This window comes from Salmo salar, chromosome ssa13, assembly GCF_905237065.1.
Source record: "Salmo salar chromosome ssa13, Ssal_v3.1, whole genome shotgun sequence".
Lineage (NCBI taxonomy): Eukaryota > Metazoa > Chordata > Actinopteri > Salmoniformes > Salmonidae > Salmo > Salmo salar.
The window spans coordinates 29979978-30268335 of NC_059454.1; the positions used below are offsets into that span (position 1 = coordinate 29979978).

The 288358-nt window shown below is 42.4% G+C and overlaps 13 protein-coding genes, 3 long non-coding RNA genes and 1 pseudogene across 26 annotated transcripts; 12 read left to right on the forward strand and 5 right to left on the reverse strand.

Annotated features, from left to right (window-relative positions):
- The first annotated feature begins 4466 nt into the window (after positions 1-4466).
- Positions 4467-36112, forward strand: epha2b (eph receptor A2 b). The gene is made up of 17 exons (XM_014135356.2): positions 4467-4667; positions 5440-5519; positions 6721-7372; positions 19192-19347; positions 19601-19960; positions 20178-20305; positions 20604-20775; positions 26805-26904; positions 27501-27556; positions 27647-27772; positions 28484-28669; positions 28824-28885; positions 29024-29233; positions 29435-29584; positions 30339-30532; positions 31538-31693; positions 33028-36112. Exons 1-17 carry the CDS (start codon positions 4586-4588, stop codon positions 33134-33136), a joined length of 2979 nt encoding a protein of 992 aa, XP_013990831.1. The 5' UTR covers positions 4467-4585; the 3' UTR covers positions 33137-36112.
- A 13804-nt stretch (positions 36113-49916) lies between these two features.
- On the forward strand, positions 49917-69794 carry fam131c (family with sequence similarity 131 member C). Its single transcript, XM_014135361.2, has 6 exons — positions 49917-50058; positions 64140-64195; positions 65267-65357; positions 66300-66482; positions 69026-69124; positions 69324-69794. Exons 1-6 carry the CDS (start codon positions 50028-50030, stop codon positions 69596-69598), a joined length of 735 nt encoding a protein of 244 aa, XP_013990836.2. The 5' UTR covers positions 49917-50027; the 3' UTR covers positions 69599-69794.
- On the reverse strand, positions 69789-86740 carry clcnk (chloride channel K). Of its 5 annotated transcripts, none has more exons than XR_001319956.2 (19): positions 86571-86740; positions 84930-85061; positions 84625-84753; positions 83825-83964; positions 83598-83675; positions 83437-83512; positions 83067-83192; positions 82419-82503; positions 79817-79918; positions 79560-79644; positions 79217-79378; positions 78365-78434; positions 77966-78076; positions 77374-77590; positions 76389-76522; positions 75697-75807; positions 75526-75606; positions 75307-75393; positions 69789-71453 (listed from the first exon to the last, which is right to left on the reverse strand). XR_001319956.2 is itself a non-coding variant. In XM_014135360.2 (19 exons), the coding sequence occupies exons 1-19, from the start codon at positions 86734-86736 to the stop codon at positions 71415-71417; spliced, it is 2091 nt and encodes a 696-aa protein (XP_013990835.2). In that variant the 5' UTR covers positions 86737-86740; the 3' UTR covers positions 69789-71414. The 5 variants fall into 5 exon arrangements, 3 of the variants coding, with proteins under 3 accessions (XP_013990835.2, XP_013990834.2, XP_045549083.1); XM_014135360.2 differs by having other exon boundaries at positions 75737-75807; XM_014135359.2 differs by having other exon boundaries at positions 75490-75606; positions 75737-75807.
- A 4667-nt stretch (positions 86741-91407) lies between these two features.
- Positions 91408-93364, forward strand: hspb7 (heat shock protein family, member 7 (cardiovascular)). The gene is made up of 3 exons (NM_001141294.1): positions 91408-91792; positions 92666-92799; positions 92933-93364. Exons 1-3 carry the CDS (start codon positions 91627-91629, stop codon positions 93110-93112), a joined length of 480 nt encoding a protein of 159 aa, NP_001134766.1. The 5' UTR covers positions 91408-91626; the 3' UTR covers positions 93113-93364.
- Positions 93365-93980: 616 nt separating this feature from the next.
- Positions 93981-102897, forward strand: zbtb17 (zinc finger and BTB domain containing 17). Of its 2 annotated transcripts, none has more exons than XM_014135365.2 (15): positions 93981-94167; positions 95873-96102; positions 96357-96536; positions 96732-97049; positions 97141-97230; positions 97430-97704; positions 97871-98013; positions 98404-98704; positions 98842-98929; positions 99454-99570; positions 99754-99874; positions 99960-100090; positions 100506-100778; positions 100968-101057; positions 101313-102897. In XM_014135365.2, the coding sequence occupies exons 2-15, from the start codon at positions 95898-95900 to the stop codon at positions 101684-101686; spliced, it is 2706 nt and encodes a 901-aa protein (XP_013990840.1). In that variant the 5' UTR covers positions 93981-94167; positions 95873-95897; the 3' UTR covers positions 101687-102897. The 2 variants fall into 2 exon arrangements, with proteins under 2 accessions (XP_013990840.1, XP_013990839.1); XM_014135364.2 differs by lacking the exon at positions 93981-94167 and adding an exon at positions 94621-95475.
- A 349-nt stretch (positions 102898-103246) lies between these two features.
- ddost (dolichyl-diphosphooligosaccharide--protein glycosyltransferase subunit (non-catalytic)) lies at positions 103247-108597 on the forward strand. Its single transcript, XM_014135368.2, has 11 exons — positions 103247-103535; positions 104102-104212; positions 104322-104408; positions 104521-104624; positions 104830-104924; positions 105038-105131; positions 105263-105411; positions 105548-105695; positions 105877-105997; positions 107692-107798; positions 107964-108597. Exons 1-11 carry the CDS (start codon positions 103301-103303, stop codon positions 108111-108113), a joined length of 1401 nt encoding a protein of 466 aa, XP_013990843.1. The 5' UTR covers positions 103247-103300; the 3' UTR covers positions 108114-108597.
- Positions 108598-108883: 286 nt separating this feature from the next.
- Positions 108884-137007, forward strand: plekhm2 (pleckstrin homology domain containing, family M (with RUN domain) member 2). Of its 3 annotated transcripts, none has more exons than XM_014135369.2 (20): positions 108884-109403; positions 110477-110583; positions 110694-110803; positions 111245-111344; positions 111449-111536; positions 111786-111951; positions 112415-112468; positions 115346-115619; positions 121924-122775; positions 123968-124037; positions 124640-124730; positions 126520-126584; positions 127361-127449; positions 127719-127851; positions 128163-128353; positions 129274-129339; positions 129658-129823; positions 132090-132269; positions 133215-133331; positions 133489-137007. In XM_014135369.2, exons 1-20 carry the CDS (start codon positions 109344-109346, stop codon positions 133624-133626), a joined length of 3117 nt encoding a protein of 1038 aa, XP_013990844.1. In that variant the 5' UTR covers positions 108884-109343; the 3' UTR covers positions 133627-137007. The 3 variants fall into 3 exon arrangements, with proteins under 3 accessions (XP_013990844.1, XP_013990845.1, XP_013990846.1); XM_014135370.2 differs by having other exon boundaries at positions 129658-129817; XM_014135371.2 differs by lacking the exon at positions 112415-112468.
- Positions 137008-137120: 113 nt separating this feature from the next.
- Positions 137121-146820, reverse strand: LOC106566866 (tripartite motif-containing protein 16). 2 transcript variants are annotated; one of them, XM_014135373.2, is made up of 8 exons: positions 146206-146820; positions 141831-141926; positions 141265-141498; positions 138699-138849; positions 138472-138531; positions 138328-138390; positions 138158-138211; positions 137121-138042 (listed from the first exon to the last, which is right to left on the reverse strand). In XM_014135373.2, exons 1-8 carry the CDS (start codon positions 146818-146820, stop codon positions 137492-137494), a joined length of 1824 nt encoding a protein of 607 aa, XP_013990848.1. In that variant the 3' UTR covers positions 137121-137491. The 2 variants fall into 2 exon arrangements, with proteins under 2 accessions (XP_013990848.1, XP_013990849.1); XM_014135374.2 differs by having other exon boundaries at positions 137785-137980.
- Positions 142275-150831, forward strand: LOC123723845 (uncharacterized). Of its 3 annotated transcripts, XR_006758551.1 has the most exons (5): positions 142275-142812; positions 148244-148428; positions 148655-148762; positions 150495-150552; positions 150691-150831. It is a non-coding gene; the product is annotated as an uncharacterized lncRNA (long non-coding RNA). The 3 variants fall into 3 exon arrangements; XR_006758549.1 differs by lacking the exon at positions 142275-142812 and having other exon boundaries at positions 146948-148428; XR_006758550.1 differs by lacking the exons at positions 142275-142812; positions 150495-150552; positions 150691-150831 and adding an exon at positions 148851-149136 and having other exon boundaries at positions 146948-148428.
- A 4213-nt stretch (positions 150832-155044) lies between these two features.
- Positions 155045-168074, forward strand: LOC106566867 (anoctamin-7-like; annotated as a pseudogene).
- On the forward strand, positions 167815-168432 carry LOC106566923 (anoctamin-7). The gene is made up of 3 exons (XM_014135526.2): positions 167815-167840; positions 167976-168079; positions 168164-168432. The coding sequence occupies exons 1-3, from the start codon at positions 167815-167817 to the stop codon at positions 168421-168423; spliced, it is 390 nt and encodes a 129-aa protein (XP_013991001.1). The 3' UTR covers positions 168424-168432.
- A 3799-nt stretch (positions 168433-172231) lies between these two features.
- On the forward strand, positions 172232-179463 carry LOC106566869 (anoctamin-7-like). Its single transcript, XM_014135375.2, has 3 exons — positions 172232-172307; positions 172729-172886; positions 178574-179463. Exons 1-3 carry the CDS (start codon positions 172242-172244, stop codon positions 178659-178661), a joined length of 312 nt encoding a protein of 103 aa, XP_013990850.1. The 5' UTR covers positions 172232-172241; the 3' UTR covers positions 178662-179463.
- Positions 179464-181607: 2144 nt separating this feature from the next.
- Positions 181608-208528, forward strand: arhgef19 (Rho guanine nucleotide exchange factor (GEF) 19). The gene is made up of 16 exons (XM_014135376.2): positions 181608-182663; positions 195385-196044; positions 196257-196712; positions 196898-197039; positions 197184-197269; positions 197516-197772; positions 198174-198334; positions 203608-203760; positions 205268-205397; positions 205585-205659; positions 205806-205895; positions 206176-206339; positions 206553-206711; positions 206803-206882; positions 207109-207213; positions 207426-208528. The coding sequence occupies exons 2-16, from the start codon at positions 195387-195389 to the stop codon at positions 207581-207583; spliced, it is 2874 nt and encodes a 957-aa protein (XP_013990851.2). The 5' UTR covers positions 181608-182663; positions 195385-195386; the 3' UTR covers positions 207584-208528.
- Positions 208529-208648: 120 nt separating this feature from the next.
- Positions 208649-218949, reverse strand: LOC106566871 (probable pleckstrin homology domain-containing family N member 1). Its single transcript, XM_014135379.2, has 11 exons — positions 218483-218949; positions 216343-216442; positions 215860-216003; positions 215650-215736; positions 215440-215518; positions 215130-215266; positions 212879-213025; positions 212333-212419; positions 212044-212119; positions 211789-211865; positions 208649-211541 (listed from the first exon to the last, which is right to left on the reverse strand). The coding sequence occupies exons 1-11, from the start codon at positions 218575-218577 to the stop codon at positions 211434-211436; spliced, it is 1137 nt and encodes a 378-aa protein (XP_013990854.2). The 5' UTR covers positions 218578-218949; the 3' UTR covers positions 208649-211433.
- A 7427-nt stretch (positions 218950-226376) lies between these two features.
- Positions 226377-235872, reverse strand: ttll10 (tubulin tyrosine ligase-like family, member 10). Its single transcript, XM_014135380.2, has 12 exons — positions 235595-235872; positions 234853-235264; positions 234226-234388; positions 233993-234111; positions 233657-233777; positions 233282-233367; positions 229858-230044; positions 228908-229079; positions 228228-228368; positions 227909-228025; positions 227695-227788; positions 226377-227379 (listed from the first exon to the last, which is right to left on the reverse strand). Exons 2-12 carry the CDS (start codon positions 235142-235144, stop codon positions 226544-226546), a joined length of 2328 nt encoding a protein of 775 aa, XP_013990855.2. The 5' UTR covers positions 235145-235264; positions 235595-235872; the 3' UTR covers positions 226377-226543.
- A 15847-nt stretch (positions 235873-251719) lies between these two features.
- LOC123726206 (uncharacterized) lies at positions 251720-259517 on the reverse strand. The gene is made up of 2 exons (XR_006758552.1): positions 259237-259517; positions 251720-256755 (listed from the first exon to the last, which is right to left on the reverse strand). It is a non-coding gene; the product is annotated as an uncharacterized lncRNA (long non-coding RNA).
- Positions 256453-258019, forward strand: LOC123726207 (uncharacterized). Its single transcript, XR_006758553.1, has 2 exons — positions 256453-256561; positions 256954-258019. It is a non-coding gene; the product is annotated as an uncharacterized lncRNA (long non-coding RNA).
- Positions 259518-288358: the final 28841 nt, after the last annotated feature.

A 288358-nucleotide genomic window follows, 5' to 3' on the forward strand; every position in this document is an offset into this window, starting at 1 on the left:
TCATATGCAGGTTCTAGCTACACACACTCCCTACATCCTCCTGAGTAACTATAGCCTTATTTGGCACTGCAACTATTATATACAGTACAGTACACAAGTCTTTGTTATGATGAGAGGATTAGATGACGTGGTTGAAAGGCCTACTGTATAAGAACAGCACTTATCTCAATCAAAAAGGCTCTGAAATATTTTTCATCTGAACAGTGATTGTTTAATAATCTTTCCAAGTAACAATGTAAGTCTGATTTATGAAGCTACCTTTTCACCAACCCTGCTTCTCCTGGTCTACTTAAGGCAAATTGCTGGTAAGCAAAAGTACCACACTCCTACACAACAACAACTATCAACACTTTGTGAAATTCTTACTTTTGGTAACAGTCTTGCGTGTATGTATGCACACACACACACACACACACACACACACACACACACACACACACACACACACACACACACACACACACACACACACACACACACACACACACACAGGCATACACACACACTTTATATAGTTGTCCTAACACTTTCATTGGCACAACCCCCCTTCTTTGCCAGGAAGTGGGGGCCGGTAACATATGGAGGAGGGTCAGACATGCTTCACATGCCTACCTCAGCAAACCGCAGACCACCATGGGTCTGCAGGGGCAACTACAAGAACAGGTGCTGCCCAAAAGCATGACATCACTGATCAGCATCGTCAACCATTTTGCCTGGAAACCCCCTGAAGAACCTGGCACTTCTCTACTACATCTCTCTCTCTCACTTTCCTTTTCTCACTTTCTTTGAATTATTTCTTTATGTTTATCTTTCTCTTCCTCTTTCCCTCTCTCTTGCTCTCTCTCGCTCTCCCTCTCCCTCTCTCTTTCTCTCTCTGTCACACAAATACAGACACACACACAAACACACACATACACCTGATCGGGTAATCTAAAAAAGTTTAGGTCATTTGGAACAGAATCAACAGGTGGCTATCAATGGGCACCCCTCATGCCCTCCAGACTCTCTTCCGCCCTAAGCCCTCAGGGGTCCATCTCACACATTCTGGATGTGCTTTCTCCAGTGCACTTCCTTCAAGGCATTGTCTTAAATGTATTCTGACCCCAGTAGTGTCATTTGATATCGAGGAGGTACGCATGGCCTCAGGATCAGCTCATTCTACTTGGGTGAGCAAATACAACATCTGCTCTCACTAGCCCTCTCTAGTGTGACCTGTGTCTCCAATAAAAAGGGAGGCAACGAATATGAGTGTGTTCCAGCTCAGGGCATCGGAATGTTGTGATAATGACTGAATTAATATATAACGCCTATTCACTTCAGCCCAGGGGGATGGATGATCTGTAATTTCCAAAGAGGAGTTCATTTAGATGAGATTTCTGAATAACTTTGTTGTTGTGTCATGATTCTCAGATTCTCGCACAAGGTTAGAGAACTTTGAATATGAGAGAGAGCTCCTTGTTACAGGTGTGGAGATACACTGAGTGTACAAAACATTAGGAACACCTTCCTAATATTGAGTTTCACACCCTTTTGCCCTCAGAACAGCCTAAATCTGGACTCTACAAGGTGTTGAAAGCGTTCCAAAGGGATGCTGGCCCATGTTGACTCCAATGCTTCCCACCATTGTGCCAAGAAGGCTGGATGTGCTTTGGGTGTTGGACCATTCTTGATATATATGGGAAACTGTTGAGCATGAAAAGCCCAGCAGCGTTGCAGTTCTTGACACAAACCTGGCAGCTACTACCATACCCCATTCAAAGGCACTTAAATATTTTGTCTTGCCCATTTACCCTCTGAATGGCACACACACAATCCATGTCTCAATTGTCACAAGGCTTCAAAATCCTTCTTTAACCCGTCTCGTCCCCCTTCATCTACACAGACTAAGGGATCATAGCTTTCCTACCTGAATTAACCTGGTCAGTCTATGTCATGGAAAGAACACAATGTTTTGTACACTCAGTGTATTTCAATATAATAATGATTGCTTTGTATTGGGTTTGTTGACATATGGATTGTAAAAACCTATGCTATCCTTTCCTCTCTATTCAGAGCATGAGTGTTTTCCGGTCCCAGACTTTCATAATGCAAAACTCACCAGTCTCTTCAAGGAACTTGATCCTACTCCATACCCCCCACCTCAGTATAGAATTGTGTAGTATACTGTAGAATACTATAGTATTTTTTTTTTAAACAGCACTGTAGTAAGTACTACAGAAATGTCCGCAAAAACACTACAGGCTGCAAAAACATTTGTTTTTACTCTAGTAAATACTACAGTATGTAATTTGCATAAACCCCGCCCATTCCCCTTCCATATCCCAAGTTGTGCCACCCATAACGTAGAAACCTACACGCCAAGTATAGACCATATATTGTGTTCCCTGTGGTTATAGAAAAGAGTAGAAGCTCTGAACTCCCTTTTCAGAACCCAGACCTACTTACTTACCTATTTACTTACCTACCTACCTACAGGTTATGGAACATTTGTTTTTTTAGTATTTCTGTAAAGACCACAGTATACTACATTGACTACTACAGTAAATTCAGCAACAACACTGCAGTGAATACTACAGTATTCCTACCATGGTATACAGTACACTGTAGTATTTTTTTCATGTGGGATCTTTCTGAATAGTGTTATTACTGGGATGATAGTGTTCAATCCCGACTCACCCTGTCAGCCTTTAGCTACCCCACAGATAGTTTGCTCAGCTCTTTGCACTTTGGTATCTTGACTACTTAGGAATCGAATAGCTGTAAGTCTGACAGGCAGTGGGGAACAGTGTCGTATACAGAGCCAAAAACAGGTATAACATAGCCACAAATCAACAGTGTCATGTGTTTTGTATCATTTGTAGGGTATTGGGGGGCAATCAGACTAACAGATGAGGCTCTCACACATGCGCTCTTGGTCGGTCCACACTTTCTGCTGTTGCTGCTGTGTGTTGTTGGGGCTGGGTAACAATGGGCCTGCTGTCCCCCCCACTCTGATGCTGCTGAGTTGAGTTACTACACCTGTGCTTGGCAGCTCTCCCAACCAAGTCAGCCCCCTTGAACCCCCTTCACTGGGGGACAGCAGGCCCATTGTTACCCAGCCGCAACAACACACAGCAGCAGCAGTAGAAAGTGTGGACCGACCAAGGGAGCATGTGTGAGAGCCTCATCTGTTAGTCTGATTACCTCCTAATACCCTACAGATTTGTAGCATCGGCAGGTAGCCTAGTGGTTAGAGTGATGGGCCAGTAACCGAAAGGTTGCTAGATTGAATCTCCGAGCTGACAAGGTAAAGATCTGCCGTTCTGCCCCTGAACAAGGCAGTTAACCCACTGTTCCTAGGCCGTCATTGTAAATAAGAATTTTTCCTTAACTGACTCGCCTAGTTAAATAAAGGTTAAATAAAAAAATCTACAGATGTCATAAATAAGCCAACTTTGATCAATTCTTTCTAATTATGCTTTTAGATACAAATGTCAAATATATGCCAACAATCCTTCCTGCAAAGGACTATTCCACGGATTACATTTTGTGAAAATTCCCAAAACCATTGTGTTTTTTGTCTGGGTTTCATGAGGAATCACTCTTTTGTGGCATTTCATAAGGCTCCAGGCATTCTCCCTGGTGTGAGAGGGCTTTATGAAACCAGAGCCCCGGGGTAAGGGGAGGTCGGATGGGGAGGTCGGATTCGCACATGGCTGGGGCCCGTCTGCCGGGGAAACAGAGAGAAGCCCAATCTTTTCCCACAGAGTTGGGCCCACAGGTGTGACCCATGCAAAATCAATGTCATACTGTATTGTAATAATTTATTGTGAAGACAGCGCAATCAATGGTAAACATTTACCAAGAAAATCTAACAGGTTGACAAAATATTCAGGAGGTTTTTAGTGAAAACTACAAGATACAGATAAGCACTCATAAATCACATAGTTACACTGTACAACAAATAATGACGGTGACAGGTTGACTCCCAAATTCATTTGCGAAAGAGTTGCTAGGTGATTGATTATTTAATTTCCTATGTTCATACTCATACCAGCACACCCTCCCACTCCCCATTCTCCCACCTCTCTATCTTTCCCATTGAAAATACAGATGTTTCACTTCACTTATATTCATCAAGAGTATGGTATTTCAAATTCTAAAGCCAATTAGTACAATTATTTGCAATTTTATTTCTCTTGACTTTATGGATTCAGTTGTCTTTGCTTCAGATTCTAGATTATATGAATATGATAATAATGTGATTGATAAACTTGTATCATGAGTTTCATGCAGAATTCTCTCTTCTTATTTTTGTACACAAAAAAAAAGAATCAGTAAAAGGTAAATAGGCCAACATTGTATTGATATCTGCTTTTCTTGTCGCTAAGGTAAATGACTGAGGCCATCAAAACCATAATGCCAATGTCACTTTTCTCTTTGCCACACCCCCTCCTTTATGGAATTGATGACATTCCAACAGGCGGCGTTGGTGACGTCCTCATTTGTGAATGAGGCTTTCGCGAGCTCACGGTTTAGTTGAGCAACTGATGAGAGCGTGGAAGGGTCCCAACCAAGCTTAGAAATAATAAGAAAACATTCTCAAATGGATTCCCGTGGAATTAAGCGCTTGTTGTTTTCCTATGTATTAATTAACGGTATATGTATTACACTGCAAACTAAAGAAGGTAAGCGAAAGTCTTGACTACTTTTCAAACTTTGGCAACTATTTGAAATCAAAATGTTCCTGTTGCAAGAAGTATATACTACTCTGTTCAAGAAGTGGATGTTTAAAGCACAGGGCAAGAACATGGGCTATTGATACAATGTCGCAACTTGTAGAAGTTTTTAAGTTTGTTGATTTTTGACCAGAAACTGTTTTTAATGCAACCCATTATACTTTTTTTTTTAGATGTTCAAGTTTCGCCCGCATTCGATTCAGTATCTATGCTGATCTCTTTATCAAGATGAGGGTGTTGAGAGCAGTCTTGCTACATTATAGAGTGCCACTACCTGTTGGAATATTGAACTTTTATATTGTCTCCTGATCAATAAGATTGCAATAAGATATTGTGAACATATTAAATATAACAATATAAAATGAATAATTATCTGCATGGTTGGGCTGAATATTCATGCCTGGTACCACTTATTGCGCAGAAAAGTTGAATGATGGGAAAGTTAGGATATTCCATCTCAAGTTACTGATTACACCCTAAGCTTCCTTTTTAATTGTGAAAGTCACTAACATAGGCCTATGTTTGAGCCTCACTTGAGGAAGTGTAGGGGATTTAGACAATTACTTTTCTTGGGGTAAGATATTAGAGTTCAAATGATAATTTGCTTCTTTCTATTAGGTATTAACTTCAAAATGTACATGTCCCAGCTTTCTGTGGTAAGTAAATCACATTTTAGTAGGTTAAGACCTGTTTGATTTAATTTTACTTTTCCCCTCTGCAGAGGTGCTGTTGGATATGAGGGCATCAGGGAGTGAGCTAGGCTGGCTGACCTGGCCCTATGAACAAGGATCCAAGCAAGGGGTCAGTATCCATCTATTCTTTCCATTGCCCTGTCTCTGTACTCTTCTCTTTGGGGTAGTATGGAGAGGGTAGCACATAGTATGCCATGTCTGACTTTCTTACCTTCACACAACTTTAACAACTCTTATTTGCCAGTATCTACTTTTCTGGGTGCTATAACTTGGTGCTCATGCATAAACATTACTAAAAGTGTAACGTTCAAGTTGAATATGTGAAAGGGTCACATTATTCTAGTGGGGGTTGGATTTTAGATGGCAGCATGTCAGGACTATTCCAAGGGAGAAAATGGTAGCTATAGCAAGTGTGGTAGAGAATACTTGTGGTTTTAAGTCCCTCATTTCAGAATTGTATGTAAGGGTGCAATTGACCTAAAGTTTGGAGCACATAGTGCTTTTTGGGAAATGTAGATGTAGTGAGTTAAATTGGCTATCTTTTTCTCATGAGGAGAAAATGTGTTGTCTTTCGTCACAGTAAAACACAACAGATTATTGTTTTTTGCTATCGTGTGCTTTTGTGTAGTATGTGTGCTTGGGTCCAATTTTGTTTAATTTACATTTGAGTGGTCATTCACATTTGTCTCTCCCTTGTTCAGTAGAGTTATGGAGGCGCTCTCTCTCCTGTTGCATGCCCCCGTTCATGTGATGCCACACAGTCAGCCAACAAAGCACATTCCTTTAATTAATAGCAGTGGTAACATGCAGAGAGAACCCCGCTGTGGACACATGTATTTCAGCAGTCACTATTAAGCTGAACGTTGAAGACTTCTCACTAAAATGTCGAACTTCTGTGGCAGCAAGAGTTGGATACATGGATCAACATATGTTGCATAAGATGTTGACAGACATTGTTGACAGACCTCTGTTATTTCAATGGCATTGTCAAAATCAGCTGGCTTCAATCCTTTGCTAAGGCCTCGTCTTATCTCGCCACTCTTATGTCTTAATATGTTCCTTTGGGGTCTCCCTCACTCTCTCTCACGCTTTCCCTTTGTCTCCTGTGTTCAAATTACAGGAGGGCCGGGGGTCTGGGAACTCATATAACACATTAAGGCACACCATTAGCATTTAAGATGTCAACATGGGCAGTTGGGCACCCCCCCATAAGCATTGAACATTTTAACTTTGTTCCAGCCCACTATTAGTCATGTATCCCCAGAGTCAGTATGTGACTGGAGTCCTGATGGTCTGTCTGTGTGTTTCAGTGGGAGGTGGTCCAGAGGAGTCTGAATGGCTCCCAGTTGTACACCTACAGTGTGTGTAATGTGGGCGAGCATGAGCAGGACAACTGGCTGCGCACCACCTTCATCCAGCGCCGCCCATCGGCCTCTCGCGTCTTCGTGGAGCTGCAGTTCATTGTGCGTGACTGCAACTCATTCGACGGCTCGTCGCTCACCTGCAAGGAGACCTTCAACCTGTTCTCCTCTGAGTCGGACGCCGACATCGGCACCAGCTTCCGCAAGGGCCAGTTCAAGAAGGTGGCCACAATCGCGCCGGACGAGATCACCAGCCGCAACGAGCTGCGCATCAACACAGAGACGCGGGTGGTGGAGAGCCTCAGCAGGAAAGGCTTCTACCTGGCCTTCCAGGACATTGGGGCCTGCATGGCGCTGCTCTCTGTCAGGGTCTACTACAAGACCTGCCCGGCCACCATCAAGAGCCTGGCAGCCTTCCCTGAGACAGTGGCGGGTGGGGGGGTGAACCAGGCCCTGAGGGAAGTGGCGGGGGCCTGCGTGAAGAACGCGGTGAGTGAGGAGTCGCCCCGCATCTACTGCACGATGGACGGAGAGTGGGTGGTGCCTGTTGGACAGTGCCAATGCATGCCCGGCTACGAGGCCGTCAACGACACATGTCGAGGTAAGGTATAATGTTCCTGTGTTCTCTTGGCTCACTGACAGCTGGGCATTCTGAGAGCTGGCCTCTATCCTCTCTAGCATCATGGACTCTAATGCTGTGTTTGCCCGTGCGTGCGTGTGTGAGCTGACGTGAGTCTACATAGAGATATTTAACAGAAGGTGTTTACCATTTGTGTTGGTTATAAAACATGCATGTCAGTACATTATCCCTGACCTTGAACCCAAACTACAACTAAAAAAACATTGTAACAAAATTCAGCTACTCGTAGGCCATGCATGTGATGTGATATCAAATGTATCAAGATAAAAGTACTTTTTATTATACTTTTAAGTCAGACATTTTCCTCTTAACTAAAACGGGTTTGTGAGGTGCCCAGTTTTGGGAGTAGCCAAGCTTATCAGGACCCTCGTAAGCTAGTTTCCTACTAATTTGTCATTCATTCTCTTTTGTAAGATACTCATAGGTAGTCTTACCGTCACTCAACCCCTGGGCTTCGTAGTTACATTGCAACCATGTTGGATTCAAGTCCTCATCAGAGGCCCTCTAGCCTACATTCTTCTGAGTCCTGACAAAATGACAGATGTTGATCAAAGATGGGAGGTTCACAAGGCAAACTCAGAGACTATACTGGTGATGAATTTACTTCTTCTAGGTGGCAGGGGAGGAGGATGGGAAACAACCCCCTCTGGTTGTCTCTGACTTTGTTGGTTACATGCATCAGAGAAATATGCATTCCTTAAGCCATTGGGCATGCTCTCTCTCTCTCTCTGTCCTTCACTCTCTCCTTCACATTCCACTTTTCACTCTCTCTCTCTGCTGTGAGAGACGAGGTTTCAACATTTGAGGGTTTTGTGAGGTACTGCAGCAGGGTGTGTGAGAGAGTGTTGGCATGCTCAGGCCTGTTGGGAGCTGTTCTGTGATGGAGCGCCACAAAACTATCATCACCTGAACACTAGGCATGTTACTGCACCACTGATTTTGGAACACACACACACACACACACACACACACACACACACACACACACACACACACACAATTTTCTCATCTTCCCCTCCATTGGTATGGACATTTCCTGTCATTTTATTTCTGTCAGGTCATAGTTTTAGATGAAAGGATAGTGGGGTGGGTGAGTGAGAAACACTCGCACACAGAGACTGAGAAAAGTTGTGATAAAAAGGTGAGGAATAGAATGTAACGGCAGAACAGGGAGGTGCAGTGTTGAGCTGAAGGCACTGGCTCCCCTTGTCCTCCACTTCTTCTCCACTGCATTCCTCTTCATTTTCTGAGGAACCTCCCAGATTACTGCAGGTCTGAGGAATTCCTTAGGGAGGACTCCTGCAATGCATCCCAAATGGCACCTTATCTAATATAGTGCACTACTTTTGATTACAGCCCTATACATGGGGAATAGAATGCCATTTGGAGTGTACTCCATCTTACAGGACAATGAATTGAAGTGTTGGATTGAGAAAGGGAGTGGATAGAGTCAGATGGATATATTCATTCCATGGGAGGTTGAATACAGACAGCTGCAGTGTAAATTGAATGAGCTTGGCATTTTGAGATGAAAAAACATGGATACAACCATGCATGCTGTACACACACACACACACACACACACACACACACACACACACACACGCAAGCAAGCATGCCTACGTATGCATGCATACACACACACGCGCATGCACGTACCCCCCCCCCCTCCTTTTCCCCCATGCTATGTGTTCCAGTTGACTCACTGTTGACATTGACACACTTTTCCTCCTTTAAAAAGAACGCCCTTCCTTACACAATCTGCACAAAAGTGCACATACCTTGTGTTACCACAGAAAGATAAACATTTGGCCCAGCTGCTCCTTGGACTGTGTTGAGCTGTCCATGCCCACACCCTGTCACCCACAGTAAGGCCGTGTGCACACTCATCCCGGAGCTGGGCAAATATGACTTAGGACCAACTATATGTGTTCCAAATTGCAACCTATGGTCAAAAGTAGAGCACTATATTGTGAATTGGGATGCACACTCAGTTTCCAAATGCTCGTGTTTACACACAGTCAATGTTGGGCTCTTTTTTTTTTAGAATACTTTCTGTTGGAAAAATCCTGATAGAACCAGTAAATGAGTTCTGGTAAGGTTATTTTCTCCCAAAGGAGGAGTTCCCTTTTCCAGTAATCTAGGCCTAGCTTTCTTCCCCCTAAAGTGATGTCAAGTTAAACTGTCGGTGACACTGAAGCTGAATGACTGTGCCTTCTATGTGATGAGTGATTTGTGTGGGTAGTAAATTACTTGGGTGTGTGTTTTATGTGCAGTAAGTACTGGTACTGCCTGCATCTTTGTCTTCCTGATAAGAGGTATCTTAAATAAGACGTCTCAGTCATTCTTATTCCCTTGTCTGTTCCTACTAGCACTGACTTTGCTGATAACTTCTTTATTGAGGAAAAATGTACTTACTACAACTGTGATATGTGGTAGTCTCACCTAGCCATCTTAAGATGAATGCTCTAAATGTAATGTAAAATCCTGCCTCCATATTTATTTAGCTCCTTCTGTTGTTTTTTCTTTCTTTCCCCCTCATTCATTCATTCTCTCTCTCTACATATGTTGTTGCTCCCAGGCTCTACCCCCCCTCTTTTCGCATCTCCATTTTCAAACTCTCCTTTGAGTTTATGATCATAAGCAACATCATTACTGAGTTTTTATTGTAACCAGCTACAAGATGACCACATTCCTTCTTGTTTTTCTATTGCTCTCTGAATGATGGTTTTATTATGGTTGGCCAGTGTGCAGGTCCTGAATGTGACACTATTTGAATCGCAACATCCCGTTTCACACGACCCATATGTGACTGACTATTTAGACTTTGCTCTGTTCTGTGTATGCTAGTAAACAAATACGTTTTTTTGCTTATTTGACAACTGTCTCTTAAAACGATAAACAGACCCTAAATTTGAACAGTATTCCATATATGTATCCCACAGTTTTGGGTGGATACACTTACATGCAGCAAAAACTGTTGCCATTCTTCACATATTGACCAAGAAACATAAACCTATAATCCTGATAAAATGTGAACTGAAATATTTTAATGTTTTGAATATGTTTATTGGGATTACAGCCTTGATATATGACACAGACGATTCAGTGAATACGTGACAAAACGAGAGGATTCACCCCAGTTTACTCCCTGGAGAGTCATTATGAAGAAGACCAGCACAATTGTTATTTTGGTGCAACATAATATCAGCAGCGCAGACTCTGTTGCTGGAGCCAAGGAAGGAAACCTCTCTGGGAAGCTCTCTGAGACTGGTTTGTTGTGACATTTTGTTCCTGATCAGATGGGGTGCATACGCCTACAATGTTACATACACTTTATGTCCCTCCTTGCGATCCATAGCTTAAGTCATCATTATGGATACTGTGGATTTACTAGATTTACTTGGCCTATGATCACATTGTGTTCATAGTCCAAGAAATCATTAAGGATCTTCTTATCAGACTAGTTTTGCACTTTCAGCATGCTCATATCAAAGCGCCTTTCTTTCTTACCCTTTGGAAATGGGGAATGGGGAGGTTTCGGGAGATTGGCTGTGATTACTTTTAATGTGATTCTGTGATCTTGTGCCAAGTTGATGTTGACCTCTCACATGGAGGTTCAGAGCGTGGGCTAGAAAATGGAGGGACTGAGTAAATTGCCTCTCGACAGTGTCGTGCACTATCATGTTGAATTTTGTGCCCATTATAATTCAATGAATTCTATAAGAGATGACAGGAAACTGAGTAGTGGCCAATATTTATCTAAATTGTGCATTTCAAAATGTTTTACTGATTTTTGAATTGATGGAGCAAGTTTAGCCTTTTGCTTTAGAATTCATTCAATAGGCCTGTATGTTGTGGTTGCAATGTCATATGTCAAATCCTATTGCTTTTCTGATCCAGACGTACAGTTCATAAGTAAATAAGGGTTATGGTTAGAAAATCGTAGGAAGCACTTAATATGGCATAATAGCATTGGCTAGTCATGAGGATGCGCAAAGCTGGCTCTTCTCTGGGCATATGTAGGCCAAAGAGAATCCTACTTTCTGGTATGGCTGACAGTGCAACAGCAGAGTAACTTTAACAAAACACAGAGCAATAAACTTTTGGTGTCTGTCTCAGTGTTCTCATTCAAAGACATTTGTGCCATTTATTATAACAGTATCCAGACATACAATTACTCCCAGGTGGCATGTAGCTCCATTTCCCCCTATGTTGGTACTTTGCTGAAAAAGTATTCCGGGGCATGTTTTTGGTGCATATTTCCTCTGTATGGCATTCCTGTGCAACGTGGTTGGGCCGTGGAGATTTGTGTATTGTGCTGCCGGTGTGTGAGCTCAGCTCTTTCCGTCCCCCCACCGGACAGGACGGGCTCCAACGGAAACCGGACGCCACCTAATCCTCAACCACTCTCCAACCTGTTGGCTCAGGGCTTTCTATTGTTGCGCTGCAGTCAGTCCCCCCCTTTCACTCCTTTGGTTTTTGCGGCCCACGGATAAGTCATTTTGTTTATTGGTTCATTAATTTGGCCTCTTAACAGGAAGCAGACACGTTGGAATCCAGCTTGCGTGGCCACCTGGATGTGTGGCCTTGACTTTTAGGAAAGGCAAAGGAAGTGTGTCCTAGATGACTGTGGTGGCTGTTGTTGGGCAGGGTAGTCGAAGGCCAGGACATGAATAGAAAGGAAAGAAGAATATTATTTAATCAGACCATGACATCTGTTTTGTGTTAGACCTCTTTGTTGGTTTGTGTGACGGTTGTTTTAATGCATGCATTGCTGCTTTCTCACTGTTTGTACCCCTTTCTCATTCCCATTTGCACTCCTCTCACTTCCCCTGTTCTCTGTGAACAGCACGAGGGAAGAGGAGTGTGAAGAAAAAGATATTAGGGAATTTATTGTGTTTTGTTGACAACCAGATGAAAGCCTAAGTGGAATTGTAAAACAGATGTAATTCCCTTACAGCTGCTCCATCGGTCACCTTATCCTTTTGACTAATGTCCCCCCACACCTTAACCCCCCCCCCCTCTCCCTCTCCGCCCCACTCCTCCATCTGTGACCCCATGGCTTCATTTTACCACTACCCCTCCCCCGTCGGATACACACATTGTTCTACTCAACCACCCCCAATACACCTATGACAAGTTGTCCTGCACATGTAAACATGGCATTAGTGACATCACATGGGAAAATGGGAGCAGAAAATACATTTTAGCAGATGCTGTTTTCCAGAGCAACTTAAATAAGTGCATTCAACCAAGGTATATGAAACTACCACATATTACAAACATTGCAAGTAAAACCTGCTTCAAAATAGCCGATACCTGCAAAATCTGATGGATGCTGACTTTTCCCTGGATATCTACAATTAGTCATGATAATGATCTCAACATTGTTGCTTTTCTGGAGCTTTATTTTTATACCCTTTTTTTGTCTACTCCCCCTCCCTGCGAAACAAGCTGTGGTTTCCCCTTTCTTGCTCCTTCCTTCCCCCTCTCGCTCCTTCCTTCCCCCTCTCGCTCCTTCCCTCATGTCTCTCCTGTTTGTTTTAGTAGGCCATCAACTCCCTGTAGTCGAGGACAATTTTACTACTACCCTGGAGCAGACATGACCCCCCCTCTGCTTTAAAACCAAAAGAGCCCAGGACTTGACTTAGGCTTTTTGTTTTGCTCCTCTCCTCTAGCGCACCCCCACTTTATTCAAGGGCTTGAGGGCTTTCTGTTGTCCGGCTGCTGTGTACCCATTCATCCATCCATTCGTCCGTGCATTTATCACTATCTCCATCTCATCCATCTTAACTCCGGCTGACAAACCAGCCCACTCAACTCCCAGAATCCACCAGGACCCGCCAGTCACTCACTATAAACAAACGCACAGGCTCTTTAGGCCCAGGGCCTCTCATGACAAACAGGGCCTACATCCCAGGGGATCCCAAAGGGCAAAAAAAGGAGGCATTCTCACTTAGGTTTCTCAGCTGTCTGACTCTTAAAGAGGTTGACAGACTTTTATTTACTTGAGAAATGCACCAGGTTTTCCTCAAGACTCTTACTCCCTGTTCTGTTCTTTGTCAACAACATTTCAGCTCACTCCCCTAATTTTTCCCTGGACTCAATCTGTGGCCTTCTTCCCTCGCATACTTTGATTGGCTGCTGGAGGAAGGAAGCTCAGCGTCAGCCTCGCGCTTCCTGCTTCCTGTTGTGTCCAACAGCAAAAGACGAACCACTCTCTCACTTTCAGAGGAACATTCCTTTACCCTTCTTAAGTTCCTATTCCTCCTCAAAAACGAATCAGCTGGTTGTCACCGATACCTCTTGATCACATTCTTTGGATTCATTTCCTATGATTGTGTCAGTTTACACATGTGCTGACCTTTCTAGAGAAAGGCAGTAAAGGAAATGGGCATGAACTATATGGTCTCCAGGCTAGAGGTCTTCACGGGTCCAAAAAGTTGCCTTTCCCACCCGACCTGATATGCATAAATATATATATTTTTAAACTGAGACACGTTCCCGAAATGGACCCGAGTACAGTCAGACCCGTGGGAAACACTGGGAAATGTTCCCAAATAGACTCGTGCTAGTTTCAGCTCTCTCCCCTAATTTTTCCCTGGACTCAATCTGTGGCCTTCTTCCCTCGCATATTTTGATTGGCTGCTGGAGGAAGGAAGCTCTGAGAGTAGAAAGAAACCTGGCGCTGCCAGCACCATCAATAAACAAGCGGCATTGGCCAAATGATCCACAGTTGCGTGTTCTTAAACTGCCTATATATAACAAATTACAAAAACGATTCGATGTGTAGCATATTAAAAACATTATAGCCGATTTATTTTTTTATTATTATTATTTTTTTTAGTTATGAAACTGTTTCCTCGCGTTTCAGCTGCCTAGTTTCAGAGATTTGAGCGCTAAATGCATCAGGCCATTGCAATAGGCTACTACTCCTATACAGATATTGACGTCCGGAAGGGAGCTAATTTGTTAATTTTCTATCCGAATATGATTCATAAAGACAAGCCTTATATTGTTCGATTAAAGGAGTAACTCTGGTAGGCCTAAAACATTCTTCCTCACCTCAAGTTCAACTGTCGGAGTCCGATGGAGTGCCGGTGCTCACTGCCTTCATAGGCCTGCAGTAGCTACATCAGACAAAAGTTTATTGACTTTATTAGGGTAATTTCAAAAGAAAGTAAAGTAATTGTTTATAGGGAAAATACGAAGAGGTTATTATATTGCAGCATTAAATTAAGTTTTGCATCTTGCCCTCTTTGGTTTTTCCTTTTCATGGTTTGAGTGAAGGTAGCATAGTAGGCCTACCGGTATTTATATTATTGCAGCAAACGCCTTTACAGCTGCAACTTAATTTGGCTAACGAAAATGTCTAAACAGAATGAAACCTTTGATTTGAACAGGCTAGCCTATATTGCAACTATTACCAACAAATGTCCTACCCAACAAATAACATCAATAGGCTAATGCTATTTATTTTACAACAGACCAACTTTTAACCTAATGAAGCTCTGTCTAATTGTTTTGTTTAACAAATGTCTTAACAAAATGAAACAAAGCACTCTTTACATGGGCTATTTAAAGAACTGGTTTAAATTATTTAAATAGGCCAATAATTAGTAATAATAATGACCAAACAATTGATAATAAATACGGAAATGTATAAATGAAAGGTAACTTCTCATCTTTGTCCACTAAAACTTGTCCCCAAGGACATTCCTCTTGTCGGCTTCTTTTCACAATACAGTTTTTCCTCGAACTTTTTTTGTTTGTTTTATTTCAAAGAAAAAAGTCTCCCATCTTCAACAGTAGTCTGGGCCAAGGCTCCTTTCACTCGCTCTCCTCAGCAGCAGGCACGTGATGCGAGCAGCCAGAACCAGTTTCAGCTGGACATAAGCTATACATTTTATTGAGTTGCAGTTGGCTGAGACAGTTCTCATCACACAAACACTAACGGTCCAATCGCGTCCAGCCGGTAAATCAAATTAAGCATTTCTCGAACAGCAGCACACAATTTTTCAGCATCAGCACACAGGCCTAGTAACGTAGCACATCCGTTGGTGTGAATCTACTCCTCTCCCATTCACCCGGCTTGGGGAGAAAGGGGTGCTAATTGCACATCCAGAGACCAGTGGCAATTATATCAGACCTGAGCCAGATCCGAGACAAACGTCAGAATTTAGTACAGTCCCACTCGGGTCCCGGGTCGGCTCTCGGAATTTTGGGTCAGTTGAAACCGTGAAGACCTCTATTCTAGGCCCATGGGCCTCCCGTTGGGTGGTGAATTCTGGACTGCTTGTTGATTACAGAGTCTGCCTCTTAGTGTAAGGCCATCTCACCACAGCCCTGACCATACGCATTGCAGCCACTTTTTTATTTTATTTTTTCTGCCGCTGCTGTGCAAAAAGAGCATATTCTCCTCTATTCAGTTGCCATGTGGCATTTCTACTATTTGTAACAAGTGTTTTTTTTTTCTTCCCCTCTCTGGAGTTTAATGGCCTGGCATTCTCCTGCCTGCTGGTTGCTAGTGAAAGGAGATGCTAATGGCTTAGCTGGAAACCTTTGGTGAGGCTGGAAGGGAGTAGCAGAGAGGACAGAGGAATTTGGGGATTATGAGAGGGGAGGCAGAGGCCTATGAATTGGGGTTCGAGACAGCAGCTGTTTTGTTTGCCCACTCAATGCAATTCTCCTCTCACTCCCCCTTTTTCTTCTTAAGTCTCCAGCAGGATTCGATACCCCTGTCTTTCTATCAATCTACTCCCCTTCTGTTTCTCTATCCCTCCATTTCTTTTTTGCCTTCGAGGTGCTGTTAATGAGTAGTTGTGAATGTTCTAGAAACAGCATGCAGAGAAAGAGAGAAGGGTAACATGAAAGAATGAGCAACGTGCAGGCTGCATGCAGGACATCAGTCACAATCCAAATTCTTTTCATGCTAGGAATTCTCTCAAACAAAGATTGCACCACGTTTGCTGTAATGTATATCCTTTGTTCACCTCCTATTGCTGACAAATGGCTTGACCGCAACTTGGAGGCCCCAGAGAGACAAAAAACGAATGGAGCAAAGGAAGGGGAATGTCTCAGTCACTTGAGTTAATACCCTCAAAATAAATAAAACACAGGCAGTTTCTTTCAGGCAAGTGTGAGGTTACTTGCAGTTTCCAAGTAAACTTCAGTCAAACTTGACCACAACTAAGACGGCAACTGAACAAAGCTGATATTTTTCTGAGAATAGACATCTGTTTCTTTCTCGACTTGTCCCTGTGTTGTCTTTTGGATGCACACACTGAAACCATCTGTCATTTATTCTTGACATATTTCACCTTTCTCAGGTCATTCCTCAATTGCCTGTAAACTCTCTTTCATTTTAGCATTCTCTCGCACACACACACACACACTCCAACTGTCCTTTTTTCTAACACCTTGTTACCTACTTTGCACACAGTCGCTCACATCAAACATATCATCCATCTACATGATATCGTTCATCTATCCATCTGTCTTAAATTAGGGCCTCAGACTCTTCATGTCTGATAAAGCAATGAAGTCAACCTAGGTAAAGGGAGCTGGCTAAGGAAGAGCTGCTATTTGAGATTATTGGGACACAGCCCTGTACCGCAGGACCTGGAAATAGAAGAACCAAAGTAAGGTGTGTGTATGGTGAAGAGAACAGTAATCCTTCCACTGAAGTCAGATTTCCTCTCCAAGTGTGTGTGATCATGTAAGGGGATATAGCAAGGACATGACCAGCAGCCATTGGAATGTTTTTTGAGCGTTTAAGGGTGGCCTTCTCATTTTCACTTTCCTCCATGAGACCCTCAGAGATTTCACGCCGTCTTACTCTGATTCCCCTACTGTTGGTGCACAGCTGGAGCCTACCTACAGCTCTCCCACTATATTCTCCCACGTGTGAAATCAGCAGACATCTAATCTAAGTGATACTGTTTCATATCTGCACAGGGGTCTTTTTAAAAGACGGTTGAATTATGCACATAATGGTTCCGCTCAGTTTTTCATTTTCTATCTCTTTCTGCCTTTTCCCACTTGATTCTGTCTTGCTCTCTGTTTTCTCTCCTCGTGAAGTATTGATGGCTGACATACTGTCCTGGAATGTGGGACGACCAGTTGTATTAGTTTAGAGCAATGGAGAGCGAAGGGGGATGGTTTAAAGGAAGTGTAGGAGTTCAAAGTACACTGAACAAAAATATTAACGAAATAATGTAAAGTGTTGGTCCCATGTTTCATGAGTTGAAACAAAAGATCCCAGAAATGTTCCATACACACAAAAAGCTTTTCTCTTAAATGTTCTGCACAAATCTGCTTTCCAAGATAATCCATTCACCTGACAGGTGTGGCATATCAAGAAGCTGATTAAACAACATGATCATTACACAATAAAAGGCCATCCTAAAATGTGCAGTTTTGTCATACAACACAATGCCACAGATGTCTCAAGTTTTGATGGAGTGTGCAATTGGCATGCTGACTGCAGGAATGTCCACCAAAGATGTTCCCAGAGAATTTAATGTTCATTTCTCTACCATAAGCCGCCTCCAAGGTCGTTTTAGAGAATTTGGCAGTACGTCCAACTGGCCTCACAACTGCAGACCACGTGTAACCATGCCAGCCCAGGACCTCCACCTCCGGCTTCTTCACCTGCGGCATGGTCTGAGACAAGCCACCCGGACAACTGATGAAACTGTGGATTTGCACAAACTGTCAGAAACCGTCTCAGGGAAGCTCATCTGCGTGCTCGTCGTCCTCACCAGGGTCTTGACCTGACTGCAGTTTGGTGTCGTAACCAACTTCAGTGGGCAAATGCTCACCTTCGATGGCCACTGGCACGCTGGAGAAGCGTGTTCTTCATGGATAAATCACGGTTTCAGCTGTACTGGGCAAATGGCAGACAGCGTGTATGGCGTTGTGGGTGGGCGGTTTGCTAATGTCAACGTTGTGAACAGAGTGTCCCATGGTGGCCATTTGGTTATGGTATGGGTAGGCATAAGCTATGGACAACGAGCCCAATTGCATTTTATCGATGGCAATTAGAATGCAGAGATACCGTGACGAGATCCCGAGGTCCATTTGTCGTGCCCTTTATCTGCTGCCATCACCTCATGTTTCAGCATGATAATGCACGGCCCCATGGCGCAAGGATCTGTACACAATTCCTGGAAGGTGAAAATGTCCCAGTTCTTCCATGGCCTACATACTCACCAGACATGTCACCCATTTGAGCATGTTTGGGATGCTCTGGATCGATGTGTAGGACAGCGTGTTCCAGTTCCCACCAATATCCAACAAATTCGCACAACCATTGAAGTGGGACAACATTCCACAGGCCACAATCAACAGCCTGATCAACTCTTGTGACTGTCTCGCTGCATGAGGCAAATGGTGGTCACACCAGATGCCGACTGGTTTTCTGATCCACGTCCCCTACTTCAAAAAATATATCTGTGACGAACAGATGCATATCTGAATTCCCAGTCATGTGAAATCCATAGATTAGAGCCTAATCTGCACCAAAACTCCTACTCAGATGTAGGAAAACACTGTATTAGTCATCTACGTAACAATGTTGTGTTTGTGTCCCAAATAGCACCCTATTCCCTTAGTGCGCTACTTTTGACCAGGACCCATAGGGCAGTGCATTATATAGGGTGCCATTTGGGTCATACACTGCATGTTTTCCTTGCCATATTTTCATTTGCAGTTTCTCAACTAGTTCCCCTCAGGTTCTCATGAAAGTCTCCCCTATCTGTGTGTTGGGTTTTCAGATTGTCAGCCAGGCTTCTTCAAAGCATTTGTGTCCAACGACGCATGCGAGCTTTGTCCTGTTAACACCAAGCTGCTGAGCTCCGGGGCACTGCTGTGTCTGTGTGCAGATGACTTCTATCGTGCTCCCGATGACCCAACTACAGGGCCCTGCTCAAGTGAGGACATTTTGGAAAATTACTTTTTAATGCACTGTCAACATTGGTGGATCCTACAGTGAAAACAAATGACAGATTTACTTTTCATTGTGCTCAGTGCTCTCTTGACCAAAAAATAATGACACTAAAAAGATTAGAATGACCGTAAGCAAGAGAAAGTCCCAGAATGCTACAGTTTTTAACATAATGTTAACGACGACATTAATCATACATGAACTAACATGCTTCTATTTTCCTGCTCCCGTTTTCTCAGGCCTGCCCTCAGCACCGCGAGAACTGGTCGCCACGACCACCCAGCTGGCGGCGGGCAAGCTGCAGCTGTCATGGAGTCCGCCGGAGGACACGGGCGGCCGCAGTGACATCAGCTACAGTGTGGAGTGCCGGCGCTGCGAGGGCACCGCGTGCCAGCCATGCGGGGAGAAGGTGCGCCTTGAGCCGGCCAGCTCAGGCCTGATGGACACCAGGGTGGAAGTGAGCGAGCTGGAGCCCCACCTCAACTACACGTTCACCGTGGAGGCCCACAGCGGAGTGTCGCTGTTCGCCAGCCAGGGGGCGCCACGCTCCAACAGGCCCCCATCCACCAGCACATTGACCACTGCCCTGCACTACACAGGTGGGTCACTGTACTTGGGGGTAATATTGGTGGTGGTAGTAGAAACCTTTTATTATGCATCAACTGAAATGTAGTTGTATGGCCTTATACAAGCACGATCGCTAAATACTCCATCAAACATAATACAGTGAAAGCATTTCAAAAGCTCTTGGTTAAACTTGTGAAGGACATTGCACAGTCTCTGAAATTGTTAATATCTCTCCCCCTCCCTCCTCAGACCCTCCCAAGGTGACGTCCATGCGTCTGGACGAGCGGAGCCTCACCAGCCTTTCCCTGTCCTGGGCTGTAGCCCCCCGCAGGCCCATGCCCCAGCCCACCCGCTACAAACTCACTTACCGCAAGAAGGTACAGTAAACCATCCATGCCAAACTAGCTGGTGAAAGTGTTTGCAATGTTCTATTTACATATGTCTTTTGATACATAATATAACTTAAAAAGGGAATTTTGTGGTAGTGCATGAAGAAAGGGGGGGAAAAGGAAAGAAAGAAAATGAGGGGTTTCGGGGATGATAAACACCACAGGGGGAGCAATACCGCATAACAAAACAGTGTACCTTATTATTATGATTCCTTACCAAAAGGCATGTTGGTTCACTGTGTTCTCATCTTTCAATTCCCCACCCCTCCTTCTCCAACTCTACCAGGATGACAATCTGGATGTGACCACGTACACTGTTCTGATTCTGGAGAAGAGCTCTGTGCAGATCAGTGACTTGTCCCCAGGCACAGCCTACCTATTCAGGGTACAGGCCCTGAGCCCCGAGGGCAGCCCTGGAGAATCCAGCATAGAGGATGAATTTGAGACCCTGACTGAAGGTAAGGAAGATGGCCATATATCAGGTTAATAAGGAGAAGGGAGAATGAAGGGATGCTAGAGTATTTGAGATGATTGGGACACAGCCCCATACCTCAGGGCCTTGAAATGGAAGAACCAGTGTGAGATGGTGGACCAAACCTGATGTAATTTAGAATTAAATTAAGATAAATCCACACAACTAAATAAATGGGCAAGGGAATACAGAAATACTGACATGCATTCGTTTTCTATACATATCTACATATATTTCTTTTTTTGTATTCAGTTGAAGTCGGAAGTTTACATACATTTAGGTTGGAGTCATTAAAACTTGTTTTTCAACCACTCCACAAATTTCTTGTTTAACAAACTATAGTTTTGGTAAGTCGGTTAGGACATATACTTTGTGCATGACACAAGTAATTTTCCAACAATTGTTTACAGATTATTTCACTTATAATTCACTGTATCACAATTCCAGTGGGTCAGACGTTTACATACATTAAGCTGACTGTGCCTTTAAACAGCTTGGCAATTTCCAGAAAATGTCATGGCTTTAGAAGCTTCTGATAGGCTAATTGACATCATTTGAGTCAATTGGAGGTGTACCTGTGGATGTATTACAATGTCTACCTTCAAACTCAGTTCCCCATGCTTGACATCATGGGGAAATCAGCCAAGACCTCAGGGGGAAAAAATGTATACATCCATAAGTCTGATTCATCCTTGGGAGCAATTTCCAAACGCCTGAAGGTACCACATCTGTACAAACAATAGTATGCAAGTATAAACACCATGGGACCACGGAGCCGTCATTCCGCTCAGGAAGGAAGAAGTCACTGCTCCAAAACCGCCATTAAAAAAAAGCCAGACTACGGTTTGCAACTGCACATGGGGACAAAGATCATACTTTTTGGAGAAATGTCCTCTAGTCTGATGAAACAAAAATAGATTGGTTTGGCCATAATGACCATCGTTATGTTTGGAGGAAAAAGGGGGAGGCTTGCAAGCCGAAGAACACCATCCCAACCGTGAAGCACGGGGGTGGCAGCATCATGTTGTGGGGGTGCTTTGCTGCAGGAGGGACTGGTGCACTTCACGAAATAGATGGCATCATGAGGTAGGAAAATTATGTCTTGAGATGTTGCTTCAACATATCCACATCAGTCAGGAAGTTCAGGCTTGGTCACAAATGGGTCTTCCAAATGGACAATGACCCCAAGCATACTTCCAAAGTTGTGGCAAAATGGCTTAAGGACAACAAAGTCAAGGTATTGGAGTGGCCATCACAAAGCCCTGACCTCAATCCTATAGAATATTTGTGGTCAGAACTGAAAAGGTGTGTGCGAGCAAGGAGGCCTACAAACCTGACTCCCTTACACCAGCTCTGTCAGGAAGAATGGGCCAAAATGCACCCAACTTATTGTGGGAAGCTTGTGGAAGGCTACCAGAAACATTTGACCCAAGTTAAACAATTGAAAGGCAATGCTACCAAATACTAATTGATTGTTTGTAAACTTCTGACCCACTGGGAATGTGATGAAAGAAATAGAAGTTGAAATCAATCATTCTCTCTACTATTATTCTGGCATTTCACATTCTTAAAATAAAGTGGTGATCCTAACTGACCTAAGACAGGGAATTTTTACTAGGATTAAATGTCAGGAATTGTGAAAAACTGAGTTTAAATGTATTTGGCTAAGGTGTATGTAAACTTCCGACTTCAACTGTGTATCTATCTATAACGAGTAAAATAGTCATGTTTGTATGTGGCTGCTATGAAAGTGAACTGTCTTTGAGGGAAATCAGTGGTGTATTCATTCTGCCGAAAAATGTTTCTTAAACGGAAGCAAACAAAACAGGCATCAACATACCTGAATTTGCCCAATAGAAACTTTTCGTTTGCAACTGTTGACGGATGGAAATTTTATACATGTGCTTTCCTGAAAACGAATTTCTGTGTTCTATTCATGTCCTGTTCTATAAACCAATTTCTGTGTTCATGCAAGTGGCTGACTGAATGAATCTTCACTATGAGTAGCTGCAATTTGGCAGTACGCCCAGACCTTGTTTTTAGAGCGACGGTTTCAAGGTCTCAGCTTCGAGAGAAGAAGCCTCATGAGGTATTGGTCGGCCACATGAATGAAACGAAATGGTAACAATTAATTAATTATGCTAAATCATGCAAATATACCTAGTCTGTGTATAGCCGTATATAAGACAACTGCTGGGACTGCCCAAGCAGAGCTCCTGATTGACATGTGTACTATGGTGCATTGAGTTGGTTGGAACCTTTCCAGCACGCTGACAAATAAAGAATGATTAAATTAAGAATTTCTACACAGACTAATGATTACACCCTAGATCAGCTAGATGCAGGCAATATTGTGCAAGGCGGTATTGAATGTGTTAATGTCTATCACCTTCATAAGTCAAATTCTTCCCTCGACCTGTGCACGTACATTGAAAACTTTCATTAGGTTGTAGCAACCTCATGATGGGTTTTGGGAATATTTGAGTATCATGTAGTAAACTAAAGCTATCAATGTTACATTGAGCTGGGTGAATGGAATTTGAATGACAGTCATTCAATATGCTGTAATAGAAATAAAGCCATGCTCAATTTTAATTTGATTTTTCTGCCTCATCTTAAACGGCACTGACCGCCACTGGTACTGTAGGCTGATGCATATGAATCTTGTATCCATTAAATGGGGTAAGGCTGTACATTGCAATATGAATGTCCAATACGCATAATGGACTGACTGGGGAGATGATTTCCCACAGTCAAAGCCCTGCAATATGAGCTACAACGATAATATTTGGTAATCCCCAAAATGTTGCCTTTGAAAGCCTTGCTAGTTGCATCCTTACTCCGGAAACTGTCTGCTGATAGCTGACAACAGGGTGGCAGGTTTTCCTGATGTGCTGCACAAGAGTTCCATAGCCCAGCAGACTCACCTAGAGGAAAGTGGGATGGACACATGTTAGTTTTGTCTGGGAGACTCTTACAGGGAGGAGAGAGCATGAGTACAGTAAATCCAATCCAACCAGTGGCTATGTGTAATATGTCATCACACAGGCAGACTGCCGCAGTGAAGGAGATTTACATGGTGCATCAGGTATACTATTCGGAGTGTAGCTCGCTTCTCTGAGCTCTGGAGAGATCGCAGGTAGTTGGTCAGAAGGCTCTGGAGGTCCTTTGACCATTCTGTCTCTAGCACCTGGAGAGAGATGGATAGAGGTAGTCAGTGCTAGAAAGAAAGCCCCGACCTCCCACTGGCCCAGGGCCTCCTGCCTAGTATCGTGCAATGTAAAGGAAAACAATATCATGACTTACTGACAGTGCTGCATGTTCCTGCTGGTAGCAAGCCTCAACATGGATGCAGAGGAACTCTGGAGCTCTGTCAGAGTGACCATTGCGTTCTTAGTCACCTCCCTCGATTGCTCAGTTTGGCCGGGCGGCCAGCTCTAGGAAGAGTCTTGGTGGTTCCAAACTTCTTCCATTTAAGAATGATGGAGGTCACTGTGTTCTTGGGAGACTTTCAATGCTGCAGATTATTTTTGGTACCCTTCTCCAGATCTGTGCCTCGAAACAATCCTATCTAGGAGCTCTACGGACAATTCCTTCGACCTCATGGCTTGGTTTTCGCTCTGACATGTACGGTCAACTGTGGGACCTTATATAGACAGGTGTGTGTGCCTTTCCAAATCATGTCCAATCAATTGAATTTACCACAGGTGGTCAATTTAATCAACCAAGCACTGTATGTACATAACAATAGATCGGATTTAAAAGTATGCATGCCATTTTGTGACAACAGCTATGACAAATTACATGGCATACATGTGAATTTATAGCTAGCTAAGATATTATTTTATGTTATGGCACCACATCTCACTAACAATTGCTAAGGAGAACAGCAAATTACACTGTGGCTAATCAGTATTGTGGCTAGCTTCACATAGGTGACTTATTTCATCATGACAACGTGCTCCTCCTTATTTGACTGTAGTTAGCTAGCTTATTAAGAATACACTTGCTTAGCTAGCAAACATGCATTGCGTATGTCATGCCACGATCCTGCTTGCTTTACATCTGACAGATATTTAGTTAGTTAGCTAGCTAAGAATGGTTTATGATAATTGCAGTTTAGTTCATTATCTAGCTAGCTAAGTGTAAAACTGAGAGTCTGGCTGTAAAATGCAGCTAGCTAGCCAACTCGACTTTATCAGTTGTAGCCAAGCTAGCTAGCTTGATACTCAGTAATGTTAGCTTACCATGCTGTTCTGGCCAACTGGACATTCCTCTCGCCCATCGCGGTCGACTCCTCCTTGCCTACTCCTGTCTCTTGGTCTTCTTCTAGGTTCAAAACTATATGGCTGTAGTCCGGTGGCTTATTGTCAAAAGCAACCCACTGCTAACACAGGCACCTGGTACAGGAAGGCAGCCAATGGCTCAGTGTTTCAAAACCTTTCACCTGTTTCTATGTCGAGCAAGGACAATGTTCCATTAGTTATTTTTGTGATGCGCGTGCGGCGCAGCATATAATTAAGCAATAAGGCCCAAGGACGTGTGGTATATGGCAATTGTGGAGGCCAGGTCATGTGATGCAGCACTCCATCACTCTCATTCTGGGTAAAATAGCCTTTACACAGCCTGGAGGTGTGTTGGGTCATTGTCCTGTTGAAAAAACAAATGATAGTCCCACTAAGCCCAAACCAGATGGAATGGCGTATCACTGCACAATGCTGTGGTAGCCATGCTGGTTAAGGGTGCCTTGAATTCTAAATAAATCACACAGTGTCACCAGCAAAGCACCCCCACACCATAACACCTCCTCCATGCTTTACGGTGGGAAATACACATGCCGAGATCATTCGTTCACCCAGACCGCGTCTCACAAAGACCTGGTGATTGGAACCAAAAATATCCAATTTGCACTCCAAACCAAAGTGCACATTTCCGCCGGTCTAATGTCTATTGCTCGTGTTTCTTGGCCCAAGCAAGTCTCTTCTTATTCTTATTGGTGTCCTTCAGTAGTGGTTTCTTTGCAGCAATTCGAACATGAAGGCCTGATTCACACAGTCTCCTCTGAACAGTTGATGTTGAGATGTGTCTGTTACTTGAACTCTGAAGCATTTATTTGGGCTGCAATTTCTGAGGCTGGTAACTCTAATGAACTTATCCTCTGCAGCAGAGGTAACTCTGGGTCTTCCTTTCCTGTGGTGGTCCTCATGAGAGCCAGTTTCATCATAGCGCTTGATGGTTTTTGCGACTGCACGTGAAGAAACTTTAAAAGTTATTGACTTTCCATATTGACTGACCTTCATGTCTTAAAGTAATGATGGACTGTCGTTTCTCTTTGCTTATTTGAGCTGTTCTTGCCATAGTATGGACTTGTTATTTTACCAAATAGGACTATCTTCTGTATACCACCACTACCTTGTCACAACACAACTGATTGGCTCAAATGCCTTAAGAATGAAAGAAATTCCACCAATTAACTTTTAAGAAGGCACACTTGTTAATTGAAATGCATTCCAGGTGACTACCTCATGAAGCTGGTTGAGAGAATGCCAAGTATGTGCAAAGCTGTCATCAAGGCAAAGGGTGGCTATTTGAAGAATCTCAAATATAAAATACATTTTCATTTTAAACACTTTTTTGGTTACTACATGATTCCATATGTGTTATTTCATAGTTATTCTACAATCTAGAAAATAGTAAAAATAAAAGATAAACCTTGAATGAATAGGTGTTCGAAAACTTTTGACCAGTAGTGTACGTTTGCTTTGAGGAAGAAATGTAGTAACATAAACAAAATTAAAGTGGGATTAATTATTTAAATAATTGTCTGTGTGCAATCGTTCATCCATTTATCTATTTATGTGTATTTATTTATTTGTGCATTTAATTATGCATTTAATTCTAATTACGGCAGCTTTTTTTCTGTGTGTGTGTGTGTGTGTGTGTTAAAATCAGTGGTGCAGCTGTGTGTGTCAGTGTGTTACCATTGTGTAAGTGTTTATTGTTGTTGTGCCACAGTGCCACTGTCCCAGAGCAACACGGGGGTCATATTCGGAGCAGCAGTTGGCGGAGCAGCCATGTTGATGATTGTGGTGGTCGTCTTGCTCATACGCAAACGGTCAGCAACAACCTCCTTTTCCCCCCTCAGCGCCTCATCCTTTTTTAAAGCACATTCATAACACCCCTTCACTGGTTTCCTTTCTCATTCTTTTTTCCTTTGTCAATGCTTCAAATGGCCTTTCTTTCCTTTTAACCACCTCTCCACCCCTCTCTCCCCTTTTACTTTTGCTACTCTCACTCTATCTGTTATCCAGCACTCACTAGGGGAAAATTAGTGTTGAGTGTGGCTTGTCATTGCTCAGTGAGTGTACTCTAACAAGTAGGGATTTAAATTGAAGCGGGCCCAAGTGGCACATTGTTTTAGGATAAGAGCTGGTCGGCTCTTTCTGTAGAAGCTAGAGGTGACCCTGCTCCTTCAGCACACCGCCGTCTGTGTCCGTTGGTCCTTCAGGTCTGTCTCTGACACAGCTTAGCAAACACAGACAGGCTCCAGTCCTTTATCAAAGTGTTCCCTCCGTGAATCGAGGTGGCACACACCAATGACTTAGGCACCTTTTGAAACTAGCTGGAAATGAAAGGATAAAAAGAGAAACTGACCATTTTGGGGTTTTAAAGTGAGATGATAATTACTGATGTTTCTTTTCTGTTATTCAGGAGAAGGCGATCTCATACAAGACAAGGACCAGAGGATACTTACTTCTCTAGCTCAGGTAGACAAAAGAAAATAAGTACCCCCCCCCCTGTCTGTCATGTATTTGTATCGTTCTTTCAATAATGTCCATCTTCGTATTCTTCTCCAGAGCAACTGAAGCCGCTGAAGACCTACGTGGATCCGCACACGTACGAGGACCCCAACATGGCCATCCTCAAGTTTGCCAGTGAGATCCATCCCAGCCATGTGACCAAGCAGAAAGTCATTGGAGCAGGTGAGTGAGAACCCAGTTAAAACGATGTGCTTAGGACAAAGGTGTTAAAGGGTTTTTCAATCCCGTAAATCTGTTTATTTTCAGTTGCATTAGTGCTACAGCTTGAGCTCTTGAGTGACAGTGGGTAGACCATCCAGATTAGTATCAATGGATTAAGTCCCTCACCATGCATGTTTAGACATAATTCGGTGTGGCAATTGCTTGGCTTCAGGGACCAGTGCTTTGTCTCAAAAGACCCAAATCCACAATAATAATTAAGATAAATACGCAGTTTTCTGGTCCAGATACTTCGTATTTAAGAGGCTATGCTATACTTCCTTGGGCCCAAACTCCTACTTCTCAGATGATGGGTTTATTGCAGTGTGACCACATCTGCCCTTTGAACCCCCAACCCCCCCCTTTCCCACGACTGTGCTTGGCCTTCCCCTGTGTGACAGCTGATTCCCATGCTCCCAAACACGCCACATGTGTCAACCGATGAGACTCATATTTTTTTTTTTTTTTACACAATCCCACAATAACACACCTCTGTGAAAGTCCCCGGGGCAAATCTGCTCATGACCCCTTCCTTGTTTACTTTCCCCTTAACTAATTTCCCAAACGCCTGAGACTCGAGAAACACTGCAAGCCACATCCCTATAAAGGATAGTGCTTGAAATATTGCTCAATCTTGTCATTGGGTTTTAAAACCATTTTCCTCACCGCCTCTAGGGGAGTTTGGAGAGGTGTACCGTGGTATTCTGAAAGCTCCAGGGCGGAAGGAGGGGGCGGTGGCCATTAAGACGCTGAAGCCGGGGTACTCAGAGAAGCAGAGGCAGGACTTCCTGTCAGAAGCGAGCATCATGGGACAGTTCTCCCACCAGAACATCATTCGCCTGGAGGGAGTCGTCACCAAATGTAAGAAGGCTCTGTTAGCCTACTACCTGTACCAAGAATAGTATTCTCCTGTGAAGCATTCACTTTACCTGTCTATATATACATTCTATATGTATATATTTCCTGTCTGTTTTGTGCAATAGTTAACAGTATTTATGCCCTTTTTTGGTTCCAGTCAAGCATGCCATGATTGTGACTGAGTATATGGAGAACGGCGCACTTGACAAGTACCTAAAGGTGACTAGGCCTACAGTACATCGAATGCAAGTCACCTTTATAAGTGAAAGACATTGACTTACTACAGGTCAAGTTACCACAGCTTCAAAATATTTCTCTCTAACAGTATGTGTGTGTTACAATGTGTTTCCCCTTCAGGATCGTGATGGCGAGATGCCCTCCTTCCAGCTGGTGGGCATGATGCATGGCATCGCTGCTGGCATGAAGTACCTGTCTGACATGAGCTACGTTCACCGGGACCTGGCTGCCCGCAACATCCTGGTCAACAACAACCTGGAGTGTAAGGTGTCTGACTTCGGCCTGTCTCGAGTGCTGGAGGACGACCCTGAGGGCACCTACACCACCAGCGTGAGTTAACATTGCATGTTACAACGGTTGGCTTTACTCAGCTCTTGCTAACACTTTTGCCTTGTTAGCACTGTATTTCAGTGTAAACTGCTCAAAGAGGACTGTCATTGAATTAGATGTACCTTAATTGAATTGAACAAAAACAATGTCTTTTTTGGGCTCTGACCTGAGTGTATTGTACACTTGTTTCCCCTCCAACAGGGTGGTAAGATCCCCATCCGCTGGACAGCCCCAGAGGCCATTGCCTACAGGAAATTCACCTCGGCCAGCGACGTGTGGAGCTTCGGCATCGTCATGTGGGAAGTCATGGCCTTTGGCGAGCGGCCCTACTGGGACATGAGCAACTGCGAGGTACACTACAATGCTAATGCTAACGAAGTCAAACAAGGCAGGAAGCCTTATAGTTCCACTTAGAGCCACACTGCTAACACTAACCCATGAAGTAACAGCTAACGGGAATGCTAGTGCCGACTATCATAACAGCTCAGTGAACCTCAATTCAAGTGTGGGATCTCAATGACCCACTGCCGCACTTCAGATAGTCAATTCTCTATTAGATACAGAGGTACCATACTCTGGAATTATCTTCACATTGCCAAAACATCATCATCCCTCAGTAACTTCAAGCGAAGACTGGGGGTCAGCCTGATGAAACGAACTACTCAGTAATCTCCTCCATATAGCCTAATGCTCACACACACATATGCGCGCACACGCACTTACTTTTGATACTTAAGTATATTTAAAACCAAATACTTTAGAAATGTTACTCAAGTAGTATTTTACAGTAATAGAAAAATGACTAAAGTATCTTTTACTTATTGGGTACTTTTTCCACCACTGCTTTAAAAAATATATAATGTTTTTGTGGATTACTAATCAATTAATTTATACATTTATAATTAGTAGGTTTTATCTGTTTTAACAAACCTTTATTTTTGTACTTATGTATTGTATTTTTTTTTTGTGGTGTGGTTTTCATATCAGCCCTTGGGCTTCCAACCACACCTGCACACCGTTTAATCTTTTTTGTTTTTTTCCGTATTGTTGTCTTACTTGTTTTCCTTAGTGCGAATAAACTAAACCTCTAGCCTCTGGTTGTCAGGTGATGAAGGCCATCAACGAGGCGTTCAGGCTGCCAGCGCCCATGGACTGTCCATCAGCTGTCTACCAGCTCATGCTGCAGTGCTGGCTGCAGGACCGCTCCAAGAGGCCCCGTTTCCCGGACATCGTCAGCCTGCTGGACAAGCTGCTCAGGAGCCCCGAGTCCTTGAAGGCTATCGCAGACTTCGACCCCCGGTATAAGTCCTTTATTCTCTAGAAGGAAATTACACAGCAAAGTAGATCCATGAAACGGTGAAACCGAGTGGAGCACAAGAAAAAGCTAATTATTAGGAGGATAATGTGTGCATGTTTAATAATCATTTGTTGGGTGCTTATATTTGTCCAATTTCACACATGTACAAGTGTGTATTAACACTCATCTGTGAATTGGAAATGTGTTTTTTGCATATCCCATCAGACCTACTTTGGGCTCCCGAGTGGTGCAGCAGTCTAAGGCACTACATCTCAGTGCAAGAGGCATCACTATAGTACCTGGTTCGAATCCAGGCTGTATCACATCCGGCCATTATTGGGAGTCCCATAGGGTGGCGCACAATTTGGCCCAGCGTCGTTGGCGTTTCTTATTTACAATGACACAATTGGCCCAGTGTTGTCCGGGTTTGGCCGGAGCGGAGTAGGCCATCTTATTTACAATGACGGCCTACTCCAGCCAAACCCCGACGACGCTGGGCCAATTGTGCGCCGCCCTATGGGACTCCCAATCACAGCCGGATGTGATACAGTCTGGATTCGAACCAGGTACTATAGTGATGCCATTTGCACTGAGATGTAGTGCCTTACAAAGTTCTGTTGCCTAGTTAAATAAAATAAAAAAATCAACGGCAACTCTGGAGCAATTGGGGTTAAGTGCCTTGCTCAAGGGCACATTGATAGGTTTTTCACCTTGTCGGCTCGGGATTTGAATTAGCGACCTTTCGGTTACTGACCGAACGCTCTAACCACTATGCTACTTGACGTCTCTGTATGTGTGCTGGTGTCTGTGAACATGTTTTAGACACAAAAGACCAAGATCTGTCAGGTTCCTTTGTCAGTTTCCCCATAGCTGCACCAACCGTTTTTTTTTTATCTCACCGTTTCCTATCTCACCGTTTCCTCGCTGGATAATCACAGTCGTCTCTGTCTATTGTCGGGCAGCTGGTGATGATGATCGCTCACTCTGCCCTACATTCCCTCCTCCAGCGTATCCATCCGCCTGCCCAGCACAAGTGGGTCGGACGGCTCACCCTTCAGGTCGGTGTCAGAGTGGCTGGAGTCCATCAAGATGAGCCAGTACAGTGAGAACTTCACCTGCGCTGGAGTGGTCACCATGGACCAGGTGCTGCAGATGAAGAATGTGTGAGTAGTGTTTTTTTGTTTTTTTTAAAGCTTTTTATTAGATTTTTGTGGGACATTGTCTGTTACTTAATGAGATGATGATCATCAAAACAATTTATCACAAACAAGACAAATCTAAGATTGGATGAGCCTATAGGAATATATTAAATAGAGATGTATAAACTATTTGCACAATGTAGAACAACTGGTTCCCAAGCTAAGTCCTTAGTTTTCCAAGTGTTTGGGGTTTTTGATTTTGAAAAAGGAGCTTTCGACAGCCAGAGAACCGTTTACGGACAATATAAACTCTGGCCTCTCTACAACTCAAGAAAACTAGTGAGGTAGAAAAAATAATAGTGTGAGAAGGAGCAGGCTCGTTTGCGGTGGCCTTGTGGTGGTGACTTGTGATTTGCTCACTCCCCTCTCTCCCTCCCTTCCTTTTTTCAATTATTCCTCCATCCCTCCTTCGCCCACACCAGCAGCCCAGGGCAGCACTTCTGCAGCAGCCTGAAACCGCTAGTACTGGCTGTGTAGGGCAAAGGCCCTCATGGCTTATGCAACAGGAAAGGAGGAGGAGGAGGAGGAGGAGGATGAGAAGAGAGAACAGCCACTACACTACAAGGGGCAAGGTGGAGATAAGGGAAATTAAGAAAGCGTAGCACATTTGTGGATAAGGAGAGGACTTTGGACCAACGCACACCCCAAAAAATTAACAAAATACCCAGGCGAAGGCACTGTAACCAGAAATATATCACTCATTCAATAAACACAGTATTTGGGAGGTAGATAGTCTACAGAACATGTCTACAGAACATATCTACCGACGAGGCTTTCCTTTTAACCCTAAGAAATAGGGCTGTGCGGAAACGGGAAACCTCTTTTGAAGTGTGCCATATTCCATGGTGAGATTTTACGGTCCCATGCTCCATCTCTTGTCATCTGGAAGCACTCGACTGAACTATTTACGACACTCCCTCTGCTCGCCAGGCAACTGATTCATGGGCGAGATGGAGAATCTTCATTAACTAATTAAGACTGTAATTAAACCTGGAAATGAGGGACTTGGATGTGGCACGCCTTCACCAGATTCTGTCACGTGTGCCTGTCTGAGGGGTTTGCCTCATGTTTGCCCTTTCTTGAAAATGAGAAACTGTCCTCCTGGCTAGTCCCTAGAGGTTATTTTCAATAGGGTACTAGCTATGCTTTCACATCCAGTTTCATATATATTACCTAAAGGAAGGGAACACTGAAGAATGAGTTTGAAGGGAATCCAAACCAGGTCAAGGCATGAATTCCTCCGTTGCTATCCTGTGGCTCTATATCTGAATTGCTTTCTTGTGCTTCCTTTTTCACAGGGATATCAAGAACATTGGCGTAAGACTGCCTGGCCACCTGAAGAGAATTGCATACAGCATCCTGGGCTTGAAAGACCAGACCAGCACCCTGAGTGTATTTGCAGTGTGACCCAATGCTAGTGGGGCAGGAATTTAAGTTGGGCAGCACTCTGACTGAACTTTGAATTCTGTATTGGACTGGACTGGAGCGGAGCTGCGGGGACGGCTTTGGACAGACAAACTGAAAACTTCTTAGGGGCATGGTCTAGCCAAAAGAGACTGTACAGTACTGTCAATCTTAAAGATTTCTAACAGACTTGTTAAGCGTATCAACAACAAAAAAAGGAATGGAGTATTTTTACAGCAATAGATGTATTGATTAGACTGTGTATATATTATACTGTATATATGTTGTATTATCCATGTCAGTTGTACAGATACAGTTCAATCCACAATCTTTGTTAATATTTTGTTTGCATGCTTCCCCTCTCTCCCCTGAAACTAATCAAGTGATAAAGTCTTGTAATAGCTTGTACCGAGGTTGTCTCTTGTTTCCATAGCACCTAATATTGAGAAGAGAAAATTAAGAAGTCACAAAACCACTTACACCAAAGCAATTATTTGTTTGAAGTGGACTGCTGTGGCCTTTTGGGTATGAGTCTGGCGGTGTTGGTGCCAGTGAAATGCATTGTGGTCCATGTAATCTCTTGCTAAACTAATGAGAATGGACTCGAAGCAGAGAGTGTGTCTTAGTCCAGTTTGGGATGTTGTTGGCTACTTTTGTGCCTAATCTGGGCTTGATTTAGATGTTAAGCTATCATATGAATTTGAGTTTATATGAAAATAACGTGAAAAGATATGAGGTACTCATCATGTTCAGTTTAACTGGCTGCAAAGGGTTGTGTTAATTGATTGTGATCAAGAACATCACTTATATTGAAGCACTTAAATAAGTAATAATTGGGTTGAGTTGTCTCATCTAAAACATCTATCTTCTTGCCATTATTATTATCATCATGCCATAGGAAGATCATTTCAAATAAAATGAGGCAGCTGAAAGAATTTGTTTATATTTGGGTCGTTCCACGAAATGAGGTTCTTTTCGTCCCTTTGATATTTTAAGTAGACATTGTCAACAAATAAAAAGCATGTTATATTTAATATAGACCACATGGAAAATACAACAGATCAGATTTTTTTATGTGAACGAATACTTGCTAAAGTGCCAAAACACATAATTTTGACATGTCCCTCAGTTTATCCTCTTTGACTCCCTAGGAAGATTTTAACTCGCATAACCCCAACATTTGTCCAAATGTTTACCATCATTGTAAACCCTAGTTATTTTGTGGCTTTGACAGTCATTTCTGAAGATTATTATTTATTTAATGTCAGTGATTTCATTTTTTATTCTTATTTTAAAAAATGTATAAACACCTGTCCCTTATTTTATGGTAAACCCTATTATGTGAAATGAACTCTCGTTTTAATATGGTGAAACTATTCCATGTTGGAAAAAAAATAGTTTCAAAAGAGACCTTGAACATTTAATAGTAAAATCTGAAAGCAGGTGAGCTAGTTCTACTCATTTTGGCCGTTTTGTGTTGGAAAACTGATTGGGTCGAGTATAACACGTCAACCCTGTTACCCATGGATAGACAGGCAAGAAATCTTTTAACAATTTCATTGTTTGTGAAACTTGAATTCAATTGCCACTGCTGCTCACAAGCTTCGATTCCCTCTGTCACAAGGGGATTTATGGCTGCTTTAAGATTAAGTCGTCAACCCTGTTACTTTATTTGGCACTTAGTAGGCAGTTACTATAGTATTTTTTTAAATTTAACCTCTGAGATGGGTTTAAAAAAAATATATATATATATATATATTTATAATTTGAACATGTGCTCTTTATGACAGAATGTTATAATTATGTGAAATAAAACATTTATTTTCACCAAGTTACGCTACTCAAAAGGTACCTATTTGGTGGAACGACCCATTTTAATGATGGATTTAATTTTGAAAGGTATTGTGTCAAGTTTTATCAAGTCAGGATTACATGCCTTTTTTCAAAGTTGGTTGAAAATACAAATGCCCATTTTTTAATTAAATAGATGATTTAGGATTAGAAATGCTTGTTGCGATGATTTCAGAGAATGTAAAGTGTAGTTTGATATGCAATTTCAATGTGACAGTAAAAGTATTTTTTTTAAATCACAACTTAGATTTACTATTCTTTTCTTGTTCCAATTGCTTTATCCATATTTCTTATTTGGTGTTTAGTAACAAGTGTTTTATGGGATGAAACGATTTGCTTTGAGAATGCAGATACCATTACACTCGGTGTATTATTTTTCCTCTCAATGCATTTCATTGATAAAGTGCCTGTTTCTGGTAATGCCAAGAAAGTATCAGTTTTCTTCAGTCTTCATTGACCAGCTCATCCATATCCAATAGTTTTCCCAGATCAGAGCACAAACAGATCTGGTACTAACCTATATCCAAAAGACAGTGTGCATCATTTATCCCAATGCTCTAAAAAGATGACGGTTTGTTACTGACTCTCTCTTCACTACTTGACTTTTTGCTGTAACTTTTATGGACTGTCTTATTTCACATCTTATGCTCCTTGTTTCATATATGAATATAGAAGTCTATAGATTTTTTATATTAGTTTACTAGATTTCCATTTGGAAAAGGGATTTTTTTTTTTGGGGGGGGTAGGGGTTTATTGCCTTTTGTATAATTGGACTTTGTAAGCATATTTTACTGCTTTTTCTAGGAAAATTACAAATTCTATGTTCAATTTAGGTAACTTTCATCAAAGGGATGTCCACTCTTACTGTAGCTGTCTTACAGACAAATTAACAATTTCTTGATTTCAAAAGTAAACTCTTTGTTTTATACTTTATTTAATAGTCTATTTATTTATTTTTTACTTTTATTTATTGACATAATTACACAGAGCTGGGATTTATTCGTAATTGAAGGTTGTCTTTGTCACAAACTTTTCGTTGCCTTTCATTCATATTTGATTCCATTCGTTGCCGTTGACCAATGATTGACGCGCCAAAAAACACCACTTACAATAAAGCCTGAAGTTTGATTTCCTTTTGCATTGTTCACTTATTGATTGTATTTTACACACACACAGTACTAAGGATTTCGACTTTCTGTATCCATGTTTTTTCTCCCAGATTGGCTACATGGGAAAGGATGTGTAAACTAAACCTGGATAGCATTTGAATGTGGCTGTTTACTCATTTTGAGTCACAAACATCTATTTGCTTATGTTAGAGTAGAGCATTACAATAACTTAATTCCAGTATTGGATTGATATGAATGCAGTTCGTGCCAACATCACTGAAATAATTTGAGATAGAAAGGACATTAGATTATCATAGCAAACTAACAGTGATGTAAAAAGCTAGACTTGATAACGGCTTAATCACAGTTGGTGCAAACGTTAAACATTCTCAATTTCTTGACGATTATCTTGTGTTTTTGTTTGTTTCAAAAGAGATGATATCTTGATCTACAATTAAATTACTTTCCCCATTTGGGAAATCACCAGCGTAGTATCAGAACTTCTCCCAAGAACTTTAGGCTTCTGTTAACTCAACATAATAAGACCGATCATGCCACTTACTCAACTGGCGTCATTGACTTTTCGAGATTTAAGATCTGTAATGAGTCCGGGTCAAAATGCAGATGACTGAAAACCACTGTGCCATGCAGTAAATTTAAATTGCACTTTGTGGTGTTGACCAAGCCTCTCCTAATCTCATTCAGGCTGACCCTGGGTCTGGCGCTGTCCATTTTGAATTAGCTGGGATTGATTAATGCAGGTAACAAAGTCTATAATGCCTTCCATAGATAAGATGAACATAGGAGAAAAGTTATGTAAATATTTAAATATGGAATTAATATAGCTGGGAAAGTCGGCCAACAAAGAACTAACAGGTAGACCGAGCATGGGAACAGTGATAGTCATGTAAGCATGACCTTGTCGTGGTCTTTGTCCTTGACTTAGCCTAGAACACAATGTGGGTTCTAGGACTCTTAGGTGAATGCAATGCCTAGAAATGGTCAAGAAAGTCTACCATTTTCCATCCTTAGGGTTCTCATATGTGGTGGAACCTTTTTTTTAAATGGTTCCAGAGGGAAAAACAAGAGCAGAACCACAAGCTATTTCTTTGTTAAATGTGTGTATCGATGTTTGTGTGGGAATCCATGTCAATGTATTTAAGCCAACAAACAGTTGCTGTGGCTACACAGACTGAGTTGACCTTATGTATTTGTTTTCTTATTTTTGTGCTGTGTCTGTATACTGACAGGGCCCTACACACTACGCACGCTGATACTCCAACACACATACAAACACTCACTTCATCATTTGCTCACACACACATAATATGCACATGCATTTATAATGACTCTACACACACTCACATACAATCATCATATATGGCGGCAGGTAGCCTAGTGGTTAGTGTTGGACTAGTAACCGAAAGGTTGCAAGATCGAATCCCCGAGCTGATAAGGTAAAAATCTGTCGTTCTGCCCTGAACAAAGCATTTAACCCACTGTTCCAAGGCTGTCATTGAAAATAAGAATTTGTTCTTAACTGACTTGCGTAGTAAAATAAAAAAAATATACACTGCTGCTACTCTGTTAATCATATATCCTGATGCCTAGTCAACAAACCCCTTTACATATCTACCTCTATCCATCCAGTATCCCTGCACATTGTAAATATGGTACTGGAACTGACCCTGTACATAGTATGCTTACTTACTTTATTGTGTTTTTCTTATTTTTATATCGTGTGTTTTTGATCTACCTTGTTATTTTTAGTATTACATTGTTATTGATTAGTGTATTCTTGGGTTTGGAGCTTGCAAGAAAGGCATTTGACTGTACTTGTGAAATGTGACATTAAAACTTGAAAGTTGTCAGTGACGGTAGAGTAATTTCATTGTGCGTTCGTGCGTGTGCGTGCGTGTGTGCATGCATATATTTGTGCGAAGCTTAGCTGCAGGCCACAATAGCATGTGTGGTGATTGTGATGAAGGCTGTGAGTCGATGCCTGCGAATGGGACACATGGTTAAAGTAAAGCCTACCCTGTGGATTCTTCTCTGTGGTGGCCCGCTGTGGCTTTCACTCTTTTTAGCTGTCCTCCTTTTTGTGGCTTTAAAGATGTCTCTGTACTTCTGGAAAATGGTCATTGTGGAAAATAAACGACTATGCTACTGTTCATGTATGACTTCTCCCGTCCACTCCTTTTTTGTTCTGCGTAGCTCTCATTTTCATGTGTGGATTCAAAACCGGCAACACCGTGGAATTTACATCCATACTAATTTTAGAGATGGGTTCCTGACCAAAAACACATCCTCCAATTTGTGTCTATATTGGTCTTCCTTCTTCTTTCAGCTCTCCCTTCTTTCCCTTACTCTCATGCTTTTGAAAATTATTCTCTTAAGTCTTTTCCCAATTTTCCAGTTTTCTTTGCATTCTCATCTAAAAAGTCCTATAAGATTATTGCAGTGTTTCCGATTGCATACATTTTTTGTGGTACTTTTACCCCTTTTTCTCCCCAATTGGTAGTTAGTCATGTCCAATCGCTGCAACTCCCCTACGGACTCAGGGGAGGCATGCATCCTCCAAAGCACAACCCTGCCAAGCCGCTCCGCTCACTTAACCCGGAAGCCAGCCGCACCAATGTGTTGCAGGAAACACCATCCAGGCAACTGAAGTCAGCTTTCAGGTGCCCAGGCCCACCACAAGGAGCGATGGGACAAGTGAATCCCAGCTGGCTAAACCCTCCCTTAACCCGGATGAGGTTGGGCCAGTTGTGCGCCGCCTCATGGGTTGCCCGGTCACGGCCAGCTGTGACACAGCCTGGGATCAAACCTGGGTCTGTAGTGACACTTCAAGCACTGCAATGCAGTGCCTGAGACCGCTGCGCCACTCGGGAGGCTAGTGTTTCTGATTGCTAGCACAATTAATGATTTAAATGGATGTCTGAATACTGAAGGTAAAAGCTACTTTTTGTCTCTGTTTTCTAGTACTAGGCTCGTGCCCCAGAGACACCTTTCCATACCGGGCGCGATACCAGAAAACAGAAACAAAAGGTGTCAGTCTGTGCTTCTGAAAAAGTCTTCACTCAAGAACTTCTTTTACCTATTTTACAGAATACCGTTTAAATGCCGTTTATATGTCTGTGGAGTCTCATTGGTGCTCCATCGAAGGAGGATTTTGCTCTGCAAAAGCTTTTAGATTTTAACAACACTCAGCCTGGGTGGTATAGTCTTAAATAGTTGTACATATGAGGTCCAGGTTCGGTCTAAATGATTTCCAATTTGGATTAGCCATTTAACCCCCTGGAGTTGATTGACGCACCATCTAAGTAAGTAACCCACAAAAAAAATCCCCATCAAAATCTGTCTTCTCACGAAAACGTCTGTATCGTCCGAACGCTTTGACCTACAAACTATTATGATCACCACTCTATGGAAAGGGGAGAGAGACTCTCCCAAACATGACGGAGTTCTCCGTTTCGCTCTGCGACCACCACAAGTGTCACGGGACTCGTCTGAAGGTAACCGGTACCGGTTAAAAAAAATGAAAGGAAGTATGAAGATAGTTTTGAGCCTACCCAAAAAAGGGGTAAAATGTATGTAAAGAAATAAAAATATATTTCCTGAGCTTTCTTATATCGCCTAGATATAGGACAGAGACTTCAAAACTTTGTTTCTTATGATTTATATTTTGACTGTCTTTTTTGCCATTTATGAATGTGTTATTCAGTGCATTTCTCTAAACTATAGTAGTAAAGCATATTTTATATATAATTAATTTTATATATATATATATATATTTTATGCCTAAAGGGGTCCTAAAATTCAAAATCAAATAGCTAAATGATTCATAGTATGACCATCTTAAAACAATTCCATATGTCAGCTTAGAACCCCCCACCCCTCCCCCAACAGTTTAGACTTTTAAGAATTAAGCCTCAATATTATTCACTCTCTCCAGTGTTGCTACCTCTGGATATAGGAACCTTCAGGGTTTAGCACATTTCACAGAAAACAAAGAAACACAAAAATTATAAAACCATTCTTCCATTTCTCTTGGTCCATAGTCTTGCGCAACTCCCCCCCCCAATTTCCTCCTGTCTACATATGTTTTGGGGGCCATTAATCGTTGGTGCACAATGTGAACTCCACCAGATAATTACAGTCATTAAACCAATTAGGAGGCAGATGGAGGAGGAGGCTTCGTCTGGCCCTGAGGCCTCCTATCCCTGTTATCCAGGACTGAGCCTCGGCTCTGGCATCGCTTTAAGAACCAAGGGAAATTACTTCAGCCCAGTTTTGGATTAATGCAATTTCCTGACAGTGCAGCCAAAGACCTTGCCAATTTAGCTGCAGGCAAGGCATCATAGCCCAAAAGCCCACGCTTTTGAGGACAAAACGGCCATTTAGGCTTGTGTCATCGAAACGTGTCGTGCGGAGCTAAAAGTGCTACCCGTAGTTTTGGAGAGAAAGGGAAAAAAAGGGAGAAGTAGATTAGGAAAGACAGGAGAAGGGGGAAAAAGAGAGCAGTCAATTCTGTCCACGTGAGATAAGCCCCTTTTTTATGGCGGTATATGAGAGAGTTTCTAATTACGTGAGGCTTATTTGATCGAATAGAAGTTTCATAATGTTTAAGCTGTTACAAATGTACTGATATAAGTGGATGCACGTTGAATTCCAGCAACTTTGAGAAAAACAACTTAGTTGTGTCTGTTGTTCACACTCGCATCTGCCCTCTCATTGGCTAGAATGGTCCCACGTGATCTCACCTGTCTTCCATCATTGAGGACATGTATTCAAGCGGTCACTTGAATATCTTGTCAATATAATAGATAATCTTTCCAGTGGTTTTCAATTCCATCCTGCAATCGTTGAGTCAATGTTTTGGTTTCATTGTGCTAGGAACAGTAGGAGCATTATGCATGTTTAGGAAACACGGTTCTAAGCCATCAGCGAGTCAAATGGGGTAAAACTCTCCAGTAGCAATCCACATGTTGGGACAGCCACAGACACCTCCCTGTAAATCTTAGTGGGGCAAAAAGAAAGAAAGTGGGATGCATGCCAGCGAAGCCAGTACACAACACAGCATTAAACAATACATGAATTGCACTATAACGGTGATGAACGGTGCCCACAAACGGTTAGGGCCTACATAAAGCTGTCCCAACAACAGTCCCAACATCTTACCGCTGCTACACCTGGCTAACATAGGAGCTTTGTATGGCAGCGAAACAGTTAATTCAGCCTCATTTACTGCATTTTAAAAAAACATAGCTGCTATGACTGACTTGCTTAAACAAATGTGGTTTCTAATGACAATTGAGATGTACAATCTATGGCATAAGGGGACGACAAGCAGATAAGAGGCAATACGTAATTTCGATTAAGACATTAATGAGTGAGCAAGGGCGGACATAGTCAATATAACTATTTGTATAGCACTTTTGAAATGTACAGTGACAGAATTCAAAACATGGGCCGTTCTTACAGTGTTCTCCCTGTACACCAACTCAGAACTGTAGGATAAATAAAGGGGGCACATAAGCAGACAATGAAAGCTCTTACAATATTCGATGACTACATTTCTCTAAAATGGGTTATAGGCTACATGTGCACCACCAAGTCAGAACAGTAGGCGAAATTAAGAGGGGTAAATAGACTAAATTATTAGGGTGAGGCACATGGGCTACTAACATCTTACTACACAACATACACTTAGTATTACTCTCTTGACTACAGTATACATATATCCCTGGCATATTAACATTATTTATGCAGCAGTATACAATATATTTTTGTATTCACCTTGTTGTGCTGTGCTCATTTGAACATGAAGGTGGCGCTGCGGTCCTTCGTGGCCAAACTTTATCATCAAAGTCTGGCATTCTCTGGATTTATGGTACTTTCAAAACAACTGGGAACTCTGAAAAAAACAAGGTTGAATCATGATGACGTCATTGATCTTCAGGTCGTAGCTCTTGAAAGAGGCCGGATTTACAATTTCGAGATGGATGACCGTTCAAAATGTATTTTCCCAGTCAGAGCTCATTTATTCCCGACTTCCCAGTTGTCTTGAACTCACTGAAGTCAAGTTTTCTCAGTTCAGAGTTAACAGTTGTTTTGAGAGTGGCACAAATCATGCTTCCTTGACAGCATGGTCAATGTTGAATGTTTATCATTTTAAACACGGAAAATAGCCCATTAATCCCAGATTTGGGACCAAACAGCCACTGTCATTGATTCCTTCCAAACCACTCATTGTTGAATTTGCAATTTCCAACTTGTTGTGTAATGTTTATGTCCTATGGATGATGAGCACCGATACGTTTTATCTATAATTTCTCTTCATGTGACATGGATTAAAAAGGATTTGCCGACTTTATTCATGATGATGACTGCTAGCTAAGATTTTGAAAGTATGATGTTGACATGTATGATGTTGTCAGTCCAATCAAAGCTACTGTACATATAAAGTGATTTGACGTAATTTTATCTGTGGCCAATGACCTTGAACCTTCTTGGATGTGCACTTCTAATGTAAGTCTATGGCAGCACCCATGGGGCGAGAATTTCAATGTCTCCACTTAGACTTGGCGGTGACATTGTGTCCCCATGGGTGACAGAACACTGAGCCAATCATGGCGCAATGCTCAGTATTTTCTACTGGCTTGCCCCACCACCACAGAAAGCACTGAGCTAGGCTGAAACACATGCATTTTGGAGCTGCCTTACTTACTTTTATTTATTTTTATTTTAAAAAATTGCAAAAAATGTGGGGTGTGTTGCTACTGTATGTTGGACACGTATCTGTACCCTTCGTTGTTTCAGTCAAATGTTTCCCAGTGGTCATATTGTTGTGCTTGGCCTATGTGTCGGTGAACTCTGAAAAGAGTGCAGTTGTGATGTTAGCAGATTGAGCAAATAACGGTCTTCATGGACAGTGTTTTGAATTATAGAACTTTTTAAATACAACTAGTAGATGGCCCCGACAGAGATGGTCGCCTCGCTTCGAGGTTTCGAGTCCTTAGGAAACTATGTGTTATAATTCAAATGTTATAATTCAACTTTCTCAAACATACAACTATTTTACACCATTTTAAAGATACACTTCTCCTTGATGTAACCACATTGTCCGATTTCAAAAAGGCTTTACAGTGAAAGCAAAACATTAGATTATGTTAGGAGAGTACATAGACAAAAATAATCACACAGCCATTTTCCAAGCAAGGACATGTGTCAAAAAAAAACACAGCTAAATGAAGCACTAACCTTTGACGATCTTCATCAGATGACACTCCTAGGACATTATGTTACACAATACATGTATGTTTTGTTCGATGAAGTTCATATTTATATCCAAAAACAGAATTTTACATTGGTGCCTGATGTTCAGAAAATGTATTCCCACCAAAACAACCGGTGAATGTGGACATCAATTTACAAAAATACTCATCATTAACGTTGACAAAATATATAACAATTATTTAAAGAATTATAGATAGACTACTCCTGGATGCAACTGCTTTGTCAGATTTTAGAATAGCTTTACGGAGAAAGCACATTTTTCAATATTCTGAGTACATAGCTCAGCCATCACAGCGAGCTATACAGACACCCGCGAAGTTCGGGGCAACCTAAACTCAGAATTAGTATTAGAAATATTCTCTTACCTTTGCTAATCTTCGTCAGAATGCACTCCCAGGACTGCTACTTCCACAAGAAGTTTTGTTTAAAACTAAATAATACATATTTATGTCCAAATACCTCAGTTTTGTTCGTGCTTTCAGAGCACTATGCAAAGGCATAACGCGCGAGTGCGGTACCAGAGACGAAAAGTCAAAATGTTCCATTACCATACTTAGAAGCATGTCAAAATCCATACTTAGAAGCATGTTTAAAATCAATCTTTATGGTATTTTTAACGTAAAATTGCGATAATATTCCAACCGGACAATAGCGTATTCATTCAAGGAGAAAAAGAAGGAACGGCGCGCTCGCGGGACCAAGCATATCCAATCCCTTTGTTGCCAGGCAGTCCACTCAGTAACTGAGCTCCTATTATCTGCCCAGTAACAGGAGAAGGCTGAAACAACTTTCTGAAGGCTTTTGACAGCCAATGGAAGCCTTAGAAAGTGCAACGTAACCCCACAGATACTGTAGTTTCGAAAGGGACTAGAAAGAAGAACTACAATTCTCAGATCCTCCACTTCCTGGTTGACTTTTTCTCAGGTTTTTGCCTGCCATATGAGTTCTGTTATACTGACAGACACCATTCAAACCGTTTTAGAAACTTCCGAGTGTTTTCTATCCAAATCTAATAATAATATGCATATTCTAGTTTCTGGGCCAGAGTAGTAACCTGTTTAAATTGGGTATGTTTTTCATCCGGCCGTGAAAATACTGCCCCCTAGCCCAGACAGGTTAAAACCTAAACTAACCAGAAACCATGGATAGAAGCCGGCATTCGCGCAAAACTGAAAGCACGAACCACCGCATGTAATCATTGAAAGATGTCTGGGAATATAGCCGAATATAAACAGTGTCGATATTCCCACCGCAAGGCAATCAAACAAGCAAAATGTCGGTATAGGGACAAAGTGGAGTTTCAATTTAACGGCTCAGACACGAGACATATGTGGCAGGGTCTACAGGCAATGACGGACTACAAAAAGAAAACCAGCCACATCACGGACACCGACGTCTTGCTTCCAGACAAACTAAACACCTTCTTTGCCCACTTTGAGTATAATACAGTGCCACTGATGCGGCCCACTACCAAGGACTGCGGGACCCTCTCCTTCTCCGTGGCCGATGTGAGTAAGACATTTAAACGTGTTAACCCTCACAAGGCTGCTGGCCCAGAAGGCAACCCTAGCCGCGTCCTCAGAGCATGCGCAGACCAGCTGGCTGGTGTGTTTACGGACATATTCAATCGCTCCCTATCCTAGTCTGCTGTCCCCACATGCTTCAAGATGGCCACCATTGTTCCTGTACCGAAGAAGGCAAAGATAACTGAACTAAATGACTACCACCCCGTAGCACTCACTTTTGTCATCATGAAGTGCTTTGAGAGACTAGTTAAGGATCATATCACCTCCACCTTACCTGCTACCCTAGACCCACTTCAGTTTGCATACTGCCGCAACAGGTCCACAGACAATGCAATCGCCATCACACTGCACACTGCCCTATCCCATCTGGACAAGAGGAATACCTATGTAAGAATGCTGTTCATTGACTACAGCTCAGCATTGAACACCATAGTACCCTCCAAGCTCATCATTAAGCTTGAGGCCCTGGGTCTCAACCTCACCCTGTGCAATTGGGTCCTGGGCTTGCTGACGGGCCGCCCCCGGGTGGTGAAGGTAGGAAACAACATTTCCACTTCGCTGATCCTCAACACTGGGGCCCCACAAGGATGCGTGCTCAGCCCCCTCCTGTACTCCCTGTTCACCCATGACTGTATGGCCATGCACACCTCCAACTCAATCATCAAGTTTGCAGATGACACAACAGTCATGGGCTTGGTTGCCAACAATGACGAGACAGCCAACAGGGAGGAGGTGAGGGTACTCAGAGTGTGTGGTCAGGAAAAAACCTCTCTCTCAACATCAATAAAAAAGAGATGATCGTGGACTTCAGGAAACAGCAGAGGGAGCACCCCCCTATCCACATCGACGGGACAGCAGTGGAGAAGGTGGAAAGTTTTAAGTTCCTCGGCATACACATCACGGACAAACTGAAATGGTCCACCCACACAGACAGTGTGGTGAAGAAGGCGCAACAGGAGGCTGAAGATATTTGTCTTGTCACCTAAAACCCTCACAAACTTTTACAGATGCACAGTTGAGAGCATCCTGTTGGGCTGTATCACCGCCTGGTACGGCAACTGCACCGTCCTCAACTGCAAGGCTCCCCAGAGGGTGGTGCGGTCTGCACAACGCATCACCGGGGATAAACTGCCTGCCCTCCAGGACACCTACAGCACCCGATGTACAGGAAGGACAAAAAGATAATCAAGGACAACAACCACTCGAGCCACTGCCTGTTCACCCCATTATCATCCAGAAGACGAGGTCAGTACAGGTGCATCAAAGCTGGGACCGAGAGACTGAAAAACAGCTTCTATCTCAAGGCCATCAGACTGTTAGACAGCCATTACTAACACAGAGAGGCTGCTACCTACATACAGACTCAAATCATTGGTCACTTTAATAAATTGATCACTAGTCACTTTAAATAATGCCACTTTAATAATGTTTACATATCTTACATTACTCATCTCATATGTACAGTATATACTGTATTTTATGCCATCTATTGCATCTTGCCTATGCCGCTCGGCCATCACTCATCCATATGTTTATATGTACATATTTTTATTCCATTCCTTTACATTTGTGTGTATAAGGTAGTTGTTGTGGAATTGTTAGATTACTTGTTAGATATTACTGCACTGTCTGAACTAGAAGCACATTTTGCTACACTCGCATTAACATCTGCTAACCATGTGTACTGTATGTGACCAATAACATTTGATTTGATTTAAAATCTTGTAATCAATTGAAAGTAAAATTGCTTATTTACAGAAAGATTTCCCAGTATAGGACCTTTCACTTCCAAATCTGAAAATGGGTCAAATCCATCAAAATGCAATTATTGGTCCACATTACTTTGCAAATTACCAGTGCTCAGTCTGATATCAAATTTCAATTGCATTCTCTCAGATAAAGATTGCTTTTGCATTCCATAGGTTTCATGGATTTTGAAGTCCTTAATATCTTTTGTGATCATGGATTTTTCTCCAAAAAAAAGAAACTGCCCCTAGTAGCTACACAAATAATAAAAAAAAACCTTACCAATAGACTACCTGGGACACATAGACGGGTTGGTTGTTTAGCAACAAAACCAAAGTGTGCGCAACTATGGGGCAAAACAGATGGGGTTGGCTTAGACTGTTGATAACAAGTAAACTGTATTTAGTCTCTAAATATTTATTGAAACACAAATACCTTTGCACAATGAGCACTTGTCTCTAAAATACATGGTTACAGTTGTTGGTTCGCTAGCTAGCGAATTTTAGCCATATTAGCAAAGACACTTCAAAACAAGACATGGTATAAATAACAAGATACAATGATTTGAAATGAGCCACCTACAATTCCCCACATGGCAGTTTCTTGTCATTGTTGCTAACTATCTGACGTTGTCCGCCAACCCGTCTATACACAAATCAAAGTCTATGCTCTATGCAAGTTCTATTATCATCAACAAAAAGTATCATTAGAAACTGAAAACAGTTTGTACTATCTCATTTTGGGGCGACAGATAGCCTGAAGCGTTGGGCCAGTAACCAAAAGGTTGCTGGATCGTATCCCCGAGCTGACAAGGTAAAAATCTGTCGTTCTGCTCCTGAACAAGGCAGTTAACCCACTGTTCCCCGGTAGCCCATCATTGTAAATGAGAATTTGTTCTTAACTGACTTGCCTTGTTAAATAAAGGTTAAATAAATAAACTTACATTGTAAGTCCCATGTTTACACTATAAGTGTAGCCTATCACCTCTTTGTGTTTCATAGTTAACATAGTTTTATAGTATCATGAAGTGTTTGAACAAGCTCCACATCAGACACCTAATTAAAAAAAGCATATTTGCTATTCACATCAGTACTTCACAAAGGCATGGTGCTACTCTGCAGATGTCTATGTTTATCTCTGACTCTCCAGAGTCAAAACCACAAAGTCTCTTTTAATTAACTTACTGATTAATTTGTGTCCATTCATTTGTGTTGTTTTTGGCGTCAGAAGCATGTCAACACACTGGCGACAGAGAGGAACATGGAGAGTCAATTCAAGCTTCTCAGTAATAACACACTCTGACAATAGAAAGTTGTTGATTTAGGCACTGGATTTGAGAATAGTTATTTATCTACGCTCCATAGAAAGAGGTTTACAAAAGGCGTGGGGTTGAGACAGGTTATGGGATAGAGGGGAGAGGACATGAGGAGAGTTGAGGGCCAGGCTAGTGCACTCCAGGGAATGCAATGATTGACACTTCTGGGATTTCTCCAGAAAACATATTCTTCTAGTGTATGTTTCAAGTAGAATCCTTGGCATAAAGTTTGGTGACGTGTGTGTGTGTGTGTGTGTGTGTGTGTGTGTGTGTGTGTGTGTGTGTGTGTGTGTGTTATTTAATTTATTCAGTGTTGGAAATGCTGCACTTTTATCTGAATACCAGCAGAGGTCAGGCTCCTCCGACATACTAATCTTCCTCCTCTTCCACTCAGATAATATAACTTAGCCATATCGCCTTCAAAGCTTTGCTGCTTTAATCTTGCTACTTTAAAGGATATCTTTGCAGGCTCTTTTCAGTTAGCTGATCCTAGGAATGCAGGAGATTGTCAGTAATTACTCAATTTATCACAACTAATCTAGTTCTCCATCTTCAAATACATGTCATCACACATTCACCTCCTCCCTTCTTACCCAACTAGCACAGGAAAGCTGGAACACATAGAGTAGGGGGTTGTCATGGGAACAGGATTTTCCCAATGAGGAGGATTCAACCATTGCAGGGGATGATGTCATCACATGGAGACCCAGTTAGAACATTCTAAGGGTTTGTTGGCACTTTGATGGGTTGAGACAAAGTAGACAAAAGGAATATAACATGTTGGTCTTGTGGTAATTTCGCTCACTAGATTTTACAGCTATGCAACACTTGGATCTAGGAGTTTAGTATTGTGTAGACAGACACCATAAAACTCTATAATCTCAATTGGCAATCGCGGCTACCGTCATGGTTGCATGTGTATGATACATTACTGATACATTTGGCACTCAAATCCAATGTATGCTCATGGTCAATGTGTCTGAACTTTATTATTTTTTTATTTATTTTTTATTTAACCTTTATTTAACTAGGCAAATCAGTTAAGAACAAATTCTTATTTACAATGACGGCCTACCAGAAGACAAAAGGCCTCCTGCAGGGACAGGGGCTGGGAATAAAAAATAAAAATAAAATAAAATATAGGACAAAACACACATCACGACAAGAGAGACAGCACAACACTACATAAAGAGAGACCTAAGACAACAACATAGACCTATCAAGCATATTGTCTGTGGCTAGATACTAGTCTAATCATATCACCACACCACAGTAGTGTTGTGAGCATAGCTCTATCTCTATATGTCTCCTCTCTCCATAAGTCAGAGGTGGAAGTGTGAGTGTGAAAGAATATTTCAGGATACACTCAGGTGCCTCAGCAGCCAAAGGGTGCATAGAGAATAAAGAGAGGGGGAGGAGAGGAGTGGAGGGGAGGGACACCAAGGCGGCAGCAAACGGGCATTCAGGCTTTCCCTCATTTCACACTCTCCTCTCTCTCTCTCTCTCTCTCTCTTCTCACTGTCTCGTTCTCCCTCCTCTCCAGTACGAGAGATGACAGGCAATGCTTTGGCATACTGCAAGAAATAGACCTGGCATATCATCCCTCTTTAGTTTACTTTGTTCTCGCTGCCCCTCAGCTTCTTCCTGGACCAGTCGTCATATTTGGTCTGTTTCTCTCTCTCTCTCTCTCTCTCTCTCTCTCTCTCTCTCTCTCTCTCTCTCTCTCTTTCTTCTCTCTTCTCTCTCTCTCTCTTCTCTCTCTCTCTCTCTCTCTCTCTCTCTCTCTCTCTCTCTCTCTCTCTCTCTCTCTCTCTCTCTCTCTCTCTCTCTCTCTCTCTCTCTCTCTCTCTCTCTCTCTCTCTCTCTCTCTCTCTCTCTCTCTCTCTCTCTCTCTCTCTCTCTCTCTCTCTCTCTCTCTCTCTCTCTCTCTCTCTCTCTCTCTCTCTCTCTCTCTCTCTCTCTCTCTCTCTCTCTCTCTCTCTCTCCCCATATCCCAACATCCCTCTGACATGATGGTAAACCGATAACTGACCGGCCGTCTCGTCACCATGGGTGCCTGCCTATGCAAAGGTCACAAAGGTCAGTGCCTCTGTATGTCTGTCCCTCTGTGTGTCCGTCAGTCCCTCCTTCTGTCTATCCTCTCTGTCCAGTGATCTGTGTTGACTTATCTGTGCTGACTTGATATAAGGGAAAGGGGGATACCTCGTCAGTTGTACAACTGAATGTATTCAACTGAAATGTGTCTTCCGCATTTAACCCAACCCCTCTGATACCTAACCTTTGTTGGGAACGTCACAGTACAAATTTAGCTTTTTCGGAGATCAACGGCACTTTGAAAAGGAAATACAGACTTAACACTGTAGCTACTAGGTATGGTTATTTATATATATATATATATATAAACACACATATACATACATATACAGTGTGGGAAAAATGTATTTGATCCCCTGCTGATTTTGTACGTTCGCCCACTTACAAAGAAATGATCAGTCTATAATTTTAATAGTAGGATTATTTGAACAGTGAGAGACAGAATAACAACAAAAAAATCCAGAAAAACGCATGTCAAAAATGTTATAAATGTATTTGCATTTTAATGAGGGAAATAAGTATTTGACCCCTCTGCAAAACATGGCTTAGTACTTGGTGGCAAAACCCTTGTTGGCAATCACAGAGGTCAGACGTTTCTTGTAGTTGGCCATCAGGTTTGCACACATCTCAGGAGGGATTTTGTCCCACTCCTCTTTGCAGATCTTCTCCAAGTCATTAAGGTTTCGAGGCTGACGTTTGGCAACTCAAACCTTCAGCTCCCTCCGCAGATTTTCTATGGGATTAAGGTCTGGAGACTGGCTAGGCCACTCCAGGACCTTAATGTGCTTCTTCTTGAGCCACTCCTTTGTTGCCTTGGCTGTGTGTTTTGGGTCATTGTCATGCTGGAATACCCATCCACGACCCATTTTCAATGCCCTGGCTGAGGGAAGGAGGTTCTCACCCAAGATTTGACGGTACATGGCCCCGTCCATCTTTCCTTTTGATGCGGTGTCCTTGTCCTGTCCCCTTAGCAGAAAAACACCCCCAAAGCGTAATGTTTCCACCTCCATGTTTGACGGTGGAGATGGTGTTCTTGGGGTCATAGGCAGCATTCCTCCTCCTCCAAACATGGCGAGTTGAGTTGATGCCAAAGAGCTCCATTTTGGTCTCATCTGACCACAACACTTTCACCCAGTTGTCCTCTGAATCATTCAGATGTTCATTGGCAAACTTCAGACCGGCATGTATATGTGCTTTCTTGAGCAGGAGAACCTTGCGGGCGCTGCAGGATTTCAGTCCTTCACGGCGTAGTGTGTTACCAATTGTTTTCTTGGTGACTATGGTCCCAGCTTACTTGAGATCATTGACAAGATCCTCCCGTGTAGTTCTGGGCTGATTCCTCACCGTTCTCATGATCATTGCAACTCCACGCGGTGAGATCTTGCGGCCCCAGGCCGAGGGAGATTGACAGTTCTTTTGTGTTTCTTCCATTTGCGAATAATCGCACCAACTGTTTTCACCTTCTCACCAAGCTGCATGGCGATGGTCTTGTAGCCCATTCCAGCCTTATGTAGGTCTACAATCTTGTCCCTGACATCCTTGGAGAGCTCTTTGGTCTTGGCCATGGTGGAGAGTTTGGAATCTGATTGATTGATTGCTTCTGTGGACAGGTGTCTTTTTTACAGGTAACAAGCTGTGGTTAGGAGCACTCCCTTTAAGAGTGTGCTCCTAATCTCAGCTCGTTACCTGTATAAAAGACACCTGGGAGCCAGAAATCTTTCTGATTGAGAGGGGGTCAAATACTTATTTCCCTCATTAAAATGCAAATCAATTTATAACATTTTTGACATGCGTTTTTCTGGATATTTTTGTTGTTATTCTGTCTCTCACTGTTCAAATAAACCTACCATTAAAATTATAGACTGATCCTTTCTTTGTCAGTGGGCAAACATACAAAATCAGCAGGGGATCAAATACTTTTTTCCCCCCACTGTACAGTGCCTTCGGAAAGTATTCAGACCCCTTGACTTTCTCCACATTTTGTTCCGTTACAGACTTATTCTAAAATTGATTTAAAAAACAATTTCCCCAGCAATCTATACACAATAACTCATATTGACAAAGCGAAAACATGTTTTTAGAAATGTTTGCAAAATTATTACAAATAAAAACAGAAATAACTTATTTACGTAAGTACTCAGACCCTTTGCTATGAGACTCAAAATTGAGCTCAGGTGCATCCTGTTTCCATTGATCATCCTTGAGATGTTTCTAAAACTTGATTGGAGTCCACCTCTAGTAAATTAAAATGATTGGACATGATTTGGAAATGCACACAACTGTCTATATAAGTTGACAGTGCATGTCAGAGCAAAAACCAAGCCATGAGGTCAAAGGAATTATCCGTAGAGCTCAGAGACAAGATTCTGTGGAGGCACAGATCTGGGGAAGGGTACCAAAAAATGTCTGCTGCATTGAAGGTCCCCAAGAACACAGTGGCCTCCATCATTCTTAAATGGAAGAAAATTGGGAAAACCAACATTCTTCCTAGAGCTGGTTGTCCAGCCAAACTGAGAAATCGGGGGAGAAGGGCCTTGGTCAGGGAGGTGACCAAGAACCCAATGGTCACTCTGACAGAGCTCTAGAGTTCCTCTGTGGAGATAGGAGAACCTTCCAGAAGGACAACCATCTCTGCAGTACTCCACCAATCAGGCCTTTATGGTAGAGTGGCCAGACAAAAAACACTCCTCAGTAAAAGGTGCATGACAGCCGTCTGGGAGTTTGCCAAAAGGTACCTAAAGCCTCTCAGACCATGAGAAACAAGATTCTCTGGTCTGATGAAACCAAGATTGAACTCTTTGGCCTGAATGCCAAGTGTCACATCTGGAGGAAACCTGGCACCATCGCTATGGTGAAGCATGGTGGTGACAGAATCATGCTGTGGCAATGTTTTTCAGCGGCAAGGACTGGGAGACTAGTCAGGATCGAGGCAAAGATGAACAGAGCAAAGTACAGAGAGATCCTTGATGAAAACCTGCTCCAAAGCTCTCAGGACCTCAAACTGGGGCGAAGGTTCACCTTCCAACAGGACAACGACCCTAAGCACAGAGCTAAGACAATTCAGTAGTGGCTTCAGGACAAGTCTCTGAATATCCTCGAGTGGCCCAGCCAGTGCCCGGACATGAACCCAATCGAACATCTCTGGAGAGACCTGAAAATAGCTGTGCAGCAACGCTCCCCATCCAACCTGACAGAGCTTGAGAGGATCTGCAGAGAAGAATGGGAGACACTCCCCAAATACAGGTGTGCCGAGCTTGTAGTGTCAGAGCCAAGAAGACTCGATGCTGTAATCGCTGCCAAAGGTGCTTCAACATAGTACTGAGTAAAGGGTCTGAATACTTATGTAAATGTAATATTTCAGTAGAATTTTTTTTTAATTAGCAAAAAATCTAAAAACCTGTTTTTGCTTTGTCATTATGGGGTATTGTGTGTAGACGGATGAAGGGGAAAAACAATGTAATCTAGTTTAGAATAAGGCTGTAACGTAAGAAAATGTGGAAAAAGTCAAAGGGTCAGAATACTTTACTTTAAACAGCTTGGGAAATTCCAGAAAATGATGTCATGGCTTTGGAAGCTTCTGATAGGCTAATTGACATCATTTGAGTCAATTGGAGGTGTACCTGTGGATGTATTTTAAGGCCTACCTTCAAACTCAGTGCCTCTTTGCTTGACATCATGAGAAAATCAAAAGAAATCAGCCAAGACCTCAGAATAAAATTGTAGACCTCCACAAGTCTGGTTCATCCTTGGGAGCAATTTCCAAACGTCTCATATTGTGGGGGTACTTTGCTGCAGGAGGGACTGGTGCACTACACAAAATAGATGGCATCATGAGGGGAAAAAATTATGTGGATATATTAAAGCAACATCTCAAGACATCAGTCAGGAAGTTAAAGCTTGGTCGCAAATGGGTCTTCTAAATGGACAATGACCCCAAGCATACTTCCAATGTTATGGCAAAATGGCTTAAGGACAACAAAGTCAAGGTATTGGAGTGGCCATCACAAAGCCCTCACCTCAATCCTATAGAAAATTTGTGGTCAGAACTGAAAAAGTGTGTGCGAGCAAGGAGGCCTACAAACTTGACTCAGTTACACCAGCTCTATCAGGAAGAATGGGCCAAAATTCACCGAAATGATTGTGGGAAGCTTGTGGAAGGCTACTAGAAACGTTTGACCTAGCAATTTAAAGGCAATGCTACCAAATACTAATTGAGTGTATGTAAACTTCTGACCCACTGGGAATGTGATGAAAGAAATAAAAGCTGAAATCAATCATTCTCTCTACTATTATTCTGACATTTCACATTCTTAAAATAAAGTGGTGATCCTAACTGACCTAAGACAGGGAATTTTTACTAGGATTAAATGTCAGGAATTGTGAAAAACTGAATTGTTTGGAATGCGCGCAGAGGATTCATCTAAAATGCAGCGATTCTAGCTTTGGACATGGGGTCAATGAAGCTTACCGTTGCTGTCGGTGTGCTGTACCCGCGGGGTATGTGAGCATTGAAGGTGGAGTGGGACCAGAGTACTTACCGAGGGTGGAGAGTGCACCGGAGGAGGGGGGTTCCACAGTGGAGCGGAGGCAACCAGAGGCAAGTGACGGGGGACACGGTGGTGAGGACGATGGAGTGGCACCTGGGGAGGGGTGCTCCATGGCGACGGAGAGGCCACCGGAGGCAGGGCAGTGGGAAGATGGCAGCGCAATGGGAGGCGAGTTACAAGTGGATCGGGAATTCAATGAGGCCTTTGGGAAGAAGGGCTTACATTTTGTGCACTTAAACGTCCGAAGCCTACTACCGAAGATCGATGAGATACACCTGTTGGTTTTCAAATCAGAGGTGGGTGTCTTATGTTTTACTGAGACATGGTTGGATTCATCTGTTTGTGACTCAGAAATTGAGATAGGTAATTACTCTGTTGTCAGGAAGGATCGGAATCGGAACGGTGGGGGAATATGTGCGTTTGTAAGATCAGACATTGCTTTTAACGTCAGATCGGATTTAAACGCTGATCTGGAGATTGTCTGGCTGGATATCTGCCTTCCCAAAACCAAGCCGATTTTGTTGGGGGTGTGTTATAGGCCGCCCAAGCAGAATGCTTTCTCTGAAGGTCTTGAAATTGTGTTGTCAAACTGTAATGATTCCCTGTTGAAGGAAATAATTTTGTTAGGGGATTTCAATACTGATGTCTGCAAAAAGAATAGCCCAACCAACAATGTATTTATGCACTTTTGTAGATCACTTGCTCTGACCCAAATGATAAAAGATCCCACCAGGATATGTGAAACAGTGCAAAGTACAATTGACTTAATGTTGGTGTCTGATAAATCTAAAATATCGCAGAGTGGAGTAATAATCTATGGAATCAGTGATCATTTTATTACATTTTGCACAAGGAGGATTTTTAAAGTTATATTTAAGTGTCACAAAACCGTTAGAATCAGAGGACTCCAAAAATACTGTGTAGAAAAGTTTAGGGAGGAAGTGGGTAAAATTGACTGGTCATCTGTGCTAGATAGTGTAGGGGTAGACAGTGCCTGGGAAGCCTTTAAATGTAGATTCCTTGATGTGGTGAATGTGATGGTTCCCATTAGACGGGTCAGGGTAAAGCAGAGATCTAGCCCTTGGTTTAATCATGAGATTCTAGAATCTAGCCAAGCAAGGAATAAGGCCTTTAAAAAATTTAAGAACTCTCAAGAGCAGCATGATTTTGTCCTATATAAACGTCACAGAAATGAAGCAGAGAGCAGGATGGCTGAAGCTAAGAGGGATTACTTTGCTGAGAAAATCATTGAAAACAAAAATGACCCTAAAAAGCTTTGAAAATCATTTAAGGAACTAGGCTGTAGTAGTACTACCAAAAACAAACTAAACAGTATTGGACTGAACATGAAAAGGGAGATGGTCTATGAAAAAGCAGAGGTTGCCAATGAATTCAACTCTTTTTTTTACTTCTGTTGCCAGCAAGCTGGTTAGCCTGTTAGGGCTAGGGGGCAGTATTGACACGGCCGGATAAAAAACGTACCCGATTTAATCTGGTTACTACTCCTGCCCAGTAACTAGAATATGCATATAATTATTGGCTTTGGATAGAAAACACCCCAACGTTTCTAAAACTGTTTGAATGGTGTCTGTGAGTATAACAGAACTCAAATGGCAGGCCAAAACCTGAGAAGATTCCATGCAGGAAGTGGCCTGTCTGACAAGTTGTGTTTCATCTTGGCTCTTTTTATTGAAGACTGAGGATCTTTGCTCTAACGTGGCACTTCCTACGGCTCCCATAGGCTCTCAGAGCCCGGGAAAAAGCTGAACGATATCGAGGCAGCCTCTGGCTGAAACACATTATCGCTTTTGGCAAGTGGCCGATCAGAGTACTATGGGCTTAGGCGCGTGCCCGAGTCGACCGAATGCTTTATTTTCTTTCGTCTGTTTACCTAAACGCAGATTCCCGGTCGGAATATTATCGCTTTTTTATGAGAAAAATTGCATAAAAATTGATTTTAAACAGCGGTTGACATGCTTCGAAGTACGGTAATGGAATATTTAGAATTTTTTTGTCACGAATTGCGCCATGCTCGTCACCCTTATTTACCCTTTCGGATAGTGTCTTGAACGCATGAACAAAACGCCGCTGTTTGGATATAACTATGGATTATTTTGAACCAAACCAACATTTGTTATTGAAGTAGAAGTCCTGGGAGTGCATTCTGACGAAGACAGCAAAGGTAATAACATTTTTCTTATAGTAAATCTGACTTTGGTGAGTGCTAAACTTGCTGGGTGTCTAAATAGCTAGCCCTGTGATGCCGGGCTATCTACTGAGAATATTGCAAAATGTGCTTTCACCGAAAAGCTATTTTAAAATCGGACATATCGAGTGCATAGAGGAGTTCTGTATCTATAATTCTTAAAATAATTGTTATGCTTTTTGTGAACGTTTATCGTGAGTAATTTAGTAAATTCACCGGCAGTGTTCGGTGGGAATGCTAGTCACATGCTAGTCACATGCTAATGTAAAAAGCTGGTTTTTATATAAATATGAACTTGATTGAACAAAACATGCATGTATTGTATAACATAATGTCCTAGGGTTGTCATCTGATGAAGATCATCAAAGGTTAGTGCTGCATTTAGCTGTGGTTTGGGTTTATGTGACATTATATGCTAGCTTGAAAAATGGGTGTCTGATTATTTCTGGCTGGGTACTCTGCTGACATAATCTAATGTTTTGCTTTCGTTGTAAAGCCTTTTTGAAATCGGACAGTGTGGTTAGATTAACGAGAGTCTTGTCTTTAAAATGGTGTAAAATAGTCATATGTTTGAAAAATTGAAGTTTTTGCATTTTTGAGGTTTTTGAATAACGCGCCACGGGATTACACTGGCTGTTACGTAGGTGGGACGATTTGGTGCCACCTACCCTAGAGAGGTTAACAAGCTGCCCACCAGTTCTGGTTTGTATGGAAGCAACCAAGTCAAGAAGTATTATGTAGAGTTAGGGGTTCAGCCAAACTCTTTTTCTTTTGCAAAGGTAGCAACAGCCAAAATAGTCAGTGTGCTGGCAGAGCTTAAATGCTCCAAAGCCACAGGCCTGGATAATATTCCTGCAAGGTTTCTAATAGATTCTGCTGAGCAAATTGGCCCTTGTATTAAGCATATTGTTAATCTCTCTCTTGAACAAGGCACCTTTCCCAGGGACATGAAACAAGCTAAAGTTATACCTCTGTATAAGAAGGGGATAAAGTCTGACCCTGGGAATTATAGGCCTGTATCTATCCTCTGTGTAACATCAAAGATACTGGAGAGAATTGTACATGAGCAAATGTATGAATATGTTAACAAACAGGGTCTAATGTATGATTTTCAGTCGGGTTTTAGAAAACCATACTCCACTGATTCATGTCTACTTTAGTTGACTGACTTCATCAGGAAAGAGATTGATGAGGGAAATCTGTGTGGAATGGTACTGCTTGACCTATAGAAGGCCTTTGATACAGTTAACCACTGTCTCCTAATCTCCAAACTGGAGGCACTGGGGTTAAGCAGTATCCCTCTAGGCTGGGTAAAGTCTTATTTATCAGGAAGGGAGCAAGTAGTAGAGGTTAATGGTTCACTGTCTCAGGCAAATCCAATGAGTTGTGGCGTTCTGCAGGGGAGCGTGCTTGGGCCTCTGCTGTTTTTATTGTATATTAACGATATGAAAGATGCTTGTTCTTGCCGTCTTTTTCTTTATGCGGATGACTCTACACTTCTGGTGTCTCACAAAAGTAAAACTATGTTGGAGAGCATACTTAGTACAGAGCTTACTAACATTAGCAAATGGCTTGGAGATAATAAGCTATCTCTGCACTTAGGGAAAACTGAAGCAATTACTTTTGGATCCAGACCTAAGTCGTGTAGGTCGTCTGAAATCAGAGTGGAGTTAGGGGGTGAGGTGCTGCTGACTACTAAAACCTCTGTTAGCTACTTGGGATGTATCCTTGATGGAAGCTTGGGAGGTGTGAGCATGGCCAATAAGGTGCTAGGGAAGGTTAATGCCAGGACTAAGTTTTTGTCTAGAAAGTCCAAGCTGCTTGATAAGGACTCCATGAAAGTGCTAGCTACTGCCCTCATTCAATGCCATTTTGACTATGCTAGTACTTCCTGGTTTGGGGGCTTATCTAAACTTATGAAGGGGAAGCTCCAGATAGCCCAGAATAAGCTGATCAGGGTAGTATTGAAGGTGAGTCCACGTACTCACATAGGCAGGAGCTGCTTTCAGGAACTAAACTGGCTGCCTGTTGAGGCTAGGGTGTACCAAATTAGGCTAGGTTTGGTTTACAGGAATATTTATGGTCCTGCGCCCAGATATCTGAGTGATTACTTTCCTTGTGTTAGGGATGCACACAATCACAGCACCAGATCAGGTGTTGCTGATGTGTGCTTATACAGGTTCAGGAGTAATGCTGGGAAAGGTACTTTCTTGTGTACTGGAGCCTCAGAATGGAATGAGTTGCCTCTGCCTATAAAAACAACGTCCTCTCTGGGCAGCTTTAAAAATAAAGTTAAAATATGTTTAATGTCTTCTGTGCCCATATGAATAACCCCTATGATGTAACTGGAATGATCAAATCAAAATCAAATCAAATGTATTTATATAGCCCTTCTTACATCGGCTGATATCTCAAAGTGCTGTACAGAAACCCAGCCTAAAACCCCAAACAGCAAGCAATGCAGGTGTAGAAGCACGGTGGCTAGGAAAAACTCCCTAGAAAGGCCAAAACCTAGGAAGAAACCTAAAGAGGAACCAGGCTATGAGGGGTGGCCAGTCCTCTTCTGGCTGTGCCGGATGGAGATTATAACAGCACGTGGCCAAGATGTTCAAATGTTCATAAATGACCAGCATGGTCAGATAATAATAATCATAGTAGTTGTCGAGGGTGCAACAAGTCAGTAACACAAGAGTAAGTGTCAGTTGGCTTTTTCATAGCCAATCTTTGATAGTATCTCTACCACTCCTGCTGTCTCTAGAGAGTTGAAAACAGCAGGTCTGGGACAGGTAGCACGTCCGGTGAACAGGTCAGGGTTCCAGCAGGTCTGGGACAGCAGGTCTGGGACAGGTAGCACGTCCGGTAAACAGGTCAGAGTTCCATAGCCGCAGGCAGAACAGTTGGAACTGGAGCAGCAGCACGGCCAGGTGAACTGGGGACAGCAAGGAGTCATCAAGCCAGGTAGTCCTGAGGCATGGTCCTAGGGCTCAGGTCCTCCGAGAGAGAGAAAGAAAGAAAGAAAGAAAGAAAGAAAGAAAGAAAGAAAGAAAGAAAGAAAGAAAGAAAGAAAGAAAGAAAGAAAGAAAGAGAGAATTAGAGAGAGCATATTTAAATTCACACAGGACACCGGAAAAGACAAGAGAAATACTCCAGATGTGACAGACTGACCCTAGCCCCCCGACACATAAACTACTGCAGTATAAATACTGGAGGCTGAGACAGGAGGGGTCAGGAGACACTGTGGCCCCATCCGATGAAACCCCAGACAGGGCCAAACAGGTAGGATATAACCCCACCCACTTTGCCAAAGCACAGCCCCCACACCACTGGAGGGATATCTCCAACCACCAACTTACCATCCCGAGACGAGGCCGAGTATAGCCCACAAAGATCTCCGCCACGGCACAACCCGAGGGGGCCAACCCAGACAGGAAGACCACGTCAATGACTCAACCCACTCAAGTGACGCACCCCTCCCAGGGACGGCATGGAAGAACACCAGTAAGCCAATGACTCAGCCCCTGTAAAAGGGGTAGATGCAGAGAATCCCAGTGGAGAGATAGATGTTCTTCTTCTATATTTTTGTTTTATTATTTCACTGCCATACTGTGTTTGATCTTGTCTAGCCATCTTGTCTCAAGAGGACCACAATGGAAATAAGTCCCAGACTTTATTCAAATTTCAAATCAAACATCAGCTGATATTCTCAAAGTGCTGTACAGAAACCCAGCCTAAAACCCCAAACAGCAAGCAAAGCATGTGAAAGAAGCACGGTGGCTAGGAAAAACTCCCTAGGAAAAACTCCCTAGAAAGGCCAAAAACCTAGGAAGAAACCTAGAGAGGAACCAGGCTATGAGGGGTGGCCAGTCCTCTTCTGGCTGTGCAGGGTGGATACTATAACAGAACATAGTCAAGATGTTAAAATGTTAAAATGTTCATAAATGACCAGCATGGTCAAATAATAATAATCATAGTAGTTGTCGAGGGTGCAACAAGCACGTCCGGTGAACAGGTCAGGGTTCCATAGCCGCAGGCAGAACAGTTGAAACTGGAGCAGCAGCACGGCCAGGTGGACTGGGGACAGCAAGGAGTCATCATACCAGGTAGTCCTGAGGCATGGTCCTAGGGCTCAGGTCCTCCGAGAGAAAGACAGAAAGAGATAAAGAGAGAATTAGAGAGAGCATATTTAAATACACACAGGACACCGGATAAGACAAGAGAAATACTCCAGATGTAACAGACTGACCCTAGCCCCCCGACACATAAACTACTGCAGCATAAATACTGGAGGCTGGAGACTTTATTGTGTGTTATCCTCGATGATTTTATTCATGAGCATGTATGGCATTTAAGTTTTATGTGTGCTTGTTTTTAAAATGGTCGAATTAATAAACTAAACTAAACTAAATCCCAGACCATTTTATTTGTAAAATACACGGAAATGTAAAAGTTTTATTTTTTAATGATTCAATACATAATGTAGTACATCATTTGGTTTTAATCCAGAGAGGTTAGAAAAAGTATCTAGATCCTCTATGAGGCTGTGGAGGAATCCAAACTGTGGATTTAAAAGAAAACATGAAACATCAGCGTAAAATGTTTTGTTTTTAAGCTCTGGATTTATAACCCCTTAATATTATTGGTGGATCTTATTTTAACAGCCAACATTTCAATGGCAATAATAAATAGATATGCTGATAGTGGACAACCTTGTTTTTCACCTCTTGACAGTTAAAACATTTCCGAGAAGTTGCCATTATTTAACATTTTACACCTAGGTGTCACGACTTCCGCCGAAGTCGGGTCCTCTCCTTGTTCGGGCGGCGCTCGGTGGTCGGCGGTCGGCGTCGCCGGTCTTCTAGCCATCATCGATCCATTTTTCATTTTCCATGTGTTTCGTCTTGTGTTTCCTCACACCTGGTTTCAATTCCCTCAATTACGTGTTGTGTATTTAACCCTCTGTTCCCCCCATGTCTTTGTGTGGGATTGTTTAGTGTAGTGCTTGTGCACGTTCCCCGTGAGCGCACAACGGGTTATTTTGTGCGCCTATTTATCTTGTTGTTCTGGAAGCCGTTGGTTTTGCTTAATAAATCTCTGGTTACTACCCAGTTCTGCTCTCCTGCGCCTGACTTCTCTGCCGCCAATTACGCACCCCGCTACACTAGGGTTACTATACATAACTTTAACCCATTTTATAAGAGATTCTCCAAAATTGAAATATTCCAGGCATTTATATATAAACTCCAGTCATGCTTTATGCTTTATCAAAGGCCTTCTCAAAGTCAGCTATGAATACCAGGCATGGTTTCCCAGATTTTTCATAGTGTTCTGTGTTTCCAATACTTGTCTTATATTATCTCCAATGTATCATCCATGTAAAAAACCTGTCTGATTAGGATGATTAATATCCGACAATACCTTTTTCATTCTATGCGCCAAGCATTTTGCTAGAATTTTTTTGCATCACGACACTGAAGTGTAAGAGGCCTCCAATTGTTTAGGTATATTAAAGAGTCCCGCTTCGGTAATACAACATACTTTGGGAAAATAACTGCAAGCACAAATATAAGACCCTCACAGAAGACTGCAAAACAGCAATTCCAAGTAATGTTCAAGAAAAATATATGGGAGACTGAGGTTGGTTGTCTCACGGGTTGATTGTCACAGTGCTAATTACTGTGTAATATTTTTAAGGTTAAAATGTGTAAATTCTTTAAAAGAATTCATCCACCTAGTCAATTCTTTGAGGTAATTGGAATTTGTGTTTTTCATAGGTGAAAGTAAAAAACTAAATTGTTGATATTTTCTTTTTAAATATTTGAATTATGGTAGTATTCATGAACATATGTAAAACCTAAATCTAGGTCAAGCCATGTAGTAACTAGCATCTTAATTGGGGGGGGTGGGGGGGTGATTGTCACATGCAATATGGGGGTTGGTTGTCATTATCGACTGTGTGTCTTTTTTGCAGTATGTGTGTGTGTGTTTGCATCTGTATGTGTGCGTGTGCGTGCGTGTGTTTGTGTAGTCTAGGGGGCATCTTGAGGGGACATCTACAGCAGTGGAGGCTGCTGAGGGGAGGAAGGCTCATAATAATGCCTGGAATGGAACAAATGGAATGGCATCAAACACATGGAAACTATGTGTTATATGTATTTGATACCGTTCCAGTGATACCACTCCAGCCATTACCACAAGCCCGTTCTCCCCAATTAAGGTGCCGCCAACCTCCTGTGAACTACTGTCCAAAATGTTTTATTGTCTCATACACCGGATAGGTGGAGTGAAACGTGTTGTTATACAGGATGAGTCATAGTAGTACGTCACCCCTGGAGCAAATTAGGGTTAAGTGCCTTGCTCAAGGGAACATCGAAAGATTTTTGACCTTGTCGGCTCGGGTATTCAAACCCTGGCCCAATACTCTAACCGCTAGGCTACCGGCTGCCCTCCCCACTTGCCCACAGACACTTTTCACTTTCCATTACTAGTGGGGGATGCAATTTGACCCCACAAGGACAACAGACTTGCTATTGGCTTCAAAGTGTAAACAGCTCCTTATAGAGTGTGATAGAGCCCATCTGCCTGTATGGATGGATGTGGGATAGATTTGTAAATCTTTGATCCAGCTGGGAGCGATTTGTTTATGCGTGTTTGTGTGTGTTTGTGTGTGCGTGTGTGTTCGTGACTGAAGTAAATTGATTGGGATCACTCTAATTCTCCTGCTCCCATGTTTCCATAGCAACAGCCAATTGTCTTGACAACAACTCCTGGGGGATCCCCAATGTGTGTGTGTGTGTGTGTGTGTGTGTGTGTGTGTGTGTGTGTGTGTGTGTGTGTGTGTGTGTGTGTGTGTGTGTGTGTGTGTGTGTGTGTGTGTGTGTGTGTGTACCATCTGATTACACAGACCCCAGAGAAAAGACTAGGACCGTATTAATTCATGTCCCTTGTAGATCTCATCAACATCAATTAACCAACACAGAGGGACCATGTTAAAGATTAACATTGTGCCAAGTGTCTATAGCTAAATGACTACATGTAGATTCAGCGCAGCTACCTCATCCCCTTCACAGGTACTCCACACGCACACATGCACACACGCCATAGATAACTGCTGAGGGGAGGACGGCTCATAATAATGGCTGGAACGGAGCAAATGGAATGGCATCAAACACCTGGAAACCATGTTTAATGTATTGGATACCAATCCACTCATCCAGCCATTAACATAAGACCGTCCTCCCCAAGTAAGGTGCCACCAACCTCCTGTGACGCACACACACAAACACATAACACCAGTGTGTTTTGATTCCCTACAGAGTTCCAGAGTGGTCCCCAGCATCCCATGGAGGTACTGCAATACCAGCCTGTCAAGGTCTGTTCTCACACCACTGCTTAACGAAACAACATTGTTATTCCCAGACTATTTTCTGATAGCCATTATTTAACTACTGAAAGTTGAAAGATTGTTCCAGTCTAACATAGAATAATATCACCATAGAAAACGTCCCAATATTGCTTAAAAAAAGCATTCAGAATTCACTCTAGTCAAAGCCCCAGTGTCTGTCCAATGTCTAGTCGTGTCTTGTCATTGAATATCCATGAGTATTGATGTGTCTATTCCTCATTTTATATTTTGGTTGAGTTTTTGTTGCAACAATTTAATTGGATCACACTCACTTTTACGTGTTAGCGGGAGTGCAGATTAAGATCTTTAACTGTCACTTGTTTTCCTCATTATCACCTCTTCCTCTGGGAACTGTGTAGCTTGGGTGTCTGTGTGCATGTGCGCTTGTGTTTGTGTGTGTACTTCAGTGGAGGCTGCTGAGGGGTGGATGGCTCACAATAATGGCTGGAACGGAGCAAATGGAATGGCATCAAACCATATGTTTGATGTATTTGATACCATTCCACCTATACCGCTCCAGCCATTACCACGAGCCTATCCTCCCCAATTGAGGTGCCACCAACCTCCTGTGGTGTACTTGTATGTATGCCTGTGTGTGTGCATGCATGTGTCTGTCCTTGTCAGTGTCTGTGTCTATTTGAGTGTACAGATGTAGGATCTTAATTTGACCACCCTGTTGTTGCAGGAAATGTCCTGCATAGCAGGAAATGCAAACTTATAGTGTATTCAAGGCTTATAAAATTGTAATTTCCACTTTAAAATGTCAGACTTGATTTGCCCTAACAAAAAATGTATTCACCCCTACAAAAATGTATATTAATTATAATCCACACTATAATTCACATTTCCTGTTGCTGCAGGATTATTTTCCTGCTGTGAGAAACTGGTCAAATTAAGATCCTACACCTGTAAGTATATTTGAGTGCATTTGTGTATTTCTATATGTGTGTATGTTCTAGTATGAGTGTGTGTGCCTTATGCATTTGTGTGAGTGCCTAAAGTTGCCCTGGTGTATTGTGTTGTGTTGTGTGTGTGTAGGGCGGCCACGCTCCTTCCAACGGCAATATGTCAGAGAAGAAGAGCAGCAGTAGTTATGACATTGGGGAGTTGGCCACTTCCTCCCTGATGGGTGAGACATGCTCAGATTGACTTGTCTGTTTATGCTGTTCTCAAGCTCTGTTTAGTTTTCATTATGAATCGTTCATTTGAGATGGAAAAGCCAGCCAGTCTCTCTGGGAGATTGCTAATGTAATTTCACTCGCCCCATGTGTCATATCTCTATCTCTATGCATGCACACACACACGCACACACTCACATACACACTCACAGACACACTCTCTCTCTCGCACTCTACTTTCCTAGTCTTTCCTCCCTTTGTTCTAAACTCCTTTACCCTTTCAACTGTTTACTTTTGCTTCACCTCTCCAGACTCTCCTGCTAGAAGGTAATCATTGTGGCTAATGTGTTCTGGCTTTCTGAACTTTTTCTCCAGAGAGAGCCCCCTTTAATCTTTTATAATCATAATATATTAATATATTCAATAAATAGAATGCTGAGGGGCTACTGTAACTGCTCAAAGGTTAATAGATTTTCCCTCTAATGAAGACTGCTTTCTTTGAGAAAAAGCAGAAAATTGCTTTGCCAAAAGGCTCTCTCAACTAATAAGAATTCATTAAATAGTTTTTGTAAGATCACCAGTGTCAGGTTGAATTTGAAGACGTATTGTATCATATTTAGGTTACTGGTAACATTCCCTCCCTTTGTAACCTTAATCATACTACAAAGTGAGGATATTGTAGTAGCTTCAGTCTTGCACTGTGAAAAACATTTACAGTCTCCATGGCTTCTGTCTTCGTTTCACCTTCATCTATTACTCTTCTTGAAATGCTCTCCCATTCTCCCCTACATGCCCTTTCCATTTTGACATCTTTCCTCTCCCACTTTTCCGTCCCATCAAGCCTTTCCACCTTTCCCCCTTATGTAATTTCCATCATTCCCTTCCCTGGTTCTCTCCCTCCTTTTTCTTCCCAAATACCCTTTCACCTCTCTCCCTCTCTCTCTCTCTCTCAGGACTGGTGGCGATGATCAAGGAGCACATCACCAAGCCCACGGCTATGGCCCAGGGGCGTGTTTCACACCTCATAGAGTGGAATAGCTGGGGGGGCAGGTGTGAAAGAGGGGACGACTTTCAGGAAGATGAGCAGCTCTATTCCCACCTGACCGACGAGATCAAGGAGGCCCGCTTCGCCGCAGGTTAGCAGAGAGGAAACAAAGCCTTGGGTATGTCCCAAATGGCACCATACTCCCTATATACTACCCTGGTCAAAAGAAGTGCACTATATAGGGAACACAACCCTTACATTTCAAGCTTCTGCCTCTAACCTTAGGAAACTCAGGACATAGACATACCTGATATGGGCAGAAAGCTTAAATTCTTGTTCACCTGCTTAGGATAGGGGGCAGTATTTTCACGGCCGGATAAAAAACGTAACTGATTTAATCTGGTTATTACTCCTGCCCAGAAACTAGAATATGCATATAATTATTTTATTTGGATAGAAAACACCCCAGAGTTTCTAAAACTGTTTGAATGGTGTCTGTGAGTATAACAGAACTCATATGCCAGGCCAAAACCTGAGAAGATTCCATACAGGAATTGCCCTCTCTGACCATTTCTTGGCCTTCTATAGCCTCTTTATGGAAAATAGAGGATCTCTGCTGTAACGTGACATTTTCTAAGGCTCCCATAGGCTCTCAGAAGGCGACAGAATGGGGAATGATGACTCTGCAGTCCCTGGGCGAAAAACAGTAGGGGATTTGGAAAGTGGTCGATCTGAGAACAATGACACGGGTGCGCGCGTGCATGTGACGACTCCATTTGACTTCTTTCAGTCTTTGAACGGATACATCGTCTCCCGGTCGGAATATTATCGCTATTTTACGAGAAAATCGCATAAAAATTGATTTTAAACAGCGTTTGACATGCTTCGAAGTACGGTAATGGAATATTTAGAAATTCTTTGTCACGATACGCGCCGGCGCGTCACCCTTCGGATAGTGTCTTGAGCGCAAGAACAGAACGCAGCTATTTGGATATAACTATGGATTATTTGGAACCAAAACAACATTGGGTGTTGAAGTAGAAGTCCTGGGAGTGCATTCTGATGAAGAACAGCAAAGGTAATCCAATTTTTCTTATAGTAAATCTGTGTTTGGTGAGTGCCAAACTTGGTGGGTGTCAAAATAGCTAGCCATGATTGCCGGGCTATCTACTCAGAATATTGCAAAATGTGCTTTCACCGAAAAGCTATTTTAAAATCGGACACCGCGATTGCATAAAGGAGTTCTGTATCTATAATTCTTAAAATAATTGTTATGTTTTTTGTGAACGTTTATCGTGAGTAATTTAGTAAATTCACCGGAAGTTTTCGGTAGGAATGCTAGTTCTGAACGTCACATGCTAATGTAAAAAGCTTTTTTTTATATATAAATATGAACTTGATTGAACAAAACATGCATGTATTGTATAACATAATGTCCTAGGAGTGTCATCTGATGAAGATCATCAAAGGTTAGTGCTGCATTTAGCTGTGGTTTTGGTTTTTGTGACATTATATGCTAGCTTGAAAAATGGGTGTGTGATTATTTCTGGCTGGGTACTCTCCTGACATAATCTAATGTTTTGCTTTCGTTGTAAAGCCTTTTTGAAATCGGACAATGTGGTTAGATAAAGGAGAGTCTGTCTTTAAAATGGTGTAAAATAGTCATATGTTTGAAAAATTGACGTTTTTGGATTTTTGAGGAGTTTGTAATTCGCGCCACGCTCTATCATTGGATATTGGCGAGGCGTTCCGCTAGCAGAACATCTAGATGTAAGAGGTTAATCTAATTGCACTGTCCAATTTACAGTAGCTATTTCAGTGCAATAATACCATGCTATTGTTTGAGGAGAGTGCACAGTTATGAACTTGAAAATGTATTAATAAACCAATTAGGCACATTTGGGCAGTCTTGATACAATATTTTGAACAGAAATGCAATGGTTCATTGAATCAGTCTAAATCTTTGCACATACACTGCTGCCATCTAGTGGCCAAAATCTAAATTGCGCCTAACTTGTAATATTACATTTTGGCCTTTCTCTTGCATTTCAAAGATGATGGATCAAAGAAATACAATAAAATGCATGTTTTTTCTTTGTATTATCTTTTACCAGATCTAATGTGTTATATTCTCCTACATTCATTTCACATTTCCACACACTTCAAAGTGTTTCCTTTCAAATGGTATCAAGAATATGCATATCCTTGCTTCATGTCCTGAGCTACAGGCAGTTAGATTTGGTTATGTCATTTTAGGCGAAAATGTAAAAAAAGGGTCCAATCCTTTTAAGATGAATACACTAACTGTATGTCGCTCTGGATAAGAGCACCTGCTAAATGACTGAAATGTAAATGTAAAATGTAAAACCACAGGTAGACCAGTGTCTCTTGTTCCTGGTTCACTTTGTCACTGATGCAGGGGCGCAACTTTGGTTTTAGAAGTGGGGGGGGCATATATAGATTTTTTTTAATCCTGTCGGATAAACACTCCAAACAGGCTATCTGACCACTCGGAGGTGTCCGCATGGTCCTAAAGCACACCGTTGCTTTGTTTTCCTATCACATTCCAATGATAAAACTGGGGGGACAGTTTTACCCCCGTCCCCAGTAAAAGTTGCGCCCCTGCACTGATGAGGGATGGAGCCGGGAAGCCAGCGGGCAGTCTTCTTACCCCTATGTCCCTTGGTTTCTCAGGAGTAGCAGAGCAATTTGCCTTGGCTGAAGCGGCCATGAATGTTTGGTCGATTTACGAAGGTCCAGAACAGCTATCCTCCAGCTTAGACCCTCTGCAAGGTACTGACCATTCACTGACCAGTTCCACATCAAAATAATCCTTGTCAAATGTGGAGGCTTCTTGTATTTAGTTAAATACCATTTCTAACCCATCTTTCCACTTCTTTGTTTCACTAACTGTTTTAGCCCATGTTGTCATGTTCTCTCATGTAATAACCCCTGAATGACAATTTATGTTTTGTCAACTTCCTGTCCCCAGACAGCCACGTCGTGTCTCACTTTCTGTTAGACGTTGGCAGCGTTGGGCTCCCTCAGCAGCTGTACAGTATCCACACAAAGGCCAACAACAACTACGATGCTGGCTACCTGGGGCCTCCACACCCAGTCTTTTCTGTTTCCCTCATGTCTCCCCCCTCTCAGCCAGACAGTGAGCGGTGCCCCCCAGAGGACGGGAGGACTGGAGCTTCAGAGGCCACCACCGTTCAACACGTAGACAGCAGCTCCCTATATGATGATGAGGTTTTTTACAACTAGCAGAACAGAAGAGAAGACACTGTTTGGCGGACACTTCCATCTCCACCTTTAAAAAGGGAGATAAAACAGAAGCACTAATTTTGGACCGGTGACTGATCAAAATTCATGTCTTCTAAAACACAAAATGAGGAATAGTTCTCAGAAAGGAGAGGAATAATCCCACCGCAAGGAATTGGGACGTAGACATATCTGAGTGAGACTTTTTATTTTCAGTTGAAATGTACCGTTTTTAGACACAGATACACTGTACGTAGAACCACCTGTAGCCTTCGATAAACTTTTTTGAATGTACAACATTGTAAATTGTCAAATCATGTGAACCATGGAATTGTACATAGGAAAATACATCAGTCAAGAATCACTATTCTTCTTTGCGTATATATTGTGTACATTGTACCATAATACATTCAATTATGTGACAAGTATGGTGGAGTGGCTCGAACACATTGCAGTTTTTGATTGAATCCAATTTCAATTAGATGGACTGAAAAGATAGATATGGTAATCAGAAAAATTTGCCACAATGAAATGTCAAGCTTGAATTAGCGTTACACTCCAGAATGTCTCCATTCAGGGTCTTCCTATAGCTCTCTTGAGACAGGAGAGAGGGAGAGAGAGTAGGGTGGCAGAAATAATGTGTGTAGCCAATTATCTGAGTCCCCATCTATGATTAGCCATTATTCACATTTGTCTGCCAGGGAGAGAGGGAAGAGGGAGCAGAAGGAAGGATCCAGGGAAAAGAGATAATGAGAGAGAAAGAAAGAGAGAGAGACAGGGAGATAAAGGGAGACTAGAATATTACCGTTATCTCGCCCCTTGTTCTTTCAATGGACATTTACACAATGCTGTATTACACATTGGCTCTGTGCTTTTGTTCCCCTGTTGCAGCCATACAATGTACAATTGCGGAGATGGCAGAGGTGTAACTGTGTTAGAGCTGTCAAATCACTGAGCAGCTGCTTGTGGGGTCATTGTCACTAAGAAAGACCCGTCCCACTCGCGTTAGAAGTTCAGAACGAGAAAGTGTAGGCTATATATCAAATTGAAAATCATTAAACAAAATAATGAGGATTCCTATCAGCCTAATTGAGGTGTAGATTCCAGTGTTCAAACTTGTAAACAAGGCTGCATGGGATTTCTCTTAATGCGACTCCATTTAGCCAATGGCAATGTCCACTTTAGGTATAACACCGGAAGCCGCTTGTGGATTTGATAGCTCTAACACAGTTCCATCTGCTACACCGCCAAAACAACCACTATGTGTGTGTCAGCTACCGTGGATCTCATAGAATCTAGCCCTAAATCAGACCTGTACAACAATAATGGGTCCTTCTGCTCAAAGCGAAAAAGGACATGAACAGAAGGGAGAAAATTGCTGTGAGCAACAGATAAGTAAATAATGGCCTGAAGCAGAAGAGAAGTTGTTTGCGGCATCACAGAATCCACTATTGGTTGAAATTGCTCTAACTCACAATAAGGCATAAGAGCACATGCTATATTCTGATAAATAACACACTAAGGCTAAGGGATGTTCTTGGGCACGACGTGTAATTACTTTGAATATCACAGTGTCCTTAGAGATATCTCTGGGTCAGTAAACAAGATAATCCAAAACAGCAAGGGAGTTACATCTCCTAACGACATATCAATAAGCTCTAATAACTGTTATGAAAAAGCCTTCAGCAGAAAATAACATTGGTGATTAGCAAAAAGCTTATCATTACAAAATTAAGACAAAGTATCATTATTAGTATTATGAGAATCAATATTGTTTGGCGTAGTTAGGGATAGGTCCTTGTTGGGAGTAGGTAATAGCTTAGAGGTCATCAGCCAAATCTGCCATCATTCTCTTCATCTGTGAGAAAGATATAACAGAGATAAAGAGAAAGAGAGAGAGAGGGAGAGAAAACAAGAATGAGAGCTGATGGAGATGTACTGTATATGTATTAGTATGGCTGTGTATGGAGAAAACATACAGTACCAGTCAAATGTTTGGACACACCTACTCATTCAAGGGTATTTGATCATTTTTTAAACTATTTTCTACATTGTAGAATAATAGTGAAGACATCAAAACAATGAAATAACACATATGGAATCTTGTAGTAACCAAAAAAGTGTTAAACAAATCAAAATATATTTTAGATTCTTCAAAGTAGCCACACTTTTCCTTGATGACAGCTTTGTACACTTGGCATTCTCTCAACAAGTTTCATGAGGTAGTCCATATTAAGTAAGCCCATATTATGGCAAGAACAGCTCAAATAAGCAAAGAGTAACGACAGTCCATCATTACTTTACGACATGAAGGTCAGTCAGTCCGGAACATTTCAAGAACTTTGAAAGTTTCTTCAAGTGCAGTCGCAAAAACCATCAAACGCTATGATGAAACTGGTTCTCATGAGGACTGCCACTGTCACACACCGATCTGTTTCACCTGTCTTTGTGCTTGTCTCAACCCCCTCCAGGTGTTGCCAATCATCCCCATCATCCCCAGTCTATTTATACCTGTGTTCTCTGTTTGTCTGTTGCCAGATCGTTTTATTTCGTGAAACCTACCAGCGGTTTTCCCATTGCTCCTGTCTGTTCTAGTTCTTGTTTTCTAGTTTTTCCCAGTTTTGATCATTCTACCTGCCCCTGAGCCTGCCCGCCATTCTGTATCTTTCTGTTGGGTCCAGAGACCAAGGCGATGGAGACCTACAGTGAGGGAAAAAAGTATTTGATCCCCTGCTGATTTTGTACGTTTTCCCACTGACAAAGAAATGATCAGTCTATAATTTTAATGGTAGGTTTATTTGAACAGTGAGAGACAGAATAACAACAAAAAATCCAGAAAACCGCATGTCAAAAATGTTGATAAGTTGATTTGCATTTTAATGAGGGAAATAAGTATTGACCCCCTCTCAATCAGAAACATTTCTGGCTCCCAGGTGTCTTTTATACAGGTAACGAGCTGAGATTAGGAGAACACTCTTAAAGGGAGTGCTCCTAATCTCAGCTTGTTACCTGTATAAAAGACACCTGTCCATAGAAGCAATCAATCAATCAGATTCCAAACTCTCCACCATGGCCAAGACTAAAGAGCTCTCCAAGGATGTCAGGGACAAGATTGTAGACCTACACAAGGCTGGAATGGGCTACAAGACCATCACCAAGCAGCTTGGTGAGAAGGTGACAACAGTTGGTGCGATTATTCGCAAATGGAAGAAACACAAAAGAACTGTCAATCTCCCTCGGCCTGGGGCTCCATGCAAGATCTCACCTCATGGAGTTGCAATGATCATGAGAACGGTGAGGAATCAGCACAGAACTACACGGGAGGATCTTGTCAATGATCTCAAGTCAGCTGGGACCATAGTCACCAAGAAAACAATTGGTAACACACTACGCCGTGAAGGACTGAAATCCTGCAGCACCCGCAAGTTCGCCCTGCTCAAGAAAGCACATATACATGCCCGTCTGAAGTTTGCCAATGAACATCTGAATGATTCAGAGGACAACTGGGTGAAAGTGTTGTGGTCAGATGAGACCAAAATGGAGCTCTTTGGCATCAACTCAACTCGCCGTATTTGGAGGAGGAGGAATGCTGCCCATGACCCCAAGAACAGCATCCCCACAGTCAAACATGGAGGTGGAAACATTATGCTTTGGGGGTGTTTTTCTGCTAAGGGGACAGGACAACTTCACCACATCAAAGGGACGATGGACGGGGCCATGTACCGTCAAATCTTGGGTGAGAACCTCCTTCCCTCAGCCAGGACATTGAAAATGGGTCGTGGATGGGTATTCCAGCATGACAATGACCCAAAACACACAGCCAAGGCAACAAAGGAGTGACTCAAGAAGAAGCACATTAAGGTCCTGGCCTACCATGATTCCTGACGTCTCCGCTTCGTCGCCGCATGCACGATCTGTGCACAGAACAAGACTCCTCGGCAAGCTCCGGCTGGTCTCCTTCAACCTCTGCCTGTCCCTCACGGTCCCTGGTCTCACATATCCCTGGACTTTGTCACAGGTCTCCCCCTGTCTGATGTCTACACCGCCATCCTGACTGTAGTGGATCGGTTTTCCTAAGCCGCCCACTTCATTCCTCTGCCCAAGCTACCCTCTGCCAAAGAGACGTCACAGCTGATGGTGCAGCACGTCTTCCAGATCCATGGACTGCCAGTGGACATGGTCTCCGACCGGGGTCCTCAGTTCTCATCCCGGTTCTGGAAGGTGTTCTGCACACTCATTGGGTCGTCAGCCAGCTTGTCCTCCAGGTTCCACCCCCAGTCCAATGGCCAGTCGGAGCAAGCCAACCAAGACCTGGAGAGGACTCTGCGCTGCCTGGTCTCCGCCAACCTCACCACCTGGAGCCAGCAACTAGTGTGGGTCAAAAACGCCCGCAACACCCTTCCTTGCTTTGCCACGGGTCTATCACCCTTTGAGTGTTCCCTGTGGTATCAGTCCCCGCTCTTCCCTGAGCAGGAGGAAGAGGTCAGCATACCTTTGGCCCAGATGTTTGTCCACCACTGTTGTCGTACCTGGAAGAGAGCCTGGTCGGCCCTTCTCAAGACTATCTCCAGGTATCGACGACAAGCGCATCGCCACCGGACCCGGCTCCCCGGTATCGTCTCAGGCAGAAGGTATGGCTGTCCACCCAGGATCTTCCCCTCCGGGTGGAATCCTGCAAACTCTCCCCCTGGTTTATCTGCCCTTTTCTCATCTACAAGGTCATTAGTCCCTCTGCTGTTCATCTTCTGTTGCACCATACCCTCCATATACATCCCGCTTTTCATGTTTCCAGAATTAAACTCATGTTTCACAGCCCTTTGTCTCCTGTTTCCATTCTGGACCTTTTGCAACCTACCTGGATTACTGACCTCTGCCTGCCCTTGACCTGTTGTTTTGCCTGCCCCTGCACTTGTAATAAACTTTTGTTACTTTGACACTGTCTGCCTCTGGGTCTTACCTGAAATGTGATAGCCACAGGAAAGGAAGACCCAGAGTTACCTCTGCTGCAGAGGAAAGGTTCATTAGAGTTACTAGCCTCAGAAATTGCAGGCCAAATAAATGCTTCAAAGAGTTCAAGTAACAGACACATCCCAACATCAACTATTTAGATGAGACTGTGTGAATCAGGCCTTCAAAAGGACAATGACCAACACACCTCCAGGCTGTGTAGGTGCTATTTGACAAAGAAGGAGAGTGATGGAGTGCTGCATCGGATGACATGGCCTCCACCATCACCCGACCTCAACCCAATTGAGATGGTTTGGGATGAGTTGGACCGCAGAGTGAAGGAAAGGCAGCCAACAAGTTCTCAGCATGTTGCGGGAACTCCTTCAAGAGTGTTGGAAAAGCATTCCAGGTGAAGCTGGTTGAGAGAATGCCAAGAGTGTGGAAAGCTGTAATCAAGGCAAAGGGTGGCTACTTTGAAGAATCTAAAATGCTAAATATATTTTGATTTGTTTAACACTTTTTTGATTACTACATGATTCCATATGTGTTATTTCATAGTTTTGATGTCTTCACTATTATTCTACAATGTAGAAAATAGTAAAAATAAATAAAAACCCTTGAATGAGTAGGCGTGTCCAATCTTTTGACTGGTAGTGTATGTCTCATAGAATGTGTACCTGTCTCCATTCCTCTAAGTAGGAGTGGTAATGTCTATGTGTGTGTGTGTGTGCATGCGTGCGTGCGTGTCGGGAAGCACTCGTCACCTCTGGCCATGTGACAACACCAGATAGCCTCCCCCTTTCAGTCACAAACAAGCTCTCGCCACACAGCACACTGAGGATGCCATGAGCCTGACACAAGTGAGAGAGAAGAATTCACTGACAGATGAAACTGACACACGTCCAGCTGAGACGGAGGCTGGCCTTATATTGACACCATACACCTACACAGATGACAAGTGTGTGTCTCCTCAAACTCCTCACCTCCTGGACAGTGGTATCAGGAGAGAGCTGGACAGAAACAGGCTGAATAGAACACATATCCACCAACTGTTTCTTCAATACCTGAAAAATAAAGTAATGGTTTGTCATGTTTAAAAACAGAATGTGACATCTTGTCAATTTCAAAACACCTAATAAGAGTGATAGACTTACATAGCATTCCTTGGTTTCCTGGCTGAATCAATCCACTGACCTTATTGTGGTTGTGGCATAGAAATGTCTGCAGGTCCGATCTGTTAATTGATCCCAGCAGAATCTGTGAGTCTTCAAACCAAGAGCGAAGTATGGGACAGGGACGAACACAATTAGTTATACAATACTGCAGTGTTATTAACTGCAGTATTGTGTAGCTATGAGAAACACAATACTCTTTCAAATGAATACAAATGAATACATACAAATGCCTCCAACTTATTTCATTGCTGTCATACATCTCATCTGACCTGATGGACCTTTTCTCACTTATTTCTTCTTTCCCCATCTCTTTTCCCAGCACTGTCATATCAAACTGAGACAGTAAAAGCTTTTACATAGTTCATCATTTCTATCTCATGCCCATAGCAACATGGCGACTGCCAGTTGACGTATAAGTGATAGTCGGGTTGCCATTAACTAATGTGGAATATTGTCACACTGACCCCGACTGTATGTAGGACAAAAAACCTTCCAACTAGGTTTAATTAAATGTTGTAAGTCTGTCCCAGTAAACAAGGCAAGGGAGGGCAGCTGTCGTTTTGCCATCAGAATCCCCCATGCGGCAAACTGCTGTTCTATCACCATCAGGTTGACAGGGGCTTGCCGCTATGCTAATTATCTCTACTAGTTTTTGAAGTGGGTACACTCACCCAGTGTGTCAACCACAGGGATCTGTGTCTGGCTGCAGGTGTTGAGAACCTGCTGAACCTGCGTTGGCCCAGCTGCCCTCTCCAGCACTGGACCTCTAGGACCCAGGACCTTCCCTATTGGGACAGAGGAGAGCCTGGGGGAAACAAAAGATCTCTCATGTCAATAACTGGGGTATTTAGTTTGATTTACTTATGAAATGCTGTAGTCCAATCATTTAAGGAGGAGCCATTAACGTGTGGGTAGCTGTAAAATGTTTGAGCGGTTTGAAAACTGTCATGAGAATTTTGAATCCCAATGATAATAACTAACAATCAATAAGCTTGGACTAATCCCCAAGGTTTGTAAGACACTGGGTTAATAATAATTAGTCAAAGACTCAGCTTCTGCAAAAGGTGCGTACAGTTTATTCAGAGAACGTTCTGAAGTCCATAATACAAAGACATCCATTTTATAGTTCACTCCCTACTTACGCACATACATACACACAAACAGTAGGTGGGATGTATCCCTCCCCAGAGTTCTCACCACTGTTTATCACTACCCAGCGCTGTCAGTTCCATTCCCCCGAGATTAGAGGAACCTTGAAAATGACTCCCTGTCCTATCATAAGTTTCTCAGAGTTCTAGCCAGGTCAGGTCATGCATAGTTCAATGGTTCTTGGTCTCTCCTTAGTCACACTGAAGCTTACCATTCTAATTCATTATACATGTTACAGAATCGAATGATTACTTTCAGGGTGGAATTTGTTTAGTCATTACCTTTAAGCAAATAGTTCCCTTATCAAAAACGTGTCTCCTTGATCAAATATTTGGTTTTCACATACACTTTCTGCAGTGCTTGTTGTTGAGCTACTGAGCTAAAACATTTTGTTGACAGAAAGTTGTGTTAAAAAAGATGTCATCTTTGAATAACCAAAATAACATTTTTAGGGAATGTTATGATAATGTTCTGTGCTAGCTGGGTAATGTGTCCTGTGTGACTCACCTTGGGCAGACCTTGAGCAGGGAGGGTAAGTGCGGGAGCTTCTTGCTGATGGAGAGGGCATCGTAGAAGGATGGCCGCTGCCCAGAGCGTGCTAGGGCATTGGCCACCAGTGTGGCGAGGAGAATGGGTGCGGCGTGAGTGGACTGGCCGGTCAGCTCCAGAGCCAGGAGAGCAGGGGACAGAGTGTGTGTGACCGCCCCTGAGAATGCTGCTGCACCTTAGATGATACAGCATGGACAATACAGTATAACTCATTGCCCATGCTTTAAAGGATGGAACCTTATGTCATCCATGTTTCTATCTCTATTTGACAGGTATGCTGAACACCCCAAACTCTTAATTTAGATCAAACAAATTAGAACTTAGCCCAGTCTGTTTGTCCTCTCTGGCCAAATCCTTATGGAATTGTCATGGCAAACATGTTTGGAGTGACAACAGATGCATGTAGGAGTTGGCAAGAGAGAACAAACAGAATTTCCCTTCTGAAATTATTAGTTCATCATTCTGTTTCCATCTGCTAACCATGTAAATAAAGATACCATTGTTTATATTTATCAATTTCAAATGACATGTCTGTATACAATTAGTTTACCAGCCAGTGCATAGCCTCCAGGGTTGATTGGATTCCTGTTCTGGTCTAAATAGACACCATTTAGGGACACATATGCCAATCCTTCCCCGAATAAACGTCCTATAGCAGCACCTGACCAGCAGCAACAAATACAGGGACAATTGTTAACATCAAAAATGTAAATGAACACACATTATTTAGTATTGGGTGGCGATACTCATCGGCAGTTTGGTCACATGTTTGGCCACATGGTTTGGTTATTCTCCCCTAGCCTAAGTGCCAGTCTGTTTGTGCTATCATAACATGGCTTTAACTATGGCTTGACAATGACATGGCTTGACAATGACAGCAATGGAGTTGTCATTAGCAAAAGAGCACAAACATATCTGGGACCAGGCTGACTTAACCCCTCTCACTTACCATAGATAAAGACAGGCATAAAGTATCCGGCTGGCAGGGGCAAGGTGCAAGCCAACACCAGCATCCACAGCTCCACAACAGAAACAATGAAAGACAGTGGAAGTCAAACATTCTGCTCAAATATTCAAGTGTTGCATTTCAACTGTCAGAATGACTGTAATTATTATGATATGAATAAGTCATAGGAATCTGTATGAGTGTGAAAATTGCCTTGAGAATCAGCTGAAATTTAACTATTTAAATGAGCTTTCCACAATTGAACCATTTAATTGAGCTTTTCCACAATTTTTTCCCCCCACATAAAAGCTTTTTCACACAGATGTACTGATTCACAGTCCATGTACAAAGCCAGAGTAGTGCATAACGGTCAAATTAATGTATAGTGCCAACCCCAAGGTCCGCCAGAGGGCGTAATTATGTCTTCTGTCGTTTTCTCCTATGGCGTTCCAACTTGATCTGCCCAGACGTGATACACTCGCGACGAACAGACACATAAAACATCCTCCATTCAGGCTGTAAATGTGTCAGTTTCCTCCTAAACTATCTTTAATTTCGAGCAGCCCTAAAAAACCTGTGAAGAATATGCAGACACTTAAGATAATGTTTTATGTGGCTGCTTGTCGCAGGGCTACACTAGTGTATAACCAGCTGGGCAGATCAAGTTGGGACGTCAGAGGAGAAAATGACTAAAGGAATAATAGCACCCTCTGGCGGACCTTGGGGCTGATATATTTGCAATTTGTTAACAGCATCTCTCGTGAATTCAAGATAAAGGTTTTGCAAATGTTTTCACATTATTCATATATAGATTCCTCTTTCAATTCTATCCATTATTATTTTCCTCCCATGTACCTTCATGAATAGGAAGAATCCCAGAGTGAGGTATGGATTCCCTGAAGAAATCCACTCTGACCAGGGACACAAGTTTGGCTGCAAAACCACAGAGGCATTGTGGGATTGAGAGGTCCACTGCCTGCTGTCCAGGAGGGAAGAGAGGAGCTGCTTAATGGTGAGCTGTGGTAGAAAAACAAAGCACCTTCCTTCAGCAGGGTTCACAGAAGAAGAAGAAGAAAAAGAAGAAGCTGGAGACTGGGAAGTAGGAGCCTTCCAACTTATCCATTCAAAATAACAATCCTGCGACAATACTTTCAATGTCATGTCTTGTCAATGTTGTCTCATAAAAAATCCTCCTCACCTTGGAAGCCATATATTGACCAGCAGAAAGAGGGAAAGTCACAGATGCCAGAAGGAACACCACCATAGCGGAGTATAGGGCCTTCCTAGAGAGAGAGAGAGAGACATCCAAACAGCATCTTATTATTTCATGGAATGGATCAACAGTTAGATCAACATCCAACTTATCATCATGCGGTTATATGTTTTTGTGTAATATAAAATGGCTGATTCACAGAAAAATCTACAATGGAGTGTTTCTAAACACAGGTTGCTCACTCAGTCGACAAGACTTTGATTAGGATTTTGTTTGTCTTTATGAACAGCAGTATCCAACGGTGACAGAATAGGTAGACACAGCTACCTGCTCCGCACAGAAGCCTGATTGGGGAGATAAAGAAATACACAGTTAGAGCTGCAGGAGCATACAGTACCAGTCACAAGTTTGGACACACTTACTCATTCAAGGGTTTTTCTTTATTTTTTACTATTTTCTACATTGTAGAATAATAGTGAAGACATCAAAACTATGAAATAACAAATATGGAATCATGTAGTAACCAAAATAGTTAATATTTGAGATTCTTCAAAGTAGCCACACTTTGCCTTGATGACAGCTTTGCACACTGTTGGCATTCTCTCAACCAGCTTCATGAGGTAGTCACCTGGAATACATTTCAATTAACAGGTGTGCATTGGTAAAAATGTATTTGTGGAATTTCTTTCCTTCTTAATAAGTTTGAGCCAATCAGTTGTGTTGTGACAAGGTAGGGCTGGTACACAGAAGAAAGCCCTGTTTGGTAAAATACCAAGTCCATATTATGGCAAGAACAGTTCAAATAAGCAAAGAGAAACGACAGTCCATCATTACTTTAAGACATGAAGGTCAGTCAATGCAGAAAGTTTCTTCAGGTGCAGTCGCAAAAACCATCAAATGCTATGATGAAACTGGCTCTCATGAGGACCGCCACAGGAAAGGAAGACCCAGAGTTACCTCTGCTGCAGAGGATAAGTTCATTAGAGTTACCAGCCTGAGAAATTTCAGCCCAAATAAATGCTTCACAGAGTTCAAGTAACATCAACTGTTCAGAGGAGACTGCGTGAGTCAGGTCTTCATGGTCGAATTGCTGCAAAAAAAACACTACTAAAGGACACCAATAAGAAGAGACTTGTTTGGGCCAAAAACACGAGCAATGGACATTAGACGGGGGAAATCTGTCCCTTGGTCTGATGAGTCCAGATTTGAGATTTTTGGTAGACTAGGTGAACGGATGATCTCTGCATGTGTGGAACTTACCGTAAAGCTTGGAGGAGGTGTGATGTGTGTGGGTGCTTTGCTGGTGACCCTGTCAGTTATTTATTTCGAATTCAAAGCAGACTTAACCAGCATGGCTACTGCAGCATTCTGCAGTGATAGGCCATCCCATCTGGTTTTCACTTAATGGGACTATCATTTGTTTTTCAACAGGACAATGACCCAACACACCTCCAGGCTGTGTAAGGGCTAGTTGACCAAGAAGGATAGTGATGGGGTGCTGCATCAGATGACCTGGCCTCCACAATCATCCGACCTCAACCCAATTGAGATGGTTTGGGATGAGTTGGACCGCAGAGTGAAGGAAAAGCAGCCAACAAGTGCTCAGCATATGTGGGAACACCTTCAAGACTGTTGGAAAAGCATTCCTCATTAAACTGGTTGAGAGAATGCCAAGAGTGTGCAAAGCTGTCATCAAGGCAAAGGGTGGCTACTTTGAAGAATCTCAAATCTAAAATATATTTTGATTTGTTTAACACTTTTTTGGTTACTACATGATTCCATATGTGTTATTTCATAGTTTTGATGTCTTCACTATTATTACACAATGTAGAAAATTTTAAAAATAAATAAAAACCCTTGAATGAGTAGGTGTGTCCAAACTTTTGACTGGTACTGTATGTATTTATATAGCCATAGCACAGACAGCAATGGGCAGTTGGAAGTCATTGAGAGAGAGGAAAGAGTGAAATGGAGGAGTCTACCCAGAGAAAAGGTATGGTGGAGAAAAGCTCATAGGTATAATGGTAACATATGGAAGCAAGACAAAGTTGAACATTTGCAATCTAATGAAAGCTGAACGACATCACTTACTCTGATGCAACGATTACATGAATAACAATGATTTTCAACCCTGTAGATGAACTATAGATATAGAACATGTAGGGCGGCACAGCCCCCGAAGTGACTCATCAACTGTATGCAAGGTTTCCTTTGTGTTGTCTTAGGAATGCTGCATTATCTCTCCAACCCCCATTTTGCCACATTTCTGTGATGCAGAGGTTTTGTCGTCTTTCAATCATGTAGGACTGATATCTGATTGGGAGTTGACTCACTTAACAAGTCAGATGCTTATAAAAAGTTATACGCTTCATTGTCTCCCTCTCTTTCGTTCCTGACCTGTGTTGGTGAGATACACTCTCTCTCTTTCTCTCTCCACCCCATGGACTCTGGTGGCATGGCCTTTCAGGCTATGACTTCTCTCTCTCTCTCTCTCGCTCTCTGGTCATGCCTAGAATAATGCTTTGTAATGCTTGTTAATGCTTTGTAACTTAAGCTTTATGCCTTGTTTGGGATTTCATTAATTTTACAATGATTTTAAACATCTGCCTTTGATATAGACAATTCATAATCCCTTCTTGATAGTCTATTCCTGTAGCTCTTTAAGAGTATTGGTTGCATATCGCTAAATCATTTTATGGAGTCAGATCATTTTTTGAATATACTTTGTCATATTAACTTTATAGTCGTATTATGGGTCTCGTGTGAGGTATACAGTATATATACGCATATCAAATATTACCCCACTACAGAAGATTCACCAACATGGTGACAAAACAGACTTACCCCAATATTGCAAAGACCGGAATCTCCAGTGGGTAGAATGGCAAATCATCTGAGAAGCTGGTTTGAAACAAGGCCTGAAGAGTCTCTGGAGGAGGCATAAAACACAATCTGCTACCCTATCACTCTATACTACTGCACACAACTCTCCCTTGGCCTTTCGTTATCAAATCACTATATAATGCATAAACAGATTCAGTACTAAAACAATTCCATTAGGCTTTGACCCTCATAGACGGGCTAGCTGAGAACGCCACGAAAATGATGCTTCAGTGGGGCAGAAGGCCGTGTGTTGTTGTGATTCTGGATGCCAGATAGTGATGACAAGAAACTTGTGGGGAATCATAAGTAACTCGTTTCAGTTAGTTTTATCTTGGTCTTGATACCATGTCTTGTTTTGAGGGGTTTTGACTGATGTCATGTCTATGCTAATATGGGAAAAAAATTCTAGCTCACTAACCAAAACAGTAACGATGTATTTGAGAAACAAAAAGTGCTCATTGTGCAATTTTATTTATGTTTTCAATAAATATTGGAGATGACTAAACAACCAATCAGTCTAAAGCTCTAAGGTATGGTGATAATGGAAGCCATCTTGGTCAGGGATACATTCCAAACATGTATTCGATTTAATTCTATTGGTCACCTCACCTTGCTCGCCGCTCCACATGGAGAGCAGATGGAAGGTGAGCGCTCCACAGGCTGCCGCAAAGAAGCATGGGCAGTAATCTTTAAGGGCGAAGTGAGAGCTCATCACCTCCACACTAAACAACACACCTAGGGGAGAGGAGGGAGTGAGACAGGGGAGAGGGTGTGGGGGATACGGGACAGAAAGAGAAAGAGGACGAGGATGAGCGAGAGGGGAAAGCGAGAGGGGAAAGGATCGAGAGGAGAGATGTACATGTCAATTTCACACCTCAGAGAGAGACAGATGATGTGAGGAGATACATTTAAATAAAAGATACTGGAATTCTAATACTCTATGCTTGATACTGTATGGTAATGTGACTTCTATACACACCACTGATAGGGGCCCCGAAGCAGCTGGCTACTCCGACAGCAGCAGCCACGACCAGCATCGCTCCTTCAGTTCTCTCCTATAGAAAAAACATGGAGAAGAGGACATGAGTACACAACATATTGCCCATTTGTGGATTTTTTTCTTCTGTAACACAGTATTACCTCCTTCTCACCACGGAGAACAGTGCAGAGTTGGTTCAGATAGGCTCCCACCATGGTGGAGAGATGCACAAATGGACCCTGGAAGTTGGAACGGGGAAATAAACTTAGAAAAACCCAGGAAATGAATAGAGCGGGAAAAACATTATTTGTGTCTGTGTGCATGTGAGAGGAGAGCGAGAGAGAGAGAGAGAGAAAGTAAAAAATAAGAAAAAAGAGGAGTATCATACCACTTTTCCCAGGAAGACAGTGCTGCCGGCTGCCAGTGTGCAGATGAGACCCACGTATTTGGCAAATAGGTTGGTGAGGGACAGGTAATGTGGCATGTCCACACCAGACAGTATGGTCCTCACCTCTGGAACCCCAGAACCTAAAGGTGGAAAGCCAAAGACAGGAGCCAACCAGGGGCTTAGACCTTTAACCTCAGTGGACCTGTGAGGTATCATTTTTTCCTACCAACATTTTTTCCCTACTCTGCACATTACTGTGATTTTGTACAAAAATGCAATATCATTATTCTTTTAAAGCCTGTTGCACAATGATATTTTACAGTTTTCTACTTGTGTTAGGACATGGTAGCAAAATGTTATACCAAACAAATGATGACAGACAAATTCTCAAGTGTTAGTTTGAATCTAAGCAGTCCTCATATAGCCTATAGGAGATGATGAATAGCTTGTCAATCCCTCAATCCCTAGGACAATGCCACTAATTATTTCAGGGTAGGTTGATCAATTCAATGATGTTTGACTTTTTCTGCCTGCCAGACGTATTGTTTCATAGGTTCATCGAATAGAGTGTTTGACTTTTCTGTTTGTCACTAATTATTTCATAGTTGGTTAATCGATAAGATCATGTTTGACTTTTTCTGTTGGCTACATCGCTCTAAATGTCATTCTGTGGATTTGGAAAATACCCAAATTATTTTATTTTCCTGTCAGTTAACGTTTATGTAACTTGGATAAAAACACCATGTTTTGACTTTGTTACGTTGTCATTAACAGGGCGGGACAAATGTTTCAACTCCTACCTGCTGAGAATGGACAGATGCTTTGAGAGAAAGATGTGGATAGAGCAGAGAGTGAGACTGGGTACAGGGTCCAGCACAGGAACTGCAGGAGACAGTGGCCCTCCAGCTGACTATACAACCACTGGTGAGCTACAATGAGAGAGAGAGAGAGAGAGAGAGAGAGAGAGAGAGAGAGAGAGAGAGAGAGAGAGAGAGAGAGAGAGAGAGAGAGAGAGAGAGAGAGAGAGAGAGAGAGAGAGGAGCATCACTCACACAGCTACATACTCTATACTGAATGTTTGTGTATATGTGTGTGTGTTTCTAACCTCGAAGCAGCTTTGCCACACTCAGGTCCATGAGAAAACTAAGGAAAGCGGTCAGAACCCCGAGAGTAGCGAAACAGTACCACTCCATACCCATCAGGGAACCCATGACACATCTGACCCTCACCAGACACTCTAGACAAAGAGCAGCATGTGTTAACTTAGCAGACTTACCACAGACAAAATGGTAACAGAACATGAAATAAGAGCGGATTACCCTTGAAGTAGGCACTTACAGTATTTCTCAATCCCGTACAAGCATTTTTTGGAACAATGTTGTCGATTTTCAAAACAGACTCCACAAGACATAGAACTCTGTGGTCTTTTGCAAAACAGTAAATGTGTTTCAAAATATACTTGCCTCAACACATAAATACATCATAAATAATCAAAACTGTATTATACTGTCAAAACTGCAAATACATTCAACAAAAGAACACAACTGCCTGCAAAAAGATTAATGCAACCATACTTACAGCATCTCCAGAGTCCAAGCAGACAAACCAGAAAGTTAGTTTGACTTTTAAAAATCCCAGTAGATCAATAAAAACAGTTTGCAGTCAGTAAATCAACATGATCAAAATTGAAAGTACAACTATCCAAAGTTGCAGAATTATGGGCAATTAGCCTAATTTTATGCGTATTTCACCAAACTATTTCATACACATCAAATCAAATATTATTACTTGTAAAAAAATATACAAAAAAGAAGCACATTGTGTGCAGGATTTATTCATAGGTATCATAACATTCCAATTCCATGTATTCAATACAAAGGCTGGTTTGCTAATAGTTTTGTAGACTTTCCATTGGCGCACAGAAACACAATCCACAATAGAAATAAGGACAGGTGAATACAATGGAGGAACACAACCAATATGAATTTATAGGCCTCAGCAAAGCAAATCTCTTTAATGGAAGGTCACAATGTTGGAGATGATGACTTAGGAGTAGGTCAAGTTACTTAGAAGTAACCAACTTTCTCTGCATTTCTGTATGTCCACAATATTGTAAAGAATCATAAAAATAAGACAGTCCCTATTGCCTAGATCTTTCCCTATATTGTACATTGTATGACACTACTCAAATGTGGTGATTTAGAATTTATTAAAGTAGTGTCGGAAACAGTGAACACATTTACACATATTTCTCTTCTGATGAAAACAATGCGTTAATATTCTGTGAACTAAACACTTAACAGTGGATTTTGTATTCACTGATGACATTTGTATTTTGCATAAGGTGAGCATTTGGGGCAGCAGGTAGCCTAGTGGCTAGAGTGTTGGGCCAGTAACCAAAATGTTGCTGGATCAAATCCCCTGGCTGACCAGGTAAAACTCTGTTGTTCTGCCCCTGAACAAGGCTGTTAACCCATTGTTCCCCGGTAGGCCGTCATTGTGAATAAGAATTTGTTCTTAACTGACTTGCCTAGTTAAATAAAGGTTAAAAAAACATGAGATATGCAAAGCAGTTACAAAGACAAGAAAATGATTTGATCTTTGCTGTTCTGCTATAGATACGTTTCAATAGAGATCCAAAAATTGCTTGTACTCAATTGAGAAAAACTATAACATTATATAGATGGGTTTAGCATCGATCGGCAGTAAAACATTTTTTTAAATGTAATAATCCCTTTTGCCTGACCTTTTACCCAGGAGCGGGACCGTTTCCATGGTTTCCACGGCTGCTCATCGGTGAGGATTAGGAGTCTTTGTCCCTCTATCGATTTGTCCCTTTGATTTTGTAGCTCTACGTCCTTTTCGTCTCCTTCATTGACTTTTGCTGAGTCAATATGTTGGATGCAGTCCATTTGCTTGAAGCTGTTTGTGGAGTTGTTTAAGTTCCACAAAGGTGTTCTGAATTTTCTATTTTATACAGTTGCCTGGGTATTTCAATGGTTAAACTGTGTATCTGTCATTTTATCATGTCATTTAATTTTAAACACCTGAACATTTCTGTACTAATATATATTTGAAAGAAAATGCATTTACCTAATTCACAAGTGTTCTGTGGACTAAAAGAATAACCAAAATCAAGTATGTCACATCAATTGAATAAAAATACAGAGGACTTGCCTTCAAGATGCCTGTGTGGTATTGGTGTGTTCTATTCACAAATTAGACCACTTCTAATGAATTACCATACTGGTCATGGGTGGAAGGCCCCATTTGGAATATATTAACAATTTGAAAGAACTCAATGTTCTCGTCCCAAATGGCACCCTATTCCCTTTATAGTGCACAACTTTGAGCAGGGCCCATAGTGCTCTGATCAAAAGTACTGCACTATATAGGGAATAGGGTGCCATTAGGAATGCCCTTCACCTGCCATTGCTGCAGGGTGTGTATTTATGTGGGAAAGGCAGTTTTCCTGAGTTTTTATTTGCAACTTTTGTACTTGATTGTTTCATATGCTTATATTATTCTAAAAGATTGTTGAAAACAGAACTAGCCTCACAGCGCTAACTAAATATAAAAAATGGTTTATACCTAAAAAAATTGGTTTATATGTTCTATCTCAATATGACTGAGACACACTGACACACATGGCCAATGGGTATTATGTGTTTGGAAAAAGTCATATTTGCAACATCTAATATGGGTAACACTTCTTATGAAATATAATGCCTTCTGTCGTCTCACAGTATGACTTGCTATAAGCATTTGTAATAGCCCACAGTCCTTATCAAATCAAATCAAACTTTATTTGTCACATGCGCCGAATACAAGTGTAGACCTTACCGTGAAACGCTTACTTACAAGCCCTTAACCAACAGTGCAGTTCAAGAAGAGTTAAGAAAATATTTACCAAATAAACTAAAGTAAAAAGAAATTTCAAGTAACACAATAAAATAACAATAACGAGGCTATATGCAGGGGGTAACAGTACCGAGTTGATGTGTGGGGGTACAGGTTAGTCGAGGTAATTTGTACATGTAGGTAGGGGTGAAGTGACTATGCATAGATAATAGACAGCGAGAAGCAGCAGTGTGCAAAAACAAATGGGGGGGGGCAGATGTCTCATAGCATAGAAAGTGTTACATCCAATATGACCCTCACGTTACCACTGGTGAGACTGTGAGTAGTAGAGCCAGGAAGTTATATGGGAGACAGTTGGAGTCTGGAGAGAGGTGATAGAAACAGAACACCTTAGCTGACCATCTGTATGTGTCTTGTTTGTGCATATAAAAGACTGCTGCTTTAAAGCTCCTCAGATGTCACAAGTCACTTTCAACATGAAAGAATGTGCATGAGAAATACAGGAGCCTTCGTGTAAAAGTTTGGTTTCGGGTCACCTGCTTTGAAATTGTTACTGGAATTTATTCAAGCAACCTGCCAATGTCTCTTTCTCTTTTCTCTCTCTCACCTCTGCTCAAGGTGACCCCCCCCCAAGGTGACACACACACTCAATGTTTTTCTTCCTCTTTCCCTTAAGCCCCCTTCAGTCACCCTTTTCCTTTAGTTTTCAATGAATACTCAGCAGTCAGTGTTATTTTACAGCTACCAGTACGTATGTGAATGACACGCCATTCTGATTTCTCAACAACTCTATACTGGTCTCCATGGAAACACCACCATGAAGTGAACATGAAAACTGATATTACAAGTTAGTAACTTTCATACATTGGTGTTTTTAAATAATTTATGAAGATTTTTAAGGCTGATTCCCTACCTGTCAATGTTTTTAATTAGCTGTTTTATGATTTTGTTATACTCTTGTGAATTCAGTTTTTTTACTAGATTACCTCTAGTTTTTCATGTTGTCTGTCTGTATTTGTGTAATGACTTGGTGCTGCCTATCTTGACCAGGACGCTCTTGAAAAAGAGATTTCAAATCTCAATGAGCTCTTCCTGGTTAAATAAAAAATATATATCATCTTTGTTGGAGCTCTATTGCTCTCTTCTATGTTTCGGGACCAGAGTCAGTCAGACACACAGTGGGACAAGGAGAATGGGAGCCTTACTGTATACACTAAGTATACAAAACATTGTTCTTTCCATGACATTGTCTGACCAGGTGATTGACGTGTTAAATTTCCCTAACCCACCTCCGCTCAAGGTGAAGGTAATTATTGGTCTGATGCATATGCAACCACACACACAAAGTTAATTTGTATCTTCCTCTTTCCCTTAAAGAGCATCTACCCCTAAAAAACAACTTCTCATTCAGAAAACAGCCTATGTGGCATCAATATAGTCAGAAACATTTATTCTACTGTCAAAATTGACTACTCATCCAAAACAGAGTTTTGAAGGTTTGTTTAAATGAAGGTTGGGTTTGTTTCAATCCTGCCCACATGCCCACAGCTGGCAGAACACAAGTAATCATCAATTTAGAGTGCAGCAGCACGTGATCCAATCATAATGCCATGGTACATTTCTTAATTAACCAAATCTAAAATGAGGCCAAATCAGGAAGTGCAGTTGCACTTTAAGCCCCCTTCAGTATTATTTTACAGCTACGTATGTGAATGACACCCTATTCTGATTTCTCAACTACATACTGGTTTCCATGGAAACAACACAATGAAGTGAATGTGAAAATTGATATTACAAGTTAGTAACTTCCATACAAATCCATCTTGGTTGGAACTCTAGTGCTCTAATCTGTTTCCGGGACCAGTGGCAGTCAGTCAGTCAGACACACAGTGGGAGAGTGAGAATGGGAGGGTTATATAATACATGGCAGCTGAGACAAACACAACCACATGCCCAAAAATAGGAATGATATTTGTGTGTGTGTGTGTGTGTTTATATGTGTGTGTTAGAATGTCTATGGGTCTATGTGTCTGTGTCGTGCACATTTCCCACTATCTAAAACACATGCCTTGTGCTGGTCATAGCTAATGGCGTCAGTGACCTCTCCAGAAGTGACTCAATGTCACTGATGAGACACATGAGTTACTGGGCTGTGTGTATAAGGTTCACTTTTAATGTGCGTTCCCTCTCTTAATGCCTCAGAACAGCACATGCTGAGAACGATAACACTCCCTCCCTCCCTGTCTTTTGCTCTCTCCCTCCCTGTCTCTCTCTATCTTCCTCCCTGTCTCTCTTTCTTTTTCTCTCAATCAGTCCTTCTCTGGCAAACTGCTCTTTCTGTCTCTGTTAGTTTCTCTTCCCAAATATCTCCCTCCATCTTTTTCCCTGTTTCCCCCACTCCCCTCCCCCTCTCTTCTCTCTCTCCAACTCTCTAATCTGTCTAGAATAGAAGCCCACTCAGACAGGTCTCTTGACTGGTGACATGGTCAGTCTCTGTGGGGAGGTGGTGAGTTGCTGAGCCGGATTTAGACGATTAGCAGTGGACTTAGCATTTACACTGATAGGATGGAATATGATGTGTCACTGTGCAGTAAATTATATAATTGGAATCACTTCTACATGACCTTAAAGGACAGAGCAAGAGACCATACAGAGCTTAACTTTTATTGCCCTTGATTCATGCATTATTTTGGGCTTCTCCTCATGGATTAAGGAGCAGTGAAGCTGAGAAAAGTAAGTCAATTAGTTAATTAATTGCAGACTGTTATTTACAACCATTTCAGTGGACAATGTTGATTTTTCAGGCATCATCAACATTGACGAGTGGCTCAAAGAGACTCAATCAGGAAAATGTTCCATTGATGTCCTGAATTCCCTACAGATATTAATAGCTACTGTGCCCTCCCAAACAATGTCACCTAATCCCTGGTGCAATCATCAGTCCTCCACCAACAGCTTTGTTTTCAGGCACATTCTTTCCACCTTGGCTCTTCTCTGAAGTAAAAAAAACAACCCATTGAAATGGGTAGATGAACAGTGTAGCCTACATACTAAGAAAAAAGGACAGGAATACAACAGGTTAGTTGCACTTTATTAATTCATTAGAAACAGCATATTTAGAAACTGATACACAGTAGTTACTTCATTTAGATATGAACCCCAAGTACTAATTGGTTCAAATTAGTTACCACTAGTTTTGTAATAGTAATTACTTGAAATAAGTATAATAAAACCAATTGTAACCAATATGTGGGCGAATAGCAGGCAACAGAAGTTTTATGGCCAAGAATACATGTTATGTAACCACTGATCCACAATATGATAAAATGCCATGACAAAAAAGGGAAGCTGATGCTTACAGAGAAAAAAACAGATAGAGGGAGAGTAGAGGAAAGAAGTAGATAACTATTTGGGGTATTGAGTGTCTGGAATGCCAACTGTTGACTCATCCCCTTCTCTTGCCTTCCTCTCCCTGTCTCTCTCTCTCTCTCTTTGTCAGAGCCCCTCTCTCTCTCTTAACCTCAAGCCCTCATCGCCCATAACTTTTCAGACCCCAGACCCGCTCTCTCTCTCTCCCTCACATGATAAATATAGCTCACTGTTATCCTTCAGAAACGCACACGTGACCCCCACCACACACAGAAAAAAAAAACATAGCTTGGATCCAAATATATAAGAGCCTGTATGTGAGACTGACTGGCTATGCTCGTGGACACACTTAACCGACACACTTATCCAAAAGACAGACACACATTTTTAAACAGTGGGAAAGTAAAGATAGCATTTTACGAACTACCCATAGATCTGCCCATTATCCACTTTCCCTCTGATGTAAACTGAGTGGACTGGGCCAAGACTGAACAACGAAGATATCTTCCCTTTCTCTCGCTCTCGCTTTAAAAAGCGGATCCTTTTCCCACCTCTCAGGCAGACAGCCATCAATGAGTGTGACCAACTCCTCTGCCTACCGATCGGAGCGCAGCTTCCAGCAGACCTCTTCCTCCTCCTCATCCTCCAACAACCCATACATGGAGAAGAGCAGGGGGCTCTTTGCAGAGGACTTTGGCTCTTTCATGCGTCCTGGAACGGATGCCTTGGGATTTCCCAGTGAGTTGATTTTACATGAATTCCCAATTGTGGACCAGCATAACATATATATATAGCTATACATGATATATTAGGTTGTAATATTCTACTTATTCCATACATATAGTATCAAATGCCATTACTGAATGAATTTGTCTGTGGATAATTCATGCTTTATTAGATGTGTCTCTTTGCCAGAACGTGTATTCATGTGTGTAGATTGCCTGCTGAACTCTCTATAAGGCTCTGCGGCATGTGCTTCCATGTGTTTGACCCGACAGCTTCTCAACAGGACAACACAGGGCAAATGGGAGGGTTGTTTGGTGGGTAGTAGCATTAGGGCAGGGCAGGGTATTTTAGTGCTGTGACTGGTATGCCCGTGCCTCCGGAAAAAGGAGGAGGTGGCTGTCGATGGAGGGAAGACAGGACTGGATGGGAGGGGGGATGTTGGACACACTGCCAGCGCCGTGACCTCACACACAGAGAATGACTGGGATGAGGCCTAGGAGAGGACGGGCCAGACTGGTGCATATCAACCAGCATACACACACACTGTCAAACTGGCCATCATGTTGTCAAAGCAGACAAGTAAGAGGCACCCAGGCAGCTCACACAGCGGAATGCTCATTTCACATTTGGGGACACACGTTAACTAATTTACATTCTAACACAACACTTTTTTATAATTAATGCATAGACGGTAAACAGGCCAAACCTTTGGACAGTGTGTGAATTTATTTTACATATGAATGTTTTTGAGGTGCATCTAAGGTTAAGTAAGAATGATAATCTTAGTTATTATCTAAGGATAAGAGTGATTGGGCTGCACTCAACCAGTCAAGAATGACTAGCTCTCAGTAAGCACATTACCATATGTCTTGGTTGTGTTTCCAGGTCGGACAGGGACAGCAGGGAAGATCAAGACAATGGGAGACAGCTACCAGTTCACAGTGGACGTCCAAGACTTCTCTCCAGAGGACGTCATTGTCACCACCTCCAACAACCAGATCGAAGTACATGCAGAAAAGGTGGGCATATCTCTTTTTAGTGACAACTAAATTCTCTGTGATTTTGAGAATTTTTTATCTAAAATACTTGAGAAATATTTGAGATATGAAAAATATCTTGGTCATTTTCTCATGTCTATCTTCACTTCAACAGTTGGCGGCGGACGGTACAGTGATGAACACTTTCACCCACAAGTGCCAGCTGCCTGAGGATGTGGACCCCACCTCTGTGACATCATCATTGGGCACCGAGGGAACGCTAACAGTCAAGGCCCGTAGAAACCCATCCAAGCATGAGCTCACACAGACCTTCCGCACTGAGATCAAGATCTAAGAAGACAGACTGGACTCTCCCATGAGCCATGACCCCTGTTCCCTCACTGCCTGTATTTTGTAATGCTATATTCTGTTTTCCTCATTTCATGTCGTTATCATTATATGTTCATTCTGCCCTTTAAGCTGGATCGTTTTTTTAAACGTCTTCCTCTTCTGCCATACCACATCCTCAAAATACCACATCCTCCAATAGCTGCCTTGGATTGACAACAGTTAGCCTCATTTGTTCTTGTGTTTTCCCAGTTACCAAACATCACCTCCACACATCACCTCCACACACACACACACAATGGAGAACGCTGGGGGGAGGATGACTCATAATAACGGCTGGAGCTGTGTGAATGGAATGGCATCAAACCATGTGTTTGATGTATTTGATACCATTCCACCTATTCTGCTCCAGCCCTTACCACGAGCCTGCACACACACATCCATCCATCAACTAAGTATTGCTTCTTCTACTGAACTCTGCAGATACTGCTACCATTGTACATTGTAATAGTTGTGTGAATAAAGTAGTTGATTGATTTTTCATTTAGAGAATATAAACGTTTATGTCCATCAATGTATGATGTTTCATGTTTGTCAATTCATTGCTCAGTAGACCTTGGCCAGTGTCAGAAAGAAGAAAAAGTGCACACCACACAATGGCCATCGCTAAATTTCTATTTTCTTACCCCTTTCAAACATTTACACCTAAGCTGTCCATTGTTTTTAGCATGTCATTACGAGAATTATAAGAACATATACATGTTGAGGCACAACGTAGTAGTGAAAGAAGTTCTTACTGTGAGAACCATCTTGAATACGATCAGGTTTAGTGCGCCATCACATGGCCATTTTTAACACCATTCCACTGCGCGTGCGCATTATGTAAACTATACACCCGGCCACTATCAATCGATCAGAGAGTGGAAGATGGCGGTGAATCGAGTCTGTGGGGCTAGATCGATCACCGAAAAACTCGATTGAACGAATTCAACGGATTGTGGGAAAATATTACGAAACAACATAACAAGCGTTTGGAGCGGAGAACTCTGCGATTCTCGAGAGGTAATTTTAATGCACTCCTTTTGAAAGATGGCGTATGCTTAAAGTACAGATCGAGGCTCTAAGGACTAGCAGAAAGAAAGGCCTCTCTATAGCCAAACGCCATCTTGTTTGTCCAAAACATGCATGTCTAGACACGCTAAATTAATCCCGGATAGCGAGGGTAGAAGGATATAGGATTCGTAATCAATCTTCTGCATCGTCAAAAAATTAATTCATGATATTACTTAAATGACAAATTATTTGCGCACCATTTGTATAAACAGTCTGTCGCATCGATGGTTAAGCGAGGACTTTTAAACTGTCAATTGTCGATATAGGCCAACTCTGGCTTTTTTTGATAAGTTTAATATTGCATTACTATAATTTTTATAAAACAACAACACCATAGAGTACCACAGTATGAGCCATAATACCCATAAAACCTAGCAGTCAAACAGGGAAATGGTTCCAATCGTTTTCCCACCATTCATTTTTCCCCATAGTGGATTTTAGAAACATTTCAAATAAGAGCTGTGATTTGTGTAGGCTTACCCAAGCGTGACGTTTTGATAACTGTGGAAATCTCTCTAAGGTGCCTTTTATAAATATATTCGCCACCCAAAAAATAAATGCCAATTAGCTGCTAATGGGGCTATCATAAACTACAAATGCCATGATGATCTGGATGAGACTACCAAATCAAGGCAAGAATATCTGGATTAACCATCTAATGTTACCTACATTTTGTAATTAATAAATTGGCAAAACATTTTTTTATTGACAATTCTGAATGGTCTTGTGCAAGTTTTAAATGGACACAATACCTGTTAGCAAAGGTGTCAGCTAGAGATGATGTGTAGTTTTGCATGATGTCTACTTTGATGCTAATTAGCATTTTTGAATCTAAGAGTAAATAGAGATGAATATATTGATAAGAGTCACCTTGTCTGAGAGAGATTTACATGGTTATCAAAACATCACGCCAGGGTAAGCCTACACCCCTATTTGAAGTGTTTCTGAAGTCCCTTATGGGAAAAAATGAGTGGTGGAAATACAATTGGAACTGTTTCCCTGTTTGACCGCTGGGTTTTATGGTTATTATGAAACCTCCACTGTGGGGCTCTATATCTTCTGAGCCCCCAATTATTTAGTTGTCAGGAAATGTCAAATGAGTACAGATCAATCACCACCTTCCGGAGACACCTGAAACCCCACTTCTTTAAGGAATACCTAGGATAGGATAAAGTAATCCTTCTAACCCCCCCCCCCCCCCCCCTAAAAGATTTAGATGCACTATTGTAAAGTGGTTGTGCCACTGGATATCATAAGGTGAATGCACCAATTTGTAAGTCGCTCTGGATAAGAGCGTCTGCTAAATGACTTAAATGTAAATGTAAATTACATATGATAAATGCACTGAGGAATAAACCAACCGTGAGTGATTATATCATAATTATTAGTCACATTTTAAGTGAGAATCAAATTGTATTTGTCACATGCGCCAAATACAACAACTGTAGACTTTACCGTGAAATACTAACTTTCAAACCCTTTCCCAACTATACAGTTAAAGTAAGAAAACAAAATAGTAACACAATAAAATAGCAATAACAAATCCCCTCTCCAGACATGTTTTTGTTTGAAGTTCCAAACATGTAGGTTAGTTTGACAGTGGTAATGTGTTGCCTCACCTGCTTGACTAAGTCCAATACAACTGTGTCAATAGCTTCCCAAGGCGCCCACTCTCCAGGATGGACTTTCCCTGGCACAGTGGCAAGGTTTTGGAACAGCTCAATCATCAGCGTCAGCTGGGCCTACTTTGTGACTGTACCTTCGTGGTGGACGGGGAGGACTTCAAGGCTCACAAGGCTGTGCTGGCTGCCTGCAGCGCCTACTTCCGCACCCTCTTCCTGGACCAGAAGGATGTGGTGCACCTGGATATTAGCAACGCAGCAGGTACATAGGCCTTTCCCAGGTTGATGAGTTAGGATGTCTGCAATAAGTGGATGTCTGCTGTTGCCCCTAAAAGTCTTGTTTGAAAATGATAACACTATTACAAATGATCGTATTCCCCACCTAAGACAAAAATATATGAAGGGAAAACCCTGAATTATTTGCTTTACCTTAACAAGACCATGTTCAACATCATGCTTAGGTTATCTGCCTCAGTCACAGCAGAGCTCATGGATCCATCCCTGTGTATTCTGCAGGTCTGGGCCAAGTCCTTGAGTTCATGTACACGGCCAAGCTGAGTCTGAGTCCTCAGAATGTGGAGGATGTGGTGGCGGTGGCCACGTTCCTGCAGATGCAGGAGATAGTCAATGCCTGTTCTGCCTACCAGTCTCTGGCAGTCTCCACATCATCCCAGATAACACAAGACTTAATTGACCGTGAGTACAGTACAGATCAGTTCACAAACAGTGGTTATTAGTTCACAGTCATTAGCATGTTCGCTTTAACAAGACCACTAATGTTATCAGTAAATTTTTGGGGGACAGCTGAAGCAAGCACACTGATTTTCTTCAGGAAATTTACCTTTTCTGGTTAATATTGTTCTCGCCCATAATTTCTTCCAAACCATAAAGACAAGATTGAGGAAGGAGAGCAAAACACGGAGAAGGAGCCATCAGAGACAAGTTCACATGACGAGGAGATCCCAAACCCCTCAGCAGAGGATGAAGGGCCAAAGGGCGTTCAGGAGGACCTGAAGGAGACCACCCCTGACGATGGGCTGATTTCCAGAAAGACCCCAGACAAACAGACCCCGGGGAGAGGAAGACCCCCCAAAACCTCCACCCACGCCACACAGAGAAAAGCTGCAGCTGAAAGTGAGGAGGTGGAGAGCGTCGCCAAAGATGTGCCTGAGTTTCAGGATGACCCCTCGGATGTGGACTACACGCCCAGTATGTGAATAATTTGTCTTCATACTTTTCATTGATGATCTGTATGTTTGATGTGCTGATGTGCTGATGAAGATTTATTTTGTACTTACAGAGTTGCCATTCAAGTCTGCAGCCGGTAGGTCTTACATGAGCACCAGGAGAAGAAGGACAAGGAGAGCTCCTCGGCGCAACCTCTCACAGGGTAAACAAACAGATTGACTGACCTTCCTAGGAGTAATTACAGATCTGCCATGACTGGATAGGTTAAAGCTACCTTGCTTTCTCCTATCCAATCATGTCGGATCAGTGACTACTTCAAGGGAGGATGGAAGGCTATATATTCTAAATATTTGACTGCAGTGGGCCGCAGTGTCTGATGGTTATGCAATTCCTATTCATAGATAAGGACTCCAATGAGGAGAGTAGCGCACCAAAGACAGTAAATGAAGAGAAAAAAGAGGTGGAGGAGGGCGAGATGGAGGAGGAGGAAGAGGAGGAAGAGGAGGAAGAGGAGGGAGGTGGTGAAGAAGAAGTAGAAGAGCAGGAGGATGAAGGTGATGAGGGAGAAGATGGCCAGGGGACGGAGAGCGGAGAGGAGAGGAAGCAGCTACGGTTGGGTGCTGTCACTGACCGCACCGAGTCACGGTCCTACGGCTCTGTGACTCACAAGTGTGAGGTGAGAACCGTGTGCTTGTTTATGTGTGTGGTTACTTTACACACTCTGATTAAACATGGAAATTATCAGCTTGAATGTTTTTTTCCTATCAAATAGAGGATATTGCATTTACACTCATGTAATTGGGGGTTGTGCATTTCTAACTTACGTACTATTTATTTTCTAGGACTGTGGAAAGAAGTTCACCCACACGGGGAACTTCAAGAGACACATTCGCATTCACACAGGAGAGAAACCTTTCAGCTGCCGTGACTGCCACAAGGCCTTCTCAGACCCGGCTGCCTGCAAGGCTCACGAGAAAACACACAGGTTCGTATCAAGCTCATCACCTGTCATTCTCATGGGCATAATGACAAACCAATCCCTTTGTCCTATTTCTGGGACCTTGTTGATGTTCTCTTTGCAGATCTGATTGGTTTACTTTCTCATTTTAGATTTGCTTGAAGAGATCTACCCTCTCTTAATGTTCAAAAACAAGACTTTGTATGACCGAGGCGATTTGTGCAACACATCCCCTTGTAACTTGTTGATAATAACGATGATCAAATTGATAGTGAATTAAAATCAAGACAGTCATAAAAATCACAGTTTCATTACATCAACATCCTCTCGAACCTCTCAGCACCTGAGTAAGTATAAGTAAATATAAGTAGCTATATCTTATTTAAATATATCTTATGTCTCTCTCTCTCTCCGTAGCCCCCTGAAACCTTACTGCTGCTCCTCATGTGGGAAGAGCTACCGGCAGATCAGCCTGCTCAACTTGCACCGGAAGCGTCACACGGGCGAGGCCCGATACAGTTGCAGGGACTGCGGCAAGCTCTTCACCACGTCTGGCAACCTGAAGCGCCACATGCTGGTGCACAGCGGCGAGAAGCCATACCACTGCGACTACTGCGACCGGGCCTTCTCTGACCCCACCGCCAAGATGCGCCACCTGGAGACCCATGATGCCGACAAGGGCCACAGGTGTCCGCACTGTGACAAGCGGTTCAACCAGGTTAGGACCACTACTAAAACACGACTACACTGATAGATGTTGTAGTGTTTTTGTACAACTCTGTAAATAGTTTCTCTCTATCCTTGCATTGAAATGTTGAACTGTACTCTAACCTGGCTAGTCCTCTGTTTGGACAGACTGGGAATCTAAAGGCTCACCTGAAGATCCACATCACAGACGGCCCTCTGAAGTGTAAAGAGTGTGGCAAACAGTTCACCACCTCAGGTAACACCAGACTAGACGAGAGGTGGACTTCTGGGCTTGTAGTCATTAAGCGTCTCAGAGAGTAGGAGTTCTGATCTAGGATCAGGCCCTCACTGTCTATGTAATCTTATTAATTATGATCTAAAAGGCAACACTGATTCTAATGAATAAGATTACTTGGACATGGGGGGATCTGATCCTAGATCAGCACTCTTACTTTTACACACTATGAACACAGGCCCTGGTCTCTCTCTGTGTTGATTTATATATATATATTTATATATATATATATATATATATATATATATATATATATATATATATATATATATATATATTTTATTATTATTATTATATATATATATATATATATATATATTTTATTATTATTATATATATATATATATATATATATAAATCAACATTTTATATATATTATATATTTTATTATATATATATTATATTTATATATTATATATATATAATATATATATAACTAGTCTCTGGTCTTCATATTGGTATATAACTGTAGTTTTGTTTCCCAGGGAACTTGAAGAGACACCTGCGTGTTCACAGTGGGGAGAAGCCCTATATCTGTATGCACTGCCAGAGAGCTTTCTCCGACCCCGGGGCGCTACAGAGACACGAGCGCATACACACAGGTAACAGTCCTAGAAATTGATTTACATGACTGTTCACATGTACCTCTTACTTTGTACTGTGTAGCCTTAACATGTGTGTAACATAAACGGGTGCAAAAATAACAGCAAATGCCTGTGCAGTGCATCATAGGTTAGAGACTGTAATGTAACTGTAGTGTGTGTGTGTGTGTGTGTCTCCTGTAGGGGAGAAGCCGTGTCTGTGTCTGATCTGTGGGAAGGGGTTCACCCAGGCCAGTTCACTTATCGCTCATGTCCGCCAGCACACCGGAGAGAAGCCCTATGTCTGTGACCGCTGTGGTAAAAGGTAAACACACACACACACACACACACACACAGTATGATCCTATTGATATAACATAGAGCCGTTTATGTCCTCTCTCCGACTTCAGGTTTGTCCAGTCCAGTCAGCTGGCCAATCACATCCGTCACCATGATAACATCCGGCCACACAAGTGTCACATCTGCAACAAGGCCTTTGTCAACGTTGGGGATCTCTCCAAGCATATCATCATTCACACAGGTAGGAAGTACCATTGTGAGTGAGCAGAAAGTGAGGTTCCCTGGGAGTAGTGGATATTAATGCATATTCACCCCAGAAAGCTGTTTTTTTTTCTGGTTTTCAGGGATACAGTATTTTCAACTTCCGTTTTCCCTGAAAAATGGAAGTTGGGACTCTGCTCAGGCGTCTTTCTATGTCTGCTACTGTACATTAGGTTAATGGATAGTCAAAAAATATTATATAATTAAATATAATAAAAAAAATTGGAATATAGGTATATTTTGTGTATATTTCCAGTGAAGAAAACAAAGCTGTTGGGTATGTGGGTACATTATATCGCCTCTGTCTTTAGTGTCCCTCCAACCTCCTTACCCTGAGGTATAACATTAGTCTACATTCACCCTTCAAGTCATTTTTTCATTCCACCATCCCCTAGGAGAGAAGCCCTTCCTGTGTGACAAGTGCGGCCGCGGGTTCAACCGCGTTGACAACCTGCGCTCCCACGTCAAGACCGTCCACCAGGGTAAGGCCGGGATGAAGCGGCTGGTGGTTGCCGGGGGCGACAGCGACGACGGGGGTGACGGGTTTCACGGTGGGTCGGCCTCGGAGATGGACGACAATGAGATCAACATCGTCACCGTCACCACCGAGGACATCGTCACCCTGGCGACAGAGGCCCTGGCTGGCAGCGCTGTGGCCCAGCTGACAGGTCAGACTGATAGCATGCTGGGTAATGAAGTTCAGATAGGGGGAGGAGAATGGTGGTATGCAATGGATGTGACTGTAATAGGAATGAGATGAAAGGAATGTGGCTGTGTGAGAGTAAGAAAGAAATGGACTCGGAATAATTAAGAAAATTCTCCTGTTGTGCGTTTCTATGGATTCTGTCTGTTTCCAGTGGTGCCTGTGGCTTCATCGGTCTCAGCAGACGAGACAGAGGCTTTAAAAGCAGAGATCACCAAAGCTGTGGAGAAGGTGCAGGAAGCAGGTGAGACTGGCCAACACAGCATTGATCAGCTATTACTATTCATCACTTGGATAACACGGAATGTAATATCAGTATTTTTTTTGTTTATTAATTCGACCATTTAAAAAAAAACAAGCACACATAAAACTTAAAAAGCCATACATGCACATGAATAAAATCATCGAGGATAACACACAAAGTCTGGGACTATAGATGATACTTCCTTTTAAACACATACTGTACATCCTCACCATCAGTCTTCTCTGTCCTTCCCAGACCCCAACACTCAGATCCTGTATGCGTGCGACTCGTGCGGTGACAAGTTCCTGGATGCCAGTTCGCTGGCCCAACATGTGCGAATCCACACTGCCCAGGCCCTGGTCATGTTCCAGGCTGACTCGGACTTCTACCAGCAGTACACCGCTGCAACAGGAGCCACTGCCGTGGGGGAAGTTGTTACCACAACCTGGCAACCCACCTCTGAGCAGGTCATCCAGGGAGGGGAGCTCGTCTTCCACACCCGTGAGGCCGAGGAGGAGGAGGAGGGGGGAGGAGAGGGAGAGGTGGTGGCCCAAGCTGACACCCAGCCAGAGGGGAAAGATGAGGCTGTGACAGGGGGAGATGAGATGGAGTGTGAGAGTCAGGCTTAGGGAAGAAAAGTACATTGAAGAACTGATTATATCTGGTGTGCAATGACACCCCAAGTAACAGTGCGTTGAGTGAGTAATTAGTCATCATTTTTGACAATTTCCTGCCCTGTGTGGGAAAACGACAGTGAGATTTCTAATCACGAGTTTACATAATCATTAATAAACTGTCATTTGTAGAGATTTAGCAAAGCATTGTCAGCCTCATCTGACATAAGTTCCCCTAATTCTAGAATCTCTTTAGACGGTAGCAGTAGTATGTAACATGCTATAGTCAATTTTGCACTGTATGTTTAAAATGTATATTATGAAATATAGAAATGGGCTATTCATTTAGAAAATCTAAATGCAGTATATCCCAAGGTAGGTTGATACATCACACCACTTTTGTTTTTCTTCTCCCTGACAGTAAAAAACAGATAGGTAGTAAAATATTGCCTACAGATTCCTGCCTTGTTTTACTGAGATAGTGTAAATGTTCCTCTCTTAGTTTAGGTATTTTAGTGTACTTCATTGAAGTATTTTCATTAAAAGCACAAGTGTACATAAACTATTGATTGACTACTTTGTGTAGTGCTACTAGCATTTTGAGTGAGAAGGACTTGCTAAGTCTGTGCTAGAAATGTTGTATCTCTTTCACATTGCACGTCCATGGTCGACAGGCAAACAATGTAAATGCTGTGCACGTTGACGTTTGTTCTATTTCCTACTAACATATTATAATTACTCTTTGTGGAGAGAACTAGAAAACTGAAATCACTTCCTATTGGTGGGATCCATATGAGAAATGACAAGTTGTGGATTCATTCCACAAGTTGACAAGATTATTTTCCAATTGATCCCTGTGTAAAGCATGAAACAGCCCTGCACTGTCATTTTCTCAATGATTTGTAGCACTGACTTGGCAGGTATTAAGAAGTCATTAACTGACTATGTATGCTAGCCTATATTAGCATAAAATATGTTTCCTTGAGAAAGCTTAGTATAATGGCAGCAGGAACTCCTAACATTGCATACCAATGTGTGTAGATTTTGATTATATTCAGTCCTGGTTGATACTAGTTCATGCAAATCTTTTTTGTTGTTGAACAATACAGATTATGACATAGACCTAATGTTTTAAATTAAATCAATGACTGATTAAATATGGGGGGAGGGGGAGAATGTATAAAAACTACCAACTGATCAATAAACACGGTTACATCAAAACAGAACTGAGCTGCTCGTTTTTTTTCTTCACTGTTAAATGTATGTGGTTGAACCTAACACCACACGTGTTCCTTGGGGGAATAAAAAAAGTTCAGTAACACTTAAAACTGACCGGCATAATGCATTATATGTTGCATATTGGGACAAGAATGTCTGACCCACTTGTGTCTTTTTATTATGATTATGCACAGTACTGCAGATCATTTATTGACCAAAAAAATACAAACAACTAAGTATTCGCACAGATATTACAGAAAATCACACTCCCTCATAATAAAATAAAAGTGCACTGATCATGTTCATTGTCAAACTTGAACGTACGGTGGACGCGTTCTTGTGTGCGATTGGCTGAACCTTGAGGCCAAAGGTTGGTCTACTGCTAAAGCTGACGTCGGCTTATTTCCCAAAATGGCGACGCGGACATCAGACATACAAACGAGCCGGGGTAGTTCTACGTTATTATCCAATAAACGGACCGTAAGCATGGCTCAAACAAAATCCAGACTGTTGGGAAACAATTGTATTTTCTTCTTAACAATATCGTCTATGATGCACATGGCATTGGCTGACGGAAAGACACTCGTTTTGTTGGACAACCTCAACATCAGAGACACCCATTCAATCTTCTTCCGCAGTCTGGCAGGTGAGAAGGAATACTCATGCTTTTCTCAATCATTGATACTTAGGTAGCTAGTGGTTTCACAATATTACATTCAATAACAACGTGTTTTCATTAATTGGTTTTCGTTCAGATATTAATCTAAGTTAGCGCTCGTATCTGTCCACTACTAGCTAGCTAATCTTAGCTAGTTTTGTTAACGTTGCATAGGAAAATGTGTCACTGCTGGGGCGTGTGGCATTGATTTTGGTCAAATAGTAGATGGCTAGCTAACTCTCATTGTCGATGTTGAAGACGAAGATACGCGCTATCTGTCCACCTGACGATGTTAGGTTTTTGCACTAATTGTGATTGTAGTGTACTGCTGAGCTACATCCTGCACATTTTGCAGACCCCACTGCGCATGTGCTGTTACATGACGTTTCCCAAATGTACATCCAAGTCAATACACATTTTTAATACAAGCATCCCTCAAAGTAGTGAATTGTTTATATGCACTAGAAATGACTGGTTAACAGCCTGTCCTAGGGGATCAAATGTGTAAAGCAAATACATTTGCAGCGGGCTGATGTAGCTGTTTCTATTTGTAGATCGTGGTTTTGACCTTTCATTCAAGACTGCAGATGATCCGTCACTTTCCCTGATCAAATATGGCCAATTTCTCTATGACCACCTCATCATCTTCTCCCCATCTGTGGAAGGTTAGTTAATTAACATTGCAGTTCAACATTTTAGTGGCATTTCATAACTTTCCTCAGTGACTCTTGTTACAAAGTTTAAACTATTTAATGCATATTTTTTTCCTTGAAGACTTTGGTGGCAACATCAATGTTGAGACCATCACATCATTCATTGATGGTGGAGGCAATGTCCTGGTGGCTGCTGGCTCTGATATTGGTAAGTGCAAAAATGGATTATTCTTCCATGATGTGTGTAAAACCACACACTTGGGTTCTTCTTCATTTACACTGGAACTAGTGCCATTGTCTTGTCCTCTCTTTTGCCCTAGGTGACCCTCTTAGAGAGCTGGGCAGTGAATGCGGGATTGAGTTTGATGAGGAGAAGACTGCTGTAATTGACCATCACCATTACGATGTGTCGGACCCTGGTGAGGTAAGCAGAAGAGCTGAAGATAACATTCTAATGTAAACCTTTAAGCTGAAGTTTTTGCAATTGCTTATAGAGGCACAATGTATTTGCACACCTGTCTGGTAATGTAGACTTCTAAAGAAAAGATGTGGATTGAGTGTCCATTTGAATTACAGAGCACTTGAGGTGGGTTATGATCATAAGATGTAAATGTTTTTCATTCCCCTAGCATACCTTGATTGTTGCTGATCCAGAGAATCTGCTGAAGGCTCCCACTATTGTTGGGAACCCCAATGACAAACCCATCCTCTTCAAGGGTGTTGGGTGAGTCTACCATTACAGTGGAGAACAATTATTGGCTCTTCTAAACAAGGGTTATAACTACACTGGTATTGGGTTGTTTCCCATGGTAAAGGATTGTCGTCATCTTCTCACAGCATGGTGGCAGACCCAGATAACCCCCTGGTCCTGGACATCCTGACTGGCTCCTCCACCTCCTACTCCTACTTCCCTGACAGACCCATCTCTCAGGTAATACCAGCACTGTTTCCTTCCTTATCAAACATTCTCCTTTGACAATGTAATAACTTATGTGCATGTATAAGGTGTTTATCCCTGGAACATTATATTTTGGTTGACACTATGTTCTCCTTTCTGGACAGTACCCCCATGCTGTTGGAAAGAACACTCTTCTGATTGCTGGACTCCAGGCCAGGAACAATGCTCGTGTGGTATTCAGCGGCTCACTGTACTTTTTCAGTGACGCCTTCTTCAACTCAGCTGTGCAGAAGGCCACACCTGGCTCCCAGAGGTAACACTCTCTCATAGTGCTTTTCATCATCTGCTCTGCAATTGCCTGCCCTACTTTTTTACTTTAATTGTCCAATAATCACCCTTGTATTTCTAGAAACGGAACTGTTTTAATTCCTGTCTTGCACCTCTTGAAGGTACGCTCAGACTGGGAACATGGAGTTAGCTGAGGCTCTGTCCCAATGGGTGTTCAAGGAGGCCGGTGTACTCCGGGTGGGAGCTGTTACCCATCATCCTGTGGGCGAGAGCACCCCTCCTGCAGCCTACACCATCACAGACCTTGTGGTGAGTCACTTAAGGCCATGATTTAATCTATGATGACAGTATTTAGCAATTTTTATGTTCATTTAACGGAACATTCAAAGTTGAAAATATGCCCGTTGAGCTCATGAGTGAGCATGAAGATATTAGTTTTTAGCTCAATCAAGTGGCATGGCATTGTTTCTGTCCCTTACTTCCGACACAGGAGTACAGCGTTGTTATTGAGATGCTGTCCAAGGGCAGCTGGGTTCCCTTTGACGGGAAAGACATCCAGCTGGAGTTTGTGAGAATCGACCCCTTCGTCAGGACCTACCTCAAGAAAAATGGTATGAACATTTCAGACATGACCAATGTTCTCTTTAAGCAGTCCATGAAGAAATCTCAAAATTCAACTTCTCTGAACTTGACTAGATTTTCACCCTGTTAGTTTGCAATATCTTTCAGATCAACGTTTCCCTCTACTGTGGGAATTGTGATCGAATCAACATATCAGCCCCTTTCAATGCAACATACCGAAATAAAGCAAACTATAAAATACTGTTTTTGTTGTAGGGGGAGCGCATCGAAATTAGGATTCTGCAGGCATTAGCGATTGCAACTCATGAGTAGCCTAGATGCGCTTGTTTTGACATCAAGGTGCAGAGCCCGTGTGCACATTTGTTGATATTCTTTGCTAGTTAGTGAGTTATTAGCTCGTTTTTGGTCCGCAATGGAGTGATTGCTGCCTACAAAATGCACAAAATGTGTACATTTCTAGACATCTTTGAAAAGCAAGTCCGGTTAAGAGGGACAGTATTGTATTTTGAGACAGGCTTGAAGAAGCTAATGGGCAGAGGGTAGCATACATTTTTGTCTGATTCTCTGTAATAATGGTATGGAAATAATGAATACAAGGTGGTTTCTTGCATCATACAATACATTTTGGCTAAAAAAAGTTAATGTCAAGCTCTGCATAATGTTTTTAAAAAGTCTCATGGAATGTAGGCCTACATTAAACACCACACATTGGCGGCTACTGTAGGCTGTGTCAGAGAATAGCTGTTTTCCATGTGAAAATGTTATGGGATGCCTTTTCTGTTTTTGATGGTAGGCCATTCTGTTAGACTTACATTATGATCAAATAGCCACCGTAGCTTAATTTGCCACTGTTAAAACGGTAACTTAAAGTGGGTACAGGCTCAGTGTAAACGCATGCAGGACGTTGCACAAAATGTTCACATTCAAGTTTCCGCTCAGCAGACCTGAAATATGCTCAGTGCACCTGAAATATGCTCAGTGCTGGCAAAAAAATAGAGGCAACATTGGACATAAAAAATAAATAAAAATCCATGATTATTTACATAATTACACATTTTTTGTTGTAATTCTCATGAGGCAGAATAGTTTTCCAATAACCCAAATCAAAGAATTGTGTGCATCCTTAAACCCTCAAAGTTCTACAGCTGCACCATTGAGAGCATCTTGACTGGCTGCATCATTGCTTGATAGGGCAATTGCTTGGCATCTGACTGCAAGGCGCTACAGAGGGTGGTGCGTGCGGCCCAGTACATCACTGGGGCCTAGCTCCCTGCCTTCTGGGACCTCTAGGGCCTTCCTCTGGTGGTGTCAGAGGAAAGCCCTAAAGATTCTGACTCCAGCCACCCTAGTCAGACTGTTCTCTCTGCTACCGATACATCAAGTCTGGAACCAACAGGACCCTGAACAGCTTATACCCCCAAGCCATAAGATTACTAAATAGTTAACCAATAACTCCTCACATATGGTGCTGTTACTGTTTGTCTATCCTGTTGCCTAGTCACTTTATCCCTAACTATGTGTACATATCTACCTCATACCCCTGCGCATTGACTCGGTACTGGTGCCAAGTTAACATTACTCATTGTGTATTTATTCATCATGTTATTTCTGCATTGATGGGGAAGGGCATGTAAGTAAGCATTTCACTGTTAGTCTATACCTGTTTACGACTCATGTAACTAATACAAATAGATTTGAAATGCTATTTTTTTTCCCTTAACAGGAGATAAATACAGCGTCCAGTTTAAGTTGCCTGACGTGTATGGAGTGTTCCAGTTCAAGGTGGACTATAACAGGCTAGGCTACACACACCTGTACTCCTCCACTCAGGTGAGGGAACTGTTACATTAAAACATGTGTTTTGTAATGGAAGGCTCTTGAATATATCAAGGGCTACACCAGCTAATTCATTGTACCTATCACACTCTAAGAACACAGAATATAGTACTGAATTGTAAGAGGCTCATTTGCTAATGTATACATCCTCTCCCATAGGTGTCGGTGCGACCCCTGCAGCACACCCAGTATGAGCGCTTCATCCCCTCCGCGTTTCCTTACTACGCCAGTGTCTTCTCTATGATGGGAGGACTCTTTGTCTTCAGCATAGTCTTCCTTCACATGAAAGAAAAGGAGAAGTCAGACTAGGGTGATAAGTGTATTAAATTGGGAGGGAGGGCTGGTAGATAATGGGGTGAAGGTTCTTGGTTGCTTAAATTGTCTGTCAGCCTGCAAAAAGATTTGACAGTTAAAATTGTTGCTTCTATATTGGTTGTGGGGGCATTTAATTATGGCTTTGCAGGCCAACTTACTCAGCTTTTGTACTAAAAAAACCCCAAACTTTCATGTATAAAATAATCACTCAATTGATCTGTGAGCATTCTAAAATTCAGTTGGGAATTGTTGCTTCAAGATCTCAATATCAGGTGGAGCACTTGTTTGGAAACATTCTATGAATTATTCCCCCCCCCCCACCCCCACCCACTTGTATGAGGATAAAAACATCTTGATGTGGAAGTGCACTGAATATTTTAGTTGTGTCTGATAAAATCTGTTTCTAGGGTAAGCCTAACATGTTTTCAACTACAAGGAAGTTAAAGTCCTTGAAAGCTACAATAAAATGTTGCCATGACATTATTAGTCAATAACATATCCTGCAGCTGGACAGAGCATATATTACAATTAATTTTGTTACGAAAGTATATCAGTTCCCACATCTGGTTACCATAATTTTGTTGGTGGTGACGTTGGTATGTCACGAGCTCATTTACAGGCGGTTAGTGACGTAGAACTTGAAATGGCTAGCTGCTGAGCTTATCATTGTCAAGAACTTATTCCTCCACTGGAATAAACATTAAGCCTGAACTTGCTCTCGCAATTTTACAATGATTAGTTTATCTACAGTAAAAGTACGTTTAAAGGACAATTCGGATATTAAAATACTGGGTAGCTAGCTACACCGAAAGTGTAAGCAACCTATGACAGCGGGAGATTCATTCTCTAGCGTTAAGGGTAACGCGTTGGCTAGATAGCTAGCAAGCTAACGTGTTAGCCAGTTTAGTTGAATTGTCTTTCGAATCGTTTCCGAGGCTAGTAATGACACCGTAGCTAGCTAACGTCAGCTAGGAAACTAGTCAACGTTAGTAGCTAGCACTTGCCATTGTCTTGTGTCCCAGTTTAAATACGGTAACGTTATCGTTACCTAGCCAACTGGTTGCTTGATGTTTTATGTTGTATGCTAGCCAATTACTGTACCAGCGTTAAATATATATGGCTAGCTAGCTCAGCTATTAGTTGTCTAGCTTTGAGAACATCAACAGACCACATCGAGACTTCTGGGAATCAGCTGACAGCTGCAGGCAGCTAAGGAGACCAGTGATGGATCAACTCAAAGTCAAGGACAGAATATTGGAAAACATTTCTTTGTCTGTCAAGAAGGTAAGACTGATATTAAGTGTCGTATGAACACATTCATCATGCTAGCATGATTAGCTAACTAACTTATTTGAAGACAGTAAACATGAGTAATACCCTAAGTTACGTAGTAGGCGTAAAAATAAACGCATGCTAGGATAAGTAGGCCTGGTTCATGAAAGAAAAACAGTTGATGAATATAAGGTCCTTGAAGCTTGTTTAGTTAGCTAACAAATATGGATTAAGTATATCAACATGGGTGTTTTGTTTACTGGCTAACGTCACTAGTATTGTATTGGTTAGTCGAGACATTCAATGGCTGGTGAAAACAAAGCACAGCACCACTAACTCTGCTGCTGCCTGACTGCGCATATCGATACTGTCATGTAATAAACTGTTGCTTCTAAAATTCTTTGTCATGGTCGATTCAGCAACCCTTAGGTAGCTAGCTAGGTCTATTTGAAGGACAACATATTGTTGCTAATTTTCTAAACACATTTCAATATACTTAAGATAAACATGAGTACTGTGAAAACATTGACATTCAGTATTTGACTTCTGGGTGTCTTCATAAATTAGGCTGAACCCTGTTTGAATGTTGACATTCATCCTTTGCATAAACCTGTGCAGTGTGGTAACATTGAGTCCCATCCTTCCAAAGTATTTGCACTGTGCCAGACGGCCACTGCTTTATAGGCCTTGCCTGATATGATATTCAAATCATCTCCTCCCTATATTTGGTTCATTCCTGTCCCCAGTATGTCTTGTGGTCACATTACCATCAGGGGACTGGAATTTATTACATTTCTACATTCCTGTATATTCAGTCAGTGCTGTTTCTGGTCTTTTCTGAGGTGACAAACAAATGTCTGATTTAAGTTAGTCATGGTAATACCGTTTAGGGGATCAGATATACTGTAGCATTTAACCAATTTCAGGCTCCATACTCCCATCAAAGCCTATACTGTCAGCTGTCAATATTTGATGCATGTGGTACTCTGCTCAGGGTCTCATGACTGGGGAAGAAATCACCATATTTCTCGTTTGGCTGTGGGCCTACTCACATCACTTCCACCTGTTTTGTGCCCTGACTGCAGTTGCAGAGTTACTTTGCTGCCTGTGAGGATGAAACTCCAGCCATCCGGAATCACGACAGGGTCCTACAGCGGCTGTGTGAGCACCTCGACCATGCTCTGCTCTATGGGTAAGAAGACAGAGAGAGACAAATCTTCTCAGTACATCCTAACTCTGACATTGTCTGTGATTGTACATTTTGAACTATGTTCTTCAACTCTCCTGTTTTGTGCATTGCAGGCTGCAGGATATATCCTCAGGTTATTGGGTCCTGGTTCTACACTTCACCCGCAGGGAAGCGGTCCAGCAGATAGACGAGCTCCAGCACATAGCAACCAACCTTGGGCGAAGTAAGAACACAACAATTTTCACCACATCTTACGCACACATTCACATCAGTCTTGTGGGCAACTTAAGAGACAAACATTTCATAGCAGTAAACACTAATACACACATGCATGCCATTACTGTTAGTAAATTCATTCTCTTCCATTTACTGTCATAATGTGAATGACATTGTTAGTGGTTTGGCAAATGTAAGTTCCTCTTGTGTCACATGCCAGAAATGTAGCACAAGACTGCTGTTATTTGAGGTCAGGATTACAGTAATTACCACTGTGGTTTGCACATATTTGTTTCTCTTTTTACAGAGAGGTTTCTTTGTAGGCCTACTTGTTTGACTTATTTGCAAGTTCAGGCAGGAAAGAAAGAATAGAGGGTGCTTGTAAAAATTATCTATTTATGCCCATGTCCCTCGTACTGAGCAATTCTTTTTCTGTTTTTCTGTGCAGGTCGTGCCTGGTTATACCTAGCACTGAGTGAGAGCTCCTTAGAAAGCTACCTCCGTCTCTTCCAAGAGAACCAAGGATTGCTGCAGAAGTATTACTTCAAGTGAGTCTTCTGACCTAAAGAGCATCATATTATGCCTTTTGACTAATGCGTGTAGCTAGTCTCCTTATTTTAAATACACCATTTGCTTTGAATCTCTCCCCCAGAAATGCATTGGTATGCAGCCATGATCACCTCACGCTCTTCCTCACGTTGGTGTCGGGACTGGAGTTCATTCGTTTTGATCTGGAGTTGGTCAGTATTAGACAGTTGTTTGAAACCATTAGAATTCACATCAATACCCCTAATTTACAAAAGTCCAACAGTTCAATGTTCAGGCTTTATTGTAACAAAAGAAGGTACAACTAGGCTTAACCAAATAATGTAAACAGAGTACATGGTTGGTGTGTAAAACCAATAAATAATTCAGTCAAAAAAGAGACATGTATAATGTAATATCAACAACACTCTCAAACCTCCATTGTTTTGTTTTCTGGGTGTTAGGATGTCCCCTACTTGGACGTGGCCCCCTACATGCCGGAGTACTACAAGCCTCAGAACCTTCTGGACTTTGAGGAGCGTCTCCCAAGCTCGGACAGCCTGTCTCTGCACTCTTTCACCTCCACCAACCTGGAATGGGATGACAGCGCCATCGCCCCGTCCAGCGAAGGTCAGGGCCTCCACCTTTCTTTTTCTTTCTTGCTTTCTCTTTCTCCACCTCGGTTTCAGTCTCCACCCACTCTCCGTCTTATGCGGTGCATTAGCCTAATTCATAGGCCGGTGTGTCAAGTAATGGGGTGTTGATGCTGAAGTTGGATCGATCAGGTAAACCCATTGTGGCTCATGGGTTATTACGTAGAAATAATAGTCTAGTGCTCACATTGAAGTGATTTTCATTGAGCACCAAACACAGTATGGTGTGAATGTTTTCATACAGTATCTCTCATCACTTTCCACAAACCATTGAGTCTTCATTTTTTTATTGTAGTTTTCTGTCTGCCTTGCCATACCTGTGTCTGTTATCAACATGTGTATCATATTTCTCTCATATGTCATGTTTTCAGTTTGTGCCATTGTCTCTTCTCTCTCGGGCCTTCCTGTTCTAATGTTGAGTCTTATCCCTCCTTTTTTAGATTATGATTTCGGTGACATCTTCCCCGTGTTGCAGCCAAGTGCAGACTGGGAAGGTGGGACATGGTTACCCCTCCCCTATCCTCTCTCTGTCTCCGTCCTCACCTCTCCTGCCACCCCCTTCCCCGTCTCACAGCATCATGCATGTCCTCCATCCCACTGTATGTGCTGAATGCATGCTGGTCCTCCGTGTGTGTGTGTGTGTGTGTGTGTGTGTGTGTGTGTGTGTGTGTGTGTGTGTGTGCCAGTGGTTTAATTGAAGTATCTTAATTGCAATATCAATACTGATAAAGAACAAGCAGCTAGCTAATGCTAAGAGGGAATGGTAGAGAAAGGAATCAAAGGGCTTTTGATTAATGTACTGCTAGTTTCTTGGGAAGTAGGCCAAATGGATTGGTAATGCTTTTACACTTGTCTTTGAAGACACCACTGAATCAAGCATCACTCCTCAATATCATTACATTTGTAGAGTACGACAGGATGAATTGCATAATGATGCCTAGATGTAAACATTTTATTTATATATATATATATATATATATATATATATATATATTACACTGCTCAAAAAAATAAAGGGAACACTAACACATCCTAGATCTGAATGAATGAAATAATCTTATTAAATACTTTTTACTTTACATAGTTGAATGTGCTGACAACAAAATCACACAAAAATAATCAATGGAAATCCAATTTATCAACCCATGGAGGTCTGGATTTGGAGTCACACTCAAAATTAAAGTGGAAAACCACACTACAGGCTGATCCAACTTTGATGTAATGTCCTTAAAATCAAGTCAAAATGAGGCTCAGTAGTGTGTGTGGCCTCCACGTGCCTGTATGACCTCCCTACAACGCCTGGGCATGCTCCTGATGAGGTGGCGGATGGTCTCCTGAGGGATCTCCTTCCAGACCTGGACTAAAGCATCCGCCAACTCCTGGACAGTCTGTGGTGCAAGACATGCGAGACATGATGTGCTCAATTGGATTGGGGTCTGGGGAACGGGCGGGCCAGTCCATAGCATCAATGCCTTCCTCTTGCAGGAACTGCTGACACACTCCAGCCACATGAGGTCTAGCATTGTCTTGCATTAGGAGGAACCCAGGGCCAACCGCACCAGCATATGGTCTCACAAGGGGTCTGAGGATCTCATCTCGGTACCTAATGGCAGTCAGGCTACCTCTGGCGAGCACATGGAGGGCTGTGCGGCCCCCCAAAGAAATGCCACCCCACACCATGACTGACCCACCGCCAAACCGGTCATGCTGGAGGATGTTGCAGGCAGCAGAACGTTCTCCACGGCTTCTCCAGACTCTGTCACATCTGTCACATGTGCTCAGTGTGAACCTGCTTTCATCTGTGAGGAGCACAGGGCGCCAGTGGCGAATTTGCCAATCTTGGTGTTCTCTGGCAAATGCCAAACGTCCTGCACGGTGTTGGGCTGTAAGCACAACCCCCACCTGTGGACGTCGGGCCCTCACACCACCCTCATGGAGTCTGTTTCTGACCGTTTGAGCAGACACATGCACATTTGTGGCCTGCTGGAGGTCATTTTGCAGGGCTCTGGCAGTGCTCCTCCTGCTCCTCCTTGCACAAAGGCGGAGGTAGCGGTCCTGCTGCTGGGTTGTTGCCCTCCTACGGCCTCCTCCACGGTCTCCTGATGTACTAGCCTGTCTCCTGGTAGCGCCTCCATGCGCTGGACACTACACTGACAGACACAGCAAACCTTCTTGCCACAGCTCGCATTGATGTGCCATCCTGGATGAGCTGCACTACCTGAGCCACTTGTGTGGGTTGTAGACTCCGTCTCATACCACTAGAGTGAAAGCACCGCCAGCATTGAAAAGTGACCAAAACATCAGCCAGGAAGCATAGGAACTGAGAAGTGGTCTGTGGTTACCACCTGCAGAACCACTCCTTTATTGGGGGTGTCTTGCTAATTGCCTATAATTTCCCACCTGTTGTCTATTCCATTTGCACAACAGCATGTGAAATTTATTGTCAATCAGTGTTGCTTCCTAAGTGGACAGTTTGATTTCACAGAAGTGTGATTGACTTGGAGTTACATTGTGTTGTTTAAGTGTTCCCTTTATTTTTTTGAGCAGTATATAATTTTAAGGGGATTTTGTGCTCACCTTTATGCAATAAATTATGATGTGGCACTATTGTCAACATTTAATACGATTTATGGCCAGGTAAGTTATTTTCTAAGCAGAAATTTCTATGCACTGGTGAATTGTTAGATGTTGTCAATCATGTTTTAATGAACCACGCAACATGTTTGTCTTTGAAGATGTGATCCTAAAGCTAACGCAGCATTGATGTGGAATATTACTAATGAGAGCTGCATTGCCTGATGCAAATGCTACTCACTCTGTCTGGTGTCTACTGGCATATATGTGGAATGGTCTCTCTTTCTCTCTGTGGAAACATTGGAATGCATGTATTTGGTCTAGGTTCAACCCAGCCTTTATAGCTTTTGTCACCAACTGAAGCGTGTAGCACTGCATTCATTCACTTGACATAGGTTAACTAGTTTAATTTAAGTATTATTTCTCAAAGCAAGTCCTAGTATGTTGCATTGATTGACTTCAACAACATCAATTAGGCACCTAATTTGAACAGATAATGAAACATCCTAAATCAATTTAATAAACACTTGTGCCCTTATGTATACTTTATGAACTATATTGTACAGTAAGCTATGGTAGGATGGTTAAGCCAAGGCTTTTGCCACTTGACAAGCTTATGTCTGTCTTCCTGCCTGTGTGTCCTTCTCACGCTTGTGTGTCCTTCTCACCCCTGTCCCAGCCAAAGCACCAGTATCTATTCTCATTCATTTAAACCCAGAGTGTGTTCAGTAGCCTGTGGCATACTGTATGTGTGACTGTTCTGCTATTCATTTGACTGTCTGTGTGTCCCTCCACAGAGGGTGACCTCACCGACCCAGTCAGCTGTCCTCGCTCAAACGCCTCAGACCCTCAGACGGTCTTCAGTGATTCTGTGATTCTCCGGGCAGCCGCTGCCGTCATCACAGTGAGGGGAACGCCACCGCCCCGCAGCCCCACCTTTAGACACAACCCCTTCAATGAGTACTCGGACACCAACACCTCGGCCGATGTTACACCCGTCCACACAGCCAGCTGCCACCACGACACCAGGGACGACATGGAGAGCACCAGCAACGAGCTAGAGGTTATCAGGTACAGCACACACCCCTAACATTAGCCTCTGTGGCTAAAACTACATGGGAATTAGCCTAGTTAGGTGGTTATCAATTTGTTACCCATACTTTTCTCAGCCTCAACACAGAGCTTGGAGTTGTTGAATCCAATTGGCACATTATCACTTAACTTTAGCTTACAGACATCGAGATTATCAGATCAACAAAGCCCTCAGACACCCGACAAGGCCCAAATCCCCGTCATTCGCATGAAGAATACACGGAAATATCAGCGACTTAGGTCGGGTTTCCTTGTGAGGATCCGACGGCGAGTTGATAATCTGCCTCTAACATCAGTCCTATTAAATGGATGAGCTCCAATCAAGACTATCCTACCAACGGGACATTAAAAACGGTAATAACTTATGTTTCACCTAGTCGTGGCTGAACGACGACATAGATAACATACATCTAGCTGTGTTTTTGGTGAATCGGCAAGATGGAACAGCTGCCTCCGGTAAGACAAGGGGTTGTGGTCAGTGTCTATTTGTAAATAACAGCTGGTGCACGAAGTACCAAGTACTTAATATTAAAGAAGTCTCAAGGTTTTGCTCGCCTGAGGTAGAGTACGTCATGATAAGCTGTAGACCACACTATTTACCAAGTGTTTTCATCTATATTTTTCGTAGCTGTCTATTTACCACCATAAACCGTTGCTGGCACTAAGACCACACTCAACAAGCTGTATAAGGCCATAAGCAAACAAGAAAATGCTAATCCAGAGGTGGCGCTCCTAGTGGCCAGGGACTTTAATGCAGGGAAACTAAAATCAGTTTTACCTAATTTCTACCAGCATGTTACATGTGCAACCAGAGGAAGAAAAAAAAAACTCTAGACCACCTTTACTCCACACACAGAGACGCGTACAAAGCTCGTCCTCCATTTAGCAAATCTGACCATAATTCTATCCTCCTGATACCTATTTACAAGCAAAAACTAAAACAAGAAGTACCAGTGACTTGCTCAATACAGAAGTGGTCAAATGATGCAGATGCTAAGCTACAGGACTGGTTTGCTAGCACAGACTGGAATATGTTCTGGGGTTCTTCCGATGGCATTGAGGAGTACACCACATCAGTCACTGGCTTCATCAATAAGTGCATCGCACGTACATACCCCAACCAGAAGCCATGGATTACAGGCACCATATGCACTGAGCTAAAGGGTAGAGCTGCCACTTTCAAGGAGCAGGACTTTAACTCAGGCGCTTATAAGAAATCCCACTATGCCCTCCGACGAACCATCAAACAGGCAAAGCATCAATACAGGACAAAGACTGAATCGTACTACACCGGCTCCCTCGCTCGTCGGATGTGGCAGGGCTTGCAAACTATCACGGACCACAAAGGGAAGCACAGCCGCGAGCTGCCCAGTGACATGAGCCTACCATATGAGCTAAATTACTTCTACGCTAGCTTTGAGGCAAGCAAAACTGAAGCATGCATGAGAGCATCAGCTGTTCCGGACAACAGTGTGATCACGCTCTCCGTAGCCAATGTGAGTAAGACCTTTAAACAGGTCAACATTCACAAGGCCGCAGGGCAAGACATATTTCCAGGACGTGTTCTACAAGCATGCACTGACCAACTGGCAACTGTCTTCACTGACATTTTCAACCTGTCCCTGACCGAGTCTGTATTACCAACATGTTTCAAGCAGACCACCATAGTCCCTGTTTCCAAGAACACCAAGGTAACCTACTTAAATGACTATCGACCCGTAGCACTCACGTCTGTAGCCATGAAGTGCTTTGAAAGGATGGTCATGGCTCACATCAACACCATTATCCCAGAAATCCTAGACCCACTCCAATTTGCATACCTCCCCAACAGATCCACAGATGATGTCATCTCTATTGCACTCCACACTGCCCTTTCCCACCTGGACAAAAGGAACACCTATGTGAGAATGCTATTTATTGATTGACTACAGCTCAGCGCTCAACACCATAGTGCCCTCAAAGCTCATCACTAAGCAAAGGACCCTGGGACTAAACACCTCCCTCTGCAACTGCATCCTGGACTTCCTAACGGGCCACCCCCAGGTGATAAGGGTAGGTAACAACACGCTGATCCTCAATGCAGAGGCCCATCAGGGGTGCTTGCTCAGTGTCGTCCTGTACTCCCTGTTCACCCATGATCGCATTGCCAAGCACGACTCCCAACACCATCGCTGACATAACAGTGGTAGGCCTGATCACCGACAACGATGAGACAGCCTATAGGGAGGTCATAGACCTGGCAGTGTGGAGCCAGGATAACAACCTCTCCCTCAACGTGATCAATACAAGGGAGATGATTGTGGACTACAGGAAAAGGAGAACTGAGCACGCCCCCATTCTCAGCGACAGGGCTGTAGTGGAGCAGGTTGAGAGCTTCAAGTTCCTTGGTGTCCACATCACCAATGAACTATCATGGTCCAAACACACCAAGACAGTCGTGAAGAGGGCACGACAACGCCTATTCCTCCTCAGGAGACTGAAAGATGTGGCATGGGTCTTCAGATCCTTAAAAGTTCTACAGCTGCACCATCGAGAGCATCCTGACTGGTTGCATCACTGCCTGGTATAGCAACTGCTCAGCCTCTGACCGGAAGGCACTGCAGAGGGTAATGCATACGCACAGTGCATCATTCGGGCCAAGCTTCCTGTCATCCAGGACCTCTATACCAGGCGGTGTCAGAGGAAGGCCCTAAAAATTGCCAAAGACTCCAGCCACCCTAGTCATAGACTGTTCTGTCAGGTACCGCATGGCAAGCGGTACCAGAGCGCCAAGTCTAGGTCCAAAAGGCTTCTACCTCTAAGCCATAAGACTCCTAAACAGCTAATCAAATGGAAATCCGGGCTATTTGCATTGTTGTTGTCCCCCCCATTTGTATGCTGCTGCTACTTTCTGTTTATTAGCTATGCATAGTCACTTTACCTACATATTACCTCGAACAACCTGTGCCCCCGCACATTGACTCTGTACCGGTACCCCCTGTATATAGCCTCGTTACTGTTGCTGTTTAATTATTTTTTATTTTTCCATTTTCTTTTTACTTCAGTTTATTTTAGTATATACTTTCTTAACACTTATTTTTCTTAACTGCATTGTTGGTTAAGGGCTTGTAAGTAAGCATTTCACTTAGGGATGCACGATATATCGTTGAGCATATCGGAAGATATTAGCTAAAAATGGCAACCTCAGCATCGACCCGATATCTAGTTTAACGCCGATGTACAAAACCGATGTCAAAGCTGACGTGTATACCTATACAACGTAGGTAGATGACGTAATGACGCCATGAAAAGCACAGCGCTACACAGAACAAAAGCAGAAAAATACTAAGCACACACTTCCAACAACTAAACAAGTTCAAGTCGAGCAGTCATTTGAAAGAGTAAGAACATTTCTGCAAGACAACTCAAAGGTGAAATCCATTAACGCCAAGATAATGGAATTCATTGCCCTTGACAATCAACCGTTCTCTGTCGTGGATGATGTTGGCTTTCGTCGACTGGTCGAGCACCGGTACAGACTACCAAGTAGGTGCTATTTTTCAGATGTTGCCCTACCGGAGTTCTACAGTATTGTTGAAACGCATCCATGAGCTACTTGCTATGGGCGTCCCTGCTATTATCTTCACGACTGACATTTGGACCAACGATGTCAGCCCCATGAGCATGCTGAGTCTGACAGCACAGTGGGTCGACGAGGATTTCGTACTGAGAAAAGCCGTATTGCATGCTTAAGAATGTGCTGGTTCTCATACCGCTGCTGCCATTTCAATGGCATTTGAGAGCATGTTTGAAACTTGGAAACATGAACATATATAGTGAGGGGAAAAAAGTATTTGATCCCCTGCTGATTTTGTACGTTTGCCCACTGACAAAGAAATGATCGGTCTATAATTTTAATGGTAGGTTTATTTGAACAGTGAGAGACAGAATAACAACAAAAAAATCCAGAAAACCGCTTGTCAAAAATTTTATAAAATGATTTGCATTTTAATGAGGGAAATAAGTATTTGACCCCTCTGCAAAACATGACTTAGTACTTGGTGGCAAAACCCTTGTTGGCAATCAGAGGTCAGACGTTTCTTGTAGTTGGCCACCAGGTTTGCACACATCTCAGGAGGGATTTTGTCCCACTCCTCTTTGCAGATCTTCCCCAAGTCATTAAGGTTTCGAGGCTGACGTTTGGCAACTCGAACCTTCAGCACCCTCCACAGATTTTCTATGGGATTAAGTTCTGGAGACTGGCTAGGCCACTCCAGGACCTTAATGTGCTTCTTCTTGAGCCACTCCTTTGTTGCCTTGGCCGTGTGTTTTGGGTCATTGTCATGCTGGAATACCCATCCACGACCCATTTTCAATGTCCTGGCTGAGGGAAGGAGGTTCTCACCCAAGATTTGACGGTACATGGCCCCGTCCATCGTCCCTTTGATGCGGTGAAGTTGTCCTGTCCCCTTAGCAGAAAAACACCCCCAAAGCATAATGTTTCCACCTCCATGTTTGACGGTGGAGATGGTGTTCTTGGGGTCATAGGCAGCATTCCTCCTCCAAACACAGCGAGTTGAGTTGATGCCAAAGAGCTCCATTTTGGTCTCATCTGACCACAACACTTTCACCAGTTGTCCTCTGAGTCATTCAGATGTTCATTGGCAAACTTCAGACGGCATGTATTTGTGCTTTCTTGAGCAGGGGGACCTTGCGGGCGCTGCAGAATTTCAGTCCTTCACGGCGTAGTGTGTTACCAATTGTTTTCTTGGTGACTATGGTCCCAGCTGCCTTGATCATTGACAAGATCCTCCCGTGTAGTTCTGGGCTGATTCCTCACCGTTCTCATGATCATTGCAACTCCACGAGGTGAGATCTTGCATGGAGCCCCAGGCCGAGGGAGATTGACAGTTCTTTTGTGTTTCTTCCATTTGCGAATAATCACACCAACTGTTGTCACCTTCTCACCAAGCTGCTTGGCGATGGTCTTGTAGCCCATTCCAGCCTTGTGTAGGTCTTGTCCCTGACATCCTTGGAGAGCTCTTTAGTCTTGGCCATGGTGGAGAGTTTGGAATCTGATTGATTGATTGCTTCTGTGGACAAGTGTCTTTTATACAGGTAACAAACTGAGATTAGGAGCACTCCCTTTAAGAGTGTGCTCCTAATCTCAGCTCGTTACCTGTATAAAAGACACCTGGGAGCCAGAAATGTTTCTGATTGAGAGGGGGTCAAATACTTATTTCCCTCATTAAAATGCAAATCAATTTATCAACATTTTTGACATGCATTTTTCTGGATATTTTTGTTGTTATTCTGTCTCTCACTGTTCAAATAACCCTACCATTAAAATTATAGACTGATCATTTCTTTGTCAGTGGGCAAACGTACAAAATCAGCATGGGATCCAATTTTTTCCCTCACTGTACTCCTAGCGCCAACAACTGACTGGAGAAATAAGCTGATCAACTACGTCTGCAGCAGACGTGATACCCTCTGTCATGGCATTGAAACTCCTGCTCAACAAAACTGCCGACACCAACCGTGGGGTTAACTTACAAAAGTACTCGAGGCTGTGAACAAGCGATTCGGTGGCATTCTCTCTGAGCCTCTACTGTGTCGCCACCATGCTTGGATCTAGGTACAAGGACAGCTACTTTGATGCAGACAAGAAACAGGGTTTACGTGAAATGTTACATACACAGCTGGACACGATGTAAACGGGGGACATACGTCAATGCCAACAAAATACGTTTTTGGTGTGTGTGTGTGAGACCTTTTATTTAACTAGGCAAGTCAGTTAAGAACAAATTCTTATTTACAATGACGGCCTACCCTGGCCAAACCCGGACGATGCTGGGCCAATTGTCCACCGCCCTACGTGACTCCCAACCACGGCCGGATGTGATACAGCCTGGATTCGAACCAGGGACTGTAGTGACCGCTTTTTGCCCTGAGATGCAGTGCCTTAGACTGCTGTGTGTGTAAGATAACTTTTTTACTGTGCTAGAGTGCTTAAAAGGCTGCAAAAATGTTTCATATCTGTTATTGGTATCGGTTTTCTTTTGGCAAGGAAAATATCAGTATCGGCCAAAAATGTCATATCGGTGCATCCCAAATTTCACTGTTAGGTCTACACCTGTTGTATTCGGCGCATGTGACAAATATTTGATTTATTAGCACACACATACAGGTCAGCAAGCCTTGTAGCTCTATGGCTTGGGAAATGTGATTAATTTATCCAATGGGCCCAGGAAGAGTACACATGAACTACTCATTATGACGTGGTTGTTTCTTTTTCCACCAGGATGGCCAGACGAAGGAAGCCATCCAAGAAGCGCTGTAGCGTGAAAAGCTCCACGGTGAGCGGTGACCAGAACACAGTGGCCTTCGAGCAGGCGGAGGCAGACGAGAGAGCCCCGGCTGGATGTGAGGGACCAGAAGGAGACACCTGGAGCCCCTCTGTGGGGTTGCTGCAGGGCTCAGGGGCCGAGACGGTGAGGAGGAGGAGGAGGAGGAGCAGCAGGAGGGGGGAGGAGGAGGAGTCAGAGGGCCTCCTGCGGCTGCCGGAGATGACCGACACCTCAATGGACAGCGTTGGCCAGCCCCTACGTGACGTCATGGACCGGCTCAACGGTGCTCTGGATGGGGGTAAGACCTGGGGGCGACCAGCTGGAGAGGAAGAGGAGGGGGAGAAAACCCAGCAGAGTTCCCTCCCCAGAAGGCCCTCCTCCGCCAGCCTTGAAGCCAACCCGCAGCCCTTTCGAGGGAATTCGATGGGTGAGCCGCCTGACCCGGAAGCCAGGGTCCCCCCCCTGCTGCGCCCTGCTCTGGCCCCGAGTCCCAACTTCCTGCAGGCCCCCCCGGCTCCTGCAGACTTTTACTGCTTTACCCCCAACTGTCCAGACGCTGCTGCCCTGCGTAGTGGCCACCATGACACTGCAGGGCATGGCCAGTCGCAGGCTAGTCTTGGTGGCCATGAAGTTGAGGCAGAGGCACCGCCAGGACAGGACCCCTCCCTAGAGGAGGAAGAGAGTGATGAGGAGGAAAAGGATGAGGCAGTAATGGTTGAGAATGGATTGGCTGCTGGAGAAACTGAAGAGGAGATGGAAGAGGACAGGTTCAGTCCAACGGAAAACTCTCATCCTGCAGAATTCAAGTGAGTTGAGGGTTACGTAACACATTTTTAGGTGAACCATGAATGAAACCTTTTTTTAATGGTGCAATATGTCGAATTTAGCTCACCTAATTTCTGGTTTCTAAAATGTTTTAATGTCCGCCTGATTTCAGTTTGTGACATAACAAGCAATGTATAGTAAAGAGAATCATTGTACCATCGAAACTACTTAGAAAAACATTTTTAATAACCAAAAATATTGTTTATAATATTGCTGTATGAAGTTGAAATGACATCCAGCCCCTAAAACTAGTGAATACCTCATGCTCTGCATTGGCTCGGGAATTGAACCCTGGTCAACTGCTTGGAAGGCAGCTATGCTCACCACTAGCAGCTCATTAGCAACATGGAGACATCGATTCATATCCTGACTGTCATTTTTGTGGAAAGCGAAAATTCTTTGACCAAACAGATCGTTGCTATAGGTGTATGATTATGCCTTAGGGTGCGAGAGGTCCCTGGTTAAAAATAATTGATCATTTTAATCAGTACCGGTTACCTTCAGATTAGTCCCGTGACACTTGTGGGGAACGTATGGCAAAACGGAGAACATTGTGACAAGTGGGGTCACATTAGTTTGTAGCCTAAAGATTTTTGGATTCTACAAACAGAAGTTGGCACATAGACAGTTCGGACTTCAGACGAGTACCCTCACTCGTGAGGGTCTCCCCTTTCCAGAGAGTGGTCATACGATTGTGTAGGTCAAACGGTTCGGAAGCTACAGATGTTTTTGTGAGAAGACCGATTATAGGTATGTCTCATGGTTTGACAAACACCGCTCTAGCTCCACCACCTTTCACTGCAGATGCGGAGGTGTAACATAAGCAGTTATGGAGGATTGAGACGGATACGATGCGTCTCAATCTCTCTAATTGAAAACTGATTGATTTTAATGGGTATTTGTTTACATTAATTTACTTTGATTCACGTACTGATGCTTAAATTGACTCAAAAGAAATGAGTTTCATTCTTTTTGAAGTCTTAAGCCTTTTGAGCAAAATGAAAGTAAAATGAAACTTACGGACGGGAAGCAATCGTAATGAAAGATGTATAATTCACATTTTTATCTGAAATCAGTCAGGTCGTACACCAAATTACACAATGGACCTTTAAGCCAATTTTTTTGGCAATTCTTTAGCCACAGTGGTGTGCTGATTCTGTGTGGCCGTTTCAGGGTGGACAACAATCACCTGCTGCTGCTCATGATCCACGTCTTCAGAGAGAACGAGGAGCAGCTCTTCAAGGTAGGCCTCTGTTTCACTGTGGTATATTATGTTGGGTGGGGGGGGGGGGGGGGGGTGTAAAGGCCATACATTGTTATCATTTGAGCTTGTGCTCTGGATTTAAACACTCCCTTTCATGGATTTAACAATAGTGGAATTTCCCTCCAGCCAATGCTTCCCTCCAATACAAAGCATTTAAATCCTTGAATGGGAGTGTGAAACTGCACACTAGGAGAAGCATGGAGAATCGGGACGCTGCCACAGCCTCACAACCATGTCCATTCTAAATACATATCTGGGAAAAAATTATTCAAATATATTGGTGAATAAACAAGTGATATTAGTATGCTTTGCAGTGTATATTTTAAATTGAACCTTTATTTAACTAGGCTAGTCAGTTAAGAACAAATTCTTATTTACAATGACGGCCAAACCCTAACCCGGATGACGCTGGGCCAATTGTGCGCCACCCTATGGGACTCCAAATCATGGCCGGTTGTGATACAGCCTGGAATCGAACCAGGGTCTGTAGTGACGCCTCTAGCACTGAGATGCAGTGCCTTAGACTGCTGCGCCACTCGGGAGCGGTGCAGTCCTGAGTGTTTAGTTCTGTCTGTTCCCAGATGGTGAGGATGAGCACAGGTCACATGGAGGGGGACTTGCAGCCTCTCTACCTGCTGCTGACTGACTGTTACATCTACCTGCTGAGGAAAGGTGAGGGTTTACTGCTCATCACGCTCTCAGATACTCTCTTTTTTACTGTTTCTATCTATCTCTCTCTCTCTCTCTGTGTCTCTGTCTTTGTGTGATGGTCATTACATTTATTTTTAATGGCTGCCTTTGACTTTGCTTGTCATGCTTGTCATGCTCTATCCTATCTATCTACAGTACATTTGGAAAGTATTCAGACCACTTTACTTTTCCACATTTTGTTACATTACAGCCTTATTCTAAAATGTATTAAATACATTTTTTTTCTCATCAATCTACACAATACCCCATAATGACATAGAAAAAACAGTTATTTATCAAATTTGCAGAATGTATTTAAAAAAAGTAACAAATACCTTATTTACATAAGTATTCAGACCCTTTGCTATGAGACTCAAAATTGAGCTCAGGTGCACCCTGTTTCCATTCTACAACTTGATTGGAGTCCACCTGTGGTAAATTTAATTGATTGGACATGATTTGGAAAGGCGCACCTGTCTATTTAATTTCCCAAAAACAAAGCCATGAGGTCAAAGGAATTGTCCGTAGAGCTCCAAGACAGGATTGTGTCGAGGGACAGATCTGGGGAAGGGTACCAAAAAATGTCTGCAGCATTGAAGGTCCCTATGAACACTGTGACCTCCATCATTCTTAAGTTAAAGAAGTTTGGAAACACCAAGACACTGACTAGAGCTGGCTGCCCAGCCATACTGACCAATCGGGGAGAAAGACCTTGTTCAGGGAGGTGACCAAGAACCCGATGGTCACTCTGACAGAGCTCCAGAGTTCCTCTGTGGAGATGGGAGAACCTTCCAGAAGGACAACCATCTGCAGCACTCCACCAGTCAGGCCTTTATGGTAGAGTGGCCAGATGGAAGCCACTCCTCAGTAAAAGGCACATGACAGCCCACTTGGAGTTTGCCAAAAGGCACCTAAAAGACTCTCAGACCATGAGAAACAAGATTCTCTGGTCTGATGAAACCAAGATTAAACTCTTTGGCCTGAATGCCAAGCGTCACATCTGAAGGAAACCTGGCATCATCCCTAGGGTGATGCATTGTACGGCAGCATCATGCTGTGGGGATGTTTTTCAGCGGCAGGGACTGGGAGACTAGTCAGTGTCGAGGGAAAGATGAACAGAGCAAATACAGAGAGATCCTTGATGAAAACCTGTTCCAGAGCGCTCAGGACCTCAGACTGGGGCAAAGGTTCACCTTCCAACAAGACAACGACCCTAAGCACACAGCCAAGACAACACAGGAGTGGCTTCAGGACAAGTGTCTCTTATTGTCCTTGAGTGGCCCAGCCAGAGCCCAGACTTGAACCTGATCTAACATCTCTGGAGAGACCTGAAAATGGCTGTGCAGCGATGCTCCCCATAAAACCTGACAGAGCTTTGAGAGGATCTACAGAGATGGGAGAAACTCCCCAAATACAGGTGTGCCAAGCTTGTAGCGTCATACCCAAGAACACTCAATGCTATAATTGCTGCCAAAGGTGCTTCAACAAAGTACTGCGTACTTTCCAAATGCACTGTAGATAGATAGGATAGAGCGTGACAAGCAAAGTCAAAAGGCAGCCAGCCATTAAATATTTTGCTCTGACTTGTGTAAATGTGATATTTCAGTTGTTTTTGCTTTGTCATTATAGGGTATTGTAATCAATTTTAAAATTAGGCTGTAACACAACAAGATGTGGAAAAAGTCAGGGGGTCTGAATACTTTCCGAATGCACTGTAGCTGTCTGTCTGTTCATCCCACACTCAAACGCTCACTCTCTCTTGCTCTTTCAGGTGCAGCGGAAAAGCCCTATACAGTAGAGGATGCCATCTCATACAATGAGTTGGACTTTGTCTCTGTAAGTTGTCTATACTGCTGGGATATGTTGTCTAGTGTCAGGATTGTCTGTGACTGGTTTCTTGTAATGTTGAATGGCTGCAAAGACACAATAGTTTTTCTTCAAGTTTTATCTTTAGGGTTGTCTTGGTCAATGTTTAGCTTCAGGGTCACAGTGTCACAACGTTCCTGAGGTCAGATGGTTCATGATGAGTTTACAAGGTTCACGTTGTCCCAGTCATTGTTTATGGGAATTACAACATGGCCGGCAATCATGCAACCAATTTGAAAACCTTTGACTCTGTGACTTTCTGTCATTCAACTATCTGTCATTCAAATGTTCACATGCAAATTGTAGTAGATCTTTTATAGGCATATGTGCAGCGGTAGCAATTTACCAAAAGTAAAATTACAATGCTTATTTTATGGACTAGACTCTTGTAATGAGTTTGATTTTCCAAATAGGGTTGATGCCACCATATAATGTTAGGCTATCAAGTCCTTTGGACTGTATGAGGGAAGTGCATGAAAGAAGCCTTGAAGGGATACTTTGAGATTTTGGCTATGAGGCCCTTTTATTTACTTCCCCAGAGTCCGATGAACTGACTCTGGGGAAGTGACCGGAAGTCTATGGGTATAAAAAATGAAAAGATGGCTTTTATATTGCACATTGCTGCAACAAGACCTCCACCTAAAAAGCTGATAGACAGAAGAGGGGAAAACGACAAGAAGGAAGAGTTACTGTCAATGTCCAGTCCACTAAGTTGTGCTGTGTTATTGTCTATGTCCGTCTCTCAGGTGGGCTTGGACCAGCAGACATTCCTGCTGGTGTGCACCAACAGAAGACGGCAGTTCCTCCTTGACACGGCCGACTCATCGCTTACTGTGTGAGTGCCTCCTGTCCTCTGCTCTCCCTCCTTCTCCCTGGCGGCATCTCCATAGTCTAAAGTGGCTTCCTCTCCCCATCTCCTTTCCTCCATCTGTGCTAATTCTAAAGGACTGGACTGTGGAAAGCAACTTCCTAGTTGGCATGCTCTCACTTATGTTTCCATATCAGTATGAGTGAAGGAGAAGAGAAGCAGAATAAGTCACTCTTTATCCCTCCCTCTCTCTTTGAACCCACCATCCTCTTTTTTTTTCTCTCTCTCTTCCCCAGCTGTTTTTTGGCAGCCCTGACGTCGGCCATGATAAAGGGGTGCAGGGAGCCCCCCTACCCCTCTGTGCTGACCGACGCCACCATGGAGAAACTGGCCCTCACCAAGTTTGTCTCCCAGGAGTCCCACTGTGAGGTGAGGACCACCAATTTTTGCTGTCTCACCTAGCTGGGCCTGCACACATCCATAATTTCTAAAATATATAAATAAAGACATTTCATTTTTAAAGAATGCCTGTATACTGATTTTATGCTCTCATGAAGTGAAGTCTTATTTTGATTGGAATCACATTACAATACACACTTAACTCTCATCAATTATGGATCTTATGGAGTGGTTATAGGCATAGCTATGACTAGCCACAGACATCACCAACTCAACACATGTACAACAATGTGTAATAGACAAGGGATACAATTGTGTAATGACGCGTTGTGTCTGTGTAGGTATCTCAAGTGATCATCCGCCTGTATTCTTTGGTCCACTGGGAGGACCCCATGGATGTGACTCTGGCCACCCAGACAGCCCTGGTGGGCACTGGGGACTCGTCCAGCACTAAAGAGGGCCCCCTACTCTACAGAGCATGCACCACCTACCTGGGCAAGGAGCTGTGGAAGAGCTGTTACCTCGTACTGAGGTATGTATTGGCAGCCATAGGCTTTTAGAGGAGCAATATGCTGAAATCACTCTGCCATTGCCTGGTTGCTAAAGTTCTAAACTGATTGCCTAATTTCTGTTTATGTGATTAAACAAGCAGTGTAGAGAACCATTGTAACGTCTAAAACTCTGTGTAATATATTTTCAATAACCAAAAATATTGTATCTTTAGCTGTTTTGAAGCTGGTGTAGAAAACCGAAAGTAAAAAAAAAAAGACGCAAAAACAAAAGTTAAGGACTGTAAGCATAAAAATAACGCCCATAAAACAGATCTATCGCATATAAGACTTTCAATAAGAATGACGGATCTATAATTCACATTTCTGTGTGAATTTGGTTGGTTTGCCCACAAAGCTACATATTGCACCTTTAATATAACCCTTATAATAAGACATCGTACTTACTTATAACAAGTAATAAAGCGTTATACCTGGATGCGTTTACCAGGAAGTGTTACTGATATATCTGCCTTCTATTACGTTTGTTATAGAATGTTATGTGTAACTTTACTTGAACAGGTTGAAGCACAGCTACAGTACCCATATAACATGTTACACATTCCTGTTCTTATTTTAATGTAGCTGCAATATTCAATGTACTAATATAATTATACATTTGCACATCTCATTGTGCTCAAAGCAAGATTATAAACTGGGTTGTTCAAGCCCTGGATGCTGATTGGCTGAAAGCCTTGGTATATGAGGCCATATACCACGGGTATGAAGCAAAACTACTTATTTACTGTTCTAATTACATTGGTAACCTTTTTAAAATGGCAATAAGGCACCTCGGGTTTGGGGGGCTAATGGCTTAGCCGTAGTATATTGTCCATATACCACACCCCCTTGAGCCTTATTGCTTAAATATATTTCAGTATGTGTTCCTCTTGTCCTTGTTCAGCAAAGGGGTTCTCTACCAGTATACAGAGAAGACTGATGGGACACCACTGATGTCCATCACTATGGGGTAAGGCATGCATGCTGTGTTACTGCATCTGTTTATGATGGGATAATTTCCACAAGTGAATGGATCTGTGACTAGAGCTTTTATGGATAAAGTTGTTTGGACAAATGCACTTGGTTCAAACATAGGTGATTGCATTTATTTTGCTGAATTTTCCAAAGTCATAATTTTACGAAATACCAATAGGTCGGTATCTATCGCTATGAAAATATATATTTTTGTAAATAGTAGGCTATGATTGACTTTTCCTATTTTCATTGTTGTTTGACCATCTTCTGTGTGCTCTCTCCCACCCTTCCTCGCTCTTCATCGCTCTCTCAGGGGTGAGTACTGCGGAGGTTGCCGGCGCTCCAACAGCACAGAGCAGCCTCATGCCTTCCAGGTGATCCTCACAGAGCGGCCTCCTCTGGAGCTGAGCGCCGACAATGAGGGAGACATGGCCGACTGGATGCTGGTGCTCTGCCAGTCCGTCTCCAAAGGGGTGAGGGTGAGGGCATACACACATGCACACACGCTGCACTCTGACACAGATACACACTGCACCGTGAGAATAATGAGAGTGAGCATGGCCAACCGTGCAGATTTTGCCATGCTATTGCCATGAGGGGAAGAAAACCCTACTAGATTAAAAACATATTTTTGCATGAACTGTCCCACACCATGTCATTCCCTATCTCCCTACATTGAGTTCAGTTCCTCCAGGTTCAATCAAAGATTCACTGCAGAAAATTGATCTTTCTCTGATTTTTAAATCAGAAATATGTTTGTTTTCATTTAGATCAGGGGTTTTTCTGCATATAATTTTTAAATTATTATTTTATTTATTTTTTTGTATCGTCTATGTCCAAACTTTTTTTTAATATTGTTTTTATATAAACATTTCCGGGATAGAAAAAGGTTTTCAGTGTAACCTTAAAACCTCTTACATCTAGATGTTCCGCTAGCGGAACACCGCTCCAATATCCAATGATGGGGCGTGGCGTGAATTACAAACTCCTCAAAAATCCAAAAACTTCCATTTTTAAAACATATGACTATTTTACACCATTTTAAAGACAAGACTCTCCTTTATCTAACCACATTGTCCGATTTCAAAAAGGGTTTACAACAAAAGCAAAACATTAGATTATGTCAGCAGAGTACCCAGCCAGAAATAATCAGACACCCATTTTTCAAGCTAGCATATAATGTCACAAAAACCAAAACCACAGCTAAATGCAGCACTAACCTTTGATGATCTTCATCAGATGACACTCCTAGGACATTATGTTATACAATACATGCATGTTTTGTTCAATCAAGTTCATATTTATATCAAAAACAGCTTTTTACATTAGCATGTGACGTTCAGAACTAGCATACCCACCGAACACTTCCGGTGAATTTACTAAATTACTCACGATAAACGTTCACAAAAAACATAACAATTATTTTAAGAATTATAGATACAGAACTCCTTTATGCAATCGCTATGTCAGATTTTAAAATAGCTTTTCTGTGAAAGCACATTTTGCAATATTCTGAGCAGATAGCCCGGCCAGCATGGCTAGCTATTTTGACACCCACCAAGTTTGGCACTCACCAAACTCAGATTTACTATAAGAAAAATTGGATTACCTTTGCTGTTCTTCGTCAGAATGCACTCCCAGGACTTCTACTTTACACCCAATGTTGTTTTGGTTCCAAATAATCCATAGTTATATCCAAATAGCGGCGTTTTGTTCTTGCGTTCAAGACACTATCCGAAGGGTGACGCGCCGGCGTGACAAAAAAATTCAAAATATTCCATTACCGTACTTCGAAGCATGTCAAACATTTTCTCGTAAAATAGCGATAATATTCCGACCGGGAGACATTGTTTTTCGTTCAAAGACTGAACATGTAAAATGGACTCTTCACGTGCACGCCCGTGTCATTGTTCTCAGATCGACCACTATCCAAATCCCCTACTGTTTTTCGCCCAGGGACTGCCAGAGTCATCATTCCCCGTTCTGGCGCCTTCTGAGAGCCTATGGGAGCCTTAGAAAATGTCACGTTACAGCAGAGATCCTCTGTTTTCGATAAAGAGGCTATAGAAGGCCAAGAAATGGTCAGAGAGGGCACTTCCTGTATAGAATCTTCTCAGGTTTTGGCCTGCCATATGAGTTCTGTTATACTCACAGACACCATTCAAACAGTTTTAGAAACTTTAGGGTGTTTTCTATCCAAATCAAACAATTATATGCATATTCTAGTTTCTGGGCAGGAGTAATAACCAGATTAAATCGGGTACGTTGTTTATCCGGCCGTGAAAATACTGCCCCCTATCCTAAACAGGTTAAACGATTTAAACCAGATATAAAGTATGTTGAAATCATAATGGACCTAATATACTTTTTCAAAAAGATCTTTGAGAACGAACAATATTTTTGTCATGGCAAGGGCCCCCATTGATTTTGTTATGTTTGAGTCACTCGGATAGCATAAGCCATGGCAAAATGTGTAGAATTGCAGGAAATTAGCTTTAAAATAGCACATTTTCTCTCGGCCCCATGGAAAGATCTGTAGAATTGCAGGAAACTTGCTTTAAAAGCTACATTTTACAGCCAAGAGGAGGGCGTCTAAAACCGCGTCATTGGCCACGACCCTGCCACGCCCACCACCTAAGCCAGATTTTGGTCCAGAAAAAAACCTGTCGTTTTAACAGTAGCTCTGAACTACATAGGCTAAGTATATCTGTGTTTTTATCCATTAAACCTCCCTTCTGTCTTCAGGTGATCCCCCAGGGCGTGGCCCCCACACCGTGTATTCCTTGTTGCCTGGTGGTGACGGACAGGAAGCTGCTGACATGCCACCAGGACTGCCAGACTAGCTTCTTCCGCTCGCTGGGCGGAGCTGATCTATCTGACGTCACTGCTGTCAGCCTGGAGGATGACAAAGAGTACTGTGTTGTTGTGAGTCACCTCACGCCTGCCTTGTCCTCACTTGCCTGTGCCCTCTAGTCTTTTCTCTTTGTGTCTCAATTAAAATTGAATTTGTTCTATTGAACATGCCACCACTATAAAAGCATTTTAATTATATGAAGAATCTTGTAGATCAGTGGTTCCCAAACTTTGTTTGTAGTCCCGTACCCCTTCAAACATTCAACCTCCAGCTGTCTACCCCCTCTAGCACCAGGGTCAGCGCACTTTCAAATGTTGTTTTTTGCCATAATTGTAAGCCTGCAACACACACACTATTCGATACATTTATTAAACATAAGAAGGAGTGTGAGTTTTTGTCACAACCCGGCTCGTGGGAAGTCACCAAGAGCTCTCTGGGCACAAATAATAATAATCAATAATTTTGCTCTTTATTTAACCATCTTACATATAAAACCTTATTTGTTAATCGAAAATTGTGAATAACTCACCACAGGTTAATGAGAAGGGTGTGCTTGAAAGGATGCTCATAACTTTGCAATGTTGGGTTGTATTGGAAAGTCTGTCTTAAATAATTTTCCACACAGTCTGTGCCTGTATTTAGTTCTCATGCTAGTGAGGGCCGAGAATCCACTCTCGCATACAGTTGAAGTCGGAAGTTTACATACACCTTAGCCAAATACATTTAAACTCAGTTTTTCATAATTCCTGACATTTAATCCTAGTAAAAATTCCCTGTCTTAGCTCAGTTAGGATCACCACTTTATTTTAATAATGTGAAATGTCAGAATAATAGTAGAGAGAATGATTTATTTCAGCTTTCATTTCTTTCATCACATTCCCAGTGGGTCAGAAGTTTACATACACTCAATTAGTATTTGGTAGCATTGCCTTTGAATTGTTTAACTGAACACTCTCTTATGCTCTACTCTCTCTCTGTATCTCTCTTGCCATAATTATTATTATCTCTGTGTATAGGAGTTTGCAGTGGACAGGGCTCAGTTCCTGCCTCCCTGGGTGTTGTACTTCAGCGGATGTGAGGAGAGAGACCGCCTGCTGGGGGCGCTAGAGAGTGCCTGGAGAGACATTTTCCAGGTAAGGGAGAGAAGGATCGAAGAGGAAGGGTTTTGAGACAGGCAAGGATCACAGTAAAAAAGGATCAGCTCAATAACATGATTTCCCTATGTCTCTATCCCTCTTTTGCTCTTTGTCTCTCGCACTTTCTTTTTAACCCTCTTTTCATGTGATCCAGGTGTGTCTGCCTCGTAGGAGGGTGTCAGAGTCGTCGGTGCAGAAGCGTTGTGGCGAGGCCTTGGCTCTGATGAGGAGCGCCTGGCAGAGAAGTGACAGTCTGGCCCGGGGACGTGCCCAGAGAGAGCCCTGGTGCTGACAGACAGATAGGTGGATGGACAGATAGGACAAAAGGCTTTCACTAATTCTCCTATCTATTCCTACTCTACACATCAGGGCCGTAGTCAGTTGCATTCAAATGTTATCAATTCTGCAAGTGTATAGAAAATGTACCATTACTTTCTATGTGGATTTGTTCAATTGTCAAATTTAATTTCAACTGGGTGACTGAATTTGAATGGAATTCACACCAAACCTGTTACATATAATTATGACAACAGCCATATAGATAGAGGGAAACACACTCTCCGTTGTGCGTACATTATGAAGAGTATACGGTAAGTTAAGCATATGAGGACGTGTCTTCATGGGATGTTGCGAGACAGACAGCAGTTTGAATCTCCGTTCACACTCCTGGCCTTGCACAAATATGTATGTAGGGCAGTGACAGTCATGGCATTTTGGATGACGGTTATTGGTCAGGCAAATGACTGCGGTCACTGTTATAATCGTTTGAGTAGCAAAATGTTTTTTATATATTTAAAAAAAATATATAATAATTCTCCTCTCCTTCGCTCCTGACTGCATGTGCTGTTGCTGCGGGGGGGGGGGGGGGTCATTGCCTAGGCAACTAAAGACTGTTGCTAAAACGTCTTGCTTGTTTCAGCAAGGAGCAACAAAGTTTCATCATGTTGTAAAGAGTCCATGTTACCTCTGAAACGGACTCAACTGCACAATGCCTGTGGTCCTGTCTTCAGTCAGCTCATTCAATGTAAAAAAATACATTTTCTTTAGCGTTATTTTCATGACTGTCTTCATCCATAATCGCCAGTTACACGGTAGTTGTGCCAGCCATGTATGTATGTATGTATGTATGTTCTGCTTGACTTTCCTCTTGTCGTTGAGTCGGCCGTTAGGGGAGGAGGTGCACTCGTTATAGAATAAGACGTTCACTCACATATGAGGTTCTTTTGAACCTTAACCACCACACTACATGTATAGTGCGTATGTAAAGCGCGGTATAGTATTGACTTATATTTATATCAGTCCTTACGCAAATGTACATTGCCCATCTCTCCATGAATCCAGACCTACATTGATTTCGTCTTATAGGTTTGTCTGTTGTCAAATACCTCAAACAAAACCCTTCTCTCCCATGCAAAGGTTGTGATAGTTATTCACTTGAAGTGACATACACTATTAGTTACAGCACACATCTCTTGCCTTTGTTGGCCATCTTGGTTTACCATTGGGTTTTCCACCTTTTAGTTATGTCAGGTTGGATGGTCAAAGTTAGTATTAAAGTATCAGAGCGGAGAATGTTCTAACCTAGCATGGATACACTTTTAACAAGGATGAGAGGAGAGAGTAACTTGCTGTTGAATGCGAGATTGCACATTGCTTTTGGGTTTCAGCTGTGGTGGTTTTATTTGAGGGTACTGATAAGTTCATTGGGGTTCTGTGCGAAGTTCATGTTCAGTGGTGCTTTTAAATTTAAGCACAAATGGGAGCAAATAGTTGTTCATTTGAAACACGACTTATGTGAGTCTAATTGTATGCAATTTATAAAGGGGATATATTTGCTTTTATTTTTGTGTGGTTTGTTCTAGTCATTTGGCACACACCTCTATCTTTTATGAGGGGAGTATCTGTCATTGCACTGTATGTGTTGCAAGTGGCCTGGTCAAGATGTGGGATATGTCAATGTTAGTGTGTTCTACAACTGGTGGAGGTATCAGTGCATCCCTACTTTATTGCACAACCTGTAGTTTTATTTCTCTGGAAACTCTGTTGCGCAATGACAGACCATTGCTTTTAGTCCAGTAGTTATAGTACAACCAGTCCATATGCATTAGTAAATGAAGAAAAATCAGTTTGACTAGAGATGACACTACTTTATTCATATGACTTGTCATCGGATTAATCCAATTTACCCCTTACAATGTATCCCCCACATAATTTAATGCAAATCCTCACATTCATTTGTTTGACAATGTAGCTAATTATTTATGTTGACATGTTATGTGAAAGTAAGATTTTTGTGTTGCTGTTGACAAGAGGGGAATTTACCCAATGCTATGGCTATCCTGGAATTGCTCAAGGGCAAAGTGATGCTAAGACTCAGATTTGTTACTTTAAAAAGAATGCCAAACAAAAACCAGTGATTGCAAAGTTAAACAAACCATACAACTCTGCACAAGGACTACTTTTAACTATTTCCACAGAACATTTGACAAAAACACATCTACTTGAACAGTAAATGTGTTTGTCAAATTTTCAATTAACATTTTTAAAAGTTGTGGTTTGTTTAATTTTGCAATCAGTTTTTTGTTCACCATAGATTTTTTTCAAGTGAAAAATCTGAGTCTCAGGATCACTCTGTTACTGTGGAATTTCCCTCAATCATCAGGAGAAGGTTTCTGGAGGATTTCAGTTTCATTGCCTGTTGCTCCTAATAATCATGTCCTTTTTCATTAACTTAATTTGATTAGCGATAATGGCCTCAGGCCTTGTTTTGACCAAATAAAGCACTACTCTTGAATGTGGCCTTATACTGCTGCTGGCTTCTAATCGAACATGATTAAGAATCAGTGAAATTAATTTGCTGGGTTGTGAATACACACTCAATGTGTGTGTTCCCTGTCCTCCATTTGCATTATAGTAATAGGCGGAATTACTAAACATTCTCTGCTTTGAGCATTTTAAGTGCCACGTGGTCTTGCCTCTATTCTACTGTTTCTGTAGGCGTGGGAAGCCGACATCCCAGAATTTTGCATCTCAGGTTAGAAATGTTACAAATAATTTAAATGTAGTAGCCTAGATCCCATGCAGAAAAGACCCAACACCTCAAGCCAGAGAAACCATGTCCTCCATTTTAGTTTCAACTGACTTATGTCATTTTATATCCCATTTTTTGTGTTGGTACTTATCCCTTAGTTTTCTAAACAGTGGAGTTAGAGAGCTCACTGGAAGTAAGAATGTTGAAAATTATGTTCTAGAGAAATGTACAATTGCGATACTTAAGTCTTTGAAAAGTTTGTCAATATTTGATTGAGGAAAGGAAATATGAAGCATCTTGGATTCATATCCAGAGTTAAGTGAAGTTTGTCTTTATGAACAGTAATTTAAATGTTGGACATTGCTGGCCAATGGTGAATTACTTCTTTTGATTGACTACTTGTGAAAATAAAATCATTTTTACATTTGTTTTTATATCTATATATATTCTTTGTATTATGTTTAGCTGTCTTTTAATAATTTTTTTTAAATGTATAAAACTAATGGGATTGCTCTATTGTATGATAACCCGTGATCATCACACTAAAACCTGCATGTATTTGGTGTTTTTACATTGCTAATAACGACTGTACAAAAAAAGACTTGTGAATAGAACAACATGAATAAAGAAATTCAAACCATAGCTTTTCAACAACTAATCTTTGTTTTAATGACCTTAACACAGGTGTTCTAAGTTATTGAACAAAGTCCCTGCCGTCTGTGGATGCCTGGCTTCTAACTGTGACTATGGAGAGTAAGGACCAGGCTATTCTCTTAGCATCCGTTTTTTGGTTTCCTGTTTTGGTTCGGTTTAATTTTGCTGTGTTTTTGTTAGGATTTTAGTTTCTTTGAAATTAATATAAGGCGTCTTTGGAAGCGCTATCTATGTACCGGAATGTAACAGTTATTAACTGTGGTTACAACACCATGAGGGATACCATGTCCAGAAGCCCCCATAACCCCTTGGCACTTGTAGATCAGAAAGGATTGGATAGCTAAGGATAAGAAATATGGCACTGAGCAGCTTCATACAAAACAGATTGGGATCATTGTAGTTCTGAATGCAAAATAGCCTAATAATATGTGAAACAATCTTACAAGTCAGTTGCAAAGAGTGATTGGCATGTCTATGTCCTCAATTGGCAAAGTATCAATGAGGATTGTACCCCAACACCAAAACCAGGATACAGTGGCTCTGAGAAGTCCTCTGACAAAAAACTATGGAGCAGAATCATGGAGGAGTCAGAGATGCTGTAAAAAGACAGAGTTCCTGCTTTGTGATCTAAATAAACCCCTATTCTAGGGGATGAGACCTTGGCAGTGATCTTGGTTTCAATGTTATCGTGCCATGCTGAGTAATTGGTGTCAGAGCACTGTAAGCTCCATGACTTTACATTGTACCCCAGCCCACACTCTAGTCCCCTGCCTCCCCTCTGAATGCTCTCATAGGTCACTCCAATGAACACTCCTTTGCCTCTCCAATCTGCCTCCCAGTAGTAACGGGCACCGGTCAAGCCCTCCCAGCACAGCACTTGTTCCCAGAAGTCAAAGGTCTTCGGGAGACGTGACCTGGTCCTGGATTTACCTCTGGACTTGACCAGAGTCACCTTGCGGTTCTGGTCAGAGAAGCACAAGTTGTGGTGTGCTGTATCAGTGTCTAGAGTGAGTTGAAAAGCATCTGAACAAAGAGAGACAACAGTCTTCACTGTTCAGGTTATTCTCTTTCACATTCCTTCTTGTTATAACTAGCCTTACTGTACATGCAAAGCCATAACTCTGTCACAATGACTCACAGTGTAAGAAATCGGGTCTGGTCTTCGGAATTCCAAATGTGATAGCTCTGCTCACTGGAGAGACGAGTGTTAGTATTTTAGTTAACAGATTGGGCATTCGACTACTTTAGGGTCCACATTCAATAACGATAAGGATCCTTATTCTGCAATGAAAATAAAGATACACTTACTGCTCCATGCTCTTTGCAATGGCACCGGTGGCATTGGCTGGCATTCAGAATGGGCTCTCATCACTTGAAGAAAAAGTGGAAAATCCATGATTTTATTTTCATTCTTTGCTGTGCAGGAAAAAGGACTAGAGGCAAATGTCTTACCTTGCCTGCCCTGAGGTTTGGTCATGGGTACAGGAGATTCCAAAATGTCCACATTTGCAACTGCGAAGAGGATCAAGAAATGCCCAAATAGGTTATTGTAAGTTTGTATTCTTATATTATCTTTCCATTTAAACAGAACCCTCCGGCATTTGAAAATTCATAGACTGAAGAAAATTTCACCGCTGCCACCAATTTCACAAGTAAAACGTTTAGGTTACATTACTAACCTGCTTGTTCAATCTTTTCTAATAAGTCAACATTCATGTCCTCAAGCAGCTCCTTGAATTCAGTGATAATTGACATCACAGGTCCAAATGAATGTCTTTCACTGATAACACTAGGTTCACGATCCGGCAGCAGGCTGATGGGTTGCCACCTCTACAGAGACCAGAGAAGCATTAATCAATAAGTTATGTATTTTTTCTTTTGATATAATTTCAGTTTTTGGTCTCGTACCTTCCTTATTATGTACTGTTACGGAACCAATAACGGGCCTGCTAATATTGTTGCACTCACAAAGTCTAGAGTTCTTAGTTAACTGTCTGTAACCTGATTTGATGTGTGCATACATGTGAGAAGTAAACGTATGTGACGAGGTGTTGAATGTACAGTCGTGGCCAAAAGTTTTGAGAATGACACAAATATACATTTTCAAAGTCTGCTGCCTCAGTTTGTATGATGCCAATTTGCATATACTCCAGAATTTTATGAAGAGTGATCAGATTAATTGCAAAGTCCCTCTTTGCCATGCAAATTAACTGAATCCCCCCAAAAAACATTTCCACTGCATTTCAGCCCTGCCACAAAAGGACCAGCTGACATCATGTCAGTGATTCTCTCGTTAACACCGGTGTGAGTGTTGACAAGGACAAGGCTGGAGATCACTCCGTCATGCTGATTGAGTTCGAATAACAGACTGTAAACTTCAAAAGGAGGGTGGTGCTTGGAATCATTGTTGTTCCTCTGTCAACCATGGTTACCTGCAAGGAAACACGTGCCATCATCATTGCTTTGCACAAAAAGGGCTTCACAGGCAAGGATATTGCTGCCAGTAAGATTGCACCTAAATCAACCATTTATCAGATCATCAAGAACTTCAAGAAGAGCGGTTCAATTGTTGTGAAGAAGGCTTCAGGGCGCCCAAGAAAGTCCAGCAAGCGCCAGAACCGTCTCCTAAAGTTGATTCAGCTGCGGGATCGGGGCACCACCAGTACAGAGCTTGCTCAGGAATGGCAGCAGGCAGGTGTGAGTGCATCTGCACGCACAGTGAGGCGAAGACTTTTGTAGGATGGCCTGGTGTCAAGAAGGGCAGCAAAGAAACCACTTCTCTCCAGGAAAAACATCAGGGACAGACTGATATTCTGCAAAAGGTACAGGGATTGGACTGCTGAGGACCGGGGTAAAGTCATTTTTTTCTGATGAATCCCCTTTCCGATTATTTGGGGCATCCGGAAAAAAAGCTTGGCCGGAGAAGACAAGGTGAGCGCTACCATCAGTCCTGTATCATGCCAACAGTAAAGCATCCTGAGACCGTTCATGTGTGGGGTTGCTTCTCAGCCAAGGGAGTGGGCTCACTCACAATTTTGCCTAAGAACACAGCCATGAATAAAGAATGGTACCAACATATCCTCTGACAGCAACTTCTCCCAACCATCCAGGAACAGTTTGGTGACGAACAATGCCTTGTCCAGCACGATGGAGCACCTTGCCATAAGGCAAAAATGATAACTAAGTGGCTCGGGGAGCAAAATATCAATATTTTGGGTCCATGGCCAGGAAAATCCCCAGACCTTAATCCCAATGAGAACTTGTGGTCAATCCTCAAGAGGCGGGTGGACAAACAAAACCCCACAAATTCTGACAAACTCCAAGCATTGATTATGCAAGAATGGGCTGCCATCAGTCAGGATATGGCCCAGAAATTCATTGACAGCATGCCAGGGCGGATTGCAGAGGTCTTGAAAAAGAAGGGTCAACACTGCAAATATTGACTCTTTGCATCAACTTCATGTAATTGTCAATAAAAGCCTTTGACACTTATGAAATGCTTGTAATTATACTTTAGTATTCCATAGTAACATCTGACAATATCTAAAGACACTGAAGCAGCAAACTTTGGAAATTAATATTTGTGTCATTCTCAAAACTTTTAGCCACGACTGTACATGCGCCCATGAGACTTTAGGCCCAGGGCCAGCTCCTTCTTGACCTCTTGGTCGGCCAGTCCAAGCTGATTATTATTTGTTCAGATGGTGACACAACATAAATATGTACAAAAGAAAAAAACAAAGGCATGCCCATAGAACCAGCAGCCTCAGCTGTTCCAGCTGGAAAACTGACTGATGCTGCGTTTAGGTGAGTGATGCAAAAACCGTCATATCAGTCAGCATGGGGGACAAGAAAACAAGAGAGGGTGGCAGAAAAAGCAAGCCAGCGTGACGGTACGCGTTGCTATGGTGATTTCCGTTAAACAGTGCAAATCAACATCCAGCAGAAAACAACGCTACAGCAGAAGTTGAAATATTTTAACTCTGGCGGCAAATCCCGTCAACCGTGGCGGCTGACGGCATTCACCGCCAGCCTCAACGGCATTTACCGTCATATTCTCATTGAGAACAATGTCTACCTCGTACCATCTAAATGCAGCCTTAATTGCGTGCACCTGTCGGCTTATAAAGACTTGGCTCAGCATTGAGACCCGGTTGGCACTACCACCTGGGGGATGGAGTGTGTGTGTGTGTGTGTGTGTGTGTGTGTGTGTGTGTGTGTGTGTGTGTCCCAAAGAGAAGTTACCTGGATAAAAAGTATGCTGTCTTGTGTTTGGGCGAGTTTCTCCAGATCGCTGTTTCTCCTTTGCAGTGTTGTTATGTCCTGTCTCAGTCGTGTCTCTGCTCTTGCTGCCTGAGCAGCCAGAGTCTTCTCCCTATTGTTGATGGAGTCCCTCACCTCTGCTCTCCTCTTTTCTAGGGAGTGGATCAGCTCAACGAAGATCATGTCACTGACCTCCATTGCAGCTTGTGCAAATCCCTACAGGGAGTGGGAGTACAGTATACAGTCAGACATGGGCTCTATTCCAATATCCACTCTACCATAGTACTACTTAGCAATGGTCCGGGCATGCATTCTAAGTGAAATGTTAGTATGAGAATGGGAACCTACATATCATATTCTGTTGAGTCGACAGCATCCTAGTTGTTTAGTCAATTATTTCATGTCATCATCAAGGCTCTATTTTGGAACATAGGGTATGTTAATGAGGACCATCCTCCTGCCTGGACAAGAATCCACTGGCACAGCATGCCGAAGGGTGGCAAACTGAATGGTGGCTCAGTAATGTTGTCTACTTTTTTGTAACTCACTTTAAGAGATCCCGCAGCATCTCCCAGTTGTGTCAGCAGCTCCTCTTTCATCTGGAGTTTACTGTTGGATTTTCTCTGTTCCACTGCCAGCAGTGCCTTAAGGCACAAACCCATACATTTCAGTTAAGAAGGTCATAATAATTCTCACCCCAACATGCAATATGGTAGGCCATACTGACCTAAGAACAGTAGGTTTGAGTTAGAACTGTATTCAAAACATTGCATACTGTCCCACACCTACCACTCTAGTTCCAACAGATCATACTTTAATTTACTTTAAATGTTCCACTTGTGCATATCTAGAGGTCTTGTTCATGGAGCTACTCATTGACAATATTTATCTAATTATCCACATACAAATGAAAACCCACCTGCTGCTTGACTCGTTCGGGCCTCAGCGGAGACAGTTTCGTGGCTTTTGTGTTCCTTGAGAACAGAAACACCCCTCAAGTCTGCAGTACATGTCCAGCGGTTTGTCATGCTGGGAACACAGCTTCTACAACTGCAGCTCCTTGACCACCACACCCACCAGTGTGCTTACGGGGATGCAAACTAGTCACTTTTCGGCTGAAATTCTCCGTTTTGAATCCAAAATAGGTGACCTACGTGATTCGTGTAGATCCGATGAGAAAAGTTTGGGCGAGCGGGGTGTTGGATGACTACTGGCTGTATGCGAACGAGTGATGAGCGTTGGGAACAATACTGGCTGTATCCAAGGCTCAGCCAATCGTTCACATAAACAACAGAATGCAGCACGCGACTGAAGAGACAACCAATTTGCTGGTTACAGCATCAATGCGCGCTCTGGAAGACAGCGGGAGAGTGAAAAGGCAGTTTGTCGGTTAACTTACAGCAGCGAGTCTATCTGAACGATAAAGAAGAGGTAGGTGAGAAGCCTGACCACGGCGACCGGGGTGAGAAGGTGATGAAGCGTACTTCATGAGCTGTAACCGGAAAACCACTGGCATTTGGAAAGTTTTCGGTGAGGGAGAAAGTGTGGTGTACCAAGTATTGTTAGCATTGTTAATTCGAACCAGCTAGCAAGATACGTATCTGATAGCTAGCCAGAGAAATTATGAGCATTAGCCAACTTAATTGATCAAATAATTGAGTTTATGTTGTGAATATTAGCTGGCTAATAAAGTCAGACAGCTAACGTTACAACATCAGATGAGGTAACGTTAGTAACCTAACCAATTCGCTATGACTCCTTGCCGTTCCTCAAGTTTTAAAGCGTTAGTTGCTTACTGGATCTTGGCAATCTGTGTGAAATGTTAACTAGTTATAGTTAGCTAACGAACGAACTACTGTGAACAAATGTTTTCCCTCTACAGTATGTGGTTAATTTTCAGAATGAGAGAATTCGGTGAAAATGAGGCGTTGCTTGTTAAACAAGTGTAGCTGGAGCTGGGCCTTGCTTAAGCTGGATGCCACTATAGAAGTGAAAGGAACACCACACACTTTTTCAATACTGTGGATAAAAAGGGGTATGCCAGGTGTACTCTCTGCCTGAAAGAGATCAGTTATGCCAACAAAGGGTATCATGCTCTGCGGGCACATTGTAGAACAGATGTCCACAGACAGAAAGTGTGCAGTGTAGCCCAAAGATATTGCTTTTGTGTTGAATTTGACAGTAACGTGTGTGTGTGTGAGGGGGGATTATTAAATGTTTTACTCAGTGAACGTTATTTTTGCACACATGTAGCCTTGTGCACTTGATCGATGTCTAGTGGCCACTATTATAGAGCAAAAATAGAATGCATATTTGTTTCATTCTATTTCTACTTTAAAATGTTTTTTTCAATTTTTTATTTTACACAGAGACTGATCATGTAAATCATATTATTTTTTGTTTAATTAGTTAAAACCTGCATTTCCCCCAAGCAGGGATTTTTTTTTTTTTGCATGTTTCCGTGATCTTTTTGAGCCCTCAGCAGTTTGCATCCCTGGTGCTTCTGTAACAGATGGTTATCCAGGTGGACTCTAAGGTGAGGCTGGCAGTAGGACAGCTTACACTCCCGACAGGCCTTGACAGCCTTTGCCTTCCTCCCAGCCTCTACAAGAGTACTACACACCACGTCTTCAGTCAAGCAAAGAAATCTACTTTAGCTTCTCCACCATCTTTTCCAGCATTGAGTTCTTAGTATGGGGCGCCTGCAGAATGTCTCTCGACAATAAGGACAGAAGGAAACCTTGTTGCTGCTGCTGATACTACCACTCTCATCCAAGCATTTTCTGATACAGTCGAGACAGAAGTTGTGTCCACATGGAAGAGTTGTAGGCTCTGTCAGGGTGTTCAAACAGACTGGACAGCTAATGTCCTCCCTTGTCCACGGCTTAGAGGCCATTTTGTCACAGTGTATAAAATATATATATACACTGCTCAAAAAAAATAAAGGGAACACTTAAACAACACAATGTAACTCCAAGTCAATCACACTTCTGTGAAATCAAACTGTCCACTTACGAAGCAACACTGATTGACAATAAATTTCACATGCTGTTGTGCAAATGGAATAGACAACAGGTGGAAATTATAGGCAATTAGCAAGACACCCCCAATAAAAGAGTGGTTCTGCAGGTAGGGACCACAGACCACTTCTCAGTTCCTATGCTTCCTGGCTGATGTTTTGGTCACTTTTGAATGCTGGCGGTGCTTTCACTCTAGTGGTAGCATGAGACGGAGTCTACAACCCACACAAGTGGCTCAGGTAGTGCAGCTCATCCAGGATGGCACATCAATGTGAGCTGTGGCAAGAAGGTTTGCTGTGTCTGTCAGTGTAGTGTCCAGAGCATGGAGGCGCTACCAGGAGACAGGCCAGTACATCAGGAGATGTGGAGGAGGTCGTAGGAGGGCAACAACCCAGCAGCAGGACCGCTACCTCCGCCTTTGTGCAAGGAGGAGCACTGCCAGAGCCCTGCAAAATGACCTCCAGCAGGCCACAAATGTGCATGTGTCTGCTCAAACGGTCAGAAACAGACTCCATGAGGGTGGTATGAGGGCCCGACGTCCACAGATGGGGGTTGTGCTTACAGCCCAACACCCTGCAGGAAGTTTGGCATTTGCCAGAGAACACCAAGATTGGCAAATTCGCCACTGGTGCCCTGTGCTCTTCACAGATGAAAGCAGGTTCACACTGAGCACGTGACAGACGTGACAGAGTCTGGAGACGCCGTGGAGAACGTTCTGCTGCCTGCAACATCCTCCAGCATGACCGGTTTGGCGGTGGGTCAGTCATGGTGTGGGGTGGCATTTCTTTGGGGGGCCGCACAGCCCTCCATGTGCTTGCCAGAGGTAGCCTGACTGCCATTAGGTACCGAGATGAGATCCTCAGACCCCTTGTGAGACCATATGCTGGTGCAGTTGGCCCTGGGTTCCTCCTAATGCAAGACAATGCTAGACCTCATGTGGCTGGAGTGTGTCAGCAGTTCCTGCAAGAGGAAGGCATTGATGCTATGGACTGGCCAGCCCGTTCCCCAGACCTGAATCCAATTGAGCACATCTGGGATATCATGTCTTGCTCCATCCACCAACGCCATGTTGCACCACAGACTGTCCAGGAGTTGGTGGATGCTTTAGTCCAGGTCTGGGAGGAGATCCCTCAGGAGACCATCCGCCACCTCATCAGGAGCATGCCCAGGCGTTGTAGGGAGGTCATACAGGCACGTGGAGGCCACACACACTACTGAGTTTCATTTTGACTTGTTTTAAGGACATTACATCAAAGTTGGATCAGTGTGGTTTTCCACTTTAATTTTGAGTGTGACTCCAAGTCCAGACTTCCATGGGTTGATAAATTGGATTTCCATTGATTATTTTTGTGATTTTGTTGTCAGCACATTCAACTATGTAAAGAAAAAAGTATTTAATAGATTATTTCTTTCATTCAGATCTAGGATGTGTTGTTTAAGTGTTCCCTTTATTTTTTTGAGCAGTATATAAATACTGTTGTTTTATAACACCGGTATAGCATGAAGTTTTGTGACTAATGTTACCTATCAGGAAGTATAACATTCAGGACTCATGAGGGATGAACCAGTTTGAGACTTACTGGAAATAAGGCGCTCCTGACACGAATGAATGCAATGCTTTTAGAATGCAGTTGTACTGTGTACGTTTTTGCTAGTTTCTTCATTGTTGGCTGGTGGTTGGTGTCATGGTAACTGTATAAAGGATGACCTCGTAGTTTTTTTTTTTTATGCGCACAAAGGATCTGTCGTTCCTCCTCTTTTGTAAAAGCATGAGACCCAGCATGAGTGGCACTGACACTGTCTACCCCTCTCCCCATCCTATCCCTTTCTCAAATCTAGAAGCTCACTTACAATATTTATTTAGTTATCCACATACAAATGTCCTTTGGTTATGAAAACCTACCTGTTTCTTGGCCCGTTCAGTCTCAGCGGAGACAGTTTCATGGCTTTTGTGTTCCTCAACTGCACACAGAGAACAGATACACCTCCTCTCAAGTCTGCAGTACATGTCCAGTGGTTTGTCATGCTGGGGACACAGCTTCTCCAGCTGCAGCTCCTTGACCACCACACCCACCAGAGTGTGCTTCTGTAACAGAGGGATATCCAGGTGGGCTCTAAGGTGAGACTGGCAGTAGAACAGCTTACACTCCAGACAGGCCCTCACAGCCTTTGCCTTCCTCCTGGACCCTAGAAGAGTACACACGTCACACAACACGTCTTCAGGCCCGTCGTACGCATACCCAGGAGGTGTATCGAGTAAAGTAATCTTTAGCTTCTCCACCATCTTTTCCAGCATTGAGTTCTTAGTCAGTGTGGGGCGCAATCTGAATGTCTCTCGACACTGAGGACAGCAGGAAACCGCGTTGCTTCTGCTGCTGATACTACCACTCTCATCCCAGCATTTTCTGATACAGTCGAGACAGAAGTTGTGTCCACATGGAAGAGTTGTAGGCTCTGTTAGGGTGTTCAAACAGACTGGACAGCTAATTTCCTCCTTTGTCCACAGCTTAGAGGCCATTTTGTCCAAGTGTATAAAAAATAATAAATCCTGTTGTTTTATAACACCGGTTCAGCATGAAGTTTTGTGACTAATGTTACCTATCAGGAACTGCGGCAGCTTGTAACATTCAGAACTCCTGAGGGATGAACCAGTTTGAAACTTACTGGAAACAAAGAGCTCCTTTTGACACATGAGAATGCACTCATCACTTTTAGAATGCAGTTGTACTGTGTAAACTTTGGCTAGTTTCCTCATTCTTGGCTAGTGGTTGGTGTTATGTTTTAATGAGCACAAAGGATCTGTCGTTCCTCCTCTTTTGTAAAAGCAGGAGTCCCAGCATGAGTGGCATTGACACTGTCTCCCTCTCTCCTCCCATCCCCTTCTCAAATCTAGAAGCTTCCAAGAAGCTCAGCTTTATAACCCCACTCTGGCGATTTGTTAATATTTCACACTACCCCCACCCCCCTTCCACCTCTCTCTCTCCCTATGTTGTGACTGCGGTAATGGGGGAGGGGTAGAGATGAATCAGAACTTCTCTGCAATTTTGGGGCATGAAAAATCTATCCCCATCCAACTAATAAAGCCCCACCCTGGTCCCTTATGGTTAGACCGTATCTATGTACTGGTGTATTGGCACATTTGGCAATACTGATAAGTGACTTGGCTGTGAGAGAGGTGTGGCCAAGCTGAAGGGGCTGGGCTTCTTCTAATGGCAATAATTTATTATTCAGGAGTATGTGCGAGAACCAATACACACATTGTGTGTATTAATGAAGACTGGGGCAGTACACTACGACAGGAAGATCAGAAAACTCCCCTCCCATCTCATATGCCCTACAGCACTCGCCACCCCTAAGATAATGCTGGTCCTCTCCCTACCCTTTAAAATCTTACTGAGTAGGTGTTACATTATTTACTGGTGTAAGGGCATGTTTCTTCTGTTGAAAGGGATGGGGAAAAACTCTGCTGCTTTTTGGCTGGGAGGATTATGGTATACCACTCTGTTCGGCTCTGTCCCTGTGGAGGGAGGAGAGAATGATGCAGAGAGAGGAGAGAAGGCAGAGATTACTGCAGATCCACACATTCTTCCCTCCCATTCCCAGCCCCCTCCACGGAGGTAGAAGTATTATAATTTCCTTTCCCTGCTCCACTCCTCCATCTCTTGCTGGAATACCAAATCCATTCTTCCTCTTCATTAACCCCAATCTATCTCCTTAATGCTGAGTGCTAAGCAGAAATGCATTGGATTCCAGTTTTGCGGTCTTTGGTATGACTCGTCCGGAGCTCGAACTCCCAACCTTCCAATCTCAGGGTGAACACTAACCACAAGCCCACTGAGTTGGTCCAGATCCATGGTAACAGACAGTATAAAGAAAATGCCACCAATCAAATTGTAACCCGTGGCTTTGTCTGGCTGAACCTGAATCAGACTTTGTTCTAGTGTGGGAGGTGAAACAGAGAAAGCGTTGCTCCAAAAGAGGGGGAGATTGGAGACCCAGCAGTCGGAGGTCGGGGGCGGGCCAGAGGAGGAGAGAAGCAGGTCTGAATGGAGAAAAGGTTCAGCTGGCTCGATGGAGGGACAAATGAACCCAAAACCTGCAGATTGCCGGCCTGCTGCTGGAAAAGGTAACATTTGATGTACACTAGATCACCTAGCTCAACAAGAAGTAGTTAGACCTAGTTCCTACTTTCCCAATAACATTATATTTGCATGTTACCGTAGAGAGGACAATTGTTCCTTAATGCTAATGCTCTGACAGTTCTATGGTCAGTCTAATAATGCTTATGTGGCATACTGTACTAAATAATTCATTATTTTGTGACTGTTCTGTAATGATTTTTTGGCATTAAGAGGAGACAGCGAGAGAGGAAAAAATCCATCCATTATCTGAAACTTAGCGCCCCCTGGGATGTGTTGGTTTATTACGCAGAGGAGCTCATTCTAAGAGTGCCCCTACAGGTCAGTGCTAGTGCCAAATACAGTAGTATAGAATACGGTAATCCCGATACTATGGTGTGTTATGAAGAACATTGTTTTTGTGTCTCAGGCCCAACCAAACCCAGACTTCAACACGTCTGACCGGATCCTTCGGAAGCTATGCATTCCCAACATCATGGCTGAGTCCATGTCCAGCAGGCCACTGGACTACTACACTTGTGCCTTTCGCAAGTCATAATCTGTTACTGTATGTGTGCAAATGACTACAGGTTTAACCTGTTGAGGGTAGGGGGCAGTATTTGCACGGCCGGATAAAAAACGTACCCGATTTAATCTGGTTATTACTACTGCCCAGAAACTAGAATATGCATATAATTATTGGCTTTGGATAGAAAACACCCTAAAATTTATAAAACTGTTTGAATGGTGTCTGTGAGTATAACATAACTCATATGGCAGGCAAAAACCTGAGAAGATTCTGTACAGGAAGTGCCCTCTCTGACCATTCCTTGGGCTTCTTGACTCTTTTTATTGAAAACTTAGGATCTTTGCTGTAACGTGACACTTCCTACGGCTCCCATTGGCTCTCAGAACCCGGGAAAAATCTGAATGATGTCGAGGCAGCCCCTGGCTGAAAAACATTAGCGCCTTTGGTAAGTGGTCTATCAGAGGACAATGAGACTGAGGCGCGTGCACGATGAGACCCCATGTTTTTATTTTCTCTTTGTACCAAAACAGGGTTTCCCGGTCGGAATATTATCGCTTTTTTACGAGAAAAATGGCATAAAAATTGATTTTAAACAGCGGTTGACATGCTTCGAAGTACGGTAATGGAATATTTAGATTTTTTTTGTCACGAAACGCGTCGGGCGCGTCACCCTTCTTTACACTTCGGATAGTGTCTTGAACGCACGAACAAAACAGAGGACATTTGAACATAACTATGGATTATTTTGAACCAAACCAACATTTGTTATTGAAGTAGAAGTCCTGGGAGTGCATTCTGACGAAGAACAGCAAAGGTAATAACATTTTTCTTATAGTAAATCTGACTTTGGTGAGGGCTAAACTTGGTGGGTGTCTAAATAGCTAGCCCTGTGATGCTGGGCTATCTACTCAGAATATTGCAAAATGTGCTTTCACCGAAAAGCTATTTTAGAATCGGACATAGCGAGTGCATACAGGAGTTCTGTATCTATAATTCTTAAAATAATTGTTATGTTTTTTGTGAACGTTTATCGGGAGTAATTTAGTAAATTCACCGGAAGTGTTCGGTGGGAATGCTAGTTCTGAACGTCACATGCTAATGTAAAAAGCTGTTTTTTGATATAAATATGAACTTGATTGAACAAAACATGCATGTATTGTATAACATAATGTCCTAGGATTGTCATCTGATGAAGATCATCAAAGGTTAGTGCTGCATTTAGCTGTGGTTTGGGTTTATGTGACATTATATGCTAGCTTGAAAAATGGGTGTCTGATTATTTCTGGCTGCGTACTCTGCTGACATAATCTAATGTTTTGCTTTCGTTGTAAAGCCTTTTTGAAATCGGACAGTGTGGTTAGATTAACGAGAGTCTTGTCTTTAAAATGGTGTGAAATAGTCATATGTTTTAAAAAATTGAAGTAATAGCATTTCTAAGGTATTTGAATATCGCGCCACAGGATTACACTGGCTGTTGCGTAGGTGGGACGATTTCATCCCACCTTCCCTAGAGAGGTTAACCTGGCTCTGTTTGTCCCTTCTCAGGTTCCTTGGCTTTGAGGACCATGACACCTACTTCACTAACACACAGAGACACCGTATAGTGAGTGCATCCATTTACTTTTTTATATCTTTACACGTGTTGTGTAACGATGGACGTACCCCAGATATACACCCAGAGCGTACAAAACATTAAGAACACCTTCCTAATATTGAGTTGCAACCCCCCTTTTTCCCTCAGAACAGCCTCAATTCAACGGGGCATGGACTCCAAAAGGTGTTTAAAGCGTTCGACAGGGAGGCTGGCCAGTGGTGGAAAAGGTACCCAATTGTCATACTTAAGTAAATGTAAAGATACCTTCATAGAAAATGACTCAAGTAAAAGTGAAAGTCACCCAGAAAAATACTACTTGAGTAAAAGTCTAAAATTATTTAGTTTTAAATATACTTAAGTATCAAAAGTAAAAGTATAAATCATTTCAAATTGCTTATAGTAAGTAAATCGGACAGCACCATTTTTTTATTTTTTATTTATGGATAGCCAGGGGAACACAACAACACACGTACATCATTTACAAACGAAGCATTTGTGTTTAGTGAGTCCTCCAGATCAGAGGCAGTAGGAATGACCAGGGATGTTCTCTTGATAAGTGAGTGAATTTAACCATTTTCCTGTCCTGCTTAGCATTCGATATGTAACCGGTACTTTTGGGTGTCATGGAAAATGTATGGAGTAAAAAGTACATTATTTTCTTTAGGAATGTAGTGAAGTAAAAGTAGTCCAAATATATAAATTGTAAAGTACAGATACTTAAAAAAAAATACCTAAGTTGTACTTTAAAGTATTTTTCCTTAAGTACTTTACACCTCTGATGCTGGCCCATGTTGACTCCAATGCTTCCCAGAGCTGTGTCAAGTTGGCTGGATGTCCTTTGGGTGGTGGACCATTCTTGACACGCATGGGAAACTGTTGAGTGTGAAAACACAGCAGCGTTGCAGTTCTTAACACAAACCGGTGCGCCTGTCACCTACTACCATACCCTGTTCAAAGACCATTTGTCTTGCCCATTCACCCTCTGAATGGCACGCATACACAATCCATGTCTCAATAGTTTTAAAAATATTTATTTAATCTGTCTCCTCCCCTTCATCTACATTCTACACTGATTGAAGTGGATTTAACAAGTGATCTCAATTAGGGATCATAGTTTTCACTTTGTCAGTCTATGAAATGGAAAGCAGATGTTCTTAATGTTTTATGTACTCAGTTTAGGTGGACATACAGTGGGGGGAAAAAGTATTTGATCCCCTGCTGATTTTGTACGTTTGCCCACTGACAAAGAAAGGATCAGTCTATAATTTTAATGGTAGGTTTATTTGAACAGTGAGAGACAGAATAACAACAAAAATATCCAGAAAAACGCATGTCAAAAATGTTATAAATTGATTTGCATTTTAATGAGGGAAATAAGTATTTGACCCCCTCTTAATCAGAAAGATTTCTGGCTCCCAGGTGTCTTTTATACAGGTAACGATCTGAGATTAGGAGCACACTCTTAAAGGGAGTGCTCCTAATCTCAGTTTGTTACCTGTAAAAAATACACCTGTCCACAGAAGCAATCAGATTCCAAACTCTCCACCATGGCCAAGACCAAAGAGCTCTCCAAGGATGTCAGGGACAAGATTGTAGACCTACACAAGGCTGGAATGGGCTACAAGACCATCGCCAAGCAGCTTGGTGAGAAGGTGACAACATTTGGTGCGATTATTCGCAAATGGAAGAAACACAAAAGAACTGTCAATCTCCCTCGGCCTGGGGCTCCATGCAAGATCTCACCTCGTGGAGTTGCAATGATCATGAGAACGGTGAGGAATCAGCCCAGAACTACACGGGAGGATCTTAAAAATGATCTCAAGGCAGCTGGGACCATAGTCACCAAGAAAACAATTGGTAACACACTACGCCGTGAAGGACTGAAATCCTGCAGCGCCCACAAGGTCCCCCTGCTCAAGAATACATATACATGCCTGTCTGAAGTTTGCCAATGAACATCTGAATGACTCGGAGGACAACTGGTGAAAGTGTTGTGATCAGATGAGACCAAAATGGAGCTCTTTGACATCAACTCAACTCGCCGTGTTTGGAGGAGGAGGAATGCTGCCTATGACCCCAAGAACACCATCTCCACCGTCAAACATGGAGGTGGAAACATTATGCTTTGGGGGTGTTTTTCAGCTAAGGGGACAGGACAACTTCACCGCATCAAAGGGACGATGGACGGGGCCATGTACCATCAAATCTTGGGTGAGAACCTCCTTCCCTCAGCTAGGGCATTGAAAATGGGTCATGGATGGGTATTCCAGCATGACAATGACCCAAAACACATGGCCAAGGCAACAAAGGAGTGGCTCAAGAAGAAGCACATTAAGGTCCTGGAGTGGCCTAGCCAGTCTCCAGACCTTAATCCCATAGAAAATCTGTGGAAGGAGCTGAAGGTTCGAGTTGCCAAACGTCAGCCTCAACCTTAATGACTTGGAAGATCTGCAAAGAGGAGTGGGACAAAATCCCTCCTGAGATGTGTGCAAACCTGGTGGCCAACTACAAGAAACGTCTGACCTCTGTGATTGCCAACAAGGGTTTTGCCACCAAGTACTAAGTCACGTTTTGCAGAAGGGTCAAATACTTATTTCCCTCATTAAAATGCAAGTCATTTTATAACATTTTTGACATGCGTTTTTCTGGATTATTTTGTTATTCTGTCTCTCACTGTTCAAATAAACCTACTATTAAAATTATAGACTGGTCATTTCTTTAAGTGGGCAAATGTACAAAATCAGCAGGGGATCAAATACTTTTTTCCCCCCACTGTATATAGGCCTACCTACAGTGCCTTCAGAAAGTATTCAGACACCTTTACTTTTTCCACATCTTGTTATAGCCTTATTCTAAAATGGATACAATAATTTTTTCCCCTCATCAACCTGGACTATTAAGCGCATTTTTATTTTATTTTTATTTTGAACATAAATAAGCTGTACATGTCTATAAGCCGCAGGTGCCTACCGGTACATTGAAAAAAAATTACTTTACACAGGCTTTAACGAAACACAGCTTGTAACAAAAATAAATAGGCTTTAACGAAACACGGCTTGTAAAAAAAATCAAAAGTAAATTAGCAGTAAGCTTTAGTTGTCTTTTTGCACTGAGTCAATTCCTCACGCTGCTGTTTCCAATGTCTTATCATCGACTCATTAAGACCAAGCTCCCGTGCAGCAGCCCTATTTCCTTTTCCAACAGCCAGATCAATCGCCTTCAACTTGAAAGCTGCATCATATGCATTTCTTCATGTGTTTGCCATGATGAGGGTGACAAAATGACTACCGTAATCAGAATGATGAAGTTTGAGAGCACTCGATTTAATCTAAACAGTAAACCAAAAATTTTTTGACCTTAACCCGTTCGGCAATTTCATTGGTCTAATGAAAGCTTCATGCCGCCAAAAAACTGAGCATGTCACAGAATGTGATTTTTTTTTGGAAAAAACAAATTGAAAGCGGGAAAAATCCATATATTAGCCGCGTCATTGTTTAAGCCGCGAGGTTCAAAGCCTGGGGAAAAAGTTGCGGCTTATAGTCCGGAATTTACGGTACACACAATACCCCATAATGACAAAACGAAAACAGGTTTTTAGAAAATTTAGAAAAGGTATTAAAAATAAACGGATAACATTTACATAAGTATTAAGACCGTTTACTCAGTACTTTGTTGAAGCACCTTTGGCAGCGATTACAGCCTTGAGTCTTCTTGGGTGTGACGCTACAAGCTTGGCAGACCTGTATTTGGGGAGTTTCTCCCATTCTTTGCAGATCCTCTCAAGCTGTGTTCGGTTGGAGGGGGAGCGTCGCTGCACAGCTATTTTCAGGTCTCTCCAGAGATGTTCGATCGGGCTCTGGCTGGGCCACTCAAGGACTTTCAGAGACTTGTCCCGAAGCCACTCCTGTGTTGTCTTGCCTGTGTGCTTAGGGTTGTTGTCCTGTTGGAAGGTGAACCTTCGACCCAGTCTGAGGTCCTGAGCGCTCTTGTAACAATGTGCGCTGAGAGTCGGAAGCAAGTTCAGGGAGTGAGTGTTTTAATAAATAAACACAGCATAATACAAAATAAGAAACACGAACAACGCACAGACATGACACAGCAACAGAAACAATAACACCTGGGAAAGGAACCAAAGGGAGTGACACATATATAGAAGTGATTGAGTCCAGGTGAGTCTGATGAAGCGCATCTGCGCGTAATGATGGTGACCGGTGTGCGCCATAACGAGCAGCCTGGTGACCTAGAGGCCGGAGAGGGAACACGCGATACGGCTCTTTAGCAGGTTTTCATCAAGGATCTCTATATTTTGCTTTGTTAATCTTTCTCTCGATCCTGACTAGTCTCCCAGTCCCTGCCACTGAAAAACATCCCCACAGCATGATGCTGCCACCACCATGCTTTACCATAGGGATGGTGCCAGGTTTCTTCCAGATGTGATGGTTGGCATTCAGGCCAAAGAGTTCAATCTGGGTTTCATCAGAAAAGAGAATCTTGTTTCTCCTGTCTGAGAGTCCTTTATGCATGATCTTGCATGTTTGTGTGTGCGGCAAGTGTGTTTGTATGTGTGCATGCGTGGATGCGTACGTGTGTGTGTTTCTCAGGGCCCCTTTGAGCTGCCAGAGTATGAGATGTGTCCAGATGAGCTCAACCAGAGGCAAGTCTTGTTCCAGTATTGGGCCCGCTGCTCTAAGTGGTACAACTACCAGCCACTGGACCACATCAGAGAATACTTTGGAGAGAAGATGGCCTTTCACTTTGTCTGGCTGGGTAAGCAGAATTCTTCATAGTACATCTGATACAATACCATATTTTAATTCTGTACTGTTTATATGGTTACACTTGTTGGTGAGGGCGTTCATGAAACTGAACACATCCAAAAATCTGAGATTTACACATCATACTCAAGAAGACTTCATTAAATTAATGCTACAATATATATTCTCTCTTATACCATGTCCATTTTTGTTAAGATATGTGGTCAATTTACCACAACAGTACAGTTTTGTGAGAATTCCCCACTGTGTTGTGAGAGAGAGGTTTTTGTCTCTCTGGTCCTCTCTGTAGGCTTCTACACAGCCTGGCTGCTCCCAGCGGTGGTGGTGGGGACCTTTTGTCTTTGTGTCAGGAGTCATGTCCATGGGCACCAACACTCCTGCGTGAGTCCTGAAACTCCATCACTTACAATGCTTTTCTAACACATTCATTTCTTTGCCTGTAATCAAGGTTCATGGTTTGAAAACTGTACAGTATAGAGCTCTTATTATAATTATCTTTACTACAAATCGAGACCAAAAGATCACTCAAAGGGGTGTTATTACAATATAATTACAGTATAATTTGAGCAACAGAGTGGCCTAGTGTAAGTCGTAGTCTAGAGCTCTGCAAATGTACAGGCTCAATTTAGTTACGCAGGCTGCCTGTACCAGTCTTAAGACATAATGTATTGCTTCGCTGTGTGTGTGTGTCTTCTTATAGCAACATCACCCAGAATGCATCACAAACTATACAAATTACATAATTGACAATTAACTTCAATAAAGGCATGAAAAAGGTAAACCAAAACATTTAGGAAATATATTACACATGATACATATCCACACATCAATCATAGTGGTAAACCATGTTTTAAACTTCAATACAACACAGGAATATGAACACATGCTTTAGCCTCCCCGCAACACTCAAACTATGCGCTCTAACGCACCCACTGTTTGACCATCAAACCTCAACCAGAAAGTAAGGCGTGTGTGTGTGAGAGAGAGTGAAAGCGTGTGTGTGTGCGCGTGCGCATGCTTGTGTGTCCGTCTATGCGTGTGTCAGGGGGAAAATAATAATATACTATATGCCATTTAGCAGACACTTTTATCCAAAGTAATGCGTGCATACATTTTACGTATGGGCGATCCCAGGTATCGAACCCACTACCCGTGCGTTTTAAACAACATGCTCTTCTAACTGAGCTACCATGTCTTGTCAATGTTCCCTGTGTCTCCAATGTGTTTCCATGGCAACTGCTGACCATTGTTTTCTCAGTAATCTCCGTTACCCAGTAGTAAAATGTGTGCATAACTTTGTCACTTGTTTTCTCAGCGTTTGTTTACACTCAGAATCTGTCCACGAGAGAATACTTTCTCAGGACCAGTGTTTGATGGCTTGGTGTAGACTCAGTCGATTTACCAGGCCATAAAGATAGGGAGTCTAAAGATCCAATAACAGAGCGAAGGAAGAAAAGCATTGGTCTCTTACAGGCCCAAAGACATTAGTGTAACTCTTCATGTGGATTAGAAATATCAATCACTGTATAAAAGCCAGAGAGCCTCTGGTGATGTACTCTGTAGCAAGCAATCAAGGGATAATAATAATTCAAATGTGTCTGAAATCGCACTCATTTCACTACTTTTGAGTGGTGAATTATGTGTATGTGATTCTGTGCCTGACTGTCCACAGCAAGGAGATCTGTAGCAGTGGGAACAGCTACCTGGTGTGTCCTCTATGTAAGACCTGCAAGCCCTGGAACATGTCTGATATCTGCCCCATGGCTAAGGTACTGTTTATATTTAGACCTAGGTCTCCTTTACAAATGTGCCCTGTATATGCCCTAACTATATATAAAACATCAAATCACCCAGAAAAACGGTTACATTCCTCCACAAATAAGTCCCCAATCAATACTTTAAATTACCCAAGCGGAACCAGAACATCAAGATGTAATGTATTTAGAATTTGTTCCAGGAATACGGTGCATTAAAACTAAAAGCAGATCTACCTAGCTTGGTGGAGACCCAAGGAACCTCGATTTATCCAATCCCGTGAACGGGTTACGCAACTCGGGTGTCTATACTTCAACAGCAAAGTTAGATAAGACTGAAGTTTATGAAGTAGGGAGGGCCTAGTAAACAAAAAGGGAGTAATGTAGAGATCTACGGGTCTTTAGGGAAGTCCAGCCAACCTTTTGATACAGGATGCAGTGATGAGGATCAAAACTGTCACCTGTCAAGAAAACCAAGGGTACTATGGTAGATGGCATCCAAAGGTTTAAGCAGCTGCACTTTAATAAATAATATCACCATAATCAAGAACAGATAAAAAGGTTGACTGAATAATCTGCTTCCTACTGCTTAGAGAAAGGCACAATCTGTTTCTGTAGAAAAATAACAACTTTAAATCTTAGCTTCTTAACCAGCTCATCTATGTTTTATAAATGTCAAATCCATATCGATCCAAATGCCTATAGTATTTATATTTACGGAAACACGTTCGATTGGAGAACCATCTAATGGCTAGTAGTAATGTAGTTAATCTTTAACATTCTTACGAGAGTTTGAAAACAACATGTATTTTGTTTTGCCTGTATTAAGCACAAGTTTTAAATCAAAAAGGGATTCCTGCATAGCTTTAAAATCTGACTGTGTAAGGACCGACGCCAGAGACGAGAAGCAGGTACGGGGAGTTAACATTTAATGAAGAACAGACATGAAACAAGACAGGCACAGCATCAGCACACGGGCAAAACAACGACATTCGACAATCAATGCAGCAGCGGGGAACAGAGATGGGGAACTGACATATAGGGGAGGTAATAAACAGGTGATTGAGTCCAGGTGAGTCCAATAATACGCTGATGCGAGTGACGTGGAAAGGCAGGTGTGCGAAATAATGGTGGCGTGACAGACTGTAGTTTTGACACATCCCGATCAACAATCGGGGCAATAGCATACATAATAGTATCATCCGCGCATAGATTAAGTTTACAATATTTAACAAATTGACCAATGGTGTTTAAATGGTGAAGATAGTAGGTCCCAAAAAGTGGTACACTATCATTGTGAATAGGCTTAGAAGTTCTTACAATGCCTCAATTGATTGCATTCTTTCCGTAATGATGCCAACTAATTTGTTGTGGCAGAGAGGAGGAAGTAAAACCCATCAGGAATTTGACAGTTTTCCAGAATTTAGCAGGGTTCCCATTACAATCCGAAAGACCGGTTACTTAATCAGATTTAGACTTTATGATTTGTCTTACACAATGATTCCTCAGTTGCTTAAAGCATGCCAGTTCAGGCCTAAGCTTCTGTTCCTGACCTTGACCCAAGCATCGTCTCTTTTATGAATGACTTCTGATAATTCTAAAGTGTACCAGTCATTCCATCTACTTTTAACCCTTCATTTTTTGAAGGGAGCATGATTATCCAAAAATAGTATTGAATACATCTGAAAAAAGGCTCAAAGCTAAATCAGGTTCAGGGATAGCTGAAAGACAATCAAGGTCACTAGAATAAAGATAATGTTCACTTAAAAAAGCCTGTTCACTTAAGTTTTTAAATTCCTCTTTTTGATGTGACAAGGCTTCGTTTTTTTTTTTGTGTTTTCACATCTCTGACACAAACAACTGGGCAATAATCATTAATGTCTTGGGTGAAGACACCAGTAGAAACATATTTCTCTGGTGTATTCGTTAGGATAAGATCAATCAGAGTTGACTTTGAAGGATCTTTAGGGTTGGGCCGTGTAGGCTTAGTCACCAGCTGGGTTAGGTTTAGATTGGGATTTTCAGGCTTCAGACAGACAATCATAATTTAGGTCACCCAGGATAATAACTTCTGATTTAATAAACTTGTTAACTCCTCGAGTGCATAAAGGTTAGCGGAGGGAGGATGGTAGACCCCTATAACAGTTCGATTTTTTATTTTTTTTTCCCCAGACAAAGGTTTAAATATAGCAGCAAAACTATTTGGGGAAGGGAAATAGTTTTCACTATAGAGACAGTGAAATGTTTGTCAGCTCTGAACACATAACACTCAATATAAAATATCAGAGTTCAGAATGTCCCCAGAGATCCAAGTTTCAGTCAATACCAGAATGTCCGGATTCATCTGCATAGCCCAGATTTTGATGTAATCCAGTTTAGGAAGTAAGCTCCTAATGTTCAGATGCATCAACCCAACTCAAACAAGCTACATTTAATAGGAAGTAACAAGATATGACACTGTCTGATGTGCTTATCTAAATCTTTTCAGAATACATACATTCACCTCTGCCAAATGTGTTGCTTTTATCACATTAATGAACAATCGTTATGGATATTTTATTTTAGCTGTCCCGCTAATAAATCCATAGATGGCAGGTCGTTGTGTGTAGGGTGCCGTCTCTGGTCACTAAAGATCCCATGGCACTTATCGTAAGAGGAGGGGTGTTAACCCCGGTGTCCTGGCTAAATTCCAAATCTGACCCTCATACCATCAGGGCCACCTAATCATCCCCAGCTTCCAATTGGCTCATTCATCCGCCCTCCTCTCCTCTGTAACTATTCCACAGGTCGTTGCTTTAAATTAGAATGTGTTCTCAGTCAACTTACCTGGTAAAATAAAACATGTAAATACATGTGGTGTGTCTGTGTTGGCAGGTGGGCTACCTGTTTGACCACCCCGGGACACTCTTCTTCAGTGTGTTCATGTCGTTCTGGGCAGTCACCTTCCTGGAGTACTGGATGGCCACCCTGGCTCACCACTGGAACTGCATGGACTTCCAAGAGGAGGAGGTCTGGATTAGAGCCAATTCATTAAAGGACTTTCATTTATTTCAATTCTATACTTTTGTAATTCTGTGATGTGTTACCGTACATACTGTAAAAACAGAGCTCAACGGCTAGCGGTCATCAGCTAACCTTAGCCTGGTCAACTCCTGCCAGTCTGCACAGCACTTTTCAACCCAGAGCTTACCGGACTGCTCTTTCTCCATCTCCAGTTTCCTACCGCAAGCTCTGAACCTTTTCACCTGGATCATCGCAGCTAGCTAGCTGCTATCTGAGTGGCTACCCCCCTGGCTAACGTCTCTGTCCCGAAGCAAGCACTAGTGAGCCTGGAACTAAACTCATGCTAGGCCCAGCCCCCGGCTAGCTTAAGAGGTCCATCAGCCACTCCTTTGGCTACAATACATATTTTGCCAATTGGCCCGGACCCCTTTTACTGCCGACATGGAGCCCTGCCGATTACACCATGACTGGTCTACCGGCGTAATCCGCCCGAGGGGTGTCAACAGGCTCCTCCGTCGCGACGTTCCCTGAAGGCCTATCCGCTAGCCGTGGCCCGCTAGCCATCTAGAGCATATCGGACTGCTAGCTGAAGAGGACCATTAGCCAATTTCTCGGGCTACAATACCTATTTTGCCAATTGGCCTGGACCCATTTACTGCCTACACGGAGCCCTGCCAATCCAACACGACTGGTCTGCCGACGTAATCCGCCCAAGGGGTGTCAACAGGCTCCTCCGTCGCGACGTCCCCTGAAGGCCTATCCACTAGCCTGCTAGCCGCGGCCCACTAGCTTTCTAGGGCAGAGCTGAAGAGGAACATCAGCCAATTTCTTACAATACCTATTTTGCCAATTGGCCTGGACCCTTTTACTGCCATTTCTTCCGGCGCCATTTTACCTTAGCTAGCCCTTTTGTTTCAACTCCCACACATGCGGTGACCTCACCTGGTCTAAATGATGTCTCTAGAGACAAAACCTCTCTCATCGTCACGCAATGCCTAGGTTTACCTCCACTGTATTCACATCCTACTATATCCTTGTCTGTACATTATGCCTTGAATCTATTCTTCCACGCCCAGAAACCTGTACCTTTTAGTCCTTATAGCCTTTAGCCGTACCCTTATCCTACTTCTCCTCTGTTCCTCTGGTGATGTAGAGGTTAATCCAGGCCCTGCAGCACCTAGCTCCACTCCCATTCCCCAGGCGCTCTCATTTGTTGATTTCTGTAACCGTAAAAGCCTTGGTTTCATGCATGTTAACATTAGAAGCCTCCTCCCTAAGTTTGTTTTACTCACTGCTTTAGCACACTCTGCCAACCCGGATGTCCTAGCCGTGTCTGAATCCTGGCTTAGGAAGGCCACAAAAAATACTGACATTTCCATCCCTAACTATTAACACTTTCCGACAAGATAGAACTGCCAAAGGGGGCGGTGTTGCAATCTACTGCAGAGACAGCCTGCAGAGTTCTGTCATACTATCCAGGTCTGTGCCCAAACAATTCGAGCTTCTACTTCTATAAATCCACCTTTCCAGAAACAAGTCTCTCACCGTTGCCGCTTGTTATAGACCACCTTCTGCCCCCAGCTGTGCCCTGGACACTATATGTGAATTGATTGCCCCCCCCCCCATCTATCTTCAGAGTTCGTACTGTTAGGTGACCTAAACTGGGATATGCTTAACACCCCGGCTGTCCTACAATCTAAGATAGATGCCCTCAATCTCACACAAATTATCAATGAACCTACCAGGTATAACCCCAAATCTGTAAGCACAGGCACCCTCATAGATATCATCCTGACCAACCTGCCCTCTAAATAAACCTCTGCTGTCTTCAACCAGGATCTCAGTGATCATTGCCTGTGTCCGTAATGGGTCTGCGGTCAAGCGACCACCCCTCATCACTGTCAAACGCTCCCTAAAACACTTCAGCGAGCAGGCCTTTCTAATCGACCTGGCCCGGGTATCCTGGAAGGATATTGACCTCATTCCGTCAGTAGAGGATGCCTGGTTATTCTTTAAAAGTGCTTTCCTCACCATCTTAAATAAGCATGCCCCATTCAAAAAATGTGGAACTAGGAACAGATATAGCCCTTGGTTCACTCCAGAACTGACTGCCCTTGACCAGCACAAAAACATCCTGTGGCGTACTGCATTAGCATCGAATAGCCCCCGTGATATACAACTTTTCAGGGAAGTTAGGAACCAATATACACAGGCAGTTAGGAAAACAAAGGCTAGCTTTTTCAAACAGAAATTTGCATCCTGTAGCACAAACTCCGAAAGTTTCTGGGACACTAAAGTCCATGGAGAATAAGAGCACCTCCTCCCAGGTGCCCACTGCACTGAGGCTAGGAAACACTGTCACCACCGATAAATCCACGATAATTGAAAATTTCAATAAGTGTTTTTCTACGGCTGGCCATGCTTTCCACCTGGCTACCCCTACCCTGGTCAACAGCCCTGCACCCCCCCACAGCAACATGCCCAAACCTCCCCCATTTCTCCGTCACCCAAATCCAGATAGCTGATCTCTGAAAGAGTTGCAAAATCTAGACCCCTACAAATCAGCTGGGCTAGACAACCTGGACCCTCTCTTTCTAAAATTATCCGGCGTAATTGTTGCAACCCCTATTACTAGCCTGTTCAACCTCTCTTTCGTATCGTCTGAGATTCCCAAAGATTGGAAAGCTGCCGCGGTCATCCCCCTCTTCAAAGGGGGAGACACTCTAGACCCAAACTGTTACAGACCTATATCTATTCTACCCTGCCTTTCTAAGGTCTTTGAAAGCCAAGTTAACAAACAGATCACCGACCATTTCGAATCCCACCGTACCTTCTCCGCTATGCAATCTGGTTTCCGAGCTGGTCATGGGTACAACTCAGCCACGCTCAAGGTCCTAAACGATATCATAGCCGCCATAGATAATAGACAATACTGTGCAGCCGTATTCATCAACCTGGCCAAGGCTTTCTCAACAGCCTTGGTTTCTCAAACTACTGCCTCGCCTGGTTCACCAACTACTTCTCAGACTGAGTTCAGACTGAGTTCAGTGTGTCAAATTAGAGGGCCTGTTGTCCGGGCAGGGTTCAATAATCGGGCCGACTCTTTTCTCTGTATACATGAATGATGTCGTTCTTGCTGCTGGTGAGTCTCTGATCCACCTCTACGCAGACGACACCATTCTGTATACTTCTGGCCCTTCTTTGGACACTGTGTTAACTAACCTCCAGACGAGCTTCAGTGCCATACAACTCTCCTTCTGTGGCCTCCAACTGCTCTTAAATGCAAGTAAAACTAAATGCATGCTCTTCAACCGATCGCTGCCCACCCGTCCAGCATCACTACTCTGGACGGTTCTGACTTAGAACATGTGGACAATTACAAATACCTAGGTGTCTGGTTAGACTGTAAGCTCTCCTTCCAGACTCACATTAAGCATCTCCAATCCAAAATCAAATCTGGAATCAGCTTCCTATTTCGCAACAAAGCATCCTTCACTCATGCTGCCAAACATACCCTCGTAAAACTGACTATCCTACCGATCCTTGACTTCGGCGATGTCATTTATAAAATAGCCTCCCAACGCTCTACTCAGCAACTTGTATGCAGTCTATCACAGTGCCATCCGTTTTGTCACCAAAGCCTCATATACTACCCTTTGGCTGGCCCTCGCTTCATATTCGTTGCCAAACCCACTGGCTCCAGGTCATCTATAAGTCTTTGCTAGGTAAAGCTCCGCCTTATCTCAGCTCACTGGTCACCATAGCAGCACCCACCCGTAGCACGCTCTCCAGCAGGTATATTTCACTAGTCACCCCCAAAACCTATTCCTCTTTGGCCGCCTTTCCTTCCAGTTTTCTGCTGCCAATGACTGGAACGAATTGCAAAAATCACTGAAGCTGGAGACTCATATCTCCCTTACTAACTTTAGCATCAGCTGTCAGAGCAGCTCACAGATCACTGCATCTGTACATAGCCCATCTGTAAATAGCCCATCCAACTACCTCATCCCCATATTGTTTTTTTTTAAATAATTTTTTATATTTTTTTGCTACTTTGTACCCCAGTATCTCTACTTGCACATTCATCTTCTGCACATCTATCGCTCCAGTGTTAAATTGCTAAATTGTAGTTACTTCGCCACTACGGCCTATTTATTGCCTTACCTCCCTAATCTTACCTCATTTGCACACACTGTATATAGATTCTTTTTTTTCCTATTGTGTTATTGACTGTACGTTTGTTTATTCTATTTGTAACTGTGTTTGTGTCGCACTGCTTTGCTTTGTCTTGGTGAGGTCGCAGTTGTAAATTAGATCTTGTTCTCAGCTGGCCTACCTGGTTAAATAAAGGTGAAATACATTTTTTTTTTTTTTGAACCTCATTTCAAATAACTGGTCACATACAGTATAATCCAGTTCTGTAACAAGGCCACATTTTTAAGTTTTACTATAGTATGCTGCAGTTCACAGATATGGAGACGACTGCTGTGCTTCCATACAGTGGGGTCGAAATTATTGACACTCTTGATAAAGATGAGCAATAATGACTGTATAAAATAAATAATTCAAATACTGAGCTACAGAATATTGTATGCTAAAATCATTTGGGAAATTAAATGATTTCTTACTAATACAACTACTCAGAGAAATAGACTTTGTTTAACATGTAATACTTTTTTCTCAAAAAGGTAGGGGTCAAATGATTGACACCCCTAAAGATTCATATAGAACTAGTCAAAAGTTTAGTATTTGGTCCCATATTCCCAGAAAGCAATGACTACAAAAACCTTGTGACTCTCCAAACTTGTTGGATACATTTTCAGTTAGTTTTGGTTGTTTCAGATTATTTTGTGCTCAATAGAAATTAATGGTAAATAGTGTATCGTGTCATTTTGGAGTAAGTTTTATTGGAAATGAGAATGTGGATGCTACCATGATTATGGATCATCCTGAATAAATTGTGAATAATGAGAGGGTCAAAAGATCATACCCCCAAGAGATGAGAACCTCCCCTGTTATTGGTAGTGAGAGGTTAGCATGTCTTTGGGGTGTGATCTTTGACCCTCTAACTTTCTCACTCATCATTATTCACAATTTATTCAGGATTATCCGTAATCATGCTAGCATCCACATTAATGTAGTAGTGCTCATAAAGTATTCTTATTTACAACAAAAGTGACTCTAAAATGACACAATACATTATTTACCATTTCTATTGGGCACAAAATAATCTCAAATACAACCAAAACGTACTGCAAATGCCTCCAACAGGTTTGGAGAGTCACATTGCATGCTAGGAATGTGGGACCAAATACAACAATTTTGACCACTTTATAAGAATCTTTAGGGGTGTCTATAATTTTGACCTGTACATTTTTGAGGAAAAAGGTATTGTTAAAAAAATATATTTCTCTGAGAAATTGTATTAGTATAAAATAATTAAATTTTGAAATACATTTGGTGCATCCATTATAGCTTGGTATTTGAATTATTTATTTTATATAGTCACTTTTGCTAATCTTTATCAATGGTGTCAATCATTTCAGACGCCACTGTATGGTGCATGGCATGTTTTTGTATCTAGAAGCGTCCGCGGCCTGAGTTTGCGGCCATGGCTCCGGCTATGGAGCACAACCCAGTGACGGGAGTGAAAGAGCCCTACTTCCCAGAGAAGGCCTGGCTGTCCCGCATTCTCACTGGCTCCATGGTCAGTATCATCATGGTAAGACACTGAGTTTTACTCTCTTCGTGTCCTTTGCTCTGTGTTTGACACCAGGGGTAGCCGGACCCCAGATCTGCCACTGACATGACAATGACAAAAGGAGTTGGTGTTATGGCACAAACAGATTTTGAGCAGTTATTCATTATCATGTGACCTGACCAGTTAACATTCAAAACCCTCCTTATAGACTAATGCAGAAAGCCTGAAGTTGTTCATAGCCAGGCCACACAGTCAGGGAAAACGTTGCACCCTAGTGATACAGAAAGGATGCCATTTTAGTGTACTGTATTTGAATGTGGATAAGGTGTAGTTGGACTAATGTTAATCTTATTCACCTCACTCCTCTTTCCTCTGTCTACCCTTGTCTGTCCCCAGTTGTGTGTGGTGATGATCTTCCTGGTGACAGTGATCATGTACCGTGGGATAGTGAGTGATGATGTACCGCACAGGCAGCGTTGTGCTGCGCACTCAGGTACAGTACAATACACTCTGCTCTGATGAATAAAACTGCTGACACTGGATCAGAATACCCTTCAAAACACCTGACAGTGGGTGACATCCTCCATTTAGCTAATGCCAGCAGATACGTTAGCTCAGATTGATACATTAGCTCAAATTTGCTGTGTGTGTTCCCTCAGGCAGGGAACATTGCCAATATCTCCAGCAGTTTGGTGAATCTGGCCCTGATTCTGCTGATGGGGCAGGTTTATACTGCGTTGGCACTGCAGCTCACTAAATGGGATAAGAACACAGACCTCAACCACATCCCTGTCTGCCTCAGCCAATGCACTACCAATCAATACATCTACCTACAGGAAATCTACTTCCTTGGGTTTTGATTAAGCGTCTGCGTCTATCCCAGTGGCCTCAAAGAGAAAACAGTGTCTATCAAATAAGTGTGAAGACTATTTAAACACAGCAGTATATTGAAAGTGAAGGTGTATTGTCCAAGATTCAAATGCCATTACAGTACAGCAGGTACATTTTGTTAAATGTTGTGCATTTCATGTATATTCCTACCCTCAAAGGTTTTTACCTTTCTCGTAGATTAAGATTTGTTTAAAGATTTTTTATGGATTGATTTGATTGTTTTTGGATGTTTGGACAGAGATGCACAGAACACAGACCCAGTACGAAGACGCGTTTACCTTCAAGGTGTTTGTGTTCCAGTTTGTCAACTTCTACTCCTCTCCCTTCTATGTGGCATTCTTCCAAGGGAAGGTGAGAATGGAAGGTACTGTTTATTATTGGATGATGTTACTGGTATCTGGCTGGTTTGACACTCCTGAAATGGCCCAACCAGTTGTATCAATTCCAATGGCAGGTTTGTGGGTTATCCTGGACACTGTGGTACCTTGCTTGGTATGAGAAATGAAGATTTCGTTTTCAGAAATGACAACCCATATTTGCATACACAGAACACACCTTTTCACGTTACCAGAATATTTATGTTGGGTGGATTTATTTTTGTCTCTACTTTGTGTGTTTCAGTGTGGTCTAGGGGGTTGTCTCATTGAACTGGCTGAGCAGCTTTTCATCATCGTGGTGGGGAAACAGTAATGTTCAGGAGTTTGTCATCCCGTAGGTTTCCTCCCTGACTCTCCTACTATTAACTTGAGGGCAAATCCTAGTTTCCACTTAGGTCGAATTTTCACTTATCCTAACATTGACATCATTAGATTACTAAGTGAAATTAGACTTAAGTGTAGGATTCGCCCCTCACTGATTCTGTCATCCTTTATCTCACTCCTTTGGCATGAGTGTAAATAGCCTGGTAGCACAATCTGCTTTGCTTTAGCCAACCGTTCTGTTGTCCATATAGCATTACAATGAAGATTGGGCTTAAGGACATATACATTTGGCTTGTAGTGTTTGCCTCTGATGTTGTTTCCTTGTGTGAGAGTCTGCACTGTCTCTGTATAGTGATAGGAACTCTGTGGGTGGTACAATGTGGCTTTAGTATAGCTATAGTGGTGGTGCTGAACAATGCTCTCAGCTATAGTGGTGGTGCTGAACAATGCTGTCAGCTATAGTGGTGGTGCTGTAGGTGCTGAACAATGCTCTCAGATATAGTGGTGGTGCTGTCTGCTGTAGGTGCTGAGAAATCCCTCTCAATTTGATTGTTCTTACACCCCTCTTCTCTCCTGTCCTCTTCTCTTCCTGTCCTCCTCTCCTCAGTAAGGTGAAGGCATGGCAACAGAAGAGGGCGCTGAATAAGGTGTGCGGAACGCAGGCATCCCAGGAGCCTCGGCGGTGGGAGGAGGACTATCAACTGGTGGCGTGTGAGGGCCTGTTTGAGGAGTACCCCTCATTTCACCTTCCTCGGTAGGGTTGCTAACCTCTGACATTCTCCATCTGTCCCACAGTGCTCCAGTTTGGCTTCATCACCATCTTTGTGACAGCGTTCCCCCTGGCGCCGCTCTTTGCCCTGCTCAACAACAGGGCCGAGATGTGCCTGGACGCCCACAAGTTTGTGTGCGAGTACAGGAGGCCCGTGGCCGAGCGTGCGCAGAACATCGGCGTGTGGTTCAACATCCTGGAGGCCTTGTCGCACCTCTCCGTCATCATCATCCGTCATCCTCATTTCTGTGCGACCCAGACTGAGGGAGAATCACTGTACTGCTAACTGCTGGACCGGTTCCATTTCACATCGATACAATGCAATCCATGTGCGCTGTTGGCCAGATAACTGATCTCTCTGCCTGCCTTGTCCCCGCCTGCCCTGGTCAGTCTCTCCCATTCTTGTACAGGTGCCCTTGCCACTCTCTCTCTCTCTCTCTCTCCCTGGAGCTTTGTTCGCCTACATCATACACATACATCGCTGACTTTTTATTGATCAGCGGTTGGGCTATTTGATTAGTGACTTTTAGGGCAATAAACAAACATGATTCTGTTGTTCATTTTGCTGGTGTCTACCCTTGGCTTTTACAATGTTGCCGATACTTTTCGAGCCCGTTGCACTGTGAATGAGGAAATATATGATTGTTTCTCCCTCGAGTATTGTGAAAAACCCCACGCTTGCTTCGGAAATGCACGCGAGAACTATGCACATTTCTCCTAAACAATATGGGAGAAATCGGACTCTTGCGCTTACATGTCAGGACTGTTCTCTTGGTATTAACCATGTCTCTGGATTTTACACATCTCCTGAAATATGTGGCGTTAAAGACTCTGACTATGGATTCTCATTCAAGTGCTCTGTCAATCCAAATGTTGTAACCCCCGATTTAGACTTATCAAGCCATTATCTTGCTGCTTCTATTGTCTGGAAATGTGCAGTTTAACCCAGGTCCTGACATTCTTACCCCTGCCGAATTAAGTAGTCAGAGTAGCCTGAAGTTTTTGCATATGGAGTCTTCTGCCGAAGCTTGATTTTTGTGAATATATGGATAAAAACTGCCGACCCTGATGTATTTATGCTTTCTGAAACCTGGCTTAAAAAAATCTGTTACAGACAAAAATATTAGCATAAATGGTTCCAATGTTTTTCGTACAGATTGTAAATCTAAGGGTGGTGGTGTTGCTGTATACGTAAAAGACAAGTTCTCGGTGGTCGTTCTGACTTCTGTTACTAAACCTAAGCAATTTCAATATCTGTCTTTGAACCTAAACCTTGGCTCATCTTTAAATATTGTTGTATCTTGTTGTTATAGACCTCCATCTGCTACTGTTGGCTCTCTGGATTGTATTTTCGAATTATTACAGAATGTCAATTCTGAGTTTGTCCTGATGGGTGATCTGAATCAGGACTGGTTAACGTCTAACTCTGATCAACTCAAAATTCTATGCAATACCTATAATCTCACTCGGACTGTCAACAGTGTAATGAGGTTGATATAAAATATCCTCTGATGTCCTCTTTGATTCGTTTGATCTTAACCAATACTCCTCATCGTTTTAATGCTTCTGGTATTTTTTCAAATTACGTAAGTGATCACTGTGCTATTGCCTGTGTGAGAGATGGTCAAATTCCTAAGGAATCTCCACGTGTTATTACAAAAAGAAACTGGAAGTGGTTTGATATTCAAGGTTTTTTACATGATGTATCTAGCATCGAATGGAATTAATCCCTCCCCCTTAACATGTATTTTTAACCTCACGCTTGATGTTAAGGAAATCCCCAAGTTATGGAAATCTGCTTTTGTACTGTCTCTCCTGAAAGGTGGAGATCCTTCGCTACTTGACAACTATCGACCCATATCAAAATTGTCTGTACTGTCAAAGGTCTTTTAGTTAGTAGGCAGCTAAAGGCCTACTTCCAAGAAAACAACATCTTAAATAGAATGCAATCAGGTTTTAGGTCTGGCTACAGCATTGTTTCAGCAACATTGAAGGTTTTAAATCACATCCACTGTGCTCTTGAAAAGAAGTTACATTGTGTGTGTGTGTGTGTGTCTTTATTGATTTGTCGAAGGCTTTTGACACCGTGGACCATGCTGTGTTAGTGCAAAGGTTAAAATGTTGTGGAATTACTGGTCATGCTCTAGATTGGTTTATAAATTACCTATCAAATCGTACACAATGTGTACGATGGTTGTAAATCTGAGTCCATGGAGGTGTGCTCAGGTGTTCCGCAAGGTTCTATTTTGGGCCCACTGTTGTTCATTTTGTATATCAACAACATTGGGGATCTTATTGAAACAGCGAATGTTAATTTTTATGCAGATGATACTGTTCTTTATTCAAGTGGTAATAGTTTATCTTTTGAAAATGCCCAAAGATCATTTAACATCATACAACAGAATCTGTATGATTTAAAGCTGGTTCTAAATTCAGGTAAAACAAAATGCATGGTATTTTCAAGTGCCAATCATGTTACTAATCATGTCATTGCTACATTGGCTGGACATACTATAGAGCAAGTTAAAGTGTACAAATATTTGTGTGTGTGGGTTGATGATAAGCTGAGCTTCACTGTGCATGTAGAGAACTTGATAAGGAAGCTCAAGCTGAAAATAGGTTTTTATTACCGGCATAAGGCTTGTTTTTCTTTTGAGGCCAGGAAGGAGCTGGTACGATGTACATTACTGGCGATTTTAGATTTGAGTGATGTTTTTTTATATTTATATATATATATGCAGGCCTCAACCACTACCCTGAGAGCGCTTGATTCAGTATATCATGCAGCCCTCAGGTTCATTACCGATCAAAAATGTCTAACACATCATTGTGATCTCTACAGCGCTGTTGGCTGGTCGTCATTGACCTTGCGTAGGCTTAAACACTGGTATACACTGATTTATCAGGCCATATTGGGTAAAATGCCATTTTATCGCTGTTTTTTTTTTTGTCAGGTCGGTAAATAATTATCAATTACGGTCCAATTCTCATTTGCTTTTAACAGTACCAAAAATTAGAACAGGTCATGGTAGAAATAGTTTGTTACTTAGCTCCGTGGTTCTGGTATTCTCTCCTGAACATTTAAACATTTGATGATCTAGTTTCATTGGTGGAGTTTAAACTCTTGATCGATGTATATATCATAGAAGAGTGAAATTGTTTTTAGGCCAGCTGTTTTCAGTAGACTCGTGTTTTTAACTTAAAATGTTTATGTTGTACTATATGTGTGTTTATAGTTTTGTTTACTGTTGTTTTAGTGTATGTAAGTTGTTTTGTCTGAAACGTTGTTCCCCTGCTGCTATTGGACCAGGTCTCTCTTGGAAAAGAGATGTTATCTCAATGAGGAAAAACCTGTATAAATAAAGGTAAAATTAAAAAATCAAGTCGCATAGTGATGACCTCATCACCCGTGTGCTGTATTTTTTTCAATTCCAAAATTGGTCTGGAAATATTTGGTCTGATAAACTTACATTTTGTAATGTCCTTTTAAGCAGTATATTGAAAGGATTATAATATTATGTAGTGTTTTTATCATTTCTGTTCATTTTAATTTACTGTGCCATCTAAAATGCTTTTGTATGTCAATCTACCCCTTTCAGGCTTTCTTGATTGCCTTCACATCAGGTTTCTTACCGCGACTGCTTTACCAGTACAAGTTTGACAACAATCTGAACGGATACGTTAATTTCACTCTGGCCTATGCTCCGCCCAGCTACACCAGCCATCCTATGTGCAGGCAATAGTGATCATAAATACACACTGGAACACACTATAGTAGATATAGTATAGCTGTTGTATATACTTTAAGGCATAGTTCATTGAAATGTTTACTTATGTGATTCCGTAGCTTGACAGCGGTCTATGGAAAAGAAGTGACTGCAATCCACACTTTAGTTTTGTTAGACTAGCCACTGCCAACAAATGCTTATATTAGGATATTTATACCAATCCCCCATGCAAGTCAAACTCCCTTGTTTTAGCATGTTTTACATTTCATCTCAAGTCTTTCCAGTAGAGGGCAGAATTGGTGACGTTGACAATCCTGACTTGTTGTTGACAACCATGAATGTGTTGTCTGTAGATTAAAAGCCTTTAGGGACAACAATGGAAATTACACTGGTTTACTGGGAACTCCTGGCTGTCAGGTTAGGCTTCATCATCGCTTTCGAGGTATGTAAGGAACTGACTGTCTGTCTCTCTGTCATTATTTGCTTTCTACTTGCTCCTCTATTTAACCTGTGCCTTTTTGCATTCTCTCCTTATACTGTGCCCTGTCTGTCTTTCTATTCATTACTTGTTCTGTCCACCCCCTTATCTACTACCTGTGTATGTTATTTTGTACCTGTGATCATTTTAAACTTGCTAATCTTTGCCTCCCAGGCCTTCACATGGTATTTTACTATTTTATATTTTATCACCTTTACTCTATTGATACTACTCTCCTCAGAATCCCTCTTCTTCCGCTGAGGTTTCTGTCTAATTTCACCCTGTCTTCTTTTCCATCCCTCTGTCTCGCTATCTATCTATTTATCCTTCTTTACCTTCCTGTCACCCCCAATGTATGCTCATTTCCCTCCATCCCTCTCTCCAGCATGTAGTGTTTTTCTTCCTGCAAGCGATAGACTGGATGGTGCCGAATGTCAGTGAGTCTCTGGAGCTGAAGATGAAGAGAGAGCGCTACTTGGCTAAGCAGGGCCGACAATCAGGAGGCCCTGTTGGTGAGTCAGCATGCCCCGGCCTCCAGCCCAGGTCAGTGGAACATAGCGATGCTCACACCCTCACCACACACCCACTTCTTTCCTGCAAAGAATCATTGTGGTGGTCAGGTTGTTATTGCAAAAGAAAATGTGTTGTCATTTGTCATGACTTACCTGGTTAAATAACGTTGTGCCTAAGAACAGCCCTAGCCATGGTATATTGGCCATTTACCACACCCCATCGTGACTTATTGCTTATGTATAACACCCTTTTCCTCCTTCGGTTCAGTTATATTATGTTAGTGGTTACTTATTAGCTAGGGCTCCTGTTCATTTGAAACTACACACACATAAAGTGAGTCAATAAGGATATAAATTGGCACCCTATTCCCTATGTAGTGCACTACCTTTGGAAAGGGGACCCATAGGGATCTGGTCAAAGTAGTGCACTATATATGGAATAGGGTGCCATTTGGGTCACAGTCAGTATCTCATTGGATCCAGTGTACATTTCCTGGATTATTAAGGGTGGTGAAACCAGAGAGAGACATGAATTTATTGATTCTAAAGCTGCTGTATAAGTAGTGCAAGCAGTGGTGTTAATAAGTTACGTATTACATTACTACAGAAACCGATTTGATCTTCATAAATGAATTCCAAACTTTATATTCTTTTATAGACTTTATAGCCCCCCCGCACACAAACACAAAAACCCCTGGGCCTTAACTCAATAACATTACACTGCTCAAGTCAGCAGCAGCTAGCCTGTTTGCTCTGTGATTCATACTCAGTAAAAACACATGCATAATGTTTAAAGACTGGGCTCACTACAACAGTCATAATATGGCGATAGAAATGCTAAAGTGTTCAAAGCCAGACCCATATAACCTTAACCTAAGTTATTGCATCCATAAGACTTTTCCCATGGCATGTGTAGCCTCTCTCTCTCTCTCTCTTCGCATCCCATCAGCACAAGACTGGTGCTTGCTTGCCCATTGTTTCTCGTTGTGGTCCTTTTAAGTGGTGTGGTGGTGGGTGTGCATCCCCGTGTTCTGACCATGCCATTGTGGGAGTTTTGTTTCTTGTCGTGAACGTCCTAGATGGGGTGAGTAGAAATTCTCACTAATGCAGTCTGTTAAGCTTCTAAGTTATGTATATACACCGCTCAAAAAAATAAAGGGAACACTTAAACAACACATCCTAGATCTGAATGAAATAAATAATCTTATTAAATACTTTTTTCTTTACATAGTTGAATGTGCTGACAACAAAATCACACAAAAATAATCAATGGAAATCCAATTTATCAACCCATGGAGGTCTGGATTTGTAGTCACACTCAAAATTAAAGTGGAAAACCACACTACAGGCTGATCCAACTTTGATGTAATGTCCTTAAAACAAGTCAAAATTAGGCTCAGTAGTGTGTGTGGCCTCCACGTGCCTGTATGACCTCCCTACAACACCTGGGCATGCTCCTGATGAGGTGGCGGATGGTCTCCTGAGGGATCTCCTCCCAGACCTGGACTAAAGCATCCGCCAACTCCTGGACAGTCTGTGGTGCAACGTGGCGTTGGTGGATGGAGCGAGACATGATGTCCCAGATGTGCTCAATTGGATTCAGGTCTGGGGAACAGGTGGGCCAGTCCATAGCATCAATGCCTTCCTCTTGCAGGAACTGCTGACACACTCCAGCCACATGAGGTCTAGCATTGTCTTGCATTAGGAGGAACCCAGGGCCAACCGCACCAGCATATGGTCTCACAAGGGGTCTGAGGATCTCATCTCGGTACCTAATGGCAGTCAGGCTACCTCTGGCGAGCACATGGAGGGCTGTGCGGCCCCCCAAAGAAATGCCACCCCACACCATGACTGACCCACCGCCAAACCGGTCATGCTGGAGGATGTTGCAGGCAGCAGAACGTTCTCCACGGCGTCTCCAGACTCTGTCACGTCTGTCACATGTGCTCAGTGTGAACCTGCTTCATCTGTGAAGAGCACAGGGCGCAGTGGCGAATTTGCCAATCTTGGTATTCTCTGGCAAATGCCAAACGTCCTGCACGGTGTTGGGCTGTAAGCACAACCCCCACCTGTGGACGTCGGGCCCTCATACCACCCTCATGGAGTCTGTTTCTGACCGTTTGAGCAGACACATGCACATTTGTGGCCTGCTGGAGGTAATTTTGCAGGGCTCTGGCAGTGCCCCTCCTGCTCCTCCTTGCACAAAGGTGGAGGTAGCAGTCCTGCTGCTGGGTTGTTGCCCTCCTACGGCCTCCTCCACATCTCCTGATGTACTGGCCTGTCTCCTGGTAGTGCCTCCATGCTCTGGACACTACGCTGACAGACACAGCAAACCTTCTTGCCACAGCTCACATTGATATGCCATCCTGGATGAGCTGCACTACCTGAGCCACTTGTGTGGGTTGTAGACTCCGTCTCATGCTACCACTAGAGTGAAAGCACCGCCAGCATTCAAAAGTGACCAAAACATCAGCCAGGAAGCAGAAGAACTGAGAAGTGGTCTGTGGTCACCACCTGCCGAACCACTCCTTTATTGGGGGTGTCTTGCTAATTGCCTATAATTTCCACCTGTTGTCTATTCCATTTGCACAACAGCATGTGAAATTTATTGTCAATCGGTGTTGCTTCCTAAGTGGGCAGTTTGATTTCACAGAAGTGTGATTGACTTGGAGTTACATTGTGTTGTTTAAGTGTTCCCTTTATTTTTTTGAGCAGTATACATACATGCATACATACATACATACATACATACATACATACATACATACATACATACATACATACATACATACAGTACCAGTCAAATGTTTGGACACACCGACTCATTCCAGGGTTTTTCTTTATTTTTACTATTTTCTACATTGTAGAATAATAGTGAAGACATCAAAACTATGAAATAGCATATATGGAATCATGTAGTAACCAAAAAAAGTGTTAAACAAATTAAAATATATTTGATATTCTTCAAAGTAGCCACCCTTTGCCTTGATGAGAGCTTTGCACACTCTTGGCATTCTCTCAACTAGCTTCATGAGGTAGTCACCTGGAATGCATTTCAATTAACAGGTGTGCCTTTATTAAAAGTTAATTTGTGGAATTTCTTTCCTTAATGGCTTTGAGCCAATCAGTTGTGTTGTGACAAGGTAGGGGTGGTATACAGAAGACAGCCCTATTTGGTAAAAGACCAAGTTCATATTATGGAAAGAACAGCTCAAATAAGCAAAGAGAAACGGCAGTCCATTACTTTAAGACATGAAGGGCAGTCAATTTAGAAAGTGCAGTCTCAAAAACCATCAAGAGCTATGATGAAACTGGCTCTCATGAGGACCGCCACTGGAAAGGAAGACCTAGAGTTACCTCTGCGGCAGAGGATAAGTTAATAAGAGTTAACGGCACCTCAGATTGCAGCCCAAACAAATGATAGTCCTACTAAGCACAAACCAGATGAGATGGCGTATCATTGCAGAATGCTGTTGTAGCCATGCTGGTTAAGTGTGCCTTGAATTCTTAATAAATCACAGACGGTGTCACCAGCAAAGCACCCCCACACCATCACACCTCCTCTATGCATCACGGTGGGAACGATACATGCAGAGACCATCCGTTCACCTACTCTGCATCTCAAATTTGGACTCATCAGACCAAAGGACAGATTTCCGCCAGGCTAATGTCCATTGCTTGTGTTTCTTGGCCCGCAAGTCTCTTCTTCTTATTGGTGTCCTTTAGTAGTATTTTCTTTGCAGCAATTCGACCATGAAGGCCTGATTTCACACAGTCTCCTCTGAACAGTTGATGTTGAGATGTGTCTGTTACTTGAACTCTGTGAAGCATTTATTTGGTCTGCAGTTTCTGAGGCTGGTACCTCTTATGAACTTATCCTATGCAGCAGAGGTAACTCTGGGTCTTCCTTTCCTGTGGCGGTCCTCATTGAGAGACAGTTTCATCATAGCACTTGATGGTTTTTGCAACTGCACTTGAAGAAACGTTCAAAGTTCTTGAAGAATTTCAGAGTCTTAGAGTAATGATGGACTGTCGTTTCTCTTTGCTTATTTGAGCTGTTCTTGCCATAACATGGACTTGGTCTTTTACAAAATAGAACTATCTTCTGTGTACCACCCCTACCTTGTCACAACACAACTGTTTGGCTCAAACGCATTAAGAAGGAAAGAAATTACACAAATTAACTTTTATCAAGACACACTTGTTAATTGAAATGCATTCCAGGTGACTACCTCATGAAGCTGGTTGAGAGAATGCCAAGAGTATGTAAAGAATCTCTTTGTTTAACAAGAATCTCTTTAAAAATAATCTCCTTGTTTAACACTTTTTTTGGTTACTACATGATTCCATATGTGTTATTTCATAGTTTTGATGTTTTCACTATTATTCTACAATGTAGAAAATAGTACAAATAAAGAAAAACCCTTGAATGAGTAGGTGTGTCCAAACTTTTGACTGGTACTGTATATAAAATATTTTACAGTAAAGTTAATCAATCCATTAAAGACGTCTCGTAAAACGAGTTTAATGCTGTAACTCAGTAACATAACATGATAGAGCAAGCACCTTTGTGTCTACCGTCTGTCTGCTTTTGTGTGCTACGATTTTTCTCACCAAAGCTGTACACATGTTGTCTCTCTTTCCCCGTCCAAACTGTACTGTATGTCTCAAAGCAAGCGACGCGTCTTTTGGCAACATGAGTTAGGACTGCAATGCATAACTTATTTTCCAAGAGAAGCGGAACAGATGGGGAGGAGAAGGGAGGAGAGGTAGAGTGAGATAAAATAAAAATGTGTTTCCCTGTTGGCTCTCTGTCTATCCACTATGGTCAGTGTTTAGGTTTGTTTACAGCAGGGGTGGTCAAACTTATCTGCAAAGGACCGGTGTGGTTGCAGGTGTTTGTTCCAGCCAAGTGGTAACACACCAGATTCAAATGATCAATTTATCATAGTCTTTCATTAAGACTTTGATTAGTTGAATTAGCTGTGTTACTGCTAGGCACCTACATTGGCCTTTTGCGGGTAATATTGTGGTTTGCATCTGGTTTGCAATATGTGAGAGTTGGTTTGTATTGTTACGTTTTTTTGTTGCTTTTCTATGAGCTGATGACTTGATTTCTGTCCTTCAAATATGATGATTTGTGATGTTGTTGTAATGTGTGTGTGTGTGTATATACACACAGGTATACTTACATATTTACATATGTGAAACTGGTCCTGCTTTTCTACACTATCACTCTATATTTGTAATGAGATAGACCTGAAACATATTGGGAATCTTGTTGGTACTGTACTATACGATTGAAGTCTTTCTACAAGTGTAACACGTTTTGTGCAAGCTGTTTTGCATTTCAAATTTTGTAAAATAACTCTGGTTGGATGAATGAGATACAGTACCAATAAGGTGTCAATCTGAAATAAATTCAAGTTCAAGATGCCAGAGAACTTTGTTGTTATCTTACCGAAAAATCTGCTCCCCTTTCCTCCCCACGCCCTCAGAAACGTAAAGTCCCCTCAGAAAAGGAGAACTCCAGCCAGATGAAATCCCTCTGATTTATTAGGAGTCAGAGAGAGACAGGTGTTCTGTTAATTAATTCTCTCCCCTCTTTTCCCTCTGCTCCTACCCACCCTTCTGAAATATTCCTGTGGCCTTCGGCGACTTCTCTTTCCTCCTTTCTCTCGCTCTCTCACCCCTCATTCTCTTTCTCTACCGCTGTAGCGTTCATCTTTTTCTTGCTATGCTTGCTGTGAGTGTGTTCCTCTGCCATTCAGCCTGCAGGAAGTGTGCGTTAGTACATGTCAGTTAGTGGAGTAAGGTATGCAACGCGGTCATAGTCTTCCACAGAGACTGTGCATTCCAGATGGCACCCTATTCTCTATATAGTGCGCTCCTTTTTATAGGATTCCGTAGGCAAAAAGGTGCTATTTGGGACATGGACATTGTACTAATGGTTCTCCCATTATACCTCAACATCACACTTAAAGTAACTGTCCTTTGAAAATCTAACTTTAAAAAGTACATATTCTGTTAACTCATACCCACATAATGTTGTTGACTCTTCCTATACTCGTATTTGTGGCCAAAGCAAACTTCTATGTCAAACTGCTGGCCAATCAGCTGTCTACTTGCATGAATATTTTTAATGACCGGTATACATCCACACCATTTAAACACAGAAAAGCTGCTTCCTAAGCTTCTTAACATACTTAATTAACCTATTTGGAAGAAATTATTTCACTCATTTTGTAATTAATTATAGGTCATATTTCATAGAAATCTGGAAACACTGGACATTTACTTAAATAGAGTGGGGAAGCACTCAAAGGCAGGGAGCGAGAACCCATAACACCACCCATTGTAACCTACTGAAAAGTGTCAACTTGTCAGCAGGGTTGGGTAGGTTACTTTCTAAACGTAATAGGGTTACATTTACTAGTTACCTGTCCAAAATTGTAATCAGTAACTTTTGGATTACCCAAACTCAGTAACATAATCTGATTACATTCAGTTACTTTTAGATTACTTTCCCCTTAAGAAGCATTAAAAGAAGACAAACATGTATGTTACCAATTGAACCACATCTATTGCAGGATAAATCAATGTTAACGTTTACATAGCTGGCCATATATGGATGTTACATTTTACTTTATGGGTTGGTTATGTAGGCTTCTTCTAACCCATCGCTTTCTATTACATATAATAATATGATTAAATGGTATCTTTACATTAAAAACCAAAGTCTATCAGAATTCCGGTCACGGGCCTCCCGAGTGGCGCAGTGGTTTAAGGCACTGCATCACAGTGCTAGCTGTGCCACTAGAGATCCTGGGTCGAGTCCAGGCTCTGTCGCAGCCGGCCGCGACCGGGACACCCATGGGGCGGTGCACAATTGGCTCAGCGTCGTCCAGATTAGGGGAGGGTTTGGCCGCTCTAGCGACTCCTGTGGCGGGTCGGACGCATGCACGCTGACACGGTCGCCAGGTGTACCTTGTTTCCTCCGGCACATTGGCGTGGCTGGCTTCCGGGTTAAGCGGGCATTGTGTCAAGAAGCAGTGTGGCTTGGTTGGGTTGTGTTTCGGAGGACACACGGCTCTCGACCTTCGCCTCTCCCGAGTCCGTACGGGAGTTGCAGCGATGGGACAAGACTGTAACTACCAATTGGATACCACAAAATTGTTGATAAATACCAACAACAAAACTAAAAATAGAATTCCAGTCATTCCAATAAATGTTATACCCCTTGGTCTTCAAGAACAGGACTTGGAAGTATAGATTAGCCAAATTGTTTTACCTGAGCATCACACCCAAAAATAAGGACTTATTAGCCAGCCCTACTCTGTTGTTTATGATTTTGTTGTCATGGAGGACTGATTGGGCTCATTTGATTCGAGTTGAAAAATAAATGCTGCGTTCATGTAAATAGCACAACTGAAAAGTACTATTTACATGTGAAAAATTAATGCCATATGCTGCATTTGCTATAACCTTTTGTTGGTGACACTTTGATATCTTGATAATATGCAGCTGTTTAAAGGGAAAATCCACAGATGAAACAATAACAAAATTGTCGCCCACCTCTGTTTTGGTAAAAAGCTGAGGGATGGGCCTGGAGAAATGTAACCACTCTCAGATTAACAGAGCTATGGATGCAAGGACTGACCATCCATGATATCAAAATTGTTTTAACAATGTTATGTGGCTATACAGTGTTTTGTTTACATTTTACAAAGTTTACAAACATTGGAGAAAAACAAGCTTATATTTTGGGGTGTCATGGCGTGTGACAGTTGAACTATGAGGCTCATGAAGCATTTTAGTTATATTCTTGAAAAATCTCAAATATGAAATATATTTGTATTTGTTTAACACTTTTTTGGTTACTACATGATTCAATATGTGTTATTTCATCGTTTTGATATCTTCCCTATTATTCTAAAATAGAAAATAGTAAAAATAAAGAAAAACCCTGGAATGAGTAGGTGTCAACTTTTGACTGGTACTGTGTGTGTGTGTGTGTGTGTGTGTGTGTGTGTGTGTGTGTGTGTGTGAGTTTGAACATTTGTCCATTAGGGCTATGGATTAAAAAATGGAGCAATAAAAGCCCTACTTTTATTCCATAGGCTGGGATCTGCGCTGTGCAAGAGCCATTTTTCACTGGTTTCAAAAACAATGATTGATAGGCAGCTTAAACTTCTTGAATTGAACCATTATTGGGTTCAAATATACGTTTAGATTTGTGAACAGCCATCCACAACAACCACAATCTGTAAGTCACAAATAGCTAAATGAGAGAGCAGCAGTGTGATTCACATCAATTCACTATGTAGATATCAATAATAAGTGATATCCGTATCGCCGTAGACTAAACCACTGCTCTCATCCTTACCTCCAAGCGTTTATTCAAATTTGATAATCTTTGGATGTCGACAGCAGTCCTACCATTGGAAAACATCGCTTGGACTGTAGCCTACAAAAGCCTATTCCTGCTTTTTTCCCGCGATCCATCAAACCCATTTGGTGTGTCATCATAGTGGTCTCTGACTTCTGGTCAGACTCACTCAGGTGGAACGAATTTAAACTTGCGCCTTTTTTCAATGCTGATTTGAATGTCATTGAGAAAACAACAGACGTTTAAAAAAAAAATGTTTTGCTAACCTCCTTTCTGAATTTAAAAGTATTCATCTAGTTTTTCAAAAGTATCTGTAATCTGATTACAATATTTTTGCTGGTATCATAACGGATTACAGTTAACATTTTTTTTTGTAATCCCTTACATGTAACAGATTACATGTAATCCAATACTCCCCAACCCTGCTTGTCATGTAACCACAAACAAGTTGCCATTGTAAGATGGGATGTACAATATTGTGTAGAGTTTTTATGATAGCACATAAACTGGCAACTGAGTTTTATTGGTAAAATCTGGAAAACTGTTCAAATGAGGACAATTACACTTTCTCTCACTACTGCTGAGAAGAGGGTTGACCGAGGTAACCATTTTTTATGTTTAATTAGGGAGTTATAATGCTTGGGAGAGGGAGAAGCCAAGTAGTTCAGTATTTGCAAAGGCATGCTTTTCTTTCTCCAAACTGATACTTAGCTACTTACTTAATTGCATGGGCGCACACGCATACACACAGACACACGCCTGAGTGCACACCCTGTCTACTTCCCACCCCTTTTCCCGTCCTACTTGCCTTCTATCCACTTTCAGTGCATTTCTGTTGACACACAAGGATCCGACCCATGCACACACACACACAGACAGACAAACTATCACACATATTCACAGAAAGGAAAACATTTTCTCTCACGCAGATGGCTGCTTGCGCACTCTTCTCTCCCTCTCTTTCTATAAGCAGGTGTTGAAATGCAACACTAACTATTAGAGGCCGAGAGGGGGAGAGGGAGGAGAGAGAACGGGAGAGAGTGCACTTCCCCAACTGTAGCAGAGAGAGAGAGGGGACGAGAGGGATTGTCAACGAGGAGAGGGAGAGCAGAAGCCTAAAGAGGGATCTGCATGGTAAGTAACCAGACCAGTGAGCACTTTTCTTCGTTTAAAGTTCCTGTTTTTTGTTGGAGGGAGAAGAAAATAAAGATACAACGGAGGAGTCGGGACCGGGTCCCCTAGTTCCCCTTTCTGGACGAGTGGAGTAAAAATCTGAGGAAGACCCAAAGGGAAAGAAGCTGGGAGGGACACAAGGCAGTCATGGATAGCACATAGAGCCTCAGCCAGACGCTAGGATGGCCTGGATTCACACACTGTCGCTGGCAACCATCCAGTTCAGAAGCTACTGATACCCATGAGGTAGTACAGCCCATCTATCCATACATATTTGTGTATATCGCTCTGTGTGCAATGCAATGTTGAATTCAGTGAAGTGTACACTAACCAAGTGTGTAGCGTTGTTAGTTATTGTGACCTTCAGGTAAGGGGGGGGGTGGATTTTGATGTTGCATATGAAAGTTAAGCTGTCCTGTTTGTTGGGGGGTGAGTCAAAACAGTGCCATGGTGCTGCTTTCAGACTGCGTTGCTGCATGTCAGATGCACAGATTTAGAGGTAGATGAAAACAAATAAACAAAAACACCCTCAATTTGACATTATATTAATATAATGTCAACTTGAGGGTGTTTTTGTTTTATTGTTATTTTCATGGCAATTGTCCTGGGAGTGTGTTCCTCCAATGTGCAGTCTGTTTCAATTACACATGGTGTGCCGTTGGAGTGAGACAGTTTGTGAGAGTTCAAGGGTACATTTTGAGTATCATAGGGGGTGCATTCTATACTATTTCACTGTTATGGAAATTAAACTTTATTTTAAAGTACATTTAACATCTCTACACATAATACAGTAAACTAGGCTCAATAAATAATAACAATCCCTGACGTGCACTGTAATCCAGAGAGACTGTAGTGTAGGTCTGCAGTATACGGATACATAATACATGTAAAATACACACGCATCTGTCAATGCATGGAGATACTTTAGAAACACCACACGTACAGACTATATTCCATTGGAAGCATTGTTTGCATCAATAATAGTTCCCTATCCTTGGGCATAGCATGGGAAATGAGGCTTTGCAAGGCTTTGAGGCTGGAGTGTAATGGTTACAGTAGGAGCTGTGATTAGTTGCAGGGCAGGTAAGTGCATGTTTGGAATATGTCGGGGGAGAGGATTGTTAAAAAAAAAAAACTGCACGGCGCCGCAGAGCGCACACACTCCTTTCAAGTCTTAGTCTACACCAGATCAGTTGGAGGCCCTCTCCATAAACCTTCAGGATCTTTCAAGTGACTGCACTGTAAACTGAGGAGCAACCATGTGTGTGTTTTTCACAGCAGTGTTTGTGCAGGGAGAGTGTTTTTCTCTCCCACGCTCTGCCTTCAGGTATGTTTGTTTGCCCATTTAACTCAGTGTCTCATAGGAACTGCAATCTAGCTAAGCTGTTTACACACCATCATGAGGAACAAACAAATGACTCAATACTGACATTCAACAGTTCAGCGATATAACTGTTTAGTGCCTGCCAGATTATGGTGTGCCTCCCAAATGGCACCCTATTCCCTATGTAGTGCACTACTTTTGACCAGAGCCTCTGATCAAAGCAAGTGTGCTACATAAGGAATAGGGTGCCATTTGGGATGTAAGCATGCTCTTATCTGCTCTGTTTCCCGAACTAAGTTTGATTTAGGCCATGTCCTCAAAGACTTCTAGTTTAGATACAGATTGATGTAGCACTAACGTATTATATTATTAATGGCTGTAGCGAGAGAGGGTGAACCAAGGTGGTGCGCGTAGAGAATACCCACAAGTCATTTAGTCTGTCTCGCTTATGACTAAGTGCATTGTCATTGGGAAAGGGCTGTGTTTGTGTGTGTGTGTGTGCGTATGTCTGAGTGGATGTGTAAGGGTATATATCTGAACCTGTGCTACTGATTTGCCTACAGACCAATAGTATTTCTCTGCTTGTGGAGACTGCTGCCTGTACAACAGCTGCTACACTCCAGGCCTATACGATGATCTGTACAGAAAAATTAAGAGCCAATGAGCCACGTTACATAAGAAGGTTCAACAGGTACTGAGTATACCAAACACTAGGAACATCTTCCTAATATTGAGTTGCAATCCCCCGGCCCCCAAACAGCCACAATTTGTCGAGACATGGACTCTACAAGGTGTCGAAAGCATTCCACAGGGATGCTGGCACACGTTGACTCCAATGCTTCCCACAGTTGTGTCAAGTTGGCTGGATGTCCTTTGGGTGGTGGACCATTCTTGATACACACAGGAAACTGTTGAGCGTGAAAAACCCAGCAGCGTTGCAGTTCTTGACACAAACCGGTGCACCTGGCACCTACTACCATACCCTGTTCAAAGGCACTTAAATCTTTTGTCTAGCCCATTCACCCTCTGAATGGCACACATACACAATCCATGTCTCAATTGTCTGAAGGCTTAAAAATCCTTTAACCTGTCTCCTCCCCTTCACCTACACTGATTTGATGTGGATTTAACAAGTGACATCAATAAGGGATCATAGCTTTCACCTTGATTCTCCTGGTCAGTCTATGCCATGAAAAGAGCAGGTGTTCTTAATGTTTTGTATACTCAGTGTAGATCACAATATTGGGTTTGTCCAAGTTGAATCTAACTTTCTTCAGGAAATTAAACAAATCTCTTGATAACATAGAGCCCGATTCGGACATAGGAAATCGCGCCTTTCTTACACACACCTTTCCTACGCACTTCTCAGTAGTTGGTATTAAGACTTACCTTGTGCAGCTGAGCAACGGGCTTTGCAGGCGTGGTTCCCTTGTGTGCCGCTAAATAAATGTAATTCATCCGCTGAAAACTCTCCCACTTACTGGCCAACAGATTTTCTTGTGGACTTTTCACTCAATAGGGTTTTCAGTACATTTATCTTAAGCCATCTCTTTCAAAACGGTGGTAACTTTTAGTTAGAATTTTGTCCAGACTCACTAGAATATATCTAGAGAACGGGTTCATAAAGAAAGGAAAGGGGGATAGTGAGTTGTACAACTGAATGCCTTTAACTGAAATGTAGAATATTATGGATCAATGAAAGAAAGCCATCTAAAATATATGCATAACCGTCTCAGTTTCAGCACCAATTGGTAGATTTAAAAATACTCTGATCTTGTAGATTATTTAGTGTTAGGAAAGTATTTATGAATCATAAACTGGTGAGCAGAGCCTTTACGCACAAAAGAAAGAAAATGGTGGTTTGATTAATTCTGAAAATTGCCACACTCAGTTCTTCAACCAATGGTAATGTAGGAAGAATAGTGTACAATAGTAGGTTATACCGTCGTCTATTGTCTGCACTAACCATGGAACTGTGATGACACAGCCAAGTATTGCACCATGCGTTGGGTTCAAACTGTTAGGGCTTGGTCTGTGCTCCACTCCATAACGTTTTAGTTAGCCTTTTTGGTATATTATCGACTGTTACTAATGATCCTCAGCAACAACCATATGGCCTTGACATAATTTACAGAGGAACCAAAGGTAAACAAAACAGTGTAATTAAATTGAATGATAATGTAGGCTATACCAACTGAAGGGAACTAACAGTAAATTGGCAGTTGAATCTGTGTGGGTATTAGGCCTACTGACAGTCTACTGATAGTGGCTAATATTTAACATGATAGAAATAGGAAACAGAAAGTTGGGGTAGCCTATAGTTAACACATTCGAGACTGCCCATCCCTGCAAGTTAAAGGCTGTACAATTTAAATGATGCATAATGGCACAGCATTTCATAAACTTTTGTGTGGGAAAGTTGATATGTTGATATGCTTCAGGTTCTGCCATATGACTGGTTTCACATTTGTCACCAGCGATTATAAGGTAAAATATATCTAAAACAAGTGTCATTGATATTTACAATTCCCTTATCCAAATGGATTACTCATTTACCTAGCTCTTATCAATAGCTCTTACCAAGATGTAAATTATAGTGCATGGAGAATGGTGTTATTTATATTGAGGAGAAAAATTAAGTAGATGCTATTTCCACTTGGAGCCGGTAGGCTCGCTAGACCTTATTCATGGTTTCCTCGCGCATAAAGGTGGTGGAATTATGAGAGAATTAAGTCAAGGTCAGAATACAGTGTATCTGTAGACACACCTCCGCCACACCTTCATTTATTAGATCTCTACCCCAAATGAATAGCAGGTGAATAGCATGCTATTCTCATGCTTTAAGTTCAAGGTCAGAATTCGCATAGAGAGAAAAGTGGATAAAAAAGGGAAATGCGCTTAACTTTACGTGCGCTTTTACGTGCGCTTAACTCGGGTCGGAATCGCCCCCTCAGTGTTTTGCTCCTAAGCATGCAATTTTAGCACTACAATTTATCGTTGCGGGAAGGAAAGTATTGACATGGTAATTTCACCATATAGGCAAATATGCTAAAATATACCATAACAAATAATCTGTAAAGTTGAGAGTGACTAAAGTGCTCTTTGAATCAGACCATAAATGTCAGCCCTCAGTCTGGATAGTCACAGCCATATAGTAATGTTTGTTGTCTGGGAGAGGTGAAGGAGACAGCCATAACTTGACTGACTCAGACTCCACAGACAACAACACAGCTGTGGTGGAAACCTTTCACAGTATCAGAGTGTCTATTTATGTGAATGCAATGGCAGAAGTACAGTAGCACATGATCCTTGCGTTTTCAACCAAATATTCCATTGATGTTCAACGTAGGTATGTTGACTGATAGAATATTGGTTCAACATATTTTTGCCTTTATCACTGATCATTGAGTCAGTGGTCAATTGTTCCTTCAAAATTACCTGTGTCTTACTATGAACTTAGTATATCCACATTGGTTAGTTATCATGTTATGACTATGTTAATCTAAGGTTTTCTTGCTGTCAGTTAATAGTTAATATCACCTCCTTGAGTGATAGTGTAACGAGTGCGCTGAGAGTCGGGAAGCAAGTTCAGGGAGTGAGTGATTTAATCAATAAATGAAACATAATACAAAACAAGAAACGCGAACACACGTGACAGTACCCCCTCCCCGACGCAAGGCTCCAGCCACAGTAAGCCGACCAAAATGATGGTCCCAGGGATCAGGAGCTGACCGGTCACCTCTGCTAAGGCGCGGGAGCACGGTGACCTAGAGTGCCGGAGAGAGAGCATACGTGACAGTACCTCTTCGTTGCGCGGCTCCAGCAGCAGGACGCCAACCACAGGGACGATCCCAGGGAGCGGACTGGTCGCCTCCGCTAAGGCACAGAAACCTGACGAACCGGCTGAGACGTGAGAGCCTGATGAGCCGGCTGAGACCTCCCCGGTTGCCTCGGTTGAGGCATGGGAGCCCATCGAACCCGCTGAGGCAGGGGAGCCCGTCGAACCCGCCGAGGCATGGGAATCCGACAAACCAGCTGAGGCCTCCCAGGTAGCTCCGGTTCTGACACCCGGACCTGACATCACCACCAAAACAAAAATAACAAAAAAACAGTTCCTGACGCTTCCCTTAGGTGAGGTGTCATAATGTGAGAGTCAGGAAGCAAGTTCAGGGAGTGAGTGATTTAATCAATAAACGAAACATAATACAAAACACGAACAACGCACAGACATGAAACCGAAACAATGACGACTCGGGAAGAAACCAAAGGGAGTGAAATATAAAGGGCAGGTAATCAAGGAGGTGATGGAGTCCAGGTGAGTGTCATTATGCGCTGATGCGCATAACGATTGTGACAGGTATGCGCCATAACAGCCTGGTGACCTAGAGGCAGGAGAGTTTGCACACGTGACAGATATATATATATTTTAATTCGAGAGTGATGTGCCTTCAGATTTAAAACTCTATTTACTGCAGTACACCCCTCCACCTCTTCGCCCTCCCCTCCAGCCCGTTCCTTCACCTTACCTCCATACTCCCCTGTCCTCCCTCCCTCCATCTCTCTGAGTCTGGAGCATCTGCCCCATCACCTGTCACTCAGATTGTGTGCGTTGTGTGCACTTGTGCCTGAGTGTACACATATGCATTGGTGTGGGTGGCTGGAGGTGTATCTGACTGTGCATCTACATGCACTGCCACTGCAGGGAAGCCAGACAGGACGCTGTACCACATCCTTCCCATCCATCCATCCAACTGCTGCATGCAATCCTAGCTGTATGGCTAGCCCTTAGACACACGGTCTGGCTTTGAATTAGGAGAACTGAACATGAGAGGGGTAGGGTGGTGAGACCTACACAACTTTGTGTATTATGTTAAATGCTTTGCCCTCACTATTTGCTTTGACCTGGTTTCCAAAATGACATTTGTTTGATGAACTCTGAGAAGACAACCCACCCATAAAATAAAGGGAGCAGGCGAACCATTTTCTTATCCTTTGGCTCAGTGGCAGCTCTTTTTTCTGTTGCATGTGGAAAGTCCAGTCCCTTTGTTTGTCTCCTGTTGCAGATTACTGAGAAATGTTAGAGGAATGACGAGAGCCTAGCTATTCAGGGAATGTGAAAAGTGCCTGCATTTGTCAAAGGTTCTTGTTTGGGGGCTGGTCGGTAATGAATTTGGAAGTTAACTTGCTGGCCCTCATCTGTCAGAGCATAAAGCAATCAGTAGTCGAATGTCTCTGTCATGTACATATAATACAAAAAATATAATTGAAGTTTTGACACATTTTCTGTAGTGAAATCCTGTTGATGCATACATTGATCAAACTTGGAAGGGCGGGAAGGATACATCTAAACATTCATAACATAAAACAACCAAACAGTGTGTTCCTTTTCCCTCGATGATATCTCATATTTTGAAAGTATTTGAAAAGATTAGATTCACAAATGAGCGTGAGCAGTGGGGCCCTGGGGCTGTGTGTGAAATGCCCTTCCTAACAGTGTTGCTTGCACACCTGTCTAGAGCTGAAGCCTGTAGGCTGTTCCAAGCACTGAGTTGGCTATGGCCCCAGCCCACAGCATCTAACATGGTATGGGGCAGGTTTCACACATGCACAAGAATACATTTCTGTCCCACAATAAAATTCAACAGGTTTTTTTTATCAAAGAGAGATGTACAGTGTTCTTCATGAGTTAATCCCTTCACTTTTCCCTGTTAGGATTCTGTTAAAAAATTAACCCCAGATATGGCTGCAAGGTACAGCATCTAATTTATATGCCAACTTGAGAGAGGACTATAGAGTACTTTGTCCTCGCTCCAATTCACCTCCTAACCCTAATGATGCTGTGCTTTTTCCTTCTGTTTTTTAAATTCATTTGTAGCTTCGCCCCACAGGCAAAAGCAAATATTCCTGCAAGACCTACTACATGGTCAACTTCGAGGTGGGTTCTCTACCTAACCTGATCATGTTTCAAAACAAGCAGCCCTCAGTTGACTTGTCCATACCTGTCCAGAAGATAAAGGAGAGGGTAGGACAAAAAAATGCTGGCTTGGTTCCAAACTGGAGCAGAGAAAGAAGGAGAAAACAGACACAGGGAATGAGAGAACAGGAAGTAGATGAATACAAGCGATGCATCAGCATAATGTTCAAAGTATGTACAGTGGCCCATGATCAGATCATCAAACGATCTTTGATTGACAGTTTGGGTGCAGAGAACACATTCAAAGCTGTTTGAGTGGATCTGACAAAAGGTTGTTGAAAAGTACAAATATCTCAGGCCTTCCGTTTGCTTTGTGATGACTGGTCTGTAGTTCATCAGTAGCCTACTTTTTATATCTGAATTGAGTGAAGAAACAAGTGTACTTCCTTTCATAAACTCAAATTCCTTTTGAAATCCTTCAAATACTTTGAGGGTTTGCTTTAGCCTGCCTGGAGTGCTAGGTGGGCTGGATTACACTTTTGGACTTTTTTATTGGTTCATTGCAGCAGGGAAGCTCTGTTGCAATGAACAGCTCAAGTTTTTTAAATGATTTCAAATAGTATTTGAACCCAGGTCTAAAAACTCATCCCTCTGACTAAACTGAGTATGTTGCTCTTCTTCCCTCACCCAGTCTGTCTCTTTGGTGGGGGGAGGGGAGGTGGTATTGTGGAGGGGGCAGGGTGTACTGGTGCCCGAGAGGGGGAAGGCAAAGCTGCACATGTCTTGTCATTTACATGCGATATTCTCCACATTTTTGTGGGCTTTTAAATAATATATTGTTGTTTGTGCTGTCTGTTAGCTGGAATCCCGACTCTCGAGCAAAACAAGTCCGAGTTTGTCGAGGGTCATATATTTAAAAGGACACCTTTCTAATGTTTTGTCTCTTTCAATCAAAGACAGCTGAAATCACTCTCTCGCTAGGCTCAGGTGTGTCTGTCCCCCAAGGTGCTCCTTGTATGTCCATTGTTTGTGTCAGGGTAAGCCAGGTTGTCAGTATGTCTTAATAGGGAAGGAGTAGCTGCCCCAGGCTCTGAACAGGATTAGGACCCACACCAAGTATCAACATTAATGGGGATTTCTTTCTGCTCCATGGCCTCAGAGCCTAACCTGTGGGTCTGGAGCAGACAAATGAAAATCTGAATGCCCCTTTTTAAAAACATCTATCCAGCCTTTCATGTCTATAACTAGACACTTTAGTCTTTTGATTTTGAGGAAATGGTTGCAGTAGGTGGTTCCGAGTGTTTGAAGTTGCAATCGCTTTTCAGGTGAGGTTCCAATGTAAATACATTTCATGTAATTTTCATCTCAGTATCTTCTTGCACCCAGGTGATATTTCCAATCACAAATTAATCTCCTCACATTCTCAGTGCTAGTGGAGGAAAAGTTTGAGAATCTCCTCCAGAGTGCTATACCCTCAGTTTGTCCTACTGTCCGATACCACTTTGCGCATAGAAGTATAATTACTATAACTTAACTTGAATGGGAATGTGCTATGCTGCCTCACCAGCATAGTGAAGAGTCTAATGGTGTGACATAATATATATATACAGTATGTCTATGGCATAGTGGCAGAGTCCCCCAGTCTACTACAGGGAAATTAGTGTCCTGATGTGACAGGGCTTCACTGCCTTCTCACACACATACAGGATGGGGTCACACCACACCGCCAGGCCACTCCACTCCGCCTGCTCAAACACACACATCCCATAACAGACCCCTTAACTCTGGATGAGAGACATGAGGGAGAAGACGCACATCTTCAGGACAGGTCTCTGTCTGTCTCTGACTTATGGTTTCCCTTTGAAACTGGAAAGAGATAAAGAGAGATTTATGCAAATTGTTCGAGATTGAGGAGGACGGACTGTTGAAAGGCTGTTGATCAATCCCAACAGTGACACCAGTCATTATACCCTATTATTATTATTATTATTATTATTATTATTACCACTTGAAAATTGTGACCGTCACAATGTGTTTTGTTTATCTGCAGTGAATCCCATGATTCCCATGCCAGAGTGAGTGATGTATGACTATGACTAGGAATGAAAGTAACTTTCAATAAATTCCCTGGTTTTCCTTAAATCCCGGTTGGAGGTAGCCCGGAATCAGGAGGGAATAAGCAGGAAATCTGGAATCCTCCAACCAGGATTTCTGGAAAACCAGGGAATTTATTGAAAGTTCCCGGAATTTTGCAACCTTAACCATGACATTATTACCGAACAGTTCAAACTATGCTAACATGCTAACTTAAAGTGGCTGATGATACAGGCATGGAGACTTTTTATAATGATGCATCAAAATTGATTTTATGGTATCCATGTTATGAGTCTGATAAGGGATTATGCCACACATAAAAAAATGACGAACATTGTTCTTTAATCAAAACTGTTATAAAAGAGATTCCAGTGTACTAGCTACTCATTAACGATGTAGACATTCTTTCTTATTGTGGCCTACTAAAATTACAGTGGAAACGCCTACGCCAAAGTCCATAACACTCCCAAATAACACTATACAACCAAAGGCAAATGTTAAGCCTTTTGAATGGAATACATAACTTACTCTAATGCATTTATGGAGATGCCCTTGTTGGTAGTTCTGAGTAGATTAGGTGTCTAGATGGAATGGGCAGACATTGCAGGGTTGCAAGGTGTTACATGTTTTTCTGTATGATAGTAGGGACACAGTGGTATGGACTGGATATGGACAGGTTATAGACCATAGTATCCAGTCCAAGTCACTCTTTCTCTGTCTTATTGTACCTTTATCAGTGGCGGTCGGTGCCATTTAAGATGAGGGAATACGATTATTTTTGTTCATGAGCATGGCCTTATTTCTATTACAGCAAATTAGATGACAGTCATATTCCATTCACCCAATTCAATGTAACATCAATAGGTTTATACTACATGATACTCAAATTTTCCCTATACCCATCATGAGGTTGCTACAACCTAGCCTATGAATGAAAGTTTGTAACGTGCACACACGTCGAGAGAAAAATCATTAGGCCCTAATCTATGGATTTCACATGACTGGGCAGGGGCACAGGTATGGGTTGACCTGGGAGGGCATAGGCCCACCCACTGGGGGAGCCAGGCCAAGCCAATCAGAATGAGTTTTTCCCCACAAAGGGGCTTTATTACAGACAGAAATACTGGGCTGGTGTGGGCTCGCGAGTGGCGAAGTGGTCTAAGGCACTGCATCTCAGTGCTAGAGGCATCACTGCAGACCCTGGTTCGATTCCAGGCTGTATCACAACCAGACGTGATTGGGAGTCCCAAAGGGCAGCGCACAATTGACCCAACGTCGTCTGGGTTTAGCTGTCATTGTAAATAAGAATTTGTTCTTAACTGACTTGCCTAGCTAAATAAATGGAAAAAAAGGCCGGTTGGACATACTGCCAAATTCTCTAAAACAATGTTGGAGGCGGCTTATGATAGAGAAATTAATATTAAATTATCTGTCAACAGCTCTGGTGGACATTCCTGCAATCAGCATGCCAATTGCACGCTCCCTCAAAACTTGAGACATCTGTGGCATTGTGCTGTGTGACAAAACTACACATTTTAGTGGCCTTTTATTGTCCCCAGTACAAGGTGCACTTGTGTAATGATCCATGCTGTTTAATCAGTTTATTGATATGCCACACCTGTCAGGTGGATGGATTATCTTGGCAAAGGAGAAATGCTCACTAACAGGGATATAAACAAATTTGTGCACAAAAATTGAGAGATATTAGCTTTTTGCATATGGAACATTTCTGGGATCTTTTATTTCAGCTCATGGGACATGTTGCGTTTATATTCTTGTTCAGAAAATATGCTTTTTCCACTTGGAACTGACAGGTACACGTAACCTTATTAATTGTTTCCTCACGCGTTCAGTTGGTAGAATTATTTGTCAATTAAGTCAAGGTCAGAATACTGCATATGTAGACACACACATTTCTTTGATCTCCTCCCCAAATGCGTACCGTACCTTGCTGGCACTGGCATTTCCCCATGCTTAAGTTCAAGGCCAGAATACGCATAGAGAGAAAAGTGCTTTAGTTAGATGCATGTAACTCCAGTCTGAATTCCCCCCAATTTGTTTATAGTAAGTAACACTAGCATAACGTGCCGACCTAATTTTCATGGCTCAGTGGGGGAATCATTTGTGGGTCACTCTCTCTTTTTCTCTCCCTCAATCTCTCAGAATCGCTCTCCCTTCTCTCGGTCGCTCTGAATCTCTAGACTGCTGATCATGTCATAACATTCAGGTTAAAGATTAAACACTGTGAGCGATAGATGGGTCTATATTGTCAGGTGAAAGGTGACGAGGGCTGAATATGTAGTCTCACTTGGTGTGGGCGCACGTTGAAGGGTTATGGCTGAATGTGTGTGGGTCTGGCTCAGCATGCCATCTGTAGATAAAGGAGGGTGTGTGTGTGTGTGTGTGTGTAGGGGGGTTAGGTAGAGGATAAGTACAGGGGGCTGAGAGCTGTGTGTGGTGCAGTCTTTAATTAGAGCAGGAAGACACGGCTCAGCAGCCGCACAGAGCCAGACCTAGAGGAGAGGGGATGGGGGGTTTCATGCGTCCATGTTCAACCGCCATTTTGCTCCAATGAACAGACATCTTCCTTAGCGAGTATACAGTACATCTTTCACACTGCCCACAACAGATTGTTACACAATCAGAGAGAGAGAGAGAGAGAGAGAACTGAAAGTTTTTCAGGAAACATACTATTTGATAACAGTATACATTACAAAACCATGACAATTATTTGTGAAGGGGACCTGATTGGTTTGTTTTGGCATACATAAACTATAAACTAACTAGCGGATGAGTCATTTGGTACTTGGGCTACAGCAGGTTTGCTTTATGTACAAGAGTAACACCTTCCATATAAGGATATAACTGTCTCCACCAGTGGTTAATAGTTGTCTCACTCAGTTTTTCAATTTAACATATCATGTCTCGTATAGAGGGAAGCCTGAATGAGAGACCAAATGATGAAGTGTTCCTTTAATAGTGATAAGTGAATACAATATAGCCTAGACTGAGTGCACACATCATTCGATATTAAACGAATTATGGCACTTAGCCAAGTATGGAAATAGTCATGTAAACACCTTACTCTGCTTGTCAAAATCGAAGTAAGCATACGTCGATAAAAACACCTGGTTTTCTTTTTTCTTTCAAATTATTCGACATGTAAACAGCTTAATCAGTGGTCCGGCTGTGAATTCGATTTGCACATGTGCCAGCATCTGTAGCGCAAGCCTCCCTTTTATGCGCGAGTGAAGAGAGTTTAACATGCAAACTTTATATGTCCGAACACAGAATCAAATACCCGTCGCAAAAATAACATGGTCACTGTGGTAAAACATTTATTTTCATTGCCGATTTTCTGCATTTATTTAAGTCCCATCAGGTAGCCTGATTTCAAATATGTCCATGTAAACAAGATTATTAGGGAAATGGTTATTCTTGCAAAGCATGTAAACATTTTAAACACACTATTATATTAATCTGACTATCCATAATAATCATATTATTGTGTGCATATAACCATGCTCAGTGGGTGCTGTTTTACCAGATATGGCAAGAGGATACTATGTTAGCATATTGAAGTTTATTGCAAAAACTTTTCTCCTTTCTTCTGCATTTCCCATGTGTTCTCTCAGTCATGCTTCCCGGGTATGGATTCTCCCCTCTCCCTGACTTCCAGCCTCACCTCCATGCCTTCCGTTGCCGAGGAGAGTGCCCCAGCATGTGGTTCCCGGTCTCAGACGAGTCCCAGGCTTTGAGCGAGGCCCGGGACGACAGGCCTCTCCTGCGGCAGTGCCAGCACAACCACATCACCGTGTGTCAGCAGGAGCTGCAACCGCCTGTGACCCCCAGCGACAACGGCCATGGATCACCTACTGCAGACGCTCAGCACTCCACACCGTTGCCTCTGAATCATCGCAAACACACAAGGACTGAAGCAGAAAATGGCGGCTGGAGGAGTAACCCTGATCAAGACACTGATACGGACCTGAGTTCAGACTCTCAGATGTTAGGGGATGACGTTGAGCTTTTTATCCGGGAAGATAGGACTGACCCTCCAGGGCAAGAGAAGTGTGAGAGACCCATGGTGGTGTCGACGGTGTTTCGTCCCCTCCACACAGCCCTCAGCCTGCCCCTGTTCCTCCCTCTGTCCTCCCTGTACAGGGACACAGACTACTGTAACTCTCAGCCACCTGGCTCTCCATCCTCACATGAGCCTCCGGAGCTGCAGACCCCAGACACTTGTCGACCCCAGAGGAGGACGTCACAGGGCTCACTCAAGGAAAAGTCAATCCGTAAGTACAATATCTATCCATTCCACTCTGTCAACTCTGTTAGTCCTCATCAGGAGAATGTTTCTTTCCCCCTTCATTTTGTCATCTGTAGGACATCAAAATCACACTTCAAATCTTATTTCTGAAATATTTTGTACAAGGCCATATCCAATATGACTGGCTGTAGTTTGCAGAGAAGTCTTCACCTCAGTCTTTTTTGTGTTGTGTCCTAGGGCGTAAGATGCGAGTGTACTCACCAGACAGCCTGAGCGACGATTCTCTGGCCAGCCCCATTCTGGATGGCGACTACCTCTTCCCAGGACCCTTCGATTCCTTCCTGGAGGAGGACATCGGGGGAGACCCTGTAGATGCCACGAGTCCCTCATCAACAGAGGGGACACGCAACCCTCAAAAGACTCCACCTTTTTCCGCAGAGCCGCTGCAGTTGTCAGAGCACTCATCTGTCTTGAACTGTGGGGCTGTAGAGAATTCCTCGGCCACCGGAGGAAGCTCTTTAGCCCGCTCCAGTATGGCGGAACACGAGCGGCGGCGCTTCTCAGCCTCGGAGCTGATCTCACGGCTACAGCTTTCCCAGAGAAAGAACTCATTCACACTAAAGCTTGGCAAGTCGCTGTCAGCTCGCGTGGCCTCCCGCGACAGGCAGAACCCCAGCAACCTCAGCTCTGACTGTGAGTGTCCTGCTTCAGGGTTGAGCACCACTGCAGTATCATGTGTTAGACATGAGGTTTTTGACAGCAAATGCTATAACCAATTTTGCAAAGCTGTTTTCTATGTAAGAGGATGTTTAAACTTGAGACAACGTTCTGTAGTGGTTGTGTGTCCTTCCACCTCCATCTACTTTCTTCCTCTCTAGATAAGTCCACTTCCAGGCATCGTGGCTCAGGTGGTGCCAGTGACAGTGTCCCCCATAGTCCTGTAGGACCTGCACCGCAACTGCCATCTGCTGACAATAACACGCAACAACATCGACGTAGCACCGGATTCACAATCAAAAAGTGTGTTTTAACAGCTAAAATGGATGTATTATATCAAAGTTAAACTCACAAATTTTAACTACAAATCTTAGCTGGAAGTGGGTTGTAAAGTTGTCCACTGTGAATAACACTGTTATAACGACTATAAATACTACTTTCCCACAGTTTGAGGAAGAAATCCATTGAGGAGGATTGGTGCACTCCTCCCACAGTCAGCAGATCCAATCGTCTGTCACGCTTTCTCCCCAGTTGTGAGTCTTACTTTCCACTTGTGTCAAAAATTTGGTTCATTCCACCTGCCTTCTCCACCTCCATTATCAATGGTATTTATATGGCATAGCAATGGTATCCGCACTCGTTCAACCACATGCTACATAACAACATAATATCTGAAAGTATTTTTTTACGTTCTACAATATTGATTTTAATTCTCAATCACCCCTAAGTACTCTTCTTACTCAATATTCTCATCTCTCTCTCTCTTTCTCTCTCCTCAGCAATTCTGTACCAGGAGTACAGTGATGTTGCAATCAACCGAGAAATCCTGAGGCAGCAGGGGGAGGAGCCAGGTGCTGAGGAGGAGCGGCTAAGGGAGGAAGGGGCTGGGGAGACTCCATCTCCATCTAATCTGTCTCCATCCAGCTCCTTTTGCTCGTCACGAGGCTCCACCTTCTCGCTGTGGCAAGACATCCCTGATGTCCGGACCAGCGGTCAGCTGGACAACTTCAGCAACGTGGAGCGCAAACTACAGGAGGTGAGAACATGAGGATGACATCAAGCCAGATTGGGATTTGGGAAGCACTCATAGAGATGGATAGAAGGTGTGCCCGATGTCCTATCTTTTGTGGAAAGTGCAGCCTCTATCCATATCTATGGCAGCACTACAGGATTTTAGCATATCCAGTTGTTTCATCTATGGGATGGATTACCCATTTTGTTAACATATTTTGATATAACATTTGTGGTCATAACATTAAATTCATAGATTTATTTTAACTCTGTTTCCCCATAATGTCTCATGATAACGTAATGATTTTAATATTTAGATAAGTATTTAATTTTTCATATTTAGATAAATAAAGTATCATGTTTTTAATTGTGAGTGAGAGGTGTACCTATTGCTTCCTAAAGGCCCATAATGTCTCCTCATCACAGGCCAAGTTTGAGCTGGTGACGTCAGAGGCGTCGTACATTCGGAGCCTGACCATCGCAGTGGACCATTTTATGCTGTCCCAGGAGCTGGGGGAGTGTCTGGGGGCCCAGGACAGACAGTGGCTCTTCTCCAAGCTCCCCGAGGTCAAGGACGTCAGTGAGAGGTACAGTATAGTAAAATGAATGTATGTCATGAGATTCTGTTTTTTCTGTCTTGGTTTTTCTTATTCTTCTGTTTCTCTTCAAATCAAATTTGATTTGTCACAAACAGGTGTAGACTAACAGTGAAATGCTTACTCATGGGCCCTTCCCAACAATGCAGAGAGGAAAAAAAGAGAAATAATAGAAAAATCACAACACAAGGAATAAATACACAATGAGTAACGATAATATATACAGGGTACCAGTACCAAGTAGATGTGCAGGGGTACGAGGTAATTGAGGTAGATATGTACATATAGGAAGAGATAAAGTGACTAGGTAACAGGCAGTGGTGTAAAGTACTTAAGTAAAAATACTTTAAAGTACTACTTAAAGAAAATAATATACTTTTTACTCCATACATATTCCCTGACATCCAAAAGTACTTGATACATTTTGAATGCTTAGCAGGACAGAAAAATTGTCCAATTCATGCAATTATCAAACGAAAATGCCTGGTCATCCCTACTGCCTCTGATCTGGCAGACTCACTAAACACAAATGCTTTGTTTGTAAATGATGTGTGAGTGTTGGAGTGTGTCCCTGGCGATCCATACATTTAAATAAAAAACATTAAAATCACGCCGTCTTGTTTGATTTAATATTAGGAATGATGTATACTTTTACTATTGATACTTAAGTATATTTTAGCAATTACATTTACTTTTGATACTTAAGTAGATTTAAAACCAAATAATTTGAGTTTTACTCAAGTAGTGTTTTACTGGGTGACTTTCACTTTTACTTGAGTCCTTTTTTATTAAGGTATCTTTACTTTTACTCAGGTATGACAATTGGGTACTTTTTCTACCACTGGAAACAGGATGGATAACAAACAGTAGCAGCAAGGAACTCACAGCCAAGGTAAAAATACACGATTCCAACATGGATTGTCTACTCAGGGAAAACAGGGTGATAAAGGAGTTGCTACTAGACATACAAAGTCGTAGCATGCGTGAAAATATTTTTTTTCCCTCAATAATCCAGAGGGCGCGATCAGAGAATTCATGCAATCCACCTTGAAACTTCCTATAGAGACTGTAAACAAGGTGGCTTTCCACCGAGTACAAAGACTTGGAGCTATGACTGACAAGACCAAGGGTCCCCGACCGATCATCGCAAAATTTGAACACTACCAACAAAAGGAGCTGATCAAAAGCAGGGGAAGGGAGCTTAAAGGGACCAAATTCGGTCTCAATGACCAATTTCCAAGGGAGATAAACGAACGTCGTAAGAGACTGTATCCGGTACAAAGGCAACAATGGGAGAAGGGTAAAAGTGAATGAATTCTAAATATCAGACATTTGAAAACTCTAGTTTTGACCGTCATAATACCTCTGATGGCAGTAACTTTAAAAGCACTCATTATGGTCAATTTAGACTGAGAATAGTATCTAGTTATGGTAAGGGGTGAAATAAGTATAGCCAGTTATAATTATAACAGTTTAGCAGATTGTAAAAAAAGATCAGTCTTTACATGGCTAAGAGAAAAGGAATATAACATATACTGTTTACAGGAAACTCACTACATCCTTAGATGAAGTTGCGTGGAAAAAGGAATGGGATGGTGGAATAATTTTCTGTCATGGACAAAGGAACTCAAAAGGTGTGGTGATATTAATTAACAAAAATTTTGATCTGAATGTGCAAATAGTCAGGAGTGATTCGCAAGGAAGGTGGATCCTTTTGAATATGCAAGTGGACAAAAAAGAGATTTGTCTCATTAATCTATATGGTCCAAATCAGGATGATCCATACTTCTTCAAAAACATTTATACCAATTTATTGAACTTACAGGCAACAAATAATCAAATCATTATGGTAGGAGACTATAACACAGTGTTAAGTACCTCATTGGACCGTAAAGGTAATCACTCTACAAACTATCATCACCGTGCTCTGAAGGAAATCACAAATATTATGGACACATTAGAAATAGTGGATATTTGGATACTAAAAACTAGTGAGATATACATGGAGGAGACTTAATCAAGCTAGTCTACTTTCTTTCTCTCTTGCATCGAAGGTTAAAAAAGTTTTAATAGGAGACAGAATGCGATCGGATCATCATCTAATTGGCATTCACAAAACTTTTATAGTTTTTCCACGTCGACGGGTATATTGGAAATGTAATCAAAGTTTACTGGAGGACATCTTAGTTAAAAATAAGACAAAATAATTTATAACAGAATTTTTCCAGTATAATATAGGTTCAGCAAATCCCTTTATTGTTTGGGATACCTTTAAATGTACCTTCAGAGGTAATTCAATATTCATCAATAATAAAAAAGCAGTTTCTGGCTAAAGAGACAAGACTAACAAGGGAAATCCATGAACTAATAGTACAGGTAGTTAGCAATAAAAACGATACTACAGAGATACAAAATAAGTTAGAGGAAAAACAAAACGAACTTGGGGAACTTATTCAAGAATGATCTAATGTAATCTATTACAAAAATATAGCAAACTAGATGGAATATGGAGAAAAATGCACAAAATTCTTCCTGAATCTCCAATACAGGAACGCTAACAAAAAGAATTTGCAGAAACTCGTTACTCAAGACGGAGTCATCTATGATTCTCTGAATGATATTTTAAAAGAGGCAGCTAACTATTTTAGGCAGATGTTCTCTTTTCCGTATCATCCTCTCCCACTGAATGAAGATTACGGTAAGGAATTCTTTCCAAATAATATAAAAAATGGAAAATTAACAAATTTACAAAAAGATCAATGCGAAGGCCAAATTACAGAGGAAGAACTTTTTGTAGCTATTAAATCCTTTCATTCTGGAAAAACCCCAGGGCTTGATGGCATACCAGTAGAGGTATATCAAGCCTTTTTTGATATTCTAAAAGCGCCATTGTTAGATTTGTTTTAACTACTCCTATAGAAATGGTAGTCTGTCAGGTACTCAGCAGGAAGGTCTTATTTCGCTATTATTAAAACAAGACCCAGATGGCAAATATAAAGACCCAGTCTATTTAAAAAAAACTGGAGGCCCCTTACACTTCAATATTGTGATGCAAAAATACTAGTGAAATGCATAGCACTCAGAATTAAAAGGGTTTTACCAGGTATTGTTCATCCTGATCAGACAGGGTTTTTACATGGACGGTACATTGGAGATAATATACGACAACTACTAGAAATAATAGAACATCATGAAACATCTAAGAAGCCAGACCTGGTATTTATAGCGGATTTTGAAACGGCATTTGATAAAGTAAGACTGGATTTTATTTATAAATGCCTGGATTTTTTCAATTTCGGTAATTATCTTTATAAAATGGGTAAAAAATAATGTATAGTAGCCCCAGGTGTAAAATAGTAAATAACGGCTACTCTCAGAGAGTTTTGAATTGTCAAGAGGAGTTAAACAAGGCTGTCCTCTGTTACCATATCTATTCGTTATGGCAATCAAAATACTAGCTATTAAAATCAGATCCAATAACAACATTAGAGGATTAGAAATCCAAGGCTTAAAAACAAAGGTGTCCATGTATATCGATGACTCAAGTTTTATATTAAGTCCGCCAGCTAGATCCCTGCAATGTCTCATTGAAGATCTAGCTAACTTTTCTGTACTTACTGGACTAAAACCTAATTATGATAAGTGTACAATAGTATGTATTGGATCTTTAAAAAATACAACTTTTACATTACCCTGCAGTTTACCTATAAAATGGGCTGATGGTGAAGTAGACATACTTGGTATTCATACCACAAAATATATAAATAAGCTCTCCACAATGAATTTCAATAGAAAACTTGTAAAAATAGACAAGATCCTGCAACCAGGAGTTGTCTATTTATGGAAAAATTGCCCTGATTAACTCCTTAGTCATATCTCAGTTTACTCACTTACTTATGGCGCTGCCTACTCCTGATTATTCGTTTTTCAAATCATATGAGCAAAAAATATTTCGCTTTATCTGGGACGCCAAACCAGACAAAATAAAATGTGCCTATCTATATAATGAATATGAATTGGGTGGGTTGAGATTATTAAATATAAAAGCACTAAACCTCTCTCTAAAAGCTTCACTTATTCAAAAGTTTTACTTGAACCCTAAATGGTTCTCAAGGAGATAACTAAGAAAAGCTCATCCATTGTTTAAAAATTACCTTTTTTCCTTTGTGCAGATTGCCATGTCTCATTTTCGTTGAATTGAAAATGATACTTTGTACAAAGTATCTCACTTTTTATCATGTTTTATTTTGTTTGAAAAAGAATGTTTAAATGACACTGAGGGGCAGTGTTTTTACAACTAATGCCGGTTTGCATGAGGCTGATGCCGTGCAGGTGTTTGTACACACTCTCATTCAAATAAACGCATACAAGAATACACACATACATGTAATAGTGCCAGACATGCACACAAACATATACAGTTGGCATTGCTGTTATGATTTTAGTTATCCTTGATGTCCTTTGTTTTAAATGTATTATATATATATATATATTTATTTATTTTTTGCATCGTTTGCTGTTTTCTTCTGTCTTTTCTTTTTTTCTCTTTAATTGTATATATTTTTTTCTTCTTCTTCTTGTGGGGGGGGGTGACTGTGGGAGGGGTCTCGAATGGTTGCGGGACAGGTATTGGGGAACTGTGGGGGGATCTTGGAGGGTTCGGGTTCACGTTTTTTGGCCTGGTGGGAGATCTGTCAATGCGCCCCTTGAGCAGGGCATTGAACCTGGATGCTTCTGTGTGTTGCTCTGAATGGGAGTCTGTTGGATGATTGGTCTGATGTAGTTGTTGAGCGGCTTCACTGCAAGTATATTCTATGTTTTGGATATTCGATAATATATATTTTTTATTTTTTAAGTAGCAGCAGCATATGTGATGAGTCAAAATAGTTAGTGCCAAAAGGGTCAATGCAGATAGTCCAGGTAGCTATTGGTTAACTATTTAACTTACTATTTAGCGGTCTTATGGCTTGGGGATAGAAGCTGTTCAGGGTCCTGTTGGTTCAAGACTTACTGCATCGGTATTGCTTGCCGTGCAGTAGTAGAGAGAACAATCTATGACTTGGGTGGCTGAAGTCTTTGACCATTTTTAGGGGCCTTCCTCTGACACTGCCTGGTATAGAGGTCATGGATGGCAGGTAGCTTAGCCCCGCTGCTTTCAATATCCCTCTCTGTTTCGATCCCACGCTAGATTTTCTCTGAATCTTTCACTTTCTTTTTTACTCCCTCTCTTAATTTCTCTCTCTTCCTTTTACCTCTCTCTCTAGGTTCCTGCAGGACCTGGAGCACAGGCTGGAGGAGGACATCTTGCGTTTTGACGTGTCTGACATCGTCCTGGCCCACTGTCCCGCCCTGCGCAGGGTCTACCTCCCCTACGTGACCAACCAGGCCTACCAGGAACAGACCTACCAGCGCATGTTGTGAGCAGTCTTACTTTGTGTGTAATCTATTTTGCTTTGTTGCACATTTGAGACCGTAAGTATAATGCAAATTATGTTGCTCAGTGCCTAGTACACACGTCCGAATTGTCACTTTATACATATGGATATTGACGGTGTGCAGGTTTCTGTTCCAGCCCAGCACTAACACACCTGGTTCAACTAATCATCAAGACCAAGTGCTGGGTTGGAACGAAACCCTGTAGCTCTTCAGAAACAGGGTTCATGACCACAGATATATGTGAACCAATTCAGGAAACTAGGCGTATGTTGCAAGTCATGACTTCACAAGAGAGCCGTTTGAACTCCAAAAAAATGTTGTTAGCTAGCTAATGACAGCCTAATGTTAGCTAGCTAACATTGAACCTGGTTGGTTATTGCCCAGCACTGTGGTATTGTTGGCACCGTTCATTGTTGTTTAACTAGCTAACGTTAGCTGGCTGGCTTGTTAGCTAATGTTACGTGACGTTGTTTGAATTTACACTTTGTTTATATAGCTAGGTTCATTGTTTACCTAGATAGCTATATGTCTTAAGCTAAAGTGCTAGCTAGCTAACATTAGTTGGCTGGCTCCTTAGCTGACGTTATTATTCATATTCCAGAGCCATTTGCTTTTATAGTTAGAGCCTAATGTTAGCTAGCTAACATTGAACCTGGTTGGTTAGCTCCCAGCACTGTCGGCACTGTTTATTGTTGTTTAACTAGCTAATATTAGCTGGATGGCTCGTTAGTGTAACAGTGTAGGTTCCGTCCCTCTCTTCGCCCCAACCTGGGCTCGAACCAGGGACCCTTGCACACATCAACAACTGACACCCCACGAAGCATCGTTACCCATCGCACCACAAAAGCCGCGGCCCTTGCAACGCAAGGGGAAACCCTACTTCAAGTCTCAGAGCAAGTGACGTCACTGATTGAAATGCTATTAGCGCGCACCACCGCTAACTAACTAGCCATTTCACATCGGTTACATTAGCTAGCCTTACGTGACGTGTGTACAACACCCATTGAATATGGCCAGTGTCAGTAAACATCTGCAAAGAAGTATAATGAAATTGTTGCCGGTAGGCTGGTTAGGCTGTTTTCATGTTATCAATCATTCGCTCCGACAGCGAAACGAGATGGGTGGGGCTAAAGCTTAAGAGGGTGTGAACGATGCTGAATGGGTGTAGACGAAGAGCTCTTCACTAGATGCCAAAACATTCAAAGGCCATTTTCTCAAAAGTGAGTTTACAAGTTGATCAACTTTAAAAGCAGAATTACTTTCCATTTGTTCTTCAATGCAGTGTATGATATACCATTTTGTAGCTCTGAGTCTCTACTTTTATCCAATGTAAAATTTTTTTAAAAAAAACACAATTTTTAATTTTGCTACATAAGACCGAGTCCAAGTGGTGAGTCACATATATACACATATAGCTCCAATTCATACCAGTGAAGGTTTTTTCTGACCATATTGCTAGATTTTAAGTGATTTATTTTTTCTCTGTAGACAGGAGAATGCTCGCTTCCCAGGTATCCTGGCTCGTTTGGAAGAAGACCCCATCTGCCAGCGTCTTCCCCTCGCCTCCTTCCTCATACTCCCCTTCCAGAGGATCACACGGCTCAAGATGCTGGTGGAGGTACGATAGAGCACCCTTGTTCACCATAGAATTAAATTATTCATGACTGGCTGTAGGGACAAAACAATTACTCTACCTTACATCAAGTTACTGACCAGTGAATAGGCAAATATACAGCAGCAGGCTTTGCAGTGTCCTGAGGTGAAAGTTGAGATCCAAAATGTTCTACCTTCCTTCTGTCTTATAGAATATCCTAAAGAGGACAACACCAGGCTCTAGGGATGAGGACACAGCCACCAAGGCCTTCAATGAGCTGAAAAAGGTAGCATAAAATATCAAATATACCAAAAGTTGAAGTTTGGTAAATTTTTGGTTGTTATACAAAATAAATAATAGAGAAATGATTAAACTTTTTACTAATAGACTATATTTCCTAAAACATTGAAATAACCGTTCTTATCACAACAGATTATAAAGGAATGTAACTCCAGTGTGCAATCAATGAAGAGGATGGAAGAGCTCATTCACCTCAATAAGAAGATCCACTTTGAGGGCAAGGTAGATGAAAACATCTCTCATTAGGAACAACCTCATTCATTCTCAGTACACCTACTGTATATTCATGTACAGTATATTCCCCTTTCCCCTATCCACTGCTGGGAATCAATGGTTTTGGACAACAACAAATCCTATTTCTTATTATTGCCATAGTATGGATTAACCATATAATGTTTGCCCATTGTAGTTTGCAAGTAAAGAAACCACATGCCTCTAACCCCAGTAATAATTAAATAACTGTTCATTCATGCTCATTAATCACATACATCTCCCCTTTTAGATATTCCCTCTGATCTCCCAGTCTCGCTGGCTGGTCAAGCATGGAGAACTGCTGGAAGTGGACACACAGACCATGAGTATTTCTGGGTCAAAGTTCAAGTTGCCCACAAGGCCTGTGTACCTGCATCTGTTCAATGACTGTCTTCTGCTGTCCAGGAGGAAGGAGTGAGTACTAAAGATGTACAATGTAGAGGGAGAATAGAAAGAAAACAGTGTTTTATATGTATGGCGTTATGCCATGCTACAGTATGCTGAGTTATGCTATGCTCTGCCACACTATGCAACACTATGTATGGTGTTACTGTATGTCATAAATGTTGGTTGATTGAGTAATGCATGCCATACATTGACAAATTTCTGTCTCTGGTCTGTCTGCAGCACGTGGAAGTTCATGGTGTTTGTTCACGCTAAGATCGGGCAGCTGAAGGTGAAGGACCTCAGTCAGAAGCTTCAGGGCATCTCAGGTTTCATCTTCCACCTGCAGCTGTGTGAGGGCCGGCAACTCAAACACCAGATCCTACTCAAGGCCCACACTGAGTGAGCTACTATACATACCACTATCATGATATGTAATGGTTGTGATAAAGTAGGAACTGACAGCATCTATGTGGGTTTTGTTTCTTCCCAGGAGTGGGAAACAAAGATGGATCACAGCCATGTTCCCCTCTGATCCATTGGAAGATATTGAGCAGGCCACTGAGAATGATGGTAAGTAGCTGCTTTATCAATAGTCTGCATAATCACATCTTGCAGTGCTGAATAAGTATTTCAATGACTTATAAACCAACTTCAGTCATGTCACTGAGCTTCTATTGTTTCATTTACTGTAACTTGGAAAATATTGCATTACGTGTTAAAATATTTTTAAAATAGATTTTAACGGAAGTACAGCCTTTTCAGTAATATATAAACCTTTGGTTGTTTCTCCTCTCAGATCTTTCCCAAGTTCAATGCATCAAGAGTTACCAGGCCCAAGAGCATGATGAGCTTACATTGGAGAAGGCTGATATTCTTCAAGCCAAGACCATTACAAGTGACGGTGAGAAACTCCCTTTGACAAGCTCACATTAAACTCTATCATCATAAGTATAAACTTTAAACAGCAACTTCAGTAAAATAAAATAACACTTTACATTTTCTCCTTTAACCTAAAAGTAGTTACCCTAAAAGTAGTCTTAAACATGTAGACCACCCCAAGTGATAATGTCACTGGGTGTGTTTTTGTTTGCTGAGGTTATTGTGTATCCACAGGCTGGGTGGAGGGCATTCGGCTGTCAGACGGGGAGCGGGGCTGGTTCCCCAAAACTAATGTGGAGGAGATCACAAGTCGCAGTGCGCGTCTCCGCAACCTCAGAGAAAACATCCGCATTAAGTTTGTCACACAGAAACTGGAAGAGGAGCTCTTTTAAGTGTCCTTTCCATCCTGCAGCTTTTCATTTACACTTGGAATGTCCAATCAAACAGGGCAGCAACTCTCAACCCGTATACATTAAATCCAGCTTTTATGCAACACGAGTTATACAATAGCTGAGCAATTTTAGATGATCTGGATGTGGGAGTTTTATTTAGTCTGCAGGTGCTCATAAGGACATTATTTTTGGCATAGCTCGAGCATGAACAATATTCTTAAGAAATATGGTTATCCAGCTGCATAGCAGTAATTTTCTTTCACTCATGCTTGCTATGACTGCATATACAGTACAACTACTGTAACACAACTACTGGAATACTGTATCAGAAACCAAGTATTTTTCTTTGCCCCCAAGAACTGTAATAGGAATAAACATAATTTCAGACATCACTTTCAACAAAACATTAAGAACTACAGTGTTTGTACATCTTCCCTGTCTTTTGACTTTCACTGTTAGTTACAGCCTATTGACAATAAGAGTTGTTTATGCGTAGACAGAAATTAAGATAGTAGCACATTATATTATTGATCAACCACTACTACCATCTACATGCAGATGTTCACCATTCCAGTGACACATTAAATATTTTTTAAATATAGTTTAAAAAAAAGTTGTTAGTACTAATGTTTGCTGTTGTGTATTTGTTTTTGCTCCTATAGCTGGTTATTCTCTATGGAGATAATGATATACATTTACATAGTGTAGATGTACTTGTTTAAATGAATAATGGCTAATTTACTATTATGACTGTAATTTATGAGGGCCAGGGTCTGCCAAAAATATGCCATACCATTTTAACTAATCTTAGAACTTATAGTAGAGAAATATAAATAACAAAAGACTAATAATACATGAGCTGCTTGAGATTTCTGGTTGTGAACACAATACTTTAAATGTTTTACCCCTGAAATAAATGCACATACTTTTCAGTGTTTTATATGACCACTGCTGAAATTGTTTCATATAATAATATGTAGGTGAAGCCTGAATGTTTGTGACCATGACATAAAGTTTGAGTTACTTGTACTGTACATATAAGTATTGTACATAATAAGAACACAATTTGGGAAAGGTATTTAGTTACTTTTTATTGAGTCCGTATATTTCAAGAACAATCATAACAAAGTATGGGAAAGGTCATAAACAGCACTAGATTTTCTATTTTGGTTCACAGAGATTCTACGAAAAATATTGTACAATCAGTTCACTAAAAATCAACTCCCTATTCAGCCTATTCATTGCTATTACAGTCACTAGTGAAGCAGAGTACTACAGACAGTAGCCTACAGCAGAAGAATGTTCACCTGAATCTCTTAATTTCATTGTATCAGACTGAATATTATATACATATACAGTGCCTTCAGAAAGTATTCACACCCTTGACTTTTTCCACATTTTGTTGTGTTACAGCCTGAATTTAAAATGGATTAAATTGAGATTTTGTGTCGCTGGCCTAGACACAATACCCCATAATGACAAAGTGGAATTATGTTTTATAAAGTTTTGAAAATTAATTCAAAATGAAGAGCTGAAATGTCTTGAGTCAATAAGGATTCAATGCTTTGTTATAACAAGCCTAAATAAGTTCAGGAGTGAACATTTGCTTAACAAGTCAAATAAGTTGTATGGACTCACTTTGTGTGCAATAATAGTGTTTAATATGATTTTTAAATGACTACCTCATCTCTGTACCCCACACATACAATTATCTGTAAGGTCCCTCAGTCGAGCAGTGAATTTAATACAGATTCGAACACAAAGACAAGGGAGGATTTCCAATGCCTCACAAAGTCTACCTATTGATAGATGGGTAAAAAAAAAGCAGACATTGAATATCCCTTTCAGCATGGTGAAGTTATTAACCCTCTAGAGAGTTAAGAGACTCTAAGCCCAGTCTAAACTGGGGTAAGGGGCGTTCTACTAAGCTAACTTATGGAATTGTTTTAAGATTGTCATACCAAGGATCATTACACTATTTGATTTAGAATTTTAAGACCCCTTAAGGTATAAAAAAAAAATCTATACAAAAATTATTAGATGAAACATTGAATTTGGTGTTACTGTTATTAGCCCATAGAAACGCATTGAATAACAGATTCACTACATGGATCAGATAGTAAAAAAAAATATATATAAAAATGAAGTTTGTTCTTTAAGTGTCTGCCCTATATCTGAGAGATATAAGAAAGCTCGGGAAACAATTGGTACCGGGGACCTTCAGAGTCTTGTGAGGCTTGTGGGCGTCCTACAGAGGGGTCATATTAGTGTGTAGACCAAACTTTTCGGACGCTGCAGACAGAAGTTGGCAGAAGAGGCTGTACCGACTTCAGACGAGTCCTGTGAAGCTTGTGGAGATCGGAGAACATCATCGTGAGAGTCTCATCTTTCATAATAGTTTGTATGCCTAACCTTTCAGACGCTTTAGACCTTTTCTCGAGAAGACAGATGTTCCGGATGTCTTATGGTCTGCCACCTTTTACTGCCACCTTTTACTGCATATGCGGAAGGGCGATATTTGCAGATACAGTGAATTGAGACAAAGCCCTAGCTTAAACAGACGGATTTTGATGTACATTTTTTTTATTATGTTAATTTGATTTCCACAGGGCCACGTAAATTGTAGGAGAAGGGTTAAATACACTTTGGATGGTATATCAATACAAAGATACAGGGGACCTTCCTAAGTCAATCAATCAAATGTATTTATAAAGCCCATCTTACATCAGCTGAAACCCAGCCTAAAACCCCAAACAGCAAGCAATGCAGGTGTAGAAGTCAGTTGCCAGAGAGGAAGGAAACCACACAGGGATTTCAGCATGAGGCCAATGGTGACTTTAAAACAGTTAGAGTTTAATGGCTGTGATGGGAGAAAACTGAGAGTGGATTAACAACATTGTAGTTACTCCACAATACTAACCTAAATGACCGAGTGAAAAGAAAGAAGCCTGTACAGAATAAAAATATTTGTACAATAAGGCACTAAAGTAAAATTGCAAAACATTTGGCAAAGGAATTAATTTTATGTCCTGAATACAAAGTGTTATATTTGGGCCAAATTCAACACATCACTAAGTACCACTCTTCATATTTTCAAGCATGGTAGTGGCTGCATCATGTTATTGGGTGTCCTTGTCATCGGCAAGGACTAGGGAGTTTTTTAGGATAAAAATACATGGAATAGAGCTAAGCACAGGCAAAATCCTAGAGGAAAACCTGGTTCAGTCTGCTTTCCAACAAACACTGGGAGACAAATTCACCTTTCAGCAGGACAATATCCTAAAAGATAAGGCCAAATATACTCTGGAGTTGCTTAGCAAGATGACATTGAATGTTCCTTAGTGGCCTAGTTACAGTTTTGACTAATTGGCTTGAAAATCTATGGCAATACTTGAAAATGGCTGTCTAGCAATGATCAACAACCACTTTGACAGAGCTTACATTTAAAAAAAAAAAATAATACAATCCATGTGTCAACGCTTAGAGACTTACCCAGAGAGACTCACAGCTGTAATAGCTGCCAAAGGTGATTCCAACATGTATTGACTCAGGGGTGTGAATGCTTATGTAAATTAGATATTTCTGTATTTCATTTCCAGTAAATTTGCAAACATTTCTAAAAACATGTTTTCACTGTAAGCTATGAGCTATTTTATGTAGATTGGTGAGAAAAAAATATACGTTTAATCAATGTTGAATTCAGGCTATAACACAACAAAATGTGGAATAAGTCAAGGGGTATGAATACTTTCTAAAGGAACTGTATACATGATATCCACAAATATCGTGTCTATTAATGAAAAGAGGCATGAGTCTTCTATTTTGTGAGGCCATTGGTCAGTTAGTCTCATTAATGTGCAATTATCATTGGTTCCTGGGACTCCTTTCTGCTCCTCTGTTTTTTTGGCATGAGGGGTGGAGCCGGGTGGTTTGAGGTAGCTTGGAGGTTTGTTTCCGGCTATTGAGAAAATAAATAAACACTACTGAGTCGTTTTGCAACTACTTTTTGGGACTTTTTTTTCTGTAAAAAACGTTCAAGACAAAGAACTTATTTTTAACATCCTGCATCTTCACAAAATAGATGTACATGTATGGCTCAATTGGAATCAATAGACACAGGCAAAAAGGCTAGCCAACCAGTTTTCCCGATCCGTTTGTTTTGTTCCATCTTTTCCCATTTTAATGGGACTGTAATGGTACTTTACCTGTTGTAGCTGGAAGATCCAGTTGTGATATTCTTCAGGACAGGTGCAAGATACCTGCAGCGGCTCAATCAGTTCACCTGAGCCACACAATATACAATAGAAGTACAGTGCTCTTTACCAATACATACAGCAACACTTGATACAGTGGAATTGATACAGATTTCTTTGCAGGTTGGAGGGTCAATTTACAGTCAATTTCCCTCAGTATACAAACATGTTAGAGCAGTATAACATTATGTCTGTTTTGTATATAACCTGCTAACTCGAACTCCAGCCTCCCAGGTAATGCTGACCTCTCCACGGCTGTGATGCTTTTCCGAGGCAATCTACCCTAAAATGTTATGAAATACAGGTTGAAGTGCCATTTATCTTGAATTGAGAAAGGTTAGTATTGGATCACCTCTACATCTTCTAAACTGTATATCATAGTATATCACACCAACATCTACTCTATAGCGACAATTGGCAAATGTGGTAAGTCACGAGGTTCATACTGTAGGAGTTCCAGTGAAATTGTTTCCTAGAGAACATAATTTGACTGTACCTCATATATGACACTGAGGCTCTTGTTATCCACAGAGAGCAGGAGGACATCTTGAGGGAAGAGTACCAGAAGTTGCTGATGGATTCCCTGCAAGAATGGATGAACATTATCACACTTTTATTTGATCTGAAGTCCACTATTATAATTATCATTAGCATTATAATATTAGCATAATCAAGTATTATTATTAGGCCTATGATCATTATTGTTTGATTACCATATTTATTTGCATTAGCATTATTTATATTTTCTGTCTTTATGTAGCAGATACTAGTGATGAAGTATTGGACTAGTGTAGGATTATTTTCTGAGTATTTGTTTCCTTTGCATGGCATGTATACCATGTGTTGAATCTGTTTTTGAACATACCTGGGGTAATTTTGCCACCATTTCCACATAGTTTTGCCTTTTTCATTCCAGTACAACATTCATGCCTATTTGAATCGTTTAGCATGTCTGACATGGCAGCTATCAAGCTATCAAGACCCCTTAAAATGGACTTTAGAGTACTGGTGAGTACACAAGTTACAGTGCGGGTTGTGTTACCTGTCTCTGTGTGTTGATGATGTGGACCATGGATATGTATACAGGCTGGCCCATGTGCTGGATGGGGGCCCCTTCCCACTGCTGTATTGGGGCTTGCAGTAAATACGTTTTCAGTTCCTCTTTCTTCCAGATCTCATCGCAGGGTACCTACAGTAAGTGACAACAGACACGTAGCTTCATATTTGGAGAGTTTCGCCAATGATAATGATTTGCAACAAATGTCCTTTCATAATGATTCCTTTAGCTCATTAGTGTAATATACGGTTGAAGTCGGAAGTTTACATACACCTTAGCCAAATACATTTAAACTCCGTTTTTCACAATTCCTGACATTTAATCCTAGTAAAAATTCCCTGTCTTAGGTCAGTTAGGATCACCACTTTATTTTAAGAATGTGAAATGTCAGAATAGTAGTAGAGATAATGATTTATTTCAGCTTTTATTTCTTTCATCACATTCCCAGTGGGTCAGAAGTTTACATACACTCAATTAGTATTTGGTAGCATTGCCTTTAAATTGTTTAACTTGGGTCAAACGTTTTGGGGAGCCTTCCACAAGCTTCCCACAGTAAGTTGGGTGAATTTTGGCCCATTCTTCCTGACAGAGCTGGTGTAACTGAATCAGGTTTGTAGGCCTCCTTGCTCGCACACGCTTTTTCAGTTCTGCCCACACATTTGCTATATAATTGAGGTCAGGGCTTTGTGATGGCCACTCCAATACCTTGACTTTTCTGTCCTTAAGCCATTTTGCCACAACTTTAGAAGTTTGCTTGGGGTCATTGTCCATTTGGAAGACCCATCTGCGACCAAGCTTTAACTTCCTGACTGATGTCTTGAGATGTTGCTTCAATATATCCACATAATTTTCCTCCCTCATGATGCCATCTATTTTGTGAAGTGCATCAGTCCCTCCTGCAGCAAAGCACCCCCACAACATGATGCTGCCACCCCGTGCTTCACGGTTGGGAAGGTGATCTTCGGCTTGCAAGCCTCCCCCTTTTTCCTCCAAACATAACAATGGTCATTGTGGCCAAACAGTTCTATTTTTGTTTCATCAGACCAGAGGACATTTCTCCAAAAAGTACAATCTTTGTCCCCATGTGCAGTTGCAAACCGTAGTCTCGATTTTTTTATGGCGGATTTGGAGCAGCGGCTTCTTCCTTGCTGAGCGGCCTTTCAGGTTATGTTGATATATGACTCGTTTTACTGTGGATATAGATACTTTTGTACCTGTTTCCTCCAGCATCTTCACAAGGTCCTTTGCTATTGTTCTGGGATTGATTTGCGCTTTTCGCACCAAAGTACGTTCATCTCTAGGACACAGAACGCGTCTCCTTCCTAAGCGGTATGACGGCTCCGTGGTCCCATGGTGTTTATACGGCAGGTAGCCTAGTGGTTAGAGCGTTGGACTAGTAACCGAAAGGTTGCAAGATCAAATCCCCGAGCTGACAAGGTAAAAATCTGTCATTCTGCCCCTGAACAAGGCAGTTAACCCACTGTTCCTAGGTCGTCATTGATAATAAGAATTTGACAGAGAACGCGTCTCCTTCCTGAGCGGTATGACGGCTGCGTGGTTCCATGGTGTTTATACTTGCATACAGATGAAAGTGGTATCTTCAGGCGTTTAGAAATTGCTCCCAAGGATGAACCGGACTTGTGGAGGTCTTGGCTGATTTCTTTTGATTTTCCCATGATGTCAAGCAAAGTTTGAAGTTAGGCCTTGAAATACATCTCCAGGTACACCTCCAATTGACTCAAATGATGCCAATTAGCCTATCAGAAACTTCTAAAGCCATGACATAATTTTCTGGAATTTTCCAAGCTGTTTAAAAGTCAACATACAGTCAACATAGTGTATGTAAACTTCTGACCCACTGGAATTGTGATACAGTGAATTATAAGTGAAATAATCTGTCTGTAAACAATTGTTGGAAAAATTACTTGTGTCATGCACAAAGTAGATGTCCTAACCGACTTGCCAAAACTATAGTTTGTTTTAACAAGAAATTTGTGGAGTGGTTGAAAAAAGATTTTTAATGACTCCAACCTAAGTGCATGTAAACTTCCAACTTCAACTGTATGTAATATGTGCAATTCATATGTGCTATTAGATGTTCAAGTTGTGATCAAGCAAAGTGAACCTCACAATTGTTCAGACAGTTTAACAATTTGCAATGACATCTGTTAGGATCTGTAATTTACTTTATAGGGGGGTGGTTCTTATGGGGGGGGGGGTTGATTGAATACCTTACCAGGTAAGACAGTGCACAGTGGGAGGGGCTTAGCAGTTGGCTCATGGATTTGTATTTCCTCTCATCCATGTGGTGTATCCATTTGTTCATCTCTGCTGCACTGGCACAGGTGAATACTTTGGAGTCCACCATTGGACCTAGAATGGGGAGGGAGATGGTAGCCGTGTTACAATACAATAATTAAACCATTTACTGTTGGCTTCGCGTCACACCTATGACCGTAGCACAGCCGTGATAAACCACAATAAATAATATAACCTTGTCTATTAATGCTTTAATGAACTCACTGCATAATCATAATAGAACTCACCACTGATCTGGAACATGGTTTGCGAGTTGGAGGCTAGTGAGGTGGCTTGGAAAGACAGTCCAGAGAGAGGCAGCATGCCCTGAGAAAGAAGAAGCAACACATTGACTAGCTGGCCTTAGGTGAACGCATTTTACATTCAAGTGAAATGTTCAACATGCAAGCATCTGCACAGTGTCATTACAGTATTTCCCCAATTGTAAAGGAACCAACCTCATAGATAAAGCCATGGTGAGAGTGGTCCAGAGATAGGATCAACAAGTGGAAGGAGAAAAGCACCAGATAGTGTTCACGTGTCTCCTATAGGAACATAAACAAACACATGAACAGAACATCAATATAGCAGTACTAGAGTCGGGACATAGACAGTGAGTGATGGTTGATCTCTACAGCCTATCTGAGCATGGTGTAGTGAGATGTTACCTGTGTGTAGCTGTTGTGGAGAGACACCAGGGAGGAGTGCACTATCTCTCCATACATGTGTATAGGTTGGCCCTCCCAGTCACGTATGGGCTGGTTGTAGATTATGTGGTGTAGCTCCTCTCTGCTCCTGCCCCATAGCACAACCTAGGGGAATAGAATAGAATACTTCACCTGTCTCATTTAAAATGAGATGTAGTGAGGAGTTAACATTAGCATACATGAGTATCCCTTTATCATTAATGTGATATAACAACTTTGACATAAAATAGTATGTTGATGCACCCTTGACACCATGCATTCACACTTGCAAGTGCCAATATGTGCACTCGAAGGGTGTAACCCACTGTTGTTTCCTGTGTGATAAGTGCATGGCAGAACCTTTTCAATTTCTGTATCTTAGTGTCATATTCATACAGATGGCCACTCTCTTTCGCTCTCTCTCTCTCTCACACACACAAACACACACTTTCATCCTCCACTGACCTCCTGGTTGAGGTGTCTCACTGAAGGGTAGCGAGAGGGTGGACCGTCTTTTCCATTCCTCACAGAGATCTGAAGCCTACTCTCTCCTAGACTCCATATCCTGAAACATTAATCATTGGTTTTTGCTCGGACATGCACTGTCAACTGTGGAACCTTATATATATACAGGTGTGTGCCTTTCCAAATCATGTCAAATCAATTGAATTTACCACAGGTGGACTCCGATCAAGTTGTAGAAACATCTGAAGGATGATCAATAGAAACAGGATGCACCTGAGCTCAATTTCTAGTCTCATAGTAAAGGGTCTGAATACTTACGTAAATAAGGTATTATATTTTTTTTATAACTTTTTTTTATACATTTACTAAAATGTTTTTTTTTTTTTTTTTTTACTGTTTTCACTTAGTCATTATGAGGTATTGTGTGTAGATTGCTGAGGATTTTTTTAACGTCCATTTTAGAATAAGGCTGTAATGTAACAAAATCTGGAAAAGGTCAAGGGGTCTGAATACTTTCCAAAGGCACTGTATATCAGCAGTCAACCCCATATCACATTAACCACAAAACCTTCTCCCATTTATCCCACACTACTGTAACATCTCACAGAACTGTAGACCAATTTGCCCACCTCATTTACGAGCCAGCCATCTTGCCTGAGCCCCCTTCACCCAACGGTGTCCAGACATAAGCAGATTAAAGTGTGGAGCAGACACCCACCATCTGACCCCCTCACATAAAGACATGTTGCCCACATTCACCCATTTATCTGGTAGTAATACAGTAACTACACACCCCTAAAACATTCCCAATGTGTGTCAACAGTTCTGTCACATTTGTGTTTGTGCTTGAGTGTCTGTCTCTGTGTGTGCATGTGTCCCTTTGTATTTGTGCATGCACACATGCGTGTGTATGCACTGTTTGAATGCAGTGTGTGTGAACCTATTCATGCGTGTGTGTGTGTGTGTGTGTGTGTGTGTGTGTGTGTGTGTGTGTGTGTGTGTGTGTGTGTGTGTGTGTGTGTGTGTGTGTGTGTGTGTGTGTGTGTGTGTGTGTGTGTGTATACATTCATAAGTGTGTCAATGTGTGTGCGTGGACAAGCATCCTCGCACGTGTGCACAGTATGTGTTGCTTGTGGCTGATCCCTTGTCTTCTCACAGTTTGGGCATGTGAAGTCTGTGAGCTGCTATTGTGATTAGCTTCTCGTTTCCCCCACTCCCCACATTACGGGATTTAGAGGCCTGGCCAGTGTTAGACCAGACTAGACAGGAGGGAGAGACGAGCGGTAGCATTGTCTGCTAATTAGAGAGACAATATCACCGGCCGCTCATGTCCTAATCACATCAGTGCCGCTTCAGTGAGGATCAGTACGTTTATGTCTATTAAAACGTTTATGTCTCCAAACTAGCGTTCCGACTCTGTATGTACTTTTGTGTGTAAATTAAAATTACACAGATGCATTATGTTTCATGTTTGATAAAATATGCCCTCAAATTTCATTGTTTCTTTCTCAAGGAACTGAAGTTCTGAAGTGGTTGAAACTGCTAGCACACTTGTCAATGTGTGCTCTGTTTTCACCACTCACCCCAAGGCAAAGCGACACCACTTCCTCTCAATACCTCGTCAACCAAACACTCCTCGTTCTTATTACCAAAACCCAACAATAGGTGTATTTAATAGTATTGCTTCAAACTTTCTTACAAAGCCAAGAGGCTCAGTATTTTACTGCTTGTTTTATCTAGATTCAGAGAAGTTGATATTGTGAAGCGTATCTATTCGGTTGTGACCATGCTTGATAGTCTTAGATGCTGTCATGTGTCATCAACATATTTAAAATCTCCACAGTCATTACATTTACGTCATTTAGCAGATGTTCTTATCCAGAGAGACTTACAGGAGCAATTAGGGTTAAGTGCCTTGCTCAAAGGCACATGGACAGATTGTTCACTTAGTCGGCACAGGGATTCAAACCAGCGACCTTTCGGTTACCGCTAGGCTACCTGCCGCTTATGTTTCCGAATGAAATTAAAATGTGATTGTGAGGTTGTAAAAAGGCAAATGGCAGTCTATCAAACTCAAACAGACCACTCCCATGAGGGATTGATAGGGTTCATGGTCTTCTGTTAACAAAACCAGACTCACCCTGAGTTGTCAATCTCCAGGAGCTCGATCTCGTCAGGGCCCACATCGTCAATCCCGGAATGCGCTCCTCTCTGAGTCACACTACAGCATCCCATGACCAGCTAGCACTCTCCTCTCTCAGCCTAGTCCAGTCCAGCGAGACACAGAACTCTTTCCTTCACCCTCAGTTCCTAGTACACTAACTATACTGTACCATCTGTCTCCGTCTGCATTCATCCCCACAGCTTCTGCACCACGCTAAGACCAGACGGAGGATATGTAGAGAGAGGGAGGGGGGAAGGAGAGGAAAAGAGGACCGGCACAGTGCAGAGGGAAGGGAGGGCTATGTCGCTTAACTTCTCAGTTCTCCATTTCTTCTAAAACACAATATCACTATCCCTGAAATATCAAGAAAAAGGTGGCAAAGCTTCTGAGATGAGTTGAGTCAAGAAGCAAAAAGCTGTGAGCAGCGTCACAGTGCATTCATTCTTCCTTCCTGTCAGTTTGCATGCAGAGAGCCACGCAACTTCCTCAGTGGCCTTTTCACTTTAACGGTGTCACAGAGCAAATTTGAGTTCTTCTGAAGCCTGTCTGCTTTCCCTTTGGAGAATCATGCAGATGAAGCAATTGATGGCAGAGGCATTGAGAAACAAGAGACGCTGTTGACCATTGTTGAAATAATCCTCCTGTTTACATGTGCAGTGCTTAATAAGTACAGAGGCATGATAATTATGTGTTTCACAGCTGAGAGACAAAGGGCTGCAGTCATAACAACAAGCCAAAGCTTCAACACAGTTGTGCGGTGTGTTGTAGTTGTTGTTTGTACAGTTGGATTGGTGTGGGCACTGTTGGATTGGTGTGGGCAATTCCACAATAACAGAGTGATGCTGAGACACAGATTTTCCACTTTAAGAAGTATATGGACACCCCTTCAAATTAGTGGAATCGTCAATTTCAGCCACACCAATTACTGCAGGTATATAAAATCGAACACACAGCCATGCAATCGCCATACACAAACATTGGCAGTAGAATGGCTCGTACTGAAGAGCTCAGTGACTTTCAACGTGGCACCGTCATAGGATGCCACCTTCCAACAAGTCAGTTCGTCAAATTTCTAGAGCTGCTAGTGCTGCCCCGGTCAACTGTAAGTGCTGTGAAGTGGAATCGTCTAGGAGCAACAACGGCTCAACCGCGAAGTGGTAGGCCACACAAGCTCACAGAACGGGACCACCAAGTGCTGAAGCGCGTAGCTTGTGAAAATTGTCTGTCCTCGGTTGCAACACTCACTACCGAGTTCCAAACTGCCTCTGGAAGCAACGTCAGCACAACAACTGTTCGTCAGGAGCTTCATGAAATGGGTTGCCATGGCCGAGCAGCCGCGTACAAGCCTAAGATCACCATGCACAATGCCAAGCGTCGGCAGGAGTGGTGTAACGCTCACCTCCATTGGACTCTGGAGCAGTGGAAACGCGTTCTCTGGAGTGTTGAATCACGCTACAGCATCAGGCCATCCGACGGACAAATCTGGGTTTGGCAGATGCCAGGAGAAAGCTACCTGCCTAAAGTTTGGTGGAGGAGGAATAATGGTCTGGGGCTGTTTTTCATGGTTCGGACTAGGCCCCTTAGTTCCAATGAAGGGAAATATTAACGCTACAGCATACAATGACATTCTAGATGCTGTGCATCCAACTTTGTGAAAACAGTTTGGGGAGGGCTCTTTCCTGTTTCGGCATGACAATGTCCCCATGCACAAGGCGAGGGCCATACAGAAATGGTTTGTTGAGATCGGTGTGGAAGAACTTGACTGGCCTGCACAGAGCCCTGGCCTCAATCCCATCGAACACCTTTGGGATGAATTAGAACATTGACTGCGAGCCAGGCCTAATCGCCCAACATCAGTGCCCCAACTCACTAATGTTCTTGTGGCTGGATGGAAGTAAATCCCCACAGCAATGTTCCAACATCTAGTGGAAAGCCTTCCCTGAAGACTGGAGACTGTTATAGCAGCACATGGGGGCCAACACCATAATGCACATGATTTTGGAATGAGATGTTCGACGAGCAGGTGTCCACATACTTTGGGTCATGTAGTGTATGGCAAACAAAATCCAATGATTGCAAAGTTAAACAAAACTCAAACTCAAATCAAACATTATTTGTCACATGCGCCAAATACAACCGGTGTAGACCTTACAGTGATAGACTTTAAGAAGTTAAGATTTTTTTTTTTAAATAAGTGTTAAGTAAAAAATTGAAAATAGAAAATAAAAGTAACAAATAATTAAACAGCAGCAGTAAAATAACAAGCAAGGCTATATACAGGGGGTACCGGTACAGGGTCAATGTGCGGGGGCACCGATTAGTTGAGGTAATTGAGGTAATTTGTACATGTAGTTAGAGTTAAAGTGACTATGCAGAGATTATAAACAGAGAGTAGCAGCAGCGTAAAAGAGGGGTCTGGGTAGCCCTTTGATTAGCTGTTCAGGAGTCTTATGGCTTGGGAGTAGAAGCTGTTAAGCAGCCTTTTGGACCTCAACTTGGCGCTCCGGTACTGCTTGCCGTGCGGTAGCAGAGAGAACAGTTTATGACTGGAGTCGTTGACAATTTTCAGGGCGGCCTTCCTCTGATACCGCCTGATATAGAGGTCTTGGATGTACTGATGTACTGGTGTAACGCCCTGGCCATAGAGAGGGGTTTTTGTTCTTTATTTTGGTTAGGCCAGGGCGTTACATTGGGTGGGCGTTCTATGTGCATTTTTCTATGTTGGTTTGTTTCATTGATTTTGGCCGTGTGGCTTCCAATCAGGCACAGCTGTAGAGTGTTGTTGCTGATTGGGAGTCACACAAGTGCCTGTTTTTCCGTTGGGGTTTTGTGGGTAATTGTTTCTGTTAGTGTTTTGCACCTGACAGGACTGTTTGGCTGTCGGTTTTCTTATTTTTGTATAGTGTTCTTTCGTCTATTAAATATTCAATGATGAACACTAACTCTGCTGCACCTTGGTCTACTCTCTCTCACGACAGCCGTTACAACTGGGCCATACATACTGCCCTCTGTAGTGCCTTGCGGTCGGATGCCGAGCAGTTGCCTTACCAGGCAGTGATGCAACCAGTCAGGATGTTCTCAATGGTGCAGCTGTAGAACCTTTTGAGGATGTGAGGACCCATGCCAAATCTTTTCAGTCTCCTGAGGGGGAATAGGTTTTGTCGTGCCCTCTTCACAACTGTCTTAGTGTGTTTGGACCATGATAGTTTGTTGGTGATGTGGACACCAAGGAACTTGAAGCTCTCAACCTGTTCCACTACAGCCCCGTCGATGAGAATGGGGGTGTGCTCGGTCCTCCTTTTCCTGTTGTCCACAATCATCTCCTTTGTCTTGATCATGGTGAGGGAGAGGTTGTTGTCCTGGCACCACACGACCAGGTCTCTGACCTCCTCCCTATATAGGCTGTCTCATCGTAGTCGGTAATCAGGCCTACCACTGTTGTGTCATCGAGAAACTTGATGATGGTGTTGGAGTTGTGCTTGGCCATGCAGTCATGAGTGAACAGGGAGTACAGGAGGTGACTGAGCACGTACCCGTGAGTGGCCCCCGTGTTGAGGATCGGCGTAACGGATGTGTTGTTCCCTACCCTTACCACCTGGGGGCGGCCCGTCAGGAAGTCCAGTATCCAGTTGCAGAGGGAGGTGTTTAGTCCCAGGGTCCTTCGCTTAGTGATGAGCTTTGAGGGCACTATGGTGTTGAACGCTGAGTTGTGGTCAATGAATAACATTCTCGCATACGTGTTCCTTTTGTCCAGGTGTGAAAGGGCAGTGTTGAGTGCAATAGAGATTGCATCATCTGTGGTTCTGTTGGGGCGGTATGCAAATTGGAGTGGGTCTAGGGTTTCTGGGATAATGGTGTTGATGTGAGCCATGACCAGTCTTTCAATGCACTTCATGGCAACAGACGTGAATGTGTAAAATTGTATTTTATACTAAAAGCTATTCCTATGGAGTAAAATAGTAACGTTTTAAGCGCTGTGTCTAAAGAGCAAAATACTTTTTTTTCAGTTTTCGCCTAAAATGGCATACCCAAATCTAACTGCCTATAGCTCAGGACCTGAAGCAAGGATATGCATATTTAAATAAAATCTAATTTTATTGGTCACATACACATGGTTAGCAGATGTTAATGTGAGTGTAGCGAAATTCTTGTGCTTCTAGTTTCCGACAATGCAGTAATATCTAACAAGTAATCAAACTAATTCACAACAACTACCTTATACACACAAATGTAAGGTATGAATAAGAATATGTACATATAAATATATGGATGAGCGATGGCCGTGCGGCATTGGCAAGATGCAGTAGATGGTATATAATACAGTATATACATATGAGATGAGTGATGTAGGATATGTAAACATTATTAAAGTGCCGTTATTTAAAGTGACTAATGATAGGCATAGGCAAGATGCAGTTGATGGTATAGAACAGTATATACATATGAGATGAGTGATGTAGGATATGTAAACATTATTAAAGTGCCGTTAATTAAGGTGACAAGTGATACCTTTATTAAGTCCATTTATTAAAGTGGCCCGAGATTTGAGTCTGTATGTTGACAGCAGCCGCTCTATGTTAGTGATAGCTGTTTAACAGACTGATGGCCTTGAGATAGAAGTTGTTTTTCAGTCTCTCGGTCCCAGCGTTGATGCACCTGTACTGACCTCACCTTCTGGATGATAGCGTGGTGAACAGGAAGTGGCTCGGGTGGTTGTTGACCTTGATGATCTTTTTGGCCTTCCTGTGACATCGGGTGCTGTAGGTGTCCTGGAGGGCAGGTAGATTTCCCCCGGTGATGCGTTGTGCAGACAGCACTACCCTCTGGGGAGCCTTGCGGTTGAGGGCAGTGTAGTTGCCATACCAGGCGGTGATACAGCCCGACAGGATGCTCTCGATTGTGCATCTGTTAAAGTTTGTGAATGTTTTAGGTGACAAGACAAATTTCTTCAGCCTTCTGAGGTTGAAGAGGCACTGTTGTGCCTTCTTCACCACGCTGTCTGTGTGGGTGGACCATTTCAGTTTGTCCATAATGTGTACGCCGAGGAACTGAAAACTTTCCACCTTCTCCACTACTGTCCCATCGATGTGGATCGGGGGGGGGCCATCTCGTCGTTGTTGGTAATCAAGCCTACCACTGTAGTGTCGTCTGCAACCTTGATGATTGAGTTGGAAGCGTGCATGGCCACGCAGTCATGGGTGAACAGGGCTGAGAACGCACCCATGTGGGGCCCCAGTGTTGAGGATCGGCGGGGTGGAGATGTTGTTTCCTACCTTAACCACCTGGGGGCGGCCCGTCAGAAAGTCCAGGACCCAGTTGCACAGGGCGGGGTCGAGACCCAGCGTTTCGAGCTTAATGACAAGTTTGGAGGGTACTATGGTATTAAATGCTGAGCTGTAGATAAGGAACAGAATTCTAACATAGGTATTCCTCTTGTCCAGATGGGATAGGGCAGTGTGATGGCGATTGCATCGTCAGTGGACCTATTGGGGCAGTAAGTAAATTGGAATGGGTCTAGGGTATCAGGTAGGGTGGAGGTGATATGCTCATTGACTAGTCTCTCAAAGCACTTCATGATGACAGAAGTGAGTGCAATGGGGCGATAGTCATTTAGTTCAGTTACCTTAGCTTTCTTGGGAACAGGAACAATGGTGGCCATCTTGAAGCATGTGGGGACAACAGACTGGGATAGGGATTGATTGAATATGTCCATAAGCACACCAGCTGGCCTGCTCATGCTCTGAGGACGCGGCTAGGGATGCCGTCTGGGCCGTCAGCCTTGCGAGGGTTAACACGTTTAAATGTTTTACTCACATTGGCCACGGAGAAGGAGAGCCCACAGGCTTTGGTAGCGGGCTGTGTCAGTGGCACTGTATTGTCCTCAAAGCGAGCAAAGGAGTTGTTTAATTTGTCTGGGAACAAGACGTCGTTGTCCGTGACGGGGCTGGTTTTCTTTTTGCAATCCCTGATTGACTGCCACATACGTCTCGTGTTTGAGCCGTTGAATTGCGACTCTACTTTGTCTCTATACTGACACTTTGCTTGTTTGATTGCATTGAGGAGAGAATAGCTGCACTGTTTGTATTCGGTCATGTTTCCAGTCGCCTTGCCATGATTAAAAGCGATGGTTCGCACTTTCAGTTTTGCGCGAATGCTTCCATCAATCCAATTAGGAAATGTTTTAATAGTCACAGTGGGTACGACATATTCAATGCACTTGCTAATAAACTCGCTCACCGAGTCAGCGTATACATCAATGTTGTTGTCTGAGGCTATCCAGAACATATCCCAGTCCACGTGATCGAAGCAATCCTGAAGCATGGAATCCAATTGGTCAAACCAGTGTTGGACGGACCTGAGCACGGGCGTTTCCTGTTTTAGTTTCTGTCTATAGGCTGGGAGCAACAAAATGGAGTCATGGTCAGATTTGCCGAAGGCAGGGCAGGGCTTTGTATGCATCGTGGAAGTTAGAGTAGCAATAATCGAGAATGCTAGCAACCCGTATCTTGCATTCGATATGCTGATAGACTTTAGGAAGTCTAGTTCTTAAGGTTAGCTTTGTTAAAATCCCTGGCTACAATAAAATCAGCCTCAGGATGTATGGTTTCCAGTTTACATAGAGTCCAATGAAGTTCTTTCAGGGCTGACGAGGTAATTGCTTGGGGGGGATATACACGGCTGTGACTATAATCGAAAAGAATTCTCTTGGAAGATATTGCGGTCAGCATTTGATTGTAAGGAATTCTAGGTCAGGTGAACAAAAGGACTTACATTCCTGTATGTTGTTGTGATTACACCATGAGTCGTTAATCATAAGGCATACACCCCCACCCTTCTTCTTACCAGAGAGATGTTTGTTTCTGTCGGTGCGATGCATGAAGAGCCGGGTGGGTGTACCGACTCTGACAACATATTCCGAGTGAGCCATGTTTCCGTGAAACAGAGAATGTTACAATCTCTGATGTCTCTCTGGAAGGCAACTCGTGCCCTAATTTTGTCCACTTTGTTATCTAGAGATTGGACATTGGTGAGTAATATGCTCGGAAGGGGTGGGTGGTGTGCTCGCCTTCTGAGTCTGACCAGTAGGCCACTCCGTCTGCCTCTCCTGCGGCGACCGTGTTGTTTTGGGTCGACCTCTGGGATAAGATCCCATGTCCAGGGTGGAGGACCGAACAAAGGATCCGCTTTGGGAAAGACGTATTCCTGGTCGTAATGTTGGTAAGTTGTCATTGCTTTTATATCCAATAGTTCTTCCCGGGTGTATGTAATAACTCTTGAGATTTCCTGGGCTAACAATGTAAAAAATAATACATAAACTAGTACATAAAAAAAAAAATAACTGCGTAGTTTCCTGAGGACCAGAAGCGAGGCGACCATCTCTGTCAGCGTCATCTTGCTGTATTCTTGATACCATTTGAAAGGAAACACTCTGTGGAAGTTTGTGGAAATGTGAAATTAATGTAGGAGAATATAACACATTAGATCTGGTAAAAGCTAATACAAAGAAAAAAAATGCCTTTTTTTCATTGAAATGCAAGAGAAAGGTCATGAGGTACTATTCCAGGTTAGCCGCAATTTAGATTTTGGCCACTAGATGGCAACAGTGTATGTGCAAAGTTTTAGACTGATTCAATGAACCATTGCATTTCTGTTAAAAATGTTGTATCAAAATTGCCTAACTTTGCAATCATTGTTTTTTGTTTATAATACATTTCAAGTAAAAAGTCTTAGTCTCAGTATCACTCCGGTAGCGTAGATTTGCCAGTGTGCTATTTCACCAGTTGTCATAGTGTTGTGCAATTGCATTTTCGAAGTAACCTCAAAAATTTCAAGCATCAAAAGACAGAATCATCAGGTTTTTTATCAGGGGATAAACATACTTTATTCATTTAAAATATTATGTAATAAAAAGCTAAGTAGGATTCCTTTCATGGCGAGGTTCCAACCTCACCCATACATATTGTTACCCACAAACCAAAATGATTAGCATTAAGTCGTCTATACTTTGACAGGTGTGACTGTCTCAGTGTGAGTATATCACAGCTCCTCCCTGTGCTCTTTGTCCTCTTTCTCTTCCTTGGCTGCACTCTGTGTGTCTACACCGGGCTCCTGGCCCCCCTCTCCCTCCTGTTCCCCTTCCTTGTCCTGTTTGTCTGTCCACACGGGGCCGCTGGTGCCGGGCTTGGCCAGGCGGAACTGGGTGGGCCTCAGGGAGTAGCAGAAGGATGGTACCTGGTCGGGGTGGCAGGCTTTGGTGGCCCGCAGGCGTCTCACAGAGAGGCGTGAGCCCTCAGTCAGAGCCGGGGTAGACAGGGACTTGAAGGTATTCTTCACCCACAGGAGATCTGGGGGCTTGCGATGTTCCGAGTTCCCCGATCGCCGCTGCCAGGTGCACTTGCTGAGCTGGAGCTCCACGCGCGCTTGGGCTGGCTTGAGGGGCCGAGGACTGGGTTTGTGGATGGGATGGGGTCTGGGGGCCCCTCCTGGGCCTGTGGGTCGGTTGGGACCGGTTTGCAGGGATGGATCATTGTGTGTAGTGACAGGGGCAGGATGGTCAGTGGCATCAGTGCCAGTCAGGGGTACCAAGACAGCCGTCATGGCTACAGGAGAAAATGTATTTTCACTCACTGACTTCTCCCGAGACACTGATGCTACAGACTCGGTCTTCTGAGTCCTGCTGGTGGTGAAGATCATTTGGGTGGAGGCACTCTTTGGGCGCTGGGCTTGGAGGGGTACTGCTGTTTTGCTCCTGCGGCTAAGAACAGGGACATGGGCAGTCTCGCCATCATACAGTAGCACAAAGTCCCTCTGACTGGCCAATGGCAGCAGCTTCAGTCCACAGCGACACTTGTTGAAGATCTCCAGAGTCAGATCTACAGGAGATAAGGCATAAGGCTGTAAGGCCTGATTAACCTACAGCTGGGTACTAGCTATCACACATCAGGCTATTTTCAACCCTCCAATAGAAAAACAGAGAGAAGCCACACACAGGCAAACTAACAAATTAAAGGGGAACTGGCGACACTTCATCTCGCTATCTTGAATTGCAAAGACAAAAAAAGTATTTCCGAACTGTGTTTATTTCTGAGATCAGCTGCATTTGAGGATATCTTGTCAAATTCTTGAGGTAATATCATAGTCCAACAGAACTAATTAAGCCAGTCATGTGAAGGGTAGTGTGTGCTCACCCAAAGTTTCCACAACAGTACTGGGAATCACTTCCTTCAGGGCCTCACAGTTGGTGTGGAGGGCTGGGTTACAGTTCATCTCCAACAGCCACACCTAGATGAGGACAGACAAAGGCACAGCAAGCACATCAACTGATAATTTGACCAACCGCTCACAAATACTTTTAAACTCACACACACTTTACATTAAAAACCAATGAGGTGTTTTGCCGACCTTAAAGTCATCGTCAATCATGAAATCACAGCCAATCAGGTCAAAGTACCCCAGTTTACGATATAGCTTGGCTTTCACAGCGAAGAAACACTGGATCATGATCTGCTGCATTCGCTTCTAATGAATGGATAACAGACATAGGGCAAGACAAACAAACAGACAGACACAAAGGTGTGGGTGGAGCGGATGTCGTTTGTAGTCTCTCCCAGGAGTAAAATCACATCACTTAACTATAAATAACACCAATGATGCTTTCATAATTGGTCCCTGAAGGGTTAACTTAACCATGATGTAAACCTAAAAAAAAACTACAACTCACGGCGAAAGCGCCAAGCACCCAGTCCCTAGGCAGGCCCTTGGCAACACTGAGCTTGTCATTGACGTAGGTGTTGAATCGATCCATGGACCAGACAGTCTCCTCCTTCAGCACGCTGTAGAGAGGGTTCTTCTTCTGCATGTACTGTGGGGAAACAAAAGGAGGACCAGGATACACATGAATGGCCAGAGAGAGGAGTTGTTACAGGGCCAACAGTTTGAGACTTGATTGGTACCATTATTTTATGACCTGGTTTCTGGTCTATTTTCACGCAGTATCCTAAGGAGATGCATCTGTTGACAACCTGATTCTGAAATAGTAATACTCTGCTTATATGACTAAACTTGCAGGTCAGGGGAGCAGGTTGACGTTTATTGTCTTGTCCTGGAGCAGAACTGAGCATTTTCCCTTTAGACAGGCCAACTGCAACATCAAAATTGCCTATATTGTAAAGATTCATTATATTTTTTATTTTACTTTTTGTCTTTATTTAAGGTTAGGGTTAGACATTAGGGTTAACAGTGTGGTTAAGGTTAGAGTTAGAGTTTTGGTTTAAAATCAGCTGGTGACCACTCTGCAGAGCTGCCTCCAGAACAAGATTCATGACGAAAAACACTATCCTGCTCAGGGGAGGCAAAATAATTTTGTAAACCATGAAAGAGAAGCATATTTTTTCTACTAACCTGATTGGTCAAATGGGAAGAGAGGTTGGGGGAGTTGGGGTCATAAAGGTCGCAGGTCAAGCGCACGTAACCATGGCGAAAAAATACCATGTAGGGTGAGGTGCAGGCAATGAGGAAATAGGAGCGCACATCAAACTTTCTCCCCTTTAAGAGCAGAGGGTTCTGGACATACCTGAGGAAACATTAGATATACATTATAATCCACTTGGCTGATCTAGGATCGTCCCCGCAGTCCAAATAATTGTATTCATAATGATAAGGAAAAACAGATCCTAGATCAGCATGCATACTCTTTCTGAATACAGGCCCAGAGCCTTGTATCAATAGATACAAGGCTCTGTAGATACAATAGATACGCTGAGAACGTCACGAAAACAATGTGCACGCTTCAGTGGTGCAGAAAGCCATGTGTGGTTGTGATTCTGGATAGCCAGATAGCTAGCAACAATGACAAGAAACTGCCATGTGGGGAATCGTTGTATCTTGTTATTGATACCATGTCTTGTTTGAGGTGTTTTGACTGATGTTTCGTCTATGCTAAATGTCTCAAATTCATGAGCTAGCTAAGCAACAACTGTAACGATGTATTTGAGAGATGAGGTGCTCAATGTGAAACTTTATATATAGTTTACATGTTGTCAACAATCTATGCCAACACCGTCTGTTTTGCCGCATAAACCAACCTGTCTAATACATGGCTCTTTTAAAAACAGATCTTACATTCCCTCTGTTGGTAGAAATGTAATAATATATCCAATTCGTCAACTGAATATGGCAAACAATGGCAGCTTTGCAATTCATGGAGAATTACTACAGTATAACCACATCGAATAAAATCAGAATTATAAAATGTATTTGATGATCATATAATCTGCAATTCCTTTTGGCTTTGCAGACACAGTACTGAACGTCCTTATAAAGTAGCGTTCACAGCCCTACTGTTCACCCACTGCTGCACGATGCGTGCCTGGGGCAAGCGAAAAGGCAGCGTCCTGTTGCACTGGCTCTCTGCGATGTTCTGCAGCTTGAGTCTGAAGGCCGAGACGTCGTCCTGGCTCCTCAGGAGGAAGATGCCTCGCCCCTGGTTGAGGCCCGTGGGCTTACAGATCCACATGCTTGTCTTCTCATCACACATACCTAGCAACGCAACATGGTTTTATTAGAATATCTAACGTAAACTTGAATGAAACTACTGATACGAGCAAGAGCAGTGTGCTTTCTTTTTTCGCATTATTCCCATGCACCTGCAACAATATAACTCAGATGTGGGAATGATTTTTTAAATGTCTTATTAGAATATCTCCAAATAGTGACATTTAATCATTGTAGTTATATGTGAACTATGCAGACAAATTAGTTATATGTCACCTTTGCTGACTACATTACCTACAGTACCAGTGAAAAGCTTGGACACACCTACTTATTCATGAGTTTTTATTTATTTTTTACTATTTTCTACATTGTAGAATAATAGTGAAGACATCAAAACTATGAAATAACACATGGAATCTTGTAGTAACCAAAAAAGTGTTGAACAAAGAGATTCTTCAAAGTAGCGACCCTTTGCCTTGATGACAGCTTTGCACACTCTTGGCATTCTCTCAACCAGCTTCATGAGGTAGTCACCTGGAATGCATTTCAATTAACCTTGTTAAAAGTTCATTTGTAGAATTTCTTTCCATCTTAATGCGTTTGGGCCAATCAGTTGTGTTGTGACATGGTAGCGGTGGTATACAGAGATTGCCCTATTTGGTAAAAGACAGAGTCCATACTATGGCAAGAACAGCTAAAATAAGCAAATAGAAATGACAGTCCGTCATTGCTTTAAGACATGAAATTCAGTCAATCCAGAACATTTCAAGAATTTTTAAAGTTTCTTCAAGTGCAGTCACAAAAACCATCAAGCGCTATGATAAAACTGACACTTATGAGGACCGCCACCGGGAAGGAAGACCCAGGTTTGTAACTGCTGCAGAGGATTAGTTCATTAGAGTTACCAGCCTCAGAAATTGCAGCCCAAATAAATGCTTCACAGAATTCAAGTAACAGACACATCTCAACATCAACTGTTCAGAGGAGACTGAGTGAATCAGGCCTTCATGGTCAAATTGCTGCACAGAAACCAATACTAAAGGACACCAATAAGAAGAAGAGACTCGCTTGGACCAAGAAACACGAGCAATGGACATTAGACTGGTGGAAATCTGTCCTTTGATCTGATGGAAAAATTCCAAATTTGAGATTTTTGGTTCCAACCGGTGTGTTTTTGTGAGACGCAGAGTAGGTGAACGGATGATAGGAGTGGCAGGTAGCCTAGTGGTTAGCACGTTGGACTAGTAACCGAAAGGTTGCAAGATTAAGTCCCCGAGCTGACAAGGTAAAAATCTGTTGTTTTGCCCCTGAACAAGGCAGTTAACCCACTGTTCCTAGGCCGTCATTGAAAATAAGAATTTGTTCTTAACTGACTTGCCGAGTTAAATAAAGGTAAAATAAAATCTCTGTGGTGTGGTTCCCATCGTGAAGCATGGAGGAGGAGGTGGGATGCTGTGGGGTGCTTTGCTGGTGACACTGTCAGTGATTTATTTAGAATTCAAGGCACACTTAACCAGAATGGCTACCAGAGCATTCTGCAGCGATACGCCATCCCACCTGGTTTGTGTTTAGTGGGACTATCATTTGTTTTTCAACAAGACCATGACCCAACACACCTCCAGGCTGTGTAAGGGCAATTTGACCTAGAGAGGAGAGTGATGGAGTGCTGCATCAGATGACCTGGCCTCCACAATTACCCCACCTCAACCCAATTGAGAAGGTTAGGGATGAGTTGGACCGTGGAGTGAAGGAAAGCAGCCAACAAGTGCTCAGCATATGTGGGAACTCCTTCAAGACTGTTGGAAAAGCATTCCAGGTGAAGCTGGTTGAGAGAATCCCAAGAGTGTGCAAAGCTGTCATCAAGGCAAAGGGGGGCTGCTTTGAAGAATCTAAAATATAACATATATTTTGATTTGTTTAACACTTTTTTGGTTATACATGATTCCATGTGTTTTTTCATAGCTTTGATGTCTTTACTATTATTCTACAATGTAGAAAACAGTCATAAATAAATAAAAACCCATGAATAAGTAGGTGTGTCCAAGCTTTTCACTGTTACTGTATGTGTCACAATAATGAGTTATTTATGTCACCAAGCAGACTAAACCTTATTGTTGTCATTATGCATGTTATTATATTTCACCTGATTGTTGTAATTTTGCCGTAGGCTTGAGAGATGCTGTTTCAATTGATAATATGCAGATGTATCATTGTCATCCTCTTAACTTAAAGGAACAATTATAGGATTTTCAAGAAGCAAAGTGTCAGTTGCCACACCATTATGATGATGCAGTTTGCAGCATGATGATGATGTGGCAAGTGGCACTTTGCTTCTTGAAAGTCCAATATCCTGAAAACTTGACTGCTGACATGCAAAGATTTGGGGACTGTATTAACAATGGACTAATGAAAAAATACCAAAATATCGTTTTTGAGTGGATTTGTCATTTAACTTTTAGAATTAAAGTTACTATTAACTTCATGATGATGCACATTGAAAGTTATACTGCATCCTTCTTCTATGGCAGCTGAGTCATAAGTCTACTTGTGCTATTGGTGTGGGAGAACTGGGAGAACTGACTGTGTCATGGTTTCTTCTTCAACCCTTCTGCCTCTTTAACAAACCTAACTGCAGAAGGTGAAATTAACAGGTTTCGAAATGCCTTGAGGCCAATATGTAAAGCTTAATAAAGAGCAGTGATACTAGCAAGAGCAGTGTGCAGGTTTCTTCTTTTTTCTCATGTTACTCAACTGTTACCATGCACCTGCAACAAAGAAAGCTCAGATGTGTGAGTGCCTTTTGAATTTTGAAATGAACAGCTTTGAAATGAGGTGAGGAGCAATGGTGGAAAGCCTGCTGCAGTAAGGCGGTAGCCAATGTTAAAGGACTGTGGGTGTCATGGCTTTTCACTACGTCTCTCTCTGTCTCTCAGACATGCCCTCTGCCAGCATTTCTCTATAGCAACACAACAGGTTTCTCTTGTGATTTTATCACAATAGCCTACTAGGAACTGAAGTGCTGTACCTTAACGTTCCAACATAAAAATAAATAAATAATAATACATTAAAATCGCCAGGACAACTATTGTGTCACGCAAATCTGTCAGTTACGCATGATTTGTTTTCATTATCTTTGCCGTCATTGTCTTTTCCATGAAGCACAAGTTACTTTCTCAACTGTAGCCCGCTACAGAATCTTGTTGAACCTGTATTGTAGTGTGCTAGTATTGACATGTTATCGTGTTACTGGAGGCGTTGTATTTGACTTAGGCCAATTTTTACCTTCCTGCTGGGCAAAGAAAGCCTCTCTCTCATCTCTCATGTCCATGCGGAAGGTGGTGGGGAAAAACTCCTCAATTTTCATCCTCCTACAAGGCAGAGAAGTATTGCCATTAGATGAAAGGTCACTGTATTACTTAAAGGCATAGTCTTATCTTATTTTCAATACTGGATTTAAAACGGATCCAGGAAAATCAATACCCTAGTGAAGTAAAAAAAATAAAAAAAAATAAAGGGAGCTAACATAAGTTATAGAAGTAGCCATTAGATGAAGTAACCATTGGAAGTAGACATTAGTAACTACTCTATAGAGATACAGTATTTTACAGGACTATAATGTGAGAGGCCTATGCACCTTCTTTGTCTCAGATGCCTCACCTCAGTCCCCGACCGTGGTTGACCTTGCTGCTGAAGCGGTCATACTCCCTTAGGCTGCTAAGGAGGCCGATCTTAGTGGTCAGCACCTTGTTGTTGGGGATCTGGAAAAGGAGCTGTTCACCTACGACATGATGACATATTCAAAACCATTCTCCTTCATATAGTCATTTTACATCTGTTGTCTTCTACAAAAGAGACATGATTTCAAACACTGAACCCAGATATATATTTGCCGCTTATTATGAAATATTCAAGACTGAATTAACATTTTATGTAACTGTAACTGTATTGATACCTCTGTGGAGTGAACCATATGAGCTTGTATAGTACAGTTACCTTCTTTGAAGTTGTAATAGGTGACTGGGGATTTGATCTCACACCACTTGAGTTTAAAGTCCTCTCTAGTCTTGTCATAGATCCGTTGCCATCCTCTGCTCTCACAATAGGAGGTTACTCTACATTGAATAAAAGTAGTCAATACAAAAAATGGCTAGACTCAAAAGATTGAATTAAGGCCTAAGTTGAATTGTCTTATCATTTCACTTCGTTGGAATAGGGGAGTGACTTACATGGAGGCTCCGTTCCCTCCTCCAAAGAAGAAGAAAGACCCTGGGCCCCTGGGCTCCTCTGTCCGCCTGTCCCTCTCCCTTTCTGGATATGGTAGTAACACCACCCCCCTGGGGGATGACCTCCTCCTGCTCCCACTGAAGCACTGCTCCTCCAGACACACACCTGCCGCACCCAGAGATATGGATTAAAACACACACTCATACACACACAAGTAAACGCACACATGCGTACACTCGTACAGAACATGCACGCTTACACACTTGAACTGCTGAGTGCCAAATTCTATTCAAAAAGTGTCAATATGTACTGTAACTAAAATGGTGGCAACTCTAGATAGGAAAGTCTTGTTTACTAAACCATAATAAATAATATTGCTTTTATCAGCTTTGTAGTTCCTGAGTGCTGATTTTGAACATGCCTTTTCATTTCAGTATTCTAGCTTTTCTTTTATCTTTGTTCACTAAAGCATATAAGAACTGTTTTGCACTGTATGACTAACTGGACGTTTATATGCCTCTCCTGTTACTTATTATCGGAAAACTTTAGCAGACAAATTCGATTTTTAGAACCTGATGAGAAAAAAAACTGAATTGAACCACCAGAATACCACCATTCTCCACACACACCTGGCCCTCCATCCTCCCCGCTCCTCCGTGCTGCAGACATCCCCTGGTTACCTCTGAGACCTGTCTGTGGGTCCTCCTGCAGTTGGCCTGCCCCTTCACTGGGTTCTGATGTCACTTCCTGTATCTTGTTGTTGTGGGCCAGGGACCCGCTGTCTCCCACCTCCTCCTGTGTCCCTCCCTGGCTCTGTCTCTCCCGGGGCGTGTTGTCTCCACAGGCCAGCTGGGCTTCCGGCAGCCCTCTCACCCCTGTCTCGCCCTGAGGGCAGGGCTCAACCAAGTTCTCAGATGACATCACTTACCACTGATGCTGACCCAGATCGTGGGAGTAGTGGAGTACTGTAACAGGAGGAGTTTTTCCATTGGGAATGGCACCTGGACCGGACCACCCCTCTCCTTCTCGCAGTCTGTGACACTATGGATAAGATTCAAAAGGATGGCTGTTTAATTGTAGTTTCTTGCATGTTTGTTATTCTATTTTTTATTGAGAAATACAATTTTCTAAATGTAATCACAAAATGCAATTTAATCTCAATGTCAAGCAAATTGTATTTTACTGTATTCATAGCCTTGAACATTTGCCAAATTGTTTTATTATTTTATGCTTTATAGCTAATAAAATGTTAAGGACAAGTAATTAGATTAATTAATATATCACAAAATGCATTAAATGTAGTCCTATTGAGCAATTTGCAGAATCGAGTGTTTAGCAGAAGTAGATAGGCAGTAAGTGATGACCTCTGACCTTATCTTAAGCTGGTCTTGTTGCGCACTGATGCCTTTAGATTTCAGCTATGCATGCAGCTATTTAGGTCCAAAACAACAGCTTTTTCTTTGTATGCATTTCATCCAATGGTCCACATGAGGCCCTGAAAAGGAGAAAAAATTGCCCATGCACAAATGAGATAGTGTAAGTCAATATGCTGTAATTCAGTGTTAGTCCATGTAGGTTTTGGTCTGTATAAAATACTACTGGCACACTGGTAGCCAGCTTAGCCAATGCAGGACAAACTGATTAGGAAAGTGTGTAAACAGCCACTGGTTGCCTGGGAAATGGGTGCCTTGGCAACAGTTGCTAATTCTAGATTGAATCTTGCAACAATATCACCACAAGATATACTAGTCAAGGATATGAATCCCACATGCACCCCACCTCCAAGTTTAGTTTCATTCAATATTAATTGCCAGTAAGCCTGTGGTGTGACTTCTATAGTAATATGATAACAGAGTGTCAACCAAAATGGATTTGTCAGTTTTCCAATGCATTGTATCTAGCAAAAGTGTAAAATAATATTTTCTGGAGGGTGCACACATCAAAGTATCCAGGGGGCATTTCTTTCCTTTTTTGTTGTAATAATCTTCACACCTTGTCTTGGGTCTTTGTTCCATAAATGTCCACTTCTTTCCAGATTCAATTTAATAAGTACTGATCTAAAAATAAACATGTTTAATTTGTATTCATTTTATCACTGAGTGTGTGTTTGCGGGGGATCATGGCAAATACTGGTAGGTAGTTAAGGAAACATTTTCCTTTTTTCTCTCCCCCATAAAATTTGCCTGCCCCTTTTTTAAATCCAGTAATCACTCCCCATCTCACCCATTTGCCTACAGACGACCCACCCAGTCACAGTTGGCAATTACCACTAATCCTCCCTCTACCTCCGAACACCATGATAAATTACTGGGAGTGGTGCCGTTGCATCTAACAGCCATGCAAACCTACAATATACTGTTGTCTGATTGTGGATTTGAATGTTATGAGGGTCTTTCCACAAAATGAGTGCCTTTTGCGGCCCTTTGATATTTGAAGTAGAAATTGTACACCAATATTTAATTTTAAAAGCCTGTTATACCTGGGGTGGCAGGTAGCCTAGTGGTTTGAGCGTTGGGCCAGTAACCAAAAGATTGCTAGATCAAATCCCAGAGCTGACAAGGTAAAAATCTGTTGTTCTGCCCCTGAACAAGGCAGTTAACCCACTGTTCCTAGGCTGTCATTGTAAATAAGAATTTGTTCTTAACTGACTTGCCTAGTTAAATGAAGTTTCCTTGAATATAATATACTGTGACCACATGGAGAATTCAATCAATCTGATTTTTATAGGAATAAAGATATGGTGAAACTATTATTTTTGCCTCTTTTTTTCATAAGAACAATTGTACATTTTATAGTCAAATCATAGTGTAAAAGCAGGTGAGCTGGTTCTACTCTTTTTGGCCATTTGCTGGTGTTTTGTGGTGTAAAATTGAGTGGGTTGAGCATAACACGTAAACCCTGTTATGCATTCATTAGATAGACAGGCTAGAAATGTTCGAACTATGTCTTTTTTTTAAAGCTTGCATTCAAATGCCACTCCCTGTTGCACAAACTGTAAAACAGGATAAGTTCTGGCTACTCAAACATTTTGAGGAAACTGATTACCTAAAATACAAATACGGGCACTTTTGGATGTTGAATGTTATTGAAAATGAAACCTCTTGAAACTGCTTTTATCTATCTCAATATTTTTCTTCACTTTGTCTGGAAACAAGATCTAAGAGTGGTTGAGACTATACTATTTAAGAATATAAAGATTTTTATTGATTTCCCCAAAAAGCACCCGATGTCACAGGGAGGCCAAAAAGATCATCAAGAACAACAACCACCCGAGTCACTGCCTGTTCACCCCACTATCATCCAGAAGGCGAGGTCAGTACAGGTGCATCAAAGCTGGGACTGAGAGACTGAAAAATAGCTTCTGTCTCAAGGCCATCAGACTGTTAAATAGCCATCACTAGCACATTAGAGGCTGCTGCCTATATACATAGACTTGAAATCACTGGCCGCTTTAATAAATGGAACACTAGTCATTTTAATAATGTTTACATATTTTGCATTACTCATCTCATTTGTATATGCTGTATTCTATTCTACTGTATCTTAATCTATGCTGCTCTGACATTGCTCGTCCATATATTTATATATTCTATATATATTCTATATTTTCTATATTGATGTGCTAAATACATGTTTCTGAGTATCATCAAGGCATATATGGACATTTAGACATGACAATGATGAATACATATAATTAAGAAAACTTCAAAATAGTAAAAAAAACATGATTTAAAAAATAATAATGTAAAATGTTATATAAAATACCTTAGACACAATTTCTGTCATTTCATTTTCAACTAAAATAACACATTTTATGAAATGGTGGCAATGACGTTTCCCCTCGGGTATTTTAAATCAAATAAAATCAAATCAAATGGTATTGGTCACATACTGTACACATGTTTAGCAGATGTTATTGCGGGTGTAGCGAAATGCTTGTGTTTCTAGCTCCAACAATGCAGTAATATCTAACAAGTAATATCTAACAATTTCACAACAATACACACAATACATAGAAATCTAAGTAAAGGAATGGAATTAAGAATATATAAATATATGGACGAGCAATGTCAGAGCGGCATAGATTAAGATACAGTAGAATAGAATACAGTATATACAAATTAGATGAGTAATGCAAAATATGTAAACATTATTAAAATGACTAGTGTTCCATTTATTAAAGCGGCCAGTGATTTCAAGTCTATGTATATAGGCAGCAGCCTCTAATGTGCTAGTGATGGCTATTTAACAGTCTGATGGCCTTGAGACAGAAGCTGTTTTTCAGTCTCTCAGTCCCAGCTTTGATGCACCTGTACTGACCTCGCCTTCTGGATGATAGTGGGGTGAACAGGCAGTGACTCGGGTGGTTGTTGTTCTTGATGATCTTTTTGGCCTCCCTGTGACATCGGGTGCTTTTTGGGGAAATCAATAAAAATCTTTATATTCTTAAATAGTATAGTCTCAACCACTCTTAGATCTTGTTTCCAGACAAAGTGAAGAAAAATATTTTGACTTGTTTTAACAAAATTTAGCGGTAGGTTTCTGAATTCCTTTCTCTGCATGTTGAACAAGTGGATTACTCAAATCGATGGCGCCAATTTATTTGAATTGCACGCCCTCCAATTTCACCAGAAGTTGTCGACAGGGGACGCCTTGCCCTAAGAAGGCGGGACGCCTAGCCCTAAGAAACCAGTGTTTCTAACCCTGTACATGTGTTTCTGCCTAATGCATTGAATCCCAAAATTGTTCAAAAAGATGCTTAAGTTATTGAGGCATGTTTCTTTGTTTTTTTAGGTTTTGAATTGTGTGTTCTATATCTTCAGTATAATTAAACATGTACAACTGTGACATTAAAATGTTTAATGGCATTTTCATTAGTTGTTTTATATGAAATGTAATTTAATCCTCAGGTTCCCTAAAATGTAATTAAACTATAATATTTCATACGGAAAGAAGTATGTTCAATAGGAAAACGATATTAGCAGGTACGTGCACAGACTGATTTCCAACTGAGTCCCAGTACTAAAACTCATAATTCTTCCTCGTTTTGGAAGAAACAAGCCTGAAACCTTGAACAAAGACTGTTGATATCTAGTGGAAGCCATAGGAATTGCAATCGGGGAGCTGGATTTGGATATGCCCTTATACTGGCCATTGTAATAGCATGGGCTTCTGGGCCTGAGCAACAGGCAGTTTGCTTTGGGCACGTCAGTCAGGTGGAATTTCAGAAAAAAGGACCCTAGCCTGAAGAAGTTTTAACAAATGATTGTTCACTGGCTGCAGTCTATTGATACAGACTCATGAGACAGGTGTGTGCTCACTCAAGATTAGGTTTTTCCCTTAATGCACTCTATTGCTTAACGAGAGAGTAAATGTCCTCCCAGACTGTGCCATCAAGCATCATATGTCGTTTTGTAGCTGGATGTGGCTCACGGACAAGCCCAAGCACATTCTCTGGTTGGTACCATATAATGTCCTCTTTCATTGGCCAAAATAATTGGTTGGCTCCCACATAACTCATCATCTTGACTAGAGCATAGCTCTTTGCATCAACATTATGTATAATACCAGGGTAAGGGTCTTCATCATATTTCACAACACACCACTTTCCAATCAGTCCCTCATGTATGTCTGCAATGTGCTGTATTGCGCTAGGAGATGGCTGTGGTGCTGTGCAGGTGGAAGGATGTGCTTTGTCTGCCTCTATTTGTTGAATTATCACGGTTTGTGCATGGGCCAAAACAATCACATACAGTAGATGTGGAGTCATTTGAAGGGCAGTTAGGTCATCATTCTGTAGCTGTAAGACTTCAGGTGAGTGTGGTGGTGTGTTCCTTTACAGGTATGACTCCATAACCACAATTTTCTGGATAGTTGATCTTCTGTTTCTTTTTTTGTTGCTGGGAAAGTTGTGAGATGGATTTCAGTTCACCACTTTATTTTCACTTGAGTTATTTTTCTTTTACATACACCTTAGCCAAATACATTTAAACTCCGTTTTTCACAATTCCTGACATTTAATCCTAGTAAAAATTCCCTGTCTTAGGTCAGTTAGGATCACCAATTTATTTTAAGAATGTGAAATGTCAGAATAATAGTAGAGAGAATGATTTATTTCAGCTTTTATTTCTTTCATCACATTCCCAGTGCGTCAGAAGTTAACATACACTCAATTAGTATTTGTGAGCATTGCCTTTACATTGTTTAACTTGGGTCAAACGTTTCTGGTAGCCTTCCACAAGCTTCCCACAATAAATTTGGTGAATTTTGGCCCATTCCTCCTGACAGAGCTGGTGTAACTGAGTCAGGTGTGTAGGCCTCCTTGCTCGCACACACTTTTTCAGTTCTGCCCACAAATTTTCTATAGGATTGAGGTCAGGGCTTTGTGATGGCCACTCCAATACCTTGACTTTGTTGTCCTTAAGTCATTTTGCCACCACTTTGGAAGTATGCTTGGGGTCATTGTCCATTTGGAAAACCCATTTGCGACCAAGCTTCAACTTCCTGACTGATGTCTTGAGATGTTGCTTCAATATATCCACATAATTTTCTTACCTCATGATGCCATCTATTTTGTGAAGTGCACCAGTCCCTCCTGCAGAGAAGCACACCCACAACATGATGCTGCCACCCCCGTGCTTCACGGTTGGGATGGTGTTCTTCGGCTTGCAAGCCTCCCCCTTTGTCCTCCAAACATAACGATGGTCATTGTGGCCAAACAGTTCTAGTTTTGTTTCATCAGACCAGAGGACATTTCTCCAAAAAGTACGATCTTTGTCCCCATGTGTAGTTGCAAACCGTAGTCTGGCTTTTTTATGCCGGTTTTGGAGCAGAGGCTTCTTTCTTGCTGAGTGGCCTTTCAGATTATGTCGATATAGGACTCGTTTTACTGTGGATATAGATACTTTTGTACCTGTTTCCTCCAGCATCTTCACAAGGTCCTTTGCTGTTGTTCGGGGATTGATTTGCACTATTCACACCAAAGTACGTTCATCTCTAGGAGACAGAACGCGTCTCCTTCCTGATCGGCATGACGGTTGCGTGGTCCCATGGTGTTTATACTTGCGTACTATTGTTTGTACAGATGAACGTGGTACCTTCAGGCGTTTGGAAATTGCTCCCAATGATGAACCAGACATGTGGAGGTCTGCAATTTTTTTGGGCTGATTTCTTTAGATTTCCCATGATGTCAAGCAAAGAGGCACTGAGTTTGAAGGTTGGCATTGAAATACATCCACAGGTACACCTCCAATTGACACAAATTATGTAAATTAGCCTATCAGAAGCTTCTAAAGCCATTACATAAGTTTCTGGAATTTTCCAAGCTGTTTAAAGGCACAGTCAACTTAGTTTATGTAAACTTCTGACCTACTGGAATTGTGATACAATGAATTATAAGGGAAATAATATTTCTGTAAACAATTGTTTGAAAAATTACTTGTGTCATGCACAAAGTAGATGTCCTAACCGACTTGCCAAAACTATAGTTTGTTACAAGAAATTTGTGGAGTGGTTGAAAAACGAGTTTTAATGACTCCAACCTAAGTGTATGTAAACTTCCGACTTCAACTGTATGCAAGTACTACATTTAAGTTTAGAAGACCACAAATCTCTTTAATAAGACAGTGTAGTGTCTTTTGTCAGTGCTTGGTGGGACATTGAAGACACTCTAAGCATTAATTCTTACATGGAACCCTCCCATATACTTGTGTAAAAGTACTTTCTGTTTCGTTAGTGTTCAGCCAATGTCAGCCACACCTTGATAAAGAACCGCCATCTGATAGACAGTCTGTGCAAAGTGCTGCATGGGTGGACAAAGAGAACAGGTTTGAAATACAGCCTTGTCGATCCCTTGGCTCGCCATCTGCCAATAGTGAGAGAGTGTGTGTGTGTGTGTGTGTGTGTGTGTGTGTGTGTGTGTGTGTGTGTGTGTGTGTGTGTGTGTGTGTGTGTGCATGCATGTCACTGGCTGGAGACAGTGGAAGGTGTGGATATTTGCCCATTTCCACATCATCCCAACTGCTTCCTGCACCAGGAAGTACTAGGCAATTGTAGTGCACCCTTTAGTCATGGTGTCTCTACACAACCCATTATTTGGAGGGATTCTCCTTGTTGAGGTGTTATAGTGGAAGGGAAGGAGTTAAGTTGTAAAGAAAGGTTGTTTTCAATTGCAGTCTCAAACCATTCATGATATCCACAGAATTACAGTGAGAAGGGGGGCTCTGGGAGTAAGTGTGTTGTCATGCTTTTCATTTTTTAAATTTAACCAGGCAAGTCAGTTAAGAACAAATTCTTATTTACAATGACAGCCTAGGAACAGTGGGTTAACTACCTTGTTCAGGGTCAGAACAATAGATTTTTACATTGGCAGCTCGGGGATTCAATCTAGCAACCTTTCATTTACTGGCCCAACACTCTAACCACTAGGCTACCTGCACTCAGGATTAGGGTCAGATCCATTCCACCGAGGGGGGAGACATACAAGATGGGGAACCCTTTAACATTTCCTGTGAAACATCTTTCTTTTGGGGGGAAAATAGCAAGAGCAGTAAAGGCCAATATGTTGTTAATATATTGTATGAGGATAAGGCTGTATTCTGCGATAGAAAAGCAACATGTCTTAAATTGTGCTTTTGTAAGTGTGTCTGTTACACAAGATCATCATGGGATTCTGAGGGTGATAGAACTACCTCCAATAGGTGTTGGCTGCTTCCATGTCAAAATATACAACCAAAAAATATTCCAATTTATTTATCCTTCAGGGCTTCTGTTGGAATCCTGCCGTTCATCATCGTAAAGCTGTATAATAAACTAAAAGTGGCATGTCCCAAATCCAGCATATGCTCCCACCCAATTTAACCCCTTCTTGTAATTCCATTGACATACTTGTACACTCAAAAAAATGCTGGGTTGTTTGGATGACCCAACTACTGGGTTACAGGCATTGGGTCACTTAGTTGAGTTGTTTTCTTTAAAAAGAGCAAGGTTGGGTTGTTAATGCTGGGTTATTGATGTAGGGTTATTGAGATCATATGACCCAGTGGGTGTGTTAATTCTCCCGCCAAATTCAGAAGATCAAAGTGATCTGGCAAGCTCCTGAATGAGGATTTTTGCAGCTGTGTAGCAAGTGAGTAAAAGGCTAGCTAGCTAACATTACTAATTATTCATTCAGGAATAAATGACCTAGCTATCATAATTACATATTATCTCAGTCATTGGCAATTTTAGATAATCTTAGCTAGCAAGCTAGCTAGCAAACAAACCCATGCAAGCTAACTCGAGCATTAGGTAGCTACTTTGCTAACATATGCTAACTTAGCTGGCTAGCTAGCTAGCAAGCTATTTCCAGTGCTGTGTGTGATAGCAAACATTTTAGATTTTTGTTAAAGTTGTGTGAGCTAGCTAGCTATGTCAGTGCCTGTTGAAAGCTTGTCTTCTGTTGAAAGCCTAACATTAACATTACTGTGTGGTGAATTTTGTCAAATCAGGTAGATAACTTGGTTTAGCTAGCTTGCTAAAACTAGGTTTCTCACCTTATTATGCTAGCTAGATTTTACTAAGCTAGCTAGGCCTATTCCTTGTCTCTGTTAATTTAACATGGCTGAAGCTAGTTGGCAAACTTATAACTATGGTGGTTCAGATACTGTATGTTTTTTTGCCTAATTGTTTCTAATTGTTTTAGCTATCTAGCTGTTACTTTAACATTACATTGAAATTAAAGGAGTGTCTCAATTGTTCATCCAAGTTTAGACTATCCATTTTGACTCTCCACTTAATCAAATCAAATCAAATGTTATTTGTCACATGCTTCGAGTACAACAGCTTTAGACCTTACAGTGAAGTGCTTACTTACAAGCCTTAACCAACCCTTAACCAACAATGCAGTTTTAAGAAAATACCCCCCCAAAAAAGTAAGAGATAAGAATAACAAATAATTAAAGAGCAGCAGTTAATAGCAATAGCGCCGATATACGCTGAGCTGTAGTCAATGAATAGCATTCTCACATAGGTGTTCCTTTTGGGCAGTGTGGGCAGTGTGGAGTGCAATAGAGGTTGCATCATCTGTGGATCTGATGGTGTGGTATGCAAATTGGAGTGGGTCTAGGGTTTCTGGGATGAGGGTGCTGATGTGAGCCATGACCAGCCTTTCAAAGCATTTCATGGCTACAGACGTGAGTGCTATGGGTCGGTAGTTATTTAGGCAGGTTACCTTAGTGTTATTGGGCACAGGGACAATGGTGGTCTGCTTTAAACATGTTGGTTTTACAGACTCAGACAGGGAGAGGTTGAAAATGTCAGTGAAGACACTTGCCAGTAGATCAGCGCATGCTGTACACGTCCTGGTAATCCGTCTGGCCCTGCGGCCTTGTGAATGTTGACCTATTTGAAGGTCTTACTAACATCGGATGCGGAGAGCGTGATCACATAGTCATCCGGAGCAGTTGATGCTCTCATGCATGTTTCAGTGTTCCTTGCCTCAAAGCGAGCATAGAAGTTATTTAGCTTGTCTGGTAGGCTTGTGTCACTGGGCAGCTCTCGGCTGTGCTTCCCTTTGTAGTCCGTAATAGTTTGCAAGCCCTGCCACATACGACAAGAGTCGGAGCCGGTGTAGTATGATTCGATCTTAGTCCTCTATTGACGCTTTGCCTGTTTGATGGTTCGTCGGACGGCATTGCGGGATTTCTTATAAGCTTCCGGGTTAGAGTCCTGCTCCTTGAAAGCGGCAGCTCTACACTTTAGCTCAGTGCAAATTTTGCCTGTAATCCATGGCTTCTGGTTGGGGTATGTACGTACAGTCACTGTGGGGATGACGTCCTCGATGCACTTACTGATAAAGCCGCTGACTAATGTGGTGTACTCCTCAATGCCATCGGAAGAATCCCGGAACATATTCCAGTCTGTTCTAGCAAAGCAGTCCTGTAGTTTAGCATTTGCTTCATCTAACCACATTTTTATAGACTGAGTCATTGGTGTTTCCTGCTTTAATTTTTGCTTGTAAGCAGGAATCAGGAGGATAGAATTATGGTCAGAATTGCCAAATGGAGGGTGAGGGAGAGATTTGTACGCGTCTCTGTGTGTGGTGATCTTGTTTTTTTTCTTCCTCTGGTTGAACATTAAACATGCTGATAGAAGTTAGGTAAAACTGATTTAAGTTTCCCTGCATTAAAGTCCCCGGCCACTAGGAGCTCCGCCTCTGGATGAGCATTTTCCTGTTTGCTTATGGTGGTATACAGCTCATTGAGTGCTGTTTTAGTGCCAGCATAGGTCTGTGGTTGTATGTAGACAGCTACGAAAATACAGATGAAAACTCTCTAGATACAGTTGAAGTCGAAAGTTTACATACACTTAGGTCATTAAAACTCGTTTTGCAACCACTCCACAAATTTCTTGTTATTAACAAACTATAGTTTTGGCAAGTCAGTTAGGACATCTACTTTGTGCATGACACAAGTCATTTTTCCAACAATTGTTTACAGACAGATTCACTGCATCACTTATAATTCACTGCATCACAATTCCAGTGGGCCAGAAGTTTACATACACTAAGTTGACTGTGCCTTTAAACAGCTTGGAAAATTCCCAAAAATGATGTAATGGTTTTAGAAGGTTCTGATAGGCTAATTGACATAATTTGAGTCAATTGAAGGTGAACCTGTGGATGTATTTCAATGCATACCTTCAAACTCTGTGCCTTTTTGCTTGACATCATGGGAAAATGAAAAGAAATCAGCGAAGACCTCAGAAAAAAATTGTAGACCTCCACAAGTCTGGTTCATCCTTGGAAGCAATTTCCAAATGCCTGAAGGTACCACGTCCATCTGTACAAACAATAGTACGCAAGTATAAACACCATGGGACCACACAGCTGTCATACCACTCAGGAAGGAGACGCATTCTGTCTCCTAGAGATGAATGTACTTTGGTGCGAAAAGTGCAAATCAATCCCAGAACAACAGCAAAGGACCTTGTGAAGATGCTGGAGGAAACAGGTACAAAAGTAAAAAGTAAAATAAGTCCTATATCGACATAACCTGAAAGGCCACTCAGCAAGAAAGAAGCTTCTGCTCCAAAACCGCCATAAAAAAGCCAGACTACGGTTTGCAACTGCACATGGGGACAAAGATCATACTTTTTTGGAGAAATGTCCTCTGGTCTGATGAAACAAAACTCGAACTGTTTGGCCATAATGACCATCGTTATGTTTGGAGGAAAAAGTGGGATGCTTGCAAGCTGAAGAACACCATCCCAACCGTGAAGCACAGGGGTGGCAGCATCCTGTTGTGAGGGTGCATTGCTGCAGGAGGGACTGGTGCACTTCACAAAATAGATGGCATCATGAGGGAGGAAAGTTATGTTCAAAGTTATGTTCAAAGTTATGTTCAAATGGACAATGACCCCAAGCATTCTTCTAAAGTTGTGGGAAAATGGCTTAAGGACAACAAAGTCAAGGTATTGGAGTGGCCATCACAAAGCCCTGGCCTCAATCCTATAGAAAATGTGTGGGCAGAACTGAAAAAGCATGTGCGAGCAAGGAGGCCTTCACACCTGACTCAGTTACACCAGCTCTGTCAGGAGGAATGGGCCAAAATTCACCCAACTTATTGTGGGAAGCTTGTGGAAGGCTACCAGAAACGTTTGACCCAAGTTAACCTCTCTTGGGTAGGGGGCAGTATTATCACATCCGGATGAAAAGCATGCCCAAAGTAAACAGCCTGTTACTCAGGCCCAGAAGCTAGGATATGCATATAATTGGTTTCTAAAACTGTTAAAATGATGTCTGTGAAAATAACAACGGATATGGCAGGCGAACCCCCGAGGACAAACCATCCCAAAAAAAAAATAATAATCCTTCTACTGTTTCCAATGGCTTTCATGTTTATTATGAGGCGAAGTCCTCCCAGATTGCAGTCCCTAGGGCTTCCACTAGATGTCAACAGTCTTTAGAAAGAGTTTCAGGCTGGTCTTTGGAAAAATCAGTTAGAAGTTGTAGTTTTTCTAAGTGGCTCCCATTTTGGGTGTAGTGTTTCCATGCGCGTGGGTGAAAGCTTGTTCTTTGTTATTTATCTCCAGTAATGAACATACTATTCTCCGTCTTAAATTGTATCATTTATTTACGTATTAGGGTACCTGAGGTTTGATTATAAACGTTGTTTGACTGGTTTGGATAAGTTTATTGGTAACGTTTGGGATTCATGATGTATGCATTTTGAAGGAGGGAAAACGGTGGATTATTGAATGAAGCGCGCCAGCTAAACTGAGTTTTTATGGATGTAAAGAAGGACTTTATCGAAAAAAGGACCATTTGTGATGTAGCTGGGACCTTTTGGAGTGCCAACAGAAGAAGATCTTCAAAGGTAAGGCATTTATTATATCGCTATTTCTGACTTTCGTGTCGCACCTGCCTAGTTGAAAAATGTTTTTCATGTTTTTGTATGTGGGGCGCTGTCCTCAGATAATCGTATGGTGTACTTTCTCCGTAAAGCCTTTTTGAAATCTGACACAGCGGCTGGATTAACAAGAAGTTAAGCTTTATTTTGATGTATAATACTTGTATTTTCATGAATGTTAAATATTTATATTTCTGTCATTTGTAATTCGCATTCTGCAATTTCACCGGATGTTGGCCAGGTGGGACGCTACCGTCCCACCTGCCCATAAGAAGTTAAACATTTTAATGGCAATGCTACCAATTACTATTTGAGTGCATGTAAACTTCTGACGCACTGGGAATGTGATGAAAGAAATAAAAGCTGAAATAAATCATTCTCTCTGCTATTATTCTGACATTACACATTCTTAAAATAATGTGGTGATCCTAACTGACCTAAGACAGGGAATTTTTACTAGGATTAAATGTCAAGAATTGTGAAAACTGAGTTTAAATGTATTTGGCTAAGGTGTATGTAAACTTCCGACTTCAACTGCAGATAATGTGATCTACAGCTTATCTTGAGATACTCTACCTCAGGCGAGCAAAACCTCGAGAGTTCCTTAGATATCATGCACCAGCTGTTGTTCACGTATATGCATAGGCCCCGCCCCGTGTCTTACCAGAGGCTGCTGTTCTGTCCTGCCGATGGAGTGTATGTTCATAATGTCGTCGTTCATTCATGACTCGGTGAAACATAAGATATTACAGTTTTTAATATGCCATTGGTAGGATATACGTGTGTTCAGCTCGTCCCATTTATTTCCCAGCTATTGAACATTAGCAAGCAGGACGGAAGGCAATGGCAGATTAGCCACTCGTCAGCTAATCCTCGCTAGGCACGCCTGTCTTTTTCCACTAAATCTCCGTTTCCTTCTCCGGCAAATCACTGGGGATCTGGGCCTGGTCGGGTGTCTGTAGTAGTATATCCCTCCCATCCGACTCATTGAAGAAGAACTCTTCGTCCAGTTTGAGGTGAGCAATCGCAGTTCTGATGTCCAGAAGCTCTTTTCGGTCATAAGAGACGGTAGCAGCAACATTATGTACAAAACAAGTTACTAACAACGCGAAAAACAAACAAAATAGCGCGATTGGTTAAGAGCCGATAAGACGGCAGCCCTCCCCTCCGGCGCCATCGTTCAGTCCTAATCTTTGTTAACGTTATGTTTTTGTCCCCACTGCCAAGATACTAGAGGCTGTATGACCCTGAGCACTATCCCACCACCAGTTTATCCATTTTGACTGTCCCCTACAACTTAGTCATTGTCCCCATGTCACGTCCTGACCAGTATAGAGGATATTTTGTTATTGTAGTTTGGTCAGGACGTGGCAGAGGGTAGTTGATTTATGTATTACGGGGTTTGTTGGTCACTGGTTTATGTTTGTATTTCTATGGGTATGTTCTAGGTTCGTTTTTCTATGTGTAGGTTGGGTGCTGGACTCTCAATTGGAGGCAGGTGTTTCTAGTTGCCTCTGATTGGGAGTCCTATAAGTAGGTGTGTGTTTTGTTTGTCACTTGTGGGTAGTTATTTGTTAGCAATGCTTTTTGTTGAGCCTGCTACTCTGTTCCTGTCGTTAGTTTGTTTATTGTTTTTTTTCGTGGTGTTCTCATTTTTATAATAAATATGTTGAGCACGCAACCCGCTGCGCCTTGGTCCCATTCTATCTTCTACGACAGCTGTGACACCCCCAGATACTAAAGACAACATGGTCCTGAGAGTACTTCTCCCACCACCAGTGTACCGAGCGCATGTAGCTCGGTACATATTGAAATGAAAATAGTGTCTCAAAAGTTCATCCACGTTTATCCATTTAGGCTGTCCCCTAAAAGCTTGTTATGTCTTTGTCCCTCGATACTAAAGATGACATGATTCTGAGAGCATTTTTCCCACCACCAGTGTAGCGAGCTGGAAAGAAGTCTGCCCACCCAAGCATTGATGAGGTCTGAAAGGTAGCCTAGTGGTTAGAGTGTTGGGCCAGTAACTGAAAGGTTGCTGGATTAAATCCCAGAGCTGACAAGGAAAAAAATCTGTCTTTCTTCCCCTGAGCAAGGCAGTTAACCCACTGTCCCCCGGTGCTGAAGACGTGGATGTTGATTAAAGCATTCAGAGGGGTGGGGTTAAATGCAGAAGACACATGTCAGTTGAAGGCATTCAGCTGTACAACTGACTAGGTATCCCCCTTTCTCTTACAATGTAGCTTAAGTATACATGTGGAATATTGAATACTTTTTAATATGTAATACTGTAAACCAGAGGTAAGAAGTAACTAATTACAAATACTGTCGTTACTGTAAATGAGTAGCTTTTCCAAGTACTTGTCCTTTTTTTCAGTAATTTTACTTCTACCTGAGTAGGCTATTTCAGTACTCTTCCCACCCCTGCTGTAAACCATGCAAAGTGGCTGGACTCAACTCAATGCAGATTAATGTCCTGCACACAGCAATAGACTGTATAGAGTACCAGAGTATAAGTCATAATACCCATAAAACCTTAAGGTCAAACAGAGAAATGGTTCCAATCATTTTTCCACCATTCATTTTTTCCCATAGTGGATTTTAGAAACACTTAAAATAAGGGCTGTGTTTCATGTAGACTTACCCTGGCATGACGTTTTGATAACTGTGTAAATCTATCTAGGACAAGGTGACACTCAATGAAATAGTTATGAATTGATTGCTCTTTCTGTAAGTATCATAGTTTAAGTTCAATGACCAGCAATTGATCTAGAACAGAACTAGATTTCATTTTGGGTTTCAAAATACAACGAATATGAACCAGCTATGGCACAATATTGTAAATCCTTCTAGGTGTTCCACCTATCTGACTCACTCCACTGGAGTTCCCTCCCTGTGCGTGCGTTTGTGTGTGTGCTTGCATGTGGTTGCATGCAGGTTTATGTGTGTGTACACGCATACGTGTGTTTGCGTGACAGTTATACAGTACGTCAGCAGCCTGTCGGCATGTCATAGCCGTTTAAACACAGCCCCCGTGCTTCTGTTATGGGGACGTTCCACCTCAGCGGTGAACCCAGGTGAACCTCACCCTCTGCGGTAACTTGCAGGAATCTAGTTGGATGGCATCAAAGCATGTTCAGACCGGCGCTGGAATCCTCACTCCGCCAAGTACTGTATGGGCAGTCTGGAACTGGAATTCTCCTGTGATGTCATGCAAAGCCAAGATGTCCAACTAGTTGACTACAACCCCCCCCCCCCCCCTGAAGGCCATTCAGGTTCAAGAAATGTGACCTGAAGTTTAATCATTAAATAGTGTTTTTACACATTTTATGTAGATAGCTTTTGTATATTTTGTATGTATTGTTTTGTGACCCATATACTCCAAAATCACATGAAAAGTGGGTGTTCAATCAAAGCATTAAGGGAAATAAAAACACAGTTCATTCATTGCATAGCATGTCAGTGATGCAGTAATTTGGCTAATTGTTAAAAAAATACATATTCATTAACATTGGAAAACCCTTTCATAGTAGTGAGGGATGAAGACAATTTCCTTTGAACCCTTTAACTTGCTCATTACATGTTCTGCATGGGAGATCAGGTCCAGGGCTTGTTTCAGTAAATGTTTAAATGAACTCTGTGTTTATGTTCCTCCTGATACAATCAGAGCTCCAGTGAACCCCTCAGAGCTCTAACAGCTTTAATTAAACAGCGATGGGGCTGTATTATTTGTGTGTATGTGTGTAAGAGACCTTAAAATCTGTGAAAAGTGGCCCTATGCTTCTCAGCCTAGCAACGAGACACACTGGGCAGCCTGTTATGAGCTGCTTTAGAGCAGGAGTCAGGACACAATGAGGGCTTGGCTGATAGGGGACCTCATGAGTAAACTGAGGGATTTAAAAAGGTGCTCTGTTCAGATGTAACCTGATCTCCACCTGACTGGGGCCAGGCATTCCGCTCGGTGAAGAGTCCCCCTGAACACAATGACCAGAGCACACATCGATCACATTTACATTCTTTCATACAAAACTATGTGACTAGAAAGATCATTAAATGCATTCAGACAACACTTTATTAATCACAGTCAAAAAGGACGGGGCAAAGTCAAATATTGTTTTATTTCAAGTTTATTTGATATTGTCATGTCATATTACATAACATTGGCGAAAATATATATGTGTATCTATCACTTGGTTGTAGTATAGACAGTATTTATAGATAAATTAGATCAATAATGGATTTATTTATGTTTTTTTAATTTACTGTACCTGGAGAAATGTCAAATTCCAGACAATGTTCCTATTTGGAATTTAGTAACCATGACACCGTGACGAACACACTAATCTTTCTTTTAAAAGTTGAATAAATGCTGTTCTAAATGCTTTATTACATGAAGATAATATTACATCCGTTTAAATATAAAAGATTTGATACAGTATATTTATGGACACACACACACAGAGAGAGAGAGAGAGACAGAGCGAGATTTAAAAGCACCTTAAAGCATTTGATTTACTTATGGCATCACATATGTGTATATTCCAAAATGCTGTATTTCTTTGGCCAACCTGGGCCGTTGCTCAAGGAATAAACTCTGAGACATGGCACATGGAAGAGCACTGACAACTGAATCAATCTTCCAGTGCACGGTTCATAGTTCCTGTATAGTCATTATCTTCATGACCATAGTGACCACATCCCAATCCATCTGTCACGTCAACCAATGTGTCTATGCAGTGGTCATATACACACACACAAACACACTGTATACACACATTAATATAGAGGAAGCCTAAGAGGTCAGACACACCAAGAAAACTGACGGCCAAGCTCAAACTTCTGTACAAGAAGGAGAGAGGAAAAAGAGAAGTTAACGCCATTCAATGGACGGCATTACCAGACAGTATTAGACAGGGATAATTAGATCTAACCATGTCTGGTAAGACGCCAATCAACAGGCTAGGGAGCTAGGACTGAAGGACGCTCTGAACCAACCGTCCACTGTACGCAGAGGGAGACAGCTGAAAGAGACAGGATGAGATACAGGAAGAGACAGGCTGAAAAGATACAGTATGTCTGTCTGTCTGTCTGTCCGTCTGTTTGTCTGTCTCACACACAGACAGGGATACTAGTCTGTCTTTTTCATATTCTCAAAGACTCTTATATGGACTACATTTACAATGATTTTCCATGAATAAAGACAAACTAGATCCTGTTGGTTGAAAGTTCACATCAAAACGTGGTGCCCTCTCACCTCAAATTAAATCCATATGCCACATTCGGGTTCAGTACAACATCAAATCGTCTTTTTAACCGTTTGAAAAGGAGAGGGAAAGGGAAAAAACATTGAACCATTCCGTGTGTCTATGTCATAAATAAAGGCAAACAACAGGAGTTGAGCCAATAAATGTATGGTTCAATATTTGCGAGGTAATTCTCTCTCCTTAAACAAACATTTAGGCTCTGCCAGCTCCTTTTATTATTTGCCAATGTCTGTGCTGTCTGTTTGAAGGTTTTACCTATTAAATTGGGATGTATTTTTCTTCCTGGAAGACGACATGGAACGGGGTAGTAGTCTGCCATAAGGGATCAACCTATTTAACTCTATGGCTATTTATCATTTGTTTATGATTTATTTTTTTACAGAATTCTAATTGGAACAAAAGTTCTCCAATGAAGCCTTGTAAAACAACAAAAGGAACTACAGATAGAGCTGTGGGATATATTTAGCTGTGATAAAAAAAAGAGTAATCATTCATATGAAGGGATGAGAGAGGGGTGAGGCTGAAGGGGAGTGGTAAGGAGTCAAGGAGGATGTTGTTGACTCTATTTTTATCATAAGTGCTCAGGTGAGCTTGTGTCAGTTTCAGGATGTGCCATGTAGATAAGCAGTGCTGGACCAATCACGGTGACACAACACAAGCCACACGCTACAGAGGGGAGGGGATACAAAAATGAGTGGCGGTGCGACCGGTTGAACCGTGAACCGACTTGTATTCTTTAACACAGGTTGGGTGGGGCCACCCTAAAACAGGACAGGGAAGTGGAATACAAAGGCTGGGTGAGCTAGGGCCCCTAATGGTCTCCTCTACTCGTTCCCCAGGAAAAGGCAATTTCCAGTCGTGCCTCTAATCTTCTCCATTTGTTTGAATTGATTCTTAACTGAGGAACACTGAGATATTTCAATTACTTGGATTGCCAAAACACCACCACATGTGCCATACATTTTCCCAATACAATTCACAAAATAAGCACTTCATAGGCCTATCTTTTCTACAAATAAATGACGAGGTAAAATGGAGCTTCTTTCAGATGTATAGTTTTAGCTAGCGGAATAAAGGCATGTCAATAGAAGAAGATTTAAGACAATCTCTTACAGATAGATGCAACCCTAAACCAAGTCTTCTTATCAGTGATATCAGACCTCAAATTCTTGAAGAAAGATACAGAGTTCAAACTGGAGTCAAGTTCTATCACTACAGATAATCTGATCAGGTATTGTCTATGGTATGCTTTCATAAAGTGGTCACACCTGACCCTTTAATCACATCCTTAGCTGAGGTGAATCTCTGGAGGTAGGTGGGTCACCCAGGAAACATCGTTACCAGACAGTGTTAGAACTTTTTTGTACAATCCAGCACTGTCAGGTAAGATGGATCCTGAAAGCCATTTCAGCGTAAACCAGAGCATTTCATTGTGAGAAAAAAAATGGCCGCCAAGCTGAGGTAAAGTGTGCTTATGTAGCTAGCTAACGTTGTAAGTTGTGTGTTGTATACCACTGTAGTTAGCGGATGGCTAGCATCATCATTACCAGGCAGTATTAGAGAGATTGATGATATCCAATGCTGCCTTGTAAGATGGGGATGACCATCCAATACATGCATAGGAGACAAACAATGGGTCATAAAAGTGATTATTTTACAGATCACAATAAGTGTACGGATCGCAGTAATAATATTTTAGTCTAAGCATTTTACAATACAGGTTAATTTTGTTTAATGTGTTGTGTTATCTCCTGGTTTTGACTGACAAAAACTTGATAAAAGGCTTACCTTGCTTTGGGTAGGTTTGTGTGGGGATAAGCCCCACCTATGTGCATACATGAGACATCAGGAACATTCCACTATGAAAAGAAAGAGGCATACTAAACAGTAGGCAACCCTGACTGGTACTGCAAATTATCATTAGAAGGCCTGTCTTTCACATCTCTGAAGCTACATCTGTATTTACCACAGAAAGAAGGAGAAACTATAATAATATAAAATCAAGTATACTCCCTCCCCAGGCACACATGCACACACACAGTTAACTCAACAAATTGTGGCCTTGGGTGGACTCTACTATCTCAAACTCAAACTAACAATAGCAAGTTCAATATATCACCTAACCCCCAGGTCTTAAACAATAGATGAAGTTAAGGGAAACCACGTTTTTGAAACTCGCCTCGAAACAAAAAAATACAACTTGTTGTACGGCAGACTTTGTTCCAGTAGGTTAGGTTCTGGGCCACAGTGGATGTTAATGGTTGCCCAAAACTGTTCTGACTGGTCTCGTTCCACGAAACGGTAAGGCTGCTTTTTCCCCTCATTCTGAAAATTATATATATATTATCCCTGGTCATCCCTACTGCCTCTGATCTAGCGGACTCACTCAACACAAATGCTTTGTTTGTAAATAATATCTGAGTGTTGGATTGTGCCCCTGGCTTTCCGTAAATTTAAAAAACAAGAAAATAGTGCCGTCTGGTTTGCTTAATATAAAGAATGTGAAATTATTTATACTTTTTATACACAAGTATATTTTAGCAATTGCATTTACTTTTGATACTTAAGTATATTTAAAACCAAATACTTTTAGACTTTTACTCAAGTAGTATTTTGCTGGGTGACTTTCACTTGAGTCATTTTCTATTAATGTATCTTTACTTTTACTCAAGTATGACAACTGGGTATTTTTTTGACCACTGCATTTTAAACATCCATTCCGACAAAACCCACTGCATTTTTCATACTCAAAACTAAAGCAACAAGGCCTTGGGGTTGTTGTTCCGTATTCACATTTCATGTCTCTGAAGATGGTAGCACAGTTAGCACAATGTATGTCATGTCATATTCATTTCAACAGTCATTTGATGAAATGTTGAAAACGAAGGGGAAATTAATGCCTTCCTTTTCCTGTACCTCCTTTCTTTGTGTTTGTAGTGTGTTGAAAGCCTGGAGGAATGCTGGACTGACCTAGCCTGTGCCTATGCAGTGTGTGCAGAAGGTCATTGAGACAGCTTTTGTTTACTGAATAACGTGGGCTAGTCACAGGTACACAGTGTGAAAGCATCACACTCATTAGAAGTTGCGCAATGCTGCATGCAAATTATTTATATTTATGTAAGATAAAGACTCATATATAATATATACCACTATTCCTTAGTTAGTCATTCTATTTACATTGCCACTTAAAATAGTGACACAAGACTGATCAGCCACTCAAATATGTACATTAACTCAACAATCAAAGTGGCAACAAATTATTTGCATCGTGCATTGTCAAATAACTGCTATAACTCGTTCTAATTTTATTGAGACTTGGTACAGTAAGTCAGCAATAGTTATACTAATATTGATATATATTAATGTTAACTATTTTTTTTGCTATTTTTTTCTCTAAACCTTAAACAAAACTAGAATCAAGACAATCCTGTGTTCAGAGGGAAAGAATAGGTTTCCAGTTCCTGCAAATGAGCTAAATGGAAGAGTGTGAGTGAATGAGAAAGGTAGAGAGAGAGAGAGAGAGAGAGAGAGAGAGAGAGAGAGAGAGAGAGAGAGAGAGAGAGAGAGAGAGAGAGAGAGAGAGCGCATAAGGGAGGGAAAAGAACAGGCAGTGAAGAGAGGTGGAAAATGTACCTGTAACCTTACCGTCGTGAAAAGGAACCCAAAAGGAAACAATGCAACAAAACAAAGTGAGTAAAGGGGGGTGGGGGGTAAAAAGGAAAAGATCTTGAATTTTTAGCAGCCAGCGCCTGCGAACACTTCAGCTTCTTCCCGGTCAGTCAGTCAGGGCCCATGAAATGAGAAAGCCAAGCCGACCTGCTCTCACAGACTGCTACAGCCTCTATTTAGTTAATCATCAGCATTATACACCAGGGCTGCAGGCCTAAGGAGAAAGAGAGAGAGAAAGAGAAAAAAAAGATTAGGGAGAAAGAATGAGTATTAAAGCTTGTAGAATGAAGAAGAGGACAATGGAAATAAATGTATTTAAAGTCAAGTAGACCCTATAGTTTCAAGTATTTCCTGACTTCCTACTTCCCACGTGCTTGCTAGGCATTTCCTCAGTTATCTTTCCTTCTTTTAGGTTTGCTTAAGTTTTGTCCCTGAAACTCGTCCCTGTTTTGGATCTTGAGTGAAATGATTCCATTGTTGGAGAGATGGTTCATTCGGTGTGGTGTATATGGCTGCCCACGCTGTAGCCTTACTGAGTGAGTGAGGCGTGATCAGGTAACCCTGCCCTCTGCGTTGGAATGGGACTCCACTGTGAAATGAACCTGATAGGTAAACCAGCCTGGCCCTTAATCAATAGTTGGCGTCTTTGTGGAGAAGAATGTCGGTGAAATCCAAAACCTCACTTAAGGACCTTATCAACACCACTAATTGGCCCTCCAGACTACTGGAGAGTAAAGCTTAGTGGCATGATTCGTCGCTTTTCAGCTATTTCTCTTTGGTTGTTTCATTGTTTTATTTCAATATTTAATATATTGTTCAGTTCCCTCTGCTATTTTACTAAATGAAATTATATATTTACTATTCTACTATCTTATCATGGTTCATTAATTCAGTTGAGAACTATCACTTTTCATAGTTTACTTACTTTCTCTTTCGGTTTGAGTATTTCCAATGAATGAGTGAAATTTGTTAAGCAAAAAAGGTTTCTAGCCTCCCTCATGCATGGCACCTTAATTAAGTCATCTATTTGTCATTTTGGCTTGATTTAAGTATCACAAATATAATTTTGTATTTCCACCTCACATTACTTTTTTTTATTTCTTCGCTTCAATATTTAATATATTTCCATGATTTGTCTGAAAATGCTTTCCTTCTTAACTTGTCCTTGAAAAGGTAAAAAATCCCCCTAAAATCCTGTCAATGTTTCACATATTTTTATAGCAGCTATTACCATTGATTTATCTAGGTACAAAGAAACAGCATTCCACCAACATCAACCATAATGTTAATGGTTTAAAACAGTTATGGCAAAAGCTGCTTAGTCACAGTCATACCTATTTAAACTGCCTGTTCTTCAGTTCACAAACTCAATGTTTTTTTCCCTGACTTCTCACTTTATTCCGTGATTGGCATTACAGTTAACATAGTTAGCTTGTTCTTAGTTTCACATGTCTGTTTTCTAAGCTGTAAAAAAAACAGTAAAAAAAACAATTTTCAAATTTCAACCTCCATTTTGTATGGCTTACAAATCTCGTGAGTCACATTCTATGGAAATTCCCGACAGACCAGTTATGATATCTGTAATGCCCAACCCATAGTCAATCTTTAAAAAGCTATAAACAATTATGAATTACTCATTCAAAGAATTGAACGAATGTCTGTCTTTCCGCCAATGAAAATCTTCCACCTCACTCCTTATTCACTGCACTATTTGGTCAACATTTTCCCTCCATTTATCAACAACGCCTTTTAAACTTTATGAAAAAGATTAAATCAATCTTCTTGCAACATTCCAAAAACATAACCATCCTAATGGTTATTTTCTACTCCCAGAAGTCGAACAAAATACAACAAAAACCTACAGAAGAGTAAAATGGATGAGCAGACATTTTACGTTCAGCATACATCCACTATGTAAACCTTGTATTTCTCACATCAAAAGGTTAGGAAAAACAGAATATTATTTGAAATCTCTATCTATACATGCCAAAGGAAATAAGTAAGAACAGGCCTAGCCTAGGTATTTTAGTCTCCTTTTCTAGACACGCAACATCCTAAGAAAAGGCTGCGTTGAGACTTATTTAACAGGTAGCAGAGATAAGTTGTCAAAAACATGCCTTCGTTATTTTTTTTTCAAATCAGAATAAAAAAATTAAAAATATTTAAAATACATAAAAGTTTATTTTGTAAAATAATGAAAATATTTCACGTCAATTGGTTATCATCAGCTTTTGAGGTGGTACAATTATCAAAATGTTACCATAACTGCTTGAATGTTCTTCCAAATGTGCATTTCCAGTGTTACAATGGAGGGAAAAAGCTGCTGTCTTTATATCCTTTGACAAGTCTGTCTGTTTGCCTCTACCTGCCCCAACTGGTCTTTCCAGTTTAGGAATTAACGTTAGGCTCTTTTGTTTCTGTTTAAATGAACTGGAATCTGATACAGTTTATAATATGCTTCCCCCTAAACTCATGCTCTTCCTGTAACAGCATACAAGCACCAACGGTTTTATACAATGACCTTGTTTGCTTGCCATCCATTTCCTGACTATTACATAAGTATACATACAACTGGGCTTCAGTCTACCTGTAAGCTGGTGCGATGACAAAGCAAATGTATCACAAATAATGTCAGAGGAAATCGTACACGGACCAAAATGAAAACAAATAAGGAGGTATCATGTTGGTGGGTTACCCTGTCCTTCCCAGGTGTGGTCAAGTGAGCCAGAAAGAGGCATCATGTTGCCTGGCTGTGGCTGCTGGCTGCTGCCTCATAGATATGTCTTCCTCTTCCCTCTTCCCTCCTCCCACAGAGAGACCAACTCTTCGATGTTTGCTTGGAAAAAGTTGCCGCTCTCAGGCAGGAGAATTAGCTCGGCTTGACTAGACACCCAACGAGGAGGCGAAGAACCCCAAAAATCAACTCAACAGGTTTAAGTTGTTAAGACACGGCTCAAGTTTCCCGGAGCTCATGGCGACGCTACCTAGTTAAGCTCCTCAAGACGAGTAGACTGAATTTGTAAAGGGGATAGGTTTACATGTAGCCTGGCCTCCCTCCCCCACAGGTGTAATTTTCAGGTGGCAGCCAATCTCCTTAGCCTCTGGCGCTCACAGGTGTGTCCCCTGCGCTGCAGTGGCCAATCAGGTCTGAGACTAAGCCCAGTCCAACCCCCCCTGTCCCACCTCACCGGTTCACCTGCCCCCACCCAAGCCCGCCGCCGCTCCCACCCCAGGTACATTGTATGTGTTTATGACGTTAGCCTGAGCTCCTGTGGGAACGGCCTCAGTTCCTATCACAACACAAACTACACCAACATCATCCATGAGCCCCGGTCCACGCCCAGAAACAAACCAAAACCATATTGAGAGGAAAACATATAGATTGCAAATCTTGTAGAGCCTACCAAAAATCCTTTGTGAAAAAAACCACATGACCTCTGGCATACTTGTCAGTGTATATATGAAATAATCGTAACCTGAAATACCCTTTGCCCTTGTCTCTTTCAGTCTCTATTTTCTGTTCACAGAAGCCATTCCAGCCTCAGTGGCTAACAAAGCCCTACTGGTTTAAAGCCAGATGACAAGTGAACAAAGTACAGGTAGGTGAAACAGACAGACAGAGACACAGACGGTTTGAGGTGAGCCAGGTTAGGCGAGGTCGGGCCTAGAGCAGGGTATGATGGTCTATCAATCACTGTGGCTGATGGGAGTGAGGCTGAGCCCTAATCCCTGGCCAAGGCTGGCTAGCTGGCTGAGCAAGGCAGCCAACTTGGGCCTGGTGTAATTGACTTGATAATCTTCAACAAGGCAGGCAATGCCATATCCAGATCCTGTTTCATGGGAGGGGGCATGGCAGAGATTGCTGTGAAGCAGTTGACCAGAGTGGGGATTGTTCTAAGCAGCATGCCACAGATATACACTGGTTTGAGTGGAATTATGCAGAATCCATCTAGTCCATCTAATTTGAACATGATATCAGCTGTAAATTCAACCCATGGTAGAGTAGTCAGTGGCTTGTAATTTAGCAGATGCTCTTACCCAGAACGACTTACAGTCAGTGCATTCAACTAAGGTAAACAATATATATAAATAACACAACACAGTGGTTGTGAGAATGGAATGACTACTCAGGGAATAATATAATATGCCAGAGGAAGGCCAAAAAGATCATCAAGGACATCAACCACCTGAGCCACTGCCTGTTTGCCCCGCTATCATCTAGAAGGCGAGGTCAGTACAGGTGCATCAAAGCTGGGACCAAGAGACTGTAAAACAGCTTCTATCTCAAGGCCATCAGACTGCTAAACAGCCATCACTAGCAAATCAGAGGCGGCTGCCTATAGACATAGATTAGGAATCACTGGCCACTTTTAGAAATGGATCACTAGCCACTTTAATAATGTTTCCGTATCTAGCGTTACTCATCTCATATGTATAAACTGCACTCCACTCTATTCTACGATATCTCAGTCACTTTTAAATTGTGTTTACATATTGCATCACCCATTTCATATGTATATACTGTATTGTATTCTATACTACACCACTGACTGTTAAACAGCCATCTCCAGCACATCAGAGGCTGCTGCCTGTAGACATAGATTAGGAATCACTGGCCAATTTAAGGAAATGAAACACTAGCCACTTGAATAATGTCTCCGTATCTTGCACTACTCATCTCATATGTATAAACTGTACTATATACTATTCTATGGTATCTTAGTCACTTAAATTGTGTAAATATTGCATCACCCATCTCATATCTATATTCTGTATTCTATACTATGCCACTGTATCTTAGTCCAATGCCGCTCTGACATATATGTATATGTCACGACTTCCGCCGAAGTCGGCTCCTCTCCTTGTTTGGGCGGCGTTCGGCAATTGACGTCACCGGCTTTCTAGCCATCACCACTCCATTTTTCATATATCCATTTGTTTTGTCTTGTTCCATACACACCTGGTTTTCATTCCATTATCAACTGCATGTATTTAGTCCTCTGTTTCCCCTTGTCACGATTCCCACCGACGGTGGCGCCCCCTCCTGCTCGGGTGGCGCTCGGCGGTCGTCGTCACCGGCCTATTAGCTGCCACTGATTCCCTTTTTTGTTTTCCCCCTTTTGTGATTGTGTGCACCTGTTCGTAGTGGGGGTGATTAGCGGGGCTATAAGTATTAGCTGGTCCGCCTTCTCATTGTGCGGGATTGTCATTCCTGTTTGTGTGCTTGTGTTTATGCTTGTGCGTTAGTTTTGCGCCGCATGTGTTTTCCCCTGTGTTTGGGGCACTTTGTTTTGTGTGCGCGCTATTCGCTGTTTGGCGTGGCTTGTGTGTGTTTGCCTCTTGACCCATTTAAAAGCCACTACCCTGTGCTCGCTGCTTCCTGCGTTTTGATTCCTCACTCACGACGTCCGAGCCTTACACCCCTCCATGTCTTTGTGTGTAATTGTTTATTGTTATGTGGATATTGTTCAGGCGCTATACTTTTGTTACGTTCCGTGTTTTGGGCACGTTTATGTTTTTATGTGCTGTCGTTTTTGGACCGGAATTAAAGTACGCCTGTTTACTACACTCTGATCTCCTGCACCTGATTTCGCCTCCGTACACACCCCTAACAGAATTACACACCAGAACCATGGAGTCAGCAGGAACAGGTTCCCCGGTGAGAAGAGTTGAGGAGCGTGTCCAGGAACATTCTGCTATGTTACATCATCTTGGTACCATGATGGATCGCGTTGTCCAGATAATGGACCGCTGGGAGAGACAGGAAGTCTCCCCAGTGCCTCGACCAGCACAACCGGGGTTACCTCAACCCGTCCCGTCCGGAGCCAGACCCAGTGGGATGCGTCTCTCCCTTCCCAGGGAGTATGATGGGACAGCAGCACAGTGCCAGGGATTCCTGTTACAACTGGACCTCTACCTGGCCACTGTGCATCCAGCTCCCTCGGGAAGAGAGAGAGTGTCTGCCCTCGTCTCATGCCTCTCGGGGAGAGCTTTGGAGTGGGAAAACGCCGTGTGGGGAGAAGAAGACGCGGCGTTGGACCACTTCGGCTCTTCCATTTGAGGCAGGGGACGAGGAGCGCCCAGGAATTCGCCCTAGAATTCTGGACCTTGGCCGCCGGAGCAGGCTGGAACGACAGGGCCCTCATCGACCACTATCGGTGCAGCCTGCGGAAGGACGTCCGACGTGAGCTGGCCTGCAGGAATGCCACCATCTCCTTTGACCAACTGGTGGATTTGTCCATCCGGTTGGATAACCTGCTGGTCACCCGCGGACGTCCAGAGGGGGCTCTGTCGGTGCCAACTTCCAGTACCTACAATCTGGTGCCCATGAAATTGGGAGGGGCTACGCGTAGGGAGACTGGAGGAGGTGCCATCACGTGCACCATCTGTGGCCGCAGAGGGCACACTGCCGGTCGGTGCCGTGTCGGTTCCTCTAGGTGTCGAGGCAACAGGCAGGGCACTCTGGCGTCACCCCAGGTGAGTCTGCACCACACTCATCCAGAGTCCTCTGTTGACCACCTGTTTGTACCTGTTTGTTTCCCTGATTTTTCCCCGCATTCCCAGCATAAGGTGCTCGTTGATTCAGGCGCAGCTGGGAATTTTATTGACAGAGCGTTAGCCCTTAATTTAGGGATCCCCATTATTCCTGTAGTTAGACCTTTCACGCTCTGGATAGTCGACCATTAGGGTCCGGGCTAATCAGGGAAGCCACCATCTCCCTGGCCATGGAGACGCAGGGGGGTCACGTGGAGAAAATCAGTCTCTTCCTCATTGACTGTCCTGCGTTTCCCGTGGTACTAGGCCTTCCCTGGTTAGCTCATCATAACCCCACTATTTCCTGGCAACAGAGGGCTCTCACGGGGTGGTCGCGAGAGTGCTCGGGGAGGTGTGTAGGGGTTTCTGTTGGTTCTACCACGGTGGAAAGTCCAGACCAGGTCTCCACCGTGCGCATCCCCCCAGAATATGCCGATTTGGCTTTCGCCTTCTGTAAAAAGAAGGCGACTCAAATACCACCTCATCGACAGGGGGACTGTGCGATAAATCTCCTGGCAGATGCTGCGCTTCCCAGGAGTCATGTGTATCCCCTGTCGCAAGCGGAGACGGTGTTTATGGAGACATATGCCTCTGAATCCCTGCGTCAGGGTTACATTCGGTCCTTCACTTCACCCGCCTCCTCGAGTTTCTTTTTTGTGAAGAAGAAGGATGGAGGTCTACGCCCGTGCATTGACTATAGAGGTCTCAATCAAATCACGGTGAGGTACAGTTACCCGCTACCTCTTCTCGCCACGGCGATTGAGTCAATGTATGGGGCGCGCTTCTTCACGAAACTGGATCTCAGGAGTACGTATAACGTGGTGCTTATCCGGGAGGGAGACGAGTGGAATACAGCGTTTAGTACCACCTCAGGGCATTATGAGTACTTAGTCATGCCGTATGGGTTGATGAATGCTCCATCAGTTTTCCAATCCTTTGTAGACGAGATTTTCAGGGACCTGCACGGGTGTGTAGTGGTGTATATCGATGACATTCTGATATACTCCGCTACACGCGCCGAGCATGTGTCCTTGGTACGCAAGGTACTTGGATGACTGTTGGAGCATGACCTGTACGTCAAGGCAGAGAAATGCCTGTTCTTTCAGCAGGTCGTCTCCTTCCTAGGGTATCGCATTTCCACATCAGGGGTGGAGATGTGACCGCATTGCAGCCGTGCGTAATTGGCAGACTCCCACCACGGTAAAGGAGGTGCAGAGATTTTTAGGGTTTTCCAATTACTAACGGAGATTTATCTGAGGTTTTGGCTAGGTGGCTGCTCCCATTACCTCACTGCTGAAGGGGGGTCCCGTACGGTTGCAGTGGTCGGCTGAGGCGGACAGGGCTTTTGGGCAGCTAAGAGCTCTGTTTACATCGGCTCCCATGCTGGTCCATCCGGATCCCTCTTTGGCGTTCATAGTGGAGGTGGATGCGTCCGAGGCTGGGATAGGAGCCGTGCTCTCACAGCGCTCGGGTACGCCACCAAAACTCCACCCCTGGGCTTTCTTCTCGAAGAAGCTCAGCCCAGCGGAGCGTAACTATGATATGGGGGACCGGGAGCTGTTGGCTGTGGTTAAGGCATTGAAGGCATGGAGACATTGGCTTGAGGGGGCTAAACACCCTTTCCTCATCTGGACTGACCACCGCAACCTGGAGTACATCCGGGCAGCGAGGAGACTGAATCCTCGTCAGGCAAGGTGGACCATGTTTTTTACCCGTTTTGTGTTTACCCTATCCTACAGACCAGGTTCCCAGAATACGAAGGCAGACACACTGTCCCGGCTGTATGACACAGAGGAGCGGCCCATGGATCAGACTCCCATACTCCCGGCCTCTTGCCTGGTAGTGCCGGTCAGGTGGGAGCTGAACGTGGACATTGAGCAGGCATTGCGTACAGAACCCGCTCCCCGCCAGTGTCCTGTCGGGCATATGTACATTCCATCTGCTGTCCGTGACCAGTTGATCTATTGGGCCCACATGTCACCCTCCTCTGGTCATCCGGAGATTGGTCGGACGGTGCGCTGTCTTACTGGGAAGTACTGGTGGCCCACCTTGGCTAAGGATGTGAGGGTTTATGTTTCCTCATGCTAGGTGTGTGCCCAGTGTAAGGCTCCGAGACACCTGCCCAGAGGTAAGCTACACCCCTTACCCGTTCCACAACGACCTTGGTCACACCTGTCTGTGGATTTTTTAACCGATCTACCTCTTTCACAGGGAAACACTACGATCCTGGTCGTTGTGGATTGTTTCTCTAAGTCCTGTCATCTCCTCCCTCTGCCCGGTCTTCCTACGGCCCTACAGACTGCGGAAGCCCTGTTTACTCACATCTTCCGGCACTACGGGGTGCCTGAGGATATAGTGTCTGATCGGGGTCCCCAGTTCACGCCGAGAGTCTGGAAGGCGTTCATGGAACATTTTCACCCCGAGAGTAACGGGCAGGTAGAGAGAATCAACCAGGATGTGGGCAGGTTTCTGCGGTCCTATTGCCAGGACCGGCCAGGGGAGTGGGCGGCGTTCGTGCCCTGGGCCGAGATGGCACAGAACTTGCTTCGCTACTCCTCCACTAACCTCTCCCCCTTTCAGAGCGTATTGGGGTACCAGCCGGTTCTGGCGCCATGCCATCAGGGTCAGTCCGAGGCTCCTGCGGTGGACGACTGGTTCAGGCGCGCGGAGGAGACATGGGAGGCCGCCCGTGTTCACCTCCAGCGAGCCGCGCTTCGCCAAAAGACCAGCGCGGACCGTCACCGCAGTGAGACCCCGGGGTTCGCAAACGGGGACCGGGTCTGGCTCTCAACCCGAAACCTGCCCCTCCACCTGCCCTGCCGGAAGCTGGGTCTGCGGTTTGTGGGGCCATTCAAAGTCCTGAGGAGGGTGAACGAGGTGTGTTACAGATTACAGCTTCCCTCTGATTACCGTATTAACCCCTCGTTTCATGTGTCTCTCCTCAGGCCGGTGGTGGCTGGTCTGCTCCAGGAATCTGAGGTGCGGGAGGTCCCTCCGCCCCCTCTGGACATCAAGGGGGCCCCGGCGTACTCCGTTCGTTCCATCCTGGATTCGAGGCATCGGGCAGGGGGCCTTCAGTACCGCATGGAGTGGGAGGGGTACGGTCCAGAGGAGAGGTGCTGGGTCCTGGTTGCGGATGTTTTGGACCCCGAACTGCTGCGGGAGTTTCACCATCGCCGTGTCGGCGCGCCGCTGGAGCCGAGCATCAAGGGGGGAGGCACTGTCACGACTTCCGCCGAAGTCGGCTCCTCTCCTTGTTCGGGCGGTGTTCGGTGATAGACGTCACCGGCTTTCTAGCCATCGCCGCTCCATTTTTCATATATCCATTTGTTTTGTCTTGTTCCATACACACCTGGTTTTCATTCCATAATCAACTGCATGTATTTAGTCCTCTGTTTCCCCTCATGTCTTTGTGTGTAATTGTTTATTGTTATGTGGATATTGTTCAGGCCCTATACTTTTGTTACGTTCCGTGTTTTGGGCACGTTTATGTTTTTATGTGCTGTCGTTTTTGGACCGGAATTAAAGTATGCCTGTTTACTACACTCTGATCTCCTGCTCCTGACTTTGCCTCCGTACACACCCCTAACAGTATATATATATTCTAAATCCATTCCTTACTTAGATGTACGTGTATTTTGGGGGATATATTGTGAAACTGTTAGATATTACTTGTTAGATATTACTGCACTTTCGGAGCTAGAAGCACAAGCATTTCGCTACACCCGCAATAACATCTGCTAAACATGAGTATGTGACCAATAAAATTTGATTTGATATATGTTTCTTTTGCTGCATTTAGCAGACATGCTACTATGGTATAGGTAACTAGGTCCCCAAAGCACAGAAGTGTTGAAAAAAAAAAAATACTGCCTTTTGGGATTTTTACTTCTGTCTTAAGTTAGCCTTCCTCAAAGGGATTGGTGAATTGCCTGAATGGTCTGAAAGGTTTGCTTTGTTTAGTCTTTTCATTTGCATTCCAAATGAGGTCTAGGGTGTTGAGCTGGGGCACAACCTGAGCTCATTTGGGTATTGATGGGTATCAGGCTGGCCTGTCACGCATGGAGGATGTAAAGACAGCGTTAACGACGACTTCACACACACATCCACTAACACAAAAACATGCACACAACCAAAGACACAGCAAAGTCAGCAGCTGCATCATGAGGGCTAGTGCTCACGTCATCATAGCGTGGGGGGTTTTGTATTCCTTTGCATTTACACCCTGTTGTACTGACTTTCCTATTGTGTTTGTCCAATTTTATCCACGCCTTATTCTGTGACTATTCGTTGTTGATTTTGTGAGGTCATTAGATAGCCAGTGTGTTATGATGACAATTAATTTATGCAATTTTTTACAATTTTACCTAGCTACATGATTTTCCCCCTCTTACATCGTAAGCCAAGCCCTATCACATTATCAAGCAAGCAACTCACGAATGAACAAATACTTTAGATATCACTCCAGTTCTGTCAATGCTCATCAGTACTTGCCCTTCATTAGGCCAATATGTTGCATCTGTTTGTTCTCTGTTCTGTTGTTTCATCCACCTGTCTCCCTTTTGTCCTTCCGCTCAACTGACTGTGGGATAATTACAGAGATTGACACGTCTTACAGGAAATTGGAGGACTTAGCACAGGTGTGATGCTAAAAGGGCTCTCATTATCATGACCAGTGCTGAACCATAGATTTCTAGGAAGTCTCTCACCAATTACCTCCCTGTCTTCCCACTACTCAAGGTAAGAGTTTAGCTACCCCTGAGTTGACCAGAGATGAGCTATGAACGGGAATGAATGACTAGGCCTAGACACAGATATAGACAGACACATTTCATGTGATAGAGTACTGCAACCCGCATAACTCCATTTTGTGATGAGTTCCTATACGAAAGAGGTTTAGAAGTGATATGAGAGAAGTTCTGTGTGTGTGGAGCATTCACCTGGGGACTGCCACACACAAGCAGTCTAGCAACCACAGCCTTGCTCCAACTTGCCACCTTCTACCACCACCAGGTAATTGGGCCCCAATGATTGTGTGGGGGCAGGGTGTGTGTGAGTGTGTGTGTGCGTGTGTGAAGGAGAGACATTCCATAAGCCCCAATGGGGTTGTTGCCATAGTGACATGGGGAAGGGGAGTCAGGCATACCCATTATTAAAGCACCTTCATTCCACAAAACATCTGTTAACCCAGCCCAGTGCTTTATTTTATTTATTACATTCAATAGTACTCACCAGTCAAGAAAAAGCACTTTCAGGTGATCTTCAAGGCCTAAAGTTGAGATGTTTTATGTTGTTTTATAAGCACAAAATCCACATAGAGTAGGTAGGCTATGATATTCGCTCTCAAAAAGGATAACATAAAATGCTGGAAGTCACTTACTGGGCAATAGTCTCAAATTTAGAGCCTTAGTGATAGTTTAAAAAAAAAAAACTTTTTAGAAAAATAAATAAAATGTTTTGTCACATACAACGGATAGGTGCAGTGAAATCTGTTGTTTTTACAGGGTCAGCCATAGTAGTATGGCGCCCCTGGAGTAAATTAAGGTTAAGTGCCTTTCTGAAGGGCACACCGGCAGATTTTTTTACCTTGTCAGCTCGGTTAATCAAACCAGCAATCTTTCGGTTACTGGCTCAACGCTAGCTGGATATTTGGCAATAACAGGAATCTTCTGGCAAAAAAATTCTGAGAAGGCAGCGATGTTAGTGGAAATGGATTATATGGCGCAGCGGTCTAAGGCACTGCATCTCAGTGCAAGAGGCATCAATACAGTCCATGGTTCGATTCCAGGCTGTATCACATCCGACCGTGACTGGGAGTCCCATAGGGCGGCGCACAATTGGCCCAGCGTCGTCCGGGTTTAGCCGGGGTAGGCCGTTGTTGTAAATAAGAATTTGTTCTTAACTGACTTACAAAGGTAACAAAATTATTATAATAATACAAATATTAGTTAACAGTGCATTCAAAAACATGAACACTAACATATAATTATTTGATGTGATAATTTTTATTCAAACTTTACTTATACAGATTGTAATCTCTCCAATTTAATCATAAAGATAAAATTAAAACCCCACTACATTTTCTTATCTTAATATCTAATATCTAATTTTGAGTTCCCCCAATTTAAAGCATTTTCAACATTGAGAAAAATGCTTAATAACCCATTGCTCATTATCATTATTGACATTATGGTCATTGATCTCTTTATATATTTCAGCGAAACCATCACTTTCTCATCTGCACACATTAACCCATGAAAGGCCCTGCCAGGCCTGACCCCCATAGTCTATCAAACGCTCCTGGCCATCGGCAGCTCAGGGTCAAGATTAAGTAATGAGGGGTAAGCTACGCTCGGCCCTGAGGAGTTTGTTTAGGAGATGAGGCTAAATGTTGAACTCCAGGTCTCCTCTTTCACTGTACTCCTGCTAAAGAGCATGTCTGCTTGCATTGGATGCCTCTCAGGGTCTTGTCTAGTTGTGAAGTGGTTTGTGGGCTCTGGAAACAACATTATGGACTATTAGAACACACAGTCTTCAAACACACCTGTCTGTCTCCCTCACTAGAGAATCCTCTCCATTGTTCCTCACAGAATACCAAAGCCAGTTATGAATTGTTTACACTAGAACAATGCATCCATACACATGAACAAATAATCTTAAAGGGACGATACACTCCAAACGTTGGTCAAAACATTTCAGACCTCAAAAGTAGCTGGATCTATAAATTAGATGGCCTGAGATGTGGACTTATCTAAATGGAATCAAGGCTGTAACTACATACGAGGTCTGGGCCTCGGTTATTTTTTATAATTTATACAGTACCAGTCAAAAGTTTGGACACACATACTCATTCAAGGGTTTTTCTTTATTTTTACTATTTTCTACGTTGTAGAATAATAGTGAAGACATCAAAATTATGAAATAACACATATGGAATCATGTAGTAACCAAAAAAGTGTAAACAAATCAAAATATATTTTATATTTGAGATTTTTCAAAATAGCCCCCCTTTGCCTTGATGACAGCTTTGCACACTCTTGGCATTCTCTCAATCAGCTTCACCTGGAATGCTTTTCCAACAGTCTTGAAGGAGTTCCCACATATGCTGAGAACTTGTTGGCTGCTTTTCCTTCACTCTGCAGTCCAAGTCATCCTAAACCATCTCAATTGGGTCGGGTAATTGTTGAGGCCAGGTCATCTGATGCAGCACTCCATCACTCTCCTTCTTGGTCAAATAGTCCTTAACCAGCCTGGAGGTGTGTTGGGTCATTGTCCTGTTGAAAAACACAATGACAGTCCCACTAAGCACAAACCAGATGGGATGGCCTATCGCTGCAGAATGCTGTGGTAGCCATGCTGGTTAAGTGTGCCTTGAATTCTAAATAAATCACTGACAGTGTCACCAGCAAAGCACCCCCCACACCATCACACCTCCTGCTCCTTGCTTCTTGGTGGGAACCACACATGCGGAGATCATCCGTTCACCTACTCTGAGTCTCACAAAGATATGGCGGTTGGAACCAAAACAGATTTCCACCAGTCTAATGTCCATTGCTCGTGTTTCTTGGCCCAAGCAAGTCTCTTCTTCTTATTGGTGTCCTTTAGTAGTGGTTTATTTGCAGTAATTCGACCATGAAGGCCTGATTCACCCAGTCTCCTCTGAACAGTTGATGTTGAGATGTGTCTGTTACTTGAACTCTGTGAAGCATTTATTTGGGCTGCAATTTCTGAGGCTGGTAACTCTAACTTATCCTCTGCAGCAGACGTAACTCTGGGTCTTCCTTTCCTGTGGCGGTCCTCATGAGAGCCGGATTCATCGTGGCGCTCAATGGTTTTTGTGACTGCACTTGAAGAAAATGTCAAAGTTCTTGAAATGTTCTGTATTGACTGACCTTCATGTCTTAAAGTAATGATGGACTGTCGTTTCTCTTTGCTTATTTGAGCAGTTCTTGCCATAATATGGTCTTGATCTTTTACCAAATAGGGCTATCTTCTCTATACCACCCCTACCTTGTCACAACACAACTGATTCTGTATATCACTTTGTGACATCGGCTGATGTAAAAAGGGCTTTATAAATAAATTTGATTGATTGATTGGCTTAAACGCATTAAGAAGGAAAGAAATTCCACAAATTAACTTTTAACAAGGCACACCTGTTAAGAGAAATGCATTCCAGGTGACTACCTCATCAAGCAAATGCTCAGCATATGTGGGAACTCCTTCAAGACTGTTGGAAAAGCATTCCAGGTGAAGCTGGTTGAGAGAATGCCAAGAGTGTGCAAAGGTGTCATCAAAGCAAAGGATGGTTACTTTGAAGAATATAAAATATATTTTGATTTGTTTAACACTTTTTTGGTTACTACATGATTCCCTATGTGTGATTTAATAGTTTTGATGTCTTTACTACTATTCTACGATGTAGAAAATGGTAAAAATGAAGAAAAACCCTTGAATGAGTAGGTGTGTCCAAACTTTGTTGTTTTGTTTATTAGTATGTCCTGCATAGTTTCACAGTTATAATAATATGTGGAACGATACACACACTGTGCTTTGGTCCCATTCTTCAGACAACCGTGACAGAACCCTTTGGAATTACCTGGGTTTCTGCATAAATTGGTAATCAAATTTGATCTGATCTTCATCTAAGTCACAACAATAGACAAACCTAGTGTGCTTAAACTAATAACACAATTTATTACATTTCTTGTCTATATTGAATACATCATTTAAAGAATCACAGTGTATGTTGGAAAAAGTATGTGAACCCCTAGGCTATTGACTTCTACAAAAGCTAATTGGAGTCAGGAGTCAGCTAACCTGGAGTCCAATCAATGAAACAAAATTAATCTTGATGGTTGTACAGTTGTCTCAAATAAAACTGTGAAGGACCTCGGTGTTAATCTGGACCCTGATCTCTCTTTTGACAAACATATCAAGACTGTTTCAAGGACAGTTTTTTTTCCATCTACGTAACATTGCAAAAATCTGAAACTTTCTGTCCAAAAATGATGCAGAAAAATGTATCCATGCTTTTGTCACTTCTAGGTTAGACTATTGCAATGCTCTACTTTCCGTCTACCCAGATAAAGCACTAAATAAACTTTAGTTAGGGCTAAACACGGCTGCTAGAATCTTGACTAGAACCAAAACATTTGATCATATTACTCCAGTGCTAGCCTCTACACTGGCTTCCTGTTAAGGCAAGGGCTGATTTCGAGGGTTTACTGCTAACCTACAAAGCATTACATGGGCTTGCTCCTACCTATCTTTACGTTTTGGTCCTGCCGTACATACCTACACGTACGCTATGGTCACAAGACGAAGTCCTCCTTACTGTCCTTAGAATTTCTAAGCAAACAGCTGGAGGCAGGGCTTTCTCCTATAGAGCTCCATTTTTATGGAATGGTCTGCCTACCCATGTGAGAGACGCAGACTCGGTCTCAACCTTTAAGTCATTATTGAAGACTGGTATGGTAAGTTGGTGGTTGAAGATATCCCTCTAGTGGTGTGGGGGCTGTGCTTTGGCAAAGTGGGTGGGGTTATATCCTGCCTGTTTGGCCCTCTCCGGGTGTATCGTCGGACGGGGCCACAGTGTCTCCCGACCCCTCCTGTCTCAGCCTCCAGTATTTATGCTGCAGTAGTTTGTGTCAGGGGCTAGGGTCAGTCTGTTACATCTGGAGTATTTTTCCTGTCTTACCCGGTGTCCTGTGTGAATTTAAGTATGCTCTCTCTAATTCTCTCTCTTTCTCTCCTTTCTCTCTCTCGGAGGACCTGAGCCCTACGACCATGCCTCAGGACTACCTGGCCTGATGACTCCTTGCTGTCCCCAGTCCACCTGGCCATGCTGCTGCTCCAGTTTCAACTGTTCTGCCTGAGGCTATGGAATCCTGACCTGTTCACCGAACGTGCTCCCTGTCCCAGACCTGCTGTTTTCAACTCTCTAGAGACAGCAGGAGCGGTAGAGATATTCTGAATGATCGGCTATAAAAAGCCAACTGACATTTACTCCTGAGGTGCTGACATGTTGCACCCTCGACATCCACCGTGATTATTATTATTTGACTCTGCTGGTCATCTATGAACATTTGAACATCTTGGCACAGCCAGAAGAGGACTGGCCACCCCTCATAGCCTGGTTCCTCTCTAGGTTTCTTCCTAGGTTCTGGCCTTTCTAGGGAGTTTTTCCTAGCAACCTGCTTCTTCACCTGCATTGCTTGCTGTTTGGGGTTTTAGGCTGGGTTTCTGTACAGCACTTTGAGATATCAGCTGATGTAAGAAGGGCTTTATAAATAGATTTGATTTGATTTTGATTTGATTGGAGATGTTGGTTAGGGCTGCCTTGCCCTATAAGAAAACACTCACAAAATTTGAGTTTGCTGTTCACAAGAAGAATTGCCTGATGTGAACCATGCCTCGTGCAAAATAGATCTCAGAAGACCTAAGATTAAGAATTGTTAACTTGCATAAAGCTGAAAAGGGTTACAAAAATTCTCTAAAAGCCTTGATGTTCATCAGTCTACGGTAAGACAAATTGTCTATTTATGGAAAAAGTTTAGCACTGTTGCTACTCTCCCTAGGAGTGGCCGTCCTGCAAAGATGACTGCAAGAGCACAGTGCAGAATGCTCAATGAGGTTAAGAAGAATACTAGAGTGTCAGCTAAAGACTTACAGGCTGACTACAACGCTCGCAAATGTAGGAATATATATTATTAAATTATTGCACCCACACTGCTCGCGCGCGCCAACGAGGGTCTGCGTTGCCAAGGGCTAAAATAGAAGTCAGTTCTATTTCTGACGCAGCTCGTGCTGCCAGTCCTGCCTCTTCCATCTCCTCATTGGTTTATAGAAGCAGGTACCAATGTGCCATCTCCTCATTGGTTATACCCACGTGGGTGACTGAAAGACGAAATAGGTCGGTGGTGGTAATGCACGTAATTTATGAAATTTGCCAATCGCAATATAAAGTCAAGAGAAGAAAAGGCCTGGAAGGAGGAGAGATGACTAGAAACGATTCGGTTGACCGTTGTATGTGTGGATTAATTGGTGGCGTAGAGGACATTGTGCATTTCAGGTAAAATAACAACTGAATGTTTATATCCCAGGACAAATTAGCTAGCAACAGCAAGCCAGCTAAATAGGACAAATTAGCTAGCAAGTGCAAGCTAGCTAGCTAAATTGCCATAAATGTTTAATGCTTTTCGACCTGTCCCCAAATTAATATAATTGGTACAGAGTTTGTTTTGATATTTTAACCTGTGTGTCGTGATCGCGTTTGGTGTGGGGGGACAAAATAAATGTATGCACGATGACGGACCCGCGCAGCTGGTTTGGGTTCCGTGTTACAGAAATCTCTGGAACATGCTAACATCTCTGATAAGCCTACGATACGTAAAACACTAAACAAGAATGGTGTTCATGGGAGGACACCACAGAAGAAGCCACTGCTGTCCAAAGAAAACATTGCTGCACGTCTGAAGTTTGCAAAAGTGCACCTGGATGTTCCACAGCACTACTGGCAAAATATTCTATAGACAGATGAAACTACAGTTGAGTTGTTTGGAAGGAACACACAACACTATTTGGAGAAAAAAAATGCTCAGCAACACCAACATCAAAACCTCATCCCAACTGTAAAGTATGGAGCATCATGGTTTGGGGCTGCTTTGCTGCCTCAGGGCCTGGACAGCTTGCTATCATCTACGGTAAAATGAATTCCCAAGTTTATTTTGCAGGAGAATGTTAGGCTTTCTGTCCACCAATTGAAGCTCAACAGAAGTTGGGTGATGCAACAGGACAACGACCCAAAACGCAGAAGTAAATCAACAGAATGGCTTCAACAGAAGAAAATACGCCTTCTGGAGTGGCCCAGTCAGCGTCCTGACCTCAACCCGATTGAGATGCTGTGGCATGACCTCAAGAGAGCAGTTCACACTGGACATCCCAAGAATAGTTTTGTAAAGAGGAATGGTCCAAAATTTCTCCTGATCGTTGTGCAGGTCTGATCCGCAACTACAGAAAAAGTTTGGTTTAGGTGATTGCTGCCAAAGGAGGGTCAACCAGTTATTAAATAAAAAAATTCACATACTTTTTCCACCCTGCACTATGAATGTTTACACGGTGTGTTCAATAAAGACATGAAAACGTATAATTGATTGTGTGTTATTAGTTTAAGCAGACTGTGTTTGTCTATTGTTGTGAACTAGATGAAGATCGGATCAAATTTTCTGACCAATTTATGCAGAAACCCAGGTATTTCCAAAGGGTTCACATATTTTTTTCTTCACACACCCACACACACACAGTGCATTAGGAAAGTTCAGACCCCTTGAATTTTTACACATTTTGTTTACAAGACAGCCTTATTCTAAAATGTATTTAAAACATTTTCTCAATCTAGACATAATACCCCATAATGACAAAGCGAAAACTGGTTTTCTGGATTTTTTGCAGTTATTAAAAACAGAAATAACTTATGTATTCAGACCCTTTGCTATGAGACTCAAAATTGAGCTCAGGTGCATTCTTTTTCCATTGATCATCCTTGAGATGTTTCTACAACTTGATTGGATTCCACCTGTGGAAAATTCAATTGATTGGACATGATTTCGAAAGGCACACACCGGTCTATGCATAAACCAAGTCATGAGGTTGAAAGAATTGTCCGTAGCGCTCCGAAACAGGATTGTGTCGAGGCACAGATCTGGGGAAGAGTACCAAAAAATGGCTGCAGCATTGAAGGTCCACAAGAACACAGTGGTCTACATGGTTCTTAAATGAAAGAAGTTTGGAACAACCAAGACTCGTCCTAGAGCTGGCCGCCATGCCAAACTGAGCAATCATCAGAGAAGGGCCTTGGTCAGGGAGGTGACCAAGAACCAGATGGTCACTCTGACAGAGATCCTCTGTGGAGATGGGAGAACCTTCCAAAAGGACAACCATCTCTGCAGCACTCCACTAATCAAGCCTTTATGGTAGAGTGGCCAGACAGAAGCCACTCATCATTAAAAGGCACATGACAGCCCGCTGGGAGTTTGCCAAAAGGCACCTAAAGCCTCTCAGACCATGAAAAACAAGATTCTCTGGTCTGATGAAACCACGATTGAACTCTTTGGGCTGAATGTCAAGTGTCACATCTGGAGGAAACCTGCACCATCCCTACGGTGAAGCATGGTGGTGGCAGCATCATGCTGTGGGGATGTTTTCAGCTGCAGGGACTGGGAGACATGTCAGGATTGAGGGAAAGATGAACGGAGCAAAGTACAGAGAGATCATTGATGAAAACCTGCAACAGAGTGCTCAGGAACTCAGACTGGGGCGAAGGTTCACCTTCCAATAGGACAACGACTCTAAGCACACAGCCAAGACAACACAGGAGTGACATCGGGACATTTTACATTTACTTTTTAGTCATTTAGCAGACGCTCTTATCCAGAGAGACTTACAGTAGTGAATGCATACATTTCATACATTTTTTCTGAGTCTCTGAATTATTTTTTTTATTTTATTTCACCTTTATTTAACCAGGTAGGCTAGATAAGAACAAGTTCTCATTTGCAACTGTGACCTGGCCAAGATAAAGCGTAGCAATTCGACACATACAACAACACAGAGTTATACATGGAATAAACTAAACATACAGTCAGTAATACAGTAGAACAAAAGAAAACTAAAAGTCTATATACAGTGAGTGCAAATGAGATAAGTTAGGGCAATAAATAGGCCATGGTGGCGAAGTAATTACAATATAGCAATTAAACACTGGAATGGTAGATGTGCAGAAGATGTATGTGCAAGTAGAGATACTGGGGTGCAAAGGAGCAAGATAAATAAATACAGTATGGGGATGAGGTAGGTAGATAGATGGGCTGTTTACAGATGGGCTATGTACAGGTGCAGTGATCTGTGAGCTGCTCTGATAGCTGGTGCTTAAAGCTAGTGAGGGAGATATGAGTCTCCAGCTTCAGAGATTTTTGCAGTTCGTTCCAGTCATTGGCAGCAGAGAACTGGAAGGAAAGTCGACCAAAGGAGGAATTGGCTTTGGGGGTGACCAGTGAGATATACCTGCTGGAGCGCATGCTACGAGTGGGTGCTGCTATGGTGACCAGTGAGCTGAGATAAGGCTGGGCTTTACCGAGCAGAGACTTGTAGATAACCTGTAGCCAGTGGGTTTGGCGACGAGTATGAAGTGAGGGCCAACCAACGAGAGCGTACAGGTCGCAATGGTGGGTAGTGTATGGGGCTTTGGTGACAAAACGGATGGCACTGTGATAGACTGCATCCAGTTTGTTGAGTAGAGTGTTGGAGGCTATTTTATAGATGACATCACCGAAGTCGAGGATCGGTAGGATGGTCAGTTTTACGAGGGTGTGTTTGGCAGCATGAGTGAAGGATGCTTTGTTGCGATATAGGAAGCCGATTCTAGAATTAATTTTGGATTGGAGATGCTTAATGTGAGTCTGGAAGGAGAGTTTACAGTCTAACCAGACACCCAGGTATTTGTAGTTGTCCACGTATTCTAAGTCAGAGCCGTCCAGAGTAGTGATGCTGGACGGGCGAGCAGGTGCGGGCAGTGATCGATTGAATAGCATGCGTTTAGTTTTACCTGCATTTAAGAGCAGTTGGAGGCCACGGAAGGAGAGTTGTATGGCATTGAAGCTCATCTGGAGGTTAGTTAACACAGTGTCCAAAGAGGGGCCAGAAGTATATAGACTTGAACCCGATCAAACAACTCTGGAGAGACCTGAAAATAGCTGTGCAGCTCCGCTTCCCATCCAGCCTGATCTGCGAAAAGAATGGTAGAAACTCCCCAAATACAGTTGTCCCAAGCTTGTAGCGTCATACCCCAAAAAAGATGGCGTGGGAGGGGATGGTTGCCGTTTTATGGGCTCTGAAACAACTGTGCTATTTTGTTTGTTTTTTCCCATTGTTTGTAACTTATTTTGTACATAGTGTTGATGCTACCGTCTCTTATGCCCGAAAAGAGCTTCTGGACATCAGAACAGCGATTACTCACCTTGAACTGGATGAAGAATTTCTCTTTAATGAGTTGGACGACAGTGATTTACTCCAGACACCCGAACAGGCCCTCATCCACATCATTCGCAGGAGAAAGTGACGGAAAAGGTATCGCAAAAGGAGATCGGGTGCCTTGTGAGGATCCGCCGACGAGTGGCTAATCTGCCGTTGCCATCGGTCCTACTGGCCAACGTACAATCGCTGGATAATAAATTGGACGAACTAAAAGCACGTATATCCTACCAACGGGACATTAATAACTGTAATATCTTATGTTTCACGAGTCGTGGCTGAACGACGCCATGAATAACATACAGCTGGTGGGTTATACACTGTATCAGCAGGATAGACCAGGTGTGATGGTCTATGTATATTTGTAAACAACAGCTGTTACACAATATCTAAGGAAGTCTCGAGGTGTTGCTCGCCTGAGGTAGAGTATCTCATGATAAGCTGTAGACCACACTATCTACCTACAGAGTTTTCAACTGTATTTTTGGTAGCTGTCTACATACCACCACAGACCAATGCTGGCACTAAGACCGCACTCAATGAGCTTTACACCGGCATAAGCAAACAGGAAAACGCTCATCCAGAGGCAGCGCTAAAAGTGGCCGGGGACTTTAATGCAGGGAAACTTAAATCAGTTTTACCTAATTTCTATCAGCATGTTAAATGTGCAACCAGAGGGAAAAAACTATAGACCACCTTTACTCCACACACAGAGACACGTACAAAGCCCTCCCTCGCCCTCCATTTGGCAATTCTGACCATCATTTTATCCTCCTGATTCCTGTTTATTAGAAAAATTTGAAGCAGGAAGCACCAGTGACACGGTCAAAAAAAAGTGGTCAGATGAAGCAGATGCTAAGCTACAGGACGGTTTTGCTAGCACAGACTGGAATATGTTCCGGGATTCTACTGAATGCATTGAGGAGTAAACCACATCAGTCACTGGCATTATCAATAAGTGCATCGATGACGTTGTCCCCACAGCGATCTAACGTACATTCCCCAACCAGAAGCCATGGATAACAGGCAACATCCGCACTGAGATAAAGGTTAGAGCTGCCGCTTTCAAGGAGCAGGACTCTAACCCGGAAGCTTATAAGAAATCCCGCTATGCCCTCCGACGAACCATCAAACAGGCAAAGGATCAATACAGGACTAAGATCGAATCGTACTACACCGGCTCTGATGCTCGTCGGATGTGGCAGGGCATGCAAACTATTACAGACTTCAAAGGGAAGCATAGCAGAGAGCGGCCCAGTGACACAAGCCTACCAGACGAGCTAAATTACTTCTATGCTCGCTTCGGGGCAAGTAACACTGAAACATGCATGAGAGCATCAGCTGTTCCGGACGACTGTGTGATCAAGCTCTCCGCAGCCAATGTGAGTAAGACCTTTAAACAGGTCAACATTCACAAGGCAGCAGACGGATTACCAGGATGTGTACTCCGAGCATGCGCTGACCAACTGGCAAGTGTCTTCACTGACATTTTCAACCTCTCCCTGTCTGATTCTGTAATACCAACATGTTTCAAGCAGACCACCATAGTCCCTGTGCCCAAGAACACTAAGGTAACCTGCCTAAATCACTACCAACCCGTAGCACTCACATCTGCAGCCATGAAGTGCTATGAAAGACTGGTCAAGGCTCACATCAACACCATTATCCCAGATACCCTCGAACCACTCCAATTTGCATACCGCCCCAACAGATACACAGATGATGCAATCTCTACTGCACTCCACACTGCCCATTCACACCTTGACAAAAGGAACACCTATGTGAGAATGCTATTCATTGACTACAGCTCAGCATTCAACACCATAGTGCCCTCAAAGCTCATAACTAATCTAAGGACCCTGGGACTAAACACCTCCCTCTGCAACTGGATCCTGGCCTTCCTGATGGGCCGCCCCCAGGTGGTAAGGGTAGGTAACAACACATCCACCACGCTGATCCTCAACACAGGGGCCCCTCAGGGGTGCGTGCTCAGTCCCCTCCTGTACTCCCTGTTCACTCATGACTGCACAGCCAGGCACGACTCCAACACCATCATTAAGTTTGCCAATGACACAACAGTGGTAGGCCTGATCACCAACAACGACGAGACAGCATATAGTGAGGAGGTCAGAGACCTGGCTGTGTGGTGCCAGGACAACAACCTTTCCCTTAACGTAATCAAGACAAAAGAGATGATTATGGACTACAGGAAAAAGAGGACCGAGCACGCCCCCATTCTCATGGACAGGGCTGTAGTGGAGCAGGTTGAGAGCTTCAAGTTCCTTGGTGTCCATATCACCAACAAACTAACATGGTCCAAGCACACCAAGATAGTTGTGAAGAAGGCACGACAAAGCCTATTCACTGTCAGAAGACTGAAAAGATTTGGCATGGGTCCACTGATCCTCAAAAGGTTCTACAGCTGCACCATCGAGAGCATCCTCACTGGTTGCATCACTGCCTGGTAAGTCAACTGCTCGGCCTCCGACCGCAAGGCACTACAGAGGGTAGTGGGTACGGCCCAGTACATCACTGGGGCCAGGACCTCTATACCAGGCTGTGGCAGAGGAAGGCCCTAAATATTGTCCAAGAGTCCAGCCACCCTGGTCATAGACTGTTCTCTCTGCTACCGCACGGCAAGCGGTAACGGAGCGCCAAGTCTAGTTCCAAGAGGCTTCTAAACAGCTTCTATCCCCAAGCCATAAGACTACTAAACATCTAATCAAATTGTTACCCAGACTATTTGTATTGCCCTCCCCCCCTTTTACGCTACTGCTACTCTCTGTTATTATCTATACATAAGTCACTTTAATAACTCCACCTACGCATATCCATATAACCTCAATTACCTCGACTAACCGATGCCCTTCCACACTGACTTTGTACCGGTACCCCCTGTATATAGCCTTGCTATTGTAACTTTACTGCTGCTCTTTAGTTATTTGTTACTTTTATTTCTTATTTTTCTTTAGGTATTTTTCTTAACTGCATTGCTGGTTAATTAAGGGCTTGTAAGTAAGCATTTCACTGTAAGGTCTACACCTGTTGTATTCGGCACATGTGACAAATACAATTTGATTTGATTCGATACTGTATTCATTGCCAAAGGTGCATCAAAGGTTCTGAAGTAAAGGGTCTGAATACTTATGCAAATGTGATATTTCTTTCTTTTTTTGCAAAAATGTATAAACACCTGTTTTGATTTGTCAATATGCGGTATGAAAACGTAGTCTGGTGCTCTCTAATATGTGGATAGGCCACTGGGAGTAAACGGATACGGGCCTGCACTCTGGTCAAAGAGTGATGACAGATACAGATTCCCAGTCTAGGAGTTTAATGATGAAACAGAGTATATATGTGGTATTTGGTCAAAAACGCACAAATATCCCTGCAAGTGTAACAGTCTGATTTCCTTGAAAGCCAACCGAACTGAGAAATAAGTTTTGTTTTTAAATGAACAAGTGGTTGCCATGGTGAATAATAATAATTGGTAGGACACATGAAAGAAAACATCAAAAAGTTTACTGGAATCTCTAAATGAAAACATTGACAGATCAATCTGCCACAGCTTCTTCACATGGCGGAAGAGGCCATCTGAACGAGGATGGTGGAAGTGAACAGGCACTGTTGTTCTTTGCCAAAATTGGAGGGGAAGTTGGAAGGCCCTTGGAGTGCCAAACCAGATCTTGTGTTGTCTGCAACAGGTACATCTTGCACCCATGCGCACCGGTCCCATTTGTGTCAGCAAGTGGGGTGATCTGAACCGATCAGGACCAGGGGACTGGCCTTGGTGAAAGTCTTGAGGGGAAGACCTCGGAGATGTTAGTAATGCTTCTGCAAAGCCTCCACTGGGTAGGAGTACTCTGTGAGGACTAGGTCATCAGCAGTGAAGGCCTTGGTGATACCGAACTACTTGGACGGGTTGCACACTGGTGAGAGCTTAAAAGTGACTGAGTGGCCTTTTAACTGCACCACCTCTTGATGTACGGTCCTAAGCATCAGGGACTTTGCTTTCTTCGGCAACACCAGCTGTTGAACAGCAGAGGGAAGGACAATGGTACACTGTGAGCCTAGGACTGCATAGGTTTCGAGCGATCTGCAACCATTGTGGAGCCGGACTTTCACCACCGTTAGCATCACACGGCCAGAGTGATTTGGTCGGTCCATGTAGACTGTAGTCGGAGATATGCTGACCATCAGGAGAGTCTTATCATCTTCTTCAGCGAGGTCATGAAGGACAGTCAGGTGTTGCTCTTTGCAGACGTTACACGGCTTCTTTAGGGTGCAGGAATCATGCTGGTGTACACGCCCACACTGCCAGCACCTTGACCCACTGAGCTATTTGGTCTTTGGAAAGCTTCTTAAACTCCTCACAAGAACTGAGGTAGTGTTCTTGGTTCTTGCAGTGCTGAGGACTTCTTGGACTTTGGTGAAGATTCTGAATGCTAAGTAGTCTGGTCTGTGTTGTAGAGGTAGGCGGTCGACTTGTTCTTGTTGTGGGAAGGCGGGCGCTGTTCTTTAACTTCCTTTTCCTCTTTATGGTACAACTTGACGGCCCAACTGGAAATCCGCTTGGCCCGAGACTTGACTTGTAACCATGCAGTCAGGTCAGGTAGGGTGTAGGTTCTATCGACCCCTGTTTCTAGAATGCCTTGTTAAAAGTTCATTTGTGGAATGTCTTTCCTTCTTAATGCGTTTGAGCCAATCAGTTGTGTTGTGACAAGGTAGGGGTGGTATACAGAAGATAGCCCTATTTGGTAAAAGACCACATTATGGCAAGAACAGCTCAAATAAGCAAAAAGAAATGACAGTCCATCGTTACTTTAAGACATGAAGGTCAGTCAAGGGCGAAAAATGTAAGGAACTTTGAAAGTTTCTTCAAGTGCAGTCACAAAAACCATCGAGCGCTATGATAAAACTGGCTCTCATGAGGACCGCCACAGGAAAGGAAGACCCAGAGTTACCTCTGCTGCAGAGAAAAAGATAATTAGAGTTACTAGCCTCAGAAATTGCAGCCCAAATAAATGCTTCACAGAGTTCAAGTAACAGACACATCTCAACATCAACTGTTCAGAGGAGACTGGGTGAATCAGGCATTCATGGTTGAATTGCTGCAAATAAACCACTACTAAAGGACACCAATAATAAGAAGAGACTTGCTTGGGCCAAGAAACACGAGCAATGTACATTAGACTGGTGGAAAAATGTCCTTTGGTCAGATGAATCCAAATTTAAGATTTTCAGTTCCAACCGTCACGTCTTTGTGAGACGCAGAGTAGGTGAATATATGATCTACGCATGTGTGGTTCCCATCGTGAAGCACGGAGGAGGTGTGATGGTGGTTTGCTGGTGACACTGTCAGTGATTTATTTAGAATTCAAAGCATACTTAACCATCATGGCTACCACAGCATTCTGCAGCGATACGCCATCCCATAGGGTTTGCGCTTAGTGGGACTATGATTTGTTTTTCAACAGGACAATGACCCAACACAACTCTAGGCTATGTAAGGGCTATTTGACCAAGAAGGAGAGTGATGGAGTGCTGCATCAGAAGACCTGGCCTCCACACCTGACCTCAACCCAATTGAGATGGTCTGGGATGAGCTGGAGCGGAGAGCAAAGGAAAAGCAGCCAACAAGTGCTCAGCATATGTGGGAACTCCTTCAAGACTGTTGGAAAAGCATTCCTCATGAAGCTGGTTGAGAGAATGCCAAATGTGTGCAATGCTGTCATCAAGAAAAACGGTGGCTACTTCGAATCATCTCAAATATATTTTGATATATTTAACACTTTTTTTGGTTACTACATGATTCCATGTGTTATTTCATCATTTTGATGTCTTCACGATTAGTCTACAATGTAGAAAATAATAAAAATAAAGAAAAACCCTTGAATGAGCAGGTGTGTCCAAACTCTTGACTGGTACTACTGTTGAAGTCGGAAGTTTACATACACTTAGGATGGAGTCATTAAAACTAGTTTTTCAACCACTCCACAAATTTCTTGTTAACAAACTATAGTATTGGCAAGTTGGTTAGGACATCTACTTTGTGCATGACAAGTCATTGTTCCAACAATTGTTTACAAACAGACTATTTCATTTATAATTCACCTTCCAGTGGGCCAGAAGTTTACATACACAAAATTGACTGTGCCTTTAAACAGCTTGGAAAATTCCCCAAAATTATGTAATGGCTTTAGAAGCTTCTGATAGGCTAATTGACATCATTTGGTTCAATTGGAGGTGTAGTTGTAGATGTATTTAAGGCCTACCTTCAAACTCAGTGCCTCTTTGCTTGACATCATAGGAAAATCAAAAGAAATCAGCCAGAAAAACAATTGTAGACCTCTGCAAGTCTGGTTCATCCTTAGGAGCAATTTCCAAATGTCTGAAGGTACCACGTTCATCTGTACAAACAATAGTATGCAAGTATAAACACCATGGGACCACACAGCCGTCATACCACTCAGGAAGGAGACGCGTTCTGTCTCCTAGAGATGAACGCACTTTGGTGCGAAAAGTGAAAATCAATCCCAGAACAACAGCAAAGGACCTTGTGAAGATGCTGGAGGAAACAGGTACAAAAGTATTGATATCCACAGTTTAACATGTCCTATATCAACATAACCTGAAAGGCCGCTCAGCAAGGAAGAAGCCACTGCTCCAAAACCGCCATAGAAAAGCCAGACTACGGTGTGCAACTGAACATGGGGACAAAGATCATACTTTTTGGAGAAATGTCCTCTAGTCTGATGAAACAAAAATAGAACTGTTTGGCCATAATAACCATCGTTATGTTTGGAGGAAAAAGGGGGAGGCTTGCAAGCCGAAGAACACCATCCCAACCGTGAAGCACGGGGTTGGCAGCATCATGTTGTGGGGGTGCTTTGCTGCAGGAGGGACTGGTGCACTTCACAAAATAGATGGCATCATGAGGGAGGATAATTATGTGGATATATTGAGGTAACATCTCAAGATATCAGTCAGAAAGTTAAAGCTTGGTCGCAAATGGGTCTTCCAAATGGACAATGACCCCAAGCGTACTTCCAAAGTTGTGGCAAAATGGCTTAAGGACAACAATATCAAGGTATTGGAGTGGCCATCACAAAACCCTGACCTCAATCCTATAGAAAACTTGTGGGCAGAACTGAAAAAGCATGTGCAAGTTAAACAATTGAAAGGCAATGCTACCAAATACAAATTGAGTGCATGTAAACTTCTGACCCACTGGGAATGTGATGAAAGAAATAAAAGCTGAAATAAATCATTCTCTCTAATATTATTCTGACATTTCACATTCTTAAAATAAAGTGGTGATCCTAACTGACCTAAGACAGGGAATTTTTACTAGGATTAAATGTCAGGAATTGTGAAACTGAGTTTAAATGTATTTGGCTAAGTTGTATGTAAACTTCCGACTTCAACTGTATATAACACAAAGAAAATCAATTACGGGTCAACATCTAAATATTGCTCCCAGCGTTGATCAAAGCTCAGAGTGCGTATATTCTTGATCTGACAGTTCTAATCACGCCTGCTTCTTTGCAAATTAGTGGAGTCATGAACAGTGGTTTGTTTGTTATGGTCGCCTGCGCCCCCCCCGGATGAGCCTCCTGGATTTGCATTTTTAGCCTGAGATGTGAAACGAACTACCCCAGCTCCACAGGAGGTTGGTGGCACCTTAATTGGGGAAGACGGGCTCGTGGTAATGGCTTTAGCGGTATAGATGGAATGGTATCAAATACATCAAACACGTAGTTTGATGCCATTCCATTTGCGCGTATTATGAGCCATCCTCCTCCCAGCAGCTTCCACTGCCCAGCTCAAGTAAGCAACTTGAGACGCTGCCGATGGTTTGTTTGCGAGATGCTGGACCAAAGGCAATTTTTAAAAATGTCCGTGTCAATTGACATCCCCCAAACAAACAAATGACTCTTGGAGAATGAGTGCACAACTGGTAAATAGGCGCTTATAGATATGTCAGTTAGTCAGGTGGCTAGCTGCCAGCAGAGACTTCTATTGCAGTAACCTTGAAGGGCTCTGGATAGTATTAGCCAGCTAGAAGGGTGAAGTTAGAAGCTAATGTTAAACAGAGCCTACCTCAGCAGGAGCAAAAAACAGGCTTCTTAAGTTATCATAATAACTTTGCTGTACAGAGAGTGGGCTACTGAGACAGACAGTGATGTAGTGGTGAGAGAGACATGCATACAGGAGTAAGCAGAGCAGAGGAGCAAGCGAGCGAGAGGTTAGCACAGTGGTTCCCAAACTAGGGGTCATCCCCTGACAAAGTCTTTACTAATCTTTTCAAACATGTTAGGAATTTTAAAAACAATAATCAAAATGAACATCTCCACATGGCCCATCTTCCCTTTAGGCCTACATTAAAATGCATTTATATCGGTGGTTGTTCGTCTTATCTCGATCGCCCACTGGAGTTTAAAGTTTACCCATACCCAACTTGTTTTTATCACTACATCACTGATAACACAGAATCATAAGTAACATTATAATAATTCATGTGAATGTGACAATACGATCATCTGTGTGCTCCATTGTTTTCTGTTTGTGCAGAAGTTGATTAGTAATGCCTAGGAATACAAAATGCGAACGCTATGTAATTTGAGAAAAGCGATACCAATGTAAAGAATTGATGATTTTATGCAATTCATCATTACAACTGAGCAAACAGTTGCTGATGCTATGTGTCCGTGTGAATAATTTATAATATTTCCCCCTATTCAGGGTTATAACATTACAATTGTACAGCTAATAGGCTATGTGTTTGTAGATCGACCAAGAAGAATTAACCTACAGCATCCATGGTGATAATGGATGGGGTCTTTTTTGCTTGTTTTTGCTGTTCTCCAAATAGCATCGTAAAGTTTTTTAGTTGCATAGAAATGCAGTAAATTAACAACAATTTTTTTTTACAAAATGTGGAAATGGGGGCTTCTTAGTACAATGGCAGTGGAGGTAATGGAAGGGCATTAGTTGTACCATGGAGGTTGAGTCCCCTACTTGGCAACCAATCACTGTGGGAAATGAATTATTTTGGAGTATAATTTGATTTACTTAACTCACTGGCTGGGCACTGGATGTGTGGTATTTGATATGCATTATGAGATCTCCTGTACAACGGAATATGATAGCGCAAATAAATCTCTCCCATAGAATGTATCATCGGGACTTTTATTTTTTTTGTGAAGGATAACAGCAGGTCTAGATAATGATGTAAGATGTGTTTGTGATGAGGGCCCTTGAGGAGCTGGGCTCATGTGAAGATACAGTCATCGCTGGGCCCACAGGGATTGGTTGCCAAGGAGGGGATACAAACGACATGGTACACCTAACGCCCTTCCATTACTTCCACCTCCACTGTACTAAGAAGCCCCCAGGAACATTCTAAAAAACTATATGTGATTTAAGACAAACAAAGATGATACCAAGATCAATTGAAAGAAATCCTCAGTACATCTTTTAGCAGCATTACAGAGATATTAAATATAGATATTGGGGTAAAAATGATCATAAATCCAACTAACACTCTCAAACAAATGTTGTATAGGTAAAATAATAAGTACAACTCATGTTATAAAATACAAATACACAATGGACATAGGTGTCAGATATGTGGACATTTTAAAGCAGTCCAATGTTGTCTTGACTATAACCTGTCTAGGAACATATTCTATATGTTCCTAGACCCCACTGATCCTCAATAAAAGCCATTAGCCAGAGGGTACAGCTGAATAAAACTGACTGCCTTAATACCTAAGTACATTTCTGAATTGAAATGATGGACGTGTTTGTTGCTGGCTGCACGGGACTCTTTGTTCTCCAATGAGCGGTGTAAAACAACTGGTACCTCTTCATGCTCAGTGACTAACATGATTTACTTGAGCACAGCGTTAAAGGTCCCAATTAAAAGTGATTTACTGAGAAATACTGAGAGCCCTCGCCAAAGAATACATTGGACCTAAGCACTATAGTGAGTAGGGGGAAACCAAGGTATTCATGAGGGAGTGTCTCTCATGAACAAATACATTTGAGGAACATGCACGGATACACACAATGATAAAAATATGTGTTGTCTTTGATCACCTATTATAACAAGAAATATGATCATCTATACTCTTTCTTTCAAGTTTAACATTGTCCACACAGGCCTTCAGGCCGAGTAAATAATTTTTTATGATTCAGAAAGAAATTAGGTATCAAAGTCCGCGGACCTGCCTACGTATTATCTAACC

Bases quoted from the DNA above. Each gene is read 5' to 3' on its own strand.
- epha2b (XM_014135356.2), top strand. From the start codon at position 4,586: ATGGATTCCCGTGGAATTAAGCGCTTGTTGTTTTCCTATGTATTAATT. The intron at 7,373-19,191 runs GTAAGGTATAAT...TTGGGTTTTCAG, and splicing joins CGTCAACGACACATGTCGAG to ATTGTCAGCCAGGCTTCTTC. The intron at 29,585-30,338 runs GTACACTACAAT...TCTGGTTGTCAG, and splicing joins GGGACATGAGCAACTGCGAG to GTGATGAAGGCCATCAACGA.
- fam131c (XM_014135361.2), top strand. From the start codon at position 50,028: ATGGGTGCCTGCCTATGCAAAGGTCACAAAG. The intron at 66,483-69,025 runs GTTAGCAGAGAG...TTGGTTTCTCAG, and splicing joins GGAGGCCCGCTTCGCCGCAG to GAGTAGCAGAGCAATTTGCC. The intron at 69,125-69,323 runs GTACTGACCATT...TCCTGTCCCCAG, and splicing joins CAGCTTAGACCCTCTGCAAG to ACAGCCACGTCGTGTCTCAC.
- clcnk (XM_014135359.2), bottom strand. From the start codon at position 86,736: ATGGACTGCATCCAACATATTGACTCAGCAAAAGTCAATGAAGGAGAC. The intron at 83,965-84,624 runs GTAGGAGTTGAA...TTCCACCTTTAG, and splicing joins CATCTGTCCATTCTCAGCAG to GTTCTGGGGTTCCAGAGGTG. The intron at 75,808-76,388 runs GTGAGTGTACCC...CTTGGTTTGAAG, and splicing joins CCCTGTGGTTGACACACTGG to ACTCACAGATTCTGCTGGGA.
- hspb7 (NM_001141294.1), top strand. From the start codon at position 91,627: ATGAGTGTGACCAACTCCTCTGCCTACCGATCGGAGCGCAGCTTCCAG. The intron at 91,793-92,665 runs GTGAGTTGATTT...TTGTGTTTCCAG, and splicing joins GGATGCCTTGGGATTTCCCA to GTCGGACAGGGACAGCAGGG. The intron at 92,800-92,932 runs GTGGGCATATCT...TCACTTCAACAG, and splicing joins TCGAAGTACATGCAGAAAAG to TTGGCGGCGGACGGTACAGT.
- zbtb17 (XM_014135364.2), top strand. From the start codon at position 95,435: ATGCACTATTGTAAAGTGGTTGTGCCACTGGATATCATAAG. The intron at 95,476-95,872 runs GTGAATGCACCA...CTGTGTCAATAG, and splicing joins GTGCCACTGGATATCATAAG to CTTCCCAAGGCGCCCACTCT. The intron at 96,103-96,356 runs GTACATAGGCCT...TGTATTCTGCAG, and splicing joins GGATATTAGCAACGCAGCAG to GTCTGGGCCAAGTCCTTGAG.
- ddost (XM_014135368.2), top strand. From the start codon at position 103,301: ATGGCGACGCGGACATCAGACATACAAACGAGCCGGGGTAGTTCTACG. The intron at 104,213-104,321 runs GTTAGTTAATTA...TTTTCCTTGAAG, and splicing joins CTTCTCCCCATCTGTGGAAG to ACTTTGGTGGCAACATCAAT. The intron at 105,696-105,876 runs GTGAGTCACTTA...CTTCCGACACAG, and splicing joins ACACCATCACAGACCTTGTG to GAGTACAGCGTTGTTATTGA.
- plekhm2 (XM_014135369.2), top strand. From the start codon at position 109,344: ATGGATCAACTCAAAGTCAAGGACAGAATATTGGAAAACATTTCTTTG. The intron at 124,731-126,519 runs GTGAGGGTTTAC...TTGCTCTTTCAG, and splicing joins CATCTACCTGCTGAGGAAAG to GTGCAGCGGAAAAGCCCTAT. The intron at 128,354-129,273 runs GTATGTATTGGC...GTCCTTGTTCAG, and splicing joins AGCTGTTACCTCGTACTGAG to CAAAGGGGTTCTCTACCAGT.
- LOC106566866 (XM_014135373.2), bottom strand. From the start codon at position 146,820: ATGGCCTCTAAGCTGTGGACAAAGGAGGAAATTAGCTGTCCAGTCTGT. The intron at 138,850-141,264 runs GTAACTTCTCTT...TGGTCTCTGTAG, and splicing joins ACAGCATACTTTTTATCCAG to AGGTGGCAACCCATCAGCCT. The intron at 138,532-138,698 runs GTTAGTAATGTA...TCCTCTTCGCAG, and splicing joins AGAAAAGATTGAACAAGCAG to TTGCAAATGTGGACATTTTG.
- LOC106566923 (XM_014135526.2), top strand. From the start codon at position 167,815: ATGCTGTCAGCTATAGTGGTGGTGCT. The intron at 167,841-167,975 runs GTAGGTGCTGAA...TCCTCTCCTCAG, and splicing joins TCAGCTATAGTGGTGGTGCT to TAAGGTGAAGGCATGGCAAC. The intron at 168,080-168,163 runs GTGAGGGCCTGT...TCTGTCCCACAG, and splicing joins GGACTATCAACTGGTGGCGT to TGCTCCAGTTTGGCTTCATC.
- LOC106566869 (XM_014135375.2), top strand. From the start codon at position 172,242: ATGGAAATTACACTGGTTTACTGGGAACTCCTGGCTGTCAGGTTAGGC. The intron at 172,308-172,728 runs GTATGTAAGGAA...CCCTCTCTCCAG, and splicing joins GCTTCATCATCGCTTTCGAG to CATGTAGTGTTTTTCTTCCT. The intron at 172,887-178,573 runs GTCAGTGGAACA...CTACCGCTGTAG, and splicing joins TGCCCCGGCCTCCAGCCCAG to CGTTCATCTTTTTCTTGCTA.
- arhgef19 (XM_014135376.2), top strand. From the start codon at position 195,387: ATGCTTCCCGGGTATGGATTCTCCCCTCTCCCTGACTTCCAGCCTCAC. The intron at 206,340-206,552 runs GTGAGTACTAAA...GTCTGTCTGCAG, and splicing joins CTGCTGTCCAGGAGGAAGGA to CACGTGGAAGTTCATGGTGT. The intron at 206,883-207,108 runs GTAAGTAGCTGC...TTCTCCTCTCAG, and splicing joins GCAGGCCACTGAGAATGATG to ATCTTTCCCAAGTTCAATGC.
- LOC106566871 (XM_014135379.2), bottom strand. From the start codon at position 218,577: ATGGGATGCTGTAGTGTGACTCAGAGAGGAGCGCATTCCGGGATTGAC. The intron at 216,004-216,342 runs GTCAGTGGAGGA...CTATTCCCCTAG, and splicing joins TGAGACACCTCAACCAGGAG to GTTGTGCTATGGGGCAGGAG. The intron at 213,026-215,129 runs GTAAGGTATTCA...CACTTACTGTAG, and splicing joins ACTGTGCACTGTCTTACCTG to GTACCCTGCGATGAGATCTG.
- ttll10 (XM_014135380.2), bottom strand. From the start codon at position 235,144: ATGTCATCTGAGAACTTGGTTGAGCCCTGCCCTCAGGGCGAGACAGGG. The intron at 230,045-233,281 runs GTAAAAATTGGC...TTGCGTTGCTAG, and splicing joins TTTCTTTGCCCAGCAGGAAG to GTATGTGTGATGAGAAGACA. The intron at 227,789-227,908 runs GTCGGCAAAACA...GTCCTCATCTAG, and splicing joins TGATTGACGATGACTTTAAG to GTGTGGCTGTTGGAGATGAA.